This window comes from Coffea eugenioides, chromosome 2 (genome assembly GCF_003713205.1).
Source record: "Coffea eugenioides isolate CCC68of chromosome 2, Ceug_1.0, whole genome shotgun sequence".
Taxonomy (NCBI): domain Eukaryota; kingdom Viridiplantae; phylum Streptophyta; class Magnoliopsida; order Gentianales; family Rubiaceae; genus Coffea; species Coffea eugenioides.
Genome location: NC_040036.1, coordinates 5,691,706 through 5,968,297, shown reverse-complemented (window position 1 = coordinate 5,968,297; position 276,592 = coordinate 5,691,706). Strand labels below are relative to the sequence as shown.

The following is a 276,592-nucleotide window of genomic DNA, read 5'->3' as shown; positions in this document are numbered from 1 at the left end:
ACAACATATAATTAAAGCCTTTGCCGTACGATACTAGTGATTCTTACTCCCCCTCGATCTTCTCACGATCTCGTGTCTGGGTATTGAGAATGAATTATTTGACCTGAATCATGCGGCGGATATAACGGGAATCTGCAGGTTTCCTTAATCTCTTTGTTAATCGCAACAAGAACTTGCATTGCACTTTCCTCTTTTTAGTCTTTACCCTGTTTATTTTTTACTCTTTTTTTTCAAAAAAAAAAATCAAAATATTAGTAGTATTAGTTTTGGAATTCAATGTGAATGACAAAGTCCATAACATTGGGCTTTCTAGACTAAGTCCAGGTGCTTCTCAGTCGTATACTCTACGCGTGAGCACAGGTAGTAGGAGGGAACAGCTTTCACTTTTCCCATTTTTTTGACAAGAACATTTTTTGTTCTAGAGAAAGTTTCAACAAGGGAAAAAAAATATTATATTGTCGGGAGAAAAAGAAAAGCTAGTTCTGGTACTTTTAACAGGAAAATATTAATTAGCTAACCAATTGCTACTAAGTTAGTAGAATAATTAGCTCCTATGCTACTAAGTTAGTGCAAGACGAGAAATCCTCTTCGGTGTCTAAGGATGCTATTGTAAAGTTCAATATGGGTCGTTATTCAAATTTGTATAAATTGTTTTGATATCAATAATATTTCTAACGTTTTTGTTAAAAAAAAATTTTGCTAATACCATATGGTAGTGTTCATGGTGAGCCGGTAATAAGAAGCTGACGACGCAGTCGTTTTTTGGTGGATTTTGTGAGAAGTGTGGTCTACCCTACCATCCATAATTAATACTAATACTAATAATAATAAAGTGATTCTCAAACTTGGTTTACATTACATCGCCACCTTCGTAGTCAGTATAGCGGTGGTTCAACCGTTCCACCCGCCTGTCGTTTTTATACTTGACCTGTTGCAAAGACGGGACGGAAGCCCCTAATCACTCACTGCAAATCAAGAAAAATCCAACTCTGGATATTGGATAATAACGTGTATAAATCAATATGCCAACTGCTATCTGCAGATTGGCAAATACTTTGACCTGTGGAACCGGTTTGCCTGAATTCCATGAAAATAGGAATAATAATATTAAAAACTCTATGACTTTGAAAATTACAGACTGCTTTCAACTAGTAATTTTTTCCTGATTTTCAGAAACATTTGTGAATTGTTAAAATCCCCAGCTATAAAAAAATAATAATAATTTACTATCCATTATATATGAAAGTATAATATAAGTGTGAGTAAGTCTCATAGTTACATTGCCCCGTTATATATGCTGCTGGAATCCTAAAAACTAATATAGGATGGGCTTGAAACTTATAAAAGATCTTGAACATGTTTTACAGTTTTACTACTATAATTTAATACAAATAGTTGTGTTGACTGATGAATATGATTCTCTCCAATTTGCTTTACGGACCATCTCAGTATCTGAATTAACAATAATCCGTTTTCAAACTGCAAGTTTAGTTGCTGTGTGCCAAGTTAATTACTGCCGGCAAGGAGCAATAAACAGTGTTTGTGCATTTTTCAAAATAAAAATAAAAATTGCAGTTTCAATGCCACGTTGATGCTGGAAACGCTTCGAGGAAAGAGAATGATGTTCGTCGGCGATTCCCTAAACAGGGGGCAGTACGTTTCCATGGTCTGCCTTCTCCACAGACTCATCCCTGAAGACGCCAATTCCATGACAACTAATGGTTCACTTACTATATTCACAGCAAAGGTGAGTTGGAATTAATTACTAGTAGTATGATTTAGCTTTGTCAATATATATATATATATATGTACCTGTGCTAATATTTTAGCAGCCTTAATTATTTGATGTTGACCAGGAATACAATGCAACCATCGAATTCTACTGGGCACCATTTCTCCTCGAGTCCAACTCGGACGATGCTATCGTACACAGAATATCTGATAGGCTAGTCCGTAAAGGTTCAATTATTAAGCATGGAAAGAATTGGAAAGGAGTTGATATAATGGTTTTCAACACTTACCTGTGGTGGATGACCGGCCGAACATTCAAGATACTGTATGTTAAACACTCCCCTCAATACGATTGTTGCTCATTTGATCGTTCTTGTTTTATCTAATTAGATATACATTTTTGTGAGACCTGATCTGAAAAATCTACAAAATCCGAACAACAGGCAAGGGTCTTTTAATGATGAAGTGAAAGATATTGCGGAAGTGTCTACGGACGATGCTTATCGTATGGGAATGAAAACTATGTTAAGATGGATAAAGAGGAATATGGATCCCAAGAAAACTAGAGTCTTCTTCGCTAGCATGTCACCCTCTCATGCAAAGTAAGTACTACTACCATTACTGTCATGTCATGTGCACGTAAAAATTAATTAGCATCCATGTTAGAAATGGTTATTTAATCTTTCGTGATCCACGGAATAAAACTTCGACATTTATATTATTGCATAATACAGAGGTAGTTACTCGATGTAAATTGATTTGATGACGCCCGTTTCAGAAGCATAGAGTGGGGCGGCAGTCCAGATGGGAACTGCTATAATGAGACCAAGCTGATAGAAGATCCAAATTATTGGGGTTCAGATACCCGGAAAAGCATAATGCAAGTGATCGGAGAAGAATTCAGAAAAACCAGGGTGCCTATAACGTTTCTCAACATCACGCAGCTATCAGGTTACCGAAAGGATGCACATACATCCATTTACAAGAAACAATGGAGTCCCCTCACCCCGCAGCAGCTAGCCAACCCTGTCAGCTATGCCGATTGCACGCATTGGTGTTTGCCCGGCCTCCATGATACCTGGAACGAGCTTTTGTTTGCCAAGCTCTTTTATCCTTGACTTCATCTTAAAAGTTCAAAAACCATCATCTCTTTGTACAGCACAAACCAATATAAGCTGCTGCTTCAAAACGTGATGATCAGATCAAAGATTTGCACGCAGCCTTGGCTTCTTTCTTTCGTTTGAGGAAAGTGAACGAAAGAGGTTGCTCACTGACCTCTCCAGCGGACGGAGAAGGTTTTTTTTTTTTTTTTTTTTTGGTTTTGGGCTTTTTAACATAGATTGTGGGTCAGAATTTTAGTTGGATATTTCCAAGGACGAATATTGGGCCTTGGTAGTTTTGTACATCTTAAGGTTACGCTTGCCCAATGAAAATTGCATACTTTCATATTGGGGCAATCAGAAGGCTGGTAGTTTGTTTGTGGAGTCCATGTTCTCGCAAGCGATACAGTTAGAAGATAAATACACAGTTTGGATTGGATCAGACAACTCATAGACATCGACGACTCGGAATGCTTTGAATGATGACTATGGGCCCCCATTACCAAAATCATCAGAATTAGTTAGTCCACGACTTATCCCCTTGCCTCTTATGCTGTGAACTGTGAATCGGGAGGGGAATGAAAAGTTGGCCCAGAAGTAAGTCGGTGAATCAAGAATATAGAAGCAGTACTGCAAAATTCAATCCCCACTGGAATAGTATAATGTGACTCCGAACGATTGATTTTTTTTTAAAAAAAAAAATTTCCAAAAGATGGTGGATTTGGGAAGTTCTGATGAATCATCTCTGCAACGCAAGTGGTGATTCAACAGGAGAGTAATGGCTGATTGGCTTTGTCAACACTACAAGCGACTTTTTGTGGAGTGAACAAATTCGATATCATTTGAACTCTTAACCAGTGGTGGTTGAGGTTAAAACTGAAAAGGATTCATTTGCAGTAATGGTCCTGAGCTTTCTTTCATGGGTCCTGGCCCAGTCTAGTCTTAATTCTTGGCATGCGTTGCTTGAATCGCTTATTCTTTCAGCTTCCTCAATCTTATATTCAACTCCATTAATATTATACAGAGAAAAAAAAAAAAACTTATACATGCATATATACTCGATTGCAAGTTACTATCTTCTGTTTTGGCTGTGTTGGGGCAGCAAAGGGCAAAAGGTGATTTCTTCTTTTTTATTTTTTGGAGCAACGATAGGTCATTGTTTTTAATAGGCAGCATAAAAAAGAAGGTGGGTTATATTATGATGTCCTTTTGTCTTTGCCTGGATTTCTTTTCCATGGTAGGATGGAATTATATAAAAGTTTTGTCCTACAAACCAAACCAACTCAGAGAGATCCATGGCCATTGTCAAGTGATGTGAAGTATGTATCGTGTAACACCAAAGAATTGAAATGGGTGGGGGCAGAATGAGGTTAGAGGTTCTAGCAAGAGGCGCGAGTCTGAGAAGGAAAAGGGATCTTTATGTTATGGAGAAAGAAAGGGATTTTTATGTCCTTTTTGTAGCATTAATTTTACAATTGATAGGAGGTTTAACACGAGAGAGATAAACCGGAAGTCCAACGCATCTCTCATCTCGCTCACGTGTTTGAATCCATGATACGCTTTGGATTCGATTTAGCACATCAATTCTTGAGATATAAAGAAGACTAGGGCTGTCAATTTTTCATTGTATGCAACGATGGAGGACTACTGACTTTTTCATTTTAGCCGCGAATAGGGGATCAAAAGAAAACCAAAAAAGAAGAAGACAATAAGATGAAAAACTTTATCTGGTCCAAGTCATCTTCAAAAACACAGTCATGTTAGGGAGAAATTTTAGATAAATCCTAGTACCCTCTGTTAATTTCCGCTATGGATTGCGCTTTCATGCAACTTGGTGGTAAGCATCTCGTATGTTGAAAGGAAGAATTGTTTACCTTATCACTCATTCTTAGTAATAATGTCAACTTAATCTGCACCACTTGTAAAAAAAAAAAAAAAAAAATTCCGCCAACTCTATTCTAGTTGTTAAATGTTGAAATTCATTCAAAGCCAAAAGCATTGTAGTTCAATTTGTCATATTTGATCATTTGTGATTCACAATGTAATTTTTCCTATTTCGTAACTCTGTTAGATCTAATTACTTTTCAAGTCAGATATATCTGTGATATGTTCTATATATTTTTTGTCATTGATGCGGGACAATTTTCAACTACTTTATTAATAATGTTGACTTTTGTTTTTATAACGAAAAAAAAAAAAAAAGAAAAAGAAAGGGAAAGCATTATTGTACTAGTTAGTTGTAGTTTTGGATTAGCTCACTAGCGCCAAGTTTCACCACCTAATAATGCCTTAAAAAGGCAATGGCGAAGCTGAAGCTTTTGATATTCATTTTAGACAAATATTTGCTTATAAATTTTCAGATATATATAATCACTGGCACTATCCCTACATATCCGATATTCAGGTGAGCAGAGAAACGCTTGTTGAATTTCTTTGGCTAACAGTGGTATATATTGACAATAATGCAGCAATTTTACTAGTGGGAGTAGGAGTTAATTTGACTCTAATGATCAGTCTATCACTTCTCATTCAATACCCACAACTGAAAATGTCTAATGGGTAGACTTCTGCTTCTTTTGTATTTTTAGTTTTATTTTTTCGGCGGCGGTTGTTCATCTCCCACCGTCCTTGGCTTCGGCAGTTGTTTGAAATAGTCATTCTGGGACTCAAATGGCACAAGTTCTCGAAAATTAAAATTTACCACCATCAAGATAAATCCTACATCTCAAATTTTTTTTGGGTCCAACTTGTAACAGGATGAAGAAAATGAAAAATGGTGATAGTAATCGACAGCCAATAGTTTAATTGATAAAACAAGGAAGTCCAGTCGCGTCCCGGGGGGGGGGGGAAGATTATTCATTATTATTATTGGGGAGTACGCAGATATGTCGTCTCGTGATTCTTTGGAAGTTAAATCACAAAAAGACAGAGGAAAAGAATGGGCAAGTAGTATAGCAAAATATATTAGGCAAGTAGTAGGAAGAGATCGATCAATTAAAGCATTGCTGCCCACTTGCAAACCAACTTGCTTCCATTTCCCATCTCCTTCCTTCCTTCCTTCCTTCCAGAAGGCAGAAACAACAACACTAGTAAATTTTTTTATATATAAAAAAAAAAGAAAAAGAAATTGAGAGGCATCGAAAAGTAAAATACTTATAACAAGTTGCTTTTGTTTGGAGAGCAAGTTGGTCATCAACGTCAACTTGGGGGTGCAGGCTGTGTTGATTCTTCCACACAACACCCGCAACTAGCTGTACCTTTTTTCTTTTCTTTCTTTTTAATATAATAAATGTTCCATTCCAACTCTCCTCGGCCTTTCATGTGCCCCTCCCCTCGCACGGAAAAATCCTTTTCTCCTTAATTTAGGAGGCCTTCGGTTTTCATTTTTGAACCAGCAGCTGCACTTAGCCACCACACACACACATATATATACATATACATATATATATTACTACAACATGCATTAATCTGTCCAGATTGCACCGCTAACAATTATCTAATCATCGTGTTTCACGGATAAAGAGCGCCGTGCCGAGAGTAGTTTTATCCGGTCCGGATGAGATTTTATGCTTAAACAAATCATGATTAGTCCAAGGGACCATTGCATTGCAAGCTGGATTACTTTTTCTGGGTCTCGCAACTAGTTGCCTGCCCGGTATGTGTACATTGGTAGTTTTCGGAACTTCTAAGCACAATTTCGCAAGATTCCGACCAGTGAATTAAGTTCATGAAAAAAAAAAAAGAATTAAGTTCATGAATGATCCATGCAATGCGTTCAACAAATAAGAGGAGAGCTGCTTATGTTTGGATGGATCGCCAATTGGGTAGTAGTGGCAACATACTAGAATTTAGAAAAAACTATATAAAAAAATGTCCTCTCGTGAATCCAACTCACAAATGTCACTACCGTTTGATAACTCAACTCAATGGATTCAGATCTTAACATATTCAAATCGTTTGATAACCAAAAATTGAACATCTAAATTAATTAAATGACATTGAATTTTCTCGACAATACTTGCTCTAAAAATTAAATGATAAATTATTCACTTATCACTGAATGTAATATGCACTCAAATGTATTAGATTTAATACTTAACAATTCAATAACTTACTGAATCCAGACTTCTTCTGACTTCAATTTTATCAAACGCACTCTTAATATATATATGTAACTCATAATTGAATTACTTGGCCTTGAAACGTATATCCTATCCTCTATACGTACATCTGGGCAAAAAAAAATGTAATCTGGTGTAGTGGGATGAGTATAAATATTTATGGCCTGACTTTGATTCCCACATTGTACGTTGTTAGCTTTAACCATAAACCAAAAAAAAAAAAAAAAAAAGATATAGTACCATGTAAGTGAATCTTAATGATATACTAGTATTAGATTAATCCAGAGCGGAGGCGGGGCGTCAGTGGCAGTGGCCAAAATATTAGAATATTTCCGTTTAATTTGAAATCTAGAAAGGAATACTCTTGCCAAGGTGTAGGAGAACACCTAATACAGTCCATGTACAATGCATACTAAACATTAATCAACGATATTCATCAGCACTGACTGCTGAGTGAGGCTAAGGCGATGGTAGAAATCATTTCTAAAGTGGAATTGTTACATATGAATGAATGGAAGGAACCACCTAAAGAAGAGAATGGAAGCAAGAAGGAAGGCACTGTGGATGATGATCAAAACAGATAATTAAGAGAATGACTGTGATAGTGACATAAACATCTAACACATATCGATCGATGGTTACATGATCGATGGAAGAAACAAATAAGAGTTTTACGCTCCGTACTACATATGAATATGATCATCAAGAGTCCGTGTTTATATCAAAACTATCACCTTCAAACTAATCATCTTGCGAACCAACCTCAAAGGATTCATCAGAATCCGACTATCAATCTACCACTTTTCTGTTCTGGGCTTCCATGATCTACAACACCATACATAAAACAAAAAAAAAAAAAAGAGAAAAACTCTGTCCATCATCAATCAAAAATACGAAAGAAAGAAAGAAAGAAAAATATCTCAAATACACAAACAATATAGTAATTTAATTTAGTGGTCACGATGATTTACTGTTGCTATTTTTGGCCAAGTTTTCCGCCATCTGAGCCAGCGATTGCAAGTTGCACCGCACAATGGTATCGACAAAAACACAAGTTTCCTCCTTGGTGTTGCCCTGCGGTATATCGACAACGTAGGATTCAACCACCACTGTCCCACTATGGTCCGGCGTGGCGTGGAGAGTGGTGACGGACCTATAATTGTGGAGCCTGTGTTCGCCACCCACAACTCTAAAGCTCATCACGTGCCTTTCGTCGTCCAGAATCTCCAGCCGCTCCGTGCTGGTTTCCGCGGGGAGACCCGACACCACGTGCACCTCTCGGAGAGTTCCCACGTTGCCGTCTCCGACGATGACGTGGCAGCTCTTGAGGAAGTGCTTGTAGGCTTGAGGGTTGTCGAAGCGTCGCACCACGGACCACACGGTGTCGACAGGAGCCATGATGGACTGCACAGCCGCGGAGCAGCACTGGTTGGGACCCACCGCGTGGGTGTGGCAGTGCAAGACATTCTCGGGGACAGAGATGGGCACTGGAATCACCCACGTGAGCTGGCCGTGTTTCTGAAAGTTGATGGCTGCCGCGGCCGGGCTGGCTGCGGAATTGGTGGTTGTAGGAGGAGTGATTCTGTGGATTTGAAGGGATGAAGGCATAGGCATTTTTTTTTCCTATTCTTTTTTTTTTTTTTTTGCCCCCCTCCGATGGCTCCTCGACTTCTATCTGTGTATCTGTAAATGAAGGAAGTGAGAAAGAATAAATGAATGAAAAAAAAAAAAACAAAGCAAGAAACCAAAGAAACCAAAATCTAGCTGCTCTCTTTGGATGGTGGATGATGATATATATGAAGAACTGACGCTAATGGATACATATATATACGGTGGACAGAGAAAGGAAGTTAAAACTAATATAAAATGTTTGTCTAGTTGCAATACTTTGATCTTTCCTCGGAGAACTTTTACGCCTGGGGGTGGGATGGAAGAGAAGAGTGGGGATGAGAGAGAGAGGAGGGTGTGGGGGGGCGGGGCTGTGGGGGTGGGTGTGTTGTGGGGGTTGCATTTGATTTGATTACCAAACAGCTTACGCCGGACCCGTGCAAGTGGATGAGCAAGTTGCAACTTTGTCTGTTTGGAGTTTGGACAGAGTCTTGAAATGTAAAGGCCCATGCTCTTTCCTTGTAATTACGAGATATGCCAGGTTAGTTCGTCATCCTAGGTATGTTCGATGTTGAATGACGAAAATGCCCTCAGTAAACTAGCAAAGACATTTTACGAACCCTAGGCGCGTGCTAGTTCAAGAAAATGAATGATTATCGTAAGTTGCATATCACGACAGATATATATATATATATATACATATACATATAGGTGTGTGTATGTATTTATCTGAAAAATCAATAGTTACTATTCCCTCCGTCCAATTAAAAGTGTCATATTTTTATTTTTTGGTTGTTCAAAAATATTTTTCATATTTGATATTTCTAATTATTTTATACTCTGAAGTTTCCCTTATGCTCTTCATTAATGATGCATGAAGACAAATGTGATGGACTTGCTTTCTATTTTTACTTTGAACAACACATAATTAAGAATAAACGTGTAACAAAAGAAAAAACTTCTTAGTGGAGTGTACTATACATAAAAGGCACATACCCCAAATATGACTAAATATATGGGACGGATGGAGTACTTTAAAGGAAGTTATTATTAGAAAATGTAAAGTAGTTAGTGCGAAGAAGTTGTGAATCGATCTCAATAAGATAACTAATTGCAGATTGTAAGGGGTTCTTTTCTGGAATATATATGGGACCAATTTCCCCTTATAATAAGGGTAAATCAGAAATTTCAAAGGGATTATTTACGAATCTTTTTTATTTACGTTATCAGCATATTTTTCAATCATCTTTCTATCTTAAGTACGGCACATAAAAAATATGTTTTTCAAAAAATTGTTTCAAACGATTTATTATCTAAGTACACTTTATGTGTTTACACCGCACAATAAATTAATAATGTTATTTTCTCTTTATATATAATTGTATAGATATGTGACGGGAGGTAGAATAAAAAGGCTGCCGACGCCCCTAGCGAGTTCACGTAGTTTGTGGGTGTCGTCATTTGGCCGTTTTATGGGCGAGGGAGGCTTGGAATTGGAAGTACAGCCAGCTACGACTTCGCTAAGAGGGCATGCAGGCAAACAAAATACAAGAACACACTACTATCGGTAGCTTGAGATAACGGCGAAGGTCGTCAAGTGACTCTAATGGAATCGTAAAACTGGCACTGATCAATGAATGTCGCACTAGTTGGGAGTATGGATGGATTATGGATATCTCACAGTATTGCTGGTTGGGGGTTGGGAATATAATGCATGATTCTTTTGCTGCTCATGGCTCTTTCACAGTAGCTGTGATGGATAAAATGTTTTCTTTTACCCGTCCTTTCCAACTTGGTAAAAGTTTTTCAGAAATTTTTTGGAAGATGCTATGGATTTTCCGAAAATTCTACTTGATATTCCTTTGAGTCTTTGTTATGAGAGACATCACGGTGTTAATTTTCTCGTCATTTTCTGAACCGCAAATCAAACCCTTAATTTCTCCTCATACCATGTCAATACACGATGAGGATAGATCTATAATTTTTACAATGTGCATTATTAACTAGATAATAAGACACTAACTTTTGTCTTTAAGCTATTTTAGTGTTAACGCTAAAGTGCTTCAAATACTTGAGAAATTTTTAACCCTCATAGTAGTATTAATTCGTTCTTTTCCCACACTCATTTTTAAAATTCAAAATAATTCTTTGAGAGTATCCACTTGTTGTAGTGTGTGCATTAAGCACCACTAGTCCTAATCATCATTTTTAATTTGGCAAATCATGTTTACGAGGTTGGCCTTTTAATTATCTATTGAAATTTGGCTCGACATAATTAATTAATAGCTTTGTATGGTAAACTAAACACCTTTCGTTTACCACATGTACATTTGTACCTTTCTTTTCTTTTTCTTTTTTTTTTAATTTAGAGGGAAAGAAAAGAGGTTCAGAAGTCGGGAAAGGTTACCTCCTCCGAAATTCCGAATACCAAGACGGCATACTTGAATTCGAACTTGCCGTGAGTGAGGTGAAAGAAGCTTATCAGTCAAGTCAACCACGATTGACCACATTTGCAGCTCTTTACTCTTTCAGTCTTTCTTACTGTTCCTTTTCGTTGGGTTTGGTATATATAGAGTTTTCTTTATGACATTTTCTTACTAAAGTAAAAATTTACGCAAATAAATCTAATCCCTACAATAACTCTAAAAGTCGGCAATTTTTGAAGTTCTGTGAGGGACTTATCTATCCAAACCCCCACAGGGACTTATATATAGAGTTTTCGATCGTTTGGGTTAATAGAACTCGAATGTTCCTTAAGCTACTGCAAATTGAAGGGAAAATAGGGGAGAAAAAAAAGTGTTATTTAAGACATATGGAACAAGTCGTATCGATCTACAAGTGCCTACTCTCGAAGTTCAAAAGTCAAGAAGAAAAAAAAAGAGTCAAGAAGTAGAAATCTTGTTTTTCTTTGTACTTTATGGGGTGGTAGAAGTTTTACGTAGTACTGGTTTGTTTGAATAGAATATTATTTGAAATAATTACTGTAATATTTTTGATGATATGATATATGTGAAATAAAAAAGTTATTAAAAATATAAAAAAATAAATTAAAAAATGTGTTTATGATGTAAGTGAAATATTATTTGATAAATAAAAAAAAGCGGAGATACTTGGAAGCGTAGTCACATCCCCTGAGAGAGGCTGAGACTAAGCATGAGAAAAGGGCCCTAAGGACTTGGGTACATGTGAATATACAATTAATGCCGGGCCATTAATAACCCAAACGAGATGATTGCAAACTGTGTGGTAGTCATTATCTTTTCTCATGTAAACAATAAAAGCAATGCAAGTGCGGCCGCAAGCTATTAAATCTCCATGCAACTTGCATCACTGTACTATTTATCGGACGAGAAAAATAAATAGGAGTGGCCGCCTAGCTACTAGCCAGTGTATTTCAAATTTCACATTTTCATAATTTTAGACGATGGCACAGGAAAAGATAAAAATTAAAAAATTAAAAAATTAAAAAAAGGGTACTAGATGATTCTGTTTCTTTTTTCCCACTTCCAATATATGCCTATGGTAGTAATCAATAGTTGTACACATTTTTCCGGTAATTCATCAATCTCTTGTTCGTCCATGAATCTCATTTGTCAAAACTAGAATCCAACTGTTCAAGCTCAATTTCGCCTTCTTGAATAATAATATATTCTTTTAAAAAAAGAAAGAAAGATTGATACTACAAGAAGAAAGCTGTGACCACGGTACGATACAACTCAAATAAGGCATGCATATATTGGAACATCTTTGAGTACTTATTTGGCTGTATATTCTTGCATGTTGTGGAGTTGGGATTGGCACGTGATATATATATATCACATTTGTGATATCCCATGATTTTTTTTTCTCTGTCACATTCTTTGATATCCCAAGAGGGTTTGTTTGGATTGAGATAATTTCAGATAAAATAATTTATTTCATAAATTCTAATCACCTTTTTATCTCATATACATCACATTATAAAAAATGTTACAGTAATTATTTCAAATAAATCATCCAAATAAACTCCCATCCTTGTAGAATTTCTATTTAGAGATAGATTAGGTAACAGTTTTTTGTATATCGGAAGGGGGGGGGGGGACGTAACGCAAGGATGGACAAATCATGAAAGCACATTTTCATTGCTTTGTTGATCAACAGTTGATGAACAATTAATATATATGCATGCTGTTTGCCCATTGGCCATTCAACAACTTCATGGGTTGATTTGTTTGGCTTTGCCGGCTGTGAAGTACTGCAGCGGAATTGACTCGCGATGTCCTTTCTAGCTAAAGATTTATCCAATGAGCGACTACATTCACAAATGTGTGGTGAAAGCAGGCTTGTTGGTTTTGTCCAAACCCACAAAAGCAGGTTTGTTGGTTTGTCCTAATGTCCCTGTTTACAGCGATAAAGAAAGCCATTTTCTCATTAACCAAGACTGGGGTGACTGGAGAAATGATATCGTCTGGCAATTGTTTTTCGGAAAGAGTATGAGAGGGGGGGACGGGAAATCATAGTACCTTTCTTTTGAGTTCATAACCACCTTTTCATCACTTTAACAGTGCAGTACAGTTTGAAGATGTAACAGGGAACAAGATGGCTAGTTCAGTAACTTCAGCCACCATACCCACCAAGTGGACATATAATTTACTACTACTTTCTTAGTTTCTTCCGTTCAATCTATCTCTCTCTCGCTGACACTGCAGTCAGCTAGTCCCAGTTGCATTTTTACTATTTAACTTGCTTTGTCGTACAACTTTAGAGATGATTCCGGTGTGCAAGAATTCTTCTTCCTTGTCCTTTTCCTTTTTTCTGTTTCCAACCACTTTGATCAACTTGATCCTCCTTGTTTTTTTTTTAAAAAAAATTTTCGTTTCTTTTTAGAAAGCAGTACGCAGCCCACTCTTTCCCCGGTACCACTGGCCGGCGTGCTGCTCAATATCACCTCTGGTTTATTCTTAAAACTAAACCCTAAAATTGAGATCCCGCTCTGCAACTTGACAATATCATAATATCTCACCCGCCGCTGGGGCAGATTTCTTTTTCTCGTGTTATTCATAATAAAAGAGTAATATGAGTATTGCCCGCAATCAAAGCGATGATAGAGAGATTTGAAAGGCACGTAATGAAATAAATCATGATCATGCATGACGTTTATTATTCGAAAAGATTTTTGTTATGTTTTACCTTGATGCTCTTACCCCCTTCACCTCAACCAATTTGCAAAAGTAGTGATTATCTATTATCTTCGTGCCTTTGTTAAGGTCCTAACACAAATATGCCTACAACGTTATTAGACAACTTAAAGATGCTAGTTTGTATTTTAATGGATGGGTCTGTTTTAGCATTCGTTAAGATATATTTCAAGTATCATATTTTTTAAAAGTCTCGTTTGGATCGCTATTTTAAAGGGTTTTGTTAGAAAAATGTAATGTAGTGAGTTGATGTTTGTGATATAAAAAAATGTTTTCATGGAAAATGTAAAAATTTTCCTATAAAAAACCACAGTAAATGAATATAAGAGATAGTAAATAAGATTAAATAAGGAATGTATACAAATGCTAACCGAGGGTATAATTGTAGTATATTTATATACATGGTATGTTAGGTAAATTTTTGACCATCCCACGTCGAAAGATCGTGGGGTCTTTACTCTGGATTTAAGGTCCTCAGCCCCACCTCCTATCACCAATTGGCTGGATGGTGTTGGTTTGTGGGTTCCCCTTAAACTGCCTTCTGGGCCGTTCTCTCGTTAACTGCTTGTGCATGTGTATTTATTAGTTTGTGTGTGTGTGTCATTTGCCGTTAGGGAAAAAATGTTAGGTAAATTTTTGCTCTGTTAGGGCACCCATTAGAAAACTCTTATTTTAAATTTCTTTATACCTGATTAGAAAGTTAGCTTAACTTCTCAACAACGAGAAGTGAAGCTAAAATTTTGAGAAGTGAAGCTAAAATTCCCTTCATCTAGGACTGTTCAACTAGTTTTAGTTCAACTTTATGCAAGAATAGCATACGCTTTAGTGGGGTAAATTTAGCTATATTTCATGAATGTTCCATATATATATATATATATATAGCTACCACATCTTCGTGCTAGAGAAGTCGCATTTGAATAGCACACAAAGATGGAATTTTTGAAGAATAATGTCATTTTGCACCCTTAATGATTGTGTCAATTCTTGCTTCTATTCTAACATCTATTTTGAAGATTTTGTACTCCAAAGTTTTGAAGAGATTAATTTAATTTGATTTACGCAGACAAACATTTAACAATATGTCCATATTGCTTGCTTCTTGATGACTGATATTTAGCGTTCATCCTTATAAGAAAAGGAGCAATGGCATAGTACGCAATATGCACTATGAAAGGCCAAATTACTCACATACCTAAACCTTTGATAGGCGCGATTCATGTGATTTGGGACTCGTTCGCAATCTTAGGATCGACGCATACTAATTATTGAAAATTGAGAGGCAAAGCAACCATAGTCGATAACTGTAAACAATGTCAAAATAGAATTCTAAAGTTCAAAACAAGAATTAATGAAAATACTAGAGGTGCAATGTCATTTATTTATATTTTGAAGTGAAGGCGTAATTTTGTGGTTGTAAGAGATGAAAATTTTGCCCTTTAAGTCAACCTGATCCATCCATTGTTTTAGTACCAACTTGCAGTTTACCTTGAGAGCATTTAAATGGGCATATTCCCAATTTATTGCTACTTGTAGAAAAAAAAGTCCAACTGATCCTTGAGCGCATGGATCGATGACATTTTCCTGTAACTGGAGATAACCTTAGAACTCGAGTCTGCCTAATTCCGGAGTACATTGTATGTAGCACTAGAAACATCCATTCATGCATAATTCACATGAAATTTTAAAAAAAAAAGAAAGTGAGAAATAAACGCAACCATTGCTTCTTTAATGATTAGTTAGAAATAATTCAGCATTGATCTAAACAAGTATGGTATAAAATATCAGCAAGGTTGACTAATCTTACCAACATGCATGTTAAATATGGAAGAATGCCAAATACTTAGTCAGTGAATTGGATCCGGTTGAGCCAAATATCAAATGTTAAAGAAACAAGAAATGCAAAAAACCGCTTAATATGATTAGAGCAGAGATAGAGATGAGCAAAAGCTTTCATGCTTGCTTTTTAAGTTGGGATGTTTTATTCTATGTGCCCACTTGATAGGGGTGTTTGGTTCAAGAAAGATTCTATGCAGATATATATATATATATATATATGCAAAGTTTATCTATCCCACACCGTGATCTAGGGAAGATTAGGTAGCTGAGGTTGATCTATTTGTTGTTAAGACTTGGTCAGTTTTTTTTTTTTTTTTTTGGGTCTTTTGAAACTTAGCATGTAGAGGGGGGGTGAAAGGGCACAACGAATTTAGTTTGGCATTTTAGAAGTTATGATCAAAACAAATTGACTCCACATTAGTCTATCCAATATTTATATTCCCCTAATCTCCGGCACTTTTTTTAAAAAAAAGAATTTATTTTTTTTCTCGTAACACTACTGCCTTCTCAGTTCTCATGTTGATCTTTAATAGTAACACGAAGAAATTGTAAATCCTTTTGGCACGTAGTCTCGATCCTGTTGCCTATGAATAATAAGTTCTTTAATCTTCATGTCAAATGTAATCCATCTATCACTTGCGTATGGTAAAAACGGGAGCCAGATTTACGAATGTCTTACTTATGCTTTATGAAATTTTTTGTGCTTTTTTTCTCAAATAGCGGAAAAAGTTCTTCAATAAAACTTCAAATAGCAGAAAGTCATAGCAACCAAAATTAATAATTCGCAAAATCTTGATAATAGCTACCTCCTGCCCCGTTCATTCATATCAGTCAGTCCCTACTGGAGTTTGCTTTCTATCTTTTCTTAAAGTTTTACGTACGAAAGTACCTTAGCAACAAAAATGAGCACGAGAAATTGCAGCCAAGCATTCCTAAATTTTGTGAAAGAATAGCTGTTGTAATAGAGATATGCCGGTAGATGAATATTTCGAGCTTAAAGTGAAATTTATGACATATATAATCCAGAACACTTGCAACCAAGTTCTTTTTAAAGTTTAAAACGCATTTAAAACTTGACCGAACTGAAAAATGAACATTTGTTACCCTAAAGCAACTAGCTTGAAACTAGTAGAATACTCGGAGCTTAAGAAGTAAAAACTAGCTGATGAGTCTGTTACATCCGTACATTTCACTAGAGTAAGTGGTACAATTCCAAAATACCAAAAAAGGATAGTTAATTTTTCAAGTCCGCGCTGTTGGATTAGAAATTAAACTAGACTTGATTAGAAATTTTTCAAATGCTGTTTAAAAATGAAAAAAGAGCGATTAATATAAGTAAGACTCAAGACCTAATAGTTTAATCTTTTGGGTCAGAATTTGGTTCCTGACTTACATATTGGGCTCTTTCGTGAATTCTCTTAAAATGTTTCTGCTTATCAAATTAGTATCAGAGTTTCAGGTTGTGAGATTGGGCTACTCATGGGCAAGTGGATTCTTCTCGAAATTAGACCAGTGAAAATTCGTTTCTTGGTGATGGAGCGAAATACCAAAGAGTTTGGTTGGTGTTAAACCAGGTACGCCATGAATTTGGCAGGAGGTCCGGTTAGTGTTAGACCAGGGAGCCAAAGGTTGACAGGGATCCAGAATGTAGTTTGAATGTTGAAGAAAAGTGGGTCCATATTTGGCAGAAGAGGTGACATTAGGTGATAAGGTGGATTTGCGTTGAGTATGTAAATGGGCTCGAAAAAGAGTTTGTAAATTTGGGTTTAATGTGAGGATTACGCGTGAAGGGTGAGATTTGTTAGATTTATGAGTAAAAAGTTAAGTCCTATACTGGTCCGAAAGATAGAGAAAGAGCGGTTAATATGTAAATAAGGGCTCAAGTCCTAATAATTTAAGTTTTTGGATCAAAGTTTGATTCTTGACTTATATATTAGATTCTTTGATGAATTTTTTCGAGATGTTTCTCCCTATCCTATCAGTGCCACCATGTCAGTCTAGGTATAGCTCGCCTTTGCAAAGGGAATGCAATTTCCCAAAGTCTTTCTGCGAAATTACGCAGTTGATTTATTTCCTTCTTTTTTGCCATTTCCACAGCAGGCAATTAATATCAGGTCTATTCTAGACAAGTCAGGTTCGACAATGATAGAGGAAAGATTAGTAAGCTACCTAGATGTAGGTTTCTTTATTATCATGGTGATCTTGGACTGTTGAGCAAATAATTATCTACAGTTCCAAACACTATTGCCTAATTTTACTACATGGGTATGCTTTTCTAGAATTAGCAGTTTTTCAGTGTGGTCCAAAAAAAAAAAAAAATGAAGGACAAAAGGATCAGTGAAAGATAACAGCACATGAGAATGAAAATTCAACAATTTGGGCCCATTCATCAATAGTATACCTTCTTTTTTTTTTTTTTGGCTAGTATTTTGAGACTACGAAGTACAGGACTATGATACGTGCTTGTCAAAAAAAAAAAAAAAAAAAGAGGTGTTTATCCAAATAAGGCCCCTTCAATATATTCACTCTCTCTCTCTCTCTCTCTCTCTCTTTTGTTTTTTCCTTAACTGCTGGGAGAAATATGTATGTTTTCATGTTCACATAGAACAATATAGTGCATAACCGGTATTCCTTTGATTTAACATGGACAGCAGCACTGATAGGCTACCTACGTTTTAATAAATTCTGAGGCTTTTTTGGTGCTTTTATGTGACGACTGGTTACATTTTGCAAATGATTTCTAAGTTTCACTAATTTCATTTCCTGTCATGGTATTCCTTATTTAAATGTTTTATTGAGCAAATGCTTTTATGTGTACTATTTTACTTTGCAGATAATTTACCAAAGTAGTTTTTTATTTATTTAAAAAGAACGGATATATACTTATTTGTCCGTCGTGTTTTAGGGGTTTTTTTTTTTTTAATTCCATGCACGTAGTCCTCGCAAGCGTACATGTACGAAAGAAACAAAAACGGTAAACCTACTTAAGGAGATGCACGTCGTATTTTGGTCATGGTTCGTATACCGTAGAAAATTTCGTACCAAATTCTTATCATGAATTTGACGCGCATGTATGGAAACTCGACAAACGAAAATCAGCCAGGCTAGGATGAAGCCTGAATCTCTGCAGCGTTTTTTTTTTTTTTTTTTTTTTTGTGGGAAATGTCCCTCCCTCATATCTACAGACTTTTGCAATGAACTTGTACGCCGTATGATTTCTAAATTTCAAAAAATGTCTAGTTACCTATCCTAATTTTATACACACCAAACTAGTTGTTCTACCAGAGAAGTGATGTTTAATCATTTCTTATAATTCCTTTTTGAACTTGACTTGGATGACTATGACACCTTGGATTAGAGGTAGAGGTGTCAAAATGGGTGATTTAGGCAGATTTGGATGGGTTAAAATGAGTAATGGGTATAAGTGAATCAATTGATCATTTATACCCATTTAATTATATGGGTATAAATGGGTAATTCAAAAAATGAATTGGCTAACCCAATTACCCATTTATTTTAACATTTTGTAAACTCATTTAAATTCATTTTTGCAAACTAAGTTATCAATTTATACCATCATTTGCACTCATCATTAGTTTTAAATATTTACTTATAATGCTCAATAAGCCTAATTAATAATTTTTTTTCATCTGTACTCTATGTCCCAAATTACATACTATTTAATAATTGAACAATAAGGATATAAAAATTTGAACTAAGTACTATAAAAGTTAACATAAAAACTTAATCCAAAAATTTTTAACTCTTAGCATTTTTTTCATGTATAAATTTAAAATTTTATTTTGAAAAGATAGAAAAATAGGCTAAAAGTTGTTATAAATTAGTAATGCTGAAAAATGAGCAAGTTAACAAACTAAGAGAAAATAAAATGATAAGATAAAACCAACAAATAATAATAATAATAATAATAATGAAACAAAAGTAGTTAACATCATGACAAAATGAAGAATTTGAAGAAAAAAAATGGGTGGAGGAAGAAAGGAGACTTGGGGAAAGACAATTCTAAGTGGGTTAATTGGGTTTGATGAATTATCCAATAATAAATTGACATTATTGGATAACCCATTTATACTCATATACAAAAATTTAAGATACCCATGTCCATCTATTCATGGACGGGTATGGATAAATTTAGTTAAGTGAATTTGTTTGCTAACTATAACTTGGATAATGTGCCAAGCATCAACTTTATTTATTTATTTATTTATTTTAATTTACTTCTTTTGCTGTGTGTAAAGGAGATGACGGTTGACAATTTTCCACTCTATGATATTTACCTTTGTTTTACATATTTTAATCTGATATACTTTGGTTAGTCAGGTCAAGTGTTAATACATTATAGAAGCTAGGAGCCATATATAAACTCCAGGGTGGTTGTTGTTATTATTATGTTATGCTAATGCTAGCTTCAACATGCATGCACATATTCTGCATGGATTAGTGAACCCAGTTCCCGTAGATTATGGAGAACACCATAGAGCCTAGGTGTTGCACAAATCAAGGCACACAATTTAACTGTCATCTTCTTCGCCAATGCAGAACAGACTTAAAATACTTGTTCATGGATACTTATAATTATCTTAATTTTTTTTTTTTTGCCTGCTTTGGGACCTCTCAAGTGATGCATGTTCGCTACGTTGAAAACCTAATCTACGCTAGGTTCATTGTTTGATGAGATTGGATAATTCTCAGTTTTGTGATTTCATCAAAGAAGCATATTGTAGTTAGCTGCATATTCATACTCTCATATGCTATGGCCTATAACATAATCCATGAACATAATTTTCTGACATACCCAGCTAAGTCTTAATTAAGTTGCAGCAAAAGTAAACTGAACCAAAAATTACTACATCACTTAGTAAAGCTAGCTCATCCTATTCCAGCACGTTCATGCTCCCATTTGCCTCAACAAGTGGAATCATGCAAGAATGAGAAAGAAGATGATACTACAGGAGTTGGTGAGAAGATCATTAACTTGACCCAGAACTACTGGTGTGTTTATTTAATATGTCTTTAAACGTAAATGATATAAAACATCATGTAAGTTATCAAGTCAGAGAGAGAGAGAGTGTGTGTGTGTGTGCGCGCGCGTGTGTGTTTATCCAAATAAGGCGATAAAATGATTTCTGAAATGGTAACTTTTGTATGGCATTGCTCAATTTTGAACACACGCTACAGCAACATCAGCAAACCTTTCAACGACTTCGTTTCCTTTTTTTTCTTAATGCCTCCAAATGGGCATACTGTGAAAGCGTGATTTTGACATAAAAAAAAAATGAAAGCGTGATGCCAAAACTGGAGCTGACAATAAATCATACCTTTGAACATGAAGTGATTTTCTGTCAAGTAGTATTAGCTCACCATCTGCAGGACTTGCAAGCCTTAAATAGACCATCAGTGAAGATGTGAGTTTTCAGGCCTGATTATTACATGTGCCGACTGTAAAATCCATTTCCTGAAGTAATTACAATTTACGATACCATCCCTGGACAGAGGATATAAAACTTAATACCAGACTATTCGGATACCCAGGATCTTTATTCCTCGTTTCATCTCAGAAACCAGAGTTTGATTCTCATGCACCCAATTGTCCCTTCACGCTTCGTCCTTCCCCTTCTAAAGAAAAGAAAAGATGCCAGAAAACAGAAGACAGAAAAAGGTCAGGTTCTTACATTTGCATAAAATTATTTTACAGCTGTTAGTAATATGATGTTACATGATTCTTTACCTCTGATCACACTTGATGCCTTCTCAATCTTCATTATCCTGTGAAATAATGTAGCTCGGTCTTCCTCCACTATCTCCCTCAGTAGTTCGTCTTCAATTTTTTGTGCTTGCCAGCGAGAAGGATCCTCAACAAGTTCTTCACTAAATATCATACTTGAAACCCACTCCTTCCATGTAGTTCTACTGTATTTCTCTTCTTCCAGTGTGCCAGCAGCCAGGAGCTGATACACATACACAACTTTGTCCTGACCTGGTCGAAACGCCCGAGCAATTGCTTGCTTGCTCTTTGAAGGATTCCACTCAGAATCCAATAATATTACTCGTGACGCTGCAGTTAAGCTAATCCCTTCAGCACAGGCTGTAATAGATGCCAACATAACCTTTGAAGGTCCACCAGCCTCCTCAAATTTATCCATCACCCTCCCTCTCTCAAAGAGCTCGATGTCACCTTGAAGCACTAGCACCTCTTTGCCCTTTCGCCAGTGAAAAATGGTGGCAAATAGCTCAAGAAACAGATTGATCGGAGCAATGTTATGGCAAAAGATCAAGACCTTTTCCCTTCTAAACACACACTTGGGTATAAGACTCATAACAAATCTGACCTTTGAACCAAATTTGACATCCAATTTAGTTCTTTCAAGATCCTCCAATTCTTCCGCACTGAAATATTGATTAGAACAAGCAGTTGTTCTTATCAACCAAGGATGGATTGCCCCAAGAGTGATTAAGAGCTCTAGTTCCAGTGGGAAACCTTTGTAGACAGGCCTTTGATTTTGAAGCTTGTCCAAAATTCCTTGTTGAAGAGAGGTTGACTTCATCATCAATGTGTAACATTGTAAACCAGGGAGATTGTCAGAGCTCCCACCTTCATACACATCTATAAATCCACCAGTCAGATTCTTCAAAATATTTAAACCTTCCAACCTTTCATCAGGTATATTTGAGTCGATGAGCTTCGAAATTTTGTCAGTGAACATTTTTCTTGCTCTATTTTCCTGCGAGAAGCGGTTTTTTTGACCTTTTTTGTTCCTCTTATACTTCGGATCCAGCTCTTTCAACACCTCTTTCACAAAGTTTGGTCTTGCCAAGCAAAGAGTGTTGAAATACTCCCCAAAATTATTCTGAAACAAGGTACCGGAAAGTAATACTCTGAGTTTCGTATTAACTTTCATCAAAGCTTTCCTTAGCCTTGATTTCGTACTCCTTGGGTTATGCCCTTCATCAAGTACTAGAATCCCCGGACATTGCCGCAGAACTTGGGCCATATATTTCCGGTGAGCATAATTTGAACCTTCTCTCGTCAATGTCAGGAATGAGGTATAACCCATGAGAAGGACACTGGGATGGGAAAGCCACTTCTGCATCTTTTCCAGACAATCCAAGACATGCATAAAATCTTGGTTTCGAGGAAGACCTGCATTTGAGCGCAATCTTTGCCTTAAAACTTCACCTTTATATGTTTGGCCACCATGAATCTGGTAAACGGGAATAGGAATGTTCCACTTAATTACTTCCTTGTACCATGTATAAAGTGTTGTCTTAGGAGCGAGCACCAGAGGTCGAGAACCTGGAAATAGTTTCAAGTAGCTAACAAGGAAAGTTATAATCAACAAAGTCTTGCCAGCTCCAGGTGTATGAGAAATAACACAACCACCTCTTCTTTTGCTCTTTTCTTCCATAAGAGCTGGTACTAAAGATCCAGCAATGTTTCCCCAGAGAAATTCAAAAGCTCGCTTTTGGTGGGCACGCAATTTACTTCTAAGATCAGGAATTAAGGCCCACACGCTGTCCTCCACTTCTCCTTCTGATGAAGGTGCCTTGGAGGAAGCTGGGACTTGAAAATTATCGAGGCCTTCAGCTCCATTGGGCTTATGCTCTAAATTTTCTTCAGCCCTTTGCTCCTTATGTACAAACCCACTTGCAGATGACCACTGCCAAGGTAGCAACAGAGAACCAATCAAGATAATCAAGTTTTGCATGAAAACAGGTGACCATGAACATAAAAGAGTTCATGGGCAGCATGATGGTTTCTTTTAGTCCCTAGAGACAAATGGCATATCATGCAAATACCCAGTTGGCCCTTCTTTAAGAAGGCAAAAAATATAAAATTCAGTTGGCCCTTATTTAAGCATGCAAGGCTATTTTCACTGGATTACCATTTAAAAGACTCAGAACACATTCATTCTTTCTTGTACAAGTTGTACAGCACCACTAACATCTTAAGCTACACCATTTTAGTTGTTTAAGTTCATATCCAAAGATTGGTTCATGCTTTTGACATATTTGATAACTCTTTCATCAAATGTTAATTGACTTACAAATGGGGGTGAGACATCCTTTATTTCTGTGCTCACAAATCCGCACAGCCGGCAAATAACTCCAATTTCTTCATTGAGTCGATAATCATGGTGACATCCTGTTCCACCTTTCTCAGTTGACAGTTTCCTTTCAGTTGGAAATGCATGAGATTCCTGTATATCTTTAAATCATCATGGTGTTTCTCTTATATTTTAGTGGAAGAAATATCATCATGGACACAGACGAAGTTAAAAATATGGAGAGTTCATGGTTGACCATTTTATTGAGGATTTGCATGTTCGTGTTTAGAAGTCATACCTCACCATCATCAAGAAAATAACAAGATGCCAGGGCAAGTTCCATTTCCTTCCACAACATATCAATTTCAGAGATTTCCTCTTCATGATTCTTTTCAGCTTTGTCATTAGTTTCCTTTTGGTTCTGAAATTTTGTTGACTTGAACTCTTCCCATTGATCAATAATTGGTGGCTGTTCCATATTGATGGTTGCGTCAATGTTCTCCATGCATCTTGTCAACAATTCTCTGCATGCAGCAGCACTAAATGATTTCTTTCCAGAAGGCTTCATATTGTATATACTCTCCCATTCAGAACGGATGCAAAATGCACTTCTCTTGTATGTTTTTCTGGGTAAATGTTGTACCATGAATCCATGCTCCTTCCTGTTGAAGTTTAACTCAGAAGCCTTCTTTTTGCGTCCTTTGGCGGTGGAACCATTTTCATAAAGATACCTGGAAATAAGGTCAGCAATATTTCCAGAATGACCTTCAGGATTTTCATCATATGAAGCGTCCAGTTCACGCAGAATTGATTTGCCCTCTGAAGATATTGACAAGGGAACCAAAGCAAGTTGTGATTGGTCAGATTGTTTCTTCTCCCGAGTTGGTGGGCTTTCAGAATTTTTAGAGACAGTTGATTTGTCTGCACTTCCACATACACGAATATTCTTGTCTGATCTTCTTTTGCAAGAGAAATCCCTGTTTTCATTTTCATCATGCTTCTGATATTTGTGGTCAGCCTGAATTGATAGTGCAAGTGGCATTTCCTCGCACTCCTCATCCTCATAATCCCATTTGCACATCTTTCGTCCCCCTATTCTTGGAGTTTCAACATCAAACTCGGGCACATCACAACCCAAATAACGGTCAGGCTGCACAAAGCGGCGCTTTGACCGACGCAAGTCCATGGGCTCATAAAGGCACAGTGGTGCATCAGTATGCATCTCGTCTCCGGTTCTTTTCCCAATGCCTGGAACAAATTGGACAATGATGGGGGACAATATTCCATTGTCTAATTTGAAATTCACACAATAGGAATTACTGCCAGAATCGGTGCTGCAATCAACATCGAGGACCTCATAAACCATTCGACCTTCTACTGACCTTACGTCAAAAATGGCTTGCTTTACAATGGATGCGACAACCAGCCATGTAAGGTCGGAGCAGAATTTTCCCGTGAAAAGTTTGTACTTCAGAAGAGAAGAGCAATCCTCTGACGTTCTCCATCGGTAGTGCTGATTCTCAGAAGGTACTGAGTCAAGTTTCTGAAGAATCATAATCTGATCAATTTGCACCCTTGTTGTTTCTTTACTAAGTTTTTTCTGCAACGTAAGAGCGGCATCTTCCCTGATATAGAAACTGACATAGAAATGGCAAGCACATATAGCACCATGAGGCTTCCTTTCAATAGATCTTATTCTGGCATCAGCCCAGACCTATACCACAATAAGAGTATGCAAATAAGCTGGCAATTCTGGACACAGCTATTGAGAAAGCAACAAACAGAAGCAATAGAAGGAATATGTGAGTTAGAGCGATTTAGTTAAAACATCAAAATCAGCAGAAAGGATACATAACTCAAATACTTTCACAATAAATCTTTTTACAATAGACACAGGAATAATGTCGTGCTCTTAAAAATAGATTGTTGATCAACTTAATTATTTTGTCTAAATTTCATTCTTCGTGAAAGCTGGTATACAAATAATACTTTGGCCTCCTCTGCTATAGCACCGAATAATGTCAGGAATAAGTTGGGATCTCGCTGAAGTAGAGCAAGGCAGGACAATATGCCTGACACTTGAGCTGGCCTTCATTTTCTCATTGCCAATTAGGTCCGCAGTTTTCTTATCCGGTTTCAGGAACTATTTCAGTCGAATGTAAAGAAAATGTTATGTTTTTGTCAAAGAGACAAATTGGGGAAAACATGGATGAGGTATTTCAATGTGAACTGTGTAAATTGAAGGAACGAGAACTGAACTAAATCCTACAGCTTGGTGCATAAAATTCTTGGTCACAAACCAAACAATATCCAAGCTTGAGAAAATTTGGACATAGAAAAACTTACAAGCGAGTCTTCACTCGAGTCTTCTGTATCGGATGAAGCAGTCAGAACGCATACATCAAGGCCGGGTCTCAAGATGCATGAACAATCATTAATTGTGGCCTTCCTTGACCTCATTCGGAGATTTGACGTTGGAATCATCTCCTCGATCACCTCCCCATTATCTACTACATGCATGGTAATGGCTCCATCCTTAATTCTTAAGCGCTCCACAGCATGCCAAGAGCCCCACCAATATGCCTCGAAGGCTGTCAAATGACATAACATAGACATGTCAAGTGAACTTCCAATTAAGTAGAGGTTATAGTCAAATAAACGGGAAAACAGAAAGCATGAAGTTCATAGATGGGAATTGGTTAGTGCTTACGATATGTATCAAGTGGATGACTGCTTTCATCCAATCTCTTCCTCTTCATGATCGCTCAACAAATCTGTGGTCAAATTAGAAGGACAGGTCAGTACATGAGTTTAAAGCTGCAATTTATTGCAAATAATCACTTTCTATGTCCAGACACAGGCGTCTTGGCTACAGATATCTACGTTTGACATGGGCGAATGTACATACTAATTAGGGTACTGCAATTTCAGCTAATATTTGTTTCCACGATATAGAGCTCGCTTGTGCGTGCCTCGGTCTAATCTACCTTTCCAGCCCAGATGCCTGGAGTGTCGTCCTCCACAAACATAACACACTAATTAATCGGTCTTAGCTGCTGGCCTTTGGGCGTTTTTTTGGGTGGGTGGGGGGGCAACTCCAGGAATAGTGCACGACAAGAATATCAAATCTTTCTATCCGTTTAAAGCATTTTATCCATCAGAGAGCGAGGGTAGGCCCAGCCATTAAAACTGAAACGACCCTTTGCTCAAGCAATAAGCTACTCTTATGGAAGCTATTTGCATTAGTTGATTTCGCTTCCTCTTTGACAGTGTCAATTGCGTAGAGAGAATGGACAATCAAACCAGCATTGACATACTAATGGGACTAACAACTTACGGCAAAGAAGGGTGAGCCCGAGTTTTTCTTTTACATTCGTGAGACCTCAAGGACCAAGACCTTCTTTAAATAAGTCAAGTTCCACTGGAATACACTAGTTGAACAATTGGGGATCTAATATTCAGAAATGTCATTTGAAACTCCTCTTGGACGGTGTTATCATAACTTAAAATGGTTAATCCAATCTTTGAAATTTGAAACCCATAGATAGATTTTGTTAATTGTTATCCAAACGACATTTTAAGTTTGAAAAAGGATAATTCTTCTTTTTATTTTTCTCTCTCTCTTATTGTGGTCCAAACAGCACTCGAAAAGGAATGAAGTCGAAAGACAAACTTTCCTTAATTCCAAATCAGCAATATGGCTTTTGAGTAAATGATCCAAACATATCTTTTTTGGCTCTATTTTTTCCCCCTTTTCCCCACATTTTTCCCTGAGATCGATGCATTTACAGCAGCAGCAATAAGTCATGACTTTCAATCACACTCGGAAATGTAGGATGATTCAACAGCCAAAATAATCGGCCTTGATTGCCTCATATTTTCCATTTCCTTCTCCTTTTGCATGGCAACCCACCTTCAATAACTTATGTCATAAGCTTTTCTCTATTTTTCTTTTTCTTTTTTTTTTTTCCCTGGACGAGTCTTTTATAGCAAGTTAAAAGCAAGGATGGAAACTCAAGGTCATTAAAAACTTCAGTTCAATGACGTTTCAATCATTCCACAAATAATAATAAGACGGCATGCACGCACTTTAATTGATTGAATGTGTACACGGAAATTTACAGATTCACAGACATACCCCTTCGCTTTCCAAAATGAATATCAGAAGAAGCAGCAGATCGCTACCAAAATGAGCAACTGTCCCCGGTCAGCCGTAACTGATCAAAGCTCTTGTCTACTCATTTATCCATCATTTTGATCCCCCTGAATTACCACAGAATTAAATCAGTAAGCACAAGTAGGAAGAGGAGGATTAAATCAGTAAGAAGAAGAAGAACATCAAGTCAACTGCACAGACTTCAGTGGAGCTCAATCATTTCCGCGAGGTTGAAGCTAGTGAATGAAATGAAATTTGAGGAGCTTGCTTCGCTGGGCCAGACGCTAGAGGTCTACAGCAGAAGCCTAGCTGAGTTCGGTGGCGATCAATGCACTTCACTGTTTGATTTGATGCTATAGAAGTAATTGAGCGATGGATCCATAACAATTATGATACTATAATAAATAATAAAGTGTGAGAGAGACAGAGGAAAGAGAGAGAGAGAGATAGCGGGTCAGTCGGTGCAGGACGAAAGCAAAAATCCACCAAATAGACTGCGAATCTTGAAGTTTGTGCACTGTGTCTGCCTCTTTTTGCATGAAAACCGGTTGAAGCGGTGGATAGATACGTCAGTCCCTCTGGTCAGGCCGACTGGGATTAATGTTTAATGGGGAGGGGTCGCTGAGAATCCACGCGGTAAACGACAGTCGGGTGCAACGGTGAATGATTGCACCCAGCAAGGGTAAGTTTGGGCATTCGAAAATTCAACGGTTGAGATTTCATTCATTGGTAGATCCTACGGTGTGGATGCCGGGTTTGATAGACCAATATTGGTTTCTGCATGTTCAAGCAGCTGTCGGAAAAGGCGCGCCACTCGAGGCCGATGCTCAACAAAAAGTAAGAAAAGGTGGTGGCCCACGTCCTTTTAATATTTCGTCAAGTTGTTGACAATTAATAATTTTATCATCGGCGTACCACTACATTACAACCACCATATATGTATATGCTACTAGTGCTAGTGGACAATTTACTGCTGGTAAATATGGGTGTTACTGTTAAATTTGTGGCTGCCATTAATCTCATTAATCATGATCACCACTCTGTAATTGCGGTTTGGATCATTACTTGGGAGGTCCAAATTACTTGATCATTTGGATTTTGCACGTAAAGATTATTTGAATATGTTGAATCATATTTTTTAGGCGTTTCATGTAAGATGAGGCTTTTATTTTTTCTTCATTGATAGGAAAAAAAATACAACTACTGATTTAGTCTGGATAAAATTTTCTCCAGTTAAATAAAATATATAATTGTAGCGCGTATATTTGTATTTATTATCCATTTACATTTTAACTGTGACACTTAACGTGACAAACCAATAACTATACAATACAAAATTGATAAGAAGTTCATACCCCAAAAAAGAATACAAAGTGAAAACAAGTATTTCAAATTAATTGGGTAAAGGTTGGATTGGATAGTAAATATGAGAGATTGTAAATGAAAAATTTTAAATTCAGGACCTCTCACTTATCAAAAATAAATAAATAAAAACGTATTCCAAACATTTCAGCTTAGTATATTGCCAAATTTTGTTTTACTGACGCGACATGAGAGATGGATTTTGATGGCACGGTTGCAATGATTTCATATAAATGTCATGCTTGTCATGAATATTTTGTAATTATACGAAGATTCATTTGGATGGAAGATATGTTAAAACTGATATTTATTTGTATAATATTTATTGATTTTAGAACTGTATGTATTTATATTATGTTTGATTTGATATATTTCTGCTAATAGTGCATATTTATTAAATAAAAATGATCTTTTTCATTAAAATATATATATAGAAGATTCACCTATGTAAAATCAACGGATAATTTCAGAAACCCCCCTTGAGGTTTTTGACAATTTTACTCGGCCCCTCTCAAGTTTAAAAAATTACACTTACCCCATTTGATATAGTAAAATACATGTAATACCATACACTTAGTAGACAATTTTAAATTTAAAATAATAAATTTAGAAAATCCAAAAAATTTTATTTTTCTGTCTCTTGTCTATTTTCTCCTCTCACTTTTCTATTTAATATAACATTTTTTCATCATTTTCAATTTTGTGGATATTAGCAAATTGAAATTACAAAATCAAAAGAGGGAGTAGATTATATGTCAAACTAGAAGAAAATAAGGAGACACGTAGTGATAGAGAAATAAATAATGAAATTGATTATTGAAATAGGAAGAAAAACTAAAGATGTGAAATTTGTCATATTTTGTTTGTTGATGAGAAAAACATATATAAAATGTCAATAATTATATAAGAATATCTTTCATTGAATTAGAAATTATTATTATTATTTTATTGTGAAAATAGAATCTACTTTCTAGATATTAATATTTCTAAGGCCATTAGGAGGGTTGTAATGGTAGTTCTAAATCAAATTAACTTGTATTGAAAAGATATTTGAGCATTGATATTTAATTTTTGAGTATAAAATTGGTTGTCAATGGAGGTTTTGTGTGTGTGTGTGTTTTTTATATTGGTAAGTATTGATATTGTATATGCAACTTGGGATCTTTTATGGTTATTTGGTTTTAGAACTTATGCTTGGATAGTTGTTAGGTATTAGACTTGTTGATTTGTGCAATGTGTGGAAGAAAATGATTCAATATACTATAATTTTTTTTCTTAGTTTTGTACAAAAAGGTAATTTAGGATTTTTGTGAGAAAATCCTTTTTGTTGGACCTATATTGTTACTAAACAGTAAAAGTAGGCGAGATATGTGAAATTTTTAAAACGCGAGGGACGCTCTATGTAATTGTTAAAAACCTCAGTGAAGGTTTGTAAAATTATCCCTAAAATCAAACGGATTTTGTTACATTGAAGTACAAGATTGGTATTCCAGATTAGTTTGGACTGACCTATATATTGTTATTCTGACACGACGTAAGAAGTGCATTTTCATGGCATCGTTGTAATGATTTGCATAAATATCTTGCTTGTAACGAATAATCTCTAATTATAAGAAGATTCATATGGGTGGAAGACACGTTAGAATTTTTCTTTCTTTGTATTGATTTTCAGATTTTTTGTATGTGCTAATTTCAAATTTATATGTATCTATATCATATTTGATTTGATTTTTTTGACTATTAGTCCAGATTATTGAATCAAATGATCTTTTCTATTAAAAAATGAAAAATGAAAAAAAAGAAAGAAAGAAAGATTCACCTGCCATAAAATCAAACGGATTCTGTTAGGTTGAAGTACAAGATTGCATCATAAGGGAGGCCCAAACTCGAGAAAAATCTCCAAATTGGGTTTGTGCCACCAGACGCGGCATAAAATGGACTGACATAATGGTAGCACCACATCTATAGCGATACAGATCCACTCAAGTACTTACAGTTAGCTATACGTTATTTGAAGTGAGATAGCTCAGAATTTAAGGGGATAGCTACAAATTTGTTTTCCTTTTTTGAAGCCCAGCACATATTTTACGTCAAATGGACACTAGGCTATTGAATTCCCCGGAGGAAGATTTTTAACTTTTCAAGAGCGCCGTCAACAGCTAGAAAGAAATTTGAAAATGTCCCTTGTTTGGATTGCGATTTTCCGTCAGAAAATTACGTGATTTTCCGTGATCACATTTCCCTATTACTTTTTTCCCTCACATACATCAAATCGCTACAGTAATTTTTCCATGAAAAATACAATCCAAACACAAGTTCGACTTCAAAGACTTCCAGCACAGGAATCTGCCGGATACATACAAGTAATTAACATTTACGTTGGCTTGGTAAAGATTTAATCCAAGGCTTAGATAAAGAGGTAAGAATGAGGAGACTTTTTTTTTTTTTTTTTTTGTCGACGGGCTAGACATCTTTGCTGCCATATGACAAGCGAGTGGTTCAATGTAAAGAAATGCAAGCCGTCCGGTTTTGCTTCTGTTCTTGTTATATCGTTGTTTGCTCCTACTTGAGATTGACTCGAGGTGTTCGGAAACTATTTGCCAAATACTCCTGATTGAATATTTGCAAAAGTCTGGAAATGCACATTCAATATCATCTTATAAAGATAACAAAAGCATTCCCTAAGTTTTGTTTTGTGTTAGAACTCCAAAATCATCACAAAATTAGTAACAAATATAACTGAGCGCAGAGAAGCGGGCGGGAGTTTCTTCATCAATAGGCTCTCCCTCTCCATAAGTCAATTTGGCAGGCACAGAACTAATGCCCAAGTAGTATAGACCAAGGAGTCATGAACAAGAATTACAGAAATAACATACCAAGGTCATACGCACTAACTCCAGGACTCTTCAAGGTGGAAAAAAAAAAAAGAACTGTCAATTTGAGATGTAAGGCGTGAATATTCCTAACCAGTCTGTCTGGGAAAGCAGAGGCATGCAACGCGAAGGCTTTTAACCAGTAGAAGAACTTCAACATGCAATACAACCAGAGTCAAGAAATCAAAGACCTTTCTACCGGTTAATTAACATATCACACACTGCACAAAAAATTCCTTTGCAGGTTGCGTGGTAGCATTACCATCAACAACCTACAGCTTACGGGCAAAACCAAACAAGAGCTGTCATGCAATGCATGAACCACCACAAACCATGTACAATTGGCTTACATGCCATGCATGGGAGGAATCTGCAGACGAACAATCATTCAATACTTTGACTAGTTTATATTCCAACAGAGATGCATCCCTAGTAGCCATGTATGGTACAAGAACTCTAATCCAGAATAAAGAAGCAGCAAATCTTTAATAAAAACAAATTCCTCCCTTTTAAGTTTTATCCAGCCAAATTTTGCATGATAGAAGTAATAACGGGGAAAGGAAAGAACATGATGGTTCCAAAATTCAGAACCCAACTTTAAAACATGAGAACCATCAAGAGAGCAACATTTCGTGACTTTCTAATATACAAAAAAAAATTGCAGATATTTCTTTATTGACATCCATATTGACATCCATACTTCGTTCAAACCAAAAGAACGTATGTAGAAAAGCAGATAGCTAGCTCCCCTCATATTTACAAAAGAATTTTGTAACCAAAACCTATGTCATGGCTAAATTCTCCCACCAAAAAACATACAGAGAATCAGCTGATATTTCTTGTTAGCTAAAAGCAGAGATGTTAGTAGCAAATACTAGATGAATTATAGTAATTCAAGTTTCACATATACTCTCTCACAGCCTAGTGTGCTCCTACACTTGAAAGATCCTCAGAACAAATTGAAGATTGCTTTGTTGGTACAGCAAACTGAATCAAATCCCCAAGTCAGCATCCAGATCAAAGAATCCTAAATCATCCAAAGCAAACTGGGAATTCTCCTCTCTGCCAGGCTCCAGGAAATCAAAACCATAATCAACTCCCTGAGATGTCTGCTCCATGTTCTGGCAACTTCCTAGAACTTTTGCATCTGGGCTCTGCATTTGATACAGGAACTCTGAGGGCTGCATATTGCCATTCAAAAATTGCCCGCCATTAATACCAACCAACTCATATTGAGATCCTGAACCATGTGTGGGTCCAGAGTTCAAGCTGCTCAACATTTCATCAATGTCAAACATTTCATCCCACACCAAAGTATCCAACGGCTCATCGCTAGAGTTGAATGTCTCATTCTTAACAGGCGCCTCTGCTTGGATACTCATATCTAAAGCTTCCATGTGCCCATCTTTCGGCTCTTCCTTAACTGTACACAGTGGAGTACCAGCATCTACCCAAGTCAAAGGCCTGGTATCCTGGATTCTTGATTCACCCTCACCATCTTCTTCCTTCACGTTTGAGTTAGGTTCAGCATCCCTATCTGCAGGTGGACAGACCTCAGAAAGGCCGGAAGTTGTGGTGGAGTCCGATGCTGATGTGGCTGGAAAAGAAGAGGATTCAATGGAAGCCTCCTGTTGTGGTCCGTAATTGGGAAGATTCAGACGGGCACATGGGCCATACATTGATCTTGCAGCTTCATCATAAGCAAGTGCAGCCTCAACTGCAGTCCCAAATGTACCCAACCAAAGCCTGCTACCCCTGTTTGGCTCGCGAATTTCAGCTACCCATTTGCCCCATGTCCTTTGCCTAACACCTCTATAGTTGCAGCGAGCATTTTCAGGACCTCCTTTACCTTTCATACATCCTTTCTTTGATCCCTTTGCAGGAACTTTACGAATTACTTTGCCTTCCTCATCCAAAGAGTCAAGCTTGTCATTGTACTCTTTCCACTTTGCCAGTGTGTCTGCTACATTATTGGTTCCATCCCTCCTCCTAGACTTCCTCTTTCTAGAGTAATCCATTGGGACAGAAGCCACGTTGGACACTTGATCAAGAAGAGCCATCGCTGTACTCCTACAAACAACAACCAGAACCTGTTAAGCACTTTAGTGCAACGATGTAGATAATTGTACCAAACTCGGGAAGAACTAATGCTCTACAAATTATAAATGCACATATAAAATTATAACAAATCGTAACCCCAGGAATCTTCCATAGATAAGTTGACTTTGTTCCCTTGGTACCCAAGATAGAAGATAAGGGATAGAAGCAGAGGATTATCAATATCCAACTACAAAGAAGTAATTTGAGGGGTATTATCCTAAATTAATCAAGAATAAGAATAATTTTATCATTTTTTTTAAAGGGTGGAACGTAATCAGCTGTTTACATTGACAAGTTGCGTTAAGTAGCGGACTTAATACTTGGTTCCCAAGAAACCTAAACTTCGGTTGCCCAAAAAAACCCAAATCAAGAATTATTCATGCCGGAGCCCGTAATTTTCCGAGAAAAAAGTCTCTGAAATCAAGAACGAAAATTGAAACAAATCCCCGGAAAAAAAAATCTCTGAAATTGAAAATTTTTTGTGGAAACAAATTGAAGACAAATACCGGGAAGCAAGCCCCAAAATTGACATATTGTTCTTCCAATAGAAACCCTAAAACAGATACGCATGCGATTACTCTCAAAACGAAATTCGCAATCTCATGAGTAAATCCAGACCAAATTAGACCCACATAACGCGATCAAGTCAAGCAAAAAAAAAACCCAATAAACAGAAAGAAGAAAAGCGCATAATAATAGGATTAATGCAACCTACCTCAGTACCAAACTGAGAAGACGAGGCCAAGGTATCAACCACTGCTGCAAAAGACAAATCTCAATTGAAGACCAGAACTTAGCGTCTCCTTCAGGAACCCCTTCAATCCTTTTTTTTTTCCCCCTCTTGTCGCGTTGGCTCTTTCCTTTCCTTTGATTTTCTTCCTTGAAGTTGTGTGCTAGAAAGTAGTAGCAGGACCAGTAGAGATTTTTCCGAGATACAGTCAGTTTGGGAAAGGCGTTTTTCGGTAAAACAGAAACAAAGGCCAAATCCTAATTCTTGACAGCTGCCGAGCTATTTATAGCCTTCTCTAGATATTTCTTTCCTATAATTTCTTGAGGCCGTAATAATCACTACTTAATTTGGTATGGATATTGTTGACGTGTCAGTTTATTAGTCGCGTCGTGGCTTTGCGCATACCATGCGTTTTGGCACGTGTCAGAGGAAGCTTCCCGAACCACAAGCTCTGTCTCCTTTAAGCACGTACTGTTTTCGGCCGCTATAAATACTGTTTTAGGCTTGACTAAAGCCAGAAACTTCAGTTTTGCCCCTTCAAATATGTCATGGATTACTCTATAGTATTTCTGTTTTGGTTTTATTGGGTAATTACCTCAGAATTGGATTTTGATTGATATTTTGGTACGGCGATAATTCCAGATTAGTCTGGTGCGTCCTGGATTACATCACTGCCAGGCTGCTAACACCTGAGTACCAACATTCGTAAGCCCATAGCACCAGCAAGTTGCAGCAGATTTATGGTGGGCCTGCTTCCCAGAAGCAACTCTGGGCCATAACTTCACGGTATAATATCAGGAACCTTCCCCAAGGTTCTTTATTATATTACTTAACACCCTTAAAGTTTTCAAAATTTAACTTGCATCTCTTGAATTGAATTTTTTTTTTATTGAAATATTATATAAGTTCTTTTGCGAGATATAAATGTTTTAGTTCCATTACTACTCTTAAGTTGTCCTATTTATGAAGTTCACAGTAACAATAAATGTTTAAATAAAACTATAAAGTAAGGATTAATATTTCCTACACTGATAATGTACATGCTGTCAGCGTTGGATGAATGACAATTATACAAAATTTAAATTTAAAATTCAACTTTTGCACACATGTCATGAGTCAAACGGTGATAGTGTATACACTGTCAGTGTATATAAGATTTACTCAAAAAGTAATTGTGAAAATATGAAGGGGGGAGGGGGGTTATAAATGCTATGAAGAATAAGTTGCGATGAAACATGAGCTATTGCCTAGACGCCATTTTGATGCAAAAAAAAAAAAGGATAAAACCTGCATAGGCGATTTTTAAATATTTTGTCATGAAATCATTTTTAAATTAATCTTTTCAATACCGATTAATTAAAGAGAATGAAACGCAAGATTGAATACAATCGGAAGCAGTTGAGAAGGAGGCCTTAGATTAACTCATTATTCACAATTGCTAATATATTCAGTTCTTCACTTCTCAATTCCACACACTTTAGTACTTTCATACAATTGAATAAGTTTGTCTCTAAATGCACTAAAAGAAGGTTGTGGCTTTGTAACCTTCTGCAACTCATTCCATTCATTAGATTAGTTCTTTTTTCACTTTTCAATCTTGCGTTTCATTTTCTTTAATGAAAGGAAACTGTACAATTACTTCTCTTTTTTTTTTTGTATTAGTTCCGTTCAAGTCAAGTGTGCCTTGAGAGCAAGTTCTGTTAATGTGTGATCATTATACTATACTAGTTTATTTGTGCCTCATGTGATACATGAGGGTGCCCAATTTTTTGTAAAGTTGTTAGTTGTGTGTGTGGAGTTAAGAGTGGGTGTGTGCGAATTTGATGATGAAAGAGTGGTAGTTCAGGATAAGTATGCACACTATTTTGTAGCAGTCTGTACGTTACAAAAAATTGGTCATTATAGGATAGAAAGCTCATACAAAGAGCTGTAGACAAAAGCACTATTTACATTAACGAAAATAGGTGGTTGCATGGTAGAAAACTAATGTCAACAGCTATTGCAAAACTATAGATGACAAACAAATCTATTTAACTAAATTTACCCATACTCGACTATGAATAGATGGATATGGGTATCTTAAATTTTTGCATATGAGTATAAAATGAGTTACCCAATAATACCCATTTAATTTTATTGGATAACTCATCAAATCCAATTAAATCATTTAGAATTGTATTCTCCCAATCCTCCTCTCTTTCTCCACCCATTTTTTTTTTTTCAGATTCTTCATTTTGTCAGGATGTTAACTACTTTTGTTTCATTATTATTATTATTATTTGTTGATTTTATTTTATCATTTTATTTTCTCTTAGTTTGTTAACTTGCTCATTTTTTAGCATTACCAATTTATGACAAGTTTTAGCCTATTTTCCTACCTTTCCAAAATGAAATTTTAAATTTACACATGAAAAAAATGCTAGGGGTTCAAAATTTTTGGATTAAATTTTTATGTTAACTTTTATAGTATTTAGTTCAAATTTTTATATTCTTATTGTTCAATTATTAAATAGTATGTAATTTTGCGACATAGAGTACGGATGAAAAAAAAATTGATAATCAGGCTTATTGAACATTATAAGTAAATATTTAAAACTAATAATGAGTATAAAGGGTGGTATAAATTGATAACTTAGTTTGCAAAAATAAATTTAAATGAGATTACAAAAAAATTAAAATAAATGGGTAAGCCTCCAATTGCTTCCACGTAATAAGGCAACAAAAGTAATGTAAACTCAATCTATACAATACTAACATGTTAAGTTGAAATTTCAAATTTAGCCACCTGTCTAAAGCACATTTGCACCGTTTTTAACAGAGACATGCAAGACATGCAACTTCAGAAGCTCCCAATTTGCTTCCACGTAAGCTAATACCACCACCGTTAAGCAAGTCAATCTGTCAAACACCAAAACATAAAAGTGAATTCCATAATTAACCACCTACTGATGGTGCCCATACGGGACCATCACTATTGCACTCATATCAGCCAACTCCCCTTTTTATACTTCTTATGATATTTGACAATTTCACCATCGTGAATGCCTTTTAGGTATATCTTTAGAATTTAAAAAGGGTATGCGCAATTTTTGACACTAGTGTGAATACCCGTGCTACGCACGGTGCCTACATTATTAAAAAAAAATTACAATCTATGGAAGAATTTAAAAATAGTAAAATATTATAATCACGGACACATGAAAGTATATTTTAAAAAAATGAAACTTTGTAACAATAGTTCAATATATGATAAAAACATCTCCATTATTTATAAACGATCATTTCGATGAAGGTTGGATCCTGAAAAAAAAATAGAAATCTATATCATAAATTGAGCGACATAAGGGTCCAATTAAATATAATTGAATATTTAATTTGATAAGTAAATGAAATACTTACAGACATTTTGCCTTTGATTTGATAATCTTCTACGAAGGTGTAAACATTCTTCACACCAGTCAACTCTGAGTACGAACGCCAGTATTGGGGATTTAATTAATTTTTGTTGTTTTGTGGAGTTCGCACTATAAATGAGAATGCACGATTTTTGCATGAATTAATGTGTTGGTCGAACAATGCACCTCCACTTTTCTGACAATTAAAAGCATACATAGTTCAAAATTATCTTGTTTTAGACAGTTTGTAAATAATATTGTGTAAAAAAATATACATATAAATAATGTATACCTTTGTTTTTAAATCTCTAAGATAAAAAGCATCACAACGAAACATGAATCGTGCATGCCTGTCTTGAAGAGCGAAGTATAGTACCGAAACTTGTAAACAATGGAAACAACAATCATATTATAATATTGAAAATATTAGTAATAATTGAAATTACAATGAAAATGTCAATATTCAAAGAATAAATAGTACCGAAACTTCTATTTTGATAATAAGATTACTGTCCATAAGATTACACCTAAAAAGTATATTAATTTTTAGGTGTCATTGTCTCATATGTTCTCGTAAGCAATGTTTTGCAAGATTCTTAGGTGCCATTGTCTCATATGTTTTTGCAAGAATTATTTTTTGAATCTATTCCCTTTTTTTTTTTTTTTGCTCTTTCTCTTGATCGTCAACATTTTTGTCTTGCACGATTCCAACTTTCCACAGCATAATCCAGATTTAAGCAGCCCAAGGACATGTAATGCAGTAAGACACAAAATCTGCCAAAAAAAAAGCCAAAACACAAAAAATGAACCTACCCGCTAGTAGTAATCTCTTAATGTCAACCTTCAGAACATCTTATTTCAAAGAAACGAAGAAACTCCAAAGATCACAACTCATAATTAATAGTACTACTATTTTTCGTGATCAGAATTAATAGTACTACAGCAATATGCTACCATATTAACGGTTTGGGGAAAAACCTACATAAGTCACATCATGAGCACAACTCATGACATGATCAGTTTTTCAGCCATAATGTGGGATGTAGTATACTTTTGGGAATTACTCATTATCATTGTCAAATTTAAAGAGCTATAGTGAAGCACTTTAAGCATGATCTTCCACCAAAAACTTCTGCAATAAATGCAAACTGCATTTCTTGTTCATTATAATGTTTCAGTTAATTCACATTACCTTACTTTTATATTTTTTTCAAAAGAAAAAAAATAATGTTACATTAGTCCCTCGTCAGTTTCCCAAGCTATTTGTCTCTAAGTCTGGATAGTCACTCGAGGTGACTGGAGAAATTATCTTAATCTCCATTTTTGTTCCAAACTTTTAGCGCTTTGTGCGTAGAAATAATAGCATTAATGGGAAGACATTTAGGTAGACATTTAATGAAAAAATAACGTTTTCCCTAATCAAAGCTATGACCATGTTCCGGGACTAATCTGATTAATTACTAATACAATGAGAACTATATGTCTAAATGCCTAAACTCACATAAAAGCCATAGTACCATACTCTGTTGATTGAGCCAGCAAGGATTAGTATGGAAACAACAATAATATTACAATATTGAAAATATTATTAATAATTGAAAATACAATGAAAATATCAATATTAAAAGAATAAATAGTACCGAAACTTCTAATTTGATTGGCGCGGCGTTTGAGTCGGTGTAGTCGAGATTTTATCCATCGTAGTTGATGTGAGATTTCTCTTTCGTCGACGCAAAGTTGTTGGAACTGTTCCAATTCTTGTGCGAGACCGTTGTGGCGTCCTTTTTGTTTTGTTAGCAGATGTTTCCTCCTTTGCAATCTTGCGAGTTTGAAATTTAGGCATTGTTGACATGCCTGTAAACGGCCATGTTCTATTATGAAGTTAATTTGAGAGGTTCGAGAAGGAAGTTGATTGGAAGGGTTTTAAGAGTAATTCTCAAAAGTAGTACCAAGTATATTGTTGCTCCGTGGTAGTTGGAAAAGATCATGTGCTATCTTCAATTCCGTTGAATTAGGGGCTATCTTTATTCTCGTCAATGCTCTTCAACTCACTGGAAAATGGGAATCAGTAGTAGTACCACAACCATCTGACGCACGGGTAAGTGGAAACAGTTTTAATGTAAGTGGAAGTTAAATTTTTGTTTGAGGGGACGTGGGAGTGTTAGTTGAAGTTAACTCCTTATTTGAGGGAAACGTGGGGATGTAATGTGCCCATGATATTTTTTACGAAATAAGATAAATGTGAAATGCTAGGAAAATAGAGTTGAGAGTGGGAAGGATTGTGGAGGCTTGTTCCTAAAAATCCCTTCTCAAATTTATATAGATATAGATTACACTAGGCGGACCCCCATTTTAGAAGGTATCTTTTTACTGCGTTGTTGACGATAGAAATTAGCAAAAAAAAAAGACAAAGAAAAAAAAAACATTTTAATAACAATAACTTTTTTGCACAGAGATCTTTTTCACCCCACGTATAGTGGTACTTACAATGGTATTCTTTTTTTTTTTTTTTTTGTCAAACACTTAAAATGGTATTCGAATCTCACATTTTGTGGACATCTTCAGCATTACTGCATTCTGTAGTAAGACACAGGCCGTACATAAACATTGCATGAGATAATACGCTCCTTGCAATTATTCATGTGCCACTCCCATGAAAATGATGAATGCATACAGTGGGATGTATTACGAAGTCCTTAAACTTTGAGTTAGGAACATATTTTATCTCCAAACTTTTAGACACATCACATTTAGTACATGAATTAATTATTTTGGGCCATATTTAATCTAAAAAGGGTAAAATATTCAATTTGAATGGAAAAGACTGACGTGACCATTGATTATGATTGAAAAATTATTTTTACTTAACGGCTACGTGCCAAACACGTGACTTTCTCCATCCAAATTAAGCAATTTACCGTTCTTGGAGTAAATGTGGTAAAAAGTAATTAATTCATATAATAAATGCGGTGCATCTAAAAGTTTGGAGATGAAATATGTCCCTAACTCAAAATTTAGGGACGAAAAGTGAATTTTTTGCCTTTTATTACACTCAGTCATAGCACCCTATTCTATAGTTACAGTAGGAGCGGAATAATCATGATGCATATCGTGATCATCATATACATGATAGATTGGTTGCAGGTTTCATTTGATAATTTTAAAAACTTTAAATTTCATGGAATATGTATTGTAAATCATTAAAATAAATGGATAATTTGATTGTAGGTTTATGCTATTATACTCTGTAGAGTGTAATTTACAATGAAAAATAACATAATGAAGGGAGAATAATAAAGTGATGATGTGATACATAAATTACACTCCATTATGAATGCCCCAAGTAAAAACTTACGACGGCACTTAAGTTTGAAGTTCCTTCTGTTTCTTCTTCTCCTTGTTCTTTTTCTTCTTTTTTTTTTTTTTTTTGTAACTTTCATTCTGAAAACCCCCTGGACCCATCAATTTGAACAGCAAACCGTGTTAAGCGATTGCCAGGACAAAGTTGGCAGGCAATGTGTAGGCTATAGGTCGGTGACAATTATGCCTTTTCCGGACTTTTGACTCAGATCAAGTGACAGTTATGCCTAATATGGGTCCGTCATGGCTACATCTCCGACGCAGATGACCTTTAGCGCAGAGTTTTTTTTTTTTTTTTTTTGAGACCGCAGAGTGTGGTTAACGCGTAGAACTTTAATTCTTACATTCAGCATTCTGTGATACTTCATTGAAGAATTGCAAATTTACACGTAGAATTTCACTCGCCACTTCATCCTCCACTTCCAGTGAGATGCCCCATTGCGTACTGCCATGGATAATGTGAGACCCCGCTCTAACTTCTGCATGAGCGCCGCGTGTTGCGCCCTGTCCTACGTTGATTAAATCTTTAAGCCATAAATTAACTCATTAACTGCTGGATACGTCCGAAGATATCATCACTTGCGTCAAAAGTCAAAATAGCCACCGACCAAATTGAGTAAGTCAAAATAGGAGCAAAGGAGAGATCTTCAAGTATGTCATCATGAGTGACACTGGACTTCTTTTTTCTAGGCATACTAGTGGGCCAGTAGGGATGTTTAGTTCGAGTTTCGTTTTGCTCGAACTCGATGCTAGACAAGTTTATACGGGTTTAAACTTAACTTGAACGAGCAAAAAATTATGTAACTTAATTTGACTCGATAATATGTATTTTCTAAACTTGAATTTGATTTGATAAAACTCGAGACTAGTCTCTAGCTTTGACAAGTTTTTGGGCTCAAAATAAATCTCAAAAAAAGGCTCAAGATTTTATGATAAATTATCTAAAATCTTCATTTCCTTTTTAGTTTTTACAATATTACATTTTTGTCATTTATGAATTTTATTAAATAGACAACACTTCTGATAAATTACCTAAAACATAAACCCTTATTAGTCATTTAATAATAAAAATAAAAATATAATATAAATAATCTACCAATAATCAAATTATTCGACGAGCACTTGAGTAGCACAAATGGAGGCTCGAATTCGATTTAGTATATGCATCGAGTTACTCGAGTTCGAACCGAGCATTTGACTAACTATAATTTGTGCTCACAACTTCAATTTGAACTTACAAATTACATTATCGGAATCATTAACCGATGCACCCTGCACTTGTCATTGTCACTGCAGAAGATATAGAATTCGGTTAATTGCTGCAGAATATCTAACCACGTTTTCATTGGATATTCACCAAAACAATCCTTAAAATCCCATTGGAATAATGCAAAATGGTACAGAGACATCATATTGGCTATATCTAGAGTTTTCCCTTCATAAAATAAATGGTAATTCCATTTCACAAATTTTATAACGGAAAAATACAATGTTTGAGGTAAAGATGTATAGTGAAAAATCGAACTACTTTGACATGCTTTACATCAGTAAAAGAACAATTGCAAGAAGGAATTTGATTTGGAATAAATAATCTTTCTTAATTTTTGTTCATCCCTTTCTTTTTCAATCAAGCTGTGCTTATTCATGCCAGAGTCCCCTCTTTTTGCTATTTTATATTTTTACTGGCTGTTACTGCTTTATCTTAATTATCTAATAACAATACGAGTTTTTTTTTTGGTAAATAAAAATGCATTAAAATAAAGTCAAGTAATAACAATACGAGATGGTTCAAGGGAACTAAACTTATTCAGAAGTCAAAAATTGCCTACAATAGATTGGAAAAAACAATAGAGCTACAGCCAACAAACAAGTTGGGCTTGACTTTAATTGGGATGGTGCTCTATTTTGCAACCATGGGCACCAACTTTTCTCTGCCAAAAAGAAAAGCAAGAAAACAAGGAGCTACCCCAATATGGGGAAGCAAACATGCTGCCAACATACTTAAAATTCTTAAACTATAAAAAATGATGACCCCTGTTATCCAGGTCTTTGGGAAAACGTCTTCTTAATCAATCATCTAATAGTCTTAACAAATTGGCAGATCTGCTGGGGCTTCTTCCAATTTTTCCAATAGTCCAGCTCCATCTTCCACAATGAATGACATGGCCAAACCCCATGTGATGTGAACGTCCAAGTGACAATGCAGAAGCCAAACACCTAGTGATTAATTAGATGATAAGAAAAGAAGATAAATGTTAGATACAGTTGATGTATATTGCAAAAGGATGAAACTGTTGCTTCTTTCATCTGTTATGCTGTACCTGGATTATCGGCAACAAATCTGATAACTGACCATCCTTGGACGGGTACACTTGCTGTGTTTCTTAGAGGAGGGTCGACGAGGTTGAATTTGGCCGTATCAGTTTTCGGGTTGAAATTGCCAAAGCCCTCTGCGATTATGTAAAAGTCATATCCGTGAAGATGAATCGGGTGGTTTTCGGCGGTGAAAATGCTTGTTCCCTGTAATACTATCTGCACTCTAGCTCCGTATTTCAACTTGTACACCTTAGTTGCTCGCACAGGTTGCCAGAGTGACCGGCTCACATTACCAGTGTAATCAAATTGTACAGGCGGAGCAGCTGGAAAGTCTGTCGTGAAAACTCCAGGAATTCCTTGCTGGTGTGATTGCAGTAAGGAAAAGCTGGACGGGAGAACAAAAGACACATTGTTCATGCTGGCCGTAAAACGAGTACCATTCGGTCCCTGACAATTTTGGGAGCTGGCACCAGGGGGACAGTTTAGGAGTCCTAATCCAACGGCGAAGAAGAGACTTTCGTCAATATCAGTGGGCACCGGAACCTTTCTTGGGCTTCTGAAGCTTTTGCTGAAGGCAGTGGCAGTGGCCGTGTCGTTGAATGCGGGTAGAGATGGTAGAATTGGTTTGATTGAGACACCCTTGGCAGGGCATGGAGCAGTCTTGTACTCGAGGATGGCTGTGGTGGTAGTATTGTCAAATGGTGCGCCTTGAGCACTGGCGTATGCCCGTGCTGCTATGTAGTACCGGGCTGGTGGCTGGTCGGTGGTGATCAGGACATCAGTAGTCTGGCCTGGTCCCAACATGAGAACCGAGGTGGTAAAGGGTTTAACATAGGAGGCATCTGCCCCGACAACTGTGAGCTTGTGGTTGGCTATGGTTAAGAAAAGTTGTTGGTTGAGTGCAGAGTTGACGACTCGGATGAGGTTGGTCTCACCTGAGTCCACTGGAACTATAGTGGTACCTGCACCTCAACGAAATACGCAGAAAAATATCATTATCTTGGTGAAATCAACAAGACACAAACGATTATTGTAGACAGGTCGTATGGTGGCGAGCAGACAATGCTCGAACACAAACAAATATGAGTAGGGTAGGGCTATAAAAAACGAACCATTGCTGGAGCACTTTAAAAGATCACCAGGTTGCCCGTTAATAGTAAATGCGTCGGACACATTTGGAGTTGCTCCAGTTCTGGTGGCTTCCCTCACAACGTCCATTGGATTAGCATCCCACCATTCACCTGATCATCATCGTGAAATCATTGTCAGAACACTATCCGATATATATTTAAAAAAAAAAAAGAAAGAATAAACAAGGAAACATGGCAACAAAATAGGGTACAAAGAGGGAGAACGAGAACCATCCCCTCATGTACTATTTCAATACATGCAGTGATGGTAAACGATTTGTTTCTGTCCACTGAATTCGAAATGTAATCTGAGTCATTACCAAGAAGAAGAAGTGATTCGCGCTTTGGCTTTGGGAATGGGTATGAATCTCCTTCTTTGGGGCGAATTATTAGACCACCGTAGACGGTGGCTCTGAGCCAGGAGCTATGGGCATGCCACCAAAGGGTCCCTTCTTGTCCTTGAATGGTGAATCGGTACGTGTAACTCCCTCCGGGTCTAATTGGGCATTGGGTCACGAACTCCGGTCCATCTGACCAGGCTGTCCTCATCTGCCGGATGCCATGCCTGTCCACAATTGAATTACCACTCCATAATGAACCCATTCCATACAAATATTATGGCATATGCATGCACATTTTTATCTGGCACCAAAACTCATTTGCATGCAGAGTTTCTTTCCGATACTTTGTGCTCATATTCATACAAAATATATATATACAAAAAAGGGTCAGTACTAATGCAAAGCATGCATACCAGTGGATTGTAACGTTGTATTGAGCTTTGTTGATAACTTTGATTTCCAAAGAATCTCCGTTATTCACTTCTAAGGTTGGTCCGGGGTATTGACCATTAACAGTAATAGTGCTGTGAGTATTGCACAGCCTCTTCACTGGTGTTGCTTGGATCTGTTTCAGAAAAAAAATGAATTTAGTACGTGCATGAAAATTATTGCAAGGGATGAAAAGAAAGAGGGCCGAAATTGAGGCTTCTGATCACGCACAACAAATTGGTGAGAGTGAACTACAGCATTTCCCAGAGATACTGCATTTGCAAAGAGAAGCAAGAGGCCGAAGAGCAAGAAAATGCTGGACTTCTTCTCCATGCTATTGAACGCTTCCGATATCTTTACGTACGTGCTTAATTCTGCTAGGGTAGCTCTTTTGGTTCTTCCACAATGGAAAGAGTGGTAATGTTTGCTTGTGAAAGAGGTGGAGAGACGATTGATTTTATAGGGGCAGAACAAGAGAGAAAGGGTTGTTTTAAGTTTGGCAGATTAGGTTGTTTAAGGTCAAATTCCAGAGCAAAACTTAGTTCAACCCTGTAGAGTTGTTGCACCCACTGACCTATCAAACGGAAGGATTTCATTAATTCTTTCTTCACAAGTCTTCTCATTCTCACCAGGTCCAATTTCTCAAAATCTTAGCAACAAAAAAAAAAAAAAAAAAAAAAAAAACCGAGAAGGTTTAGAACAGTATCCGCGTCTACTTCTAGAAAAAGGAGTTTTTGTTCATATCTCCGCGTATTGTGTTTGCTTACATATACGAGGCATTTTTTTAACTTATTTAACTTTTTGACAGCAAGGAGGGTTCCTATTTCTAAGTGTCATATTCAGAATTCGATTTCTAACTTGACGGCAGAAAAAACTCTGTTACTGTCTCCTAATCATTGCGTCAACTCAGTGATTACTTTCTTAGGCATCTTAAAGACGCGTGTATTTGCATATGACCCAGTGGCCGTTAGCTGCTGCTGCTTACTTCTAACATATATTTCGAGTTAGGCAGGAAGAAAATCAAATATTTATGCACCTCTCGGATAATCTTTATTTTAGTCTTTTTTTTTCATGATGCAAGGTGTTCAATGTTATAACGTTGATAAAATGGTTGGGAGTGATGAGAAACCAACCATCCTGAGTGAGTTAAATTCAAAGAAATTAAAAAGTGACAAAATGGACCGTCTAATGTTCTAATAATATGGCTTAGCGTATCAACTGAATAATTAATAATGTAACCTGGCTGGCGTTTGTATTTTCTTCCAATATATGTTTGCAATTACAAAAGTGTAAGGTTTGTGTAAGATGTAATCATTTGAATACATCATCTCCTGTCCGGTTATCTGACTCCTTTTTTTTAAAAAAAAATATTTTGGTTAAAAAAAATTGGTAGGTTTCATTACGACTACTATCACGAGTCAGGATACATTATTGTCTGAGATCATAGGTCACCACCACGAGACTATAAGTCGCTAAAAAGGGTTCTTATGGATTTCTCTGTAACACATGATCCCTCAATTTGAACACACGAACTGTTGTGAAAAAAAATGTAATATGTTCTTATCAAATGAGTCAACTTATGTTGGCAACGTAACTGGATAGGAGATGAAGTGTTCAAATGATTACAAAACCTTGTTTGGAATGCAGCCTTTTAAAAAAAATTTATATTTTTCGTAAATGTATTTTTACTTCACATATATCAAATTATTATAATACATTTTTTTACAAAAAAAAAATTAAAAAAACAACAATACAAACGGGACTGATTGCAAACATACCCTCATTTAAGCAATATATATATTTTTTAAGCTAAACATGTTATTCGGGCTTAAAAAGTTTCCATCTGATTCTTTTTGAAGACATGTTTAACCAGATGAATTAGACACTTGTGTGGCATGTGATAAATTTTTTTTTTTTTTTTGTCAGCAACGATACTATTGTATAACCTATTCTATCATAACCTTAGGCTCCCCTCCCCTTATCTTGTGTGGCATGTGATAAAGGGGGATCAAATTTTCTCCTAATTTAGGGCGAACCCGGACAAAGACACAGCAGATATTGACCAAGTCACATCATCAAGCGGATGGAAAAAGTCGCATTCATTAGGTCCCAATTACCATTAATAAAACTGATCTGCCGGGGATCTGATGGACTCTAACAAAATTCCGTTAGAGAAACCCCCAATGAGAAGTTAGTATCCTATTCATTCATTGTGTCCAATTTAGGTAGGCCGGCCATGACGGCTCAACAATACACTTCCTGATGGCCTTTTCCTGAAAGTTAATTAATTCGACTTGTTTACTCAACATATAAAGATTAGGAGTAACATTTTAAATTATACTGCCTTGATTTCCAAGACTATCATCAACCTACGCTATGTTTCATCATGAATACACATATTTGGCTATCATCACATCTAATGAATGAAATTTCCACTGGCCTTCTTCCCGGAAACGTGAGCCATCATCATCATTAGAAGCTTTGACGAAACGATTTGTCTTTGGCATCGTTGATTTATGATTATTTTTAAGTTTTTTTTTTTTTTTTGTTAATTTTAAGGGCACGAGACTATTGATTAATAATGGAGCAATGAAAAGGAGGGACGGATGTTTAAGAGAAATAACAACCGTTAGTCTCTTTGAATTCAAGCAATTTTTTCCGGAGCAGTACTTGAACCGAAGCATTATTTAATTAGCCTAGTGGACGCAAATATTAGCCGATTAGATGGACTTTGCTTGAATCAAATCAACTTTGACTTTAAAGAAGGTGCATCATAGTGGAAAACGAAAAATTGATTGAAGAGCTAATCTATAGTTGCCCCGTCAAACCTGTCATCTTCCTCCTCCATTTTATGCCAAGTTATGCCTTATTGTCTCAATTTCTCAAGTAGTTAGTTATAGGTGGGTGTGAAGTTTAGGTACTTAAGTTAGCCTCGTATCAATTCATTACTGTGTTGTTGTAACGAGAAAAGCGTGATTATCACAACCATTTGTGCAAGTATTTCTTCTACATCTCAGTCCAAAATTTTAAGGACGGTCTGTCTGGGGTACCCATTAAGATGCATTCCACGTGTCAGATTTTTAGAAATATAAGAATAATTAGAAAAAACGTATAAATGCAAGGGAATTAATTAGGAAAAGTGTATAAATGCAAGAGAAAGTAACAGCGGTTATAGTGTATAAATGCGTTTTGTTGTCACCACATAATGAATTACCAAAGGTAGAGTAATAACAAACAATAAATGAGCTGCTAGTACATGTTGCTGAAGCAGTGGTAATGAAAGTTGAAGAACGGATTCCCAATGGCTAAGTCCATGATTACCGAGTCAATTCTTAGCAGATGGGGCCGCTCACATCCATCTTCACCCATTAAATCCATCACCATCTCCATCTTGATAGCTTGTACTCTACTTGGTGGTCCCTTATCAAAGCATTTGAGCAGTTTACATGCGGATTATTAGCTACCAATGGGTTTCCCAATCACACATCTTCCCCGAGTACTGCTCCGGTGTTGGATTGCTGCTAATTATAGTTTGGCCTCATGAACTGCCCGACCGAGTCAGGGGCATTTTTTTGTTTGTAAAATTATAGGCTATGAGGTCCATAATATTACATAAACCCTAAAAGCAAAGGAGGCTTGACGAGAGCCTCTCTAATTGCTGGAAACTTCAAGGAGGCTAAGAGGCTAAGACCCAGAACCTTGTAAACAACTAAGAGGCTAAGACCTTTCCGTATGGGGGTTGAATATATTAGACCCAGAACCATCACTGGTCCATTGGGCTATTAAAATACCGGGACCACTTTCACGTATATATCTCACGTTGAGAATTACTAGAACAACTTGCGTAATTTTGGGCCTAAGAGACTCCATAGATCCATTCAACTTTTTTTTTTTAATTATTATTTAAAGCACGCCCGAAACAAATAGTAGTATCTAAAACCTTCCTCATGCATTTAACCCATCTATTTGATTGACATAGGGCAAGTAGGCATGGTCTACTAACTTGTCCTCCTCCTTTAATTGTTTTTCCCTCAATGAAGAAAAAAAAAAATACAGGAACTGGGCGTTTGTTCCAATAGTGAATGAATCGACCGATTTTTTTTTTGTCGGGGATATTTATAGATCCTCACCTTAATTAACTTTCTAATGGTACAAAACTGCTGATGTTCCAGAAAATTTTCATCAAAAGTCGAGTTATGTACAAGAATAAAAGTCGGTGCATCAATGTCCCAAAATTGAGACGGTAACTCCTCCTGGTTCCTCTCCCAAATTTCTTTCAGCCCTTTAGTTTACTCCCATCCTATTTGGATTATTAAAGCCTTGTTTGGATTGCCGGTTTCAGTCGAAAAATTACGTTGTTTTTCGTGATCACATTTCCCTATTACCTTTTTCTCTCACATACATCAAATCGTTACAGTAATTTTCCCATGAAAAATCACAGAAAATGCAATCCAAACACACCTTAATTTCACTTTCTGTTCTGTTCTTCCCAGCATCGTCAGGGGGTTTGATGGATTCTGGACTTTTTTAAGAGCTGCAGAAAAAGCAAACCGTGCAAGTTCCAAAAAAGAAGAAGTCTATCTCGTGATTATCAAAAAAAAGAAAAAAGTCCTTATCTCGTGAGTACAAATGATAAACCGCACACGTGGCAATCACGTGGCGACCCATCATATCCATCCTCTCTCTCACTAGACTTGCCGTGGAATCTCCGAAACGGCGACCGACAACCACCTCCCTCCCCCTCAACACCTGATTCTCCTCCACCTTCCGCCGTTTTCTCATCTTACCTGTCCCTAAAATCACCACCTTCACTACCCTCCCTACATTTTGTAGTGTTTAGTGTTTTCGTGCATTAATTTAGGATCCGTAAATCGATATTATTTGCAAAAAATGATGGGCTATGAGAGCCACCAGGGCTTGGAACAGGCCCATCTCTACGCATCCAAAGAAGAAATGGAGTCCTTGGTCCTCAACGACGACGCCGCCGCCGCCGTTCCACCCCATCCGCTCTCCTCATCTCCTCCCTTGGCCCAAATCCCCACCAACCATGACTCTGACACTGATCCACTACGCTCTTCTCCATCCCCCCTCCTGCACCCTCAGAGCCAAACTCAAAACCCTGACCCTCACTCCTTCATTCTCGAACCTCCGTCTTACGCCGACGCCGTCTTCCGATCCTTCGACGCCTCCTCCGAGATCAACGGCCATGACCTCTCCACCTCCTCCCCCTCCCCCTCCTCTTCCTCATACTCCTCCTCAGATTTTCTTAAAATATCCGTCTCCGATCCTCAGAAGGAGCAGGACCTCGCCACTTCACTTGTCCCCGGCGGTACCTCTTATTTTACTTACTTAATTATCACGCGCACCAACATACCGGAGTTCAACGGTACTGAATTTAGCGTCCGGAGGAGGTTCCGAGATGTGGTTACGCTCTCGGACCGGTTGTCAGAGGCTTACCGAGGGTTTATTATTCCGATTAGGCCGGATAAGAGCGTGGTGGAGAGTCAGGTGATGCAGACGCAGGATTTTGTGGAGCAGAGGAGAGCGGCATTGGAAAAGTATTTGAGGAGGTTGGCCAAGCATCCGGCCATTCGGAGGAGTGAAGAGTTGAGGTTGTTTCTGGAGTCACAAGGAAAGCTGCCGCTGATGAAACCTACGGATGTTGCGTCGAGGATGTTGGATGGGGCGGTGAAGCTGCCCAAGCAGTTGTTTGGCGGGGAGGTTGTTGCGGGAGTGGTGGATGTGAATGAGGTGGCCCAGCCTGCAAAAGGTGGGAAGGATTTGCTGAGGCTTTTTAAGGAATTGAAGCAAAGCGTTACTAATGATTGGGGTGCAACGAAGCCAGCTTTGGTAGAGGAGGACAAGGAATTTATGGAGAGGAAAGATAAGTTGCAGGAATTGGAACAGCAGCTCAGCAATGTCTCTCAGCAGGTTCGATTTCTTGCCTACTATTTTGTGGCATTCCTTGATTTAATCGAATTTATAGTTTGCAATTATTGTGCTTGTGTCTCTTTATATGTCGTATTGCTTTCTTGAGTGGTGCGTCCTTTACTAACAAGTTGTGAACGTGTATCCTAATATCTAGAAAATGATCCTGGGAAATTTTGACTTGATACTGGCTCACATATTACTGCGATTCTTCATTACCTTTTAGCACTTACAATTACATGTAGTTTGCACTGAAATATACCATTTCCAATCATTATTAGCTTTCAGGGTATTAAGATCAGTAATATTGCTAAAACTCAGTTGAAACTGAGGTTTGCTTAGAGAATGTGGGGATGGGTTCGATGCACTTGACTTGCCTAGACTCATTTCTTTATTGAACGATACCATATTCTTGTTTCTAGTTTAGAGCACATAAGTATTCAATTTTCCTTGTTGCAATTTCTATTGGAAAATTCTGACAGGTAATGGAGTTGCTTGATTTTAGAAAATTGTTAATTTTTTTTGGTTATTTTAGGCTGAAGAGCTTGTGAAAGCTCAGCAAGACATTGGAGAAACAGTTGGGCAATTGGGCCTGGCTCTAGTCAAGTTAACTAAGTTTGAGACCGAGGAAGCTGTTTACGATTCCCAAAGAGTGCGAGCAGCTGACATGAAGAATGTTGCAACTGCTGCTGTCAAAGCTAGCAGACTATATCGGGAATTGAATTCACAGACTGTCAAGCATTTGGTAAATCACTGGTTTATATTTCTTGACTTTCATGACCTAGAATTCATATTTTCACATGGCTCATGCACTTACCAGGATAAGCTGCATGAATACCTCGGAGTGATGTTAGCTGTCAACAATGCATTTTCAGACCGATCAAATGCTCTATTGACTGTTCAGACCCTTGTATCTGAGTTGTCATCATTAAATTCAAGAATTGAAAAGCTTGAAGTTGCTTCATCTAAGATATTTGGTGGAGACAGGGCTAGAATCCGGAAAATAGAAGAGTTAAGGGAAACTGTAAGGGCTACGGAGGATGCCAAAACTTGTGCTATTGCAGAATATAAACGAATAAAGGTAGGATCATTTCGTTTTAATGAACAACTGCTTGAAGAACATGTAAATCTGTCTTTAGCATATACTTTTGTTTATTCACTTGTTTGTCCTGATAGGTCTTTTTCTGCTGTCCAACTTCTTAAGTAGCTCACATAACTTGGTGTCTTTTGATACGACTAGACACTTCAAATATCCAACTAGCCTGGCAAACTTGTAAAATAAATTGTCTACAATTCTTTGCTTAAACAACATGTTAATGGTTCTTAATATCTGAGAAGACTTTGAAATGGTGAAGGGGGAGGATTTGGTGAACTTTATGAAACTCGGATGCAAAATATAGAAGCTTATTTCTTACAGTTAAACGTGCTGGTTAATAGTATGGAATCAAGTGTGGTATATGGTGTGATCTATGCAGGAAAACAATAGAAATGAGCTTGACAGATTAGACAGGGAGAGGCGTGAAGACTTCTTGAGCATGTTGAAAGGATTTATTGTTAATCAGGTAAGTATTGTTTTTCTCTGCTTGTGTCAATTCTTCCCTGTCGTTTGTTTTGGTGGAGAGAGGAAGATTGTCTATATGACCTTGGAAGATTAGTTTGGTCTCAATAGCTGAACTTGGCCTGTATCAGTGTTTCAATCTTTTCTTCTTAAATTCAAATTGATAAAAAATACATCTGATAAGTTTTGGCCTAATTTTTGGCAAGTGGATATCTGTGCTAATTTTGTTCCTTCAGTTTCTTACTTTCTCATCTAGTGGCACCGTTTTCCTCCTCCAGTTTCATCTATATCTGGAGATACCAAATAAAACTACTTGTGGATTTACGTACCTCTATTGTGATGTTTCAAGGATCTTTACTTGTCTGGCTGCCATTTTCTGATTACCGTTCCTAATTTCTGGGCAAGTAACACGTTTAATTTTAGCAGGCAGGATATGCTGAGAAAATGGCCAGTGTATGGGAGACGGTTGCAGAAGAAACAAGCGGATATGTGAAACGCACTAGCTGAAGAGCTGGCTGTAAATATTTCCTTTTCTAACTTCCTTTGTACTTCAGTCATGTACACTAGTTAATGGAGTCACTTATTCATCGCATGGTGGAAGCTATATACTTATATCAGCTTTTCATTGTTACATGTAAAATCGGTGGAAGTGTGCTTAAGAGATTCAGTTTTGCTGTCTTGTACACCAAACTGGTTGTCACAAGAAGTGACGAAACAAATTTTGTTTTTGGCTGGTGCTACTTTGTGTTTGAGAGGAAGGTTGTATGCACTCTGTAGTGGTTCTCCTAAGATATTTGTTTTCTACTTCTTTGGTGCGTGTTTGAATTTTTAGTGCTTCATAGGTGCGATGGTACGGTTACGGTTACCGCGTACGGGCACACAGAAAAGCCCAACAGGACCAATTCAGAAAAAAGAAAAGCCAAGAAAAAGGTTGGGAATTGAAAGACCGAAAAGGGCAAGGCTGGCTGACGCCGGCACGCATCAGTTCCCATGCATAATGGTCGTAGCCCTGTTTAGGATGGAAATAATTTCAAAACTTCTCCTGAGACTTTTGACTATGTCACTGGTCTCTCTAGATTTTTAAAATTATATTAATTTTTTTTTAAATTTATTATCTCGTAACGTCTAAATTTAATTAACAATTAAAAAGTAATATTAGAAAAAAAAGATAATACGATTTTATTATTGTCTCTTATTAATTAAATTATTTAATTAATTTAATATCAGTCCAAACATTAAAAAAAATTACAATTTACTATTTATCATTAGAGATTAACATATGGTAGAAAAATATTATATTATTCTATATATTTCATTTAATATAATATCTAAATATCTTTTTTCAGTTATAAATTCATTGTCAAATAAGATCAATAATAAATAATTAAAAAAATATGTAACCAAAATATTATAAAGTGCGAATTTTAATATCATAAAAAACTCAGCAACTAACTTTAATATGTTGGCAACAATTAATATTGATGATGTTAAAATTTGTTCTCTATAATATTTTGATTGCAAACTTTTTGATTATTTGTTGTTGATCATGTTTGATAATAGGTATATAACTGAAAAAATTAATTTGGATCTTATATTAAGTGAAAAATATAAAATGATATATTATTTTTTTGATAGTATATGTGATTTAATCCCATATGATAAACAGCAAATTTTAGTATTTTACTTTAATGTGTGGGTTAGTATCAAATTAATTAAATAATTTAGTAAATGAGGGATAGTGATGTAATCATATTATCTTTTCTCTTATAATATTACTTTTTAATTATTTATTAAGTCTAAATGTTATAATATAATTAATCTCGATGGAGGTTAGTGTAATTTTTATAATCTGGAGGAAGACTGGTGTAATTTTTGAAGTACTGAGGTTTTTGAAATTATCCCTTTTAGGAAAGCAAAAGAATGAGATATTTTCATAATCTTCAATTCCAAAATTTAGGGATAATTTTAGGAACCTACCCTGAGGTTTCTGAGACTTTCATTGATCTCTCTTATTAGAAATATGAGCCCTATTACTTACACAAGATATGATAAAAGGTACTACTCTACCTTAAGACATTACGCTTTATAACAAATGGATATTTGACCAAAAATAAGGTCAGGGCATTAAATAAATGAGGTTAACTAATTAAACTAGAATAACTATTGCTTCATCTCAAATTAGCAACCAAAATTGCGATAAAAAAAATGGCACCAATTGCTATTGTAACATAGCACCATTTTTGTGGTTGACATCAATTGACAATAACAAGGCTAGATAACTTTATACAATTTGGTAAAACAATAATATTTGTTGAATAATATAGAGATTTGATAGTTAGATATTGAAGGTGAACAATTTCACCAATTTATGATCAATTTTTTACCCCAAATTTAGATGTTTATATTAATAATTTGATAGCTCTATAGAGCTTATTGTGTCCTTTATATACTGTTGTAAAAGATAGAAAATATGGCCACTGCAGTTTGTACTAATCATTGCAAAGACTTTTGTTACTTCGAATTGTTGCTGCTATTCATCTTTTTTCGAATTTCAGTTGTTCCCTATCACTTTTACGTGCTAGTACAGCTAGTGGATAATCCAAAAATGGCATATATGGAACAAAATTACCAACTTACACTTCAAAATATTTTTTTAGTAGTACCCTTTTTTATTTGGACTGATTTTGTTTCTGAAACCTTAAGTTCATAGGAAATTAATGAAATTTTTGAAACCTAAGGAAAGCTCAGTGTAAGTGTTGGAAACCTTAGGGGAGGTTTCCAAAATTATCCCAAAAATTTGGGGAATTGGAATTAAGAAGCATTCCAAAGCGTACACACGCTGAATCCGCATCAAAGAAAGTAGCCCATTTCCCTATTTACAGAAATAGCCATTAGACAAACTACCCAATCCCACACCAAATTATAAATCCAAGAATGAAAGAATAGTGAACCCAAAAAAAAAAAAAAAAACTTAACCAAAATCCTGGATGATATTTAATCATTTGCTGAGGAGGGGGCTGCACCAGCATCATCCCCGGGACTAGCAGCGGCAGTCTCCGGTCTGATCTCTTCCAGCTGCTGCAGAACTTGCTGAACTTCAGGTCGAGCTGATGGCGAGGGATCAACACAGTGCAAAGCCAGTTTCAATGTATTCAGTAGCTCATCACCAATTGTGGAAGCATCGTTCATCAGTTCCAAATCAAAAACTTCATTGGTCCACTCCTCTTTCACAATTGAAGCGACCCACTGAGGCAAATCAACACCATTCATCGCCTCTCCTGGAGATTTTCCAGTCAGAAGTTCCAACATGATTACGCCAAGGCTGTAAACATCCGTCTTTGCGTTTGCTTTCTTGAGCTTCGAAAGTTCAGGAGCTCGATAGCCTAGCGCTCCTGCAGTTGCAATCACATTTGCATTTGCAGCCGGTGTCATCAGACGTGAAAGTCCATAATCTGAAATTTTTGCATTTGCGTTTTCATCAAGCAAAACATTGCTTGATGTAAGATTCCCATGAATAATGTTCGCCTGGGTGTGAAGATAGAGCAATCCCCTCGTCATGCCTTTTGCTATTCTCATTCTTGCTAGCCAATCAATAGGCGTATCGGGTCCTCGAGCTGCAAGAGAAGAAGAAAGTTCAAATTACTTGTGCACAGCGAAATGGTCAAATCCTATGCAAGAATAGGGGCTAATTTGAACTCACCATGAAGGAAGGTTGCCAGACTTCCTTTAGGCATGTAATCGAATACGAGAAGCTTTTCACCTTTCGGACCAAAATAATAAGCCCTCATCGCTAAAAGGTTTGGATGCCTGATCTTCCCCAGTATATTAACCTCAGTTTCAAATTCCCTTTGTCCTTTAGTAATCTTCTCTCTCAATCTCTTCACTGCAGCAACAGTGCCATCCTCCAGTGTTGCCTTATATACTGTTCCATAAGTGCTCTTACCCATGATCTCTGCTGTGGCACACAACAGATCGTCTGCTGTAAAAACCATGGGTCCATCAAAGTGGACAAGCTTTCCTCCTGCTTCTCCAGCTGCTTCAACTTCACCTGCAGTTGGAGGAGCGCCTTTTTCTCCGGCCCTGGTACCAGCAGCAGCCGCCCTTCCTGCAACCTGACCATCCTTGGATTTCGTAGCAGCTTTCCTCCTGATCAGCAAGCATATCAAAATGCAGCAAAGGACAAGCAGAACGATGAGGAGAGCCCCAGCTGCGATGAGAATAATGTCTTTGGTGCTCAGTCTATGATGTTTCTTTGCTGGAGATTCTGGTGGAATTGATGGGCCCGGAGAGGGTGGTATTCGACATTGGGTTAATGCACTGTATCCGCATAGCTCAAGATTGCCCACGAAGGCGCTTGCATTGAACTTTTGAGCAAGCTTAGTTGGAACAGGACCGGACAGATTGTTGTAAGACACATTAAAGGAACTAAGATTAGGTAAATCACCTATAGATGCTGGAATCTCTCCGCTAAACTTGTTTTGAGATAAATCAACTTGTGTCAGGAAAGAAATGTTCCCAACTGTTGCTGGAATAGGACCAGCAAATTGGTTATTTCTCAAGTCGAGAACAGATAGTTTCTGTAGTTTGTTTACAGCTGCAGGAATTTGGTGGTCAAGATGGTTGCTTTCCAAGTTCAAAACTACAAGGTTTGATAAATTGGAAAGAGCGGCAGGTAAGCTGCCATTGAGTGCATTATATGAGAAATCAAGTGTTCTAAGCCTAGATAGTCTTCCAATTTCATTGGGTATCAATCCAGCCATGTTGTTATGACTGAGTGAAATCTCTTGGAGCTCACTTAAGTTGCCAAGAGAAGCTGGAATTGTCCCAGAAAATGAATTGTGACCAAGTGTTAGGGACTGAAGTTGATGGAGGGCCTTCACATTTCCACCCCAAGAGTCGGGAATGGAACCAGAGAGATTGTTGTGCTCTAGAGCAAGAAAAATCAGCGATTGCGATTGAGTAAGGCTGGCGGGAATTGAACCAGACAAAGAGTTGTAGCTAAAATTAAGCCTAAAGAGCCTGGTTGAATTGGCAAGAGTATCTGGAATAGTTCCAGAGAGGGAGTTGTTACTGAAATCTAGTGATTGAAGAAGGGGACTCAAACCAAGTGTAGGTGGGATTGAACCAGAAAACCGATTATTGAATAATTGAACACCTCTGAGGTTAGGCAGAAGGCCCAACGAGGAAGGAATTGCACCACCAATTGCATTATCGTGGAGGCTAAGCTTTCTGAGAGCTTGAAGCTGCCCAATTTTTTCAGTTACTCGACCACCTAGACCTTTCCAGGGAAGCTGGATTACAATTACCAGTCCCCGAGCACATTTAATCCCGACCCAACCACCGGAACAAGCTCCAATACCACTGTCGTTCCAGCTTCTCAGGAACCCTTTAGGATCAACCAATTCATGTTTGAATGCTTGCAATGCTTCGTAGTCTGCTTGGGTGATAATTATACCATCCCATGCCTGACTAGAAGCTGGTTGAAAGGAACAGATCAGTAGCAGTAGAAACAACAGCAAAAAATGAGCATAGAAATGAATCTTCCATCTTTCTTTCTTTCTATCAGAAATATCGTGCAACTCGGTTCCTTGGATTAAGAAACGAGAGAATGGTTGAGGGTTGTCTACGAAACTGTCCATGACCAAACTAAAAGAATAATGAGGACATGAAAGAATGTAAAGGGTAAAGAATGAAGAGGGATAAACTTGAAGATTCCTCAGAAAGATTTCTAGAAAGTAATTAGTTGGTGAATGATTCTCTCCCTTTCCCGTCCCTTGTAAAGTTTTCTTTAAGCAGGTCCAGAGAAAGAGAGAACGCTTGCTAGTACAACTGAAGCAAGAAAAGGAACAGTTTTAGGACGAAGGCTTTGTAGTGGGAACTTGAGGAGTAGTACTGTAGTAGTACCCTACCAAGAGAGAGATGGAGGATGATGTAGGCTCCTGCGATGAGGCACGTGAAGAAGTGAAGAAGCTGAGAGAGAGAGAGAGAGAGAAGAGCCAAAGGGAAAGAATCTACAGTTTGTGGGAGGCATGAAAACTGTCAGGTGCCAATAGAATAGATTGCTGCAGACTGCAGAGGCGCTTCTTTCATGGCGCTGAAGAAAGCCTAACGGCTATTTTTGGTGGCTGGTGCCCTCTAGGGATGGGAAACAGAGGCCGTGTTTTTATTTCACCGGCCGCTCCTCTATTCCAACGGCTATCTTTTTCATGTGGGCCCAGATATGGCTGCTTTTTAAACTAGCTTTGTTTAGGATTAGGATGGTCACACCATTAACACTTGTCCTTGGCGAGTAATTGACCAAACACCCCATCACGGTTGGCCAAAATCTGAGTGTTATCCATGCACATAATAGTCTTTACATGAGTATCTTTACCCACGTGGCTTTTTGGAGAAGTCTCTATTTCTATTTATTGTCATACGAGGTTTCCAACATGGATTTGTCCTCTTCTAGGCTTGACGATGGTCAGTAATAAACAAGTGGCAAGCACGTGGGCAGACTCTAATCCAAATTTTGTAACGCCACCTCACAAATTCTTTGAATTGATGATGTGGCAAAATTTTAGACAAGTTCGTCCAAGTTTTGTTCATGAACTAAAATTGTAAATGTAAATGTGGGGCCCCATTTCCAGTTCCATAAGATTATTACCAATAAACAAATAGTTCAATGACTTGTCATGATATATAACTAACAACTTACAATTTATAATAAACTCTCTATACATGTCACTTCCTCTTTTACACTTTGGTACATCGAAATGCTTAGAATGGAAAGGTTTTTCCATCCAAAATGTTTTTTCAATTAGAATGTTATTGAAAAAATTTTCATTCCAATATTTCGTACGAATGTCAGGATGAAATGTTCATGTACAATCAATCAATATTTAGACGTCAAAATGAAATAAAATATGTATAAAATTTACTTAATTACCTTGAAATCTATTATTATATATTTTTACATGTTTTGTTTATTCGTGCTACTTTGTACAAGGAACTTGACTCTTGTTTTAATATGCATGATGAATAACTTACGTACTTATTGAAATAATTCGATTATAATATTTTATCATTTTTGAAATATGAATATTTAATATAAATTTTTTAATTTTAAATTATAGTGTAATTACATACTTACAACAAATTAAATCACATGAAGAACTTTTCTTAGAAATTTGTGAAGAATGGGGTTTCCAAGAAAAAGGTGGAATGAACATTTATGAATTACGTGCAGGTTATTACAAAATTAGCAATCAACTTTCCATATCCCATTTTGCACATAAACACCAAATTCATGCAAAAAGGGCCAAAGAGCTCTGCAATCTTTATCAACTTTGGCTCGTCCAGGAACATATCGTTTTAACGCTAGCATAATTAGCAATTTTATGTAAAAATAGAGTACTACTATGCAATGCATGCAGTATTTTTATTCACCAATCATCTAAAATCTCATGTACCGTAGATATTATAATTCACATACCATAACCTTCATTTCTACGTTCCTAACTGATTTCAAAATCATCCACTTGGATAGGAGGATAAATTTGTAATCTTAAGAAAAAAATTTCAATTTAAAAACTAAAACTAGCAAAAAATCAATTCACCTATCCAAAACTTATTTTCACTTTCTATTTCAATGGCCCTCAAGCAAAAAATCATAATAAGTCTCCGTTTGAATTAGTTATTTTTGGGGGTGTTTTTGAAAAATTTTATTGTAACACTGTATATAAAAAACTTTTACTATAAATAGTTTTTTAAATATTTGATATATTGTATGAATAAAATTTTTTTGAGTTATTTTTATTTGTGTATTACTGTAATATTGTATTTGAAAAACTTGTTTTTGAAAAAATGGCCAATCCAAACGGATAATTTTTCGTACAGATTAACAAATTTCTTTTCCTTTTTTTTGTCGATTCGATGTGAATAGAAACTCCATCGAAACTGGTCAACGAAGACCGTCACATATTGTGACAAATTATGTGGGAGGCAAGGTTCGAATCCTTGACCTCCCGCACCACCAAGCCTAAGTGGCCCTTTTTTTTGTTTCTTGTTTAATTAGTTATTAACGTGCCATCACGTCAAGTATTCTTATCATTTAAGATTACTCACTCTTTTTGCATTCTTTTAAAAGAAGTTTAATTCAACAATAGGACTACACGCTATGGCGAACAAGATTGCAACTAGAAATACAAAGGATCCGATGATGGCAACGGTGCTAGAAGATGATCTTGCCCTGCTCACCATGTTTGAATGTAGTAACGCAGTAGCAAGAAAGAAGATAGTATATTACCGACAAAATTAGCTAGTTTGCAGTGTATTAGAAAATCTGCTTAAGAAAAAAAAAACCAGTTTTTTGGCTTAATAGTTTCTCCCTATGGCTAGCATAGTTGCAGTGAAAGTTTCTCGCAATGTTGAGCTTTGGTCCAGTTTGTATATACACAAAGGTCGTTCAGGGAAAGTTCGTAATGAAACGATTATCGTTTTGACTACCGAATAAAAAAAAAATCTTTTTGTTTGAAGAAACCATTTGCACGAATGGTGTAGCCCAATAGAAGAAATGATCCTTGGATCATCCAGAGATCATTAGGGCTTTACTGCACACGGCACATTACAACCATTGCCCATCCATTTCCATAAACAATAAACCATTCAACTTCCTCTGTTAATCCATCCGATCCATTATGAATCTCATGTTTTCACTTTATTAGTGTTTCAAAATAAGAATCACCATTTCAAATTTAACACATGCTTTCCAATCTTATCATTTAAGAAAACAACTTTTTAAAATCTCACAACACGTTTAACATCGAAACATTTTGATTTAAAGTATACATAAATAAATTTACCAATATCACCTTATCGAAATATAATGATTATACTACTGTCTCCACAAAAAATTGAATTCCCAAAAACCACTCTAATATTAGGACGGAGGGCGTATCTTTCAATTGAAAAAAAAAAAAACACACCAACAAGAAGTTGAAAGAAGATAAGCTAAAAAAACTGCAATCAGATCTATATACTCAGCATGGCTGCAAAAGCATGCAGCATCAGTGTCCTCATCTCTAGGCAAGTCGATTGCAGCTTTAATAATATACCAATGCATTACAGAAGAAGATTATAGAACAACATTAACACTAATGCAACTTCTATTTGATAAAGAATTGCATTTAACATCCGAATCAAAAAGATAAATTAGTAGCAATGGGAACCTCTTTATTCTCACTTTCTAAGAAGAGGAACCAGAACGCAAGCAGCTTACAGAACAAAAATATCTAGTAAATTAGTCAGGCATACTATCTCAAAATCCCCACTCACCTGCTTAATTGTTTGCAAGTAGATGGCCAAGGGAAATGCAAGGTTATGTTGCCTTGCATTTTCACTAATTCAGAGGCCCATTAATCTCAAAGATCCACACAACTCCTTATGTGAAAACCACCTGAACATATAGCGTCCAACTAGATCAGCATTCTGGAGTCACTTGGACAACTTTAGAACCATGCGCAGGCTGTTGAGGTACCTTCCATGGATATCCGTCTCTTATACCTTGACATATCAAGTCTTGTCACATACATTTTACCATGGAAGCACTCTTGGATAAGAATTTAGACCTTATAATTTAAATGAACCATACAAGCAAAAAAATAGCCTTGAGTCTGTAGCACACTTGACCTTCTTGCAAGGCAACTGCCACGCAAAATATATTGGACCACTAACAGAAGGAGATGGAAGAGAACAAAGAATTTCTTTTCCTTGTGCGCGTGTGAAGTGGAGATGATACAATAAAAGTGGCACTGAGGGGAACACAGTTCTCCAATCTGCATAAATGCCGCTAAAAGACATAACCAACAAAACCGAGATTCAGTCAGCATCCAGAACCAAAAGTATCATAGTATCAGAATTTGTCCCATGAAGGCTCCACCAAAAAAAAAAGAGCACACACGCACACACACATCTAGTGAAGCATCCATTCTTCTTCTCTATTGCCCCCTTCCCCTATATTTACCAACTCTGAAGCAGAAGTTACACAAGTCACAGCTTAATGAACATGTTTTACAGTCAAACAATCCAAACCTTCCTCATGATGAAGTGGCACATTAACAAAAATCCTTTCAATGATGCATCAGAAGTTTACCACCAGCATTAATCATTGGACCAAATGATAGTCTAGTGGACTCGTGACCAATATATCACCTAGAACTGCAAATGCCAAAAGCCTAGAAGAACATACTTTATTCTTTTTTTCGTTTTTTGGGGTTTAGAAGCACATAATTTTACATGAGCTATTTGCAAGTTCTACTATTGATGCGTATATGGCTGAGCACCTGTAATTTCATATGTAGGGCATACGTCACCTGTAATTTCAAACAGGAAGACGACAGAAGATCAGCCTATGCCGCTAAGCAAATTAGCCAAACAAGGAAATAGGGATGTTGCTATTCTATATGGTGGAAAAGACAACAAACTCGGTACTACACGCAAACTTATTTATTCAATTCCTTGTACTACTCTCACATTTTTCGACTCCTAATGCAATCAAACGGAAAGGAACAGAGGTTTTCGACTCCTGCTTTGTTTCAGACAAATTGAATGTTCGATTGAACAAATAAATGATTGTAAAAGGCAAAAGAATAGAACTACAAAACCAGGAAACAAATCGAGTGTAAATGTGATTACAGGTTACAGATCCAACCTAAGGTACAAGAAACTAAAAAAAAGTGTCTGCAAAACCCGAGGCAATGTCTCATATTTTAACCAACAAATATTACAATTAAAAAACCAAAAATCTAAAATTATCAAATATAGAATCAGGAATCTCCAACCTTGCTGAAATCAGGCACCAAAATCGGGAGAGATGGGATCAGATCCGACTACTACACACGGGCGGCAACGGCTGGAGCGGCAGAGGAGGCAGCTCCGCCAAGGAAGGAGAGGAAACCGGCATTGACAGGCTCTTGATCGTCCAAGAACAAATCCTCGGGAATTCTAAAAGCTCCATGAGCGCAAACAATGGCCAATCCAACTAAGGAAGCGGAGATGAGAAGCGATCCAACGGACGTGAGGACCGCCACAACTATGGTGGAGACGACTAAGATCAGTAGAGTCTCGCGATCGGAAAAAGTGCGGCCGAAGACAACGAGAGGCTGATCGGAAGGCCTGAAGAGGTAAAGGAAGCACCAGGAAGCGAGTAAGGCGAGGAGGACGAGGAGAGAGAAAGGGTGAGAGAGGAGAGAGAGCGCGAGAACGAAAGCGAGGAGGGAAATGTAATTGACGCGGAAATAGTTGAAGTTCTTGCGGATGCGGGAGGCGGCATCAGAGAGGTTATCGGGGCGGGAAAAGGCGGTGCGGTCTACAAGTTCGGACCAGGGGCGACGCTGGGAGAAGCCCTGGCGGAGGGAGGAGGAGAGGCGGTTGATGAAGGAACGGAAGGCAGGGGTGGCGATGGGAGGCTGGGATTGGGGACCGCCAGTGGGGGCGGAGCTGGTGGATTGGGGACTAGAGATGGGGAGCGTCGGTTGAGATGCCATTCCTTCTTGTTTTCTAATGGTTGGTTGCGAAGCAATGGAAGGGAAAGGGGAAATGGGGAAGTGGGATAGGGGAAAGGGAAGCCGGGAGGGGCAAATAGGCTTCGTTTCTGTGCTTTGCTTTTCGCGACTTGTAATAACAGGAGGAGGGGAGTCCTTGGCCACCGCGTAAATTAATTACTTAATTAATAATAATGGCAATGGTATTGGTGCATTCCCATTTCCCACCCTTTTCCTAATGGCGCGTGAGATGACAGCCGCCGTCTCTCTTTGTTTTTGCGGAGTACCTTCTCGTTACTTTGTAGTTGTTTCCCCACGTCTAGTTTTGTACCAAATCGAGTAAACGAATGGAATGAATGAAGTTGCCCTAAGCTCTCAACACAAATTCAAGGCGGGTCTGGATGGCTTCATACTATAAAGATTTACTAGACATCAAGAAAGAAAGAGAGAGAAACAAGAAAACAAGAAAGAAAGTGAGGAAACTCGGGGAAGACCAGACGTGTGCATTTGAAAAATACTACTCCCTCCGTCCCACTTTGATAGTCCTGTTTTCCTTTTTCGTCTGTCCCAAATTATAGTCCACTTTCCAATTGAAAAATACTAGTATAAATACCCGTGCTACGCACAGTAGATTACATTTTTGAAAAAAATTACAATCTATAGAGGAATTTAAAAATAGTAAAATGTTATAATCACGGGCACATGAAAGTATATTTAAAAAAATGAAACTTTGTAACAATAATTCAATATATGATAAAAACATCTTCATTATTTATAAACTATCACTTTGATGAAGGTTGGATCCTGAAAAAAAATAGAAATCTATATCATAAATTGAGCGACATAAGGGTCCAATTAAATATAATTGAATATTTAATTTGATAAATAAATGAAATACTTACAAACATTTTGCCTTCGATTTGATAATCTTCTACGAAGGCGTGAACATTTTTCACACCAATCAACTCTGAGTACGAACGCCAGTATTGGGGGTTTAATTAATTTTGTTGATTTTTGTGGAGTTCGTACTATAAATGAGAATGCACGATTTTTACATAAATTAATGTGTTGGTCGAACAATGCACCTCCATTTTCCTGACAATTAAAAGCATACATAATTCAAAATTATCTTTTGTTTTAGACAGTTTGTAAATAATATTGTATAAAAATATATACATATAAATAATGTATACATTTGTTTTTAAATTTCTAAGATAAAAAGCATCACAATGAAACATGAATCGTGCATGCCTATCTTGAAGAGTGAGGTATAGGTTACCACTGAAATCTCTAACTTCTATGTTAACATTGTATCTGTTAAGAAGAAATTGTGATGTATGATGTAAAAAATTATATTAAAATTCAAAATATATGAAAATAATTACCTGACAATAGTGTCGACTACGTCATTACAATGGATACACACCATTTTTGCAAAATGAGATTGACATAGTTGTCCACAATTTTTGCATAACTCATGGAACATATTGATACTTTGAATGTAAGCAAGTATCCGAAAATATTTAATCTAAAATAATCCAAAGAATGTATAGATTACAATTATTAATTCAAAATTACATGTAGATACTTGTTCATTACTTAATTAATTGAGAGGAATTGTACCGTAGGTATAACTGCATATTCGGATATCCATATTCTCTTAGCATTTAATATCAATAATGCTTGGGACATTGTAAAACTGCATGACCGCAACCACGTCACTAATTTTTGAGCACATTTATCATTCTCAAACCTGCAAATTTTTCAAATATATATTCGCAAGAGTATGAAATATTATTAATAATTTAATATTTTGGTATTTGTAAAACTTACCAACTGTGTAGGTATTGAGCAAAATCCAAGTAGTAATTGACATAGAATTTGCTTGTTCGAATAGTATAAAGTGACGGTCCTGCACAGTAGTGGCATGACGACCATCTGACATGCGTGGGCTAATAAGGATACCAACAGCAAGTGGAAAGAGATCTTACTCAATCGATCTTATCTTGGAATTGGATTTGAAGAGGTTTAATTGTAGTGGGAAGATGTGTGAGGAAAGTTAGTTGGAATTAACTTCTTGTTTGAGGGAAACGTGGGAGTGTTTAGTTGGAGTTAACTTCTTGTTTGAGGAAAACGTGGGGGTGTAATGTGGCCATGATGTTTTTACTAAATAAATTAAATGTAAAATGCTATAAAAATAGAGTTGAGAGTGGGAAGGATTGTGAAGGCTTGTTGCTAAAAATCCCTTCTCAAATTTATATAGATATAGATAGTTGTATTTTAATTTTTCTAAAATGCACTTATTCAATGTAAGTAGTTGTTACTATAAACCTACCCTATTTAATGAGAATTGATTCTTTTTTTACCATCAATTCAAGTTCCCATAAAGTTGTACTCTATTTAATGTGAGGGTATTTTAGAAAAATAGCAATCTAAATTTACTTTTCCAACAAAGTTAACTACTTTTTCTTAAACTGTGTGAAAAAAGAAACATGACTATCAAAGTGGGACGGAGGGAGCAGTACTATTATGGGACATCAGCTACACTATCGCAAGGTTTGATTCAACCCTCAAGTTCTCACTTTTCACCAATTGGCAATGAGTGGAAAAAAAAAGTGTAACAAGAATATCGTAACACCTTTTTAATATAATATATGTGAGATAAAAACTAATTAATAAATATATTAATGATGCAAGTAAATAAATCATCCGTGCAAACAATTTACTAGCTGCTGGCGGTGTTTCCATATTCTATGTGGGCTCTTGGTAGATCCCATTAGATGCATGGCATTCGTACTCTCATGGACCATGTAACTCAGGACGTTGAAATTGTGTATGTCCACCAATCTAGAGAACTTGGTTGCTACTCGCTAGGCAAACGATTAAGGTCCTTTAGCGTAGGTATGTAATCGAGCTGAGTCGAACTCGAGTATTGCTCGACCTATAAATAACTTGGCTCGATCAAGTCGAAAAATCTCAAACTCGAGCTTGACTCGATGAAATCTTTAAAAGCTCGAGACTCGACCTTTAGTCAAGCCTTATCGAGTCGAGTAATCAAGTTTTTTGACTCGATACCTTACTTGTAAATTCAGTATAAATTATACCCATAACGGTCATTTTATAATTATAATACATATATATTATTTAAATTATATAGCTCGACGAGCTATTCGTCGAGTCACGAGTTGCAAAATTCTGACTCTGGACTCGAATGTGTGCTCGAGTAGCTCGAGACTCAGCTCGAACTCGGTCAAACCGAGTTCAAGCCAAGTCATTGACCGAGCTACTCGCGAGTAGCTTGACTCGCTTACATCCCTACTTTGGCGTTAGTGGCCGTGAATGTTTTACCCGTGCTGTCTTCTACTTGTTGCAGGCACAGAATTAGTTGCAGTTTTTAGGATTGCAAATTAATATGGGGCTTCCAATTAGGCCGAATTGAATCAAATTACTCACGAGTAACTCGATCAACATCAAATTCGAGTCGAGTTTGAGCTGATCGAATCGAATTCGAGTTTAAAGACATTCAATTTATTAGCTGGTGAATCGGTTTCATTATATATATATATATATATATATATGTATATCATTTTAATAATAAAATTATATATATATTTAATATTTTATTATTTAATAATAAAAATTATTATTTTATTTATTTTAAAAATAAAATAACTATTTTTTATTTTTTTAAACTCAAACTCGAGCTTTACATTTTGTCCTCGTTGAATACGAGCTTCATAAAACTAAATTTAGACTCGACTTAATTAGGTCAAAATTTGTTTCGACCCCTACTTCCAACATCCTCTGCCTGCTCCTCCTATTTTCTTCCCACATACAAAATAATTCCTATTATCTTCTTGCCCATATCATTTTTACAAGCCTCGCTTACAATTATTTTTATTTTTCTTTTTTGTTGATGAAACTCCAAGCAGATTCTACGCCGTAAACTGTTCGATTGCATCTGCAAATGTACCTCACGTAAAATCCCATGTGGGCGAAGTTTAAGGAATGAAGGTTGACACTGGATTTTTTTTTTTTTTTTTCAAGTTCCAGGTCATGGCAGATGCCATAGTTACTAGACAGTGATTTGCCTATAAACCGCAAGTTCACGATCGGGATTGGCATCTTTTTCCACCGTCACTGAGAGAGATAAATGCTGATATTCATCAACAGCTATTAAGCTCAGATCCAAAAGATGACGTGATACATGCAAGAGTGCTGGCAATTCTCAACAATCAATCACACATCCACAAATCACTCCAGGCCATTACCAGAACACCCAAATTTTCAGGTCTCCTTATTCTCTCTTCGTACAAAGCATGATTCTCACTGAAGTACAGTCCAATATATGTGCTAATGTATGCTAATATACAAAAACAAATTAAGCTCGATACAGCTTCCGAATCCGAATTCATTATGAGTTCTTTCTGGTTCTACTGCCATCTCACTTGATAAACAGTAACAAGATACCTTCACTAGCTAGGCCTATGCTCTCAAATTACAAGACGAGAGCAAAACTTAAAAGAATTGATGAACTTAGGAAAACAAACAATCACCACAGCAGTCCCCATAAAGTGCTTGGCCAAAGTGTTTCTGACAGTAAGTTACTTGATACCATGAAAAGATGGGAGAACAGCTATAAGCGGATCACCATAACCAACAGCTTCTGCATGTGTCGTGTACAGATGAAAGTATAAGCCAATTGATTATTATCTCGTTCAAATGAATTACAGGCTTGTGCATCAATAATTTTCCTTTGTGATGCACATCATACTAATTCAGCTTTGGAACCTTTAAAGAAGAATATAACAGCATCGCTTAGCAACATGAATATCATGTATGTGTTATCAGTCCTTAAATTAACACTTGGTCACCTAACAAAGATGATCCTCGTAGTAGTATTCAGTCTTTGGGAGAATAATAGTTGCTAGTTAAAATATCCAAAGTTAAACAACATGTTCATCCAAGCAAATGGTATACTTTGTCTAATAATGATGAAACTGGAGCAGATGCAAGGGATTCAAGGAAGAAGAACTACTTGCAATATAAAAACGTTCAAGAAATAATCCACAGAGTTCACATTATGGAAGCACACAACACCAGATACCAATAATGGCTAACAAACTTTAAGAACAAGAAAATTTTTTCTCAAACAAAAAAATTACTGATTATAAGCAATCAAATAGATCTCTTATAATTGGACCGCAGGATAAGATGCACCAACAATCATGTCAATATCTACTTTGAAACTAGTTACTGGCTTTCTATTTCTATGTGGTTAAGTGAAACCAAATTTGAGTGTCCAAAATGACTAACTACGTTATGTCCTAATATAAACCACGGTCAACACCTTTTGGAGGCAGCATCGTATGATTCATGAACATGAATGAACAATGTTGTTTATTCTCCTAAAGCAGACCACGAAATCACCCATAAATTAAGATTATTTGGTAAAAACCTTCTTTCCTATCAGATTATTTTGGAGTATGAAAAGTGAAAACTATAATTCTAACTACCAAATTAAACCCCCAAAACCTGCCAGGCCCCATATGACACAAGACTTAAAGTGAAACAGAATATGCACGTAAAGGGGCAATGATATCTTACCGCCATCATTGTAAAGAATCTTCAGAACTTCTCCAGCCACGTCTGACTGCTCGGTCATTTTCCCACGGACGAGATGAAAGGAAAGGGGGAAAAAACAAAAGTATAAATTAATGATCATAAGCCATCATGGTGAAAGCAAAGCACCATTCAAAACATATATATGTATTGCTGTGCGGAGGTGCATACACAAACAGAAGGCTTACTTTAACAGGAAGTTCAGTGCCAAACTGATCCAGATAGCCTATGGTTTGTCCTTCTTTGATCAAATCTCCCTGCACATGAGAAGGAAATCATTGAATATGCACTAAAAAGCAAATCACAAATTGTTGAGTTGATTTCGGCAAAATTACAAAAACATGGTCATACCAAAAAACATATATAAGGAGAATAGTTTTACCAATTCTGAAACTATGCCGCATAAAAAATAGAAAAGTAGATGAGCAATCCACAGATGAGCCACTTGCCGAACAACCATAAATTGCCAATATAGATATGATGTTGTACTTCAAACCATTCCCTTCCCAAACTTGGAATTTCAGGAGCAATTTTTAAGTGCAGAAAAATAAAGAGTTTCTGGAGGACTTTACAATTGGATAAATTCTGCCATACAAAATTACTAAGGTTTTTGCAAACACAAATATTTTACCTAGAGCTTCTAAGTCCTTTCCGGACCCAAAGAATAGAGTGAACTTACCAGATATGTCATCACTGTCACAGCTAAGTAGCAGCAAATGCAGAAAAAACAAAAAAACAAACAAACAAATGCAGGAACAACAGGAGATGTTGTCTTTACATCATGCAGCTTCCTATTGCCTACAAAACCACTCCATTCCACCATAGCACCTTGAAGATAATGGAATAAAGACACATTTCCTGTTCGTACCTCTTTCAGGATAGGAGGTTGCCTCTTTCCTTTCAAAGTCCTGCCTCTTCGGAATGAACCGACCTAATAAAGAAATAAAAGAGAACAGATAAGTATTCATGACCAGATAACAGGTAAATATTTGTAATTAATGGTTCAATGGTCGGTTATGTGATACATACTGTTGGAGATGCTGCTAGAACATAGCCACTAGCCCCTGAAGCCTCTAGTGCCGCTAACTTGGCTGACTTCTCTGCAGGGACATTTGTAAATGGGCTCATTTTTTCTGTAGAAGGTTTAGGTGGAGCAGGAGGAGGAACTGATTGATTCATCGGTTCACTTGGAATAGGTGGTGCTACGGTAGGTGACTCAACAGGTGCTGGAGCTATGGGAGGTTGAATATTTCGCTTCAAATGCATCTCGAAGTCCCCAACCTACGGACAAAAATGAACATCTCACTAGCCACCATAGTTTTCCAACATGCAGCTACCCATTGAAACCCAGCACCCAACAACTCTATATGATTATTTTCAATGTATGAAATGCATGACTTGCGCAACATATTCAATTTCAACACATAGACGTGCCCACATTGCATGAAGACTTGCAATCACAATCTTATGCATTGACATTTAATATTTATTCGAGACACAAGTTTATGGTCATGAAACATCAATTCCCACTGACTCATTGGTACTAAATCCCTTATAACAGAAAATAAAGAAACCAGGAATACAGTAGACAATTCCATCGCCATTTCCTGGTTAAGGAAAATAATTGAAAATAAATGCCTTCACCAAGTAAACCTGCTTTCTAGACACAGAAAATAAATGCCTTCGCCAAGTAACCCTGCTTTCTTCTAAGGCTGATGATCAGAAAATGATCATTTCTCCCAATATAAATCTAACGAAAATTCTCAAAAACACAAATACAATTACCTTAACTCTCAGCTCTGCAATTTCAGTGTCATCACAGACTTCTGTGAGAAGTGCCTGATATAGAAACGAAAAGATTCTCATCATGTGTTGTCAAATAAAGGAAATGTTGGAACATGTTTATACATCACTGTACGAACATGAGAGGCAAGTTCAAACAAGAAGAGTTGAAAAGAGAAGCTTTTGCAAGTATAGATAGAATCCAAGTTGATTTTCTTTACAAAATATCAAGTATGATTAACTTCAGAGCTTTCACATAAGTGGATCTTCGGTTGATGCACTTATACAAGAATATGGGCATCCACGAGCTTATAAAGACTACGGCTTAGAGAGAGAGATATATATAAAGAAGAAGGCTAAGGCTACAAACACATGAAAGTAAAACCTGACAGGTGTGATATGGCAGTAAATGCAATTATCATCTGTAAGTTAAACAAACGTGGATAAAATTCTTTGGTAATTGAAAAAAGAATATGCTATCACTTGGGCCAAAGAAAAAAAAAGATCAAATAATAACTCTTAATTGCAATAATCCCTCAGTCTATCACTTTCTTGCAACACTGAATGCATAGTGTTCACTCACGAATTTTCTTCACCTTATTAGGAATCAATGAATGAGAAATATGGAGAAGTCAAGCATAAACTTCGGGCAAACAATTCTGGAGTCTTCATCCAATCATTTGCAAATGATCAAAGAATAACTCATGCAAAAATCGGGAAGCATGACAATAGTTTTGATGCTTTATGCACTATCTCTAGTGTACTTTACTTGTATTCAAAGTTAAAGCTTACTATAGTGCACCAACCACCAAGGAAAGCATTGTCTCCATGCTGTTGATTACTTTTATTTTAACTCATTCTTTTAACAAAGCAAAGACTCTACTCACTCAAGAGCTCAAATGCAGAAAGCAATATTCTCTATGAGGACAGCATACCTTGAAACCATTGGGAAATGTTGCTCTCCGGATTGAATTCTTGGGACCTGACTCTTTTTGGGAACTATCTGACATAACAGCTCCATTAGACTTGCCTAAATCTGGGATTAAAGGTTTAAAAAAATGCTAAACAGAAGCATTTAACAAATCCTTGAAGAATGAAAAAGAAAGAAAGTCAAACCCCCAGATCTTTCAGCTGTCATTTCTCATATTCCAAGGCAGATAATCAGCACTAAAAAGGAAAATATCAATGTCTATAAACTCCCAAAAAAAAACCAAAGAAGTTAAACTACACTAATCCATTGGTGTCCTTTTTCCCACTTTTAAATGACTATCAAAAGAAGTGGAGATTAAAATTTCACACCAAATACCATGAAACGAACTTGGAACACCATTTCGTACCAGAACTTGGGAACTTGAGAGAAATTTGTTACAAAGAAAATTATGGCACAACTAAATCACAAGTAGGCAACTCACCATCAGATTTTGCTGTCACAGGGACTTCAGAAGTCTTCACACATGATACTATCACTCCTCCCATCTTACTTGTGGAAGAGATAAGCTTCCCGTTGTATGCCAATCCTTGGATATGGCACTTGGCAAGGCCAGAGAAGCCAACAGTAGTCATGGGAACTGCACCAGGTTTATCGATTATGGACTTAAGCGGAGATGTGATGCCTATGGAGTATAAAAAATTTACTATAAATATGAGAAATAAATTCAAGCAAGGATATATATAAGAACAAAAGAATCGTAGCACAAGATAAAGGCAAAGGAAGAAAGAAGAAAGAGAAGATTCCAAGTCCAATCATCTTAGTTAAGAATCCAATGAGCTCTTTTTATAATTTGGGGCACAAGCATATAAAATCCAGACCGGGGATGTAAAACGAGCTGTGGATAGACATCAAAATGGGAGATAGCTGAATCAAGTCCAAATAAAGCCTAGTACACGCTACCATTCTTCATAGTATTAGTTCTGGTCGACACAAATTGACAGTCTATAGTTGAAGACACATGCTGTCTCCACAACGTTATGAACTTGAGCAGTAGGATAAACCATGCATAATCTACACAAGCTCTTTGCTTCGCTTCATGGATAAAGGAAGCTCAAAATTCAATCTCAAATACGAATCGCACTTATATACCAGACTACTAACGTACATGTGATACACATAATGTTAAGCTAAATAAATCGAGGTTCATCGGATCTACAGCCAAAACAACGCAATACAAAATGTGATTAAATGATTTATAACCAGTAATCGAAACAAATTATAATCAGATAAGCAAGCTAAATCTAGGCTTTAATCCAGCATAGAATATCGTGCAGGAATCTATAATCATTACATTAGCAGAAATGCAGCATTTCATCGTTAGACACGTGAATAGTAAAAATCGAAAGAAAGAGGAGGTTATATTACAGTGGAAGGAGCGGAGAACAGCGGCGGACTCCATCAGGAGAAGAAGCGGAGATATCTGAGAAGATGGATAGCTTACCAGCAACAAGGCTTCGAGGGATACAAAATGGAGAGGAATTTATAATTAGAGAATTTTTTTTTTTTTTGTTGATGGGAAAAAGCGGAGAGAAGGGGGGGGGGTTGTGCTTGAGAAGGATTTACTGCGTGGAGCAGGAGGGGTCTTAGAGGAGCGGTTTGTCACTTTTGGGTGTGGGCTGATTAATTAGCTTTGAAATGTCCGCCCCCTCGCATCAGTTTCTTCACCCACTGCTACTGAGCAAGCAGCTTTTGTGTATATTTTCCGCTTTCCATTTCCTAATGTGCGCTTCTCGTTGGCCTACCCGGATCTTCGTCTTATCCTGCGCCTCCTTTCTTAATTATCCGACATTTTCTTCTTCTTTTTTTTTTCTCCTTTCTTAATCAACCTAGAAAACGAATTACCGTTAAAAAAAAGGGTTAAATTACTCTATCGTCCCCCATGATTTCTCCTAATTACAAACATTCTCTTTTGGATTGTGAATCTCTTTTCATGTTGTTCTCTCATAGGGATTCCTAATGGGAGTTTTTGATAATTTTTTCATTTTTTTATTAGATCTAAATTTTTTCAGATTTTGATTATCAGATTTGAAATTTTTTTGATCGATTCGACAAATCTCACTATAATATCTGGAGTTGAAGCAGTTAGTTAGCAGATCTGCCAGCATGCACAGATACCTGTGGAGTTACAATTATTTTATCTCATTTTTTTAATTTGGAGATTTATAATGTAATTTTTATTATTCTTCAGATCTGGAGTATCCTTTCTTCATATATGTTCTTTGATATCTGTGTATGTTTGTTGATGTAATTTTTGTCATTAATACAAATTTTAATGAAATTATGATATATTATCAACAAAAAAAAAACTTATGAAGTGGCTAGAAATTAGGATTTCAGCAACAAGCAAATATGCTTGCAACTTCAAAAATTTCCTTAATTGGAATTCTAATAAAGAACGGAATTCAGTAAAATAGTGGTTATATGATTACTTGAATTTATTGCAAAATAACAAAGGTTGTAATACGCCTTGTACCAATAACTTGGACCATGAGATACATAAGAAAATATTCCTCGACTGTTTATTTTAATTTTTGCATCTATCGCATACCTTATAAGGCATGAATAAGAAGGAAAAAAAAAAAAGAGTTCATGCTATAGTACAATACTATCACATAATTTGCCATTTCATTACATGTTGATTCTTGTCATTTTTCCTTCTCCATTGCGAGTTCAAACTATTGTTGTATATTCCATAAATAACAAAAGTTAACAGGCCGATCAAACGAGCAAGCTGTTGAAGCATACGCACGGCTACATTTCTGGAACAATCGTAGAATCAGTAAGCTGGTTGGCTACACACGCACAGCAATCACCCCGTTTCGTCTAGTCAAGCAAGCATAAGATTAAGGACTTCTCTAAACTCTGCCCTCCGTGTCTCCGAGTAAAGTGTTCTATGTTTATTAGGCCAATAAGTTAACCAAATCCATCCTCTGATCTCCCATTCCATCAATTTCCCCATGGCACCTCTGTCCACTTTCCAGCACACTTTATCTCCATACTCGTCACCAGCAAAAATAACCCCTCCATCCTTGTTAAATGGCCGATAAGCAGTGGCATAGCGGTTCTTGAACCAAGCCTTGGGCTGAAGTAACGCAAACTTGGAAGGCTTTGAAGAGAAAACCTCTTTACCATCAGCACTATCATGGAGAAACCAGTTGAGGATTGCACTATTGCCGTAGACGGACTGCTCGAATTTCCATGGTCGCAAGCTCATTGTCATCGTTTCTCCTGCCGAAAAATTGATACCAACAAAAGGATTTGTTGGTTCCAATGAAGCTTCGATGGCCCTTTCTAGGCCAATTTCTCTTGTGGGATTCTCAGAGGATTTGCTTACCGATATGCTTATGATGTTTGTCTGCACGGTTGGAGTAATATGCAGCGATATCCGTGAAGGAAAGTGCTTTTCAGCTGTTCCAGCTCCCCTTTCGTTCATCAGTGCTTCGTTAACCACCCTGATAACATCACACCTGGTCATGAGAAAATATTGTTTTGAGTCCAGTGAGTCACGATAATGGACATGAATTGATGACTTCACCCGGAAAATCAACGTACCTTATATTGTCTGTGTTCACCAACACTTCAATCCACTTCTCCCTAACTATAACGCTGTAATTCAGTTGAATCACGGCCTCAAGTTGATGATAGTTGAGAGAGAAAAGTAAGCGATCATCCGGTGAAGGATTGCTAGTGGTTTCGACATCCATGGCTATTATAGGACAGTACAACTGAACTTTCCACAAACCAAACGCTGAATTTGAGCAAGAATACAGGGGGGAGGGAGCTTTTAGGCTATGACTCGATGCTTGGAGTTCAACAATCCAATTTGTAATCGCAAGGTTTATGGAACGCATCCATTGCTCTTCTACGTTTGATCCTAAGACTCTCATGAGCATTCTTGATACTTCTCTTGATCGCGGGCATGAGAACTGATTTTTCAGAGTACTAAGACACTCAGAGCGGATATCGGAAGGGGCTTCATAGATGCAAATGAGGAAAGTCAGGGAGAGAAACGAGAAGTTGAAGATGTCTTTCAAGTTGAGACTCGAATCTATTGAAGGGAGCTTCAGCAACGAGGGGCATCTATTTGGAGAGTAGCCAAGGATATCTTCAATGAAGTTAAGCAAGAGATTTGAGACGGTTTCCTTGTCTTGTAATGTAGACTTCAGTTTGAAAGGTTTAGAGGTCCAAAGGTTGACGGGAACATTATAATCTGCAAGAATTGAGAGGGAGACAGATGACTGGAGAGATTTGGTTATCGATAGTTTTAGATGAGCCCGGGAAGACCTTGAAGAACATACGCATATGGACATGGAATTCGATTTCCATTGAGTGATTGGTGGAAGGTTTTGAATCCAGGTCCATACATCCAGGAAGGAAAAAGAAGCCATTTGAAATTTCGAGCAAGGCAGGCTTGGAACAAGGCTTGTAAAGCTTCCAAGTAGTTTGTTTCTACGAATCAAACTCCACAGGCAGGAGAGATTATAAAGAAACTGATGCGGATTAAACTTTACAGAAGCAAAAGATTTTTGACGAACTGGAAGGTCAAAAGTTATTACAAGATATACTAGCATAAAGTAGCCAACAAAAATAAAAGCATCAAGGCAAGCAGTTGGCTGCCTCAAGTTTCCTGACGGAATTAGAAGCGTCTATAAACTTTCGTCCACTGAAGTTTCTTAATCACTCTCTGCCGAACCAAAGTTAAAGAGAGGGCTAACCAAAAGCTTTATGTATTTTGATTCCTGTAGAAAGTCTTTGTAAATTGGTGATTCTTGCATTACGAAGCCTTTTGTAATTGTCAAGCTATGTTGAGAATATGGGTCCAATGTGCCTAATTCAATATCATAATGATGGAAGTCTTATCCACCGTTATTCCTTGTTTCCCTGTTTTTGTAAGAGTTCATGAAGAGAAGATAGAGATGTACACGATGGCTTTTACCAAGCCAAAGATTCTTCCCTTTGCCCAGATTTCTAAAAGAGCAAGTAGAGAGAATCTTGTTCCCGTCTTTTCAAGTATTGCTAACCTTTGACAAACGAACACTCGTAACTATTCCTTAGCCCATAGTATGGAACTGTGGATATTTTTATTTTAAGTTTTTTCTTTTTCATAAGTAAGTAAGTCAAAACTTCGTACTTTTAGTTTTCCTGATTTATCAGGAAGCAAACATCTAAAAGTAATGAAATAGCAGCGTCCGGAATCTGAATCAACTTTGCACTCATCCAGCTCGATCTTACCTGATTAAATGACACGGTTACGCAAATCACTGCGTGGGGCAAAACATGAGATTAGTTTCGGCCGATGGATTCCATCGTAAGTGTTTTCCTAGTTCCCTAATGCTTTTCGATAAAGCCATTTTACTTGCATGCAAATGTATCGCAAAAATTCAAGCACGTCCAGAGCCTACCTACACTTACTACTGATATTGTAAATCCTAATGCTCGACAAGGGTTCTATTTAAGCTAGGCCTGCCAATCAGACAATATATAAGCCGAGCTTTCATAAGTTCAGATTTAACTCATTTAATTTGTAACACTTGCGGGCTTCGGATCATGAGTTTCGAAGTTAATAGATGTAAAGATCATACTCAACTCACAAAATATTCAAATTTTGAACCATGTTCGGTTTTAGTCCAAACTCACTTATATAACTATTAAGTTGTAAAACTAATTTAACATTCACAATATTACAATATTAAAACTAAACATGAACAAGTAATAACCCTTAAAAAGTACATAAATCAAGAATTTTTCAACAATATTTATGTCTAATTCGTTCAAAGTATATGAAAAATAGTAATAAAACATGCGATAGTAAGCCAATACATCTTCAATGGTTGGAATTTCTTCATAACTGTGTGACTTGAATTCAAACATACTTGATGATTTGGGTTTCTAGGCCAAAAAAAAAAAAATCAACCAATATTATACCAACACAAAATTTTACTCAACCAATAAAAAAAAATTAACTTCAGTTATGCATTATCTATATTGGCTCTCAAAAAAATTAATAGAAGAGTCTTCATATGTGCATGTGTGTATATATATGTATATACAAATCACAAATATATATATATATATATATATATGTAAATAAAGGGCCGGACTTATATCAAGTTTGAGTCTAATGAGACCCAAACTCGACTCATATTTAATTCAAGCCTCATTTCTAAGCCCAAACCCACACAAGTCTATTGAAAGATCCGATTCATCGGGCTTTTTTTTGTGCCGCTAATTCTGCCCCATTGACAGTCCTAATTTAAGAATAATTAGGTAAGAAGACGCAAGAATTTTCGGTGTTCAGCTTTATAAAGAGTGATTCTTTTAATCAACCACCACAGATTGCAACTCCTGGAAAACCTTCAACAGCAAAATAGAATTCGTAGTAATCAACCCCCACAGAGTTATTCTATTTAAGCGAAGTAAAAAGAGTTTTTTCCTGGAAAACCTTCATCAGCAAAATAAAATTCGTAGTATGCAACCACCATGAGTAAGCTAAGCTAGTTCTGGATTTGGACAGGCTACAAGAAAGCAATTCCAATTATAAATTATACCTTTACGAGAAAACAAGAGAAGATAATTAAAAGTGGAATGAGTCAAGCGCAAATATAAGTCAAGATGTTTAAAGTGATTATAGTTGTAGAGTAGTTCTAATGTCACAAAACCACAAAGAGAGTCAAAAGCTCGTTATAAGACACAACCAGCGAAGACACATTCCATGCAGCAAACATGGGGAGCCTTGCTGACTGCCGGTTCCCGTAGATATACCTATTGACAGCGAGACACGGAATACAACGAGCATTCACAAAACAAGAGCAGAGATGAAGCATCTTTTCCCCAAAGCTTTTAGTTTCATTACTTGCCAGCCATAACCCTCCTCGAACAGCTCTATCTGTAGTAATGAGTACAGAAAAAAAATGAGAAACTAACCCAGAATAGATTCAACACCCATTAGCATTTATGATCCCAAAACTTTAACTTACCGTGTCTAAAATCTCCTCTTTGTCCTTCAACCCACCTATGGCGTATATCTTTCCTCCAATCACCACAGCCCCAAAATATCCCCTTGCATGTTTCATGGGTTCTCTCATCATCCATGAACAAACACGAGGGTCAAAAACCTCAACAGTGGACACCATTTTCTCTCCATTATAACCACCAAAAGCATACCTATAAGACACCAGTACAAGTTTCAAAACTAAAACACCAAGCTATCAAGATAATCAGATTCTACCAATTATCAAAACATCCACCACCATTATCGTTGTTCTTGATATGTGAAAGTAGTTGTTTTATACTTGACAAGTTTAACACGTTTCCTCGATTTATAATTATTGCTACACCTTTACAGGCATTATTGCTATGAAGACAGATTCCCAGCGGTTCTAGGTATCCACATTTTAAGCTACAAAATACAGGCTGTAATTACAAGTTATATATCCTAACTAAACGTTGCTGCAACGCAAGATGCATGATATAAATAGTGCTTTATTATTGAGAAAGAACACACCAAAGCTACTGCTGTTGTAATTATGTCCGGGCACTTACCTATGTGTGTGCGTGTGTGGATTTTTTTTTTTTTTGGGAGTGTGAGAAAGCTCTCTAAATTAGCAAGCCTACAAGAATGAGTCTCCTAGAAATGATTGGATATGGACATTGCAAGCAACATCACTAGTTTTCTAGAAGTCACTTGATATTAAGCTCAAATTTTACAATCTGTTATAGTTGCCAAGCTAGTACACAGCTGAAAGTGTGTTTAAGTGCTTTATTTTTCGTCTAACACAGTGCTACTTGAATATTTCAGTGCATATAATTCGGTGAAGTACAACAAAAATGAACTACATTGGAACATGCTATAAGGTGAAAATTTTAGAATGCTTTATACTTGGCCTACACCTAAGAGAATTTCTTTATTATTATTATTAAATAGTCAGCATTTGCAGCCTTAGACAATTGAAAAGCTTATTAAATATTTGTTCAAAATTGTACCCATTAACCTTAAGATGATCATGAGAAATAATCCATAGCTAAAAAAACTTGAAACTTACAGTTTCTCATCCAATGCGACTGCAGAGTGGCATCCCCTCTTTGTGCTCATGCTGCTCAGTAAAGTCCATTTAGGTTCTCTAGGATCAAATCTTTCAAGAGATCTGAAACGTGGAAAACTTTGTCAGGAAAAGAAAAGGAAAAAAACTTAAAATTAAAACAAAAAGAACTGTTTGCTCTACAAACTTTGACAGACAGGAGTCATTTATAAGAATCCAACAAAATGACTTGTATAAGAAGCTCAGTCTACTCCTCAGTTCCAAAAAATGGAACAAGATTCTGTTTGTCAATCTTTTTAGCCAAGATTGCAGATTATACAGATATTTCAGACTGCACTGGTGCTCTATAAACTTTAGTCCTTAGACCCCCACCAACTATAAAGTTAAAAAGGGACAATCCATGTTTCAGGAATACAAACCTCTCGAAGAGTGCCTACATAAATCAATAAAATTACTGCCACCAACAATGGCTTCATTAAAAATTTTGAAGGAAAAATAATCAGCTTGAAATTACAAAAGGGCCAGGATAAACTACAGAGGAAGGTTGACCCACATTTACCTAATGATAGGCCATCATAAATATAGGACATAAATTAGTAAGGTACAGGGATAGGAAGCATGCTAACCACATCAAAACTTACTTTAATAATATCATAGCCTCAAAAGACAAAAAAAAAGATTACAAGTTTATGTGCATCAATTGTCCCTCACACACAATAACAAAGCTTCTAATCCTCTACAAAAATGAGTAATAGTAGCACAATGGCGTGACCAGAATACATACATACACCAAAGATAAATTAATAGCAGGTGGAATTTCAACAAATCTCAGTAAAACTTGAACATTAAGACATGATGAACGGAGTCAATGATCATGAAAATTTGCCATCAAAATGTTTAGTACACAATCAAAAGAAAACATGATGCATAAATTAACACTGTAATGATCTCTTACTTCAGGTACTGTGCTCCATCATATCCCCCAACAACATAGACTGCACCATTTATATCTGCAACTGCTGGAGCAAATCGCTGGAAGGATCAAATGAGAAACAGTAGAATGAAGAAATGAAGTCAGTCATGTGATGCAGCAAGATGAACTATTATTGTTCTCTAACATCAACATGAACTAACCAAGAAAGAGTAATATGGTAGACATCTGAGGTAAACAAATTTCTCATTTTAGACCAAACTGACGACTTGGAAAGGCTTTAAAAATCTGCCTAAACTTGATAAAGTAAAAATTTGATGTACTTGTTCCTTAATCTGAGTTCCTTCCAACAGTATTATAATAGACATCTGGGGGTAAACAAATTTTGCATTTTTGACCTTACTTCGATTTAGAAGGGCTTTAACAATCTGCCTAATTGGATAAGTACAAATTCAATGTACATGCTATGAAATCTGAGTTCCTTTGATTATATTTTTTTAAAAACTAAAAGATCATCCAGAAAATCGCATCTCTGATACATGAGCATTGACGATTCTCAATAAATTCTCTGTATCTTAACCTTCATCTGATAAGAGCTAAAGTGCATAAAGTACTTCTTTGGATGACATTTGACTACCATTTCAGTTGATTAGGCAAAAACTTTTGAAAGACTACATCATCACACATATTCTATGTCTCATGATAAAAACTTTCTTCAAATTGAACTTTTCTGGGTAAAATGTAATGAAATACCTTTTGTTGCATTGGCTGTGTGAAGATCCACTTTCCTATGTTCGCGTCAAACATTTCAACCTCTGAGTAACACTCAACTCCATTTCCTCCACCGATTGCAAACAACTTTTCCAATACAGAAACCCCAGCCAAACTCCCTTTTCTCTGATTTAGAGAAGGACGTTTAGCCCATTGATTGTGTTTCAGATTGTATGATTCAACTAGAAACAAGTAGATTACTTAAGCTTGTCAGAAGAAGTCATAGACAATAAATAAGGCAGAAAGACAAAGTTTAAACCGCATACCTGTATCATACCAATGATTTCCATGTACCCCACCAACTAGATAAAGTTCACCATTCAACTGTGCTGCTGAGGCATAAGAGCGCATAAAGGTCATTGGACTAAGAGATTTTACAATATCGTGTGTAGGTGAATAGAGGCTCAAATCTGATATCCAAGAAGAACCATTGTATCCTCCTACTATAAGTAGAGAGTTGTCAAATCCCTGAAAAGGTTTGGATGCTTCAGTGTCTACTCCCTCCAAATGCCCCCTTGAATAGGAAGTTGAACTAGAAGCCAACATTTTACATTGGCTTCTTAATTGTTGAATCTCTATCCTTGACTGAACCTTGAAGGAAAATAGAAACAGGAATTAATCCACAGAATCAACACATATTCCAAGAACTGGGGGGGGGGGGGGGTTTAATAGAGATACTGTCAAGTGAATAATCCTTTAACTCTATTGAACAAATAAAAGGAACAGGATAAGATGGGAAACAAAACATAAAATACACTAAATCAATTTCAGGTCTAAAAAAAAAGCGAAGACAATTTACCAGTTCCTGCTCCAGAGAGTTAATTTTGAGGTTTTGTTTCAAATGAGACCCCTTCAACTCTTCAATTTCTCGCATTAGCTTCAAAGAGAAAGGTCGAAGTATCATAATAAGTTTCTAAAAGGGAAATACTAATAAACAAAAAAAAAAAAGGAAACCAAAAAAAAAAGGAAACAGTCAATAAGTTACCTGAGCTACAGCAGAGGGAACATCACAGGACTTAAGCTCTGTACATGCTACTGAAGCCTCACCTTCCCCTGGATATTCCCCACCAGTCAGAAACAACTGGTCAGGATCTTGGCCATGAATTTCGACTGGATCCACGGAATAATTGTGCATGCCTTTTGCATCATTGGCAATAGAAGTTTTTAATGCAGTGCCATCTCGAATTAAAACACGGGGAACACATGACTCCCACTCTGCATCTGGCTCATCAGGCTTATGAAGGTGCAATCCTGAAGCAATTGACTTCATATGCCCGATTTCCTCCCTTAAACCAACAGTAGCTAACGAAATGTTTGAAGTGCTAAGAGTGATTGAATCGGTTACTTTTGACAGCAGATTAGAGTCCATGGAGCTTGGTTTCAAGTCGAAAGGCTCTTCGTCTCCTTCTGAACCCCAATCATTAGAACAAGTTTCCAAATGCTGGTATTCTCTGTGAAGAGAAGATGAGACGCATGAAAGCTCCCATTCCATATTGGAATTATCTGATGGAGGCAAAGTTTTTGAAGATTGTGCTGGAAAGCTTTCCTTTTTGTGTAGCCCACTTGAAGCTGCAGAAGGTTTAAACAAAGATATCCATGGTTTCTGTTCAAGGGTAGTACTTTTACTACTCAGAACAGATGCATATGATCGCTCACTTTCTAGTTTTGGGTCTACAACAGTTGATTCCCATGAGTTGCATTCTGTACACACCTCATGCGAATTATAGGCTGTTTCTTCTGAAATTGGAGCTCTAACTCCATTATCTACCTCCCTAGCATCAGAACTTGGTAAACCATTGAAAAGTGTGCTCCATTTAGCTGTATTCTGCGATCGAAGAGCATTCCTAGGAGGGCGAGGTGCTGAAGATAAAAATAAGTCCGTCAGTTTGCTCGTTTGAGTCCGGTCGAGCTCAAACCAGAAATGCATTGATTCATAATAGTTATCAGCAATTATTGGAGCAAATTCTTCTTCAAGCAATGGCCGACACTGCTTTCGAACGCGCACTTGCACCTTGAAAGAGAAAAGACATGCAAGAATTAAGTACTTGTTCTTCCTCTACAAGAGAAATAGCCTAAATTGCCATAGCAGAAGCTGGAAAAATGACAAAGAGAGCAGGAATCTTCATCTCTTTACCTGTGCAGGGTAAGGTGTGTGGTCTGTGCCTTCATCAGTCCACCCATACGGGTTGATATTCAATTGGCCTGTGCTTGCAGCTTCAAAGATGCCATGAAGCTTCCTATCGCTATAGTTGAATAGGAATAGTGTTAAGCCAGGAGTAACGTTCTTCACATAGGAAAAATGTGCTGACGGCAATCCTGTTCACATCGTTAGAAGGTAATTAATCATCAGAACCAAAACATCTACACAATATGGTCAATTCGAGAAAATAAGTATGCCATAAGACAGGACCAACTGACCAAACAATTGCTTCAACTGGCATTCCTTAATTGTATAATGTTTGCATCCGAATATAACTGCACCTAGGTCAGCTTTCCTTAGATTTCGAGCAGAAACACTGCAATTAACTGTCCATTTATCTTCAGGCTTTTCCTTTAATGGAAGCGTCTTTGTCTTTCTTCCTGCTCCCATGCTGATATAAAAGTCCATTGAAGTCAGAAACAAGTAGAAATTAAAGCCGCATAGTGAGAAAAGTATCTGAATAACTAGAATATTATCCCCCAAGAACCTATCTCACATGTAAAAACAATTCAAACGAGAAGCACATTTTCAGAAACAGAGGCAAGTTGATAGATAAAATAAACTTACCACTAGGATCTCCTTTTCATTTTAAATGTCGCAAGTTTTAAGCATTCTACATAGCATGTGCTAAACTTGACCCAGAGAGCAAGTAAAGGTACCCGACATGTATGGTTCTCAATATTGTGCTTGATCTAGTATTGCACATAAACGAAGTTCGAAAACAAAACCTTCGTTTTTCCCTTGTGCTTGACCAATAATGCTCAAAAAGGAGTAGTTTTTTTTTTCTAACAATTACCAAAATTCTCAACCATGCTTCACGAGCCATAACTCATCAAACATTGCATTAGATGTTAGAGTAATAATAAATCCTCAGCCAGATTAGTTTATGTTAAGAGGCTCAGCGATCATAGCAAAGAATAGAAAATGCCAACAAGACACAAACATCTTCTGGCTAAATAAGATGGGAAACGGTAGAACAGAAGGGCAAAAGCAGACAACTATAGTCAAAGCAAGACCATAATTATAGTCCTTGCCAGCACATGACAGTAAATGAAGTTCCAAAAATATCAAACTTCAGCCAACGGGTTAAAAAAGAAAAAAGGAAAAAAAAATCCTTAGCAGAGATTTCACCAAGAAATGATATACTAAGCAATTGCAACATTAAATGACATAGACATAACTACCAGAGTTTCTTACTGCATGCCAGATATATTAATCAATTTCTTCAAGGTTAGCAAACAGTGCTCTTTCCAAAAAGACTAACAAAATTTTATGCTCACCTATAAATTTCAGAAGTTGAAAGGGAAAATGGAAAATTTGCAAAGTTGTAACTCTAAAATAAATAAATAAATAAATCCCTCCTATGATCACATATCAACCTGTTGATCATCAAACCCTCCTTTAACAAAATTTCATGAGAAAACACATAAATTTTTTTCACAGAAACACACTGTGTTTTCCACTTACGAAAGGAAACTAAGCATGCAGCCACGGTTCTCACAGAACATCAGCCCAAAAAATCGAACAGGAAAAAGAAAACGCCCCGGCTTTAAGGAGCATGTGAATATTATCTCAGAAAAAAAAAAAAGAACCAACTTGTAATAAATAAAGAGAGAGAAAGTACATTGCTTGTTCCGTACTACAATTTCAGAGCAGCAGCAGTTCCATAACTGAGAAATACAAGAGTTGAGAAGAAATGAGTGAGGAAGAAGAAATGAAAGAGAGACACAGTGGGATATTTATATATATATATATATAGAGCGAGAGAGAGAGAGAGAGAGGACCGAAATGAGGAGAAAAGTGTCGGAGAAAAGAGAGAAAATAAAAGATTCAATAGAATCCACAAAGTTGTAGGAGGTTTTTCTTGTATTTTGATCCTGGAATTGAACTAAATGAGTGCACGGGGGGTTAGCTAGTGCAATGTGTGATTGCGCAGTGCCCCGGGATATGAATCGTGATCAAGAGAAAATGCATGAACCGTATCGTCGTTCCAATTCACCACTGATCCACCAACTTGTCTTGTGCTGTGCTGTGCTGTGCTGTGCTGTGACCAAGGGGTCTCCTTCCTGTGGTTTAGTTTAGTATTACGAGCTGGAAGCGTGTTTCTATGACACGCCTTTAGTTGGTTTTTAATTTTAGCGAAACAAAGCGCCGCACTAAATTGGACATTGTACTAAAATCGTCTATCTGCAACCGTCTTGAAATTTCGTTTTTTGTTTAGGGGAATTATACTTACAAGTAAACGAAATTGGAATTTGATGGGTTAGGGAGGGCTAGTGGGAAGGCAAACCAAAAAGAGGAATTTGCAACAACAGAATAAAAAATATATTTCCATGTTTGTTTGTCCAACTTGTACCTTTTTCCCTGCCCAGTAAAAATCTATATTAAGTACAATTTATTCTCACAAGTTTTTTAGGAACTTCTTGACTATGTAAAAATGTTCTTAAATTTGGGAAGGGGACTTGAATTCTGGGGTGAACCGTTTGACCAGCTCTTGAATTTTCGTTGTCCATTGATCGCGAGATCAAATTTACATTCCCATCGTGCATTTGAGAAAGTTCCATTGAAATGTTCTGGTTTTTACCAAATTGTCTACTGTCTGGAAAGCGTAACCCTTTTTTTTTTTTTTTTGTCGACACAGAGGTGTCCGGATCAATTCTTACGGGGTCCGACTAATCCCCTGCAGTCCGAGCTTGGCGCCCCAACCAGTCCCAAGCACGATAAGTGCATAGAGGAATCCAACAGAGCAGATACTCGATCTTGGGACCAAGTGGTTACCAGTGGGAGGTGCTACCGTTGGACCATTCACGCGGAGGCTCTGGAAAGCGTAACTTGGAAATGTACTTTTCCCTTTGTAGCAGTACTACTAACATGTATCGAATGTGCTAAAGCTAAAAATAGTGAGTGTATGTTATGCAATTAAGTAGACGGCCACCGGCTGTCGCTGCAGCCTACAAAATTAGCGTAAATGATACAGACTAGTTTGACCGTCGCATTTTTGAATGCGCTTTTAATTACCTTGTAAGTTGTAAATGCTAACTATTTTTTACGTATTTTATTTATAGTTTATGGATAAAAAAGGAAAAAATTTGTTGGTTGGTTCAAATTAGTTGTTTAGCATCTCATAAATGCTTTCAACATCTTTTTTTCTCGATTGTTGATAAAAAAAAAAAGCTTATTATGTGTTACTCCTTCCGTTCCACTTTGATATTTCTGGTTTTTTTTTCACACAGTTTAAAAAAAAGTAGTTAACTTTGTTGGAACAATCCATTTAGGCAGCTATTTTCCTAAAATACCCTCACATTAATTAGAGTACAACTCCATGGGAACTTGAATTGATGGTAAAAAAAGAATCAACTCTCATTAAATGAGGTAGGTTTATAGTAACAATAACTTACATTTAATAAAGGTATTTTAGAAAAATTAAAATACAACTATATTTTTCAATTGAAAAGTGAACTACAATTTGGGACAGATAAAAAAAAAAACAGGACTATCAAAGTGGAACGGAGGAAGTATTTTAGACTAGATAAGTATTCAGAGAACCACCTTATTGGCATCTTATTGAAGGATTAAGCTCTTCTATTATCGAGGGAACAATTTGAGGAGTGGAATAGATGAGAGATTAAAAGTTAATAGATGAAATATTTTAGAAATTCTTTAAGTAGTTTATCCAAAATGTATAAGCAAAGAAACTTAATATACTATGTAAACAACTGAGAGACGCTGCAGTATTTAGACAATTACAAGACCTTGTGGTAATTTGCAAAGTTACACGGCAGTGTTGGCGCAGCAGTATTGCCAATTTGCCATCCTGTTGAAGAATACTGAGCCCACATGATGCCGAACAAGTGAGCCTTTAAGCAGGCGCTGTCCAGAAAAAGCAACTGAAAAGTGAAAGCTTCCTAGCCACTAGCCACTAGCCGGTAACCAAGCCGGGCCAGCGTTTGCTTTGTCATCTGACGAGGATTTCAGAGACAGAATCCCCATTAAATTGACCTGCAGAGCAAAAGCCAAATTTCTCGCAGCAGGCACTGCTCTCAAGAGTCTTTAAGAGTTGAGACAAATTAGTCGATTATTAGTTCCTGCCAGAGCCAGACAACACAGGAAGTAATAGTAATCCAACATGACGTGTCGCAAACTCACTAGGATATGAATAGTGATTTGGACTGGGCCGCTTTCCTTGGGACGGGTCCAATCTACTACTTAAAGATGAAAAGCACAATTTAAGCATCCAACCTCTTGATAAGATCCTAACTGCCCGTAATAATAGTTAAATATTTAATAATTTAATAACTTAATAAATTCAGATTTCAATTTTATCAAATACATCTACAATACGATCATTTACTTTAATTATTATCATCAAATGTCAAGAAATTGTAATCAGTTATTGTGTTCTTTCTAATTGGTTCTTCCAATTTACTTCAACCGTTATTATGAAATATACAAGAAGAAAACGTAAAATTGGGTGAGAGAATGAAAATCAACTCCAACTATGGACGAGGAAATACAGAAATTGGACGAGGAAATGAAGATGTAAATGAAGATGTAAGAGAGCAACGTGCCAGATCGCTGGCCTACCATTGAAGCTATCCATATCTTAATACTCTATCTGCCACGTAAGGAAAATCGCAAAATCAGCAATTCTTTCCATAAAATTACGTGGCATGTGCTATTCCTCTAGTACAAAAGGTACAAAAAGAAAGAGATAGAGAGAGAGACAGGGAGGGAGTCCGTCCACTTGTACAATTTTTAAACGACAAATACGTTCAACGCTTTAAGCCTCAACGTGAATCCCTCCACCAACCCTCAACCCCATCCCCAACCCATCCAAAAAAGTGGACTTCAACAATCCTCCGATGCGCGGACCATGTGGTGTTTGCAAGACTAAGAGCATCAAAAGGAGGGAGCACTGCTACTGAAATCCTGGGCCACTGAGCAGTGTAAAAATGAAGCCCCACATTCACCGTTCCACTGACTTCAGCTCAAGACCACTTCTCCACTTTAATACTCAGAGGAGTCGTCCTGTACCCCGTCGTTGCGTCTTCCCTGATGAAATTTCATTCAACAGCCGCCAGCTTCGCACTTTCAGGCTGGAGCATGGCCACGTCGGAGTCTCCGTCCGTTGTCGTCAAATTCCGGTGGACCATGGCGAATATTCTGGGCCTAGAAGGCGTGATGTTCTTGTCGCGCCTCTCCTGGCTGTTGGCGCCTGCGTTCTACGGTCGGCAGTCGCCAGAGCGGATGAGAAGCCTCCGGAGGTAGCTCCCACTGCGACTGTTACGCCAGAAGCGCAGCTGGAGGCGCCCGTGGAGGAGGTGATTAATTCGAGGATTTACGATGCGACTGTGATGGGAGAGCCGTTGGCGGTTGGGAAAGATAAGACGAAGGTATGGGAAAAGGTGATGAATGCTAGGATAGTTTATTTAGGTGAAGCTGAGCAGGTGCCTGTTCGCGACGATAGGGAATTGGAGCTGGAGATTGTGAAGAATTTGAAGAAAAGATGTGACGAGGCAGAGCGGCGGATTTCTCTGGCTTTGGATGCATTTCCTTCTAACCTACAAGCTCTGCTCAATGAATATTTGGATAAAAAGTACTATTTCCATCTTTCAATCAGTCTGTCTTACTGACTTTTGTTAGTCTACTAGGTATGAAACTCTGCACCGTGCGGAAGTGCTGTAAATCATTTGTGTTTGAGATCCGTACATTTGCTTTGAAGGTTTGTTATGACGGGAGAGAGTGGATCAATTACACCTGTTTTAGCTACTAGCCTGCGTCGTTCATCCTTTGAGAATATAAAATGCCTAACTCGTGCGCTCTTTGTGAAGTATGCTTGGTTTGTTAACTCTCCTGTACGCGTTATGTGAGTATAGCATGTTTTGAATAATTTGATGAATTACAGATTAGTAAGTGATCTGTTATGATTTTCGACATTGAGATTCCTACAAGTTAACTTGTACCCAGAGGAGGACAAAGAGTGAGAAAGGATACAGGTTGCTATCATAGATTAGCCTCTAGTGATCCATGAAGGTGTACTTGGAGACGAATTATGTTGCACTTCTCTTATGAAAATTATCCCTATGACAGGATTGATGGAGAAACCCTCAAATCTTTTCTTAGACACTGGCCTCCTGAGCGCTGGCAGGAATATGAACCTCTGATCAGTTACTGCCGAGATAATGGAATTCAGCTGGTTGCGTGTGGCATTCCACTTGAGGTATTCCACAGTTTTATCGGGCATAAGAAATACTTCTCGTGTTATGTCTGCTACAAACATTTCAGGGCTATGTACAGCTAGTAAGGCTTAGTTGACCTAAATATTTGCTGATGCTCACAAGCAAACTTGTTCCTAGAAGTCAAATTCTCATATAAGACTTGAGGAAAACAAATCAAACTTGCTAGTATTTGGTGGTGAGTTGGTTTTAATTGTTGATCTTTAGATAAGATTCAGATTTCAGGTCAATATTGTTTTTTAGTATCAAAATGTACTGTTACTGGCATTCAGAAATATTAATTTGTTTCCAAAACAGTGATATATTTTGTCAGATAGTATACTAAATCTTTTTGGCTGTTGAGTATCAATGTCACATATTCCAATATCATAGAATTCACATTTCAGCTACACAGAGATCTCAGAAAGTGAAGTAATCTCTGGTTGTTTTTCTTCATCTACTGGCCAAAATAGACTGCTAAATGGGATAATTTTCTATTATAGAGAATTGGTGAAATTCTTGTCTCTCTTATGAAATTCGTTTTCCAGATCTTAAGAACAGTTCAAGCTGAAGGAATTCATGGACTTTCTAAAGCTGATCGGAAAAAGTTTGCGCCACCAGCCGGTTCAGGCTTTATCTCGGGGTTTTCTTCATTCTCACGCAGATCACCAATGGATACAAATTATGCATATCAATCTACTCCTTTTGGGCCAAGTTCATATTTATCGCTACAGGCAAAAGTGGTTGAGGATTATACCATGTCTCAAATTATCTCGCAAGCTGTGACAGATGGTGGAGCAACGGATATGCTAGTTGTAGTGACAGGTGCAAGCCACGTTACATACGGATCAAGAGGGACTGGACTACCTGCTAGGATTTCAAGGAAGATGCCAAAGAAAAATCAAGTGGTCATTCTGCTTGACCCTGAAAGACAGCAGATACGGAGAGAGGGAGAAGTTCCTATTGCTGATTTCTTGTGGTATTCTGCTGCGAGACCTTGCAGTCGGAATTGCTTTGATCGTGCAGAAATAGCCCGAGTGATGAATGCTGCTGGTAGAAAGCGGGATGCATTACCCCAGGTTAGTTCCATCTGTCTGTCCTCCCACGAATGGGAAGAGTCTTTTTCTCATAACATGCTTTATCATGCGAATCATTCTCCATATACAGGGGCACTTAATTTGGAACCCACGGGACTCCCTCCCTCCCCAATTGAACAGACAAGAACTTATCTTCTGAACTTGAAAGTCTTAGAAGTTTTTAAATTTTTACCAAAGCAACCTTTCTTGTGGTTTATGTCTAGCTTTGGAAACAATTTGGGCTCTATCTCTACAAATTTTTTCCTTTTTCCTAATTCAGAAGTCGCTCTAGTCTGTTTGTGGCATTTTGTTTATAAAGAAAATAAGTCCAAGTTTATGGTAGTGTATCATTTTGATTTTTGATGGATTGTTGGCTTTGTCCTATATTTAGTTCAACGTGTTTTGGTAATTGTTTTTGGAAGCAAGGAAGTTGTTAAGATGCACAGCCTTGGGTTTAAGTTTGAAATACCTTTTTACCTGTTTTGGATATATGTAGATGTGTATCCTGCAACAGACTTCACCTTACCGAGTATTTGTACTGTTGCATCATCTCATCAATTGAATCTCATGGAAATTTTATAGGACCTTCAGAAAGGACTTGATCTTGGTCTGGTATCTCCAGAAGTGCTACAGAACTTTTTTGATCTAGAGAAATATCCTGTTATTTCAGACTTGAGTCATCGTTTCCAGGTACTCTACAGTCTACTCACACATAATAATAAATGACTCGTTGCAAGCAGTTGCTTCCAGTTGTTGATATGGTTAAGTTGGTGGTGGTAACAACTTATCTTGTGCAGGGCTTTAGAGAGAGATTATTAGCAGACCCCAAATTTCTGCATAGATTAGCTATAGAAGAAGCTATATCGATAACAACCACACTCCTGGCGCAGTATGAAAGGCGTAAAGAAAATTTTTTTTATGAGCTTGATTACGTCATCACGGACACACTGAGGGGATCGGTTGTCGACTTTTTCACAGTGTGGCTTCCTGCCCCGACACTCTCATTCCTTTCAGTTTCTGATGGTTTTAGTGGACCTGATCGCATGGAAGCATTAAAAGGTCTTCTTGGTTCTATCCCAGATAATGCTTTTCAGAGAAGTCCAGCTGGGAAGGACTGGAATTTGATTCATAGAGTTGCTTCAGTACTTATTGGTGGTCTGAAACTAGCAGGAGTTGGATTCATATCTAGCATAGGAGCTGTAGCTTCATCGAACGTTGTATATGCAATGCGGAAAGTACTAAATCCTGCCCTTGCTGTCAAACATCCAATTAAACGCTCACCAATACTGAAAACAGCAGTTGTATATGCATGCTTTCTTGGAACATCAGCGAATCTCCGATATCAGGTAGGTTGGATATGTGTTTTTCAAGTTTGACATTAGCTAGAGTTATTAATCTTTTCAAGTGCTGATAATTATCTTGATTATCCAGTAAATACATATAAACTCGTCTAAAAAGCTATCATGAGCATTGGAATCAGGTAACCAGAGAGCATGGCTTCTTTGGTATTGTTACGTCATATGCTGTACCTTGACGGAAACTCCGTAACTGTTGACATTGATTTTTACATGATAATGATAAATACAGTTTTCTTTTGTGTGTATGTGTGTTCTGCATGTTTATATGAGGAGACATTGATTTTTACAAGATAACGATAAATGCAGTTTTATTTGTGTGTTCTGCATCTGCGGGAGAGAGAGAGAGAGAGAGAGAGATTATACATGGGCATCTTAGGGTTATAAACTTCCTGCAACTAAGAAAACTTTTATCCAACATATCCATTTGCCACATTCTTTTTCATGTCACTTGGTGTAACCCTATGATATAGAGCAAATGGTTGACATGAGAGCCAATTCTCTTTATAGGTGAAGGCCGGTGAACCCTCAAGAATAGAAGTGTGTGTAGTGAGGCCAATTTAATATGCTAAACCAAATAGACACAGGAAAAAACGTTATCTGACACATGCATTTCTAAGCCTGAACTGCACCTTTAACGTGTCACATGGACTGATACTCATGCAACAATCTCGAAGTAGTCTTTGATTGTATAAGATGCTTGTGAAACAACTGCAGAGTTTGAGCTTGTCATATGTGCTTATCTCCTGTGTTACAATGTTAAAATTACTGAATCAAAGACTCCAAAGTTATTGATTTGGCAAATCCTCTTTTTCTTCTTCTAAATTGTGTGTTTCAGTCGGAAGTTGGGTGGGGTGGTGGTCTTAATGTATGGTATTTGTTGAAACTGACTGGTGATTCATTGTAGGTTATTGCAGGGCTAGTGGAGCATCGGATTTCAGACAAATTTAGTGATCAAGCATTTCTTGTAAATATGCTATCCTTTGTTGTTCGAACGATCAACTCCTACTGGGGAACCCAGGTTAGAGATATTCTATTTTTTGGGAACTCTAGCTTTTTTAATTTATACTTCACAACATAAATCTCAAGCTAATAAGGATAGACAAATTTATTCATAAACGTCAACATTCAGAAAAATAGGGGTTTTATCTTTTGCTTTTCTACCTAGATAAAGGGGTCGGCACGATTGCATACTTGGAACGATGAAAAGAAAGAAATAAAGTCTGTTACTCTGGCTATCATGAATAGGCTTTTAGTTTTTGCAGTTTGCACAGCCTTGATCATCTTGAATTCTAACTCTTTGTATGCCATGGAGTAATTGCTTTGTGCCTTTTGTTGACTATACTACCTTTATGGTGCTTAATGGAAAGTTGGTTTCATTGCTGGGTCTGTTGCACACAAAGAGGTGGTCTCTATTTGACAATTTGGTTGTTATAAATAGGATTTCAGTTATGTTGTTTTAGATATATGATATGCATAGCAGTAATCATTTTGAGTTGTAGCCCTTACTGTGTTGGGAACGATACTGATATTTACTGATATTTCTTTAACATGCTTCAGCAATGGGTTGATCTAGCTAGATTCACGGGACTTCAGGCTCAGAAGAATGAAAAGGTTTCATCTGAGACATCAGATTCTCCTGAACCTGCTGCATTGGAATGTAATGCTCCAGAAGATGCCAACATTGATGAAATCAACGAGCAATAGATGGAAACCCACAACAGCCCACTGCATGGGCTTCTTATACAACCTTAAAGAAATGAGTTTCAATATTTCCATCGTTTTGCTTCCAGACCAAGAGTATCTGGCGCATCTATTAGAGTTTTGCACTTCATAAAATTCAATATAGGGCGAGTGGGAAGAACTTCTTTTCATGGATTGTGCTGTTTATTGGTGCTCCATTGTTGAAGATACCCGCAAAAAAAAGAAAAAGCCAGAGAAAAGTGGGAGGATTGAAACTATAATTTTACTTATAATATATAGGGCAACCTTTATATCACAATTTTTTACTGTTCACAACATCCTGTGTATAAAATGCAACTGGATGAGTGATACAATTTGGTGAATGATATACATTTGTTTAAGTCCATTTCAGTAAGCTTAGTGAACATAGTTTCAATCACTCAGTCGCGCAATCATTGGACCCAGTGACTAGGGGATAGATTTTATTTTATTTTTTTCCGACAATAATAACAATTATATAACTTATTCTATTCTAATTTACAGGGAAGAGATGCCTAAGGAGGCTTGTGTATTAGGAACTAGTAAGTATGCGGACTTGACTTGACTAAGAGGATAGTATGGCATCACATTTGAATTTTTTTAACTGCAAGTAGAGTTTAAACTTCCACGTACAATTCAAGAAGGGATTTAAGGAAAAGCTTTTAGGATAGCTCTTAGGAAAAGCTCTTTCTGCTATCAGGTAGAGAATTCAAATTCAAAAAAATCACTCGGTCGCCTGGATTGATGATCAATACATTGGATGGATTTCGATCCGTCTATTCATTCATCCGGTCTAGCAGCTTATGTTTGACACCATCGAAGGCAACTTCAAAGTTCTTCAGCTGTACCAAAAATATCATATGAAGTTTTGATGCCGTGTCTTGGCTATGAAAAGCATATGGTGAAAATGGAAGAATTTCTCTACCTGTTGTCTAGCAAACCTATTATGCACGTACAGCCCGTTGAATAGATCAAAACTATCATTTGCTACGCTTTCCTTCTGCAAGTGGAATGACACGTCTTTTAAAGGACTACTGTGGTTAGAAATTGAGACGTCTCTAATGCTGGAGATCAGTGCTCTCATAGTGATTGACTTACCACTTCAAAAAGCTTTTCAAATCCTTTCGTGTCAATAGGCGTGGGTTCAATCTGCATTTCTGCCAAGACCCTGTTGAAAAATAAGCTATGTCAGCTTGTTATGTCTCTGGTATCTCTAGCCTAATTAAGTCATCTATGGTTGAACTGCGTTGAACTTTGTACCTGCCAATGGTATGAGTGAGGAATTGACTTTTGGCAGCCAATTTATCGTGCTCTTCGCATGTCATTTCCAGCATTTTGCATCCCTGTGCAATTATCAGCTTCATAGATATGTGAAAAACAGTCTAAACGAAGATATAGCTTAACATGTCCAGATGAAAAATAAGGTCATATATATATATATATATATTTTTTAACTGGTGTCAAGAAGTATAGGCAGCCGATGAAGATCTAATAGACTCACCTCACTTGCAAAGATATGGAGGAAACCAGAGCACACAGCTTCATTCCTGATGCGGACTTTCTCATACATCAGAGTCAGGCCGTGCCACCCATCTCTTCCACTTTCTGGCCCAAACATGGGATGGGTGCAAATCAAATCCGATTCTGGAGGCAGAGCCTTTTTCAAGGGACCAAAAAGAGCACATAGTAAATGAAACGGTGTCCTGTTTTAACACATCAATCTTGTTTTGGCTAATCAAAATTCTTTTAAGAGCATACTTGAAGTAGAACATCTCTGGGATATTCTTTCACCGAGAGTACATCAGCAAAAAGAGTCGGCTGTTTCAAGCATTGAAACGGCATGGACTTGACGACATCTGAAAGAGAGAGGATTGAGGTGCACAGCAGTACAACTTCATTGTCTGATTGGAGAAATTCGTCCATGTCCCTGCACCACTAGTTACTATGCGTACACATATGGGTATTTGTTCATGCGAAATATGATACAGTACAACAACAGATTTTCCTCGGTTTTGAAATGCAGAAAAAGCTTATTTTAATGGGGTTATATACCTACCTGATGAAGGGGATGCCCAGACGAGCGCAATGCTCAGAGTAGTCGGATCTTGAAGTTGCCCTTATGGAATGCCCTTGTTTTATCATGGTTTGCGTTAGGAACTGTGCAAATGGTCCAAAACCAATGATACCGATCTTCAGACCTCTTACGGGAGCAGAGGATGTAAGGGAAGACATGGGGGCTGCCACCCTGTGATCCCGAAGAAGGTGAAGTTTTCTAGAGAATCTATTGTAAACGTATTTGACTGGGTCCATCTTAATTTAACTGTTAGCGGAAACCTAACACTCCAAGTAGGCGGCATGGACATCTAGGCACATTGGACACGTTTCTGCCTTTCTGGTGGATATGCATGGTCCCATGTGGAGGCGCTGTCTTTTATCTTGTTTTTTTGTTCATGTCCTGATGACTCACTGTAGGGTTGGATTGGGCGTTCATAGCCAATGTCGTTAAATTCAGATTGAACAGCGATTCGACTAAACTACTAAGTTAGGGTCAATTGATCGAATCGATCGGATCATTTTCAAAAATTCATTAACGTCTGCATGATGTTATAATTATATAAATTTTAGAAATATTAAAATTAAGTTGTTAGTTATATTCAGCAAATCATATAGAATGTTCCAAAAATATTAGACTTTTAATCAAATATACACCAAATAATTATATATAAAAATATAAATTCATGGCTAAAATATATATATTCTCCAAAACTACATGAAATACTAAATTAAAACAAATTAATGTAAGTTGGAATCACTGATGCAAAATTGATAAGATGATAGGGATGAAAACATCTTTGATTTAGAGATCATTCAGAAAAATGAGTGATTTTGGTATTTACATTAAGTGGATGTTGTTTTTTTATTCCTATTAATAAATGAAAGTGTTACAATTTAGATAACTCAAATTATATTTGGAAAAAATAAGAAAGAAAAATTTGAGAACCGAGTCAACCATTTAAACCGGATCACTGATTTAGTCAATTTTTTACGATTTTTACTGATTTTTGACCAAAATGGATTTTGTGCTACAAATTAACTCGAGAAAAAGGTCGGTTCACGGTCGGATCAATGGAACTGATCGATCCGTTCCGGATCTAAACAACACTTTGAGGTTGTTAGAATGACTTTTCTGGGCGGCATCCAGCTTTGAGGTTGACCCTGACAGCATTTATCCATTTTCCGTTTGGCCCTAATTAATTGCCAAATCATAGAGGTTATAGATATTACCACCGGCAACAAGATACCAATTTCGGCTGGCGGTTGTTGATGAACATTAATGATAGGCATGAAATTCAAATAACGGGTCTAATGGTCGCTAGCAAACAGATCATGATGAACCCTTCTGAGTTCTGACAGTGTGTTGTTGCTGGCAAGCAATGCTCCATTTCTGATTCCTGATCGAGCTATTATCTTTACTTTGTTTTCTTTATGATGCCAGAGCTGTTGCTGGATTCACATTGTAAACTTTGCTAAAGCAAATGTTACCCTCACTTAGTTATTCATGGGTAATTCCTTTAACATATTTGCGTCACTGTTTTAGTGCAGATTAACTTGGGCTCCAGAAAATGCGTCAAAGCCACTAACGAATAGTAAGACTTGTTGATTTACTCCACGAAGAAGTTGAACAGTTCTGCTGTGTGCATTTGTCTCGTTCATTGTACGTTCTTCTAGTGATGATGTCAATGCTACTCTGGAGCGGTGCATTTTCACGGTATCAAACATCTATTGGAACTATACTAACTCTAAGGATTATGATTACAGCTTGTTCATAAACTAAACAGTGCGAGGGGCCTCCATGTATAAAGTAATGGACTTCATCTACTCTAGCTTTTGCAGTCTTCTAATTTATTGGATGCTTCCGCTGATTATGTTGCTCTATAGAATCAGGAATCATCATGTAGCATGGAAGGGCTCTTGATCAATGACTACTGGTTTTGAAATCCTCTTCATCACTTTCCCTTTTAGCCTCTGCTGTTGCACCACTAATATGGATGCTGTCCGTTCAAAATCAGGCTCAGCAAGCATGTCCCCTATCACACCAAGTTCTGGACAACCTATCCAAGCACCAAGGCCTTCCAAGAGAGGAGATTCTTGGTGATTTCTTCCTACAAGAATCAAATCAAAACTACCTCCTAATCTTGTTGCAGATGCAGCTAGTCCTACACTATCTCTGACGATCTCTTCTTGGTACGCAAAACGCTCATTCCCTATGTTGACATGTCGGATTTCATCTATCAGATTATTATCGATCTTCCTCTCCCTCATATTATCACTTCCTAGGAGGAGGAAACGGAAAACTGTAAGGCTGACATGGGGATGCATCACCATGCGAGCAGCATAAGATAGTGACTCTGCATCATCTGCACCACCAATGAAGATTACTGCAACATGATATGAAGATTGACCGTTCAAAATGGTTCTGGAGCCACGCAGAGTTGTCCGATCCACTAAAACAGCAACGGAGCAAGGTGACTTTTCTATGACCTGGGCATTCATGTTTTGTATGGCACGGTTTACTGATCCAATCGAGCCATCAATCTCCCATTGCTTATGAAATGGTAGAATGATGATGTTGGTATTTTGATCAAGTGCCACGCGGCAAACATCTTCGTGCATTGTGTCAAATTGTGAGATAGAACTGAATGACTGAAAGGTGACACAAGCCTCATTGCAGAGCTCATATTGCCGCAAGGCATTGATAATGCGGCCTGATCTGGAGGAACTAGGCTGCAGCAATCTGTGGGACTGATGAGCAATGAGCATGGGGTTTGCCCGACCTACCAGCTCAATGAGCAGGACGGCTATGACTGTAACTGGGCTTTCTTCCGTTGCATTGGAAGCTTCAAGCAGATTCACCATTGCGGGGACATTCTCTTGGTTATGGATGCAGACTAATATTCTCAACTCTGTGCCGCGCTTGCAATGCTGAATGGTTCTCCGTCTCACCGGAGTAAGTCGCGAAGATGGGTCATAGAGAAGTTTGATTAGTAGTGTTGTGATTGCCGTGACTAGAATCACTGACACAACACATAAAGCAAATGCTTCAGGTTTCAAAACCTGTCATTTCAAATAAAAATGATAATAATGAAAAAAAAAAGAAGAAAAGAGCTGTATCACGGATTGTGATCGCATGTTTGAGAAGTAAGTTACTAGCCAGGAAAACATAGTAGGATCAGAAAGTTGGCACCTCTACGTCCAGAAACAGATTGTACAAGACGAGTTCAGAAAGGCCTCTGACATTCATCATCAAACCGAGCACAAAAGATTCTTGAATTTTCAAGTCCATGTAACAAGCGGGCAACATTACTGCTCCGACCTTGACTACGCAAGACAAAAAAACTATCAATGCCACTGTCCAAGCACCTTGAAAGTGGATGCAGAAGATGTCTGTTTTGAGGCCACTAGCAGTTAGAAATGCTGGATACAGGATCTTTCCAACAGGAATATCAAGTTTTGCAGTTAATGCGGCGCCCAGAGGTGGACCTTCAGGCACCACCAAACCAATAACCATGGGTCCAAACATAAAGTGCTGGCCAATCATCTCGCTTATAAACCCGACTACAAGAAGAACAGTAAAAATAGCAGTAATATGCGACTCCCCTATGGATCTTCCTTCAGGTACTAGACTCAAACTTTTCAATATTAGTGGTCGAATGATATATACTGAAACAAGTACAAAAATGACAAAGACTAAGATAGCTAACACTGAAATCATTGGATAGTCCCCTGAAGTTTGTAAAACTGCAAATGCGGATGCCATGAAGCAAATACCAATCAGATCACAGAACATTGCTGATGAGACTGCAAGGCGACCCAAGTCGGTTTGAATCATCTTGAGCTCAGTCAGGACGCTGGCAACATTTTGGAAGGATAACAGACACTGGGCTGCCGCTATTACAGGCAACGGTTTGGCAACGCTAGGATCCAAAGAAGCATAGCGCTTCAAGGCAAAGGCTAAAAGTAGAGAAAAAACCAGGGTTGTGAACACTGCAGAGAGACCTAGAATCGCGGGCTTCCACCCTGGGCGGATCATCATCTTAGGGTCCATCTTCACTGCTACTGAAAAAAGGAAGAACATTAGGCCAAATGTTGAAAAGGTTTCGAATATGATCTGGCCTCTTGGAGGAAAGAATACCGCTCCTACAGATGCTACATGTCCTAAAAGTGATGGGCCAAAGATTATACCGCCCTGGTTGACAAAAAACGTTCAAGATGAGAAACCAGAGAAATGGTACTAGCTAAAAATGCTTGCCAAACTTACAATCAGACATTGAAAAGATTCGTATACATAACGCATGTCATGGTGTCGCATGCTTACAAAAATTTGTGAAACAATAGTGGATTGACCAAGAGGCTTGATGATGACATCAATAAGCATAGATGTTAAAGAGACGAGGGAAAGTTGCATTAGCAAAAGAGGTGTAGAATAATTCAGCGGGTTCTCATTGGTCCACAAACCATTGGAAGAGATCTTGTGAGGGTCATGGCACACAAGTGTCCTGTTTCCTACCGAGTCAAGTACTATATTAGCCGATGCTTTCATTGTCTGGGAGGCCATTTTTCTTTTCTTTTCTTTTCTTTTAAGCAATAGGAGTTTAAATCATCTTCAGTGTGTAGCAGCAAGTAATTGGAGCTGCAGGGGAGAAACAGAAGAACGGAAAGAAGGAAACACTTTCTTGGCCTTAGTTAGAGAAACACACAGAATACCCAACATACGCAAACTGAGCGAGTAAAGAGTGGTACGGTTCACCTCCAATTTTGGCAAATTTGACCACGTCTGTTGTGCCTGGACATGGTTTACCACTGCTTATGAAAGATATTATTATTACCACACACGTATCTGTCAGGGATGCCAACTACCATGCACCGTTTTTTTTTTCTGGGTAGAGCTTTTTTTTTAGAATATACTTGGTGCTCCTAGATATTTCTTTTCTTTTAGTTGATGTCTTGTTCAGGAAAAGAAATGATCTTTTTTTTTTAGTAGAACTTCTTGTTTTATCATCTAATAATTTGATAGCATATTTTATGCGTCAATTTTTGATAAATCGAGATTACGCTTCATTATTAAAGAAAAAATTGAGTTCACCTGCAAAGTTGTACTAAAAATCATACATAAAAATCCCTAAAATCAAAGAGATGCGTCATGATTTAATTTAGTTTGTGCCTGTCATGTAAGTATAAGTGGCTTAAGATTTCTCAAAAAATTACAGCGTCCGAGTTGTATTCATGCCACATAATTAGCTTGAATGAATGGGTCATAGGGTGAGCATTTTAGCAGGAGGCGGTCCCTTTTTTCATTCAAATTCAGATAAGCTCGTGTCCTGCAAATATGAATTTCAATGTTCTTTTGACCATTGACAGTTTAAGTTTTTTAAGGCCGGCTCTTTCCATCAGATCATAAACGATCTTTCATTATGAACAGAGGAATGACATTGGCCATTTTTGTATCCATTTTAAAGGCTATGTGAAGCTCGTTAAGATGAACAATGGCTCTGATTTTACTTGATAATTAACCAAGGCTTGATCTTGAGTTGATTCTTTTTGCCCTTTTAACTTTTCATTCTTCTTCTTGTGATATAAATTAAGGAAAGGAACAAGCTCCACTGCGGGCAAAGAAACAAGCGCTATATATTAGTTTTTGCATTCTATTTTTCTTTGTAAACATTGGTTCCATCCGTGATATCAACCTTTGATTTTGTTCATTTGTTGTTGCACCACCAAGACTGAAACAGGCTTTTGGAAATCTGCAGCAGCAAGCATGTCCCCTAGAGGACCGAGCTCTGGCAATTCAGTCCACCTTATTAGTCCTGACAACAAGGGTGAGTCCTCTCTATGACGCCGGCCTACCATGATCAAATCAAAAACTTCCGCCACCTGATGAACTAGCAAAGCAGTGTCAGATTCATCATTCACCATCTCCTCCTTAAATGCAACATTATCCTGGCGTGAAAAACGGAGCTTAAACTCCCTCAAGCTTTCTGCGTCAAGAACCTTCTCCCACTCGTCCTCTACTACATCTTCTCGTGATATAAGCCTAACGACAGACAGGTGAACTCCTGGAGATTTTGCCATGCGAAGGCCATAGGCCAGTGCCTCGCGATCATCATTGCCTCCCAAGAAAAGCACAGCGACACGGTGCAGTACTGATGGAACACATGATGGATTGCTCATTTTCTTGCGATCAATGAGAATGCCGACAGAACAAGGTGCCATGTCCAGCACAGAGCAGTTTATCGTCCTTGTGACCTTGCTGTCATGTATGAGCCTTCCCTGATGGTTCCATTTCCTGTGAAATGGGAGAATCAAGATGGATGTCACTTTGTCAAATGCAAGGGAACAAATGTCCTCTTGCATGAATTGAGGTAGTGACACAGACGTGAAGCATTGCACGCTGATGAATCCTGGGTGAAGATCCCCTTGGAAACGAAATATGTCAATTACTTTAGTCGAACGAAAGCCCACTGAAGAAGACTTTTGGCCCAGTTCATGGTTAATTAGAACTGGTGCAGCTTTGCCTACAAGCTTCTCCAGATGTAGTGCACAGACGCCAATTGGACTTCCCCTGGTAGGATTAGACATATGTAGGAGCTTTATTGCAGCCAGTGCATCATCTTGCCGATGGGTGCAAAGAAGTATGCGAAATTCTGAATTGGAAGCCAAGTGCTGAATGTCTCTCTTCTGATATCCAGTATATTTTCTTGAGTCGTCATACAACAATCTGATTGTGAGAGATGTTACTATATCCACAAGCAGAACTGAACTAGTTACTGAGGCAAAAGTCTCCCGGTCTATTGTCTGTAATTAAGAAAGAAACAGGTTATTTTTCTTGTACAATCGACTAATAAAGTCAACCAATCACAGAAAGAGTGTGTTTGAAACTGCATCAGCCAACACAAACATTATCTTGTTCTTACCTCTTGAACTGTATCATTGCATGGAAAAACCACTAAGTGAAAAAGATTTCAACTTCCAACCAAAAGCTTTAGAGGAAGAGAAAGAAAAGATTCTTAATTAACAAGAGGGGTGATAATTGATGCCAAAGGAGTGGATCATACACAGACTAAAACTTGCTGAACCTCTACTGTGAACTCCTGACAAGGTCAATTCTTAATAGCATTCATACAATGCCTTTACTTAGACCACTAGTTTCAGTAGCTGAATTTAAGACTTCTGAAGAATGAAACCCCTACCAGGATCACGTTTTTAACACATTAATAACATAGTATCCATGAAACTTAAGCTTCCCGTATGATAAAGCATTGGGGTTTGGTGGAAACCTTGTCACTGCTTGACTTTCCAAAAACTGCTTAATACACTGATCATGTCAAAACATCGTCAAGCATAACATAACTTTAGGAATTCAATGTGTTAATTTTGACAGAGAAGGTTATCATCTTATGGACCAAAATATATATTTATTCAACTTGGTGTAATAACATTGGCATATGCTTACCAACTTGTTACCATTCACAGTAATTTCACAGATGCATAAAATTAAATTACGTTCCCACAACTTGTTCGGTAACATGAGAAAATGGGATATACAGTGCTGCACAAATAAAAGAAACACAAAACTTTTACCTGATTCATGAAATAGTTCTGACATAAAGCCAGTTCAACGATCCCTTGTGAACTCATGATGGCAGAAAGAACTGTAGCATCTCTCATTGGCAATTTGCACATCAATGCCGGCAATATGACTGATATGAATTTTACAACAGAAAAAACAAAGATAATGATCCATACAATCCGCAGAAATCCAGCATCATATACCTTGAGTATATCAAACTTTAGTCCACAGGTACTGATTATTAATGGGGCAAATAGCCCTGATATTAGTGTCTCCAGCTTCTCCGCCAGTGTTGAACCTAAAGGTGGCCCAGATGGAACTGTCAAGCCAACTATGAAAGGACCAAAATGATACTGGAGTCCAATAGAATCACTGACAACAGCAGACAACAGGACACTTAGTGATACCAGAACAATGTAAAACCCCCTAACTGCCTGTCCTTCAGGTGTTTGCTTAATTATCCACATAAATAGTGGTCGCAAGACCAGAATAGCAGCTAAGATGATAATAATACTTATTATTGTAGTTTTTGCACTCATGAATTTATCCATATCTGCATATGCAAATCTCATCCATGCTGTGAAAGGAGAAGTTATCAAATCACTAATCAACGTGCAAGCCAAAGCAAGGCGGCCAATCTCGCTGTTAATAATTTTTAGGTCAATGAGGAGAGAAGCAACAACAGCAAAGGGAGTCAAAGTTTGTATTCCAACAATAGCTTTAGCCGCTGGCACATGATATTGGTGCAGAATCTTATAAAGTGCTGAATTGAAGCCAGTGACCACAATCATTGTGATTGCAACCGATACTAGTCCTATTGTCCATGCCTTTTTCCCACTTCTTGTGATCGTGCTAATGTCCATGTGTACTCCAGCAAGAAACATGAAAAAGACATAGCCAACTTTCGACAAGATGTCAAGGAACATTTCATCTTCTGCAGGGAAGACAATTTCTGAAAACTTTGAGATCTTTCCCATGCAACTTGGTCCAAGAATCACACCAGCCTGGATGACAGGAAATTATCTGCAAAATTAAATGCAGACACTAGTACATTCTTTCATGCTAATTCTTCATGTTACAAATATTGGTATTGTTCGAAATAAGTACATGGATTAATATCTAAACCAACAGTAACTAAAATTATGTGCAACGGAACTGCATAAATGCTAAACGTCCCATTGATCAAAACATTTTTTCCGATGCTTCTAGCAAGTCATCCCGTTGAGATGGGGTTAGTTTTCTCTTGCATTCCTTGTGATAAAGCTAGAACCAGGACTTATGCTTGTCAAAGTGCAACATATTTACCAGTTCCAGCAACAGAACACTACCAGATTAGACATGACTGCTGATAGGAAAAGCAACATACTGACATGCATACTACCTTTATGTGTATAAAATTGTCAGAGAATTGAAGAAGCTCCTCAAATGACAGGTCAACCAGATAGTTAAATGGGGGCTATGTGATCCAACAAACGGGTGAAAAATTGCTGCCTCATGATTCATAACCAATAGACGAAACATAGAGGTAGGGAAATACCTTCAAGGTTCTTTAAAAAAGAAGGAGGAGAAGAAATATTTTCAAGTTACGGGGCTAGGAACACTATAATCAAATGAGGCTGTGTGGGAGGGGGGCAAAAATTATATAAACCAAAGCAGATGTACTGGTCTTGCTTAGTCATATATTTAGGAAATTTCTTGAGAGTCCCATCACTCACTCAATAGCAATCAGTAAGGGGTTAGCACTAATGCTCTAATACAGGACATTACGTATATTGGTGTTAGAAAATGAAGCATTCAAATACTTCTTGTTTCGACTCTTTTAAATTTTAAGCAATAAATCATAGTCTCGCTAAAAGAATTGACAGATAAAAAGAACACATCACCAGCTCAATGTCCCCGTTCTCTGATCAATTCTGTCACAATTGTTGCTAATATGGGTAGTCAAGGGTGAAATTAACAATTGAAGAAACAGGTCAGGGTGGCAGAGAACAAATGATTTGAAGAATACACCTTGATTAAAAAGATCAGTTTAAAAAGCACGAGAAAGCAGAGAGACAAAATACCAGGATTTCGGAGACTAGTCTTTGAAATTTGAAGGGCCTGAACAGAAAATGGAGAAACTGAGTGATCAGGAAAATAGCAGATAATTGAAATTCAAGACGAGGCAAAGCATGATGTAGAAAATCATGGGCTCCCTCTGGAGTCCATATTCCTGGATAATGAATCGGTTCATTGAGAACGCACTCATGTTGTTGGCCATCAGTTTCCCTAGGCAGTTCCCCATGCGGGATCGACTGTCCGACCTGCATCAGTGAAGAAGGGGCTTATTCTCTTCCACCTTTTATTACAACACCACCATCATAATATGTACGTGTTAAGTTTTATAAAGAAATTGGGATGAATATTTGCTGGAACAAAAACGCACATAAAGAAAGGCCAAAGACCTTTACTTTGAACAAACATGATGAAATCAAGGAAATGAATATTTAACAGAAACCCAGCAGGCTGGAAGTAGCTAGTTAGCGACGATCATTTCGGAGGGATTTATGAAAGCTATTTATTACAAGTGTCATTATTGGAGAGAAAACCACAATAGGATTCTCTGGCACGATAACAAGGAGGAGTTTTTTGCCAAAATAACACTCTTACTAAAAAATATTTCCAATGTGATTCACTTTCCTTTCCTTTGTTCCTATAGCTACCAGTTCCCCCTTCCCTCCTTTCCTTTGTTCCTATAACTACCGGTTCCTCTTCCAATTCCTGAGCCTCCTGGAACTCCCTCCACTCCGAGTTGCCTTTTTTACTGCTGTCATTGGATCCTTCCTTTACAGGCCAAATATAGTACGACGCAATGAATTTAAGATTTGAACTTATGACCAAAAAAAAAAAAATGCGAATTAACCAAGATGTAATCGGTATGAAATAAGAAACTAATAATGTGTGGATTTCATGTCTCCCCTTAATCTTCCATCTTTTGTTTGTGAACCTTTCGTCAAAATGCATTTCGAATGTGAATAACATTAGACATGATGGTATAAAATTTAAAAAAATTCAAATTTAATGTATCTAAAACCACATATTTTATAATTACTTAATGTCCTGCCGTTTTCTATTTTTTAAATCTTATCGCTTTCCATCAAAAAAAAAAGAAAAAAGAAAAAATCCTACCACTTCTTTGCTAGTAAAAAATTAAACAAAAATAACCCATATTTTATTATCGCCTACTTGTTCTCTGTTGGTTCCGAAAACTGAGCATTCTTCAATAAATGATAAATTTAATCCTCTTTATAGAATTCTTCGGTTACCAAGGAAGAAACAACTGGTTGGACTGCTGAGTTTGTAGAAAAATTGTCCATTTGGAGCAATTTCAATGGTCAATTAATTAAAGATGGAGAAATTGATAAACAAGAAACAGTTTAAGCCCATCATTTTTTTTTTAAAATTTTAGCTTAAACTATAAGCAAACCTGCAAAGATTTAAGAGTAAAGGCAAAGTAATTTGTGGATACCACAAAGTTTTTTTTTTGATAACTGGATACCACAAAGTCAAAATAGAAATTACACCACTAAACAAACACATATTATCAATTTATCACAAACAAAATTAATTATTCCCAAATAACACTTCCAACCCCTCCCAGCCCTTGCACCATTCTAAAATTTAATTCTTGTCCTCTTCTTCCTCCTCAAATGCAGAAACCGGAAAGCTTCTGGAAATCCCAGTTGGGGTAGCAAAAGTAATTTTCTGCGAACTGGGGTCCTGAATAGAAATCTCAGAAATTGTTACCCAGATGAAAAGCTCCTTACTCTTGACGCCTGTCAACCGTTTCATACGACGGTCCTCAATAAAAGCCGTGATGTTCGTGTCGTAACTTACGTTGCGGCTTATCGCACTGAATCTGTGCTGCTTCTGTTTCTTCTGCTTCAGCCAAACAAACCCGGTTGATTCATTGTAGCCAACCTCAACGACGTCGTCTAAGGGGAGTAGTCCCCTCGGAAGATTGATTTTCTCTAGAAGTTCCTTTGATTTTACCTTGCAGAGAGATGGGTCGGTGTATATCTGGGCGTTTTCCTTGTGTGTTTCAACTAGTTGTTGGGATGACATTTTCCGGCTTAGTGAGAAATTGCACGGAAATGCGAAGGAATAACGGAAAGAACAGGGAGATGAATTTTTGGGGAAGCGGAGGTCGATTGACTTTCAAATTTTATTATGACTGAGTTTATTTGGTTTGCAAAATTTATTCTCACAAATCCCAACCACCTTTTTATCTTCCCAATCACCTTTTTATCTCACATACATCACATCACAAAAAGTGCTACAGTAAATATCTCAAATAAATCATCCAAACAAACTCTTATCCAAATATTATTGTTCTCATCTAATTATCCTGATTGCCATGTAAAATAACAAGAAAGGAAAATTCTAATCCAGTTTATAGTTTCTAACATTAACTAAAATTTTAATTTTTTTTAGGGTTAAAAACAAAAAAGCCCCCTGTGATAAACCTAATACACAGAAAAGCCCCCCATGGTTTCAAAATATACAACACGACCCCTCATGCTTTGAACTAAATTGTAAAGGTGACGGAATCCGTTAAACTTAACGGAAATGACATATTGGAACCTAAAAAAAAATTTTTATACCTAATTTTTATCAAATATACCTATTCTACCCCTTAACTCTCAATTCTCTTTACTTACAAAATAAAATAAATGATTTTTTGAGCTGTTTTTTTGTTGAATTATATCAGGGTATTTTGGTCATTTTGACCATTTCCGTTAAGTTTAACGGATTCCGTCACCTTTACAATTTAGTTCAAAGCATGAGGGGTCGTGTTGTATATTTTGAAACCATGGGGGGCTTTTCTGTGTATTAGGTTTATCACAGGGGGCTTTTTTGTTTTTTACCCTTTTTTTTATTATAGAGGCACAAAAAAATTACATAACTTTTATAATTTCCTTATAATAATCTAAAATAAATTTTACCATTATTGACCTTACTATTATTGGTCTCCGAATTTTTTAAAATGTATCAAACCTATTGCATATATATTTTTTCAAAAAATAATTTTAAAAATACAAAAATTGCACCAAAAATTGCAACGAAAATTGTAATTAATTACAAAAATTTCAAGGTTATCATATTTGTTTATGTTATCCTTCCTACTCTTTGAAAGGACGAAAATAATCTTCATCTACCTTAAGATTATCGACTTGCGAAACATAATTTTTAGATGTTGTTAATATAAAGATTGGCTTCTTAGATTATGTTTGACAAGGGAAAGATAACGAAAGAAAAAAATGTGGGAAGCTTTATAGAGAAAATTGAAGAAAATATTAGATGAGAAAGAGAAATAGAGGACATCTTTATCTCTATTCTGACACATATGCAGCCTAAGTGGCAAAAAAAGGATCACAAAAGTAATAAGTTTTAAAATTAAGTGGCAAAAAAGGATCACAAAGGTAATAAGTTTTAAAATTAAGTTACTTTGAGTATATATTCGAGAAGAAGAGTTATTTTGGCAATAAACTCTAACAATGAGAGGTAAAACTTAAAGCTTAAAAGTGAGGTTGCAAACCAAGCCCGAAATAAGCTGAAAATTTGATTTTCAACTTAAACCCCCGATTTTCTTTAAAGTGAGAGCTTATATCATGCCTCCAGTGCAAGCCCAGCTCCGCGTGTAAATTCTGCATCGACTTCTTTTTAGGCCAGACATGAGAAAGTCATGAAATACTAGGTTACGTGATGCTACCACCACACTCCTATTCGCGTCGACACACAGTTATTTCTATTCTATCTTGGAAGGAACTAAATCGCCATCGGACCAGCAGTCCAAACCGATGCAGGTTCGTTGATAAAATTGCAAGAAAGCTTAGAGAAGAATGCAAATCGTGAAATTTGATTCATTGACCTATATCCAAGAAAAGCTTTAAGCCTCTCTTCGCATTGACCAACTCAACTGGGGTGAGCTGGTTATATACATTTAAGCCGATTGAGCGCATTTCATCTATGGGTTACATTTGAATTTGGCAACAATAAATTCATTTATGACTTTATAGCCAATTTTAATAATGTCCATATTGCTCTACCAGTCTTGCATGCATGCCTTTATATTTTAATCCTTTATGCTCTCCATTATATTTTTGCCCTTCTTTATCCTCTTGGATTTTTGGAGGAGCTTCATTCGGAGTTGAAAGGGTTATATTGTCAAGCTTCTAATTCTCTTTAGGTGCAATTCAACAAATAAACAACGATTGATGAAATTCTGACTTTTTTCAGACTGTTCTTTCGTTTGAGGAAAAGGCGAAGCTAAAAGCTCATCCTATTATCTGCTTTTTTAAAATTGATCACTGAAAGTGCGATTACAATGTGATTGAGTAGAGTTCAACGGATGACATATATAATCAGCATCCAAATTCATTGCTAGAGGATTCAGAACTCTACTCCCCGACCAAAACCAGAGAAGGAAAAACAAATTTTCTAGTTCTAGACAGTAGTTGAGTCATGTAAATCTGATGATCAACTAAATGGACCCGAGGAAACTGCTAAAAAAGGCCTCGGCCATGTTGCTGCTCAATGAGAAGCGGCAACCTATCAGCGAGAACGATGTGCAGCTACTTCTCAAGTTCTCATCTTTTCCTCACAATTTGCTGTTGCACCACCAGTACTGAAACTGGTCTATTAATATCTGATGCTGCAAGCATGTCTCCAATAGGCCCCAGTTCTGGCAATTCAATCCATTCATTAAGGCCTAATAACTGAGGTGATTCCTCCCTGTGGCGACGTCCAACCATGATAAGATCAAAGGCTTCCTCCATCGCATGTACCTGCAGAGCCGTTTCAGCACCATCTTTCACCTTTTCCTCCCTGTACACTATGTTATCCTGGTGAGTGCCTTGCAGCCTTGTGTCCTTTAGGAGTTCTGCATCTAAAACAGCATCCCACTGGATCTCGCTCATAGGATCCCAAGGAATAAATCTGATGACAGTCAAATGGATCCCTGGTGATCTTGCCATACGCTTGCCATATGCCAGTGCCTCGCGATCATCAGCACCACCAATAAAGATTACAGCAACACTGTAAATTAATGAAAGAGGTGAAGGGCGCTTTATCTTGTGACGATCAACAAGAATCCCCACCGAGCAAGGAGCCATGTCATACACACTACAGTTTATTATCCTCAAACTACTGTTGTCTAAGATCAGTTTGCCCTGTTGATTCCATTTTCTATGAAATGGAAGTATAATAAGCGATGCCAACTTGTCAAAGGCAAGAGAACAAACATCGTGGTGCATGAACCTGGGCAATGACATTGCAGTAAACAGTTGCACGCTAACCAACCCCGAGTATTGCTGTTGGAAGGAACGGAAGAACTCAATAATCTTTTGCGAACGAGAGCCACCTGAAGAAGCTTTTTGTCCTAATTGATGATCTATTAGTAGCGGACTGGCCCTGCCTACAAGCTCCACCAAATTGAGTGCATACACAGCAAGAGGACTTTCTTTGTTAGGGAAGGAAGATTCCAGTATCCTTCTCACGGCGAGGACATCATCCAGCCGATGGGTACATGTAAGCACTCGCAGCTCAGCATTGTAAGCGATGTGCTCGATATCTCTCTTATGATAACCTGTATAGATCCTCGAGTAATCATATAATGACATCGCAGAGAGTTGTGTGCCTGCTGCTATTAAAAGGACTGATGCAGTCACCGTGGTAAGTGTTTCTCCATCAAATATCTGCATTTCAGCATGAAACAGAATATCAAATGTCCTGTTCAATGCAGTACTACATCTTCAAGTGAAAGATGAATGCAGCATTTACAAATTCGTCGAACAGGAATTGTTGTGCTCGTTTATTTCACAAAATAAACAGGATGATATACATAAACCTCCCTCCCAAAGGGCACGAAGTAGAAGAAAAATGGAGAGAATTCTAGGTACCGAAAAAGAGGTGGTCAATTTCAACTCAGCACCTTTTCAACCAATGTTTCATGTAAAGCAACTTTTTTTTTTTTAAAGATACTAAGTAGCCTAGATAAAGTTATAGCAGAAACATGACATCGTGCTTAACCTAATGCAGACCGACTCAAATGCCACCGCCAGTGCATATCAAAATGTAATAATGCTGCATTCATATATCCTAACTGTGGTCTGAAGCTAGCTCATGATTGAGCACCTGAAAGGAGTGACTAAACAAAAGAAACGAGCAAGTTCACTTTATTTTGCCTAGCCAGTTTTAAACTCAGTTGAGGATGAAGCTCCTGTTCAAATGTTAGTTAAAGAATCCAAATTACACAGAAATCAGGATTAAAAGTTCAGCGTCCTGGTCCAAACACAACTGAGCTATTACAGAGCCCATGGGTGATAATAAATCAACTGGAGCTCCTAAATCAAGGTAAAAAGTACCTGGGCAATAGCGAAGGTAAAATAGAAAGCCATCTGGACAACTCCTTGCGTACACATGACGAAGGAAAGAGCTAAAGCATCTTTAATCGGCACTTTGCACACCAATGCCGGAAAGAGAATGGCTGCGAACTTCATTGTGAGACAAACAGCAATGAGAGCCCACACCCTCCATACCCATTCCAGGTCAAACAAAACAGTCAAATTCACTTTCATGCTACAGTAGGTCACCAACAGCGGAGTAAGCATTCCACATGCGAGAGTTTCCAACTTGTCAACAAGCGTTGATCCTAAAGGCGGGCCATCCGGCAATGCCAAGCCTAGCAAAAAAGGACCATAAAGGAAGTTGACCCCAGCATTGTCGGTGAGTATTACGGCCAGCAGGACTGCACCGGATATGATAATGATGTAAACTCTGTGTACTGGCTTTCCTTCTGGTGTCTGCTTGATGATCCAATGTGCAAATGGCTCTGCTGAGGCCACGATAAGAAAACACCATGCAACTAATAAGATGACAGAAGATGCTGTTATCCCGTCCCTCCAGCCTGAGCCCATCTTTATATTGGAAGCTATGGTCGCCAAAAAATTGCTAATCAAGTCGCTGATTAATGTGGACGCCAAAGTGAGGCGGCCAAGCTCTGAGTTCATGATTTTCAGGTCGATGAGAAGGGAAGCAATCACAGGAAAGGGGAAGAGTATGTTGGTGGATATTATGCTTCGAACAGCTGGTATGTGATAGCGGTGGACATTGAGGGAAGCATTTGTCTTGCACATTAAAACTATGGCAGAGCCTCCAGCAAATGGAATTAAGGGTGCCAGAATTCCTACGCTCCAGGCGGTCAGACTAGCACTTCCTGTCCATACCAGTCTGGGGTCCATTTTCACTCCACTCAGGAATATAAAGAAACTATAACCGATTTTTGACAATATATCAATGTATATATCTCCCTCTCGAGGGAACAATGTCTCTGTAAAATTCGGTATGTTTCCAAGGACAGTTGGTCCCAGTATGATACCAGCCTGATTCACACAAGAAACACGGATTGAGAAGTTAAGAAGATGATTCAGACAAAGTACTCATAGAAAGAGCTGCTAACTTTATCTTCTCTGTTCAGTTATCACAACTAATCTACTTCCCTTGGCAATCAGGTTCACCGCCGTTCTTCTACCCCAAGTGCTCCATCATTCTCCCTCCCTCCCTCTCCCAAGTTAAAAGATGTTAAAGAGCGAAAAGGAATTGGTTCTCTTTTTTTCTTCTCTTTGTTTTTTTTTTTAATTTTGTTTTAATCTACAGAACAATTGTACCTCAGCATAAACAAGTAGAAATAATGTAAATGTTAAAACAGTTGAAGAGACAATCACAGAAACAAGCTGGCCCCCTTTTCCTTTTTTTTTTTTTTTTGGGTTAATATATGCATCTCTATATTTTACTTCTGAACGCAGAACACAAAAAGAAGAGATGGTATGCTGAATTGTTGATAACAACAATAAAAAAAAAAAAAAGTGCAAAATTTTCTTTGAAAGTACCAAGATTTCAGAGCAAATGCGGGGTAAATGCATTCGCATGAGCAAAACATGGAGAGACTGAGTAAGGACGAAGATGATAGCCAATTGCAATTGAAGACGCGGCAATGCACTAGAAAGAATGTTTCCTTGGTTCCAGACGCCCCCATTTGTATGAATATTTATGGCGCTTGGGTCGACGAAGCAGGTGTCGTTAACCGCCATGATCACGACTTCTATCTGGGTTTTCAGGGACGCTTCTGACGTTCACATCCGAAAATACTACCAATACCGGGCCATCTTTTTGACTCCCTACCCTTAAGTACTACTACTATGAGAGTTGGGTTTGTGAATTGTGATGAAAAATATTGCTGGAGTTTTACGAGAATTTCGAAATTATTATCGACAGATGTCCGCTGGCAGGGTGGCTCGCTATCCAGAATTAGCTGGTCAATCTGAATTCAATTCTGGCAAAATGGATGGATCAGGTGACGTACAATTACCCAAAAATGCTCGTAGCCTTTTGTTTTCTTCGCTCAAAGCTATTTTCTTTTGTCATTGCTGACTAAAAATGAGATTATGCTGACATCTTTTATGACAGAAAGGATTTAACAAATGGTTGCAGCCAGCCAGTCAGCGACCCTTTCTGGGCTTTGATTATAGTCATGTGATTGTTTCAATAACTACAACCCCTACAATTTTGCAGGTTTTTTTTGGGTTTCAATATATATATATATATATATATATATATATAGGTAGAGAGAGAGAGTAGAAAGTTGATATTAATTTTCCCTCAGGATTGTTGGAGACAAAGGTAGGTCTATAAGAATTCTTCAGAAATGTAATTTTGGGGTATTATTACCCTGCTTATTTATCGGATATAATTAGTGCCTCAGTTGAAATGGAACCCATACAGCTGGTAACTCGAGTTACAGACCGGACCAATTTTTTGGATTGGCTAGGCAAGGAGAAATTCCTTATTCAACAGACTAGCTATGGCACGATGGACACGACTCGCGAGAGTAGACTCCATGTGCGAGAAGCCATGGCTTTAACCTGTGGCCGTGGGCTATGTGCTGCGACAACTTCTGAATTCCGGCACCACCCTTTCAGGGATACCTCCACAATGGAAAATGTAGTTCAATGTACTTCATTCACCCATATCACAACCAAGTAAGTTTTGGCATTTTCGAAGGACTCGTGGGAGACAAAGGAACATAGGATTGGTGGTGTCATTCTGCAGTAGACAGTAGACTGCTAATTGACGACGACGACTCCTCAAGGGTCTGCTAAATTTACAGCATAGGATTATTCTTGGCAGCTTTTCATTTACAATACTACACTATTTATTAGGAAACTGCACTGGGTCAGCTGGACTAGAATCTGCTTCTTGGGTGTGGAAAAGCATATGGGGAGGGAAGGAACTGATAGACAAAGGGATGAGACATAGAGTGGGGGATGGCAAAACCATACAGGTCTGGAAAGATAAGTGGATCCCAGGCTATGAGGAGGGGACGGTCAAATCAGCAAGGAAGGAGGGTTGCAGTATAGAGAGGGTGGAGGAACCAATCACAGAAGGGGAATGGAACCTGAGGCAGCCAAACAGATGGTTTGATTAGGAAGATGTCAGACAAATTCTAGCCATTCCACTAAGCTTGACAGGAGGAAAGGATATAATGTACTGGCAACATACAAAATCTGGACAATTTACTGTCAAATCAGCTTATGCAGCAGAAAGAGAAGGACCTGGAAAGCATGGAAAAATGGAAAGAAGGGAAGGAATTAGTTACCCCCAACGGGGGTCAAAAATGTGGAAGAGCCTATGGTCATTGCTGCTGAAGCACAAGCTCAAACATTTTGTATGAAGATGTCTACTAAATAGTCTACCAGTCAATGAACAAATACAGAAAAGATCTGGGAAAAGGAATGAAATCTGTGACTGCTGTGGGGAGGAAGTGGAAACAATAGAACATATGCTTTTCTTTTGTAAAAATGCAGAACTCACTTGGAGGATAGCTCCAATCCAATGGGATGGTTTAAATGACATGAGGAGCAACTTCGTGAGGAGGTGGGAAGGAATATTAGAAGCAAACAAGAGAGATAGGGGCCAGGAACATATTGCTCTGACTGTAAATATTATGTGGCAGATATGAAAAGTTAGGGACAGAAGGGTATTCTCTGATGAGGTAGTAGATGCAGGTCATAGTGTACAAAAAGCATATATGGAGTGGGTAGAATTCATGGAAGTCCAAAGTAGTAGAGGAGGGGAGTACATGGAACAAACAAATCACACACAGCCTTCAGTAAATTGGAAACCACCAAGCAAAGGAGTGGTCCTGATCAACATGGACACTGCATTTTCAAAAGAAATGCAGAAGTGTGGACTGGGAGGGATAGCTAAAAACTAGAAGGGAAGGATACAAAAGGCATGGGCAAAATCTGCTGAAAAGTCTAGTGAACCACTGGTGGAAGAAGCTGCAGCCATTAGAATGGGAATGAAGATGGCGCAGGAAGCTAAGTGGAAAGCAGCGGAATTCCAATCAGACTACAAAGCCATAATAGACATGATTAGAGAAGGGAACGTCAAGGAATCAAGAGTTGCAGTCTTACTAGAGGATATACAAAAAAATGAAAGACTTGTTTGATCAATGTACTTTTTCTTTTGTTAATAAAATAGGTAATAGTTGTGCACACAATCTAGCAAAGTTTGCTGTTAAACTTGTTAGAGATGTAGTTTGGGAAGAAAATTTTCCCATGTGGCTCAAAGAGAGCGCACAAAAGGACCTGTTGGATAGTAACCCGTTTATAGCTGATCTTATAATATCAAGTTAGCAATGAAATATAAAGTGACTTTTGACCAAAACAAAATACTAAGCTGACTGATTCGGCTTCGAACCTTGCAATTTCCCGCTACCAAGAATTGAAAATGACAAGGCATTGCGCAGCTACTTATAAATTTGCTAGTTCTGTATATTAGTAATTATTTCCACCCCAGCTTAAAATGCTCTACTCTTATCATGGTCCACGACATGCTCTGGCTTATTAGTAAATGGATATGGAACGAACGATTAATCGGACAAAGAAAAGCACTATGCTCGACTGAGTAGAGTACTAGTAGGAGTAACAATTATCTGCGGAAGGTTCTTGCTGACCCCAATTGCTGGCTTGCTTTCCAACTTTATGAATAACCTTAATGACCTCTTCAGTCGTGACGTTGCCCGTTACCGTCACCTTACTTAGCTGTTTGTCGATGTCATAAGTTTCAATATCTGCCACTCCCCAAACAAAGAAAGGCAAAGAAAATATTGATATTTATTTAAAAAATAATAATAATAAGCTGTATGATTGCGACATATATTGTGAATTGAGGAACTCAAGAAAGGATGAGAAATGAAGGGGCAGGAGTTTTGTGAAGCAGAAATAGTAGAGTGAGTACCTTCAATCTTCTTGATGGCCCTCAATATTTTCTTAATGCATTCGTCACAGTGCAGACCTACCTTCAACTCCACCACCTACCAACAACATCACAAATTATCAATTGGAGGAAAATGATCCAACCGGTGAAAGTAATTACAGCTTTAAGATACTTACATTGGCCATAGATTACTGATTGCGGATGAACTCTGATAACTGGTTCGATCAAACAGTGGAATCAGATCGAGCTGTAGTGATAAAAATGGAATCGCCACTTCAATCTTTGGTAGTTGGAGGAGGAGGAGGAGAAGTTCTTGTAAGGAATAATGTTTGGTTGATGAAAATGAACTGCTTGAGCAGTTTTTTCATAAAACAAATGGTTAAGTGGGAGCACATGATGATTCTTTTCATCTTTACTTGATGGAATTTAAAGCTTTTTCAAAAAGCTTCTTTAAGGCTGTCTTTTGACTCTTAAGCGGACAACGCAAAACCACCTCCATGCTTTGGGGCGGCCAAAGTTGACGCTTTTGTTTGGTTGTAATGGAAGAATGGATTTACGCCTGTTCCTTTTTTTTTTCGTGTGTAATCAGAAGAACTCCACTAGGATTTGTGAGAATCAAGGTTCCATAATCTTCAAGAAAATGACGCGTTTTGATTTCGCATTCTCCACTTCTTGAACACCCGCTCCAACCAGCCCAGTTGGGATCCTCTACGCCATTATTCGGTGTCAAATCCAGTATCAATCCCACTTATCACGTGATGGTAGGAAAAATTCAAATAAACAGCACATGACAAATTAAATAAATAGAATATTTGGCATAAATATAGAGGTGACACTGAAAAAATGGCACCGAGAATCCCGTGTGCAGCCAGCCGCACGTCACCAAACCCCCCCCCCCCCAAAAAAAAAAAAAAAGGGCGACTGGATTTTGGGCTCCGGCTAATGTGAACAAGGAAAACGGGTTACCAGGGAGTGGAGGACCGTTCCGGTGACAAACCAGGGGATCTGCTGGGTGGGCCATACTTTCTCGGGCACCAGAACTTTCGATATCACGTCTTATTGGCCCAATTCCTATCATTGAGGCCCAGGATAAATGGATGGAGATATATCTGGACTAATTTGTCACACCATTGTTTGTCCCAAAGCCCAATTCAGCTAGTAAATGCATTTGACAAGATACCTAGCTATATAAGGTTCTTAGTTTCACTCTTCTGCTCCTCTTTTTACTTTATCCCTTGCAATGTTTAAAGTCTTCTTAAAACATATGGGTTAAATCTTATATACAATAACAACGAGCATGTTTGGATATGAGATTAGTTGCAAAAAATTATTTGAAATTATACTATAACATATTTTGTGATATAATATATGTGAAATAAAAAAATAATTAAAAAATATACGCGGTTGAAAAAGAAAATCCTTTTAAATATTATACCCCCCATCAAGCCTCTTAAACAGGCAGTAATGGGACGGTGGACTTGAACCAATATATAAGCATTGCTGGAATTAATTACCCAAATATTTAGCTGATTTCCAACTTTCAAAGATGTTCTCGTTCGTGTAGAGCAAGTGACTCCGGCCTTTCCTCCAATTTATTAGGCCACACACGCAAATCGTTAACCACGACTCAAGGTTTTCAAAATCGGGATCCTATCTAGGATCGTTTTTTGGTTTGCAAGATCGAATCGTAGGATTGGATCGTAAAATCGGTAGATCCTACAAAAAATGTAATAAATTGCCATATTAATAATTTTTAAGTTTGCAATTCATAAATATAGTAACAAATAATGTAATTCATGTGCAATCAATATAATTATATTGTTAATTAAGGTTAATTCATTTCTAAAGGCTCTAAACCATATTAATTTATTATAATAAAGACACAAAACACTAGCTCCATGTGATAACCTATAACAGATATCATTTATTCACTTTAGTGAATTATATGAGTCAAATTTAAAGATTCATCAAATTTTCTAGGTTTGGAATTAGGCTTAATTATTTACATGGATTTAAAGCACTCTGAATATAGTTTACAACGCAACAAACGACACTCAATTTTGAGTTTTCTACACAAAAATATAGTCAAAATACTAAAATTGTTATTTAATTTATTGAAAATAATAGAATCGTATTAGGATCGTTGATTAATAAATAGATAACTTATGGAAGCGGAAGTGATTAAAGAAAAATGGCTGAATATCTTATAAGAAAATTCTATGCTCATTTCATGATACCATCCCCTGAACTTATATTTCTTACTCAAGATGATAGGTTACACATAAAATTTTGAAATTATTATAATCTATGGGTCACTAATATTTATTTCACCAACTAACTTTGAATTTTTGCTTGCGATTATGAACTTATAATTAATGTTTTCGCATGTGAATGTAGATAATATACTACCAATTCACTTTAGTAAATAGTATAGACAAATGTTTGGATATAAAAAAAATTTCAAATATTATTTTACTTGTATCATAAACACGTTTTATATCACTTTTTTATATTTTTAGCTATTTTTTTATTTTACATACACCATATCAAAAAAATTACTACAATAATAATTTTAAATAATAATAATCTATCCAAATACAAGAGTATTCATTGTGATTTACTTGATCTAAAAAGTTTATGGGGAACTTGGCGAAAATGGGCGACATATTTCTCTCCCAACATTGGGAATTATGGTCTATGGCCGATCAATAAATCCCAGGTTTCAACAGTTCTACTTGTATGATATGGAAAGAGTAACAAGAAGCTACGTTTGTCAATATGGAATAAAAGTGCCAATTGTATAATATGGAAATAAATAAAAAGAAACCATTTGGATAACTTATTATTTGCACAAATTTATTTGATTGCATTATAAATACATTTTCAACCACCTTTTTTATTTTATGTACATTACATCAAAAAGTGCTACAATATTTTTTTTCAAAAAATTATCCCAATTAATCTCCTATCCAAAGACACTCTATTCGATATGAAAAGATAGTGCCAAAATTTAGAATGCCAGCCAAAAAAAAATTTTAATTTAGTTGTTTGTTACTAGTGTGCAAAATATATCTCCTTGTTTTATATGACATATAGATGAGTTTATCAAGCATTATTTGTATCCTTGTCTTAAAATAAAAACCTAAAATTCTCCAAAAAAAAAAAAAGGAAAAAGGAAAAAGCTTTTAATTATTTTTTTTCTTCCTAACCATCCAATTTTTCTTCCCTCAGCTCTGCCTGCCCAAACAGGATTAAAGGGCAAAAAAAAGGAACAAATATCCAGTCACGGCCCACGGGTTCCTTTGTTTCTTTATTTCCAGCTGGGCAAAATAGTCATCCAAAGACCAGAGTGAAGGAAACGAACGTTGAGGCGTTGACCCCAGAGCTTCGCGGCCCAGCTGGATGAGATCCTCATCGATTTGAGCTCTCGGACGCCAACCTATTAAAAGATGCCACCTGCTATTCCTTTGCCAATAATTCTTTCCCGACTCCATCCTCAACACAAAACTTCTCATAAACACCAATCAAACGAAAAAGATTCCGCAGCAGTCACCATAAAGCAAATCTAAGGCCCCCCCTGTCTACCTCCCCTTGTTAAATCTCATCTCCAAGCCGATTCTGAAAATCTTGAAGAAAAATTAAAAGAAAAAAAAAAAAAGAGAAAATGGGAAACGCTCTGAGGTTATTCTGTGGATATTGTTGCAAGCCTACATCAGAATCGGATTCCCCGGGTGGCCTTTCAGCTCTAGCTCATGATCTTTATAACTTCGAAATTACCTCCCAGGTAAGGGTCATGTCACAGGGTTCTTGCTTGAATTCAAGAGTTTTATACCCCTTTTTTGGTTGTCTTTGGTTGCTATGTCACAGGGTTCTTGCTTGAATTCAAGAGTTTTATACCCCCTTTTTTTTTGTCTTTGGTTGCTAATCAAAACGTTGACTAGCTTAGAGCACAATAAAACTTGATTTGGTGATAGAGGGTGGGCATTAGTTCTGTTCTTGCATGATCGGAATTGTTTTACTTCTTGTTCTTTTGTTCATATCAAGGTTCCTGAAGGACTGAGTGAGCATGTTGTGTCATCGAAAAAGGCTCAAGCTAATTGGTAATTGACTGAACACTTGACCAAATGTCTTTGTAACAATGCTATGCATCTCACTGATTTTAACCTTAACATTCCTACGTTGTTGTGAATTTCGATAAATATCAAGGTACAAAAAGCTTTCCGCTGCATGGCGAGAATCGAAACCTCCACCTAAAACACCGGAAGAAGCCTCGAGGCTTATAATCCAGACCTTAAAAAGGCACCAGAAGGCTGATGTTGAGGTAATCTTTGCGGGATTTCTTCAATTGTATGCACAAAGCTCAAATAAATGAGTGCTGGCTGTCTGATTTAATTCATTTGTGCATATTAAACTGCAGGGTTTATTGGTTTTTTATCGTCTTCCTCTGCCACATACTCTGGTTGAGCTGACTGATGGCACTCCTCCTCCACACCCGCAAGGACTCCAGTTCGAATTGCAAACACTTCCAGTTAAAAAAAAATAAATTATCTTCTCAGACATATTTGGTCATTTCTAATGCAAGGTCAAGTGTCAATGAGTTCACACTATACTGTAAACTGTCTATAGGTAGACGCAAAGGCAGTAGCAGATGGAGATACAATAACTGTCTACGTTAGTACCACGGATCCTAGGGAGTCGTCATCTGTTCCCAGGGATGTACAAGTTGCTGCTGTTCAAAGATCAAAAGCGCGTGCAGTCAAAAATTATGCAAAAGCAGATGCATTGCACAAGCAAATCGTGGATGCAGGATACCGGTTAGTCATACCTCGCAAGTTCTCCCACATCTTCCATCTAGATGTTATTTTACTTGACTGTTCAACTGATTAATGTGAGGTTCTACTTAAGGGTACTGATGATTCAAAATAAGGAAATTCTAGCTCGAAAATATAGGATCAGATTAAGGTACGTGAAACTGCTGATGATAGGTCTTTTCATACTACAATGCATTTCTTGAGAATGACGCTAGATGAGAAACAGGGGAATAGATGCGCCAGAGAGCGCTATGCCATACGGGAAAGAAGCCAAGGAAGAGTTGACTAGACTAGTTCAGGGAAAGTGCTTGAGGGTTCTTGTATTTGATCAGGATCGTTATGGGCGCAGTGTAGGAGATATATACTGCAACGGCATATTTGTACAGGTAACAAATTTGAGAAAGATCAATCTTGGCTGCCCTAGTTACATTCCTTCTTAAGTCCGTGCATAATGAGTTTTTTCTCCGTTGTGATCTTTAGGAATCAATGCTTAAGAAAGGTCTAGCCTGGCATTACACTGCCTATGACAGACGCCCAGAGCTAGACAAGGTAACTTTGCGTTTATGATTTGGCCCTCGTCTACTACCTGTAGTGTTATGTCGATGTCATCAAAAAATAAAATGTTTTGCTTGCCTCATTTCAGTGGGAGAAAGATGCTCGAGCCAAGCGACTTGGACTGTGGGCTTCGTCAAACCCTGAGAAGCCATGGGAATGGAGGAAAGACAGACGTGAAGAAAGATTATAGTTGTTTCAAAGGCAAAGAAACTGTTCTACATGCCTGCTTATATAACCCCGTGACGTTTAGAGTACCTACAGTGCATAACATATAGAGGTGTAAAGCAACTGGCAACGAGATACAGCACACGCTTGCCATTTGGAATTCGCAAATGTTATAATGATATATCTAATTGATGCTTGATGGCAAAGGAAGTTTCTAAACAGAAACCAGCATTCTTGGTGGCCACATTTAAGGAGTGCAAAATTTTTTTCCCAAGGAAAATATTTTTAGTGAAAATCATCTTCATAGGAAAAAAAATTATTTCCCTTCTTTATCAGGTGTTTGGTGCACTTTCGAAAAATAGTCCTTGAAGCCAAAAACCCACAAAGAATGTTCCCCTTGAAGATTCGTCAGTTTCCTTCTGCCAACGACCAGAACTCCCATTCACACCTATATCAATTCATCACCCCAATCCAAATACTTCAAATTCCAAAAAATTAGATCATACTCAGGAAACCCATAGTATCGCAAACCCATTACCATTACAGATCATACTAATTACCTAATCGCTATGTCAATGGAAATTGCATCAAGAATGAAATCCTTATGATTGATAGAGTTCTATCAGATGAAGCACTTCACTGATGCTTACAAATAGTACTAAGAAAGATAAGGAAGATGGAGAGGCGCCTTTGTGGTGGTGGTGGGGGAGGTGGCTGTAGGTCTAGGTTAGGCACGATAGATAATTTTCTGTCATGATCTGAAAATTTTCGGTTTAGTAAAGGATTATGAGAATGATGAGATCTCAAATTTTTTTTCCTATTAAAGGGATCGTGAGGTTGATGAGCTCTGAGAGTTTATTGGAAAATAACTTTAGTACAACAGATGCGGACCCAATCTTTTTGGCTGCCAAACACCAGAATTTCCTGAAAACATTTTCTGGAAAATATTTTCAGTCCAAACAAATAGGCCCTAAGTGCCAACATTTTCCCCTTCCCCCTTATCTCCAATCTCCTTGTCCCCCACTCTCACGGCTGTGGAGCCCCATTATTCGCATCTGGCAAAACTTTCAGCTATAAATTTTAATTGCAAATGTACTTGTATTGCAATTGCCCCTCCAATAATTTATAGAGAAGCAGTAAAGATAATTTCCAGGAGACTTGCAGTAACAGCATTCATCTTTCTGCAGAGAAGCTGATACCAAATATCAAATGTAAAGATCAGCGTAATGAGCTTTTAGATGCAGCAAGAATTGATGATCAAAGCACAAAACTGGAACACTAGGCAATAAAAGGTTCAAATTTGCACCACCTTTCTAAACAAACTCAACAAAGAATAAAAGAAGGATGATCTCTCATTCCAATAGGCAGAAAGTACATGACTGACACATCAAAGTTGCAAAGAAACCAACAGAAACTAGAAAAGTATCTAGGTGCAAAATCTGCAGCTCAACTTCGGCTCAAAACCCAACAAATACATACACTGGAGCACCAAAAAAAAAATACACTGCAAAGAACAAGAAGTTCTTCGAGTAGACAAGAGGATTTAATCTTTTCTGCTACACTGAGTTTTAATCTCTTTGCAGCAGTCCATAACTAATCTGCTATGCTAGACAACATGCAGAGAGACCAGTAACTATAATAACAAGAATTTGCACCTTAATCCAGGGCTCTGCAAGCAAGGGAATTTATAGCAACAAATTAAAGTAAGATGAGTAACGTACTTGTTAAGGAGGCCAGCCAAAATGGGAGAGCATAGAACAAATTATTGTACCTAACCAAATTCGAGGTATGAGCAGGTTGAATGTAAAAGATTCCCACCAAATGACTTAAGTAAAGGCATGTATGATATACCATTCTAGTGTTTAAAATCTAATTGAAGTTAAGACGCTCTAAAACACATGCTATTACAAAATAGAAATAAGCTTCACAAATAACAGGCCAAAAGTGATATAGTGCACTAGAAGAAAATAAAGTTCGTAGAAAAAACATTGGGATAAAACAAGAAGAATGTAGGATGATTCAACTCACATTCTTCTTTTCTTTCAACCAATAGAGACTTCTTCCATCTTATTTGGCTTCATCTTTTGTATCCTCAGAATCCGAGTCACTTGCATTATACCCTTTCAAAAAAGAAACAAATTTATAAGTTGACAAGGTTACTACCTAAACAACAAACCAAGCAACCAAAATGGATTTGGACACAAATAGACACAGAACAAAAACCTGGATGCTTATCGCTAAGTTTCCATACTGAAGACCGAGCCCTCGAAGCTCTATTCATCCAAGTCTTTCCCTAAACCCAAAATATTTCAAAATCAGACGACTACAAATTCGGGTAAGAAAAAATAGACATCACTAGCGAAGAGTAGAACCCCACGTCCAACGTTCAAAAATATACATCCAACGCCTGCCCTTCTAAAACAATTTTAAAAATGAAAGAGGAGAAAGGAATGAGCAAGAAATTCGAACTGCATTTCATCTCGTATACTAAAGCGGGATTGGAGAAAAATGCTGACTGGAATTAAATTCCAGAATTTTAAACCTCTCTATTTCAATTATACTTTGTTTGACCTCCCCTCTTTGGCATGATAAAAAGAACAGGAAAGAAAAAGGTCGAGTCTTCTGCCAGAACTTTTCAATTCCCTATTCCTGATTTTTTTCATTTTTTTTTAAATTGCTCACAGTTGTAATCAACTTAAAGTTAAAACTGGAGTTCTAAACATATGCACACTTGCACCTGGCCAAATCCAAAAGCAGAGGAAGTATGAGAAAAGGGGGTGTGGAGTAAAAGTGGAAGGACCTTTTGGGCGTCTCTGGCGATACCATAACCACTATAATACATCTGGCTGACAAGGACCTGCATGGCGGTATCACCAGCCTTGGCTTCTTTGAGGGTGTCCTGAAACCACCGCTTGACACAATCAGCCACGGCCTCCGCCAGAGGAATCCGGCGGCCCTGCTCGGACGCCGACGTGGAGTTGTCGTTGGAAGTCGATTTCTTCCGCTCCATCCCCTTATTTTCAAGTCTAAGCTGCGGCAATTGCTGGTCCTTTGATGCAAGTCGCCGGGACCCACTAAGGTTGGCGGCGGGGGGCTGGGCAGAGGACACAGTGGTGGGTCGGGGGGATTTGGGGATTTGGCGGCGGTGAAGTCTGTTGGTGGAGATAACCCTGGACAATTCTTGGAGTGCAGCTGGAGATGGAAGTGACTTTCCCATAATAAAGAGAACAACACATAGAAGAACAATGAAACTCAATCAGAGAAAGATCGAAGAAAGATTACAAAAATGTCTTTTTTTTTTTCTTTTTGTTTTTGTGAGAGGGCGAAGTGTGACTGGATTATTTGGACAGGCTAACCTTAGTAGAACCGGCTCATCCTTTGCTTTCTAATGATGTGGCGGTACTGGACAGAACCGGAGCAGAGGATTCCAAGGTCTTAAACAAAGGTGTTTGAAAGTATTAGTTGAGGACTTTGAATATATATAAATAAAAAAAAAAGAAAAATTAAGGCATAAAGCACAAAACAAAAAAGTACCCATCAGTATTAGTATTATCTTTTTTTTTTTTTGGTTACTACTTCTCTAACCCAGATATCGAAATTCACCTATCCGCTCTGTTTTGATACCTACAGTTTCACATATCTAAAAGATTTTCCCCGTTTACAAGACCAAAAATTATTCACCGTTTTGATATTTTTCAGAAGTACCTAAACGCAAGTCGAATGTCAAGAAAACAATTACCAACGAACCATGCAAAATAAAGAATTAGAATTGCTGGGCTTTCTGTCGCCAAACAACATGGACCTTGACTCTTAACCTTCAACCCGCACCAAAGCCCAGGAGAAGTTATGCACTCAATGCCCACAAAATTCACCTCCTACTTTTATTCCCACACTCACCAGGTGCCCATCCACCACCACCATCATCCCCCCCCTCCCCAAAAAAAATTCCCCCCAAGCCACTGCAGCCCCAAAAAAAAATTTCATTATTGTTTCCTAGTTACTGTATACCTATCCAAGTCCGCGGAAAAAAAAAGTTAAAAAAAAATTATTGACATCCAAACGTTCTGATTATAGGTTATATCGACGAGACGAATGCCCTATTTAATAATTCAATTTAACACTTAAAATTAATATATTCAGATCTTAACATATTGAGACCGTTTGATAACCAAAAATTAAATATTTGAACTAATTAAAGTGACATTGATTCTTTTATGCAAAACTTGCTTACAAAAATAAGTGATAAACTATTCACTTATCATTGAATGTGTAATACTTAACAATTCAATAATTTAATGGATTCATATTTCAAGTTTCAAATTTCAGAGTTCAATTTTATCAAATGCATCCTTAATGTAATAGTCATACATGTTTTCACCCAATTTCCATATATTTTAGGTTATATCGACAAGACTAAGGTCCTATTTGAGAAACCCAATTCAGCGCTTAAATTTAATGGATTCAAATCTTAACATATTCAAACCATTTAATAACCAAAAATTGAACTAATTAAGTAGCACTGAATTTCTTAGGCAAAACTTGATCTCAAAATTGAGTGATAAATTATTCACTTATTACTAAATGTGATATGTATTTAAATGTATTAGATTTAATACTTAACAATTCAATAAGTTAACAGATTCAAATTTCGGTTTTGTCAAACGCATCCTAAATGTAATAGTCATACATGTTTTCACCTAATTTCCATATATTATTATTAAACTCCACAGCGTATGACATATACATTCTTAAGCTTCTCCTTTGACATTAGATTGGTATTAGGAAAAAGATTTTATAATAGAATTACGGCAAATGGGTCGGTAAATTGTACTAATAGAATTCATCACGCAATTACACAGCAGTTATATCGGAAATTGTTGTATCCGTTGTTCGAAAAAAACAAAACGAGATGAGCTGTTGCTTTCCTAATCACTCTGCATTTTTTGGCTTTAGCCTGAGCTGAATAAACCAAGTGAACGACGGTCAAAACTGCTTGGAACTCTGCAGTGTCGGCTGGAACTTCGAAAATGAAAGGGCTGCTAGCTACAGGGTTTTTTTTTTCGATGCATTAAGATTAGGCTCGTCTCTATGATTATTTGTTAGTAATGCTTCTCCACCAGTGTTGAACATATTGTTTTTAACAACTATTGTTGTGAACCTAATAATCGAAAACTGGCTTCAAACAAAGATGATATTACACATTACATAATTGAAAAGAATGAATATTTGTCAGCTTGAATATTGCAACCTAATCTAATCACCAGCCTTTGGACTGGTGGCTACCACCGAAACATTAAAATTTGGTGGGATGGGCATTAAAAGGTGGCATTGCTTAAACCTTGTCTCCTAGTAAAGCGTCAAACTTTTACTCCCACCAATTGTCACGTTAAAAGGTGAGTTTGTTTAAAAAATTTAGACGGGTGCGTAGTGCACTCATTTTCCCTCCGGATTACTCCTGAACCTCCTTAGGTTTGCTACCTTCCCTTAATATAGAATAGATTAGGTTATACAACAATCATCGTCTCTGAAAAAAAAAATGAATACGGCAACCTAATCTAGTAAATTGCCTGTCATGTGAACCTAAACCATATTGTAAGTGCTACTAAACATGGTTTGCTCATAAGTAGTAATTGATAAAAGGCAAAACCAAAAATAATAATAATAAATCTGACAGATCCGAGCCTTCGCTCTGGATTTTGGATCATCAAAACATAAAGATTTCCCTGTTTTTATGTTCGTTATATGACAAGAGAAATAGGATAATGGGAGTGTTTGGATAGCACAAATATCTCAAATAATATTTCGCTTGCATCATAAACATATTTTTTAACTCACTTTTTATATTCTCAATTATCTTTTTATCTCATATACATTACATCACAAAAAATATTACAGTAATTATTCCAAATAATATTTCAAATAATACTCAATCAGTTACCACCTTCCTCCAGCAGGACAAAAGCAAGAAAAGCAAAGACACTCCAAAATGTCAGAATCCTCATCTTGTTGTCGGGGTTGCGTAGCACCTACTAATTAATAATTCAGCTGAATTTAGACTTTGGCCCGCTGTAGTTAAATTAAAGGGATAATTTCAGAAACCTCCCCTGAGGTTTCTGATATTTACACTCACCTCCCCTGTGGTTTGAACAATTACACTAACCTCCCCTGAGGTTACTAATCCTTTACAAATTCAGTCCAAATGATTAAAATATTGTTTTAGAGAGTGAAATTAGAATTTTGTACCTGATTTGCCCTTTGTGCTACATGTCCAATGAATGACAAAGTATTACAAATTAATTAATAATTAATAAATTTTAAGGAGCGTAGTTTATAGGCAAATACGTATTACTTATTTAAAGTACCAGCTCTTTACGGGTATTTTACTTTCAAACATTTACTTTATTACAAATATTTATTCTCAAATACAGATTTGTATTTACTCTCAAATATTTAATTTTTGTTAAATAAAAAACCTACCAGTTTTTCTTCCGTAGAAATATTAATATAACACTTTTTCAATTTTAGTTATAAATATTTATATATTTAGCATAAATAAAATGTAGGGGTGTGCATCGAATTCGAATTCGGTAATTCGGAAGTTTGAATTCGGAATTTTTCGAAATTTTGGTACCTGATAATTCGACCGAATTCGATTTCGAATTCACTAATTCCGAATTCGAATTCGTACCGAATTCAATTCGGAATTCGGTAAATTCCGATTTCACCGATTTCACCGAATTCGGAAAAATTTATATATTATTATATAATATAAAATTTATAATATTATATAAATTTTATAAATTTTATAAATTTTATATTATATTATATTATATTATATAAATTTTATATTATATTATATAGTATAAATTTTATATTACATGTATAAAAAATATATTTATATATTAAAAACGAATTTGAAATCGAAATCGGAATTCGAATTCCGATTTGAAAAACTCCATTACCGAATTCGAACCAAATTCGAAATATATGAATTCGGAAAATCCGAATTCGATTCCGATTTCCGATTTACCGATTTCGAAAATTCCGAATTCAATTCGAATTCGGTCGGTAAATCGGAATTTTTCGATTTTGCACACCCCTAATTAAATGATTCAGGATAAAATACTCATAAAGAACTAATACTTTACTCATGTAATGGATGAAAATCATAAAAAAATTAATACTTTATGGGCCATTTCTTTTTTTAAAAAAATATTTAATTTATAGTAAATAGATAACCTACTGATTTTCTTTTTGCGAGAATATTACTGTAACACTTTTTAATTTTTAATCACAAACGTTAATATATTTATCATAAATTAAATATTTGAAAATAAAATATCTGTACTGATTTAAGTTAAGGAGTGTAGTTTATTGATTTAAGTAAGGAGTGTAGTTTATAGGCAAATACACATAACCTATTTAAAGTACCCGCCCTTTACAGATATTTTATTTTCAAATATTTAATTTACGATAAATATATTAACGTTTGTGATTAAAAATTAAAAAGTGTTACAGTAATATTCTCGCAAAAAGAAAATCAGTAGGTTATCGATTTAATATAAATTAAATATTTTTTAAAAAAATAAATGACCCATAAAGTATTAATTTTTTTATGGTTTTCATCCATTACATGAGTAAAGTATTAGCTCTTTATGAGTATTTTATCCTGAATCATTTAATTTATGCTAAATACATAAATATTTATAACTAAAATTGAAAAAGTGTTATATTAATATTTCTACGGAAGAAAAACTGGTAGGTTTTTTATTTAACAATAATTAAATATTTGAGAGTAAATACAAATCTATATTTGAGAATAAATATTTGTAATAAAGTAAATATTTGAAAGTAAAATACCCGTAAAGAGCTGGTACTTTAAATAAGTAATACGTATTTGCCTATAAACTACGCTCCTTAAAATTTATTAATTATTAATTAATTTGTAATACTTTGTCATTCATTGGACATGTAGCACAAAGGGCAAATCAGGTACAAAATTCTAATTTCACTCTCTAAAATAATATTTTAATCATTTGGACTGAATTTGTAAAGGATTAGTAACCTCAGGGGAGGTTAGTGTAATTGTTCAAACCACAGGGGAGGTGAGTGTAAATATCAGAAACCTCAGGGGAGGTTTCTGAAATTATCCCTAAATTAAATTACTATAACCTGTCCGCCCTCTTTTTTTCTTTACGCTGGGTTCCCTTCCTTCAAGTTATTTGTTAAAGCATCAGACTTCAAACCGCAAGCGGGGAGATAAATAGTATTAGATTGTTATTTATTTGGATTAATCTTTTATACGCCAATGATGCATACATATACACCATTAGACGCGTAACATAAAATTTTAATTTTAATTTTTACATATATATCATACATCTAATCATAATTACATATATACTATTAATGTATATAAAATTTATTTTATTTATTTTACATTTTTTCCATGCTTATCTTTCCAGCTGTTACTGCATATCTGACGTTTGTCCTATTCAATGAGAGCCTTATAATTTGTTTTTCAGTAAGTTCACCTGTATTACATCATCCCATAATTTAGTTGATTCTAATTTTAAGAAGATTTTGTGAACCCAGCATGGCTTCAGACGTCGACCAAAGTTAACCTGATAAACTATGATTTATATCGCTGTTCATGAGATATTGGAGAAAGATATTGACTTATTTCATGTAACTAGTTATTGAATCGACGACAGATTTGCAGAAATTGAAATGTAGAATAGAAAGGCCAATAGAGTTAGAAATGTAATAGTCTGCTACCGTCTTGTTTTTTGTCCACACCCAAGTCGTTTGGATGAATGAATGGACATCGGCGATCATAACAACGTTAGTATCAAAGTCAAACATCCTGCCTCTCTCTCTCTCTCTCTCTCTCTCGATTATTGGATTTATGACACTTGTGAAATGAAAGAAATTTCCAGGGTTATTAGGGTCTACCTAATTGTTGATTTTAGGAGTTCGAATCACGTGTTTAGCATAACAGTTGAGTGTAACTTTTTTTCTTTGTGGTTTAGTCTTAATATGAATACAGTCGCAACTTTTGAAATCTAAATCACAATCAATCTTTATTTATTGTCACGCCCCACTTAGGACTTAATGAATGGAGTTTCCTTAGGCCACTCGCCGACTTCAGAGAAAAGTAGGCAAATTTTTATAGAAAAAAAACGAGGGCAATGGTAAAGTTGTGGGATAACATCAGGGTCAATTTTCCACGCAGAAAAGCGAAGATAAAAGGGTTCCCACTTCCTAGCAGGAGTAGTATGCTGAATACAGACTCTCTGTCTTATATATATTCTCTGTTGCATGTTGGTCTTCTTATATATCAGAAAGCCCGCTCGTGATTCGAGTTCCTTTCGCGCTTAAATTGCCTATCTAATTCTGCACCTTGTCCAATTAATTAAAGGAATAGTGGTATTACAAAGGAAGTACCGTTGGTTGATTCGAAAAGTGTGTTTAGTGGACAAAAGGTCCCAACGGTTATCAGGAAAATCATTCGGGGCGGTTTTATGCAAAATGTACATGGCGTAACTCTGTCTGCATATGACGTAACTCACTTTCAATAAATTGTAACTATAGAACAAAATTTTGTAAAACCCCACATATAATGTGAAAAACGAGATACAAGATAAAATCTGGACCTTATATATATATATATATATATATATATTTTTTGATCAAATCTTAGCCGTGTACTATCAGACCGTTGGTGCCCCTCTTCCGTGTTTAGCCCCTTATTCTGACGTCAAATCTCACTCCAAATTCAATTGACAAATTGCTGGTTCAACGTGTACATTTAGAATTTTGTGTGCTTATTGAAATTATTTTTGGTAACAATTACTACTATTAGCTTATATACTACTAATACAGAATATTTTTGGCGAAAATCGTAGGAGAGATTGGTGAATCAACCATACAAGTCGATGTTCTTGTAATAGATAAGAATCACATACACTTTTGGGATGGGATGGAATGGAACATGTGTGCGTGGAGGGGATAACGGGGAAGCTTGGAATAATACTATAATAGTACTCCTATGTGTTATATCTATTCTTTATGCTCCCATAATCTTGACATCAATGACCAATTCTCCTGCAGCTCTGGTGACACTAAATGATTCTAGGGGTCACTACTCACTAGTATATGTCGCTACATCCAGTTTATGTACCAAAAAAAAAAAGAGGAATCTAACGTCCAGAATAGGATCATGGATTAATTTCAATTTGTGTCGTTTTAGTTGCATTTTTGGCACGTGACAAATTTAATCCCAAGTTGGGCAGTTTTTTTTATTCTTCTTTCTTGAAAGGCCAGTTGGGCAGTTATTCCCGTTTGTTCCTCTTGAAGCATTTATGTAATTTGAGCACTGCTGAAGGACAAAAACGTTATTGTATTTGTATCACATCAAGTTGTAGAATGATGCGGATTCTAATGGGAATATTAGGATTTCTTTTGAACTCTCTATGTGGGAGCTTTCTCTCTCTAAAACAGAGAGCTTTTTCTCCTCTGTGTGGGAGCTTGGAAATTTCAAAACAAAAAGCCCGCCCAAATTGAATTTACACTCTGTTCATGAAACCAAGCATACTGAATCCAAAACAACACTAAATCTTCACCTGAAACCCGTATCTCAGAGCTAAAGTGACAACTCAGAAGTAGAAGCAGGGGAGCTGAGAGGAATCAACGAAGACAATATGGTTAATGGAGAGCATCTATGAACTCCCAAAGTAAGACATACTGACACTGGAGTCATCAAAGCTGGCCTGACGAGAGCTAAGGCAGCTTTCTCTTTACTCAGGTTAGGCCTGCGAAGCCCTAAAATTCCAGGTTTCACAGTCCTTAACTACTCTACTAGATTTTCATTCATCTGCATATACATAAGCATTCGTAGGTTGTCTTTGTTTTGCCTATCTGGTAATGCACTTACCTAGTGAAGACAGTAGTCTGGCGTTCTTTCTCGCTGGTTTTGTCAGGTTCTATCATTTGCTCACATTATTTGGTAGAGGAATACCTCTTAGATTCACTAGGCTCCATGGCTGATGAACTGGAGGAAGTTTTAAAGAAATTTGCTTTATCTAATCTAGAGAAGGAGGGAGCATGGTTGGAGTTGGATGATATCAGTCCAGGGATTACTGAGTGCAAAAATAGTATCATTGGAAAGATTAGAGGAGAAAAGGTTGCAAATTTTACTGGAGTAAAGAATTTCGTGACTGCAGCTTGGGGTTACCCAAAAGATCTTGCAATGGCAGAACTAGGGCCTAACTTGTTTCAGTTCTTCATTCCAGATGAGGAGAGTAGGCTGAGAATCCTTTGCGGTGGACCATGGTTGATAGATAGCCAGATACTGATACTAAATAGATGGGAGGCTGGAATTGAGGAAAATACTGAGGCCTTCAAGTTTGCTCCACTATGGATACAAGTATGGAATTTGCCTATTCACTGGATATCTAAAGAAGTTGGGAGGAAGATTGGGGAAGTCTTCAAGGAGGTGAAGGAGGTTCTAGTCTCCCACACAGGTGGTAAGGAAGGGAAGCATCTAAAGATGCTAGTGAGTGCAGACATGACCCAACCACTTCTAAGAGGTACAGCAGTGAAGATGAATGGAGTGCTAAAATGGATTAACTTTAGGTACGAAAGAGTGCCTGACTTTTGCTACAAGTGTGGAATTGTTGGTCACAGTGAAAAGAAATGTAAGAACGAGGTGTACATTCAGAAGGGGCAAAACGAGAATCAGTATGGTCCCTGGCTGCGTGCACAGAGTGGGAAAGGATCCCCACAAAAGGAGAGTAAATCCAGTTCATACAACCCGGATAGACAGGTCTGGAATTTCCAAAATGGGGAATGGATTAAGAAGAGCAGTGGGAAAAATGCAGAACAAGAAGCTAATCTTACCAGGTCTGAGAGTACCAAATTCATAGCTTTGCCCAAGAGTACAGTCACTGTGGTGGACTATAATGAAAGGCCTGGGGAGAGGATAGAGGAATCAGGCAAGGAAGATGAGGAGCTCCTGGAGGCTCAAGAGGCTGATGGGGACAAAAGTGTGGAGGAAGGGGTTACAAATGAGGCTAAGATGGAAGCAGACTCAACAGAGTGTGAGATGGGGATCACATTCCTAGCTGAAACGAATCCATCCAAATCAGGAGGACTAGGGATTACGAATCCAGAAAAGAGAATGGTGGAAAGGAAGACTAAGCCTATAGACATGATGGTGGATGAGGAGGATCCAGTCCAGGCTAAGGGAAGTGGAATAAAGGGGGAGAGAAAAATAAGGCTATGGTATAAGAAGAACGACAGAGATAGGCTACCTCTAAAAGAGATTCAGAATCTAGAGGTCAGAAAAGGTGTTAACACTAAGAGGAAACTGCAAATTGTTGATGAGGTAATGCTGGATATGGAACCTTCTGAGCTAAATGCTAAAAGGAACAAAATAAGAGATGAATTGGCTTTCAATGGTCAGATGCTAAGGGGGGAAGAGACCAGCCCATCTTGGTCTCTCAACCATAAATGAGGATCATGGTGTGGAACTGTCAAGGTGCAGGGAGCCCCTTGACAGTTCCCCATTTGAAGGAGGAAAATAGACTCCTCTCCCCTAGTATCATATTTCTAAGTGAAACAAAAAACAGAAACAGGTATATGGAAAAAGTAAAAAAAATTCTGAATTTTGAAAACAGCTTTGTAGTAGAGGCTATGAATAGAAGTGGTGGGATGGCTCTTTTTTGGAATAATGATGTCAAGGTTTCAGAAGTACGAGGCACAGCCTTTACCATTGAGGCTAAGGTGGAGGATGAAGAGAAAAAGGAAGCCTGGTGGTTTATTGGAATTTATGCAAGCTGTGATAGTCAAACAAGGAAAGGGCAGTGGGAAGTCTTGAATAGAAAGAAAGCAGGATGGGGTGAAAAATGGATTATCATGGGCGACTTCAACGACATCACCTCAAATGATGAAAAATGGGGTGGAAGGAGGAGAGAGAATAGAAGCTTCCAAGACTTTAGAAAGTTTATAAATGAGAATCAATTAATGGATGTTGGGTTTGTAGGGAAGCCGTGGACTTGGAGCAATAACTGGTATGGGAATGGCGAAGTAAAAGAGAGGCTAGACAGAGGCTTATGCTCCACTGCATGGTCACAGTGTTATGAGGATGCTAAGTGTTCACACATTGAATCGCATGCCTCTGATCACAGCATGTTGGTATTAGAAACTGATAAGGGAAGGAAAATATGGAAAAAGAGATTTCAGTTCGATAAAAGATGGCTCCAACATGATGAGATTGAGAAAGTGGTGAAGGAGGCTTGGAATGCCCAGTGCGATGGAACTAGGTGGTTCAAGGTGAAACAGAAAATAAAGAATTGTAGAGTTGAACTACTTAAGTGGAGCAGCAGTAAGAAAGGGAACTCATTAGAAAGGATAAATTGGTGCAAAAACCAGATTGAGGAAATTAAGGCATCAGAGGCTGAAAACAAAAGGCAAAGGGTGCAGGACATGAAAGAACAGCTGAAGTTGGCTTATGAGAATGAAGAGGCGTATTGGAATCAGAAGGCTAGAGTACGATGGCTAAAAGAGGGTGACAAAAACACTCAATTCTTCCATGCAACAGTTAAGGGGAGGAGGAAAAGAAATAGACTTCAGAAATTGAAAAAATCAAATGGAGAATGGACTATAAATGATAAAGAGTTGGATAAGGAAATAGCTAACTATTATGGAGATTTGTTCAAGAGTTCAGGGTCGGGGGAGCTGGAGGACATCTTAGAGGGGATTCCTGCCTCCATTACTGAGCAAGTGAATAGAGACCTGACCAAAAAAGTAGAGGAAGAGGAAATCAAGGCTGCTTTCTTCTCTATGGATCCTAATACGGCTCCTGGAAGTGATGGCATGTCTCCACTCTTTTTTCAAAAATTCTGGAGCATTATTAAGCAGGACCTGGTAAGTGCAATTCAAGGTTTCTTTCACAATAGTGTCATTCTCAAAGCCATAAATCACACAGTCATTTCTTTGATCCTTAAAGTGGACTGTCCTACTGAGATCAAACAGTTTAGACCTATAAGCCTGTGCCAAGTGGTCTATAAAGCCCTTGCTAAAATTCTTGTCAATAGACTAAAGCCATTCTTGTCTAGATGTATCAGCAAAAACCAATCTGCATTTGTTCCAGGTAGGCAAATTATAGATAATGTCATCATATCTCATGAATTGATGCATTCTTGAAAAACAAAAGACATGGTAGAGTTGGTATGATGGCTGTGAAACTGGATATGTCAAAGGCCTATGACAGGGTGGAGTGGGACTTCCTGAAAGCTATAATGGAAAGAATGGGGTTCTGCCACAAGTGGATACAATGGGTTACTGCTTGCATAAGTTCAGTGACTTACTCATTCAATATAAATGGTGAACAGAAGGAGTTCATAACTCCATCCAGAGGCATAAGGCAAGACGATCCACTCTCACCATACCTGTTTCTAATGTGCTCAGAAGGATTATCTAATCTGCTACAGAAAGCTAAGGTAGGAAAGGAGCTAACAGGAATCAAAATTAGTAGAGGGGCACCAGCAATCACTCATCTGTTTTTTGCTGATGACTCTCTAGTATTTTGCAAAGCTAATAGGCCAGAAGCTGGGAAGCTCATGAAGATCCTCAAAGTCTATGAAAAGGCAACAGGTCAGCAAATTAACACGGACAAATCCTCAGTTTTCTTCAGTAAAAATACAACTCAATTAGTGAGGGAGGAAGTCTGTCATACAATGGGGTCAATACAGCAGATAGGACAAGGTCAATACCTGGGCTTACCTATGATCATAACAAAATCTAAGGAGCAGGTGTTTGGGTTCATTAAAAATTCTATTGATAAAAAGCTGCAGGGATGGAAAAACAAGCTACTAAGCCAGGCAGGGAAAGAAGTGATGTTAAAAGCAGTAGCCATGGCCATGCCAATTTACACCATGTCGTGTTTCAAATTGTCTACCAAGCTGTGCAGAGACATTAGTGCTAAAATGGCAGATTACTGGTGGGGGGAGTCTGAAGGGAGGAAAAGGATGCATTGGATTGGCTGGAAGAAGCTGTCAGATAGGAGAAGTAGTGGAGGAATGGGCTTCAAGGACTTGCAAATTTTCAACAGAGCTCTGCTGGCCAAACAAGTTTGGAAGTTATTAACACAACCAAACTTGTTAGTCAGCAGAGTTCTAAAGGAAAAATACTACCCCAGACAATCACTCTTCTCCAGTAAGGTCCCTCAGAATGCCTCCTGGATATGGCAAAGTTTAGCTGCTGTAAGAGAAGAAGTCCAAAATGGAGTCAAGAGGAAAATAGGGAATGGCAAAGGAACACGAATTTGGGAGGATGACTGGATTCCAGAGAGCCCAGATGGGAAACCAACAACAGGAAGGCCTCTGGGGTGTCAACTTCAGCATGTATCAGACCTCATCACCCATAACAGATGGAATGCCATCCTGATATTCAGAATCTTTAATCAGCAAGATGCAGAGAGAATTCTGAAAATACCTATAAGCCTAACAGGGAAAGTAGATAGCCATTACTGGATGCATTCTCAGAATGGCCAATACACAGCTCAATCTGGGTATAAGATGTGGAAGAAGGAAAAGGAACTGGAGAGTGCAAGAAGGAGGGAAGATGCTGGTCCAAGCTATGAAGGAAATATCAGAAGAGTCTGGAAAACTCTATGGCAGCAGAAGGTGAGTCAGAAAATGAAAGTGTTTATATGGAAGTGTTTGCATGGGGGACTTCCCGTGAGAGGCGAAATATATAGAAGAACAAGACAAGGTGTCCCTATATGCACAGGGTGTGGGGAAAAGGAAGAAACAATCGAACATCTTCTGTTCCAATGCAACAGAGCAAAGGAAATATGGAAATTTTCACCAGTTCAGTGGGATGGAGTACAGCTAACATCAGACTGCTTCATCAAATGGTGGTCTGCAATCATAGAAGCCCAACATGAAAGAAGAGGGGAAGATCAGGTGAATCTAACTATAAACATTTTCTGGCAAATCTAGAAAGCCAGGAATGAGAGGGAATTTAATCAAAAGGAAAGGGAACCTCATAAGATAATACAGAAAGCCATGAAAGAATGGATGGAGTTTGATGAGGCTAACAAAGGGAAGGTGAATAGGAAGAACACTCAGCGAACAGAAGTTCAAAAATGTACTGAGCAATTGCAGGGTCAAAGAGAGATCCAAGCCAGCCTGATGATCAAGGTCCACACTCATCAAGATGCAAGACAAAAAATGGTGGGGATTGGAGTCTCAGCTACTGACTCTTTAGGACGTCTTCAAGCATGTTGGGCAATGAGAGAAAGAATGTCTGCAGAACCAATACAAGACCAAGCTGGTGCGGTAAGACTTGCACTTCTGAATGCGATCAGCCAAGGATGGAGGAACATTAGAGTGGAGCTGGAAAATAGGGTGCTGGTAGAGTGCATAAAAAACACTCGGACCAGCTACCATCTGATGGCTACTCTAATAGAAGACATCCAGTGCATAAGTAATCTGTTTCAAAATTGTTCCTTCTCTTTTGTTAGTTCAGGGTTTGTGGGATGTATCAAGTTGAGCATGCATGCTCTAAACATCTGTGTAGATGAAGAATGGGTGAATCCCAATCTTAGGTGTTAGGCACCAATGTTTTTGTAGGACCTTTGTCCTCTTGCTTGGACCTTTGTCCAAATATTGTAAATTTTCGGTTATTTCTATAAAGCTAACGTTTCGACAAAAAAAAATAATGGGAATATTAGTCCCCACCCCATCGAAAAAAAAAAAGAAGAAAAAATGCAGCGGATGATGATGGGTACGGTCTACCGTCTTCTTTTTTGAGACTAGGAATAAACTACGTGTAAAAATTCATTTTCGCGAGGGATAATTTCATAAACCTTCCCGAGGTTTATAACAATTTTATCAAGCTTTTTGGCTTTGAAAAATTACACCTACCATCTCCAATTTGACACTTTTGATAACCAAATCTTAAATTTGAAAGAAAATTTAAATGAACACGCTAAAATGCCCTCAATTTACAAAGTTTATATTACTTTCTTGAACAGTTGTCAAATAAAGTATATTACAAAAAAAAGCATCTACTTTTATCTATATTTATTATTTAATAAGCAATTATTATAATTGTTTTATCATTGTGATAGGTTACTGAACACGGTGCTTTACTTGTGATACATATTCCTTCTAAGTTGGACAAGAAAGTAATGTCATAATTTTTTTAGAATTTGTGGATTTTTTTATTTGTTTGAACTATCATAGTTTAGTAGTAGTTTTAAACTATTTCTTTTTAAGTTTTTATTCCTTTTGATACAAAGAAAGAAAAAGGTATCAACGAAAACATTGGATCGTATTCAATGTTGTCAAAAAAAAAGTTCATTGCTTTTTTGCTAGATGCAATCCAAGTTGGTAGCTTATTTGTTTTATCATTTAGGAACATGTTATTTTTACTTTCATTTTTGTTAATCGCACTTTCACTATTATTTTAATCATATAACTTTCATTTATTAGACCATATCATAAAACAAAAGGTGGGATTCCAAATACTAACCCAAAAAAAAAAAGAGTACAGATAACATTTCCTTATCCTTTTTATTTCGTCATGTTTACGTTCTTTGTCTTGTCCATGCTGGTGGATAATGTGGATAATGTGAAAAGAATATGCTTGCTACCTAGGTTCCGGAAGCGAACACGAATTTCTATTCTTTTTTTCCAACAAATGAACACGAATTTCTATTCAACCATGCTTTATTGTTGCAAGTCACGCGCGAGTCTTTGGCTAATTAAACAACAAACTGTGTAAGCTCATTCTTTTAGTGATGAGACCTTCTCCAAGAAATTCTTTTAGTGATGAGATTTGAGCAACCTCTAGTGTCATTTGAATTTGTACAAACATGTGTTTAACAATTCAAGTTGAGGAGAATTAAAATCATAAAATGACCAAGGAAACTTTCAACTCGATAAGTTTGATTTGTGACTGAACGAATCCACCGTGCTTGGATGTAATTAAAAAAAATTATACAGTAAAAATGTACAACAACTAGTTTCAACTAATTTGGGGAAAAAACATTACACTACTATTTCCTAAGATATTCCTTTTTTTTTTTTGGGGCCTGGGGTTGAAATAATTTTCTGCCAAAATGAGGCAAAAAATGCATGTAACCACTGGGCCAATGGCTCAGTGGTCACCAGAGAGGGGCTTAAATCCCTCCTTGGGTTGTAGGTGAGGGTTCAAAACTCACTTGCAGCGAAAAAAATTTAAGAGTTGTGTCAGAGCACTCCCTTAGTCTAGTTGGGTTTGTATATCCATTAACCCCTGACAACAAAAAAAAGGCAAAAAATGCATGCAACAAGAAATTGACATTTTTGTCCTGATTGATCCGGCTATAAGTGTCAGCTAATGACAGGACAGCACGAGTGAAGGACGATAATGAAACGTGCATGAACGGCAGGATGTTACACAATCATGACTCTATGCAAAAGTTTGACCGTCAGATTGGTTAGCTAGAAGGTCTCAAAAGACATCCTCCAGCTGGCAGTATCACGTGCTCTGATTCTCTCCTTCGCACGTTCCCAAATTCCTAAATTTTCCTTTCGAACAGAAGTGGGCAAAATTATCCGTTAATCCAAGTATCCGATCCGATTCGATTCAAAAATTAGAATACCCGATTTATATCATTTGATCAGGTCAAAAAAAAGTTAGGTATCCGCTAAAATGCGGGACGACTTATGATCACATAATAAAAAATCGACGGATATATTCGATCTGCCCTGCATATATATTTTTATTTTTTTGCTTTTATACAAATACTATAAAAAATTAATTTATAGCTAAATAAGTAATTTCATTTAACAAATTGCATTACAAATATGGGAGACTATAGTTTATTTATCATATTCATTTGTAGAGGTCATAATCTTATGTTTTATAGAAAATAGTTTAATTAATGTGAAACATATATTTTAAAAAATGTGCTATTTATTTCAAATATTTATTGATTTTGAATTCTGTTAAATTTTTTTCTTTTATCTTGTATTCTCTTCGCATGTGTTGTTTCTTGGTGTGAGACTTTTTTTGAGAAAAAATCTTTATTAAATTTTAGATGAATGTATAAAATATAAAATTAAATTAATATAAATTATATTTTTAAAAAAATTAAATGATAAATGGGACAGAGCGAGTATTTGTTGATCTGATCCTATCTCGGCGGATACTTTATAACCGGATATCTGTTGATATGCAGAATAGGTAAGAGTCAAAAAATAACCGAACCATAAGATACGGATTGAGTTAGTCAAATTGTGGATGAGGATGGGTATCCGATCCGTGTCCAACCCTACTTTTAAGTTGAGTTCGGAAAATCGCCTTATGAAAGTCCTAGAGGCGACGTGGTTGGCAATCAAATACCAAGGCAACAGCAAGGACTAGTAACTTCTAGAAATTGACCGGAGAAGTTTAATTAAATTTCAAATTTCAAAATAACAAAGGAATCTTTTCGTAATTTAATTCCCCCCCCGGCCCCAAAATTTTCTGAAAAAAAAAAGCGCAAAGGCAACTAATTGTTGTTTGCTTGCCATCCAACGGTCATTTCTTGCTTTACTGATCAATTGTCAACTTGTATAAGTAGAATCTAACGCATTGATCAATTGATCAGTACTCATGAATAATAAACTTTTTGTTTTCTTCCCCTGCAAACACTCCTCCTCCTGTTCCTCCAATGCCTATCTTATCTATCTAGCAGATACCTATAGCCAATGAATCATCTATATGTCTCGAATAACTTGTTGGCACTTGAATCGGTCCATTTGGTTGGTATAATTCAATAATATTTGCGTTGAACTTATGCCAAGATGATGCGTTTCTTCGCTCTTATCTACAAATCGAGTGACATTCGACAAACAAACTAATTGAACGAAAAGCGCTGCCAAATCCACTTAGTAATTTAATTATGTACCATAAGATAAGACGTTTGACATTTCTTCTTATTCCAGATTTTCATATGAATTTCTTCTCGATGTGACAGACAAAGCAAAGCTTTCGTCGGCTGATGTTTACTTATTCTGTCAAATTAACGGTTCAATCCTTGCAATTATTCAGGATAGGATCCTAACAACATAGCCTCGTCAGTTTTGTGGTATTTTTCTTACCCTTAATTTCTTCGATAGCGACATGTATTTGTTTATGAGTGATGGAGTTTATCAATTATGCAGAACATATGCCAGTATTGGACGCAACATATCACATTGGACCAGGTTTCCTACGTAAACATTCCTAATTTTGATTGATTGCATCTAAGAGATTCTAAGAAGATGAACCAAAATTAGGAAAAATAAGCACTAGTTCAAAATAGTGATTTATCAAAGGGAATTCCATAAGATCATACTAGATAAATGTTGAGAATGACTACACAGTGGTTAATGAAGCGTGTATTGTGATCTTACCTAATGTAAAATTGTTAGCCATTTTCGAATTGCTATTTTTTGAAGTTTTTTGTGTAAAAATGTACAATAGCAATTCAATGTATGTCAGATGATTGAAAAATAGAAATGAATGATAAAAAGGTGATTAAAATATAAATTCATAAAAAATCTTAAAATTTTTTGTTGACAAATAGATGCAAGATTAATTAGCCATCACTAACCGCATTAAGCAGTTGGTTAGCGAATTAGTGGAATCATCACGAACAAACTTATGCTCGGTGATTTCTCCTTGTATGTTGAAAGACTAGTTTAAGTTAGAGTGCGTATGATAGAACTGAAATTTGAAATTTGAAATAATTAAATAATTAAATTACTGAATTCTAAATCCATTAAATTATTAAATAATTAAGTATTAAATTTAATACACTTGAGTGCATATCACATTTAATAATAAGTGAATAACTTATAACAAATGCCACTTAATTCATTTAAATATTTAATTTTTAATTATCAAATAATTATCAACTATATTAGAGTTTGGATAGGAGATTGTTGAAATATTATTTGGAATAATTACTGTAACACTTTTTGTGATATGATATATGTGAGATAAGAAAATAATTGGAGAGATAAAAATATGTGTTAGAAATTGTATTGATGATGTAAGCAAATAATTTCTGGTTATTATTTCGCTATCCAAATATATTCAAATTTAAGTGTTGAATTGGATTGTCAAACAATTTTCAATATATTGTTAAAACAAACTAGTGCAAACTAATAGTAGTATAAAGTAACACAGATTCAGCCAAGAATTAAAAAAAAAAAACAGATGCTACTATAATAAGTAGGTGGCATGAGATTATCAAGCAAACAAATCCAACAACATTTATTGCAAAGGCAAACAAACCATATAGGAGTGACGTCATCGGAGACCAAATACCAGGAACCCTTCCCAGTCATGATGGACTCAAACATAATATACGCCCTTGAACAGGACATAACAGAACAGAACAAAAGCAAACACGCACTTTAAAGGGACTAAAAACGACGCGCTGAAAAGTGAAAAGCGATCCCGACCGTCGATGCTACATCTTCGCAGACGTAAGGCACAACTTTACCGGTTACCGCCACCACTTCAGCCCATATGGGACTGACTCAAACCACAATAAGCGTGGTTGCACCTCGTACTACTCCTTTTTTTATTTAATTATTACGATAATACTACTAATAAATTAGTAGTGCAGCAGCAGGAGATCACAACCCAATCCAAATTTAATCAAATAGCCAGGACGAGACCGGGCACGGATTTCCCGACTTGGCTAGCGAGACTGCTCTCCCAAACGGATGGGCAATGGAGAGAGGTAATCTGGGCAAAATTCGAGGAGGAGGGATTATCTGCGGCCCCGAATCGGGTCACCGTCAGGGAAGTGTTGAAGTACTCGCGGACTTGGGTAATTATCCCATCAGTGACGGTCCAGGCGTGAACCCAGGTGATGTTGCGGGCCTGATCGCACCCTTCTACGAGGACGGTGGATCCAAAGGCGGCGACTGATTGTGGGACGAAATTGAAGGAGGAGTCTTTGTCAGTATTGCCGGTGAGGAGGCGCATCAGAAACTGGTGGGAAGGCGGACCATGGAACCACCACTCCAGGTCGGGAGCTACGAGCCGCTGGACCTTGTCCACGTCACGTGCACTCAAGGCTTCATACAGGGCGAGCACCAGCCCTTTGTTTTGAGTTTCCTCCAGAGTTTGAGTGTTTGCCAGTTCCGAACGAAGGAGGAGAGGTTTTTTTGTATTCGATGTATAAGAGGCTGAGGAAAGACGGTGATGAGGACTGCAATGGAGGGGATTGGGGGACAATATATAGGGAGAGGGAAGGGCGTTTTCGTTATTCAGTGTAAAGTCGGAGGGTGATTGTTTTGAATACTAGGATTCTGTTTTTGGTGTGACGTGGCTGTTTTTGGTTGGGTAATGATTGTGGGGCTCGTTTTTCATTATCTGGTTGGGCCCACGTTGTAAGGTTTGGAGCAGTTGTCAAGCCAACTTTATTGAAAGCCCCCAATACCCGCCCCCGGCCCCACGACATTCAGGACCCAGCCAGAAGGAGGGGAAATAATCAAATAAAAAAAGAGATAGATACAGCGAGCGCCTCGGCCCAGCTATAGCTAGTGTTAATTTAATTCATGCCAAATTTCAGTTACTTGTGGAAAACATTTTTTTGTTAATTTTTTTTTTATAAATAAGAGTTCTTCTTCCATTTTACCATTCAATTCAACCCAACCCTTCTCCGCCGTATAATACTTTTTAGACTTTTTTTTATATTTCTTATATATATTTTAGGTGTCCTATTGACCACAAAAATGTTGTATAAATGTGCGTATAAATGAAAATATGCTACTACTACTACACCTGTGTTTAATCATGTGTGTTGTTTTGATGTGACAACGCTAGAAGCAACAATAGATGCATTATGGTTAGTTTTTGTAAAAAAAAAAAAAATTTCGGCACATTTTTAAATTATTTTTTTACTCATGTACATCACTTTAATATCATATATTTTTTTACAAAAATTCTAAAATTTACAAGTTTTAGTTTTCCCTCGATATGATTAGTGACGATTGAATGAGGAAGATGAGAGAGGAAAGCTGACAATTATAATGTAAATTTTTATTTTTATTATATAAAGCTCACCAATTTTTCAAAAAAAAAAAAAAAAACTCATTTACTTATATTTATTGATGAAGAAGTGTGATGCAGCCTGCAGCCCTTATTTCAACTGAATCTATTTGATTACTTGTTCTTCGCTGACGAACACGAAGAGTCGAGTTTTAGAAGTGGTCTAATCTAACTTTTAGAATTTTGATCCGAGTCAGGACAGATGCCGTGTTATGTCCGGTTTGATGCTATACGGCGGGTACTCTGGCTAGGAGGAATATTCGTGACATGTATGATGTCAGAGCGTATTTGTGCATTGCCGCGTGAGTCTAAACAAAGGGAGCTTGTTTGTAAATCATGGCATCCGCACTTTGCGTGTTATCGATCCAATATTTATATTACTCCCTAATAAGAAAACTTATTAAATGTAAGCAATTGATGAGATTTTCTTTTTCTTTTTTTTTTTCAAGGGAATGAATTCTTGTAGCGAGGTTCGGGTGAGTACTGTCCGGCTTTTGCATTCGGGTCAAAGTGATTTGTTGCCGTCCATTGAAGTTTAAGAGAAGGGATGAAGGAAACAAACAAAAGAATCACGAAAGGAATATGTAAAGTCATTTTCGCTGTTAAGGAAGGAAGGAAGGAGATGCAAAATCTTCACTTCAGCATTGACATTTCTTGTAATTCTGTCCATGCCCCCTTTATTAATTTCCCAACATGTTAATCTTAATCCCCCTAACATAGCTGCGAGAAACAGGAACATGAACGAGATTTAAAAGGCTCATCCCGACCAGACATCCATTTCATGACACCACGCAAAAGCAAAGTTGTAATGTAGACCCAGTTAGCAGCAACTAGTCCAATACGTTACAAGCTGGCTGGGAGAGCTGTACTGTACCGGGACGTTGATGTACGTGAAATTAAAAAAAATAATTAAAAATATAAAAAAGTGAATTGAGAAATGTGTTTATGACGTAAACGAGATATTAAGTGAAATAATTCAGCAATGCACACACAAAATGTTAGCAAAGTTTGACGGCCCCAAAGGCAAAGAGAAAGTCTGATGTTATTTCAACCATGGATCGGCAATGCTAGAAAATTAATTTACTTTCCTAAGTATTTGCATCTTGACAACGAGACGCATGTTTACTTCCTAATAAGCTCACTTCCTCAAAGAGAATCGTTATTAAAGATAATGCAACCTCTCAATTCAACACCGTCCGAGAGTAAAAGGAGTGACGAGTGCGACGCCCACCCCACAACAATTTTGCCAGTATGGTGAACAATATGCAATATTAGTGGCAAATTATATGTATATATATGCGTGTGTATATGGTCCCGCTCCAGCGTGCATGCACGAGCGACAGAAAAATAATTGAAAAAATAAAAGAGGTGCAGGTGTATCATTCACAATGCCACACTGGCAAGCGCTGTGCATCGCTTTCGGAGAAGAAAAATCAAAATACGAGTCAGAGTCGAAGTCAAATCGCCCTGGCCAAGAGACTAGAGGACAAACTGGAGTTGTGCGAATGAACCCACATTTGACTCTTTCTTTTTCTTTTCTAAGAGGTGGTCGTCCATAGAAACGAAAAAAAAAAGACCATTAATCTGGCCCCCTTTTTTCCTCACTCTCGTAAGCCGTGAGATATAGTAGTATTTGTTTGTGAGATATCCCCAGATTTTAGACTACTGAAAGCTGCAATGATGCAAGCATTCAGGGCGGGCTGCGTTCTACGCCTGCTAAATCCAAAACTTGGATAAGCCTTCCTCAGAGGTAGCTAGCAAAACTGAATAGCACCGGACCAGTATCGTTTTAATCTTCTTCTTATTATTGCACAACTCGCAAGAATAAATCAACCGAATACGATGGCCGTTTCCGCTGTCCCTGACCTTGCGTGTGCTAGTAGTAAGCCGTAAGCGAAGAAGAACTTGAAGTATTAAGCGAGAGGTGTGTCCCCGGCCCTCATTAATTACGCAGTTTTGATGCTGCCATATATATTTTTTTTAAATGTATATAATGTGTAAAAGGATCAACTGTAATTTTAAATTTTTTGTTTCTTTGATGGCTCGATAATTTATCGATGATTATAAATGAAGCGTTTTACTAATTAAATTATGCTTGATTGTGATCTGACTCCTTTCGAGGGTGGCTTCTTCAAACATTATATTCTCCGACCATAAACAACTTTACTTATTAAATGATGGAGTAATATTCAACTTCTTGATTCAGTCGTCCCAAAAAAACTTCTTGATTCAGTGACTGCCGCTGCCATATTTGGATGAATATATGGCTTTTAGGAGTTAATTGACTAGTTTGGCTATCCAAATGAGGGGCTTTCCCGGCGACACGTGTCTATCAGCTACCTCGTAACGAGTCGTGAGTAGTGACTACCATTTGCGTACATACACATATATGGGAGGCTCCCGCATCTTTCTTTCTACCGTCCCACCATCTCCGGTCTCCCTCCCGTTTGTCGTATCCTTTCCTTTGCTAGAAAAATTTACAAAGTCGGTTGTAAAGACGTCAGGTGCATTTGGGTTTCATCCCCATCCTTTCATTCATGATGCTGCTACTATATATTCTTTGCTCCGATAACAAATATTCCGGGCGCAAAACGGAGTTTCATCGATGTTATGTCGGAAACTCGGAGGTGGAAGTCCTGTTTCTTTTTTTTCCTCTTTTTCTTTTTTACTTTGAGTTTTTGTTCGGGTATAAGAGAAATTGCAACAGAGATACGTGATCAAAGTTAGAAGTACCTGTGTTCTCTTTCATTTTGCTTAAATGTAATAAGAAAAAAAAACCATAAACATTGATTGATTCATAGAAGAGTCAATACCAAACGTCAGAGCAGATGATGAAGTTAGAGAGGGAAAGCGAATGAACAGACAGAGAGTCATTCTATAACTTGCAAAACAAGGAAAATTGTTGAGCCGAAATCCATTTCTGATTGTTTGGCTGGTGAAAACCAATTTGCCCATCATGGCGGTGTGTAAGAGGGCTCATCTCTTTTCACGCCGCTACTACATTTTTCAATTCACATCTTCACTGTCCCCGAATTAATGCAAGAAACAAGAAGCATACACACGAACACTAATGTACAGGAATGAAGGTTCTCATGCATAACGTTTCACACGCATCACGAATTTTGTATCTTGATCATGCCTTGACTCTGAGGGCTGATCAACCTTCAAAGTAGTAATTTAATCACCTTCAATTACCCAACAATGGAGAGCAAGAAGAGTGGTGTCTTCGACAGCATTGTGACAAAGCACAGTGGAGTTACTTCTTGTTGCTATGCCTTCTTGGACAATTATTGGGGTTTAAAAATTGGAGTAAATGACATTGAAGCATGCAATAATTCTCTAGTAAAAAACATTGGACGTGCATTTTTTGTTGGTTTCTTCTAGGGCTTTTTGCTTTGCCTGTAGTGTTAGTGATGCATGCACTTACGGATGGCCCTAATGCCATTCGATGGAATTGATGATGATGCTCAATCGGTGTCCATCATAAGGAATGCCAAATTCATTACCGCAACCTTAAACAAATGCTTAGAAAGTTCCCTCAGGAGCCATCGTGTAGCTTAGCTAAAATCGACCCTTCATTCCCCTAAGCGGCCAATAAATCTCTAAGAAGACACCCTTGTCTAACTGTGCAAATCTATTCTCGAAGACTATTATCCTTATAACATTAGGTTGTTGAAAAGGTTTTGATCTAATTGAAATCCTACGAATTAGAGGTCCTAGATTCAAATTTTCCTTTCTCCTCCACATTTCTTAAATTCCACACTTTCCCTACTAAAAAAGGGAAAAAAAAAAACATACCATTACCTTGGGTTATATTTGCCTTCCGCTTGGATATCACCTATTCATTGGTAATTACCAAAATTCAAGGCCGAAAGAAAATATTAAAGCAATAATTAGACTACTTGGACGGTGCTCGCTTTTGGAATACGCACATTCAGAAAACGTCACTCATGTTGATCATGCCAGTTTGGGTTGCTATTTTTAAGAGTTTTTGTAGAAAAATGTACTATATCGATTTGATGTATGTGAGGTAAAAAGGTGATTGGAAATGTATTCACAAAAAATATATCAATTTTTCTTAAAAAAAAAAAAAAAAATCACAATCCAAAGTAGGGATGTTGGCGCAATTGCAAGTATGGCTAGTTGTTTAGTTGCTTATTTACCTACTATTCTGTCGTCCTCGTTACCAAAAAGGCGCACCTCCGTTTACAATTTGACGTTTGTGCCATTTAGTATAGGTTAATGTTTACTACAATTCTTACCTCTTCAAGAAAACAAATTAAACATTGACGTGTCAGTTACCAAGAAGGAGTATGATCGAAGTGGCAAAGATACCCAGACAAATAGTGGGAAGCTTTTCTCATAAACATAGTGACGCACATTGAGGAAGACCTCTAAGCGTCCTGATCCGGTAATTCCACTGCAACCCATTCTCCGCGAAATCAGCAGCGGAATACTGCTGTTAGAAACCAACTTTTTACCTTCTTCCATGACTAACAGAGCATTAGCATAGGATCAGTTCCCTTCGGAGCATTCGCATAGGATCAGTTTCTTAGCATGCTTGTCAGTAGTCAGAAAGAACTCCAAAGATGAATAACTTATTTAGACAGGTTGCTGTAATTTAGACATGATTTCTGGGATTTTTTTCACATTTCAGGAACTCATAATGTCCGTACTGCAACTTTCATCAGATCAGACAAGTCCAGCAACATACATACATGCCTGGTCTAAGAAAGAACAGCAGATGTTTTGGAATGAAAATTTTTCGTTAGGCAAACTAGATAACTTTCTTTAACACTTGTCAACATAATTCAAAATCAGCAGACAAAAGAAAATTGAGAAACTTAATTCTTTGATCAAACTTCATAGGATCAGCTATCGAAGCAACCAAGAACATACAAGCAAAACATTGCATCAAAGACTGGAGAACTCGAGAGAAAGAAACAAAACCTCCAAGATATTCACGACCATACAAGTGATTCTGATATTCAATCCTCAATTTCCAAGTTTCATCTTTTCATTCCAATATATATATATAAATATTATCACCACCTTCACAGACCATTGGTGATTCAACACCAATATTGGATCAGACATTCGGCTGATGAGACAACGATTTGCCTATATTGATTCAATGCAACCGCAATAAACAGAAAACAGAGTATTAAATATGTTGCGAACACTGAGAGGCACATTCTCCTCGTTGCTTCTTAGATGTTTTGTCGACACCAATTTGACTTACTCAGTCGACGAAAGAGCAGAATAATCACAAGGAAAATCCTCGAGGATCCAAATATAAGCTGCAAATACCATGTCAAAAGCCGTTACAATTTTTTATGCCGACACAGGAAAAGGATTGGAGGCTATGTCTATCCTGGCCAATTCTACGAGAAGGTAGGCACAGAAAGTTGCACGTCAGTAAAGAGGAAAGAGGAAGTAATGGCTTAGTATTGCCTTTTCTTCTTTATGAATTGTAAATGGCAAAATATGAATGGGAATTCTGTAGCTACCAGTTAATTTGCAATGTAAAAGATATTCCATCTCACATAGAAGAGAGAGTTCAAGTTTTATCCCTAACATCCGCAAAGAGGAAAAATAATATGCAGAAATAAGAGAAGACAAGCTCAAGCTCAAAGCCAAGCTAACCTTAGAGAAACCATCAAAAGGACCAAACAAATTAAAAATTAAAAAGAAGAAGAAAAATGATGGGACGATTTCAACATATAAAATAATGCGGGCTGGACAAATTCTTTAGCTAAAATCTTGAGAAGTTATTTATCCCTTTCTCAACTGGATTCTACAATTCAAATAAATATCAAAATTCCCAACTTCAGCTGGTCGTAATCCCCCAAAAGACTTTACAAATGGTGAAACCACAAAAGAACAAATCTTTAGCATGAAATGCATATAAAGTTATAGACATGAGGATAGTGCAAATTTACTATTCAAATCATAAGTACAATTCAAAATCTTGTGCTAATTGTCTTCTCTGGTCATAGATGAAGGCGACGGTGGGGTCGTAATCCCATCCTTACGTCCTGTATGATATTCTTCTTCCAGAGGAGGAAGGTGCCTACCAGGGCTAAAATATTCCTTTGAAAATCTAGTGGGACTAGGTGAGTTAGCTCTGAAACCCACTGGAGGGGAGGAGCTCATTCCAGGAGAACTTGGGCTGGACCTAACCTGAAACTCCCCATCTTCCCGAGGCAAAGGTGAAATTGGCAATTGGCCACCGTCATCAACTTGTTTCTTATAAAATTTATCCTCCACAATGTCATAGGAATTCCCTGTCCTTGCTTCCTGAGCAAGAGAGCACCAGCAGCAGAAAAGCCATACCGCACAATCAGCAATAGCTGGTCTGGAACAACACAAGTTATATGGTGGCAAATTAAACCTCTTCCGCATCTGAATCCTCCAAAAGCCACCGTATAGTAACCCAAAAACACAAAGGAAAATACCAGTAACCCCCAAGGCCTCCCTGACAGCCTCATTGTTGATGTTAATTGCAGCCAAATTGAAAATCCAAAAAGGAGCCATACAAAACAGAAGAAATGTCGCAATGTGCACATACATGTTGCCGAATCCAAGTCTTTCCATGTTCCAACCAAACACGCAAAAAGAACAGAACAGAGAAAGATAAGCTAAAGATATATCATCCCAAAAATCAAAAATACCCCCACTCCACTGTGGTCTCGTCTCAAGAATTCTCCCATCATCATCCCTATATGCAAATGAGAATCGCTTCTCAAGTGATTTTCTCCTCAACTGGCTCGCTCTGCTACTCTCAGCAGTGGTAGCCTGAAGTTGTGCCTCCTCATCCAAATCAGATTCATAGTCTCTTCCAAGAGGGCTAAGCATGGAGTACAGAGCGGCAGCAGCAGGTGCACCAATTGCAACAGATATAGTTATTCCAACTCCTATAGCAGGTCGCTCTGATCTCCTGTATCCCAAGTTAAGGCCACATAATGCATACTGAGCGAAACAGTTCAACTGGAGTAAACTAACCACTACCATCATGTGTGCCCATTCATGAGGCTTGTAAGTACCATTCTTGCAATAAATCTTCCTAAGCTTTGAAATGTCTTCTGGTCTCCATCGTACCAGAAGCACAAGATGATAGCAACGTTGTGGATGTTGATATAGACACATTAATGTAAACAATGCATTGAGAATTTGGTTATTCACTTCAAACCAAGCATCTCTTTGGGACTTCTTTGGCAAAGCATGGTTTAGCATTCCAGTCATGACCAAGAAAAGAATTGCACCAGATACAGCAACACATGTAATCCAGATGAAAAGAGCGAGATTCATAGGATTCCGGAACCATTCTTTGGAAATTTTCCATAAAGCATTCCAATCAATTTTCCGGGAAAATAACTTACTAACTTGCTCACGAATGTGAAGACTGCTGGAAGGTACAGCACGAGAAATTTCATCCCTTTCGTGGGCAATCTGATAAAATTTTGCTGAAGGGGATGACAAGTTACCAATTTTAAAGAACCTCAGTCTATTGTGAAGCGCAGAGAAGTTATTCTGAAAATTATTTTGAGAGTCTTCATCACTTATCAACCCCCTCTGTGATGTTGAAATGTGCAGAGCAACACGACTCCCGACTTTACCATTGTTGCTTTCCTCAATTCCACCATTCTTTTCACCATTATTGGTAGACACCATATTTTCTTCTATGAAGTTTTCAGGCCCCTAAAAAGTCACAATCCCCATCTGTGGCTCACGGTCAATTTGTTCCTCCCTAGTCAACAAACTTAGCTTCAGACAGCCGTAAATTTAAAGCATTAATGCACATCAGGCCGGGCACTATGCTCCATTGCAGTAAACACATTTGAAAAACACAACCTAGATAAAACCTGAAAATACTGGTAAATCACACCCTAAGTAAAACCCAAAATCCAAAAGCACATAGGATCACCCGAAGATTAGTTCCATTTTCTTGTCAGGAAATCGGGGATAAAAGAAAAGGATACGCAAGAAAGCATTAGTTCCAGTTTGCTACTCAGAATAAGGGGATAAGAAACAGGCCTACAATAACAAATTTATAAATAGAAGCCCAACTACCAAAGAACAAACGAGAAGTCACAGCTATAAGTTCTGGGAATCAGATCAACAAGCAAAAAATTCTGGCTTGCAAAAGGTTGTGGACTACAGTCAATATTTCAACCACAAGTTAAAACCCATAAACCAAAACATCAGCTGATGCTCCAGGGTAAGGAATGATAACAGCGGAAAGATCTACAAGCTCATACTGGAATATGTAAGATAAAAGCAGAAAGAAACAAATAATTGAGCCCAGCAAGAAAAAGTACTAAAATTGGAAAAAAGAAAAAAGAAAAGAACAAGGTAATCCAGAAGTAGAGATAGTAAAAACAAACCATTTGTTTAGGAACAGATGGGAAGCGAGTGGATGAGATAAACCATCTTCACAGGAAGAAGATTGAGGGTGGTTGATTGCTTCATCGGAGAACCATGGCAGCCAGGAGTAAGAGCCGTTCAAAATTTTAAAAGAGAGGACAGAATAATAAAAGTTAAAGCAACTTTGATTCTTTTAATTTCTTTTTTTTAAAAAAAAAAAAAAATTTGGAACGCCTTCTAACATTTTGTTGGTTTCTCCAAAACTTCAATTGGGTGCAAGCGTGCAACTGGGACTAGTCAACAGGCTTTTAAGTGTAAATACATCACTTTGACCCACGCTTTCCAAACCCACCTATTAATTTTGAATGAGTTTAAATATATATTTAATTAAACTAATTTAATTGATGAATAGTGAATCAATTGATTCGACTCACTCATTTATATTTATTTAAAAATAATTATATATTTAAACTCAAATTTTAATCAGTGTTAAATAAATAAAATTAATTTTTTTACTAATTTAATAATAATTAAAATACCATTATTTCTTCTCAAATAACATGAAAAAAAAGTAGAACTTTAATTGATTCATAAATGAATAATTGAATATATCCATACTCATTTATTAAATAAGTATAAATGGATATCCATTTATAATAACTTATTTAAACGGGTATAAATGGATCCATTACCCAATGAAAATCTGCTCAAACCCATTCAAGTCAACAATTCTAACGCCTCTAGTGTAAGATAATTAGTCACTTTTTTTTTGTCGCAGCGATAAATTCCTAAAATCTAATTTAGCCTAATCCAAGGCGAGGGGGGAGGGGGACTCAATGTAAGTAAAAATTCCATCGAAAAAAGCCAATAAGGCCGCCACATATAATGACAATATAATGACAAATTGATGAAACCTTCCGCACCACCAAAGACTTGAGATAATTAGTCACGATGGCGGCTAATGTTGGGTTGACATCAACACGACGACGTCGTTGCCCTACTTTTATCAACGGGAACGGGTTGTAAAGAGCGCGGACTCAGTGCGGAGGATGTAGCGTGGCTACCAGGCAAAGAATTCCCTTCTTAATTTCTGGTAGAAAGAACAGACAAGGAAGGAAAGAATTTTTAGAGATTTATTATTATTATTATAGCTATAGGCACCAAATCAGCAGCAAATAATAATTGCTCTTGTTGTCTTGATGATCCATCTGGAATCAATATGAATATATATGATCATATTACGCATGCAGTAGAGACTTGCAATGGTAGTAGATAAACCACTAACTCCAGGGAAAGATAGCGAGACGGGAAAAGAAATTTCACAGGCGTAACAGGCCTATCTAATCATCGGCAGAGTGACAAGTGTTGGCGGGTTTATGGCATGGACCTCACACAAGCCAACAATACTTCGTCAAGCGGCCCATAATTCCCGTCTTACCCACGACTGACTACCATATAACCACGTCTGCTAATTAAACAACCAATCAATACCCTGCATTCTCAACTTGCATGCTAAGGTAAGAAATGATCCCCATCCCATTCACAAGCCCCGCCACTAAAAAAATTTTTAAATGGGGAAAAAAAGAAAACCGGCAAGTGATGGAGAACTCCGATGGGACTTGAAAATATACGAAAATCTATAGTACAATTTACCACAAGAGATGCTCCTCTTGTTTTCCTTCTGCATTAAACATCTTGGTCTTTGCCACCTTTTGGTATGGCGTTGTAATTCAGGCACGGAACCAAAGAGTGCTTAAAGCGACTGATGGAATACCAGACTCATCGCCAATACCAAAATCAAAGAACGATGGGCACGAATCCGTGCCACACAAGCAGAAGTTTGGCGAACTTTCTGCAGCCGACACATGATTCCGAGCAGTAGCGTCATGAATTAAAATATCTAAGGGCTTTTATAATCTGATTACTACTATCAAATACCTGAAATCAGTACAATTGTACCAAATACCAAAAAGAAAAACATACAAAGAGCACACAGCGTCGGCACTTTATTAGGCCATTTTAAGATAGAAATACATTAGCGTAGTACATTTTAAGATGACAATGTAGGAAATGTGACACTATATTCAATATAAGAAACATACTAAATCAATTGTACACGCAGTAAAGGAACCCAAGATTATAAGAGCAGAACACGAGCATACAGGAGACACACACGACCACACCGTACAAACCAATCAAAACATAATGGGTCAAAGGTGTCAGTTAAAAAAAATAATCAAGTAAGATCATCTTCCTCCAGCTCTTTGGCCTTCAATGCTTCCTTCACTCTCAAGAGAAGAGTAGTTTTCCATGCATCCTGAAACAAATATTATAAAGACAATGCTTAGTCACCACATACAATGTTAGGATTATTGGTACAAATTCAGTAGTGATCACGTTGATTTAGCAACTGTCACAGCAAAAACATATCTAGCTTGCGCCGGCAGGGCAACATCAGACAAAGAGTGTGGAGCAGGCTGTCCTTTAAAGCCTTTTCACCACTTCAGAAAACACATCTAAATCCTTCAATAGAACATATATAACTTTTCAATTCTGATAACATTTTAGCAATTGCATCCAACCCTTTTTAAGTAACATCATACCAATACGAATCACATACTTAAACTTCTGTAATTATACTAAGAAGATCTCATTTGCACGTAATATGTTTATCTTTTCGCTTCATCTGATGGTACCCAGTTCATGTCAATATAAAATACACGAACCAGAAAAAAGTTTTATCAGAACAAAGGCAGAATTTTAAGATTTCAATTCTAAAAATAGGAGAACTCAGCATCAAACAACAAGTCTCAATTTACCAGCTGAGTCATGCTATCATATTCCTTCACAGCATCAGTAAACTTTGCCACATCTTCATCATCAATTGCAGCAGCCAAATCCTGTCATTACAACAGCAAACACATGAAGCCTTTATATCGTGTTTTTTTGCTGAAGAGTGGAAACAGGAAAGTGACAATCTGAGACTATATAAATTATTAAAGAGAAAATGGGCATATCTTTGGCAACTGTTGAAAGCAAAATAAGCATGAATCTGGTGAGACAAGAATGGAGTGGCTAAAGAAGTTCAGACAACTAATAAAACTATATGAAGGACTAGACAGCAGAAGCTCCCCATTTCTAGCCAGAAAAAAGACTCTTAAATGCTAAACCAGAGGATATTCAGAAGATATTACATACCGCTAAAAGTCTGTACTCCCGTGTTCCCGAGAACGTTGGATCAAGTTCCTGTACATACCAATGTCAGACAGAGAGAACAAAAGCGAAACTCTCCAGAGCCTAACCAAAAGTACCCATATCAGTAGTACCTGATACCGCTCCAGTGCATTATTGATTGCCACAACATCACCTTTACACAGCTGGCATATGCCAGCATTAAGAAGATGCCCCTTGACTCCGTACTTCAACAAGTTATTGTTAAGTGATTGTCGGGCTATGTCTTCATAAATCTCAATTGCCTTTGGATATCTGCAGGGCATTATGATTATCAGTAAACTGTGAAAATTCCAAAAAACTTAATACCCAAAAAAAAGAGATGAAGCTATGGGAATCATTTTGTGACCCTAAAATTGAGAAGTTAATGAGGTTAAATGGCCTTCTGCTATCAGAGCATTTTAAGGCAAAAACCAAAAGTCTTATGACCAATTCCTTGCTCTTTCTTGCATCTTACCGTAGTTTCCAAACTTGTATCAGCTAAAACATCATTTACATGCTACCTGGGAGTAACTACCATATGCAAGCTGGCACTCAGGCTTCTTAACCTTAAAACTTTAGTACCATCTTCCCATTTCTGCATTGACTGTTCATGACCATTTTGCATAAAACTACGTATGATAAGACAAATGGCTTGTATTTTAGTTTTCTTCACACACGCTATGCTTAAACTCTAAATAATGAGGAAAAACATAACATCTGTATTGAAGACAGGCTTACTGTTCCAATTGAGAAGCAAATTGGGCAATTTTCTGCCTGCACTGATTTGCAGTGGTGTTGACATCTTCACTTTGGAAAAGATCAGCTGCTCTCTCATAGTAGACAATAGCCTGCTCCAAATTCTGTTCTTGCTCATGTAGTTCAGCAATTTCCTAGATTCAAATAAAGGAATCAATAGCTGACACTCAAAAGTAAGGAAACATAGATTAAGGGATAAAGCAGATATCACAGCCATCATGGCATGATAGACAGTAAATATATAGCATCGTAGGTTACGAGTTCTGATAAGTTGACCAATAGTCTGTACGTATTGATGTTACAGTATCAGGAAATACTTTAGATGAGACATGAAAACTTTACATATGAATCACAAAAGTATCAAATCTACCTAAAAGACATTCTGTTCTTTCAGAAAAAAGAAAGGAGCTTCAAGAATAAGATGGAAGATAACTACACGGGCAAAAGATATTTTATTTAGGTGAAGTGACAGAGATTGCACCTTGTAGTATCTTGCGGACATATTGAGCCTTCCAATTTCCAAGAACAAATTCACGGACTGCTCCAAGCAAGATATAGACTCTGTGAAGAATCAAATTATCAGCCATCAACAGTTCCTAAAATAAAAGCTCTATAATCTAAGTGAAAAGATGATGGCTTAAATCCCAAAATGGGATTGGATGAAGATCAGAGGAAGAAAGGAACAAGAATATCAAAACAGATAAAAGCTAGGCTGGAAATTAGGATTAAAAAGAAATTTCATTGCATTTCTTCCAGTGCGGTTCAATTTGCAAAGAAGCACCTCAATAAACTACTGGAATTTTAGTAGCGCTTATTGGCAAAAAAAGATGGGGTAAAATTGGCTGCTGAAGAAGCCAACTGATAACATGAGAAACAAAGCAAGCAAAGGAAATAAAGTTTAAGACAATATTTAATCTACATTTTTGGCGTTGAAATATGGACAAGTTCCTAAAAACATCATGTAATCAATAACTAAAAACTAAGACTAATCTCCAATTTAAGCTGAAACAACCAGCCACCAGACAAATGATTGTATTGAGTGATAACCGACAGCCATAGTCTGAGCTCAAACAGTGTGTCAAAACTGGCAAGAGACCAAACCTTTAATGTTTGTCTTCTTATAGCAATGAGCAGCATCAGCATAAGCATTTGCAGCTTCATGTTTGCTATCCAACTGTGATATCAAAATTACGAAATTTAGTACAGCAAAAGAGAACAGCTACGGAATTGATACAGAAAAATAGGAGGTAGATAGATCCAAGCAATCAACAACTTTCAAATACTTACCTTCAGATGACAGCTTGCCAATTTGACATACACAGCTCCAGCTTGATCCCCTGAAAGACCCCAAAAGTCTAAATTAATGGCAAACAGCAGCAGAATTCAGCTTAACAAACTTACAGAGACTGAGTAAATAAATGTCAGTCAGGAACTACAAATAATCAATTATCAGCCACTTCAAGAAACTGAAAGGCTCGATTCCCATTTACCAAATATGAATACAAAGAGAAGAATGCGTATTTCTTAACAAGCGAAAAGACGAACGCTGAAATTTATTTATTTTTAAATCAACTTAATTACCAATACCACAAGGCAACAGCTTCTTTTTTCTTCAATAAATCTAGATTCTTGAACTAATAAATTAGAAATAACAGTTGCGCTTATGCAGTGTTTCTGATATTATTTCTAAAAATTAGAAATCATTAACTAATGTTACAACGTTATATCTAAAACTTCCCAAAACAGATATTTGTGCGTTCTAGGATGCCCTTGAATTTGCACTTCCCTATTCTTTAGATAATTAAACATCCCCAACAAGCACCAATTAGCTATAATCATAAGCCTACCTTTTGAACTGCGAAGTACAAAAGTCAAAACCTTTCCTGGTCAACGTGTCCGATCGATAACTGGATCATTTTAATCCGTCAAATCAATTAACCAATCGCATTTACCTCTAATTCACAATTAAACCCTAAACCAGCTCAATATCAACGCAGGAAAAGGAGAACAAAATTGTAAAAATGAATCCCATTATAACTGGCGATAAAAAAGAAGATCGATCAGGAAACCATAAAAGCTTAGAAAAAGTACAGGATTTCGCGAGTTTGTAGGCGTTGGCAGCCTTATCAAATAAATCGGCAGCGTCTTCATGTTTGGAGCCGAAGAGTCCCCATCCGCCGAGCTTCTTCTCGGCTTTCTTCTCAAATTCTTCGGCTCGAGCAATCTGGTCCCCCATTCTTCGATATTTCTTCGTAGAGCAGAGGAACTTTTGATTTAATGGAGAAAATGGCTACTCAAATAGGAAAAGGTAAAGAAACGCGACAGGGCACCGTACGCTTTTTGCTAATGCGGTAATGCCACGTACCATTTTACCTATTCTTCTTCGCCCAGCTAAAAAGGAAACGGTTTGGTTTGGGCCTCGGCACTCCTTAGTCCATTCCTCTGATCAAACCTCGTTGACATCCCTCCCCAGGCCCGTACAACAATTCTTGGATTCGATTCCGATGGCCTTTGGAAAAAGAATGGAGTGGGCCAATGGAACTTGCAAATTGACGACCCTCCGTCCCGTCATGCTGAGTTTTTCCAGTTCTTTTTTTTTTTTTTTAAAGTTTTCATTGGTTTTTTGTTTTCATTTTTATTTCATTGATGGAATCTATTCGATTAAAAAGGGTATTTAGTAATGGGTATGAGGGACATGAATTGGTATTACAGTAAATGATACTCTTTTCTATCGTTTAGTATACTGTTATGGAAATTGCTCAATAAGAAAGACATTGTTATATTTCGCTCTCTATCTTTTTCAATCATAACTTATTAGATTCCAACCAATTAATTAATCAATAGCATATATACATCCCATAGCCAAAACCAAAACAAGTAAGAAAAAATAAACAAAAACTATATGATTTTGCTTCCAAGTTCGATTTGAACCAAAAAAGCCTTGTAATCACACATGCATCTCAAAATTTCGGCTGTAGATGTTGACTATTAGGGTTACTTTCAGATAGACATCATCTTGTTTTGCTGCCCATGAACTCTATTATTTATGGACCACGCGTAATTATTAGTAAATGGACAATAAACACGTCATTCCAATTCGGCACTCTAATGAATAAGACAATTTAACACGGTCCTACATCGTCCAGGGCGGCTGGTTTCTTCTATATCAAAAATGGACAGGCAATAAATCTAGTAGCTCAACATTCAGGACTAGGACTGACGACTCTGCTGCAATGCAACCATGTTAAAAACCACAAAAGTCAGATCCAAAAATGTCCCTAAATGGTTTCTGGGCATCCTATCTACGTCCTTATCTGATTTCATAATTGATTCGGCCCATTAAATCGTCATCAACTTTTCTACTGCCTTCTCGCATTGTATGTAGGTGGAGTAATCCCAGGTCCGCCTGATGCAAGTATTTGTCGATTTAACATTCTGTTCTGCCCCATGATTCATGAAACCCCGAATGATTTTTAACCCCTCGTCTCCCCCAGTTTTTTGTGCAGAGCGAACGGCCCACCGCGTGGAGTTTGTTGGGGGCGGTTGTCGCTTTCTTTTTCAGCTGCGGCTGCTGCTGAAATTTCACCTCTCTCTACAGGTATGTATATTAATAAGCCCGTAGTACTCTGAGGCTGAGGGCATGACATGACAGACTTTTGTTCCGGAGGACGAAGGAACAATGAAACAACAACAACAGCAGCAGAGAGATGCCGGAGCAAGTGTTCCTCTTTTACCGGAGGTGGTGGTTCAGTCAGACGGGGTGGGAATATCAGAGGGGGCATCAATGTATAGTGCCATTTTTAATGCGTCAACCAGCATGGTTGGTGCAGGGATCATGTCTATTCCGGCAACTTTTAAGGTTCTGGGAATAATCCCCAGTTTCGTAGTAATCTTGATTGTTGCTTTCTTTGTTGAGGTCACGGTGGAATTCTTGTTGAAGTACACCCGTCATACGGGAGAGTTGGATTCTTACGGTGCTCTGATGGCCGAGTCATTTGGCAAGCCTGGAGCTGTTGCTCTTCAAGTTTGTGTCTTGGTCACTAACCTGGGTGCCATGATTATTTATTTGATTATTATTGGTACGTTTCTGATAGTTTGATTATTATTTACATAGGACTACCTATCTAGCGACTTTGATTACTTTTGTTTGGTCTGCAATATGCATTTCTTTTGTATGTCAACTCTATGTCTCAGAAGAAGGAAGATATGATTTTATCAGTTCAATTACGACATGTACTAGTACTTTCTTTTGTTTGGAATTGCCAGCGTTCGGGGGCTTGAATTTGATAGTAAAATTGATATAGTTGCCTACTTCAGTCACAGATGGTTACAATTTGCCGTGTACATGCTTGCACCAGTTTGTTGTCCTTTACTAGCTTTATTACTTTGTTAGTTAGCTCAGTTAGTCTCCCATGGTTGAGCCAGAAACTGAGGGATCAGCTGGATGTCCACCTACAAGTTCAAAAACGACAAATGCCAACAAAGAGCAATACGTTCGTAATTAGTTGAAGTGTACTCTTGAATTCTATGTAATTATGTAGGTGAATTGAAACTGACATTGTCCAATTAAGTATAGGATATTGGGTCAATATGACATGATTGTGACATCACCTGCACAGAGATGCTTTTCATCATCGTGGTTCAGGACTCATTCAAATTCATGTATGCAGGAGACGTGCTCTCAGGAAATTGTTCTGGAGGGTCAATTCACACGGGTGTACTTCAGGAATGGTTTGGCACCCATTGGTGGAATTCGCGTGCATATGCGCTTTTGTTTGTCGTGCTCTTTATTATGCTTCCATTGGTTATTTTACGGAGAATTGGTGAGTAGAAAATGTTAAAGTATGTGTTTTCAACCAACGCGTGGTGATCCTAGTGATTACTATCCTGATTGAATTTCAAGAATTAAGTACATGTGCAACAAAAACTTGATTTGAGGGACATCTTATATCATTCTTCGTTTTCTTTGGCATAGGGATTTGATCACCCTTAGATATCAGAAATCTGACTTTTAAAGGGATTTGTGATGTTATTTGATGATTTTCGGGGCTAAATAAGAAACAGAAAATTGTTGGAGCTTGGTAAACATTATAACACTGTGATAACTAAGTCTTTTATAGCTTGCCTCTGCAGACTCTTTGCGACATGCTTCAGCAGCATCTATTCTACTGGCGGTGCTCTTTGTTGTGCTCTGTTCAGGAATGGCCATACAAGCAATGTGGGAAGGTAAAACACAAAAAGCAAGACTTGTACCAGACTTTGCGCATGGGATGTCGTTCTTTGATCTTTTCACCACAATTCCGGTCATTGCTACAGCCTTTGGATGCCATGTTAACGGTAAGAGATCATATAGGATGTCTTGAATAGTTAGCAAAGTATTCCTTCTTTATTTAGCATGTTTTTCTGGGACTTTGATGCTCTACTCAGTAGCGAGTTTATTCTTTTGTGGGACATACTGTTCTATTTTTTCTGCGTCATTATACTTAATTTTCCATGTGACAGTGCCAGCAAAAGATAAGTGGAAAAGCATTAATAATGATTAGGAATTGAACTACTAAATTCCCACAATGCTTGCTCTATATCATATTGTCTGCATCCTTAAAGCCGTTCACTCAAGTCTTGCTTAGAGCTTTTTTTTTTTTTTTTTTTTTTTTAATTGTGGATAGCTTAAGTTGCTACCGTGCTGTTTCTTTTACTTCATTTAGTGATCGTGGGTTAGCAATATTGACAGACCTACTTTTTTATCCTGGCGTAGCAACTTTTTTAATAAGCCAAACATGCCTTCTTGGAGTCACATTTGATATTCGGTTCTCGACTCTCATGAGATATGGAAATATATTGAACTTTTAAACTAGAATTTCAGCATTTCAAATTGCTTAGTAAATATTGTCTTTTTATCAAAAATTTCTCTGGTAGGATGACTAATTCTAGCAACATCACCAGTTACAGCTGCTCTCTCTATCCCTACCATCAGTTATTACAGTTAGTTTTGTCACTGGGTAAACTTTTTGTCCAGTCTAATATGGTCGTTTTTAAGATTTCTCGCTTAACCTGAAACCGAGAAGTGCCTCTTTGAGTTGCTTGCAGATGTTGCTCGTTCCTTTCTTTTGTTAGTTGTTTTCTCCTTTCCTGGAAAGCAACAATGTTTATTTGAAACTTGTTCATTCTGACATTATTTTCACCGTGGAATCTATCAATTGCTGAACTTGTTTGTTGGTCACCCCTGGTTTTATAAGTGAAAGCAAATGTGTTAAGCTAAATTATTTGTATTCTGAAAGCTTTGAGATCCTGCAATCCACCCGTGTCCCTATACTTTTAGTTTGAGCACATTTACTTTCTAGTCTTTCATTGGAAAGCTGCCAATGTAATCCTTCTTAGGTATTTTCGCTGATTGACTAATGCCAATTACGACCGGTATAGTGGGAAATCTGTTTATATCTGGTGCAGTAGCACTTCTTCTGTTAAATGTACTATTATTCTCTGGGCTCCTCAATTCTGCAGTTCATCCCATAAGAGCAGAGCTAGGAAGACCTTCTCAAATGAGCTTGGCAGTTCGGATTTCTCTGGTACTCTGTATCGCCATTTACTTTGCAGTTGGCTTCTTCGGTTACGTACTATTTGGCGACTCAATTATGGCCGACATGCTCGTCAACTTTGATGCTGTTTCAGATTCCGTCATTGGTAAATTACTCAATGACACTATTCGGTTGAGTTATGCAATTCACCTCATGCTGGTTTTTCCTGTGATGAACTTTTCCTTAAGAGCTAATGTGGACGAACTTCTCTTTTCAAAGAGACCTTTGTTGGCGACAGATTCTATCAGATTTTTATCTCTGACCTGCGTTCTGCTTGCATTTACTTATGTGGCTGCTGTGGCCATCCCAAATATATGGTACTTCTTCCAGTTTATGGGAACAACCACAGTCGTGTGCCTCATGTTCATTTTCCCAAGCTCGCTTATTCTTAGGTATGAAATTCTGTTGTCTCTTTCTGTTTAATCTAAATGTAATGAATGTGCTTCTTACCTTGTGGAGTATTCGTTTTTTGCAAATTTCCTGCAGAGATGTTCATTGCATATCCACATGCCGTGATAGGATTCTGGCCATACTGGTGATCGTCCTTGCGGTAGGGACTAGTTTGATTGCCATTTCCTCTAATATATACAAGTACATTGGATAGAAATGACAAGTGACGTAGCAGAATTGATCCTGTACGGGTATGGAGGAAAGTGATGAGAATGCGGAGGTAATCATACATCCTGAGACAATATAACTCCTTTATACTGCCTTTGAATCTCTCCGCTTTGGCTTTTCCAGAGGCAGGGGAAATGGGTAAAGGGCCTCCTAGAGGTCGCCGCCGCGGTTAATTCACAGGTTAACCGTGAGATTTTTCAGGCATTGACTTGAGAATCTCCGTCACTCGCAAGATGTTTCTTTTATTGACTTCTTGTTACTCACTGTGAACTGAGCAACAAGTGTGTCCATAAAGTGTTATTAAAAAAATATATATATATATATATATAATCTCCGTCACTCGCAAGATGTTTCTTTTATTGACTTCTTGTTACTCACTGTGAACTGAGCAACAAGTGTGTCCATAAAGTGTTATTAAAATATATATATATATATATATATATATATATATATATATATATATAGGAATCGTGTGTCAGCATTCCTGGAAAATGTTATGATAGATGGTGAAGGAGAATTTTAATAAAGAAATGAAGCACCTGGAAAGCCCTGCTAGCTGCATTTGCTCTTAGGTTGGATTTCCTGCACTTGTAGTTTTGGTGCCTTAAGCTCCCACCAGCTTCCCCGTTTTTTTGAAACCTAATTAATAGGCGGTGGTCCTGTTGGATCCCAAGAGATTGAATCATGATCAACATAGATAAAACTACGCTCTCCTTGCCCTGACTGGAATAATTTTTTTTTTTTAAAAAAAACCTGTATCCCTTCAAAAAAAGAAAAAAGAAAAAAAAAAAGGCTGTTAGTAGACTATGCCTTAATTCTTTACTACAAGCAAAAAAGTGCTTTTGGCATGATCAATCCATTCAAGGAAACGCACGACTTAAATGTGTATGGAAAACCTCGTAACACTTTGTCTCAGTTGAAAGAGATCAGAAAAATAAAATAGTCAAAGCAGGCAACCTCTCCATGGACGAGTTCAATGCATTCAAAGTCTCAAATCAAGGGTTTTCCATTCTTGAAAGAAGGTTGGAAATGATTTGCACACGACGCGATGGAGATCCCTGGCACCGATTGATTGTGATATTGCATTAATTGCCTACACAACAAGCCAGCATACTTTGCAGTAACTCCTCTTCTTGATCCATCGCCTAGCCAACAACCCGCGGTTTGGCTTGGCTGGGGCTGATTATCAACAACCCACGGTGTAGTATTTTAGTATATTTTTATTGGCCGTGCATATGATATGCTTTAATTTTTTTTTTTTTTTTTTTTGTCAACGCAGGGGTGTCCGGGTCAAGACCCGAAGGCGGCTCAACTAATCCCCTGCTTTAATCATTAGTAGCAATTGCTGGTTGCTTCATCCGTAGGGACCCCCGTCCATCAAAGATTGTCGTCGGCTGAAAATTCTACAAGCCTACGTAACCCTAAAAGGGATCCGCATCGTAGATCCAACAGCACATTTTGATGAATGACAGGCAGTCAATAACGATAATTATCATGTACAGGACTCAGACAACCTCATATCACCCACAATTCCGACCGCATACATTGTCATATTCTTAATTCAACTCTATTTCCACGTCCATGTACACTTTTCCTGCCAGCCAGAACCACAAGTACTCACATCCCACCATCCCAGCCGCCCATGCTACACAATTTTTACCACTAAATTCCCTCTTTACCCTTGATTTCCTTGCCTCTAGGGGGAAATGGTGATAGCTGAGGATGCTCACCTCGGCCATCCCGAGTGGCCGAGGTGAACTCACCTCGGCCATCCCGAGTGGCCGAGGTGAACTCACCTCGTCCCTCATCAGAGCTCATCCGTGTCCCGGGCATCATCCCTGAGCTCGACCTCGGCCGTTTCCCTAGCCTACTGTGTAGCCGACCTCGGCACCCCCACCTCAGCTGCACGCTGATGATGTCAAACCATCTGACATCACCCAGGACCAGTGCTTTATCTGAAAAGCACTGGAGGCACTTAATGGCACCTGCACAATACTCCCCGTCATCATGCCCAGGCAGTTACAGTGTCAGAGTCAGACCTCCTGACACGGGACAGAGCCGTAATGACCAGAGGGTGGGTCCCACCAGCATAAGCCCTCCGCTTTGTCCTCTACTCTCCCTCTATAAATACCCCAGACACACTCCCAACAAGTAAGCATACACTGTTCATTTGCTCATACTCTAGCATATTTCTCGTTCTCATACTAACTTGATCGTCGGAGTGATCCCAGGGGAGAAGCCCCGCCATTCACTTCAGACAAGGAGGTCGACTTCGGACACACGAATTCACCTCACCTCATCTCAGAGAGGACTGATTCAGGTCGGCTCAGCTACCAACCAAAAATCACCTCTTCAATTGGCGCCGTCTGTGGGAACGAGAATACTGCTAAAATGAGATCCACGCGCTCCAGAAGCGGAAGAGTTCCCTCAACTGGGGCTGGGCAGACATCCGGAGCCCAGCAAGACCGTATCTCTGAGGAACATGGGTCCCAAAGGACCCAGCCCAACAATGAGGAGGCCATCGCCAAGATGGCCGAGTTTGTCACGGACAACCCCAACATCTTTGAGGAACTAGGAAGGTACCTCAAGAGGCAGGGAAAAGAAAAAGCCGAGTCTTCCAAGAGGAGACCGACGAAGTCCCCTGAAGTGCCCTCAGGCGAGGACTCCGAAGATAGGCGTCTATCTCGGAGCACCTCCAGGCGAGCCTCATCCAAGGCAACCTCCAAGATTGCCTCCATCTCCCGAGCGTTTTCTCGGGGACTACTGGGAAAACGAGCCGAGGACCCACCTCGGCGTCCCGGAGGCCTAGCTTCTGAGTACATGAGGGCTCCGCCCTTTACTGATGACATCAATGGGGAGATGGTTCCCCCGAACTTCAAGCTCCCAAACTTGCACACCTACGATGGCCGAGGTGACCCCGAGGATCACCTCCGCGCCTTCATCTCCGCTTTCCGACTCTACTGCGTCCCCGACGCTGTGATCTGCCGAGCTTTCCCCATCTTCCTACATGGGACTGCCCGGAAGTGGTTCTGGAGTCTGGAACCAGGGAGCATTTCCTCCCTGGACGAGCTGATAGACCGGTTCATCCACCGCTTTGTATCATTTCGACCAATCACCAAGACTTCAGCTTACCTCTTGAACCTGCAACAGGGTCAGGGCGAGTCCCTTCGCTCGTATACTCAAAGGTTCAACGAGGAGAATGTGCAGATACCTGACCAGAACGAGCAGGTAACTATCGCGGCCTTTACCAACGGATTGGTGGCGGGAATCTTCAACACTGAAATCCATCGGGAGTACCCCCGTACACTTCGGGAACTCTGGGATAGAGTGGACCAGGGAATCCGAAGTGAGGATGTGAACCGCATGAAGCGAGAAGCCCAAGCATCTCGCACGGGGCCAGATCCCCGGAGGAGAGACACCGGCCGAGGTGAACCCGGCCCAAGTGGCACTTCAATCCAACTCCGGGACCGCCGGAGTATTTTCGATCGAATAGTGAAAGGAAGATCGTCCACCTCGAACGTTGAGATGACACCGCTCAATTCCAGCCTGGAGACTTGGTTCTGAGGAAAAATTCAGTCAGCCGAGCTGAGCCGCAGGGGAAATTATGCCCGAAATGGGAAGGCCCTTACCGAGTTGTGGAATCTGACCCTAAAGGGTATTGTAAGCTGAGTTACCGAGATGGCTCATTAGTGCCGAGGTCTTGGCACGGGTAGTGAGGATGGTCATTTTGGCCCGGACAGTCCTAGGCCTTACTCAGTGGCACCTCCCGCAGGGCCACCTCGGCCTTACTCAGGGCACCTCCCGAAGGGCCACCTCGACCTTCCTCAGCTGCACCTCCCGAAGGGCCACCTCGGCCTTACTCAGCGGCACTTCCCGAAGGGCCACCTCGGGCTTACTCAGCGGCACCTCCCGAAGGGCCACCTCGGCCTTACTCAGTGGCACCTCCCGAAGGGCCACCTCGGCTTACTCAGCGGCACCTCCCGAAGGGCCACCTCGACCTTCCTCAGCGGCACCTCCCGAAGGGCCACCTCGGCCTTACTCAGTGGCACCTCCCGCAAGGGCCTTACCTCCCGCAGGGCCACCTTAATCAGTGGCATCTCCCGCAGGGCCACTTAGGCCTTAATCAGCGGCACCTCCCGCAGGGCCTTACCTCGCAGGGCCACTTAGGCCTTAATCAGTGGCATCTCCCGCAGGGCCACCTCGGCCTTAATCAGCGGCACCTCCCGCAGGGCCACTTAGGCCTTAATCAGCGGCATCTCCCGCAGGGCCACTTAGGCCTTAATCAGCGGCACCTCCCGCAGGGCCACCTCGGCCTTACTCAGTGGCACCTCCCGAAGGGCCACCTCGGCCCATTATAAATCAAGGTGGTATCTGCCCGTTTTACCACCTCGGCCTTACTCAGTGGCACCTCCCGCAGGGCCACTTAGGCCTTAATCAGCGGCACCTCCCGCAGGGCCACCTCGGCCTTACTCAGTGGCACCTCCCGAAGGGCCACCTCGGCCCATTATAAATCAAGGTGGTATCTGCCCGTTTTACCACCTCGGCCTTACTCAGTGGCACCTCCCGAAGAGCCACCTCGGCCCATTATAAATCAAGGTGGTATCTGCCCGTTTTACTACCTCGGCTAACGACCTGAAAACAATATGGTTATTACGCAGTTAAAAAATAAGGGGGACAAGCAAGGGAAGAAGTCAAAACAAGAAATTGAAATACTGAGAACAGAAGGAATAGATTTCATTCAACAGAAAAGAGCGTTACAAAAAAAATACAAGGCCGAGGTCCGAATGCTGCTAAGCACTTTCCACCTCGACCACCCCCTCGAAGCATATGAGCCTAGACCCCCGTCTCGGCTCCATTCCCGGTCTTGGCTCCCTCCTGGGCAGCCTCCTCTTCGGCCTCTTTTCCGCCGGGGTGTTCATCTCCAGGCTCTTTTCCGATGTCCCCTCCGACTTCGTCCCCCCCGGCTTCGTCTCCCTCAGCTTCCTTTACTTCCACGTCCTCGAACACGTCGTCGAGTTCGGACAGCCACTTGTTGAACTCGACCTGGACTTCGGCCAAGTTCCTTCCTGCCTGAATGCCTTCGGCCATCCGATCACATAACTCCTTGGAGTCTTCATTGTAGCTGGCATGATTTTTCAAAGACTCCAAGGCTTCGGAGGAGAGGTGAGTTGCGGCCTCGTCAATGGCCGATGTGAAGCCAAACATGAAGTTAGGCGTAAGCAGTTGGCCGAGGTCCTTGATGAAGGCATCGGACCTCCGAAACGCGTCCACAGCCGAGGCTCCAGCACCCTCGAGAGCTTGTGCGTGGGACTTCTTCACTTCGTCCCCCCTCTTCTGCTCTTCCTCGAGGGCTGATCTAAGACTATTCATCGTAGCCTCGGCCTCCTCACCCTTAGCTTCAGCCTCTTGAAGTTGCCTCTGAAGCTCCGACTTCTCGGATTCGGACACCGCCAGTTGTTTCTCCAACTTGGAGATCTGAGTCTGCAGCTTGCCGGTGTCCTGCTCCTCGACTAGAGCACAGTATCTGTGAGCCATCTCGGCCGCAAAAGCTGAGTTGGAAGCCGTGGTCACCATCAGACTTTGAACCAGCTCGGCCGGGCTCAGTTTCTTCATGAACTCCAAATCCCTTGGCAGAGTGGAGTGCATTACTAGCTCTTGAGCGACCCGAGGATTTTGGCACCTGTCGTTGACCGAAATCTTCCAGTTCGGACACCAATGATTGCCGGAGTGCGTCTTCTCCTCCCCGGGAAACACTGGGGGGCTATGGAAACGATTCCATAGCGAGGTCCCCGAGACTGGATTGACCGGGGCCTTCAACTGCTTGCCTCGGCCCTGAGGAGGTGGGAGTGCCGTGACGACTCCGAGAGGCACTCCCCCCGGCACGGACGAGGTGGACCCAGTAGCCGCGGTGGCCGAGCTGCTCTGGCCGACCTTGGTGGGAGTGCGTGTAGCCGCCGGGGGCTTGGCAGCCTGTCCTTGTGTTTTCTATCTCGGCAACAGACGTAAATTTGGCAAGTCCCAGGCAGAGGAAGAAAATGATGGGCCATGCGGTGAGAAAGACCCCCTATTTATAGGAGTCTAAGGGGAACCCGAAGAGGCAGCCAGAATACGGAAAGGCGGCAACTCTTCGAATTCAAGATACTGAGTACCTGCCCTTCTGTCTCTCTCTCTTCATTAATGCCCCGTCCTTTCGGCTGACACCCACTGCACGAAACGTCCCACTACTTCACGATGCGACGGTTACCAGTGACCACGTCCTATCAACTGACTCGCCCACGTGTCAAGTCCCCGCATCTTCCGGAGCAGTTTCGGAACCTCGACTCTTCATGACTTCAGCACTAGGAAGCCTCGGCACCTCCCTTGCTCGGAGCATCCGAGGCTTGGGGGGCTTATTGAGGATGCTCACCTCGGCCATCCCGAGTGGCCGAGGTGAACTCACCTCGTCCCTCATCAGAGCTCATCCGTGTCCCGGGCATCATCCCTGAGCTCGACCTCGGCCGTTTCCCTAGCCTACTGTGTAGCCGACCTCGGCACCCCCACCTCAGCTGCACGCTGATGATGTCAAACCATCTGACATCACCCAGGACCAGTGCTTTATCTGAAAAGCACTGGAGGCACTTAATGGCACCTGCACAATACTCCCCGTCATCATGCCCAGGCAGTTACAGTGTCAGAGTCAGACCTCCTGACACGGGACAGAGCCGTAATGACCAGAGGGTGGGTCCCACCAGCATAAGCCCTCCGCTTTGTCCTCTACTCTCCCTCTATAAATACCCCAGACACACTCCCAACAAGTAAGCATACAATGTTCATTCGCTCATACTCTAGCATATTTCTCGTTCTCATACTAACTTGATCGTCGGAGTGATCCCAGGGGAGAAGCCCCGCCATTCACTTCGGACAAGGAGGTTGACTTCGGACCCAGGAGTTCACCTCACCTCATCTCAGAGAGGACTGATTCAGGTCGGTTTAGCTACCAACCAAAAATCGCCTCTTCAATAGCCAACAACAATTTCCTTTTCCCCTTTCGGTGCAATATAAGACAATTCGAATTTCATCTCATGTCCAAAGAAAAGAATTTCTGTAATATAATATCGTTTCACCCACCTGCCGAAATTTTGACTCTGCTGCTTTAGAAAGGTCACGTTGGTCAATGCACGAACTGGTCCATAAATTTTGAAACATTCATGATTCATGAAGTAGAAGGCAAGAAAGAGCAACAGCTGACAAACATCAGGCGCAAATATAAAGCATATCCAAAGCCCGAGTCCCAACCAACTTCCAGCGAGGCATGATGGCTCCGGCAGTAAAGGATGACGCCGGAGCACGCGTTCCTCTGTTGCCGGACCTCGACTCGCCACCGGAGAAAGGACCATCGATTCCCGGAGCTGTGTTCAATGTCTCCACGAGTATTATTGGTGCAGGGATTATGTCCATCCCTGCGACCCTTAAAGTCTTAGGCGTTGTACCAGCTTTTGTGATGATAGTGGTGATCGGGGTGATAGTAGATATATCGGTCGAGTTCTTGTTAAGGTTTACGTACAACGGCGAGTCTAGGACGTATGCCGGATTAATGTATGAATCTTTTGGTCGGGTTGGTTCCGTGGCGGTTCAAATTTGTGTCATGCTCACCAATCTTGGTTGCTTGATCATTTATCTAATAATCATCGGTAAGCAACATCTTGGTTTTAAGTTTACCATTTACTGCAAGTCTACCTGCTAAAATAAGCTCAGCATGTTTTCTTGTGTCCAAGTTCTGATTACCTACTAGTAATCGGACGGGGTTGATGACGTCGTATTAAGTGATGGTTATAAACCTCGTAAAAGTGACTCTGGCGCTATCTGTGCATGATTTTGTCGGGATCGCTTACATAATTGCAATTAAGTGGTTGTTTACCGCTTATACAATGTTTATTAGGAGATGTCCTCTCTGGGAAAGGGGCAGAGCACTTGGGTGTTTTACAAGAATGGTTTGGCGTCCACTGGTGGAATGCGCGTGCGGTTGCAATCCTCTTCATAGTTTTGTTTGTCATGCTACCGCTAGTCTTGTATCGCAGAGTAGGTGAGTGACAACCACCAAGTCTTCTTCTGAGCCGTTCCTTTACTTCTTAACATGTTCATGCAAAGTCTAACACTATATCGACAATGATCTTTTACACGGTATAAGATATGATTACATATTGCTTATGAATTAGTGTCTGTCTCACTTGGCTTTTCATTGCAGAATCTTTATGGCTTAGTTCAGCCGTATCCGTATTTCTAGCAGTTGTATTCGTTGGAATATGCTCAGTGATGGCAATATATGCACTTGCGCGTGGAGAAACTAGGAGTATAAGGGTAGTACCAGAGCTTGATAATGGAGCGTCCTTCTTCAACCTTTTCACAGCTTTTCCTGTTATCATTACAGCCTTTACATTTCACTTCAATGGTAAGAACAAGCATGCTTCAAGTGCTTGACTTTTTTGTGGCATTTCACAAAAAGTTTAACAATGTGCTTGTCCACTCTGTCTCATATTCGAACAAATTTTGTTGGTGAATGGCTTGGTAGTTCATCCTATTGGAGTTGAGCTTGGTAAACCTGCTGCTATGATCTCGGCCGTCAGAATCTCATTAGTACTCTGTGGTGCTCTCTACTTCACCATTGGCATTTTCGGGTACCTCCTTTTTGGGGATTCGGTCATGGATGACATACTGGTGAATTTTGATCAGGGTTCTGGTTCAACAATTAGCTCATTACTCAATGACATAGTTAGACTAAGCTATGCACTCCATTTGATGCTGGTGTTTCCACTTGTCAACTTCTCTTTGAGGGCCAACATCGATGAACTTCTGTTCCCTAAGAGGGCTGTTTTGGCAACAGATAACAAGAGATTTGTCATTCTTACTCTAGTCTTGTTAGGCTTCTCCTACGTTGCAGCAATAGCCATTCCCAGTATATGGTACTTCTTTCAGTTCATGGGATCAACTTCTGCTGTCTGCCTTGCCTTCATCTTCCCAGGCGTAATTGCTTTAAGGTATTGCCGAACCCACCTTATGCTGATAGTAAGGGGAAAAAGCAAAAGATTAACTGAAATTGCCCTTGTTTTCTTGGTTTCTGATTTCGCTGTTAAATTGAACCATTTGTTTTTTTTTCTCCCTTTGGCAGAGATATCCACGGCATTTCAACAAGAAGGGACAGAATAATAGCAGCAGCAATGGTCATTCTAGCTGTTGTGACAAGCACCATAGCTATTTCTACGAATATATACAAGTTAGTTGGAAACAAGTCATAGGTCTTTCTCTTTTTCAGCTTTGTTGTGGTTGAGTTGTATGTTTTCCTGTATAATAGCAAATGTGGATTGTATTGTTTCTATCAGGTGGACTTTTGTTCAAGAGCTTTCAACCTGAGCGTTGAGAACATGACTCACTAACACTTCGCTAACTTCTTGAATCAATTATTACTAACACAGCACACTTTTTAACTTGAGATTAGCACTAGTGCAATATTAGTATCCTTCAGTTGATCGATGGACATAAGAATAAGGGATGCTTCCACTCTCCAGATCTTCTCGACTCTATTTGCTACTGTAAGTTCGTCCAGAAGCTAGGACACCGTTACGGAACAAACCATCCAAGCCTTTACAAGAGGTTCTACTAAGATTCTAAAGGCACAATCACCTTTAAAGCTGGCTTGAATGAATAATGATAAATCTACAACTACCAGCTTAAACCAACAGTTCAAAGATAGCAGCGTAATATTCGACACAGCATAGCATTTTGCCAAGTACCTTTTCGTCTTCTGATAGGAAGCCACCAATGTTCCGTCTCAGCCAAAAGATCGACACTACTTAGATCAAGATAACGAATTAAAACCAAGTACTAGCCTCTCTCTTCTCCTTCAATCTGCTTATCTAATTCAAGTAGTGGTATATTTCTGTCTCAGCTTCTTCAATATACCTTGGGTAAATTACATGTGTAATCTGAGGTGGTTTCATCTATTGTCACATTATCCCCTAACGTTTTAAAATGTTCACTTCATCCCTTATAGTTTTATATAAAGTTGAAATTTGACCAAAAATATCTATGTAACGTCGTTAATTGAAATATCAACAATACCCTTACTTAAATGCTAAATTAATGGATGGTTTAACCATCTTGTATAAAGTGTAAGGAGACAGTAAAGTAGATATTTATATAAATCATAAGCGAGTTGCATGAATATCAAAATTTTATCACATGCGCTTTTAAACCTCAAATGCCTTAACCGATTATGCATTCCGTCTATTTTTAACTTTACATAAAACCACAAGTGGGTTATGTGGTTATTTTAAAATTTTAAGGGGGTCATCTAGCATTCTATAAAATCACAGGAGGTAATAAGTAATTTGCCCATATACTTATATCCTAATAGCTAACTTTGCAGTGGGAGGGGGGGCGGGGGGGGGTGGGGACTTATTTATGGCTATTATCAGTATTATGCTACCTCGTTGATCTCACAAAATTGCGTAGAACGATGAATAGGCATTTTGAAATGATAGTAAGCAGTAAGATTCAAGGCAGGTAAGTTAATATCCTACAAAGGGAGGAGGCTCTGCAATCTGCATACGCTTACTCATGATTTTTAGCAAGTGTGGGAGATAAAACTAGAGAGATTGAGCATCCGACACAGAATCAAGATAATCAATGGTACCATCGCACGGCTACATTGTCAAAACAGTACGGAAGAGGGTGAAGTTGAGGAAACCGAAGAAGCAGCCCCTTTGTCACTGAGAAGGCGTGATACATCTTCATACCCCATCATTCTTGAAATGTAAAGAGGAGTAGCACCTTTCTTGCTCTTGGCATTAACATTGGCTCCTCGATTAATCAGCACCTCCACGGTCTCGAAGCATCCACCTTCAACAGCCAAATGCAACGGGGTGTGGCCTTCAGCATCCTGGCATTCCAACTCAGCCCCAAATTCAACCAGTGTCATAACTGCATCTTTGTGCCCTTTGATAGCAGCCATATGTATTGCCGTCAAACCATACTGATCACAGAAGTTCATGGATGCACCCGTCTCTAGCAGTGACTCAAGCAGCTTCAATTCTCCACGTCTCGCAGCATGAAGCACTGCTTCGCCTCGCTCAAGCACTCTCGCTACCTCAAACTGCATTTTCAGCAAATTCATCGTATTATGAGTTGGGACTTCGGACTTTATATCGTGCTACAATTTTAGTAACAAAGGAAGCAAGAGGAAAAAAAAAGAAAAAAGCATCAATGGCTATGCCCTTGCAAAATGAAGTGGTAGTCTGTAGACAATTCATCGCTTACGTGTCCTTTATCTCGTGCAACATCAATAGCTGAACGGCCCAGATCTTTTTCTGCTATATTTGGGTTGGCTTGCATCTCAATTAACATGTCCACCATCTGACGATGTCCAGTCGCCGCGGCCCTAAACAAAGCCGTGCGACCATCTCTGCATCTCGCGTCCACGCTCGCCCCTGCACCTAATAACAGCTTAGCGCAGCCCAAGTGTCCCCTGCTTGCCGCCAAATGCAGCGGCGTCCTTCCCTCCTTATCTCTACCATCCAGCGAACCAAGGTCCTTCATTCTCACAATCCTCTCAACCTGGTCCGTCCGATCAAAGGCCGCAGCCACGTGTAACTCCGTCCACCCCTTCGACGCCAACCTCGCGTCATCCAAGCCCGCACGGGCGCCAACCTTCAGCCCAGCTTCCACGAGCAGACTAACCATTTCATCCGAGTTTTCCCTGGCCTGAGTGGCGGCTCGATACAAGGACTCAGCATCCCGAGTTGAGAGATCAGCAACCACAGACCTTTGGCGCTTGATAATGCTCCTGACGGCCTCGATATCTCCGATGCCGGAGGCATGGTGGAGAAGCAACGGGCCCACAAAAGCAACCTTGAGCTTGAGGTCGCGAGTGGGGCGGTGGGGGACGGAGTTGAACCAGGAGGTAAGGAAGTCGGGGTGAATTGAATCGGGAGTGAGGTCGGGTGCAAGGGCGGTCTTGATGAGGAAACGGTCGGAAGGACAACGGGGGAAGGTGGGAGGGAGGAGGGATTGGGGCTTGAGGATGATTTGTAAGGGAGCGGTGGATAAGGGAGGGAGGAGTCCAGCGGGTGGGTTGACGAGGAACTTGTGGGGAGCGGAGGTCTGGACCTTGAAGGCCACGGGGGCGGCGGGAATGACTGAGGTGAGAGTGAGATTGACTCGGCATTTGCAGCCCAGAGCAAAATCTATGCGAATTTCTTGGTCGGATACCTCAACTAATTTCTCCATCCTGAGCCCCTCCGGTCCTCCCTCAACTAATGAACAAATGCTTGAATTGTTTGTATCACCAGTAGGGGTACAATTACAATTCCTTTGTTCATAATCTGAATCCTTGATGGTGTCTGAGGGTGATGTCTTGGATTTAAATCCAATGGAGAAAAAAAAGAGAAGACTGAATTTACAGGGGAGATATTTTTTTTTTTTTTTTTTTTTTTTGCCTGCCACGGTATCCGGGGCTTTACTCTGACTAATCCGTTGGTCGACCCGGGTCGCACACCTGACTGTGGTGGGTGAGTCTCCCAACAAGGATAGCTGCATACGCCAGGTTTCGAACCCGAGACCTGCTTAAGCGGAACCAAGCTGCTTACCACTTGGCCCAACCCCAGTTGGTACAGGGGAGATAACTGATAAGAGTGAAGTGGACACTTGCTTGTACATTAAACAATTAAAAAGAGGGGACACGTGTGAGGCAGGAAGGCAGGTGGTATGAAACCTTGCTTGTTTTCAAGAGTAACCCTATCCCTCGGAGGAGCATTCCTTCCTCGCATCGGCGTACGTTGGCGCTCAAATTCGGCAAATCCAGAACTCTCAAGACGGACGGAAAAAAAATGTTGTGGTGTAGAAATTGAAGAAGATCTTATAGTGTAACTAACACGTGTAAAGGTGATTCGATATACTCAATACTAATAAAATCTCCACAAATCACATGGATGCAATGCAAATTGCAATGCTGTATGTTTGCAGCGAGTCTCTATTTTGATGCCGTTGGCGCGAAATTCCGTTTATGATATGAGAGTGGATTTCTTTTTGCATGGCGTTGCATTCCACATGACATGATCTCTCTCTCTCTCTCAGTCTCCACACACACACACACACACACACACACACACACAAAGCATACGCACGCAGATTAGAGAAACCTTCTCACCAAGCAATCTTCCATCAACTATATATACGAAAGCTCAGTTTTAAAACTCTTCTCAAGTTCTGTGAATTTATATTTAACAAAAAAATTAAAAAGTTTTAAGCAGTGGAGCAAAAATGTTTTACTCTAGGCAGCTCCTTGCTCGCAAAGCTCCGCTCGGCCAAATATGGTACAGTATTTCAACTTCGTCTTTCTCTTCATTCCACTGCTTAATTTCAATCATGAAATTATGCTTTGCATAATTCGCAAATTTCCACATAATTTACGCAGTCCTGCGTTCCTTATTTACACTCTGTTTTGGCGTTTATTTGGACTTCCATTTATATCAGTGAATTCATGTCCATGGATTATATTAATCTCGTTTTCTCCCTTTTTTCTGCTTTGATTTGAAGGATGGCGGCTACGACTAAAGAGAAGATTACCCGTAAAAGACTGGACAAGCTCGACATCATCAAAATCTGGTTACTCTCTTATTTCTCCCACTTCCTACTTAGTGTTCTTCCACTCGATTGATTTTAATCTCATTACTAGTAGCTGATTATGTGCATTTTATTTAAAAATTTTTTTTTTTATTAAATGCAGCGAAGAGATTTTGAATCCATCGGTTCCAATGGCTCTCAGACTCTCCAGTATTCTCATGGGTAGATGAACTTACCTGAATATTAGACTGGCTTCACTTTCTCGAGCTCTGTTTTCAAATTTCAGCCTTAACAACAGAGCCTCGTTCTGTGTTGATCGATTTTCTCAGGTGGAGTCGTCATCGTCTACGAACGCAAAGTGAAACTCCTCTACGGTAAAATCTCTGTAGTTGATTATATTTTTCATAAACTCTTTTCTTTCCTCCTCTTTACGAGAACAGTGATTCATGTTTTCTCTGTTGTTTTTGGTTTGAGTTGCAGATGATGTAAATCGTCTCCTGGTAAAGTAGCAATCCTCCACTGCTTGTTACGAATTTAAACTATGATATTATAGCTCTATCGTATTCACTGCCGTTGTGTTATTTATGTTTGTCTAAATAGGTGTTTTTCCGGTAATCTGGATATTTTTCTCAGGTGGAATTAAACCAAGCTTGGAAAGTTCAATTAGTATCAGATCCAACCGTATTGCCTAAGGGCAAAGCTCAAGCCAAGTTAGCACCATTTCTGTCTGTCATTGTCTCCCATACATCAGTAATTAAAGCATTTGCTCAGAGGAGTTCATTTCTCCAGCGTCTATAAGAATTAATGTCTCGTTTTACAGGAAACCTTTTACTTCTGATCGGTTAACTAATTCTAGTGCGTTGTGATTCTACATGAACGAGAGCTCTCGAACAAAATTTGATTTGCAAAATACAACAAGGCTGCATTTGGATCAAGGGATTTGTTGAATGATGTGAAATCCTCTCAAATCCCTGTAGTTGTTTATATTACTTAGGAGGTACTTGAATTTGTAAATGACCAATTATCGTAGTGTGTATAATATTTGATAATTGGTGAGTTACAAATGCAACTGCCTTTAATCAATTCAGACAACTAGATTGATGTGGATGGATTTCAAATCTTTCATCGAACTCCTCAATCCAAACGAAGCTTAACAGAAAAGCACAGTTTAATGTTAATTTGTTAAAGAACGTTTGGATGGGACACTTTAGCAGATGCATAGCTGAAATTGGCAGGCTACACTTCCCTGTTTATCTGCTCCTCCTCCTTTCTTTTGGTCTGATCTTTAGTGATTTGGTTTATATGTGCAGATATGAATCCATTACTCTACCAGCCATTAGGGAGGAGGATATTGAAGAAATGGAAACTCTTCAACAGTCTAATGCGCCCACAACAATGGGGTTTACACAAACTGCCTATTTTTCAATGGTAGAGCACAGATTAAAGCATATCTGCTTTACAGACCTCATTGAGTTTTTTTGGGAATTTGTTTATGCTTCTTTATCTGGAATTTAAGTTAATTGTTTCAATTTAGGGGAAAAAAATATTAGCAGAATTCTCTAGTGAAGTTATCAACACGAATTATTATGTGGAGATTGGATGGACATGCCTTCACCAACATTTTATGCAATCCTTGGAATAGAAATGGGTGAAGTTGAGAAATACAGTAGCTATCATTTACGTACACCTAGTTAGGCATTAGCAAAATGCTAGCCTGTTTAGCAGCTTTATGATTTCCAACTCTAGTCCATTATAAAGCTTGGCGGTCAAGATACTGGAATTATATAATAACTGTAGTTTTTGTTTCTTTTCAGAAACTGTTAATCCAGCTGCATGATTCTTTTTCCTTTTTACTGCTTGTCTGAAGTCATTTATGAATTCCTGAGGCAGTGTTAGTAGTTTGCTAGTTAGACTGTCCTGGAAGATTGTATTAATATCCTTCCATTTGCTCTTTGTGTTTGAATTTTTTTGTTGTTCTTCCTCTTTTAGTTTGTACCCCTAAAAGACCAGCAATTGTAATTTTGTGGACCAAGAAAAGCTTCATTGTTCTCCTTCCTTTTAAGAAATCCACATCCCATCATTCAGTTTTCTGTTTGGAGGGGCTAATGTCCAGCCTGATTAACCATCGCTTATCTTGTTCGGATATGTGAAGTGAGGTGTCTTTAATGACAAAACATAACCAGGAAGTGCAAGTAACTTTTATTATGTGGTGCGTTAGTGTAATTCATCTAGCTCAGATGTGGAGCTGAACTCTTAAAACTTTGTCTGCAGAGGCTGGATAACATGGATGATTCCTACATCAATCCAAATCCGGAGGAGGATCTTCCGCAGGATGACCATCAAGGTATCTTTGATCCATTACAATTTGTCGTTGGCATATAGTAACCATTTTTCTGTTGAACTGACGTCCAATTTCCAATTAATGGTGGGTCGGTTTGGCCTTTTCTTTCTCAGCTAATCCAGCTGATATCACTTTATTTGATAGCCATGATCCATCTCTGGCGGACACAATCATGTATAACCGCTTTGAAAGGTAAACTTTAGTTCCAAGTTGAGCTGTTTCATTTGGTTCTCAATTAAAAATGCCCTCTTCCATAGTTGAGTTTATATATTGCAGTTTTCAGCCTGATCAATGGCTGCTTGATAACTTCACCACTGAATTATTGCTTTTCTTCATTTCCTTGCACGGAAGTACAGGTTTGATATTGACGGAGATGAGGACACACAATTGAACTTTGCAGCTTCAGAACATGCTACTATTCCTAGTACTCTTGTACCTTCTCCACCTCCTCAAGACAAACCCTATCCATGTAAGCAACAGCAAATGCTTCTGTTTGCTTTCTAATGCTAGCATCTGCATACAGAATAACTTCATCATTTCATCTTTGTGTTTTTCTTTCTCCATCTTAATTTGTAATGCATTTGCAACTGCACGTATCCTTAAGGATATAAAATTGAGGTTCTCGTACCACCATGGAAAGTGGGCAGAATGTTGTTGTTGTTGTTGTTGTTTTTTTCCCCTATATTAGAGTTAATCATTTTGATATAGGTAACAGGAAAATGTGCTACATAAACAGGCTTCATTTTGATTTTGCAATCATTATGTAACCTAAACAGCTATTACCTATGGTTGCACATAATAATCTTCAATTCCATTTGACAATGCTACTGGAGAACTTGCAGTCTCCTAACTCCATTTCTTGAAATAGCTATCAAGGGCAAGAGTAAAAATTAGCGGTATGGCTGTAGCGCATTTCAAAGAGATATTCTGAAATTAAAAAGAGCAAGGAAAGGAAAACTGAAAGTATTTTTAGAAAATAACAATATTTGCTAAGGATTTCAATAGATTGGTTTGTAGCATAGTTGTTCCTGAAATTAAAACATTTTCTAACTGTCTATTCTAAACATTAAAGAATTATAGAACCCAATTGTCTTGATCCTTAACATTTTCTTCGGATAGAGAACTATATATGCCGAGAGGAAGTGAAGTTCTAAGAATGAAAATAGAAAACAATTCCAATGCTAAATTGTATATTGATGAAAAGAATCAGACAAGATGTTCAGTATACTGATCACTAGCTTCTTGCAGCTGATGAAGTACAGGATCACAATCCTGAGGCCCAAGTAAATCAGCAGGTTGCTAAAGACAAGAAAGTTCTTCAGGTGTTTGGCATTTTGAGTGGTGTAATTTGCTTCATGAATATAATAGATGATGAAGCTGAACATGAATTTTATCAATCTGAGACATGAATATATTTATACATCAGCAGGATCAGTTAAGGCAAGGTCCAACTCGAAAGAGAGCAAGGCAGCCTGCTGCCATGGCAATGGACTGTGAGCAAACCATTATCCCTGGTCACGTATATCAATCTTGGCTTCAGAACACCTCCGACATTACCTCAAGAAGAAGAAAGAATAGTGTAAAGAAACACAATGCTTCCTTTCAATAGGAAATAACTGGAATTTTAAAATTAGTGGGTTCCTGATTTCTCTATTTTTGAAGTTTACTAGAAATAAAATTAGCATTTTATGTTTCTAGCAGCGATCAGGTGCCATGTCCAAAAGGAAGATAGCAAATATCACGGAACTTCCTCTTACCGTTCTACATGATGGATTATTCACTTATGGGAACAGAGAAGTGCATTTTCCTGCTCCTCTTCTTGAACTATGGAAAAAATGTACCCAGCCAGCTCATGATTCAGCTTCTGGTGAGTTTTTTTCACATGATTATGTAAGATCTCCCTCCAAAAGCTTGAACCTAACATTCTCTTGCAAACAGGTGGGACTTGGACACATCAACCCCCTGATCCATCATCGTCATCTCAACCAGAACGAATACATAAACGGGATCCACTTGGTTATGTAAGCCACTGCTTTTATATATTAAACTTCTAGGAAAAGAATTAGGTGATTGCATCTAACAAAGTGTTTGAATGTGAAGCCCATTGAAGATTTTCATAGTGGTGTTGGCTCTCAAACTGAGGAAATTTCCATCGAGAAGCAGAGGACAAATCATGACATAAGCATGCAACCTGAAATTCTTATGGAGGAGATAGGAACAAATACTGCAAATACCAAAGTGCCATTTTCTGGGGCTTACATAGGGGGCCTCAGTCAGAGCAACCTGATGGCAACACCGGGAGATTCCAGTATATTTGCATCCAAGTTCTTATTTCTCGTGCCTATGGGATGATTTGTTTTCACTCCTGACAAATGCGATGTTGTTTCACTGGAATATGCAGGTGATGAAGTAAGATCGATCCCGAGCTCTGGGTCTGGTCATGGTTTCCTGTCAAATGATTCAGAAGTCAATTTGGCAAGGTCAGTAGTATTAAGGCAGACTGTAAATTAAAATTGCAAGATAAAAGCACAAAATGTTTGGGATGCAGTGCGGCTTAAAAGGGGACTGATATAGCTAAACTAATGTTCAGGTCCAACATGAAAAGACCACACTCTTCACCTAGGCACAGAGTTTATGGCCTTGAACCGGTGGCAGAGGAGAACTCGCCGCATCCAAACTTCAAGTTGTCTAGACTATCTGAAAATGGTCTTATACCAGATAATGGTGATCGATTATCAAGAGTTCCTTCCTAATTGGCTAATTTTGGTGGTTTAAGCCGTTGTTTTTTGCATGCGTGTTGTATGATGTTGCTGTCTATCTTTGCAGAACTTATGGTGGAAACTGGACCAACGCAAACCCAGAAACATCCAATTGCTAGTCAAACTAATGATCAGATCACTCGTTCGATTCAAATGCAAGACTTTGCAATCATATTTTTGAATAATCTTCTTCTCTTTACTCGTGACTTTGAGTATATAGTTTGTGTAATTCATTCTCTTTTGGAACACGGCGTCTACAGGCAGCTGAAGGCTCATTTTGAAACACCAGGATCTTCTGAAGCAGAATCTTTGAACCAGCTGGCTAGAGGAATGGATAAGAAAAGGGCAGCAGCTCTTTTCTTACGGACTTGTGGTATGTTTCATTGATCGCATGTTACTTGTCATCCTTTTGAAACGTATTCAATTTGTAACGCATCTTGTCTACTCGAAAATAAGACGAGGGAATTCTGCTGGCAGTTCTAGCTACCCAAGACGTCATCAGAGTTCAGCAGAAGAAGCCATATGGGGATATACTCATCTCAAGAGGCCCAAAGATGTGAGGAAGTAAAAGAAAGCCATTTGCTGGTTTATTATACTTTTGCTATTAGCAAGTTCTAATTATTTGACGTGTGTTCGGTCAAGAGCTGCACACTCTTTTTCTTTTTCGGTTCAAGTTATGTCTTTTATGATTGGAGAGGAATAGTAATTATTGATGATGTACCTTTTTACGAGGTGCGTACGTTTAGCCGTCTTTCACTTCCAATGCCAATTTCTCTCACTTTGTAATGATTTTAGCCACGGGTAGCTTTAGCTGTTTCAAAATCCTCTTATGCTGATATTGTCTACATGACCTCATGACACCGGAGTGTTTTTTTTTTTTTGGATGGACGCCGGAGTTTTTGAAAATTATTTACAATCCAGATGATTTGAGAATCAAATAACCAAAAAGGCCCAACATGCACAAGGGCAGGATATCAGAGTGACCAAGGTTGGGGTTTGAAATCTGGACCTTGACAGGTTGGTTAATATTTTCGCGAACGGTATATGATTGTTATTCTATTAGTTGTGTGGATTATTGTTGAATTATTTGTATTACATTTAATTTGTTTATTTTTTCAAAAAAAAAAAGTAATTTGTTTATACTCATCCCATCATTGTGTGTCAATTTTAGTATGTAATCTTATCAAGGACAAAAGAACTTGTGATATGTTGGATCTTCATGGAGGAGATACAAGGATTAAACATAAATAGATTTGATTACACCCTTTTCTAACAAAAAAAATTATTTTTTTATGACTTGTGCCGACAAATAAATCCTTATTCATTTTTTTTTTATATTTCCACCCTTCCCTACCTCCTTTTTATTCTCAATTGTTAGGCACAGGATTCAAATTCTGAAGTGAAAAAAATCAAATCCCTGTTCACTTGCTCCTTTAAAAAGTTAAATTACAAGAACAATAAATCCCATGGATCAATTTGGAAAACGAAACCCATAGTGCAACATACGGTACTCGTGTACTAAAGGGGAATGCTGAAGCCCAACTAGACCATTTTGAGACCTGGAGGCTACAGTAAGGGGAAATGGGGAAGCCCAACTAAACCATTTGAGGAGCTAGAGAGAGTCAAACGTGTGTACCATCGTACACTTCTGGATCTGGATTTTGCGGAGCATCGGGTGACTCATTTCTATGCAGCAACATGAAAGACGCTCGCTCCAGCCATTCCCACACAATGGTTTCAGTTGAAATATTGGTCCATCGGGTGACTCATTTCTATGCAGCAACATGAAAGACGCTCGCTCCAGCCATCCCCACGCAATGGTTTCAGTTGAAATATTGGTCCATCACTACTGTGGGCCTGTGGCCAACTTCAATTTGTCACGTCACTAGCAATAATTCGATCTTGCGTGCAAAATTAAAGCTGTAACCTAAAAATACTTAATAAGATGCAAACGAATCGAATCGAGTCTAAATTTGATCTAATCGAATCGAATTTCAACTTATTTTTATGAAGTTCAAACTCAAATTTGAACTCGACAAGTTCAAAATGTAAAGTTTGAACTCGAGCTTAAAAAATTTATTATTTTATTTTTAAAAATTAAATAAAATAATAATTTGTCTTAATAAATAATAAAATATTTTATATATATATATATAATCGAAACAACTCGCGAGCTAACGAACTAAATATTTTTAAACTCGAGTTTAACTTAATCAGTTCAAACTCAACACGCGATGTTAACCGAACTCGAGTCGAGTTCGGATTCAAACTACTTGAGAGCGGTTCGATTCGTTTGCAGCCCTAATCTTTACAACCTAGAAGGATGTGAGAAAATTTTACATTCTTTGTCAAATACCTCAAACGCAGCATAAAAGAAATGCCCAGAGACATTGCAAGAACAGTTTCTTAATCTATAATTTAGAATTACCTGCAAGATATTCAACCACTACACTGCAAGTGCGAGGAGAACAAGAGGAAATTTCACCCTGAAAATCTTGATGTCAGATTGAGACGTATTAATCCAGCACCTCCTCTGACATTAGAACGGTTCTAATTTTTTATAAGAAGCTGAGAGAGTGTAACTCTATCATCAGCTAAACAAGAAACATCCAGTCCACTTCCCTCCGCTATATTAAACATGATATCCGACAAGTAAACTGATCAAAACTTGGGGCTGATGAAAAAAAAGAGAGAGAGAGAGAGAGAGAAGTCCTGCTTCAAATCTTGAAATCAATCCTCATAACTCAGATTTTTGAATCTATCCAACAAGCTCAGCTTGAATTTCTTGACCTCTGCATCTTCAGCAGAATCAGGGATGGACCTGATGACAGAGATGGCTCCAGCTTTTTGTAAAGAGCCACGAGCTTCATCTGCAGTAGAGCAGTCCAATTGCTGTTATAATAACCCCACATGGTACAAAGACGTCTGAAATGCTTTTCCATGGTAACTAAAAGACATCTGAAATGCTTTTCCACAATAGATATATGCAAAGTTAGACATGAAAGAACTTATTCAGAAGTTGGAAGTTAAAAATTGAGGACTACACACGAAAGCTTTCCTTAAGCCTGTACCAGATATACCATAAAGATGAACTTCTCATATCTAAATGTCATTCATATCTAATCTCATAGTAACAGACAAATACCATTATTGTCATTACATGCTAATGTCTATGTGAACACCTGAAAGCAATAAATTGAGAAACAAATCACAGAAAATGCTGGCAGGAACTCAGTGAATGGCTCATCTTTATGCTAATGCATAGTTCTAGTATAGAAGGCCATATGGATGCCAAGAGGAATTTATTCCGGTCTGCAGTCACGGACCTCATAATTGACTGTCATCAGCAAACACTCTCCTCAAACTTTTTAGATGGAACTTATCCTCCAACAACTTCACTTACAGCCAAGAGTCCTCTGCATCTCTTAAGACTATGGATACCAAATTAGGTGGGTGCTCTTGGTGTTACTTTCAATATAAAATCTTACTCTACAACTTTTACATCTTACACGCCCATTTCTTTTTCCAACGTCTTTAACAACCTACAAAAATGTGTCATGAAAAGCTATTCGTGATAAGGTCTTACCGAGAAATAGTACTCTTGAATGTCAATCATCAGGAACTGTAACTAAGGTTCCATACATGACCCGCAGTCTAAAAACTCAGCCAATTTGCAAAATGAAATATTTAATACACCACTTGGAGGAATGGACCTCACAGCTTTATACAAGATAAATTAAACCAAACCATTCATCACTACTATATTTAACTAACAAGCCAATTAGACATACTCTAGCTACAATACATTCTTACGGTTTCTCCAACTAACATTCATGAATCCATTAGTTTCTTAAATCAATACAGAGTGTTCAGAATTCAAGGTCCAGAACAGAGTTTTCAAAAGGCATTCGGGAATTTCCAAAAACACAAGCCAAAACACTTCCAATAACCAGAGTTCTCAAAAGGCATTCGAGAATTTCCAAAAACACAACCTCAAACACTTCCCATACTGGAAACATAACAAATTACAGGTATCTTACTCGGCTAACCTGATTTTGATATGGCATCAAGTGCCCTCAATGCTTCCTTTCGTGTACGGTCATCTTTAGCAGTTCCCAACATGTTCAGAAGCTCTTGAGCCCCACCAATCTCAACTATCTTCATCCTTCTTTCATCTGGAAATCCAAAGATCAAAACATTTAATTAACCACCCTAATAGTTATTCCCGTTGCAAATGATCAATTTCTTTTGATAGTGCAACTTAGGCCAAGAAGGAAAGAACAAGACATCTATTGTTTACAACATAGGCCACCCAAACAAAATGAGGTTACATTGAATTTAGAGATTTGAGGTAAATAACTACTAGTCAAGATAATTTATCAAGCAACATAAAACCTTTATATATGGCAGCAGTCCGTCACTGGAAAATCTTGACCTAAAATTTTGACAACAAGGATCCAAGGAATCAAATAGAAGATGCCTAAGTGGAGTATAGGTTGATGAAGAAGTTTGACCACCATCAAGAGCATTAACAGGCACTAAACAGGCAACAGAAGCATGGCAGTAAATCAGCAACTCATTGCTAAACAATTTGCAGTTGCTCCAAACGTTACCATCTATTGCAAAATGAGCTAATCTGGAAGCTCCCATTCTCTTAAATAGGGGATCCTTGACTTGTAAAAGTGACACAGACTGCAGCATCAGATTATCACCTAGAACAATTTAATATTCAAACGTCATAACCTTGGAAGCCAATTAAAGTATGATATCATGGATGTTCACTTTTAGAACTTGGATCATTCAATCTACACATACCCATGTATGGGAGGAACTGATAAGCCACAACGGTTGCAGTGCCAGCAAAGATAAGTTTCAAAAACCATCCTATTTTCCGTTCTGCTTCCTCTTCAATTGATCTTTCATCTGATTCCACAGGGTGGATTAATAAAGGGTAGCCAAAGCAATCAGAGGCCGATACAGCCAAGCTCTACAAGCCAAACCTTATCCCCTTCTTTTCTTATGTATGCATAAATCGATATAGCAAATGACTGTTGCTGCCAAATAAGATGATTAATGTTGACTGGGGATTTGGTAATACATGCTTTCGAAAATTGTATGTCGGCAGTAGACACATTAAAACGCAATATTCGGGCAAACAAAGACAGGAGCCACTGTTTGCATTTTTCTTTCAATGCAATCTGAAAAGGAACTATCTTCAAAAACATGATGCTTTAGAGGCTTGTACGGCAGAGTTCTACTTCTACACGAGAATTAGAGGCTGTCATTTTATATAATCGTGAAATGCTACTTAAAAAAAAATCTTCAATCAAATCATGTGCAAATTGTAAGGTAAGAGAATAATTAAAAGCTGCTTTTTTATGTCAGGGTTTTCAATACAACAACTGCATCATCAGGCAATCAGCCACGGGAAATGAAAAAAACCAAAAATACCCAGAAAGCAAGACGAAAGAAAGTTTACCTCTTCCGTGAAATGAAGACAAATTGCGAGATTGAGCACTTAACGGGTTTCTTCTACATAGGTACTGCATTAAAATTCACCCGAAAGATCAAAGAAAAATATTCAATCACATGAAATATGTACTCACACGATTATGAAAAAAAAAAAGTAGAGTAATTGAGTAGTAAATTATAGAGAAGGGGAAGGAGGCTTACAGTGCTGAGCCTCGCTGCTAAAATACGCATCCTGATGCCCAACAATCTCTCGAGTTTTACTGTGTAATGTTCCTGAAATTTCGTGGTTCTTGGAGGAAAACAACAAATTGACTATTTACAACTTTGTTTCTTTCTAAATCAAAGATTTTCTTGTAACTAGTGATTGAGAAAGAACTCAGCCGGGCTATCCAGTGTTGGTGTCAGGCTGGAAGGCTAGCCTCACTTTGACCCTCTGCACTAATAAGTAGTCGAAAATTTAATCGAGTCCTAACTCCTATCACGATATAAGTCCTAAACAGGAAAATTTATTCGATTTTATTACTACCCGCTTAGAATTTTCTGTTACCATCAAGGACTGTGGAAATATTTACACAAGCCAAACTCTATTTTTTTTTTTTAGATAATTAAAAAGTTTTCAACTCAAGATTTCTCATTTACGTTCCCTTCCATTTTATCATTCTCATCCCACAAAGACCTAACTTAATATTCGATTGTCATGAAAAATTTGAACGAAGAATTACATCGGTCCTCATTCCTCATTCTTGGGGAGACAATTGTGTTTTTGCATTTGGATTTAAGTGGAATTTCGTAGCTTGAAAATTTCGATAAATGATAAATCCATGCCTTTTCTTCCTTAGATCCCCTGCACACTCTCAATGCTGATAATCTTCTTCCTTAAATCCACACCTCGTACAGTTTCAGTCCTAATATTAGAAGTTATTAATGCAGCAACGGTGCAAATTTGCGAACTCTCACCAAAATTGTTTCTTGCTTCTTTAGGAATTGATGAATAGACTCATCATTGTAATCGCTAATATTCTCATCTCCAAAGCTCGATTGATAGACTTACAACTGACACCCGTTAGCTTGGTATAGAATTCAGAAACTTAATACATTGCATTTGCTTAATGGAAGGCCTTGAATGAGAAGGAGATGGTACTACTAGATTTCATCTGAATCAAAGATGAACAACGATCCAATGGAACTGACACGGGACTCGGTTACATCTAAATAGAAAAGAATTTCACATATCCGTAAAACTAAGAACTGAAAACCACTCGGAAATAAGCAAGCACATGAGGGCATGTCGGAACGGCACTTCCCTTCCGCTTCTCTGTACTGACTTAACTATCGCTTCGCTGAAAGGCAATCCAAATTCAGCCACCAAAGTGAAGCTTTCCAGGTCCGCCTAGAAGGCCATCCTATTTCCTGCACGAGACGTACAAAGTTCTATCACCATTAACAATATAAACTATAGGCACACATTTTCTTCCCTTCTTTTTCTTTTCTGACGCAGATGGCAGGACAGCTAAAACAGTGCAGTTGCAGATGAAAATATCCAATAACCAACCAGGAAATTAGTTTCAACAGTATGGAATGTGAAAGTAATTTTAGAATTGCAATTGGGATTGCATGATGTTTTTTTAAAAAATATATCAGTCAACTTGTTTCCAAGAATTCGGGAAAGCAATTTATTGGATGCAGAAGTAGAGTTGATGACTGAGAAAATTATGAGGAAAACACGAGAAAATTTTTGAAAGGATCAAATGTTTTCTTCTTATAGTTAATTCATAACTAGTGATGCAAAACATAATCGACTGGAGTTGCCTACCTGCTGCTCTTCTTGCTTGGGACTATGAGTCCTCTTTTCTCAAGGCTCTTAAACCGATCTCGTGCAAGAGTGCAACAGGCCTATTTGCCACAAAGAGATGAGTAAAACCACATAGAATGGTCAAGTCCTAAGGAATAAAATCCAAAACTTATTTGACAGAAAACTTAACCAAAGAAACCATTCACTAGAATAATCAAGTCAAATGCAAAACCTTGAGCTTTCGAAGAGAACCAGTGATTTCTTCAGATAATAGCACTTGAACTGGAGCTGGCTCAAATCTGAGAAAGAATAATGCTAGTGAGTCTTCATCTAAGCTACAAGTTAAAGTAGCAAAAAGTTCAAATCAATTTCATGTCAGAATGATGCATTGGCATTTCCAAGGACACTAAGCAGCGTCCAGGACCAGTGCACTTATCTGAACTTTCCAGTTCAGCATTCAAACCACAAAATGTCTAAAGGAAAAAATACAAGTGACGTTCACAAGGTCATATAGCGTATATGAAAATCATCATACTTATGCTTTCCCAAGCGTGGTGGACGAGATTTTAGTCTTTCTTGTTTAGCAACTGCACGACGGAGATGTCTTTTCTGTTTTTCTGCATCCTCTTTCTCTATTTCTTCTATAATGTCTGGCAAACTGCAGAATAAATGAGCCTCATTAGCGCAACAGTATCCTGAATGGTAAATAGTCGTAGCAAAAGACCCTGCAGAGGGGGGGGGGGCGAACAAATTATCATTTTTTAAAGAAAATTTTCAGAAATTAACAAGTTAAGCTACCTATCAATTTCAGATGAGAGTTTCTCCACTTTTTTGGCTTCTGCTTCTGCTCTCAGCTGCTCTTTGCGCCTAGCCCTCCTGTTTAGCTCAACTCTTGTCACCCGTTTAGCTTTAAGAGCCCTGCAGATTTTCAAATCTTTAATGAGATTGATGTTGAGTGAAGCTAAAGTCTTCTGAGCTGAGTCAACAAGATGAGGTTTCTTAACAAGAAAACACATGCCAGACAAGATTTATACTTCAGTGTGTGTTTGATTTGAAATAAATACAACACCATATTCTAACAATAGTATCAACCCATCACAAAAGCTAATTAAATATCTACTCAACCAAGATTATTGTTAGGGTAATGTAGAAAACATGTACAAAATGGTATAGTGACCCATTCTGATCAGCCAACTAGATATGAGGCATGGGATGCAGATCTGTTTTACCACAATGACCAAAGCTTCATTATGACATCAATGTGTTTACATGACCATTCAGACTACTGACTGTTGTTTAACAAGTATGCTCAAAATATGATTCAGAAACTACCATCTGAAACTTTTCTTTCAAAGAATTCATCCAATAGGCTGTATGTCTGGTTGCATGCTCAACTTTAGCAACCCTTGAATGGTGTGACAACAGAAATATCGCATTCATTTATAAGCCATCCTACCAAATCCACAGACTTAGGAGTAGAAGCTCTGTCATGTTATGTTTGAGTTGTTCAGGTATCATTCCAGTCTCTTGGTCATCACATCTAATGATTCACTTCAATGTTTATGACTCTAAACAAGGCCCAAAATACACCAAACAGTATCCAACCAAACTTTAGAGCCCTTTCTTAACCAAGCACATGCAACCAAATTCAAAACAAGACACCAACAACATGGCCAAGAAAACAAGGATTACTACATCAGGAACCTGCAAACCTTCCCAAATCAGTACTGCATTTAATTACTATGCTTGCACTGTATGGTAAACTAGATAAGAATAACGAGCATCGGGAAGAAACTGATAACAAAACCATAGAAAATTAACAACAAAGGACTTGAGACCACCCAAAATTCTGATGATAGACAAATAAAAAGAAACTAACAATGGTAAAACGGTTTGGACCCCCAAAAAAAAGGGTTGGACATTTATGCTAAAGAAAATATAAAGCAACCATAGGGACTTTACAGTTAAAACAGAAGAAAAGAACCAGACCTCTTATCAGGATCCATATCTCCATCCTCGATTACGCTCTCACTTTGATTCTCTTCATCAGATCCAGTGTCAGCCTCAAGAAAAAGCATCTGGACAGTGGAATTTAAGTGACATAATCTTCTCAGGAATATGGGAGATTAGACAAAAAGACAAACCAAAAAAGGGTAATCAACCACAAGCAAACTAGCTGACAATTGACAAAATTTATACTCACATCTTCTTCATTAAGAACTTCTCCAGTAACAGTTAGAGGGACAGGTGCAGGCCCCAATTCATTTCGGTAGACTTTCTGCATTTCATCTGCAACGGCACAAGCTAATGAATCCTGGATCCAAAAGACAGTTGTAAGTAGCAGGTTTGCAGCAGTAGATCAACATACAAACAACATATAGAGATTGAAATTTAGAACCACCTGGTGACTTTCAAAGGAGGGATTGAATGAGCATCCAGGAGCCTCAACTTCAACAGCAGGTATAATGGAAGGCTTGGGCTTCTGTCATGGCGGTATATGATAAGCCACAATACCATAAGATATTTTAATAGAACTGTTATAAATGGCACGCATGGAGTGAAACTCATTTCTATAGAACAGAAAACGACTTATAACCTTAATTTTATACAGCACAACAGAGACAAATATATGCCCGTGTCCTTGAGAGATAAAAAAGGAAGAATATTACTTCTAGTAACACTTTTTTAGAATATTTCAACCAGCAAGAGATTTGTACCTTTTTAATTCTGCCATTGCTTTCACCTGCAAAATTGCATGAACTTATGTAAATAATATATTCTACTCTCAATCAAAAGGAAAAGGACCATAGGAACTAAGAGAGTTTGTCAATAAGGAGCAGGACCTTTATCATCCCATATATCCACCATGCCAGATTCTGAGACACCACTATCCTGGCAAAATGTAGATGACAGTAAGCTAACAAAGTATCATCCATACTCTTTTATTTGATCGCCACAACAGACAAGGCTCACCTTTTCACAATCTTGAGCAGCAGCTTTTGCTGTTTGGATCTCTTTATTCTTCTTCTTGGACTTTTTCTGTTTTGAAGATGGTATCGTTTGGACAAAGGGATTCCTTTGCAGTAAACTATCAGAATGGAGTACTTTCTCCCTGTGTTTTTCAATCTTTCGCTTGACGGAAAGATCTGAATCCATATAATACATGTTATGACTCATTACACAGACTTGCTCAACCAGAATACGGTTAATGAATAGAGGGAAGCACAAAACCATCTTTTAGCTAATTTATCAACGATTATTCTGGATCCAGCGGGCCCTAAAACTAAAAGAAGCAGTTTGACAACTTTAATCAATGTATGAAAAGACAATCTTTACCCTACCCAAGTCATCCCAAAGCTGCTCCAAATGATCATTCACTTTGCAAGTAATGTACATTATCATTTCAAATTCAGATTAATCCTACAGCTTTTCTTCAGTACACACATGATTTTCACGTATGAACTAATTACTAAAACAACATTCTGCAGCTCAGAATCATAAAGGGAGGAAAAAGACTTAACAAATACTTGAAGAAATTTACACCCGGGAAAACTCACGATAGCTTAACTCACTTAACGTCCCAAGCCTTTTTAATCGACGTAAATAATACAACCATTACAACTTATTAATCAACAAACAACTAAACCAATAGGCTTTAACAAAAAGTTAAGAATGCATTAAATTTGTCCTCCTGCTTCGAATAATTGAAAAAACGGGGAGAAAGAAAAGAACCCCTCTATATGAAGCTTGAAATAAATGATGTCAGAAGAAGGGGATCGGGTTTTGGTACCTCTGGACTTATCGACATAGAAGAGGGAGTCGCTGGGGACGTCGGCGAGTGAGCCGCCGGAGAGAGCGTCTTTGGTTGACTTCTCGAAGAAGTCTTCGATATCTTGGGTGCTTATGTTGGCCCTCCATGCCTTCTTCCCTTTCCTTGAGCTCTTTGCTTTCTTCCCCATCTTCTTTTCTCTTCTTCGCCTTCTGCAGATTCTCACTCTTTAGTGAATGAAAACAAGGTGCGGTGCAAAGCAGTGCGGAACGACAAAATTCGCCAAGCTTTTGCTTAGGTATTAGCGGGTCAATATTGGGCTTTAAATCTGTTCTTGGAAAAGTCGACTTAGATAAACCCAGAGACATATCTTTTAGAAAATTTGGGCCGAACATTAATCCATTGACTTATCACGTTTTCATGTGTAGCAATTTCTTATTTCTTTGTTCCTTGAACCCAAAAATGTATGCTAAGTTTGAATTAGCTATTTTTTTTTTAGTATTTTTGAAATATTTTACTGTAATAGTATATAGGAAAAAACTTTTATTGTAGATTTTTTTGTGATTTTTTGAGAAGTTTAATATATTTTAGTGTACCTTCAAAATTAAAAAAAATTTTAGAGTACTGAAAATTAATATTACCATCCATAACTACTACTATCTCGTCCTTCTTCCTTTTTCCTCCCTCTCTCTCTTCCTCCTTCTCCCTCTCCTTCACTCTTTCTCCTCCCTCCCATCTTCACCTTCCCTTTTCATTCTTCCCTCCTTTTCCCCGCCACCTCTCGCTCCTCCTCTCCCTCCCGATCGACCAAAGGCGGCAATCTAGTCACAACTAGATCGGGGAAGAGAGGGAAAGGGAAGGACCGGGGGTGGCGAGAAAAGGGAAGGGAGGAGGAAGAAGGAAATGGAGAGAGGAGGAGGAAGAAGGGAGGAGAAAGGGGATGGTGGTAGTGTTGAGTGGAAATAGTTGTGGTGGTGGTGATAGTTGGAAAATTTTGTAAAATTTATTTTTTAAATATTTTAAAAATATACTTTTGAGTTGTTTTTTTATATATTATATGGATGAGATGTTTTTAGAGTTATTTTTGTTTATATATTATTGTAATATTATATTTAAAAAACTAGTTTTGAAAAATAAACCAATCCAAACGGAAACGTAATTTCATACTCCCCAACTCCCTGTAAAAAAAAAAAAAAAAACCCTTTCACACTTTCCACCCCTAACTATCATATATGGATTCAAATCTTAAATCTAACAGTGTAAGGCCTCTAAAGACCATCTCTTGGCCATTAAGCTAGCCCCAGTGATTCCCTTCAAGGCTTTAGAGTGCCCTTCAATAAAATGGAATAATTTCTTGGGCATACGCTTTTACTTATTTTGACTACTTAATAAAAATTTAGTTCCTACCGTTTCAGCGGTGGCATTTTTTGTGTTCATGGTTTCGCATTCATTTTACTTTTCTCCCTCGTGTTTTAATGGTTATATAATTGGTCCTTAATTTTTATGATAATTTGTTGGATTGTAAATTATTTGTATAATTTTATTTGTTTACGTTATCAACACATTTTTAATCATCTTTTTATTTCACATATATCACATAAAAAAAGTATTATAGTATTTTTTAAAAAATTTATTTCAAATAATCTACTGTCCAAACACACTATTGTTTCAAAACAACAGACAATACACAACTTATTCCAACTCAATAAGTGGACCAGAAATATGTCAAGCGAATAAATAACATGAGGGACTAAATCTGGCGAAGAATTAAAAAAAAAATATTTTCTTTAAAGTTTTTTGTACTTTTTTTTAATAGTATAAATTGAAGGGCTCAAAAAATAAGTTTATTGGGCTAAGAACAAAAAATTAAGCAACCAAGCGTATCGAAATTGATAACAAGGGAAACAAATGCTTAGATTAACAAAAGAGACAGCGCTCGGAGGAGCGAACTTGAGCGAGAGTGACGCAAATCAACTTCTGATGCACATGTGATGACGTCGGCAGAAATGATGTTGGATCATACTTTCATCAGTCTGAGGTACACAAATTGCTGCCTAAACGTTAAAACAATTCAATTGGTTCTTCAAACTTTTAGGTCTTGTTGGTATATTTGAACCTTATCTATTAGCTCGTTGTGCCACTAGGCATTTGGCATGGTGGTCACCACCAAAGACTTAAGTTTTGGTGGTATGGGAGATCAACTCTTGCTTCCCACCAATTTGTCATTGCATGTGGCGGTTTTAATTGATTTTTTTCGATATAGTTTCTATTCACATCGAGTCCCTTTTCTCCCTTCCCATAGATTAGGTTATAGAAATTCTATCGTAAGGACCAAAAAAAAAAAAAATTTAGTTCGTTTTAAAACAAGAGATTCAAGGTCACGAGTTATGGGTGGATATCAAACTAAAACACATTTCCTAACCCACTTTTTCATATTATCAACTATCTTTTTATCTTATATACGTCACATCACAAAAAATATTACAGTAATTATTTCAAATAATACTTTATCCAAACAATAATTATTTTCTTTATTTATAAACCCAAAATGATATTATTTTCTAAGTTAAAGAATACGCTTGGAGCGAGATATAACGAGGTCATTGATCTCTAGGATTTTATTTTTTTTTTACCCCTTTTCCGCCTTCCACTCTCAGGCACAGGATTCGAAACCTGAATCTGCCAACTGCAATCATACGATTGGATCTAGTTTAATATTTTCCTTCTGCTGTTTAACCAGTCTAAACCTTCACATATATTACCCTTGGTTTTATAGGTTAAAAAAAACAAACTCCTGCTCAAATGCGCGTTTCTGCTAGGTGCCATCAGATTTACAAGAAGGACAACTGCACGTCACTCCATTTTTAAACGAGAAAGAAAAGTTTAGAGAAAAAAAAACAGTTTTTTTTATTTGAAAAAACGCGTCATATGTGGACCAAAACTATACACGTTTTATAAACTTAAGACTACTTAATTAATTTTTTATATTCAAGAACCGATTCATCATTTTACTTCCCTTTTACCTTTTTCTCTCTCTGTTGGGTTCAAGCAGGGATAGATTTGTTGCATTTTGCCTATCAAATATAGCATTTGTTTATCATATGGTACGATATGCAAAACAAAATTCGTTTGTCCCCCAACTTTGTGGTTTGAATAAATTTGTTTTGATTTGTCATGTTTGCATGTGAACGTACTTTCCCGACGTTCAGCCTCACGTGAGCTATGCCCCTCCCTTCCAATGCAAGAATTGTATGCTTTCCTTCAACAATATTTCTTTCATCAATTTTTTTTTTTTGGGTAAGTGCAAGCTTAAAGAATTAAGATTAATCCTAGAATATATGCTACAGGCTAATCCCAGGCTCGGAGGACAGAGCATACTGAGGCAATTGATTTAATTAAGCACTTATAGTCTATAGTAATAAGGGCCCTGGAGTTTAGTAAGGGCCTTAAGCCAGAAGAATGAACACAAGAATGCAGTATTAGTGAGGGTGATGGATCCACAAATATACTAATGTTGCTCGTGATTTTTGGCGTCCTGGACAAATATAAATTCCCTGAAAACAGCGCTGAGTTTTGGCATGTTCATCAGGATGTCACGAGATACAAATACAATTCCTAATTCTGAAATGCATTGATCTGTACATTCGTTTGTATTGTTTCCAGAATATGATCTGCTGCATTTGATTGCTTACCGGGGTGATCATGGATCAAGCTATATATGGTTAAACTTTGTAATTTTATCAGACAACTTGCTAATCATCAAAGATACCGTTTTTATAGTGCATGCACAATGAATATAGTGCATGCAAATTGCAGAGTTATTCATCAGGATTATGAACAATGAATATATTTCCATGCCAAATCTTTTCATTGCCATGGGACCTAAGACGCAAACTTTATAATCTATGGAGTAGTCTAGTGCTCAAAACATATCTGTCGTCTTTCTGCCAGTTATTACTACTTGAAGGTCATACTGGAGTTGTTTAATTACGTGAATATTGATTACTTATCTTTCATTCTCAAGCTCTTAAAAGACGTATAATATTCTCTTTAATCATGCCACCAAGGCCACTGACTCCTGAAATTTTTTAACCAAATTAATTTTGTGGATGACAAAAAATTTGAGAATACTGCAGCACTGAATTTTCTGTTCATCCACAGGAATTTTTGTTGTTTTATGATTTCTTTCAACTGCAGCCATGAAGGGTTTTGATTGGATAATGACACAGAAACATGACAAACAGAAACCAATCAAACTGGCAGGAGCGGATGAAGAGTGACCAGTCGGCAAAATAGGGCCTGCATGCTGTCAAGGTAAGACTTGAGACGAGCTTTCGCCTTTCACTTTTTGTGAATATACCTTGTATCATTGATGCTCCATTTCTATGAACCTCCTGTATTAATATTGCCTTGTAAAACGATGAGCATCAACTCACACTCATTGTAAAACGATGAAAGGTGAATATGTGCACGACTTGTACATCATGAATTTATCATTGTACATTTTTCCCAACGAAGCCTAACATTACCCTATTAATCGCCCTGTACCTTACCTAAAGAAAGACGTACCATATCACTGTGATCCACACTTTTTTTTTTTTTTTTTGTCTATTAAAATTCAAGCTTTTGGCTCGTACAGTGGCCCTTTTAACTGTTCCGGATGATCGCCAAAGGATCATCAGAACCACCTCTTGCGATTGTTGGTGCGGCCTTTTCAGGCGATCGAGAAAGCTATGTAAATCGATCTCATTCCTCGGTGCATTTCATTCGGCTCAATGCTCTCCTTCTAATATTCATTCATTCGCGGCCTGCTGCTGCCATATGTAGAGACCATCACAGTGCAATGCAGTGGCCAGACCTTAATATATTCCGATAAACTGTTTCACTAGTAAATTAGAATGATGATACTTATTCATCACAAAATTTGGAAGTTCTAGAATCAAAATTCAATAACTGTGTATATTAATCGCTGTTTGTTTATCCAACGTACTATTTGTGGGTTTAATTAATATAATCTCGTTGAGCTGTTGTTTATGGTCGGGATAGGGATCCTACTAACATTATGAGTTACGGCGAAAGAAGAAGAAGAAGAAGAAAAAAGCATTGTGATGGGCCGGGTTATGTATAAGATAATACTGAAAATAGCAGTGCAAGATCGCAATTATGGCATTGGTTTCAGCGTGCAGGCGTGGACGGATGCAGAGATGGACAAATGGTTGGTATTTACTAATCAATTCACAGAGAAAACCTCATTAGCGCAGGGAGAGGAACACAATATGGAAAGGGGGTAAGAGCCAAGCAAGAATCAATCAGCGTGGGTGTATGGAGAGGATTGTTTTGTTGTAATGATTAATGGGCGCACATGTGAATAGGTGGGTACGAGATTTGTCATTGTGGAATGGAGACAATGCAGGAAGCAAGAAGCAAATACCAACTTCCATATTATGAACTGCTCTCTACATATATACTGATAACATCTCGTGATTTCGTGGCTGGAAAGGGATATTATAAGCATTTCTCTGCATGAATTCTGCAATGCTCATTTGAATCCAAAGATGGTAGTTCACGAACATGGCAGATGGGGGATCATTATTGCAGGGAAAATATTAGGTGAACCTAAGCGAATTCCAGAGCTACTCAATTAAACGGCTCAGATTAATCAATTGAGGTTGACGGGGCTTTTATAGCAATTTGACTGATCGATCGATCAGCATAGATGAATTAGTACATGTGGCAGCCAGCCAGAAGCTAGAAGCTAGGAAAAGCAAGTATGTGGCATTAATTAGGCTTTCTTTCATCTTCTTTTTTTATATATATAAAAAAAAAGTTTTCACAAACTTATGAGATATATATATATATATATATATATATGTTAGGCGAATATACAAATTGAAAAGGACTAGGAGAAGAAACAAGGGAGAGTCAGTATCAACTATCTTGTCTTCTAAAAGGATTGCCATTGCAAGTCATCCTAACCCTTTTTCCTGTGCACAGATAAATTTAGGAGGCGGAATTTTCAAAATTGTGGAAATTAATGAGAGCATTAGAACATATGATTGAGGATGAGGGTGGAATAACACGTGTGGAAAGAGAGAGTGAGAGAGAGAAGGGGAGAGGACAAAGGTGACGGCTGTTTTGAGATAGAGAGAAAGAGGAGCTCCAAATTTCCCGTGAGGAGTGTTTGGAGGCATCCAAAAATCACGAATAAAACCATCCAATATTGACGCTTCCCCTTCACAGCTTTCGATAACGTACATACGTTCATTTGATCCGTCACCCACCTGCACATCACCCACACAAACAGTGCCTGCCATATATATATATATATATGTATATATATATTCACTTCATCTCATTATTACATTATATAATTGTTCTAAATTAATTATACCAGTATCCATTATTTATTGTGTTCGCAATCCATCAGCTTACGTTCTTCAAGATGAATTTACTAATGTACCCATCACAGCATATGCTAGCTTTTCTGAATCATCATCGTTTCGCCCTCAGGAATTTTTCATCCTACGTAAATGAAGAAGTGGTTAAAGCAATTAGGCTAGCTAGAGGGAATGTGGAATTGTAGCACTTGTAGATGATCCACACCTCTTTGGCCAGACATCCTTAAATGGAGATTCAAGTTTTCTGAAAACCATTGCTTTAATTTGTGGGCTAGAAAGAAACCTTCTCATATTACTAAGGCGTGCATATGCGTATCAATTGTTTGTCAATTTCTGGCTAGTGCAAGCAATAAAGATTCGTGCCATATGCTCAGGACTGCTAATAATTTGTCAATTTCCTTGTTGGCCAGGGGCAAAATTGTACTTTTATGTTGAACAAATAGTACCAATTAGTACTTCTGGTACGCTGTTGCATAATTTATTTTTTTTTTCCGCTTGATATTTTAGGCAGCCAAACTGTGGCAGTCATGTCATGTGGGAAGAAAACAAGAGATGTTATTGATATTCGAGAACGCGTTGTCTTTTTAAAGAGTCATCTTCAGAACTGGAGGACTTATGGTAGCGTAGAAGAAGAACCAAACAGCCAGAGAAGGATAGAAGGGGAGAAATCAGCTGTAAGGTAGAAATTAAGGTGAGAATGGTTCCTAGAGGGCACAAGAGAGCCAATCTGCATGAGAAGCTGCAACTTCTTCGTTCTCTCACCAATTCTCATGCAGTAATTTCCCTTCATATCTCCTCCTTTCCCTTTTTCTTTTTTGGTATGATTTTTTTTAATTTCCACGCTTCGAGCGTATATATTATAATCCTTCTATTCCTTTTTGTTGAATTACTCATCTCATATGTCTCCAGTTGCTCTATCTAATCCTTCTGTTCACTTGTTTCACTCTCTGTGAAGCGACGGCAATCTCACAATTCTATTAGTAGTTGACCTCGAAATAGCACTATCGCTATAAGCCTATATATCTAGGATAGACCGGCGGGAATAACTCGCAAATTCCAATCGCCTTTTTTTTATGCTCTTTGTATGGTTACACACACATATGTACTGACCAAGGTGACACAAATAAGTTGAATTCAGATTGTAAATATTTAATCAATTCAAACTGTTTGTTCCTAAAGAGAATTTGCAATAAGTATCAAAGTTCACCGTGAAACTTGAACATCATATGGTTTGTGGTTGTGGATGATCTTAATACCATGCTGATGATTGGCAGATGAATAAAACCTCGATAGTAGTGGATGCTTCCAATTATATCGAAGAGCTAAAACAGAAGGTAGAAAGGTTAAAGGAAGACATTTCAAGCCCACGAAGCTCAAGCGACGAGTCATCTTCATGGCCTGTACTATTTACATATATACTGTAGCTTATTAATTTCTCCTCCTTGTTTGATATGTTTTGTTGTTCCCTGGACTTCCCCGGTTACACGTGTTTTTTGGTCGGAGGGTAGCTAGCTAGTACTCCATCAAAGTGATTATGGACGATGATAATTTTTCTTCCCTTTCTATGTTGTGCAGAAAGTCTCGGTAAAAACCCTAGAAAAAGGTATCTTGGTAAATGTGTATTCAGGAAAAAGTTGCCCTGGCCTGCTCGTCTCCATATTGGAAGCTTTTGAAAATCTGGGCCTTAACGTGCTTGAAGCTAGGGTTTCTTGTGCCGACAGCTTTCACTTACAAGCAGTTGGAGGAGAGGTAAGAAATTTCTGTTGAAAATTTTCTTGCATTCATCATGCCCCTTTTCACTAAATTAATCTGCATTCTCTAACGACTCTTGGAAAAGTGCTGGTACACAGTAAAAAAGTGTTCAACGTGTAGGGTTTCCTCAAATTAATATGGTACTGATGATGTTCTCTCTCAGAATGAAGACAACGAGGAAATTATCGATGCTCAGGTGGTGAAAAGAGCAGTTGCAGATGCTATCAGAAACTGGGAAGAAAGTGACACTAACGAGCAATGAGAAATATGATGAAGAGAATGAAGTTCAAGAAAATAAATGTGACGTGTTCTCTCATGTTCCATATTCGGTTCTGTAGATCTTCCTGATAGTGATATATTTAGATGGTACTGTTAGCGGAAGAATCAGGTATTCCCTTACAACGGAGTTATAGATGATGATCGAAGATCACTAATTTTGATCGAGTTGCAGGACACAAAGAAGGTTGTGCCCTGCAGGAATCTGGAAATTCAATCCGTGCTTTCCAACTACTTTAACTAGAGTATTATTAGCACTTCTGCCAACAGCTGCCTTCCTGGCTTTGTTTTAGGTTTGATTGGATATAAGATAGGTTGTGCCCTGCAGGAATCTGGAAATTCAATCCGTGCTTTCCAATTACTTTAACTAGAGTATTATTAGCACTATCCCGAATGAAGCCACAATAAAAAATGTCATGAACCTCGATAACTTTTCTGCCAACAGCAGCCTTTCTTGGCTTTGTTTTAGGTTTGATTGGATATAAGATGTTCTATGCTGAACCTTATCTGTTTTTTGGTGACATATACTATATATAAAAGGCTTTTTCCAAATTTTTTTTTTGATGTTTGGACCATAAGTTATATTTTCCCAAACTCTATCTTCTGTACGTTTTTATTACTGACAACAATATATATATATACAAGTATTTTTGATGCAGTGGGCGACATTGTATGGCACGACATAAAATTTTGTTAATGCATAGTTATCACAACCCGATGATAATTAAGGTCTTGTTTTGCAATTTTCTTTAAAAAAAAATTGCGTTCTCTCTGATCACATCTCTTAATTATTTTTGTAGCTCATATACGTCTAATTGTTACTGTATATTTTTCTATAAAAACTCTAGAAAATTGCAATCCAAACGATAGCTACTTAGGGTATAGGTATTAAATCAGCTGAATTGGCTAAGCATAATGACAAAATATTCAAGGTGACAAGCGATGCAGTGTTGGGAGTGGAACTAAAAGTGAGAATTTATGAATAAATAATATACTAACATGGATATAAACAACGTAACGTTAATCTTGAACTGTTTAAGAAAATTTTGCATCTTCTTTGAAAGAATTCACAATCATTGGAAAAAGCCAAAAAAAAAAAAAAAGTAACGTTTTAGGGCTTTTTTTATTTATAATTTTGGATGAACAAAGCTTCATTCACTAAGCCATGATAAGAATTGTCTAGAAAATGTTTTCAATCAATGATGCATTGTAAGACATGATAGTAGTACTTTTCAGGAAATAAGACCCGGTGCATTTGGCTATGAAATTATTTAGAATAACACTACTATAATACGTTTTTTTTTTTAATATGATACATGTGAGATGAAATAGCGTTTAAAAATATAAGTAATTCTTCGAAGGATGTGTGTATAAATATTTTGATAAAAAATTCATATCCAAATAGGCTAGCTCTAGTATTGACTTATCATCATCATCATCAGATAATGATGACAAGACGTCCCAGTTGGATGCCTGCAAAAATGGGCCTAGTTCGGTTTGGATTTAAAAGCCGAACTTAACGCTACTTTATCTAAAGAGTACAAACTGACCTTGAAAATTTACATACAACTGTGCTTTTTGCACACTTGATGTGTGTGTAATAAAAAAAAATATAAATATAAATATTTATGGTATTTTATATGAATTTTTTATTGCTAATAAACTTTGATCTGTTTCAGTTTTTTTTAACATAATAATTGTTAAATTGGTAATTATAATGTTCAGAACTAGTTATGTTGAAAAGTAAATAATTAAAGCAAAACATGTTTTCCTATAAAAGAAACAAATGAAAATTCATAAAGTGACTTGTTTGGATTGCTTCATATTTCCCCAATTTTATTTGCTTACATCATCTTTACAATTTCCAATACACCTTTTTATCTTCCCAATATCTTTTTATCTCACATACATCACATCACAAAAAGTGCTACAGTAAAAATATCCCAAATAATCCCAAATAACTTACAATCCAAACAGACTTGCCAAACCCCTCGACCCCTCCCCTCTCCATTCATATATATGAATGTATAGATATTGCACCTCTTGTATGCTTGAATTGTGGTTATGATAATGAAAACTGAAATTAAACGAGGTCCTAAATACTATATAGCTCTTCACCCAAAAAAAGGATAGTATATAGCCAAAAAGAAAACAAAAATAACAAAAGGGCTTTTTTAGATCAGTATAGGGGTACAAGAACTGTTTATTTCTCATTTCTTATGAAACTTTTTGTCATTTTCTTATGCCAACTTATCTTTCAGTTTGGGAAAATTCATCTATCAATTCAAAAGTCATGACCTGAAGATTAAAACGATTCGGAGTGGAACCTTCTTAATTTATAGATGAGTATTTGCACATTTTTATTTTAATTATCCAGTCGCTCTGTTGGTATGTATATCTATAAACCATTCCTGATGACTTCTGAAAATTAAAAACACCAGATGGATGCGAAATTTTTTTTTTTTTAATAAAAAAAGGGCCATGCACAAGACTCAATCATTCCTGTTTCCTTCTCACTCAGATCCCGTTTCTTCTAGTTTTGGAATCTATACATGATGTCCTTGTGATCTGTACACTTAAATGTGGGTTCTTGAGAGCAAAAGCATCAAATTTAGATGAGAAAACTATGTCCTCCATGCTTTGAACGATGAATCTCAAGGTAGCCTCCTTCAAACTCTGACTAGAGCAAGTGTCCGAGATCTCTAGCACATCGAGTGCATTGGACGAGTTCAGAGTTCTAAGCATATGTTGTTCGCAAAACTTCTGCAAGAATGGAACTTCATACTTGTCTGCAGCCACTGACAGCGAGTAGACATGCTGTTCTATCTTTTCTCTTGGCAAGTTTCCGCTGTACAGAAACTCCAGAAATGCCTCTAGCTCCTCATAGTTCAATTCGGGGAGTTTCACAATGTCCTGCGACGGAGCCATGCATCCATCAAAATCCAGCATGTTTCTGAAGATTGTTGATCTTGTAGCCTGCCCCACGCAAACAGCATAGTTGATCAAATATCTCATTGCCAGATTGTAGAAACTACACTCTCTGCTTCTTTGATCAGTAAAATATTCTTAAAGGAAATGAAAGAGATTGAGAATCACCAGTAATGCTCTGTGTGCTGGTATACAAGGACCACCACCGCCAGGCTTAACCTGAATATCAGTGTGAATTTGGTCTTTAAAGGCAGAAACAAATCCAGCAAGATAGGATAGTCTATCTCTCAATTCATCTTCTGTTTCCTTCATTTCCTTCACCCATCTCAGAGCATTTGCAAATCCCTGGTGAAAGAAGCCAACAGAAAAGCGAACATGAGTATATTGTCTGTTACGGATATTACTTGAATTTGCTGAATACGATAAGAGCTTGCCTTCGATGGATTTGGGAGAGGGACTTTGTTGGCAGCTGACTTATTGACGCCCGCATTGTGGTCCAGCTTGTTCATCAAGGCCATTACGCTTCTGGCTCCTTCAAAGCAAGATCCACATATTGTGTACTTGAGAGGTCTTACGAGAATCGGACTCGACATGAAGTTACAGACAGGGCAATCCATGTTCTGATCTCAGATTTTAAATACAGAAACAATTTCTTGACTCAAGGAATGAAGACGAAGTAGATGAAGTTTGCTTCTTGGTTACACTGTGACCTGTATAGCTAGAATCACATAATTAATGCTCCATCCCGGTAGAAATGTCGTCGCTGAAATTTCAGAAATGTGGATGAAGCTATCTCCATGTGTTGAATTTGGAGGAAATTAGGGAGCCAAGTAAGCAGAAAATATTTTGCCAGGACAGATCATCCACGCGGAGCTATGTTGTTTCATCGAAGTCATCGGCGAGAAACTCAAGGATAACCATGTCTTCCTCGTATCTAAAGATGCACTTACAACACAAGCAAAGACATTGCAGCATCAGGACTGAAGTTTGCGATGGTGTGATCTAACGTGTGACTTAACGTGACTGGATTCCGTTTTGCTTCAAATAAGACATATTGAGGATCAAATTTGTTTTTTTCGAAACTCTAGGAATTAAAATAATACAACCGTCAAATATTGAGGATCCAAATTTATCTTTTCCAAAACTTTATAGACCTTTAAGTGTAAATGAATAATACCTTTTTTCCAAACAAATGTAAATGAATATACAACCGTCAACCTTTTTCCAAACAAATGTACGACCTTTAAGTGTTTTTCTAAAATTTTTTGTTTGTTAGAAATGAGGTTCCATGTTATAAGACTATAGTTGTCGATATTAGACAAAATGGAGCATTGTCTTGCTATGAAAATCTTAATTTCTTCATAGGAAAGAGATAAAAGAAATTCATTTAATTAGATTGGTTACAAAAGTAAAATGAATAATAATAGAGAAAATTGATGAATAGTACATGAGAACATGTTCACTATGGAGAAATGAAAGAATATTGGAAAAATACGAATTTCTTAATATGCAAAGTAATTGAACTGATATACAAAGCAATTGTGACAATATATCCATTCTGAATGAGTTTTCATTCGACAAAAACTAGAGTGATCATCTTGGCTGCAAAAATGACAATGAGGATTCATATATCAGTCGGGGAAGATCCAGCTCTTTGTACATGAAACATGTATTCTTTTACTCCTTCAAATTGCAGTCCTTCTGTTTCTAATCTCCATGAAGGATGCCCTCGTTATCTGTACAGTTAAATGAGGATTTTTAAGTGCAAATGCGTCAAACCTATCTGAAAAGACTACATCCTCCATATTCTTTACAATGAAGTTGAGGGCAGTCTCCTTCAAACTAGGATTGGAGCAAGTGTCAGCTATTTCTAAAACATCAAGAACATTTGATGAGCTTAAAGATCCGAGCATTCGATGCTCACAAAACTTCTGCAGAAATGGGATCTCATATTTATCTGCAGCCATTGACAGTGAGTAAACATGTTTGTCCGCCTTTTCTTTAGGCAAGTCTCCTCCGTAGAGGAACTCCAATAGCGATTCAAGCTCCTCATGATTCAATTCTGGAAATGTTATGGTGTCGCTTGGAGGAGCTTTGCATCCATCTGAATCTAGCATGTTTTTGAATATATCAGACCTTGCTGCCTGCATAATGTGATGAAGAGATGAAGTTATAATTGCCACCACAACGCTTTATTGCTACGATGCTCTGATTAGTTTGCTTTAATGGTAAAAGGAAAGGAAAAAATAAATTTTTTTTTTTTTAAAAAAGCGTCACCAGAAGAGCTCTATGTGCTGGCAAAGAGGGTCCATCATTTCCAGGCTTGATGAGAATATCAGGGTGCATCTGATGCCTAAATGCAGTAACAAATCCACTCAGAAAGTTTAGTTTTTCATTTAGTTCCTCTTCGGCCTCCTTCATTTCCTTCACCCATTTCAACGCATTTGCGAGTCCCTGGAGAGGCAAAACTACACTCTTTGAGCATTTGGACATCAAAATTTCTTGTTGACAAACCTACCATTCTCTGAACTCATGAGAATAATCACCAACAGATCGATGAAAATTATCAACTGTTCTAGGCTTGCAAAACTAAGTAGATTGTTTGATTCATCCAATTGAATACGAAATATCCATCTCTAAGAGCCCCCAAGTCTCTACTTCTTCAAATTTCTGAATGATGAAAGGCTGTCTATATCTACCTGAGACAAGTACTCAAATGTCATTTCGATACATAAATTTCTTTCCCCTATAGCACATATTTGACATGCACGATCGTTACGACAATTTTGGCACATGCAGAGGAACGATTTACAGAGTTGTGACTTGACGAATTGTTATTACATATACTTTTGCTTTTCATCATCAAGGAAGGATGGAGAAAGTAAACTGTTTCAGAAGAACATTCTGCTTTGCTTCGTACTCTAGTAAAAGCCCGAATCGTGGAAGCTAGTTTCTAGTCACCCTACAAATATTCCTTAGGATCATTAATAATGCCACAGCCACTGCAGCAGGACTCTGTTTTCCGTAGTTTTGCGCCTACCCTGGCGTGAACTTTGGCCCATCAAAGGGGCATAGTTGATGTAGGGTCCGAACTTAGCACACTAGCAATTTAAGCCTTGCCCTCCATCCGCCGCCCACCCCGAAGAAAAGAACAATAGCCAAGAAAACACCTCAATCTAAAGAAAAGAAGGTAAAACGAACTATATAAATATATAGGGTACCTGGTCTAGTCTGCTAGAATTGGACCATCAGGTCCTGCGTGATCATAAATCACGAGAGCCCAGTGATCAATTATCATGGAAGAGTCTTCTAGTAGACTACGTTTTATGAATGTCAATGTTGATTCTTCGCAAGAACTACATCCCCAGTTCTCCATTAATTTGGCTTTCCTTGACATTATTGCTGGACCGACAATTGGTTATCCTCATTCCCGGACTTTTCACTACAAAAATGATCAACTGGGCACATACAAACGAGCTTAAGCTTTATGCTAGTAGTTTTTCATTCATATGGATGACGTTTGCAAGGTATACAATCGTATGCCCCGTTCTATCCTGCAACTGACTTGAGCCCTTATTCAACCAGGTGGTTGATCAAACATGTCATATTCCAGAAGAAGAAGAATAAACAGGCTGAGAATTAAAGAACGTACCTTTGCAGAATTATACGAAGAAACAGGGTTGTTGGGTTGTTTATCTAATAATCCCTTGTCATTATCAAGTTTGTTGGTTAAGGTGATTATGCTTTTAGCTCCCTCATAGCAGGCTCCACATATTGTATTTCTTGGAGGCCTTAAAATGAATGGCATCGCGCTGCAGATTGAACAATCCATCTTCTGTCTCTTGGCCGTTGCATACAAATTACTAACAATTTATAGATGGGATACCAGTATACCACCAAGGCAGAGAGGAAGATATGAAGAATTTAAAGGAGGGCCTTTCTTGTTTGCAACTCAACTTTACCTTCACTTTGGTGGCCTGTTTATTTAAGTTCTTAGACTTTACTCCCAGCTAAAGAGATATAGAGCGGAAGCAGCCTTAATTACTTTCCTTGTAGGCACTTGATGATGGTCTTGATAATAAATATACTATCAATGATTAATTTAGTAAGAAATAAGGAACAACATGAGTGGATACTTGGTTCTGCGTAGGGTACACAACAATATTCTCCAAAAGAGCTTGTGTTGAGGATTTTTTTTTTCTTCTAATAATTACACAAGGAGTAAAGGCATTGGGACTTTAATTAGAAAAAAAATTGAAAATTCTCTTTAACGCATTTCTCTATTATCATTTTATCTCACGCACGTCGCATGATAAAAACGTGTAGCGTGAAAATTTTTTCTGAATTTGAATTTTCTCTATTACAAGTAGTAGCTCTGGCCATGTATTCAGGTAACATGTCAATATCATCAAATTCATGCATTGCCTTCGATTTGCAGGAAACAATCCAATAGGGTAAGTGAAAAAGGTCGAGGTTAGAAAGCAAAATATTGTTAAGTGATGGCCTCTATTTGTTTGTGGCAGTATAACTTTTAATAAAAAAGAAAAATCATTGAGTATTAATATTAAACGACTGGGTCGTTACTCGTTAGGGGCCGAATAAAGTTAGGAAGTGGAAAGGGACTTTCCAACCTTACGACAGCAAAAATGTGGTAAGGCATGCACGTCTTCTTACTCCTAACTCCCAGTATCAGAGACTACCCAATGGCTATCTCAATTCAATATTAGGAACTTGGGACCAACCACGAAGACATTGGTCTTTCTTTTGTCCAACCTGTCCGAACACTTATGCAGTGATCATTGATCAGGACACCGAAACCTTCATATAATTATTATTTTCCACATTTGTTAGTGTGACTAATTCTTTTTGGTTTAGAAGTTTAGTTAATTTACCCATAAGGAAAAGAGAAAGAGAAAAAAAAAAAAGTTGATTCACATTTATCGTAATTGCTTACAGGCAGTGATTATGGAGAAGTTTCTATTATTTCGTTGTCTCTGATTTAAGAAAAAAGTGATTCTGGGTTCTAATCCCTCTATCCCTTTCCCGTTTTTTAAAATCCATCCATCCCTTGCTAAATTTTTTTATAAAAAAAAAAACAAAAAAAAAAGAAACCATGCTTTTGTGATTGCTTGATTGCTTTTGGGCTTGGAAAATTTTCTTTCATTTCTTTCAAGTCTTAATTTATCTCATCCCTTAAAAGTCTTCATTGGTGGCCTGCACGATTTCTTTAAAAATGTTATTGGCTAAAATTTGAAGCATATGAACGTCGTTTTACTTAGCAAGTAGGATAAGTAATTGCTGGCCTGCTGACTGCAAATGTTTTAACTTCATCCACAATCCTGGAATTTCGGTAAAGGACACTTTCTACCATCTGTTAACTTATACACTATATACTGAAAGTCTTAGGTGGCGTTTGGTTCGCACATCGGAGTCGGATTCGGATTCGGAATTGGATATTCTGGGTTTGGAATGAGGTCATTTATTCCAATATATCTGTTTGGTTCAACTACCTGGAATGTGTATCATTACTATAGTTGATGTTTGGTTCGTCGGCTCTTTCGAAATGGAATATAATAAATATATTATAAACCACATCGTAAATGATAGTCATTGGCTCTTTGTAAATGGGATATAAGAAATTTTCACTAATTAAATATATTAGTATAAAAGTATTAGTAAATTTAGTATAACTAATTAATAATTTCTATTAGTAAACATGTATAATTATTAGTAAAATTGATATTGATAATATCAATTTTATTACATAAATTAATATACATTATATAATACATATAATTAATAATAATAATATTATAAGTTTGTAACTAATTAAATTAAATATTATATATAAAATTAAATATAAATATACAAATGTTATAATAAAAATATATAATTATAATTATATAATATATACAAATATTAATTATACTGACATTTTATATAAATATAATATATATTACATATTAAATATAGTTATTATTATATTTAAAATAATAATTTTAATTTTAATTATATAACTTATTAATATTATATACATGTATATATTATAATTATATGCACATATAATATACATTTATAAATATACATATATATTATAAATATATTATTATATAATATTAATAAATTTATAATATATATTATATAAATATAATTATATTTAACTAAATAATTATATAATATAATAATATCATTATTATAAGTTTGTAACAAATTAAATTAAATATTATATATAATTAATTATAATTATACAAATGGTATAATATAAATATAAATATAATTATATAATATATAAATATTAATTGTACTAATATTTTATATAAATATAATGCATTTTAATATTAAATATAGTTATTATTATATATTATTATATTTAATATAATAAATATAATTATAATTATATAATTTATTAATATTATATACATGTATATATTATAATTATATGCACTTATATAATATACATTTATAAATATACATATATATATTATAAATATATTATTATATAATATTAATAAAATTATAATATATAATATATATATAATTATATTTAACTAAATAATTATAATATATATTTATATAATATACTAATATTATAATAAAATATATAATTAGAATATATTATATATATGTATATATTATAATATAAATATAAGTATATAAATATATAATATATATAAATATTAATTATACTAAATATTATGTAATTATAAGATTTTGGAATCACACTTGGGTTTTGGACAAAACCCACCACCTTACTAAGGAATGGTGGAATGCTAAATTTTTAGCTATCATTCCAAAATTTCAATTCCGATAGTAGTGAACCAAACATTAATCATGGGGTTTATTCCAATTCCCCATTCCGAAACCCTTTTACCAAACGCCACCTTAATCACACTGGTATCCCCGGGTTGGTATTCATTGCAAAGATTTATCTTCAGATTTTCGATATGAAATGATGACTTAACTTCCCTAGTGAGTTTTTTCAAGTTATGTTATGCTGTTTTTGTCCGCTATATTTCAATGTCAATGACCTCCTATCCAATCCAATTCATAAGCGTAACTATGAGGCGAACTCCTAATTTTTAAACGTATTTTACAACGATACCATGAAACCTTTTCCAAGGTCTTTTCTCATTTTGCAGGATCAAGTACACTAATTTCTTTTCTTTTTTTTTTTGGTCAGGTTTATGATGATCATATATATATATATATATTTGCCAACTACTTATTCAGTTTTAGGTTTGGTTCATGTTATATAAATTAACCTCCCCCCCCCCCAACACCTTCCCCCAGTAAAATGATGCTTTTATTTTTTTAACATTATGCAATAAGGGTAATCAAAAGAAGTATGACTTTGCAATTCAAATGGTAAAACAGGCAAATGTTGCCCATAATCGGTAAAAATCAACAAGTAATAAAGTTTGGTTATGAACCTAGACCACAAAAAGTAAAATTGAAGGAAGAAAAATTAGAAGAAGAAACGTAAAAATTGTAAAATTAGTTACTATATTAGTGTAGTAAAAGAGCCCTTGGTGGAAGCTGCACTTGTTTTATTATGAATTCTAACCATATAAAAATATTTGCTTGATTTTTATTGTTGAAGCTTCACTGCACACGCTAAAAATTCAGTGCATCAAAGTTCAAGTGTTAATTTTTTCGGCCCATAGTAGTTAAATACGCGCGAGAGTGGTTACTGGACTAGCACCTGAGCATCAATCCAATGCTAAAACATTTTGTCCCGGACCCATGCTTCCATTACGAAAACGAGGACACATTATCTTAATGGGCTGGGACAAGGCCCACTAGCCCACACCCAGTGAGTTGCCGCTGACGCCCCGCTGTTATATTTGGCAGTAACAATCAAAACTCCACCCACAAGAAGCTTGTGGACTGGGCAACATCTTTTAACAGACAAATCGCACATGCGCAGACAAAATTCACCTGATAGATGCAAACATCTTTAATGGTAGAACATTGAAAATCTTTAGTTTTAACAACAGGAGCCCTGTCGACAACGTCTCAGACAAATATTTACAAAGCAGAGTCCTAATAATTTGAGTAACTAGTCCAATGGATATATCCCCATTTTTTTTTTTCTTGCTTTTGGTCCAGATAGTTTGTGGGAGCTGCTTCTATTTGGGCACGGATGAATTTTCAGCTTGCTTCTCGTAGTAATGGTACATCGCTGCACCCGACAGCACTGCCAGGGTTAAGGCTTGAGCATGCATCCTATCAAATAATCGTGCAAATAAGTCCAATCAGTCAAATAATGGTGAGTTCCCAAGATCGGACAGCCTCCATATGGCGAGGTAATGCTCAAATAAGCCATTAAAGAGTTAAATTATCTAGAAGAAGAAGAAGAGAATTATTAGTACCTAGCATGAATGAGCCTAACGCTGGGCTTGAATGGAGTCGATCTAGCACGTGAATAAGCCAGTGAAGCACCCATTGCCGATGCCCACAGCGTTCCTGCAGAAAATACACAACTTAGAAGCGGGTTTAATTTGTTTCCAGTTTCTTGATCACCATTCAGAACCATTAAGGATAATACAATCGACGGAAAGGGGTTGAGTTTTGATACAGAAAACTGACCAATGCTGGTGAGTTTGTGTTCAGCAACCCAAGATCGGACAGCCTCCATATTGCTAGGTAGTTGTCAAAATAAAATGGTTTCTGGTGCCCTCCTGCTCTATCTGAGCGAGAGACTATCAAGTTCACCTACTCTATAGATGGAAGAAAAGATATGGAAAGGGTTGAATATTTATAGACCAGAATTAGTAGTATTACAGGCGGTGGATATTGGGAGAGGTGCCCTTTTAGTTTGGTGGGGGGGGTGGTGAATCCGGTGATGATAGTCAGGGCAGCCCTTGGTTTTGATCTCTCTTTTCTTGGACCGCGAGGACAAATGTTCTTGAGTTGTTAGCGCCTAGCGGTGGAGTTCGATGAAACCACTGGCTACACTTGCCCTGGTTTTTTATGCTCTGTCATTATTTCCGGAGTACAATCATTTAATTTGTTCCCTGGCTATTTGAGCCCTCAGTTTTTAAATCTCATCCAACGGCCCCCAACCGACTTTTTCGGAACTTCTCAGATGACCCAACTGTAGCTTTGCATCGAATGTCTGGTTACTTGTCTGCTTGAAACTATTAGTTGCGGTGAAGTTTGGACAAGTTTTTCATCTCCTTTTCTTCTGCACTTCCTTACAATTTTGCATTTTAATATACTGTATAACATTTTACATTTGGGTGGTTTTCCTTCTCCTTTCCCCTTTTTTGGATCAAAATTCAAGACGCACAAACGAGCTGAGTCGAGTCAAACTTTGACCTAATAGAATCCAATTCTTACTAAATTTCACTAATCTCGAACTCAGCAAGCTCTCAATACAAAGGTCGAGCTTGAGCTCGAGTTTAAAAAAAATAATAATTATTTTATTTTTTAAAAATGATTAAAAAGTGAATAAAATAGTAACTTTTCTTTTAAAAAATAAAATACTATGGATATATATGTAATTTCACTATTATAAATAAATAAATATATATATAATCGAGTTGACTCACAAGTTAACGAATTGAATATTTTTGAATTCCAACTTAATTTGATTAGTTTGAACTTGATTTGAGCTGCTTGCAAACGATTAGATTCATATGCAATTCTATATATATTATTACAATCCTGTTAAATGACGGGATAATTTGGTACATCAGTTAGTATAACCAAATTCTTTTTTTGGCAGAGAAAAAGGAACAAGCCAGATGAACCTGTAAAACCCCGAACGCATACATGGGGTGTTGCTTGAACCTTGTTATTTAACTTTATCCAACTTCCAAATTTTTCGAACAATTATTTTACTGTTTATTTTGCGTTAGGATTCATAGTTTTTCTCTATTGAAAATATAAAAGTGCGCATATTTTATCATAACTCGGTAAACATGCCCCGAGATCACGTGACAATTTAACGTGTAAAACACTGGTTCAACCGTTTAACAAATGAAAACCTGCCGACATTAGTGCGCAAACCGCTGGTTTTAGTTAAGGAAAAAATTTAGGTTCTATTTTGGTTGCAGTTTCAAGTGTTTTTAGGAGTTGTTAAGAAAAAAAACATCACATAGCGTGGTACGCAGGCATAATTAAGTGAAAGAAATAATATGTAATGTACGTGAGAGAAGTAAGGTTTTGTTTTTATTGTCATTCTCCTCCAAAAAAAAGTTTTGCATTTGTTGTGAGCGTATTTTTTAATTATTTTTTCCTTACATACATCAAATTGTTATAGTATATTTTTTATAGAAACTTCAGAAAATAGAAATCCATTAAAAATTTTAAAAAAAGAATTAAACAATGTTCTAAGAAAATATTCACATAAAGTTTTTTTTTTTTTTAAGTAGCTACCAAAACAAGCTTTTAGCTCTTTGAGTAGGTCTATTTAGTACTAAATCTTCCCTAAGCAAAATGAATTAGTAACTTAAGTGGTAGACCGTCACAAATTTTTTTGTAGCCAACAAGAAAACAATAATGATAATCCTCATTTCTGCTCATGTCATTCATCTTATCAGACGTTAGTATGTTTTCCATGATTAAAAATAAAAATTATTTTTTTCTAGATAAGCTCAGCGATAAGTTTACCTTTGCTTGAATAATAATTTTCTCTCTCTTTTGGTCCTAGACAGACTCCCAATCTCACGAAAGAAAAAGGCAAAAAGAAAAAGCTTAATAGTCAGAATTAGAAAGTTCAAAATTACCTAACTCATTTGCTGCCAGTTTGACTTGGGTTTAGACCAATTTTTCCAATTGCATGAAGGAGGTCAAATTAAAACCACTTTTTCCAATGGCTCAGTGGCCACTAGGGAGGGACTTCCTCCCTCCTTGGACTGTTGGTGAGGGTTCAAATCTCGCCAGCAGCGAAAAAAATCTAAGGGTTGTATCATAGCACTCTCTTGATTTAGTTGGGTCTGTATACCCACTAGCCTCTACAAACAGTCTCGTTAGGCTCTCCCTCCTCCTAGATTAGAATAGAGTAAATTATATAAATGTATCGTTGTTGAAAAAAAAAAGAATGAAGGAGGTCAAATTAACGTGAGTTTGTCATGGTCTTGGATAGTTAGGTACTTATCAATTGTATCACTGCTCAAGTTCTACCAGCAACAGCAAGGGAACAAGATTGCGGTTTTTGAAAAGCCCATTGGGCATGCTGCGGCCTACTAAATTGCCATTCCATCCAAGATAGCGATTTCACCATGAGGCCCGGTTCACTGGATAGTTGATTCCCTTCGGCCAGCAGAAAAGGAAAAAGGGAACACCAGTGTCACCCTCGTTCCCAACGACAAATATTGGAACATCAAAATATTCAATTCCTTGAAGTTGACCTTTGACCAAAAAATATATATATATATATATATAATTCCTTGAGGCATGATCATGATGGTTTGCCAAAGATTAATAGTAGTTCTAATTAGCTAAAACCTATGATGGTTTTTGAGATTGAGGATCAAACCTTTACAAATGTGAGGATTCTGTAAGAATTTCACTGGACAAAATAATAATTGACTGATTAATTATCCGTTCTTTGAAATCTCGTTCAATTTTTATATGTCAAACGGGTTTTTTACACTCTTGTCCTTTAAAATCTAGTTCTAATTATGTTTTTTTTAAAACGTATGTATCTTCATTTTTTTTGGTTCCCCAACAAACTGCAATACCTCCTTAACCAATTAATTAACTTTCCAAAAAGTCAACTTACATCTTCAAACTGGATTATAGGTTAAATTTTAAACAAAGCACCTTGTAAATTAAAAAGACAATTAAGGGTGGGCACTGTGCCGTGAGTGCTCCCTAGTCCCTCTCTTGCAAACCAATAGATTATGTAGAGTTTAGTTAAAAAAGCTAAGGAAACTTTGTCCTTTTAACAATTACTGCAGATTTATGAAAAGAAAAACCTATAACACAAAGGGAATAGTGATGGGTTTTTCTGAATTGTATTTTAGAAATTTTTGTTGAAAAATATATTGTAACGATTTGATACATATAAAATAAAAAAATATTCAAAAATATATTGATGAAAAACATTAATTTTTTTTTTTTACGAAAAATTGCAACCCAAATGTCGAAGAAAGCAGAAGAAAACGCTTCGAGGGCTACTGCTCCTACAGGCTACAGCTTTCTCTCTCGTGGGCATTGGACAAACTTCTTGTGAACGTTTTCTTCTTCTAAAATCAGGTTGAAATTTACCAGTTTTTCCCGCCAATTGCCATACTAACTAACCGACTCAGATGCAGTATATTTAGTGAAGCCGCACCATTTTGGGTAGCTAATTGTGGAATGGGAAGAAATGCAGAGGATTAAACGCCACACAACCAAAATCCCTTCTGCTGCTGCTAGCAGGAGCAGTAAATCCGTCAACAACAACGAAATCAGTTGCAGCGCCAATAGTAATGCTACTGTGAGGAAGCCATTATCGGACCTTAGTAATTTCAATCTCATCCCTACTGATACTCTTCGCAAGCTGGTTTCTTCTAATTCGGTTTCCAATTCCGAAACCCATTCTCTCTTGCTCAAATCCCAGACTTCTATTTTCCCTATTTCTCAAAAACCCCTAATTTCGGGTTCCCACAAACACAACGACAATCCCAAGTCCGACACTAGGTCTGGAACCAGCGTCGGCTCATCCAACTTCGGCAATGATCCTAAGACTAAACCTCAAAACCCTACTCCTGTTCGTCATCAGCTTCCCCCTCGTTCTTCCACAAATCCTAGTATGTAAACGCGCATTTATGGATGTTTACTTGTATCTTTCGTTTCTGGTTAATCTTAATTAAATTCCAATATCCTGGGTTTGATATATGGTTACTGGATATTATATATCAGTTATTGAATTTCTGCCTGTAATTACCTAGTTGTAATGCATTATTATGCGCATATTTTCAATTCAAATCCATGGGTTGTGCATGGATAAATCCTCCTTCTGACATTTTTTTCCCCTCGAATGCCTTCTACTGGTTTTTTTTTTTTAAAAAAAAATTCAATTGTGCTTGTGCCTTTTGATTAGGCTTCGGTTGTTCTTTATAGTTTTAATGGGCATTGATTTGATTGTTCTGCTTTCAACAAATAAAAAAAAAAAAATCTAGGTAATTAAGATGAGAATGATTTTGTTTTCAGAACCAGAATTTTGTTACCAATCTTCTGTTATGTAATTTCTAGCAACAGAATTGTTTTAGTTATCAAATCGTGGATCTTAACTTCCAGGTTTTTGGTGCTCATAATTGGTCATTACTATTCATATTACGTACTGGTACTCTTCTAATGTATTTGTTCTCTAGTATATCTACTTTTGACTTCTTAGCTCTTGTATGTCACAGAGTTGGTATCAAGCTACTGCTTAAGATGCTTTTCACCTTGCCTCTTGTTCATTTCTCAATATGTTTTCTGTTTCAAGGCATGTCTTAACCAAAACGAACGTCCTATGCCAATATTCTGTCCTGATATGCGTAGCACTGTTTTGACTTTTCCGCAGGTGATGAGGGCAGTGAACTTGTAATCTATAGTCGAAGGCGGGGAGAAAGGAAGCACGATGTATTACCCAAAACTTCGACCCCCTTTGAGAAAAAGAAGAATGAGGAAAAAGCAGCGTCTGTTCCTTTAAGTTCTACCCCTGCTGAGAAGGCAAAGAATAAAGGGAAGGCAATTGCTATGCCTTTTGATTCCATTGCTGCTGAGAAATCAAAGGATCAAGGGAAATTGGTTACTGTGCCCGTTGATTCTATTCCTGCTGGGAATTCAAGGGATAAAGAGAAGGGAATATCTGCATCTTTTAGACCTTCCAATGTTGAGAAGACAAGGGATAAGGGGAAGGATTTTTATGTGCCTTCTAATTCCACTCCTGTAGAGAAGATGAGGGACAAAGGGAAGGCAATTGCTGTGCCTGTCAATTGCACTCTTGAAGAAATGGAGGACAGAAGAAGGTCTACCGCTGTGCTTATTAACAGCGAACAGTTGACGAAACAAAGGGAGAAAAGACTAGCAGATGCTATGGTTCAGAGTTGTCCTCCCTTGTTAAAATCTGGCAAATTTGGGTATATCTCTCTTCTCTTGCGCTGACACATTACTCATCCATGCGTCCATCCACTCACACTTGACCTAACAGAGACTTTTACTTTTACTAGTTAGAGAAATACTTGTGCAATATGCTGTTGAAAGTGTTAAGTACCTTAGAATTGTGGAGTTTCAGATGACTGAGATCATTGAGAAAGGGTAGGAATATCTGCTGTTATTGAATCCCATAAACCAGTGGTTTATCTTTTGTCAAACTTTTGCAACAATTGTTTATGTTGTTTGAACCAATCTGTTTAAGTGGAAAAGTTTGTCATTTCATGCTTGACTAAAGATCCCTTATGCAGGACCCACAGCTTGGGTTTAATGCTTGTGTTATTGCTTTGATTTTTACTTTCTAAGACTGTAAGGAGATATTAGTGCGTTGGAAATTGAAATTCTTGTAATTTGCAGTATTCAGGCTTCACGTGGATTACTTAGTACAGTTTGTGGCTTTTTTTGGCAACTTTGATTTTTCTAGTTGCAACAAAACGTAAAGTTTTCTAATGTATAGTTCAGGTTTGATTCTGGAGAATGATTACAACCACATCTTCTGCCTGATGCCTGTATTGAATTCAATTGTACATTAGCTTGCAATGCACCTATATTGTTAACTCCATCACTTAAGCCTGGAGTGAATTGGTGATCAGTCTCAAGTTCTCTGCCCACGTCTATTACTTTGGCTGATACCCCTCATATTGGTGGTTGTCTTAATAGGAATGAATTAAATCAAGCGGGAGATGATATGCTATCAAAGTCGTGGACAGGTCTTCAAGGAAAGCACAAAAAGGTTTGTTAGACAATTCTATCATCATTTTGATTGAATTCCCCCAGCCTCATTGGCTCGCTTACAAATAAAAAATTAATCTACTGATTCAACTGTCAATTTCTATTTTTGCTGACCTTGACCTTAGTCATTATCCCGTTCTTCTATTTTCTTCATGCTATGCTGTATGATGTTAATTGACATATCAGACTGGTGCTCCTAATCTTTATCCATTTCATACGGATGGGGGAATTTTGCTGTAGACAGAGTGATATTGATTTTTGCTGATGTCAATTGCATTGACCGTCTGTATTATATTGGCCCATTTTTAAATGCCAAGCGTTAGACCATTTAACTTCATAGTTCTAAATCTATTTCCAGAATACTCTAGCTAGTCTGAATGGACGGGGCTTTTTATTTTGGACACAGAACTGTTAGTCTTCCTCTTTCCCAGCCTTGGGAAATGCTAAGATGAAACTTTTGTACGGAAGGTGAAAGGGAAATGTCGAATATAGTGGAAGTCATTTGTAAATTTGTATACAGAACTCTTTGATGCCACTTTTAGTTTTGTTGCAAGTGTCTGCCTTGCTGTAATGTTGTCTACAAAATGATGTTCATGCAGAGAAAGTGCCCAGGAAAGCAATCTGCTTCTGAAGGTTCCTTATCACCAGAATTTGTTAAGAAGATGAAGGCTTACTTTGAAGAGGTTGATGCATTTGAACTGCCAGTTGAGGAAGTTTCGGACCATGATCTGGAATGAGGAGGGGGGAAAGTGATAGCAGATACATAAGAGCTCTACCCTGGTCCGCTGATGTTGTTTGTATAGTCACACTTACATAGAATCGCACACGCTCTTGAAACTTTGGCCAGTTGCATGCGAATTACATTAGTCTCAGGTGATTTTTCTTAACCTTGGGTGTATATCGGTGTCATAATAGTAGAAAACTCAAAAGAGATGCTCCCGCTGTATAATGAATGTTTCAATCAACGAGTCAGCTAGATTCTGCAGTAAACTATTTTACTGGCATGTTTTTATACTTGGCACGCCGTTAACAGGCACCCTCTACGCCACAAACACCCGCGCACTGCTGAGTAGAAGGTTCTTTTGAGAGTCAGAGACCCTCCCCTGCCCATTGCATTCATTCAGAGGCACCCACGCACTGCCTCAGAAGGCGTAACGAGTTGGCTGAGCATTTTTTTTTTTAAGAAGGCGAATGTCACTAGACAAGCACGGTGTGTTGCTGAGCCGGTTTACGTTTAAATTCCAGAGCTGGCAACTCGTACTAAAGTAGAAATGGACCACTTTTTATTTATTCTGCATTTGTAAGCGGGCACTGGAGCGGCCCAACAGAGAAAGAGAAAGAGAGTGAGACTGGCGTGACAACTCAAACTTGGCGTTTTAAGGGCCCCTGGTCCCAGACCGGCAGGCCTCACGGCCCAGATAGTGACAAAAATTGTTTCTTTTTCTCTTATAAGTTGACTCGCTTGATCGCTCTCTTTCTTAATTTCCCTGCTTGATCTTTTTATAATCATGGCAGGTTAACAGCTAAACTGATACTATGAGCTTCTTGTGCCCTTTTCGTTTTAAGCTACCCCGAAAAAAGGACCTCTGTTGGTGTAGGCCTGGGACTGGGATTGACAAACAAGCACTATCTAATTAATTTCCTTCACTTTTCCTGACAAACAAGCACCATCCAATTTTTCTGAACATGACGACGACAGAAATCTAATAATTGGTAGGTGTGAGATGGTGTAACGAAGAATTAGGGAACCGGAGTTACTGATTAGTTCCACTTTGCCTGTCATTAAGTAATTATGGCACCTTTTTGCTCGACAACCAACTAGTGGGAAAGGCACACCTTGTGAGAGTGCAAATCAGAAAAAGTTTTTCTCGGTGACGAGGTTTTTTTTTTTTTATGACAAAGGTAGAAGTTATTAGAAGTTTGATTTGAAAAAAAAAAAAAAAGTTATTGAAAGTTTTTTTTAGAAGGAGGTTATTGGAAGTTAAAATGAAAGGAGTTACGAGAAGATGTTGAAACTGAATAGAATAAATTCTTACTTATTTGAGAGTAAAATTGAAATAATAAATGATGACAAAAAATTTTAACACAAGTCTCATGCTTCATACATAGAAAATAAAACTCCAAATAATATTTTAGGCCTATTGATTCCACGTAAGATGCATCTTCCCGTTAACTTACAGACAAAAACATCAGTCAAGCGAATCTCCATGTTCTTTTCTTCCGCTACAGAATCCCTTGTCTGGAACTTTCTCTCTCCACCCGTTTTCTTTCTGGAACTTGCCTCAATTTTCTTTTTCTTTTTCTTCAAATTTTCATTACCAAAAATATTCTAACAACTTTGTTCCAAACTGCAATTGAGGGGTTGTCTAAGGGGTATAGAAAGTCATGGAAAAAGAAACCCAGTAAAAGAAAGAGATTATTTCTTGTTCTGCGTTTGTTTTGATTTTTTTTTTTTTTTTTTGCCTATCTTGTTTGAGACTAGAGGGATGGTGATTCTGTATTAGGTCGACTCCTATGCTGCTTATGGAGAACGTGATGCACACCATTAGATGTGCACGATAATAAGAAAGCTGTAAGTTAAAAAAAATGTAAATATTAATTGGTATATTTGTTCTCGTTGGAGAGTATTGTTGAACTGAGGAAGAATCATTTATGGGGATAATTTTTGGAATCTTGAATTGATGAAGAATCATATATGGAGGTTTTGGAATATAATGGAAGTTTAAAGGGGTGGATAACGAAAGAAAATTTTGTGAAAAAAAAAAATTTTTTATTAAAAAAATTAGGCTTAATAAATGTCTGTTCGCTAACTAACAAATGTTAGCAGGGGAAGGTCCGGATTAGGTGTTAAAGTGGAAAGGATTATATATGATAGTAGATTTCGGATTCAAAATCTCTCGTTTATTCCAAAAAAGAAAAAAAAAACTAACAAATGTTAGTGGCGGAGTTTACATCAACTTTAACAAATGAATTTGATCATGTAGCTGGTTAGGTATGACTAGTTAGTCTATCTACTAGACATATCTGGTAGTTGTTGAATGACCTCCATGAAACTTGCAGATAACATGGTACAAGGAAGGCAATTGCTGAGCCTTTTCTATTCCACTACACCTGGAATATGGATAAGGGAAGGAAATGCATGCACCTTTTAGATCATCCAATGTTGAGGAGACAAGGGATAAGGGAAAGACAAATAGACAATTCCTGTGCCTATCAATTGCCCGGAGGAGGAGGACGAAGAAAAGTTACCGGTCTTCTCTCATAGAGAAACCCCTGCCACTGTTTCCAGTGACCCTCCTATCTTAAAGAATCTCTCCGTTTTTCTCTCACCGGCAGCAAATATCTCAAGGTGCGCATCCAGCTATTCATCCACCCACGCTTGACAGAATCAAAAGTTGTTCTTTTGCTCCTGAGTGTCCCATTTTCTTTGCAATGCATATGACTGAAATTGTTAGTTCCTTTCAGATTGGACAGCAGCATTCGGTTTCTTTGTTGGATCCAGAGATGGTGAATATCTTGATAAGTTGATTCATGACAGATGCTTAACGTATCTAGAATCTTTTGTCAAATTTGCGCTGCAATGATCGGTTACAATCGACCAACCATGTTTGTTTTTTCTTTCCATAAACAAACATGTGGTATTCCATATTCGGTAAAAATTGTCACCGATCGCTTGTGAATTTTGCTAGTTTAAGTTGATTCCTCTTGTTTGATTCTCTCATAGAATTAGAATTCAACGAGAATTTGCAGTTGCACCATAGAAAAAAAGAAGAACTCAAGCCTTTTTTTTTGATCGACAGAAATAGGAAGTTGAATATTCACAAGAAACGGGTTTCTCCCAATGAATCATTGAGACGTATGCAACAATCGCTAAACTAATCCGACACATTTTCATGAACATATTTTTTAAACACGTTACATCTAGTCTATGTTTGCGGAAAACGCATGGAGGCTGAAACGAAAAAACTTTTACGGGGCTAACGTTGGAAAAGAATGCTGGGTACATTTGGGCTAGTCATGCTTATCCTGAATCGAATCATTGTCCGCGGAAACTTTGGATATTAACATCGCGTCAAGCGGCGCTGTACTGCGGTCCGTGCCTCGGTCCAGATGTCTATCCTTTATTCTTCAATTTCCCAGTGCCTGTTTCAACCAATTGATGCAGGCTAGCAAGAGAATAACAATTTGCCCACACCCACAGCCATATCCTGTTTTTCATATGCACCCACTGTTCCTTTGTATGTGCGAAGGTGGGTAAGCAACCGGCCTTCGTGGATATGGTTGCTCTTAATCTCGGCCACAAGGCCGATGGGAAGCTTTCCGAGCCAATATCATTGTGGTCTATATAAGACACTCCCATTGGACATATTCCCCACTACGCCTCTACAAATGTAGCTTCTTAACTCGGGAAACCTTTGGTCAATTGCCGATCACCAATGTTGGCTATCCTTTTGAGAGAGAGAGAGAGAGAGAGAGAGTTTAAAGGGAAGCAAAATGGCAATTGGTTAGTTTTATTATGGTCAAAAGGAGGCATGAATTAAAGAGGGACATTTATCATCTTATGCTTGCATAACGTGCATCAAGACTTGAACATTTTAAAGAATCTAAGAAAGTCGATCATGGTCTATATAAGAATCTCCTCTGTCATCCACAAAAAAAACTAACGATCTTTTATAATTTCTTTATGCATGTCATTGTGAAATGTCACTATTATCAGCTAGAGTAGCAATAATTACAATGGCCAGGTTTGGGAATTGGGATACATGCATGCCTATGAGGAAGTTTGGGATTGTTGCTTTTGCCGATGCGATTGCCCTCACTTTTATGCAATGCAAGGTCCGAAAATAACACAACCATTCGACTTTGCTCTAGTGGTTAGAGAGAGCAAGAGAGCTCTAAGCTCTCTCGCGATTTTTTTTTTTTTTTTTGTTTTTTAATCCGGAACATGCCTCGACCCGGGTTCGAGTCGGCACACCAAATCGGAGGAAAGACGATAGCCCCATACAGCTTTCTCGAGCGAGTCAGGATGTGCAGCGCAGCGGGCACGAATCGAACCACGGTCAGTGGGAAAACCAGCAACTCAAGGCCGGCCCTTCAACCGCTGCGCCATATGCCCTGGGGGCACTCTCTCGTGAATTAAGTTAGGCGTGCATAGAAAAGCTCTCTCGTGCGTCAAGTTATGTGTTCAAATCTCATTTGATGCAGTAAGAAGAAGTATATTGCTTTTAGGTAAAAAAAAAAAAAAAAAAGGTTTCGAAACTGATTAATTGGTTAATTACAACTTCTGCAAAATAGTTGATTATTTGACATGGGAAATTTATTGAACGCATTCATCCTTGTGTCCTTTCCTTTTTCTTGATAATTACCAGCTCCGGTACTCGGCAAAGTATTGAACACTATTCTAAACCGGGAAGCGAAGTGCATCAAGAGTTAGTTATAAGGTAAATCAAACATTTCTTTAAATACTTTGAAGCTGTTTGGATGTGTAATACTTTTACTAAAAAACAATCTTTTGATTGATAAAAGTAGCTTTGGCATGTTTGGTGAGTATCATTCTATAAACTTCAGAGTAGGATTTTTGGTTCTAAAAACAATTGTAGCAAAAGTTCAATTTTAGTATGTTTTAGAATAGTTTTGCGTTTTAAAAAATACCACATAAAATTTAATTATTTTATCTTATACAATGAATTAATAAAGAGATAAATATAATTAATAAGCACTTGTGGAAGTATGCATTTGAACAACATTCTTAAGTACTTAATAAGTACTTCCATACTTTTATTATAAGTTCTATTATGTGAGGTACTTTTTAATAAGTCATCCCAACTCCAAATCAACATTATATATATTTGATAAGGCAAAAATTATTCGGATGGCATTCAATGTCCAAGCTTCCTATCCAATTTCTCTGCCTAATTAAATAGGCAACCATTTTGTTTTAAATTCTTGTGGTTCTCCCTTTTTACTTTATTTTGAGGGTGAGTGGACCATCCATTTTCCCTTAACACTCACTTGCGCCATAATTTTTTTTGTAGTTTTATTACTTTATTCTTTGTCTCTAGATTCTAGAAACTATAAATTTCTTTATTCTCCTGTTTGTGAATTAAAAAAGCATTTAATTCCAAAACAAAACAAAAGCAGCCTGCAAATCCTGACACTAATTTTCCTTCACATTTCCTTACAAACCTGAAAATCAACTAACAAAATATGTACTATTTTCAATTTTTTATTTTTTTTTCTCGGTACTAATCATGATAGAAAAGACTTTTGTTTGCTACCATTTTGTTATTAATCTTGAGATATGAATAACTTTTTGAACGTCGCAGCTCTTCATCGATGAATCCCCAGTTTTGTTATCTTTTCTTCTCACAAGTCGTCACCCTCGCTCGCAAATACGTATGGTTCTGCCAATTCCCCACTCAAGCAAGCCCATACGATCGGATCACGCGGGTTCAAGTCGGCTGCAGAAGAAAGGGCAACTGGTTCGACAGGATCAACCTCGATTTCTGGCCAATTCCCAAGTATTTCCTGGTCATTGACTTGTGTCAACTATTTTGAACCAGATTGGAGACATTTGACTTTGTCAAAACTGATGCATCACTCCCAAAAAAAAAAAAAAAGTCTCCCGTACTGTACAATGACAATCCCCAGAAGCCCAAGTTATCGAAACACAAACCGGAGAAGTACAATTCTAGGTTCTCCAAATCCAGATACTGATTTCCTTCTCTCTCTCCTTTGTTTTTTCGGAATCTCTTTCCCCAGTGTCTACCTATTCTTTATCAATTTTCGATTTAATTATTTTTTTAATTTTTACAACATTCTTTTTAAAATTCTCTGGGGAAACTAGAGTACTAAATGAGGGCGAGTTTTTGGTTTTCAAACTCGACCCATTAAGTTATCGAGCTAAACTCGAACTCGTTAATGTAATGAGTCGAAAATTGTGTTTAAGCTTGGTTTATTATAGCTATATCGGTTCAAATTCGAGTTTAAGCTTGACTCGTATTGAAGCCGAACTCGAACAAATTCGTGTTCTAAAAAACTAAAATGTGCTTGTATACTTTGCAATTAAAAAACTATAACCAACTTAATTTCCATATTGAATGAGAAAATTTTCACCAAATATAAGAAGATTACCGATATTTAAACAAAATAAAATTCTAAACAATCGAGACAAGATAAATCTACATAATTACTATGAACAATTAGTAATATTGGTTTTAAATAAATGTACGAACGAGCTTACACTAACTATTCGTGAGTCGACCAAGCTCGGCTGGTTTATAAACGAGTCTCATTTACTGTTTGACCCCAGATCATGTAATTAAACAACGAGTCGAACTTGAACTTATTCGATTCGAGTCAGACTAAACTCACGAACTGCTTCTTCATTTAACAACTTTAGGAGAAACTACCTCTGGTCCTTGACTATTGACCCAATGTTTGGGAAATGGAGTGCCAATGTCATCAGTACTCTTAATATCTTCTCGTTATCTGTAATTGAAAATTGAGTGATCTGTGTAATTGTGGTCTGTGTGTGTTAGGTCAACTTGAGGACCAAATAGTTGTGGAGTCGACACAAACGGTATGTGCCACAATTTATATACTCCTCTGATATGAAAAACAACAAAACTAAGTGGAGGAATCATGATATGATATAGCTTTTCGGCTGGTCTATTTAATTTGTAATCCCCAGGTTTCGTTCTCGGGCCAGACATTATAACCAGACATGAAAATTTTTGGACGGTTATATGAGGATTAAAGTTATGATTTGTCCATATCAATCCCACCACTGATTGGGATCTAAATCGTCTTACCATGTCACTACAGAAAATAAATAAACTCCAGGAAGTTCGTGATACTTATTCACCGTGAAAGGGGCTTTCTTTCACACCCTTTGCATCACGTAGACGCCTGGACGGTGGCAAAGGAAACCCAGGACAAAATACGTAATATACGGTTCAACTAAAAAAGCCAAAAGAGAGAGAGAGAGAGCCATTACCCAATGTCCTGTAATGAAATATGGTTCATTTTGTTGAAAATTTGATACAAACAGCATCTCTGTTCTGTTGTGTGTGTGTGTGTGTGAATATACTTGTCCTTTGTGCAGTGAGACTGTGGTAGCTAAAAGTGTGGGAGACCTCATAGGCCTTAGTTGAGGCCATCACTAATTTTGGAGCATCATCATTTCAGACGTTCGGTGATCCCCTCTCTGGAAAAGATCTTGGACATATTGCTGGTAAGGACTTCTGTATGTAGACCGAATCTGCATAGATGTCTCCCAGACTCAGAGAAGATGTGAACCTCAAGTGAATTCCATTTGTAAGGCCTACAATTCATTCATGTGAGAATATCCATGCATGTAGATTACGGTTTATGATCTCTAACCAGTTAATAAGCCTAAGCCCCAGTATTTGGCCATTATAACTTTTTGAACAGAATATGTGAGGGAGACATGACACTCGGCAAAGGAAGACAAGTTGCTACAATTATAAGCGAAACAGTTTTCGATGGTATGCGGTTTGTAGTATTTTGATAGGGGAATCTATATATAAAAGAGAGTGAGTGACATGGTACTTAATCAACTCTAAGTAGTTCCTCTTGTCTTCTAAGTTCTTAGTCGCATTGATTTGCTTGCGATAATTGAAAAGATAGGTGTGACAAGATACTGAAAGAATCCCTTTTTGTTCAACTTTGTGATTGATAGCCTGCTGAGACCATCCATTGCTCAAGTGGCCAAAGTCCATGTATCGATGAACCAGTAAATCTCTGATGCGATTTTCTGAGTGTATGTACGGTGATGAACTTCACCGGTTGCTCTCAGAACATGGGATGGGGCAAGCAAGCTCCGTGCTCTAGGACCATTCGTGTTATAATCAAATAGCATCAAACATAGAATTATTTATGCATGCAACACCAACAAGCTTCGTTAAGTTAATTTATCAGATATTTAAAGTTTTACACATAAAAAGGGTTTGAATTTTGAAACCAAATTAAAATAAGCCTGTAAAGAATATATGCCCCAAAAAATCGAAGATTGAATGCAATTGGACGAGTCTTCGTTTATGTATGATCACCACTAGTCGAAAACCTCCATGATGTGAAGTCAAGAATGGTCCAACCTCCAAAAGCTTCGAAAGCCTTTTTTTTCCCGTCATTGTGGGGTGAACATAAAATTGAAGATTCCCCATGATGTAAATGAGACCATGCAAAAAGCCTCATGCATGCATGGTTGAAGTTTTGGCGTTGACGTGTTGGAAGATTGGTCCAGCATTCAGGTGATGAACTTTGCAGATAGAACCAGAGTTGGATGGGTCTATCGTTACCTGCAAGGCTGCAACACATATATTTGACAAGCTGCGGGGACGCTTTACGTGGTTTTGATGCCCAGTCGACTTAAGACTGTCAAACGTAAAAACTAAACACTACCTGTGACTGTGATATTAAAAGATAAGTCGTTGATAGATAGAAACCAACAGTGGACAGGGAAAGTTCTTATGGCTTCTGTTCTTGCTCCTCGATCGTCTATAACTCTCCCTTTCTGGGAAAAAGAAAACCAATAACTAAGAAGCTGTTTTTGAGGTGGAGGTTTGGGGTGTCGTCCTCTTAGATGTATCCCACATCGGGGTTGGGAGGGTTTGGATTGGTAGTTATAAGTCTCCTGTGGGACCTCAAAGGATACCGCTTTTGGAGTTCTCTCGGGGTTTAGGTTTGTAAAAATTAATGTAAGCTCTTTGGGCTTCGAAAGAAAGAAAGAAGCTGTTTTTGAAAAAACAATGATCAGGACTGTCTCTTATCTTTTTTGGTATACACTTGCATTCATTCAATCGTGGCCATCTCTGAACTTCTAGTTATTTTGGTGGTTGAGTTGGGTTGGGTTAGTGGGGACCGGGCACTTTAACACACTTCCAGAAGATTTCCGAACAGCAAAAATCTAAATAGTTAATTTCGCTGCAGCTGCACGTTACTGTAACAAGTTTTTAGACTTTAGAAATGGGATAATTTCAGAAATCTTCCTTGAGGTTTCTTAAGGTTTTACTGCCCTTCTTTAAAGTTTTAAAAATTTCATTTACCTTCCTTTTCAGCCATTGGGAACAAATTCTCACATCAGTAATGCAAAATTACTTTACTATCCTTACAACTTAGATTGTTTTTTTTTTTAGGCTGTGGTAGGGAGCTAGTGGGTATACAAAGTTACAAACCCAACTAGATCAAAAGAGTGCTCTAGCACAACCCTTAGATTTTTTTCGCTGCAGGTGAGGTTTAAACCCTCACCTACAGCCCAAGGAGTGACTTAAGTGCCTCCCTGGTGACCACTGAGCCATTGGCCCTGTGGTTCTTACAACTTAGATTGTCTTATACAGATATGCGGGGAGAGAGATAGTTAAATGTTTGCTAACTATATCAACCATAACTTGGAATGTAAAAAAATTTAATTAATTTACCATCTAAAAAATGAGCCAATACTTGTTGTATCTTTTCTTATTCATATACTTGACAAATAAAAGGTATTAGGCATAATGCACCTAACAAATAAAAAAATTCTGACATGAGAAACAATTAAGTTGTTTACAAATTAAAATAACCATAAGTTGTAATGTGAAAACAAAAAATTCTAATTTGGCATCTAAAAAGGCTCCAATACTGGGCACCCTTTTTTCGATTCAAGTGCTTGACAAATAAAGGAATAAAATATGAGTAAGTGTTAGTTCTTCTGATTCTTCTTATGATTGTGGTGATAACAAGAATCTTTAAGGTACGAGGAACAAAAAGTTTTGTTTTGTTAAATTTTGAAAGTTTTTTATTTTTGGTTGCAAAAGATAGAAATTTTTCATTGATCACGCGTAGTAATGGCCCATAACTTAAATCAAATAATTAAACTAACTAGTACAATAGCTGGGGAGCATTTTTTGGAATGTATAAATCTTCTCACACATGATATTATTTTTTATAGTTGTTATTTTTGAATTGAGCTAAATTATTATAAGAAAATCAGTTTTGAGGGAAGTTAGTGATTTTGTTCAAGAGGGTATTTCGGGGAGGTTACTCAAATTATCCCTTCAAAAATTTTATCAGCATTAGCAGCAAGTGCATGTTAGGAATCTAGTGTCATTTCAAGATTCACCTCGGAAGACGATTCCGAGAAGCAACGGCTCAAGTCCAATCATGGTTACCCTAATTAAACATCCAAGTTTGAGACGTAACCCCTGAAAATCTTGCAAATAGTTATGGATTATTGCCTCAAACAATCGTAAGGGGATTAAAACTACTCGCAAGTAGCGTTGCACACCCAAAAACGCAGATGGTGGATATAATAACAGTAATGCACAAATCATAAAATTCAGATGCTCCTTTTATTATGTTATAATGGTACGCATGCATGGGATCAAATTGCGTTGGAGCTTAGTTAGTTCCATATGGATCCAACTTCCAAGTCTTCTGCAGTTAATGCTGCACCATACACTCCAGACTGGGGTACAATACAATAAATAAGGACATTGATTAGTACTCAAGGCCCATAGGTGAACCCAAAAGTCAGTAATTGTCTTTTGGTGTAGGAATACTTTAAGTGTTGTTTATGAACTTCTTGTCAAAAAGAAAAAAAAGACCTGTTGGTGAGGTTGAAAGATCAGAGTGACTGAGTGAGTGCCCTTTAGTGCTTAGTAGAGGCTCCTGTTCCCTGTCCCTGTGTTACACATCGTTTGTTGAGTGTGTGCGTGAGTAGTACTTAAGGTCCATGGGTGCATCTAAAAGTCAGCAATTGCCTTTTGATTGTATCTTGTGGGGTTATTTTAAGTGTTGTTTATGAACTTCTTGTCAAAAAGATTAAACTACTCAACATAGACATTAAGATAATAATATGCAAAATTACAATAATTTTTCACTTGTTAATATTTCTGCCCCCAATCATCAAAATTCAAACCATTGCATCTACACCAAAAACTGTCCTCTGCAGTTACTCTTGTGATCGCAGAAGATCTTTGTCCATCCCATACCGCTAACCCCCACATTCCATACTCCCTCCCACAAGAAGACAAATATACAGCAGGTAAGGATGGTTCAAAAGGCACCTTTTTATGCATTACAATATTAAACATCATTTGAGTAGAAAATTATTTCGAATAACACAATACTGTATAACTTTTGATGATGTAATATGTGTGAATTAAAAAAGTGATTAGAAAGATAAAAAGTGATTGAAATATATGTGTTACTATATAAGCAAATTAATAATATTTGCAAATAATGATTTATTCAAATACACCCAATTCGTCACAATGTATATTTGTGTTCACTTGGAAGGAGTGAATATGCCATTTCAAGAAAATTTTGGTTTAGAACTAAAATTTGTACTGTTATAAAATTATATATATAAGTAATTTTTATATGTATTGTTACTGTATACACTATCACGATTGAATGTATAATATGAGAGTAAATTTTAAATTTTAGATTCAAATTATATATATATATATATCATATATCTAAACGTGACAGTGTATATAAGATTAATTCTACATATAAAATACCCAAAAAAAAAAAAAGAAAGAAACAAAGAAAGTGGGAGCGACGGTGCTTAACACTTGCGTCCAAAAGCAAAAGGCATCGCCGCCTATTTATAGCTGACTTCCCAACGCTCCCAGCTTCCCACTCCACTGCTCTCCGACAAAACCGTCAACACCACCCAACCTCGCCTGCCAAAGTCCATCCACGCAATTCAGCCAAAGCCTTCGTTCTAAGCTTTTATCTTCGATTTCCCGCCCAATTTCCCGAAGTTTTACTTTGAATAAAATGGAAAGTAAAGGTTACACACAAGATGGCACTGTTGATCTCCGGGGACATCCAGTACTCGCCCATAGGACTGGCAAATGGAAAGCTTGTGCTTTTCTCGTTGGTATGCATCTTCCTCGATATTACTAATTCTCTCTTGCCAACGACTTAGCTCAAGCTGTTGTAGAAGTAATTTAACACTTTGTACTATCACATGGAGTAAAACATATCACCAAAAGCTTCTTTATTGCTTAGTTCTTTTTCAAGGAGTTTCCGTGAACTTGTTTGTGTAGGGCTCGAAATTTTTGTTGTTTTTTTTTTCTTATGCATATTGCCATTTTATCTGGGACAGACAAATATTTATGTCTCAGAATCAGTGAACTTCTTGTAGAACACGAGTAACTGTACTTAATAGGACATCCAATATTCTTCAAATTATTTGCTGTCTACAGGATGCTCCAAATTATCCCTTAAAGGCGATTGGTGCCATGATAGTTTTCCTAAGAGGAAGCTAACCTCGTAGAATATCAAAAGGGCAGGGTATTACGAACAAAAAACCATAGGAAAGCATCAAGTGTGAAGCAAGTTTGTTGCTCAGTAGTGTCTTTTCCTTGGTTTAATTGATGATGCAGGGTACGAAGCATTTGAGAGGATGGCTTTCTATGGAATAGCTTCCAATTTAGTGGTTTACTTGACGACCCAACTTCACGAAGACACAGTTCCTTCGGTTAGGAACGTTAACAATTGGTCTGGGGCAGTGTGGATGACACCAATTCTGGGCGCCTATATTGCTGATTCTTACTTGGGTCGCTTTTGGACCTTCACCATCTCATCTTTGATCTATGTCATGGTAATTATTATTATTTTTTTAAATGTTAGTTAAAATATTTTCTTATCTTATCTCATGTCTTTTCCACATTAACGCACTAAGAATCTTCCAGATAAAGATTGTGATTCCAACCTGGGATTTCTTTTCCATGGCTCCACCGGCTACACCTTTTCGTGATTCCGTCTTTATGCACTATCTTTAAGCGGACCACTCTTTTTTTTTGTCAGCAACAATACATTTGTATAACCTATTTTATCCTAATCTAGGGGGAGGGGAGCCTAAGGAGGCTGTTGTAGGGGCTAGTGGGTATACAGACCCAACTAAACTAAGTTGGAGTATCATGACACAACCCTTAGATTTTTTTTCACTGCTGGTGAGGCTTGAACCCTCACCAACAGCCCAAGGAGGGACTAAGTCCCTCCCTGGTGGCCATTGAGCCATTGGCCCAGTGGTTTTAAGCAGACCACTCGTCTGGCTTGTATTTGCGTTCACCACTTGCATGATCACCTGTTTTCGGAGGCCAATAATGTTCATGATTTTCTGTCGTGGGACCTGTTAATTACCCATCAAATGTTATCTGCTTCAGTCTTTTGTCAATCTCCATGCCACATGCTAGTGTTACATATTTGGGGGAAATATTATCAGATCCGTTGAATAAATGTTATAGGATTAACTTTTAGTAGTGCCATTTAGTTGGTATAGTTGGTACTGGTACATGTACCAGAAAAAGAATATTCCATGGTATTAACGCATGGAGGAACATGTAGAAAAATTTTGCTTCTTGTGATCGTTAAATTGCATATGCACTTCTGAATTTGTGACATTGGGATCGAAGTTGTATTTTCGTTACTTAGTCTAGCCCCCTAAGTTGTTTCACCGGTGCAGTACTGGCGCCATTGATCTCCAAGTACTAAATTTTACTGCCAAAATGTTTTTAACAGGGCATGGTACTTTTAACAATGGCGGTTTCCATCAAGCATTTCAAACGAACTTGCATAAATGGAATCTGCAAAAAGGCTTCTACTTCGCAAGTAGCATTCATCTATGCTTCTCTCTACATAATTGCCATTGGGGCTGGTGGAACTAAACCGAATATATCAACCTTCGGCGCTGACCAGTTTGATGATTTCAATCCGAGTGAGAAACAGCTCAAGGCTTCATTCTTTAATTGGTGGATGTTCAGTACCTTCACTGGTGCTCTATGTGCAACACTTGGCCTTGTGTACATTCAAGAGAACTTGGGTTGGGGATTAGGATATTGTATCCCTACTGCTGGACTTATATTATCCTTGATTATATTCTACATTGGCACCCCATATTACAGGCACAAAGTTAAGAAGGCCGAGAGTCCTGCGGGCGACCTATTACGAGTCCTTGTCACTGTAATTAAAAATAGAAAGCTTGAGCTCCCCATCCACCCATCTCAGCTTTATGAGCTTGACCAGCAGTATTACCTTAATACAGGAAAACGCCAAATCCATCATACTTCATTGTTCAGGTGAGAGTGCTTCAACATGATTAATCACGTACATTAAAGTTTCGTTTGTTTTGCTGTTTCGGTGTTGCCTAAATATTACAAGCTGCATATAGTTACCTAGAATATCTGCAATGATTTACAAATTTGTTCGATAAATTGCTAATATGAAAGATGTCATCTGATGGACATTACTTGAGTCTTCAGTGATCACTTCGGTGCAACTAGAATCACCTGAGTTTAAATGTTATCTACATAGAAGACACAAAATAATTAGCTTAAGGGCTGAATTAAAATGGCTGGCTGAGGTTTCTGGACAAGTAATACGAGGCATCATGAAGTATTCATGCTTTCTTAGCGTTCAGGTCCAAAAATCTGTACATTTTTGTTAGAAACAAGGTGAGGGGACCTGCCAATAGTGTGCATTACAACTATCCTCTGGAAAAACTGGTAGATTGTTGCATGTAATGTAGCAATAAATATTTGCCATGTGCAGTCTTATTATAGCTTCATGCATGGTGTCTTTGTCAAGCTGGTCCTGAAAATGGGGACGTCACTAACTGCGCCTGCCCCGTAGCCACCAGTCTGTTATTTAAAGAAAACTCCATAAGCAATAGGCAAAACGTACTGGTAGTGGCTACAACGCTGAGTCGCCTTGCCAATGAGGGCACTAAAACAATAGCACTCACTAATTGATATTGAATCTACAGTACCAACATGAATAGTTTACATCGTACTTCTCATTTGAAGTTAATGCGGGAAAATTTGTGACCATTACTGGATGATTCCCCTGTTATTTGCTTCGTTTCCATCACATCAAGTGCCCAGAAAAAGGATAGAGGAATGCAAGCTGAACCACGAATTTTACATCCTAGTATCTTCTTCATTGCAATTTGCACACCATAAAGTTCAAATCTATTGCCCTTGAGCTGTCATGCAAAATCTTATCTAATCCTTTCTCCTTTTATTTCAATTTGCAGCATCATTTGTTAATTCAAGTTTAAAATGCAACAACATTCCTTGAAAGTGTTGCATAAAGGGCCCCCTAGGTGGCCATTGCTTTGATATTTATCTGCTTAGGGTGACACAGACATAAACTCGAGGATATGTTTTGTTTTTCAGTAGCATAAGCCAATTTTCTCGGGTTTATCCCTTTACACGCTTGTCCCCTGAAAGTAATAGCTCCGGGTTATAATACTCCATTACAAGTTTGAGCTGCTTTTGAGCAGTTTGTAGTTTGTACAAGACGTCCAAAAAACATTGTGGAAGATATGACGCTAGTAACGATAATGATTGAACGGGTCTCACTTGCGAAAAGCAGAGTGTTTTGTTTGGACTAAGCTAGTGGGACACTATTTGAAGAAATGTATGGATCAAATGACGTTCTAGAATCATGCTAATGAACTAAATTCTATATTCAGGTTCTTAGACAAGGCTGCAATTAAGCAAGATGGGGACAGGTCATGGAGGCAACCGTGCACGGTGACTCAAGTGGAGGAATCAAAACTAATCCTGGGAATGGCCATGATATGGCTTGCAACCTTAATCCCCAGCACCATCTGGGCACAAGTCAATACTCTTTTTGTCAAGCAAGGCACCACTTTGGATAGACACTTGGGCAGCACCTTTCAGATTCCTGCTGCATCCCTAGGGAGTTTTGTCACACTCTCGATGCTACTCACCGTACCCATGTATGACCGTTATTTTGTGCCTCTGATGCGTAAGAAAACAGGAAACCCAAGGGGGATCACGTTACTGCAGAGGCTTGGAATTGGAATTTTGATTCAAATCTTTGCAATCGCGGTTGCATGCGCAGTGGAAGTAAGGCGAATGCACGTCATTAGATTGCACCACATTAAGGGGCCTGAGGAAATTGTGCCAATGACTATTCTAGCTTTACTTCCACAATATGTTCTATTGGGGATTGCTGATGTTTTCAATGCCATCGGATTGCTGGAATTTTTCTACGATCAATCGCCAGACGACATGAGAAGCCTTGGGACTACGTATTTCACGAGTGGGATTGGCATTGGGAATTTCTTGAACAGCTTCTTAGTGACAATGGTGGATAAAATTTCGGGAAGCCATGGGGGGAAGAGTTGGATCGGGAAAAACCTGAATGATTCCCATTTGGATTACTATTACAGCTTCCTTCTTGTCATATGTACCATAAACATGGGAATCTTTTTGTGGGCATCAAGAAAGTATGTTTACAAGAGGGAATCTATCGAATTGAAGGTTGGGTGTCTGGAATTGGAGAGCAAAGCCTTGGACCCGTCTCCGCTGGGAGTGCCTGTGTAATTTGGGTGTATTAGATAAATGGTGAGAGAATCAAGATCCGTTTAAACTTGAAATAGCTAAACGTATCTTGCTTTGTATCGGTGTTTTTATTTTTATTTTTCCCCCACTTTCTGCTTACCTATTACTGCTTTTTACCTACTACTACTTTTCGCAATAAGGGAGCTACCTTTACCATGATTGTAAGCTATTAATTTGGTCATTACACCCCCAAAAAAAAAATTAAAATGAAAAGCCATTCTTGCTCGATTGTTCTCTTCATTACACGCTAAGACTTTGGTCATGGTTTCCACCGGAAAAAAAAAAAAATCTAATTTGCTGTGAACGAATTAGCATAAACAAATGCTCAATATAGTATAATAAATTCGATGATTTGATTATATCTCTTTTATTCTCATCATCTTCAATGCACTTCATACATTTCAGCGCAGTTAGGTATGATTCGTATGACTTTGTTGCCCAAAAAAAAAAAGTAGTATTGTGCGAATCTTCAAAAAAGAAAGAACTAAAGATGCAATCGTTCCGAAATGTTTATGGTGCAAAACCGAATTATTATTTTTCCCACAGGTACCATATGGGAATATTGAAACACTCAAGATTAAAGTTTAAACAACTGTTTCCGTGTTGAAAAAGAGACTTAGCCGTCCCAACACTTAATTGCATTATTATATGTGCGCGTAACTATTGCAGTCTGGTTTCTGTTTTCCCATGACAAATAGAAAGAAGGAGAGCCGGAGAATGATATGCTGCCCAAACAAAGCTCCGAAATTTCTACGCTATGGCGGTCTCACTCTCAAGCCAGCCAACCCCGCACAACTTTGCATTTAATTTGAGGAGGACGAAGTCAAAAGGACAAGTAGGAATTTTATATCATGAACTGAACTCGGCAGCGTAATATATGGCCAGGCATTGCCATCACTAGACACTAAAATCCAATTGAGCTGCTTTGTTTTATTTACCTTAACAGCGATCCAATGGAGGGAAGCATATACAATTGGAACGACTAAATCAAATATCAAAACAAGGAGATTTATGTCAAATTTTCTCACTGCATAAATCTGTCTTCTTTGTTCTTTTGCAGCGCACACCATGACGAAATGTGCCACTTTTAGTACTTAAAAAAAAAAGTTTTCTGATACTACTAATTTTAGAACTTCTGTTCTGCCTTGTACTGGTTTCAAGAAGGGATGGTGCTCGAAGTCTTGATTTTCTGCGTTATGGAGCACCTTTTTTTAAAATTTTTTTTTATTTTTGGTATACTTTCAATCAAAGTAGTCAATACAACTAATTGGATAATGACATGAAACTGTCATTCGTGCCCATGATTTCGACATCGTTCACCTGCCTAAATTTTTGGCAAAATTATGCTTTCATTCGGCAAGCTGTACATTTTCGCGGTCAAACTTGCGTTGTGCATAGCCATAGGTGGCGGTGCTCGAAAGGCTTTACACGGAAATAGTCAAAAGCTGTGTTAAAAAGTAGTAGTACTGAAATCAAAATGTCAAGTTTTAACTTGGACTCTTGGAGCTTGCACAGGCCAAATTAAGATGAAATTTTGCTCTTCGTAATTACCTTATTTATGAAGAATTTGACATCCTTTCGTCCTGTTATGTTGTAGACCGAGATGGGAGGGTTAAAAAAAAAAAAAAAAAAAAAAAAAAGCTCCCTTTGATGATGAACATTTTCTTAGCTTCTTTATAAAAAAAAAAAAAAAACAAAAGAAGATGACAAGAAGCTATTAAATTTCTCCGGATAATTGACCATGATAACGACTTGGAAGGCTGACAATTTCAACCAGACCCATTTCAACTAGGATAAATTATAATATTAATCACAATTAATCATTTGATTAATTATTGTAAACAGCGAAGCAATTTCAGTTGACCGAGTAAACTACGTAAAATGCAAAGACAATCTCTACTAACACATCCTGCAAATTTCAGATACCATCTACGGGTCTTCTAAAGTAAAGACCAGCCGTAAAGGTTGACCTTTCACGATACTGGAAAAGATTTAGGTGATATCCTTTTGAAAATCACTCTCCCGTGAAGTATATTTTGGCTTTAATACAATCTCATCTTCTTCTATTCTTAAGTTTTTAAAATTTTAAGTGGGGCAAAAAGCAGTGAGTATATAGCGCACTACAGTGGATGCTTCCAATTTCTATTTGTCACATCACCATGTCCCGATTCAATGACTTGTACGTCTTAAACTTCTTGTATTGCCTTCGAGTACAAGGGGCGGCCATGACTTGCCTTGGTTAAGGTCCAAAATGGCAATGACCATTCTTAAAGTTTTCGTAAAATCTTCATTAGTTGTTGATATAGTAAGTTTTCTCTCTAATATTTTTTTTAGTGTAAATAGGAGGTCTCGACCTCGAGATCTTTTACTTACATTTTCTCGTTCCGTACCATTCAATCAATTGTTCTTCCTTCCCAATAGAGTAGGGTTAATGATATTCATCTTCCCCCAAGTTTTTGACCAACTTATAATTTCACTATCATAACCAATTCACATTTGGTGGGTTGGCTATTAACTGAAGCATAAAGCATAACTATAAGTCAAGAGTTTAAATTTTCGTACCCACACTAAAATTCAAAGAATGCGTGGTAATACACCTCTTTGATCTAAAGGTGGGAATCACTCCCTCTAACCTTTCTTTGTCCAGCTAAGCCTTTCCCTAGATAGATTAGAGTAGAATTAGGAATAAGATTGATAGTGCAAGAGTTGATGATTGACAAATATTCACTGTCATCAAGTAGAATGACAGTCTTAACCTCCCAGGACAAATGCATATTGCTTTTGCACAAGGTTGCTGGGAAGAGGGAACGTCTAGTTTGTGGGATTGTGCCCGCCACCGCCATGGAAGCTTCTAAAATTAATTCCTTATATCATTCATTTTTTTGAAGAAAGCAAAATGCCACGCCTTAGGTGGTCAGGTGTAATTTCAGAAAACTTCAAAAAATCACCTCTTTCTTATCAAATAAATCTACCCTTGGCGACTTATTCTGACATTTTCTTACTCCAGTTATTGTTAGTAGTTTGGCACTAATTTACATCTATAGAAATTTTATTACTATGGATTTTTTTTAACTTAATAAGGCAATTATTTAAAATCTATAGGTTGCTTTTCTATCACTGTATCTCTTCATAAAAGTGAAGTTTAACAGGTTTGTGACTCTTATCAGAAGAGATGCTAACAATTTAAAGGTATTTGATAATGGCAATTGAGACAAATTTTAGCGTGAAAGTTCATATTCAAGATCAAGAAGTTATCAATTTGGACAGGTCAAACTACACCAGACGGACGGACAAGTTTCTTGTTATCACCGTGAACGTCTTCTATGTCTCAAGTCATGATTTACAACCAATGCCATCTATTTCATTGTATTGTGACTGTGAGGTGACTATGTCTAATGCTTATACGATATACAATTGAAAATCTAGACATATCAGCCTTAGACACAAGTATGTAAGAGATTTAATTTCAAATGGTGATTATTATAGTCTATGTGAAATCTGGGAATAATTTAATTAATCCTCTTGCAAAAGCTTTTCCTATAAATTTAGTACAAAGTACTTTTATGTGGATTGGAATTAAAACCCTTATTAAGCACCAACAATGGGATACTCAACTTCTTCTTAGTAAAAATTAAGACTTGAAGTTTAATGGATAAAACAAGTTGTTGATGTGTAAGCACTAGAATTTCTATTTCAAAAGTCCTGTTAAGTTTAGAAAGAGTGAGTATAAACTCTTAATAGAGCATATTGGTTTAAATGTCTTGAGTAGCTGAGACATTATAAAAAACTCCACCTATATGAATTTAGAAGTGGTGCCACTTCGCCGAGAGAGTTGGGTAGTCTCTGGTAAAAATTCTTGAATAAACAGGATTAATACATGGCCATCAACATGCTAAGGCAGTTAAAACCTCTTGGAAAGTAAGATAAATGTAATGTGTGCTTTGTACTATACAGAGAGTTGGAGTTCAATCTTTGGATACTATCAACTTTATAGTCTTGTGCCCCAGGGAATAGTTCAAATCGAAAGACACCTTCTTTACGCATAATACTTGTTGAAAAGAAAATCCAAACTAGTGACAAACTAACTTGTGGGGGATTGTTAGTAGTTTGTCACTAATTTATCGTATTTAGAGATTTTATTACAATAGAGAAATTTAATTTAATAAGACGGTTACTTAAAATCTATAGGTTGATCCTGTCATTGTGGCTCTTCATAAAGGAGAAATTTATCATATTTATGACTCTAATCGAAAGAGATCTGTTACTTTCCATTGTTAACAGACTTTCTCCCTTCATTAGTGTGACAATAGACTTTATAAGATTTCAATCAATACGTAATTGGGGGATACTTTTCACATACTTGTTTAAAAGAGTTTTATTAATTATATCTTGGAGATATCAAATACCTTTAGGAAAGTGAGATCACGTCTCTCAAAGCCATTGCTGAATGAATAGTTACTACATGCAACCTCGCAGCGGCTTTATCTGAATTCTGTGTACCTTAGATCTTTATTAGTTAAGAAGTCTAGTCAAAATTTTAGTTGTTCTTGTCGGAAAAGTCCACTTGTGCTTTTATTCTCACTATCTCTCGAGTCTTCACCAAATCAAAAGATTAATGTTGCTTTATTGGACCCCCTTTTTGACAAAAACTTAAGCATCCTCTATCTTTTATGTGCTTAAAAAACAATTAAGCTGCTTTTTTAACTTTAAGTTTACCAGTTCCCTTCTAGTATTGGTGTCAATTTCTTGCATGGGTTCCTTTCAAGTGGTTCCTTTCAGACGTAGGGGAGAAATGCCATGCAAGCGAGTCTTCGAGTTAGGTAACCTGCCGTGGCCAACACAAGACGAAAAAGTAGTCCACACCAGTACTCATGACCCTTTATATAAACTTCAGCTTTCATCAGTATTTTTGCATAACAAACATCTCCGTTAATTTTCATAATCAAGCTTCCTAGTTATTGTTATTTTCCAGAACCACGAATGGCTTCATTCCCGGTCTCTTCGAGCTTAACTATCTGCGTGCTCTTCCTAGTTATAGGAAGCACTTCAGCTCAACTTTCAACTAATTTCTACTACCACTCTTGTCCGAATCTTTTTAGCACGGTCAAATCCACAGTGCAATCTGCAATATCAAAGGAAGCCCGAATGGGAGCTTCTCTCCTCCGCTTATTTTTCCATGATTGCTTTGTTAACGTAATTCACCTTGACATCTTTGCTTAAAGCTTGACAACCTGCATACTCCTATATATGTACTATATATGGCTACAAACTTACTTCTAAGCTTCACATTTCTTCTAAGCACCTAGCTTAAACTATTTTGGTCTACATTGATTTTGTTGACATGCATGGCTCAGTATTGTTTGCTTTTAGAGTTTAAGTGTAAAGAATAGCATGTTAAATTTGTTCCTATAGCGTCTTGTCGAGCTTTCGGGCAACTTTTAGGGACCCTGCAAATGGCATGCAGAAGTACGACGTTGGGCGACAGGTCCCACACAATGGCCCGACATCTAACAGCTTTAAGAGACAGCAAATTAATCAAGAAACTGATTATTGATCTTAACCCTTTTTTTTAATGTTTTAGCTGAAACATGTTGACGTAGTTGCAGATTATAATATCTGCCAAAATCTACATGTTAATAACCCAGTATATGCTGGAATTTGCATTGCAGGGATGCGATGGTTCAGTCCTGCTTGACGACACTTCCTCCTTCACAGGGGAGAAGAGGGCAGCTCCTAATTTCAATTCTGCCAGGGGATTTGAGGTGGTCGACAATATAAAGTCAGCTGTGGAGAGGGCATGTCCCGGTGTGGTCTCTTGTGCTGACGTTTTGGCCATTGCTGCTCGTGACTCTGTTGAGATCGTAAGTTGCTGTGTCCCCCTATTTTACTACTGCAGATAAGCCCCCCAACTCATTCGACCTACTAAATTTTAGTTGCATCCATCCATTGCATTCTGATGCAAGAATCCATGCCTTGCAAGTAACTTTAACTAAAAATTGGTTGTGTTTAGTGATTAGCGCCAACCAATAGCCCTTTGCTTTTAAGTACTTAATATGACGCGTTTATAGTTTATTGAAAGTGAATCAAGTGTATAATTGCAATAATCTCATGCATGCTGTCCCAAGAGTACTGTATTACTTATCTTTTATTAATCGAATCATCACCTAATTAGTGTTGATAAACTGGTCAACCAATTAGTAAGTTCATGCGATTAAATTAATTATGGTTTGTAATCCGCAGCTTGGTGGCCCCCGCTGGGATGTAAAACTTGGAAGAAGAGATGCTAGGACTGCAAGTCAAGCTGCTGCAAATAATAGCATTCCTCCGCCAACCACCAATCTTAACGCTCTAATTTCCAGATTCAGTGCAGTTGGACTCTCTAGCAAGGACCTCGTTGCTTTATCTGGTTGAACTACTCTCTCTTTTCAGACTAGTTATTCCTCGTAACAAAATTCAATAAATACCTTGCTTAAACATGATTTCTTGCAAGATATTCAAGTTGAATTAAGTTCTTTCATTGAACTGGCACGCAAAATCACAGCTGAAAATCAAATTGCAAGATCGCTAAACTTGGCAATGATTTCAGGATCTCACACGATTGGACTAGCAAGATGCACAAATTTCAGAGCACGCATCTACAATGAGACCAACAATTTGGACAGTTCCTTGGCTCGAACAAGGCAAAGCAACTGCCCAAGTGTTAGCGGATCAGGGGACAACAATTTGGCACCTCTGGACCTCCAGACTCCCACAAATTTTGACAATAACTATTTCAAGAACCTTGTCAACCGAAGAGGGCTGCTTCACTCGGATCAACAGTTATTTAATGGCGGGTCAACTGATTCAGCCGTTAGAGCATATAGCAACAACCCAGGCTCCTTTGCCTCTGATTTTGCAGCAGCCATGATCAAGATGGGTGATATTAAGCCTCTCACTGGATCCAAGGGCGAGATTAGGAAGAATTGCAGGAGAGTTAACTAGACCAGCATTTTCTTGTCTTTGGACTACATTCAAGAAAAAGATTTGTGTGCTTAATATGTCAGCAGTTTTTTTTTTTTTTTTGCGGGTTGTCATCCTTCTTCGTTCCCTACTAGTATTGTCTAAGACACCATTATAGTTAGACGAATGCTTTTAATCATAAAGGTACGAGTGTACTTTCAGATTTTCTTTGAAAATCCTAAAATAACCACATTTTTATGCTTATTAAATTACTCTTTCGTCTTCCCCTCTTTTCCTCTTCTTTTTTTTTTGCACCCCTTTTTTGTCAATTAAGAGATGAGAAAAATGCAATTTTGGTATTCAAACTTGACACATGAGCGGTTTAGTCCCCAAACCTTGGATAAAAACAAATTTGGTATCTAATTTTTCAACTTTTGAGCATATTTAGTACCCTTGACGATTTTTTTCCCAAATTACTACGGGAAAGAGTCACGTGATAGTTACATATCTAGCAACTATTGTATTAAAAAAAATCTAAAAAAAGTTAAATATCTTTCTGACACAAAGTAATAGGCTTAAGGACTAAATTTTACATTTTTTGACATTTTTTTATACACTAACTGCGGGATATGTGACTGTTATGTGACTCTTTCCGGTAGTAATTTAAGAAAAATTTATCAAGGGTACTAAATGTGCTTAAAAGTTGAAAGATTGGGTACTAAATTTACTTTTATCCAAAGTTTGGAAACTAAAGTTGCTCGTATATCAAAATTTGGATACCAAAACTGCATTTTTCTCTTAAGAGATTAACCTAAATAGCTCAAAAAAGATTTCACTCTAGCAAACAGAAAACAAAACCAAAGATCAAAAGAGAACGGGGTTAAAGAAAGACGAGGAATTAAACCTAATGGGCCTTTAGACGAACATTGATTTACATTTAGCAGGCAGACACTTGTTCATCGCCACGTAGTGCCCAACTGCACCTGGATCGGCATAATGGTTAACAGCAATTGATAGCCCTACCCCAGAGTTCGTGTCGTGTGCTTTCCAATTCATTGGACCAACATTTCGAACACAATCGTCATTTATGGCATCAGGCCCAAAGCTAAAGCCTCTCTAATCTTCTAGGACGAATAATGCACGTTTTGTCTGCAATAATTCACCATATAGATTTCTTCCTCTTCACCAGACACCCCCCCTCCCCTTTCCAAAAACACAAAAACACACCTTCGCCTTTTATATTTTAAGCTTTATGTTTTTGGGCTGAACTTCTAAGTTCAATGCACATATACACGGAGCTTGAAGCCCATTTGGTAACATAGGAGATTACCTATTTGACGTGGCCCTAAGAGAAAATCCCTCCCCCATTATTTATTTAATTTTTCCTTCATTTTGTATTTACTTATTCGAAATCTAAATGATGTGATGATCCGACTAACTTGCACCAATGTTACAAGCTACCCCATGGGTCTCTTTTAGAGATTAATCTTGTCAAGCTTGAAGTTAATCCTTGTTGTAGTCAAGTTTCTTGCCTCAGGACGTTTTTCATTACAATGAGCTTATTATGGGCGGACATAACATTTTTCATTTGAGAAAGTATTCATTGCTGAATAAGTGAAAGAGACTGCATTACAATTTTTCCCTTTTTTTTAAAAAAAAAAAAAAACATGTAAGGGGCAAAATATTATGCTTAAGAAAAATCGGAAATCTAGCCTTCAATCAAATGTTCCAAACCATTTAAGAGGGTTAAATGTTGTTCAATATTTGAATGTCATTCATCGTCCAGTTGGTTAGAAATTTTGAAAGTGCGAATACAGTTCATTTAAAACCTTCGATGATCTTTTTAAAGTCTTCAAATATTTTAAAGAATATTAGAAAGATGCAATGTTAGTCCAGGAATCTATAAATGATCAGAAACTCTCTTCTATGTTAACAAAGTAAGAAATATTTTTTGCAAATAGGAATCCCAACGGGAACAGTTACTTATAGACACTAGTGAAGGCAAGATGCAGCTTCGAATGAGGTCAAGGGCAACCCTTTTCCTAACTTTAAAGTTTCTTCTCATAGCTAGGGAAGTAACGAGGAGATCGAGTTATCCTTGTTCAATCATTTTCTTTTTTCTATTTATCATTTGAAAAAGAGAATTTATTACATAAAACTGATGGAATAGGCTTCATCGTTGCCTTGTTGGGAAAGAAGGTCCAAATTAATGACGACAAAGATCAAGAAGTGAAAATCTCAGGTAACGTTCGGATTGTAGTATTGTATTCAAATAGCTGGAATTCTTTTTTTATCTCATCTACATTACTTTTTTTCTTCATAAAAACTCCAAAAAATAGTAATCCAAAACAGATCGCAACGCAGCCTTACTTTTGTCCAATATGAAGATCGGAACAAGGTGAATAACATAGCGACAAGGGAATGCATATATATAAGAATCCCACTATGTGATCTAAAGCTAGTCTGAATAAGAAAGCATATTGTCGTTATTACTGATTACTAAACCAGCAAGTAAGTAGCTCGAAATCTCATACTGTTAGCAACAAATTCGTGCCAATTATGAAACAAACATTGGCAACTACAAACATTGGATCTCTGAATTCACGTGCTCATGTTCACATGAATTTTGGCCAATAATCCATATGATACTACCATAACTTTATTATTTTAACGCAAGGGCAGTACTTCGAATTAGGAGTGTCACGTTGGAGATGCACTATTATTGGCAAAAAGATTATTTAGTGTATGGACAAGTTAAGATGCCACCATCAGAAGCAACCGCGACTTCCAACCAAATTCCCATCACATCTATATTCTCTATATATATTACTGCTTCTAGACACAGACTTTTGAATCTGACTTGAAAGGAAAGAGACTCCTGAATTCACCATTCATTAATTTTTCTGACCGTAGAAGGAAAAGATCTCCTAGATTCTGTCCTGTCCGATTCAAACAGGTTCGTATCGTATAATTTTTACAGCTTTTGATGTAAATTCGCGTAGTTGTTGGATATAAATTTGAATTTGTCAGTTCGTACGCCTAATTTGATGGCTTATTATACCAAAATTATCTAGATTTGTGCCAAATCCCAAATGTAATAAAAATTACGTAAATCGATTTGAGTCGGATAGAATTAAACTTGTGATGATGGCCTTCATCGAATTCTAGTTTGTTCACTGAGTATTTCATTTCCTTGGGTGAAATCTACACGCCAAGATAACCCAAAGCCAATACAGCATACGCATATATATGTATAGCTGGCAAGGATTGCTGACCGTGTAACAATACACGATCCCATATATATAATTGGAAGCAAGACTCGTAGCTTCCAAAGATTGCAATTTCAATCATACACCACGAGTACAAATCAAAGGTTTACAAATCATTTGCTCTATTCAAATAAGATGGCTATTTTATTTAGTTCAAGGCAATTTAGCTGCACAACAATGAACCTCGTACTCCAATGACATACTTTACTTAGTATTCCAGAAATAATAATGCCTAAATTTAGCTTTTCTTTTGGGGAAAAAAAAAAAAAGCATTCATGATTTCGATCGAACATTAGCGTATTAGCTGTTCATCCGGTAACTTCACAACGTCATTAATTAGTAGCATTATTAGTATTTGTTTTTTGAGAATACATACAAAATCCGGTTTCATTGTTGATCTAATCACATCACGCAAATTTATCATGAAAGTTTGCCGACTGGGCTTTGTTTAATAACGTGTTAGATTCTTTCTTTGCAGCCAGCTTATCCCCGCACTTAATACGGAGTTTCAACATCGTGGGATATAATCAGTAAATTATGCAAAGAGATTAAACTATCAAACTGTAAATCAGTCCCAAGGGAATAAAAAGGAAAAGAAACAGTGGAATTCAGGTAAAGGACATTGGCGCTGGAATTCTTTGTGATTATTCTAAACGCAAGTACGTCACCGGCATTTACAGTATACCTGCTCATCTAAGCCTGAGGTGACCGCCCAAGATTAAATTTCTAGCATTTCAATATCAACTCTTATGCTTGGATTGAGGAATTTGATGAAGGATTTGAAATCCATTCAAATAACTCTAATTGTTTGAATTACTTAATAGGCATTTGACTTTGTAATACATAACAACTATTAAAATATATTTTAAATATTAGAATAGTTGATAATTTACAAATCTAAATACCTCTTAAATAATATTATAAACAACTAGAGGGGAATTTGAGAGGATTTCAAATCTTTTATCAAATATTCTGCTCAGAATGACAAAAAGGAAGAGACGACCCCAGTCATTCCTTAAACTGACCGTCAAAAGAGACTCTGAAATTAATGTAATGTAAACTCAATTTCAGCTAAATTTCAATTAGATCGGAAAAAGAAATCGAGCTGGAGAAGTCGAGGCAATATTATCACCTAACAAATTAGAGCCAAACTTAGTAGTCTCATTCACCGACATGCAGAAAAACCGAATAGAGACACTGTTAAGGTTTTTAAGCTCCTAATTAGCAGGCTGATCAATCATAATTTAGAAATATACATGAGGGGAAATCATTACAGCCCTTCCCTTACTCTTCCCAGTCTAGAGATAATCATATTCACGAAACAAATGGTCTCCATTTGGATTTCATGAAGACCCTAATCTATGTGTGTATCAAAACGAATTCACCTTGCTATTTAACGTCAGAGGAAAAGGAAATATAAGATCATAATAAATGAGAAATAGATTTACCACTTTTGTTCAAGAACATAAAATACTAATAATTTATCATATACTTGTGTCCCCCCCTTGTTCGTGGCTTTGATCAATAACGGGTTTTTAAACTAAGAAAATCAATTTAGCCAAAAAAAGAAATATTCTCGTTGGAGATGGTGCTAAAATCGGCGGCAGTACTAGAGGGTGGGGAGTACATGGAAGAAGAGGGAGATGTATGAGGAAGTGAAGGGGGCGGAGGGGGCAGATGCGGCGGAGGAGGAGGGGGAGTAGGTGGCAGTGCAGCAATAGAAACTGCCCCAGAAGAAAGCAAGGCCAAATTAGAATTAGAGGGCACATGAATATTAATGTTGGAGGTTTCCCTAAATCTGTATTGCAAAATTTCAGCCCTTACTGCGTTGAGTTCTGCTTGCAAAGATTGAACTTGTTGTTGTAAAGTGGAAATTGCTCCCATGCATCCGTACACTGGATCTCTTAGCCTTACATTTGCCTCGTAAACTAGACTATTGGCTGCATCTGCTCTTTGACTTTCTGGAACTTCCTGCGGTTGTTGACAACAAAAACAGCATGCAACGCAAGTAATTAATATACCATTTGATCAGAAAGTTAAAGATTATTGACTCGCGAGTTAAGGAGGAAGAGGGTTTGGATTTAATCACCATGAGCATCTTGGAAACATTACTTGCCCCAAAAACTCTGTGGACTGAAGCAAATTTTTGGGGCTCGTGAGGAGAAAAATATGGAGAAAAAGGGCACTCTTGAGCACAGCGTCGTCTCAAAAGTTTACAAGCCGCACAAGGTGTAATAGTGTTAAGGGTTCCTCCTCCATCTCCTCCCAACATATGTCTCCTTCCCAACTGACTGCTGAACACATCGGATTCTCTCTTGATCTTCTTCCCAATCTCCTCAAGCCTCTCCCTGCTAAAATTAAATTCACAAAACAATAAATTGATTATGATTTATTCAGGCTCACGAGTACCCTCCAACATCGGGTACTCGGGTCTTTTTCTTGAACATGTTATGTTGTACACCGTAAACGCTAGTGATGATCAGAGGTATCATGGATTACCTTTCTCTAGACATTCAGGCATGCTATAATTGTACGGAGCTGGCAGCGGATGTGTTTGTGCCCACACGGGGGAGGAAAAGGCAAAGGAGGGTCTGAAAATTAAGAATAAAGTTAAAAGGAAAAAAAAAAAGGAAGAAGACAATAAAAATCGGAAGAGGGCTTTGAAATTAGAAGAGAGTGCTTAAAAGGCAAGACATACAGGAAAAAGATGGTCCAGAGTTTTATTATAGAAACTGACAAAATTCGATGAATAGGGACTGAAATGAGGTTGAGTCCCCTTTATTTATTAAGCTAATCATCTTGCGGCTGAACGAGAATTCGAATCACTTGTACAAATTACACTACTAGCAAGTCTGCAGGAAGATTTTATAAAAAAAAAATAATTAAAAAAAAACCTGCGAGGTATACTATATAGTCGAAACTATAGAGCATGGACTTCTTTCGAGTTTACTCTTTGAATTTGCATATATGCTCAGGAATTCCTCACGTGGAGAGTGTTGACTTCTTCAAGCTATGTAGCATCCACTAGGGATTAGCCTTGCTTCAATTCTTTTCTTTGTTTTTCTATTTTTTTTTGTTTTGGTAAGTGAGAGGTTTTTGAACCAAAAATCTCCTTCTAACAAATTCTCCTATTTTATTCAATTTTGCATTTTTTTTTTGGTAAGTAGAAAGTATAATTTAGGATCTCCTACTTATCATTCAATCCAATTCTCCCCCCACTTTAATTTTGATTGATTGCTGTTAAAACTAGAATATTGGTGCATGTGAAATTGCTTCCATCTTCGGATAACCCTATAAATACTAGTAAATGAATGGTCGCATTGGAGATTTTTTTTCTTTTAATTAATGTTTGATCGTTATTAATGCACCTAAAATTATTCCATTCTTGGTAAAGTGATAGAGAAGACGAGCTTGTGTTGTGAACTTGCGATAGATACTTCCCCAAGTCACTAGTCTGGGGATTGTTGGTTTTTTTGTCATTGTCAGTAACTTGCTTTCATTAAATTGACCATTTCTAATTTCATTTTCATCTCTCTTGCTTCAAAAAAAATTAATAATATACTTTAGGCAGCATCATCTTGAAGATTCATTGGGTTCTGCCGTTTCCTCCTTTTAACTATGTACATGGAATCGACAATGTGCAAAAAGGGGTGGGACGAAAAAACCTGATTCAATTGAGCGACGAAGACCTGATTCAATTGAGAAGTGGTTAAAGTCCATGCCATCGATCGATTTAACTTATGGCGTCATTTTCATTGGTACCGCTATTTAACAACTGGAAGCAAAGTCGAAGTAGAAGCAATTATAACACCTCTCTTCTCAACCATTAAACGGAAAAAATAAAGCTTCTTGATTTCTGAACGTGATGGAAGATTGGAGACGGTAAGTTGTTGGATTAGCGGCAACCAATTTGAATTGTAGACGATGAGTTTGTACTTAGTATAGAGATTAGAGAGTGTTGAATGATCCATGACAGCACGAGAACGATGCAAACATCTGGGAAGCTGCTAAATTGAAGTTCTAAATGATGAAATGCATAATTTGGTACAAATTCTTCATTTAGTGCTTTTGCTATACGATTTTTTGCATGCAGAGTCGAGAAGGCTCATAATCTTAAGTGGTCGCTTGAGACCTCAGTGACTACCACCAAAAAGAAAAATCTTTAATTGCTGAAACATTCCGTCAACATATACAAGGATTGTTTGTTTCTTTTTTGAAAAGACAAATCTTTTGATTTTTTTTTTCCCTTCTTTTTTTGGTTGAGGATTGTTTTGTCACTGGAGTGAAGCATACTTCCAATTACATAATCATCAACTGGTGGGATTTTAGTAGATCCTCTCCGTTTATATACATAGTAAAGCAACATATAGTAAGATATCAGAAATAATTGACATTGTTAGGATGATAGGATCTAATTAATGTGTTTGGAAGTCTAAATGTGGCATGGTTTAGCTCAAGCGTATCATCTATCTCGAGGTTCATTCTCAGTGATTTTGTTCCATGTTTTTAAGGATTGCATTGATAAACTTTGATAACTAATTGCAAAGCAATTAACATACTAGCAAGATTATGCGAATTCAGCATATAGAAGTATAGAAAAATTTGGTCAAATCGCAAAGCATATCCTTATTATTATTATGATTATTATTTCTGCAGTTAATTTGGGTAGATCAAACTATCCTGTTTAATTGGGATAACTAGCTCGGAACACAAAATGACCATTTAATTAGGATCAATGGATTATTGAGAAAGCACCTCTGCAGCCTAGCTTAGGTCCATTTGAAATAATGAAGATTGAGACTTTAAGAGGAAGTAATTAAAAAGTCCTAATCTCGATTTTTATGAACATGTGATCAGTTACATTTCCTACCAACATATATGCATATACTACTGTTAACAATATGTTGCGGTATCATCCATCAGATCATACACTGAATGAGAAAAATTATTTTGAAAGAGCCAATTTTATCATTTCAAAAACTCGGATACATAACAAGAAAAATTTTCAAGTTTTGTGGGGTAACAGCTGAAATTTATATGGAAAATTTTTTGAAAATCTTCAACGTTTAGAGGGAGAAAAAGTTAACTTTCTTGGAATTTAGATGAGGTTGCCCTCTCCGGTCTCCAGCTCCGTCCATGCATCATACCATTTGCCATTGAATCCTTCGTATTTGAATGGTTTGAGACGCCCAAAAAAAAAAAACTGTGAAAGTCATAGGATGAGCTATTACAAAACAACTTGTGTCCGCTATGTCCATGCATGGATTGGAGGTTATATAACCCTTATCACTTGACCATTTATTGATGATCCCACGAAATACTAGCACAATAAAAAAGAAAAGCAGACGCATGAATTTTGATGCCTCGTCTCTCTCTCGTGAGCTCGGAGTGATTAATAGACCAAATGAAGTATTTGCTGTGATTAATTACTATTTGTTTTTTACAGCAGATCAGGCAGAAACCAGACACAAGCACAGAAGATACGCAGAGCATTCCAGTAAATCTTTGATTTAATAAACAAAGGCCGCAAACATCAAAAGGGCCTTGATTTTGAGAATCACTTCATCACTAGCCTGGCTGCAATCCAAGCCATATGGTCCATTTTGATAAAGCCAATGAAAGCGATAAACCCCAGACCCAGTGATGTAGGAAACAGTAAAACTCTATTCAGAAACTGGGTAGGCGAAGGACAGATGAAGAGAGAAGAAGACATGATTGGCTGTGGAGTCATGAGATGTTATTTCAAAGTGGGTGATGATGGGGAGGGGTTTGAAGGGGGGAATAACAAAAATTTGGGGGGGGGGGGGGGGGGGTTTGATTATTATTATTTCTTAAATGCATAAAATTTTGCTTAAAGTGTAAGGCAGTGACGCCATGGATTCTTGTTTGACCCTTATCTTAAGGCAAACAGGTCGCCCTTATCTTCACTCTGCCCCAGGCTACAAACCCCTCATTATCATTATCATTAAGTCAAGTTGCCTGATTACTGATTATTATCAGCTTAGTCCTCATGATATCGGCTCTCTACCTATGAGGAGAGGTTGCCCATTCCAATTCCCTCCCCACGGTTACAAGATGGCCTTCCTTCATTGTGAATTTGCGGTATGGCATAGGCCGTTTGTGGCGCCCATTGCCTCTTTTCTAACTAGTGGGGGAGAATTACACAAAAAGGCTGACTGCCGAATACACAAGACAATAAGTTTTGACCCCTCAAAAAAAAATTAATACACAAGATAAATGGAAAATAATCCAATCCAAGCCCATTTATTCACACAAGTTTATGTTTTTATAGTTTACTTGGGGGTGGGTATGACCAAAAATAATAATAATAAAGGATAGTGAGTCATGATAAATGAATTCTATTTGGAGAACAGAAAAATTATCTATTTAATACTCATTAATTAAGTAATATTTAAAAAACATAAGCAGCTATAGAGTTTGGTAACTATGGCGTCTGATTTTTATGGTTTTCCATTATTTTAAGGTGATATTGGCGGAGGTCGATATGGACTTTGAGACTAGAGCATTTTTGTGCAGTATACGGGCCTTTACAAGGGCCAACTAAACCATATGAAACAATGTTGGATCCAAATTCATTCAGCCTCAGTCCACAGGTCAAAAATCAGGATCAGACTGCACAGGCTCCTACCAAGGCCCATTAAATCGGGACTTGGTCTTGCGGTCAAAAGTAGACCTGGCAATTATATTCAAAACCCAACAACCCATCCAACCCACACACTAATTTGAGAGGTTGGATTGGGTAATTTGGGTGTTGGGTCAATTTTGAGTTGGGTAATAAAAATTCAGATATATTTTGGACGATTTGGATATTTATGTTGGACACCTATTATTCAACTTAAATTTAGAAAACAAATAAAGAAATTACGTGTCAATTTGAGGTGTTCCATTTGATGCCCACCCCTCAGGTAGCTTTTATGTGTTGGATGACATTTGCCGGTTGAATTACGTGTGATGCAGTACTTGTCCATTTGTTATATCATTGGAGTTGAATGCTGCCCAAGTGCCATAAAGCAAATTAGTTTCAGCTTTGAATTCTAGCATTTTCGGGATGTTCAGTAATTGTTTATCTTTCTTCAGTGAGTTGTTGAAGGATTAGAATGTGCTGTATTGGTAACTGGTGGATGGTTAAGCTGTTATTGGACACGTTTTAATGTTGCGTTAATTTTTCCAAGAATTTTCAAATGAATTGGATAGTGATATTTGAACTAATTGGTTGAGAATTGTATCTCTCTCATCAAAATTTCAGTTTAATTAATGCGTGATTGGATCTTTTATGATGACCCAATATGACCCAAACCACAATTAACCCAGTCTAAAATTGGGCGAGTTGGATATAACACATTTAAGTGAAACCCAATATCAACCCCCCAACACCCGCCCAATTGCCAAGTGTAGTCAAAAGCTTAGAAAGTTGCACTCATTTTTTGTACAAGCATTATTTGTGATATTGTGTTTAAATAAGAAAGGTGATAATGTGTTTAAATAAGCATTATTTGCACAAAAAAAAATATTTACTTGTATCTCAGATACATTTTTAAATACACCGCTTTATTTTAGATACATCACATAAAAAAAATGTTATAATAATTATTTCGAGTAATATTTCAAATAAACTCCTATCCAGACACACAGTACTTATTTGTTGTCTCTGGTTTGGTTTGGTTCTACGCCTAGGGATTAGATTGTATTGCCATTTTATGATCTAATGGAATATAGATGACACGTATGTGTTTGGAAAATTTGTCTTGTTATTCGCATTAAACAGCATCTGTGAACATCAGAAAGGCAAGAAATTAATATGTTCCACGATTAAGGTAATGTTTATTGTTTTTTCTTGGAAATATTTTTTTTTTTTTTTAAAAGAGTGATGTTCATGAACAAACTTGCAAAAGCCAGGGGAATAGTCCATCCTCCGTTTAATCAGTGAAGGAATTTGGGAGGAGCTGGGAAGATCATGGCCTCCGCCCGTAAAGACTTGCCTGGACCTTCAGATGGTAATTCAACATCTTAGCCAAATACCTTGGGTTAAATTTGAGGTATACTTGAAGAAACGCGAAGGGAACAAACTAGTCATACTTCATCTTTTTTTCACATTTTATGATACTTAATCCAGTCTAAGGCAAAAAAAAAAAAACGGTAAGGAGAATCGAGAGCTAGAAACTTGGTGACGTAAATTTGGCTAGTAAGTAGCAGTAGTACATCACAAGCATGCATGCAAATAGTTTCTCCTTTTTGATTAAGCCCAAAGTTACCCATTAACTGACGACTATTAGCATCGTGTTCAACAATTCAAATTATCTCAACTCGAAACCAAACTACCAAGAAAGAAAAAAAAGAAGAGGAAAGCAGCCCTAGTGGTTTTTTAGACTATATATTCACTGAGAGAAAAACTGAAATTGTGATGATTGTCAACTCGAATTGACTGAAGCAGAAATGCCAGCTAGACACGTTAAAAATTCAAAAGCATAAGTTAAAACAGATAAAAAGGGGGACATTAATCATATAAAAGTGATTCCAAAGTTAATTAGTAGTATCAGCAAATTAAAAGCCACATCAACGGACCAGTACTTGCATGCATGTAATTTTGTATGGAATATTGAAGGAAACATTCATAAAATTTTAACACAAAGAAACAATCCATGCACCCTCCTCACTGTATAGGGCATTCATAAGGAAAATTAATGCCCAAATATGGCTGCCAACGAGAGACTAACGCTTCAACAACATGCTGTACCGACAACATTCTAAGTAATTTCTGTGCAAAAGGATAACGAGACGATTTAATAACAAGGGCTAGTCTAGTACTACTACTATTTTTCATTTAATCACTGTCGTTTAATTTGATATGGTGCTGAAATCAGCGGCAGCAGATAGTGGGCAGTACTGGTTGGACGAAGCAGAGGATGAAAGGAGAAGTGAACCTGAGGTGGTGGGAGGGGGCGGTGGCACTAGCAGTACTGTTGGAGAAGGGGGAGGAGGGAAAGCAGCGGTGGTGGCAACGGAAGGAAGCAAGGCTACATCATGGGAAGGTGGGGGCTCTGCGTTAAAGATATCGGCTTCATGATGGGGATTCTTGTATTTGAGCAGTTCATCCCATGCTGAATTGAGTTGTTGTTGCAATGATTCGACTTGCCGTTGTAAAGCAGAAATTTCTGCGGTGCATCCGTACACAGGATCTCTTAGCCTCGCATCTGCCTCGTATACAAGACTAATTGCTACCTCTGCTCTTAGACTCTCCGGGACCTCCTGCAACATTTTATCTAGTTATTTTTAGATGTTTAAGTATATTCATTAAGAGGACAGAAAAAAAAAAGGGGGGGGCAAGTAAGAAACAACGTAATGAAGGAAAAATCATCATACAGAAACACCCGGATCAAGTTTATATGTTGTGTAAAAATGAATAGGGTTTTATTGATCAATTTACCGCATACCGCGAGCATCTTGGACACATTGCTTGCACCAAAGACTCTGTGAACGGAAGCAAATCTGAGAGGTTCGTTAGGGGGAAAATATGGAGAAAAGGGACATTTTTTTGCTGAACAGTGTCGTCTCATTTGCTTACAGGCGGCGCAAGGTCTAATAACTCTCCCGCCTTCACCTCCTCCTCCTCCTCCTATTTGATTCAATCCCTTAAGCCCATAATCCGGCTCTATCTTTACCTTCTCAACCTTTTCCCTGCAAAAACTTTCAATAGATATATAAAAATTACTAGTGCACCGAAACTGAGGAATTACTCGTTACTTGATTTTAATTTTATCCCTTTCAGCCCACCTTAATTATACGTACTAATTTAAACGGCGATGATCATTAATTAGTGCTGAGGCTCGCACACAATCACGTCCCAAATACATATTAGAATAGCCAAACCAAGACTTTATTAGCTCTCTCTCTCTTTTTTTGGGTCTAAAATTGATCATTAAAATGATAGTAGCAAATATTATCAGTGACTGGTGAGAGGGGAGGAGACTAATACCTTTGCGCAGACATTGAGGCATCAACTTGGGCTGCAGGCAAAGCTGGTAAGCAAATGGTCTTTGTTGTTGCCTCACACGAACACGATCGAGTGGGAGAGAGAAAGAGCAAGAAGAAAAGGAGGAGGCGGAGTTAAAAAGAACGCTTGAGAGGCAAGATATGCTGGAAAAAAAAGGGGAAAAAAACAAAAAAAAAATGAGAGAGAGAGAGAGAGAAAGAGAGGATAAAAGGATTTGTAAGAAAGTGACAAAATCATAGTTGTAATAGAGAGTGGAGTGGAGTGGAGTGGAATGGAACGGGGGGAGTCTGAAAACTGAACAGTTAGTGGGTTGAGTCCCTTTTGGTTTTATGAGGGTCATCAATGAAGGATGATCTTTTTGTGTTGATCAATGTATTGCACGAGGAGACGGATTCACAAACTATTTCACAAACCATCCTCCCACTACTCTCTGTGTGTGTGTGTGCAGAAACGAAAGGCATCTTCCAGGAAGGACGGACGGACGAACGAACGAGCCTCAACAAATCCCATCACCCCCAAAAAAAGAAAAAAAAAAAACTATTTAGTAACACAACTAATTCCCCAATTGTGCCAACAAATATTGATCACTCAAAAATTGAGCGTTCAATCCAAGACCTACGTTTATTTTGAACGTAGTGATCGATGATCAACGAGGTTCCATGATCCTTTTTTCTTTTTCTTTTTTTGGTAAAATGAGAAATTATCATAATTAACACTGTGGGTTCATGCAATGTTTATAGTTATGAACTTTTTTACATATCTAAATACTGTTTAGCTTCAAGTGCTACATCCTTTTGCTCTACGCTGTTGCGCCACATGCTTGCAACAATGGGGACGGAATTTTTTCAGTTCTGATGAATTAGGCGTATTGTATTGTGCCAGTTCTTTTGAATAATATATTTGAAAATTCTCGTTGATCTTGTAGTTTTAAGGTGGTGGGGAGTTTCTATTTCTTTCTCTCTCTCTCTTTTTTTTTTTTTTGAGTTCCTGCTAGCTTAATTAAAGAGGAAGGAGTTTGGCGGGAGTGCAAAAATAACTTCGACTTTATCAATTGACAGTGCAAAAATAAAATCAGGGTACCTGCCAGGAGTGCGGAATTTGTAAAATAAATGAAGCTGCAGGATGAAACTCTTTTTTTTTTCTTTTACCTTCTCAATCAGCATTGATGTTTAATAGAGTATGCACCTAAAACGATAATCCTATAAGTTAGTACTAAGTGATAAAAGAGACGAGTTTATATTTTCAAAAATTTCACACTTGAAATACATCTTTATCTTAATAGGAGTGTCCAATTGGCACCTATTAGACAGACTCTAAATACATTATGTAAGATAAACTCGAGGATGTTGATATATCAATGAATGATGAATTTACAAAGTTAAACAAGACATTGAAAGCTAGAAAGTTTTATAACTTACCCTAGAAAAACATCTTTTTATTTTCCAAGAAAATATTTGTTGTAACTAAGTTCTCTTCAATATTTTTTTATTTTTTGCCTTCTTCTGCTCTTTTCTCCTTGGTAAAATTCGAGTTGATTGCGCCATAGATGCATGGGCCTCAGTGTATCGGCCTGCCGATTCGTATTCTGTCACACTATCTTAGGCTATGGTAAAACTAAGAAAATTAAACTGGGCCTCGTAATATAGAACCTTCTGGACGCCCAAACCAACAAGCTCTACCAGAAAAAGCCCACATTCGACAGAGATAGCCACTACACAGGCCTTGGCTTTTGGAAAACGTAAACTCTAAAACATACTCCTATTTATTATTACACAGCCTCAGTAAATGATGATAGAGATAATAGAGGCGTCATTCAAATCTACGCGTCAGAATCCCCACCAAACGCTAATTAATTTGTTTCTCTGGTCCTAAGTAAGAGTGTAGTAGTGCCCACACATATACTGTATGATCTAAACTATGCTGGTGACATATAATGAGTGTTTGGGATGAAAAAAAAGAAGAAGAAGAAAACAAACCAATGCAGTGTCAAGGAAGAACTCAAATAAATTATGTCCAATGGAGGAGAAAGTGATGTTGATCAACAACCCTGAAAAGAAATGCTATAAATGCTATAAATATCAAGGTCGACTGATAATATATCAGTGCCAAAGGTAGTTTGTACCTCATAATCGGAATTTGGATAGACATGACGATAGAAGAAATTTTAAATATATCTGTAACTTTCAAAATCATAATAATATCTTCAGAGTCGTCGTGAGAATTTCCATTGGCACCAAGTATGTTTTTAATCAAATTCATCTCTAAAGTTTCGCCAATCATCATTGTCTGTAGCAATCCTTGATGCCCCCAGAAATTTTGTAGCAAATTTTTTCACTTAAATCTAAATTTGATTGGCAACTCAGTGCTACTTTTATATTTATACCAAGTGTTATGTTTTTTTTAAAAAAATTTTAATAACTCAAATTGATTTAATTTATCTCAAGTTTCCTTTACCCTCACATGATAAATGAAATTAACATTGAATTTGGCACCAAATATTGACAGCGAAGAGATTCGAACTGCTTTGCACACGGGATTTGTTAAATATCAATAACCTTTGAGGCCAAAGTATAAACCCTCACCTCACGGTTGCATTCAGTTTGAACCCACAAAACATCTTTGGTGAGAACAATACGACTGGTTTTCTTCTTTGTGCAAGAGATTCAGAGCGCAATATATTATACGCCTTTAAGAGGCGTAACAGTTTGCTGGGGACAGCGCATGTGGCAGCTAGTTTCGTGGCATATGCCTTCCTTCTTCCGTCAAAAACAGTGCGGAATTATCTTTGGTCTTTGTCGACCACAATAATTAATTTCCGTTTCCATCGGTTACGTTTTCCACGGTTTTACAGGGCTTCACTTTTCCCCTTTGTTTGTTTGTTACCGATTTTTGCCAGCTCTCGCGTCCGTTAAAGTTGAGCGGCATTAAAATAATTTCAAGGTGCGGATAGAGCAAATTACAAAAAAAAAAGGGAAAAAATTTTCCAAAAAAGATAAAAATGAAATGCCCAATGCTTCTATTGCCAATTAATTAGGTCTTTAAGAATTCTCAAAGACCTAATTCCCCAACGATGTCAATGAGATGCCCTTGACTAATGAAGCAACAAAGGTGAAAGGTAATATTTATTTCCGGTGACAAGTTCTAGATACATCTGCTTTCATATAATTCGCAAAAATATAAATAAAAAAAAAAGAGGAAGGGGAAAAAAAAAAAAGGCGAACGCTAAACTTATCCCGTTTGGAAGAGTGAATAGATTTCACTCACGTAATCATGGACCAAATACATCATCCCCAAAAATTTTTTTTAAAAAAAAAAAAAAAGACCAACGCTAATCTACTCCGAATTGGTATAGTGAATATATTTCACTCATTTAATCATGAACCAAATATGTCACAATACATTCTTAACACCCTAGATTTTGACAAAGATGCACCTAAATAAATCGGCACTCCCTCTATATGGTGTTGAAAATGGACAGACTTCCAATTTCCATGTGTTTCATCTAAGCCCTAGTACCATGGCCAACAATGGACAGGAACGCCTTCTTCATCACATTCTTCATTGGTTGGTGACCGCTTCCAGACTGGCCGGCGCATTTGATTCCGGCACCAAAGCACAAAGTTGAAGTCGGTGAAGTGGGCATGTGGTCATGATCATCATCCTCATCTAGCCCAAAGTGGATGGCGGAAGTATTTTTTGGGGTGGATGGCAGCGAACATGACGAGGAGTGCGACGATGATGAGTATGATAAGGAAGATGGTGGTGAAAACGAGGCTGATTTTTTCGAAGAAGCTCGGGGGAAAATGGAGTTGAAGAAATTGGGCTTGGAGTGCTTCTGCATGGTTTTCCTCCTAGGGGTGCTAAGCTGGTAAGAGGGAGGTGGTGTGAGAGGAGGGAGAGAATTATCAGAAAATGTGTGTTTTGGGGTGCCTGGCTGAGATTCCCACGTGAAGGGGATCGAACCTGAGTTTCCTCCGTAGTACAGGACCCTGAAAGAGGCTTCTTCACCTTTAGAGCTTTCTTTGGACAACAGCCTTGAGAAAAATTTGTCATCCTGCTTAATTTGAAGGAATCTGGGAGGTGGGAGATCTTGGCCTCTGTTGTGCATAATTTCTTTTCTTGAGCTGTCTCCTTGTTGGTTCTTACTTCTGAGCTGCTGCGTCTCACTAGTTCAAGATCCAAGGCAAAGATGGAGTCGATGAGAAGTAAAGATGACTTATCTAGTAGACTTGTTGTGGCATTTGGACCCTCTCTCTCTCTCTCTCTATATTATTACTACTACTCTACTTTAAAAGATGTTTGACATTAAAAACTTTGCTACGAGTATTTAAAACAGTGAGGGCAGACCATGCACATTGATCATTGGGCTCTGAATCAAGAAACCCCGATTTTAAATCTGCAGAGAATTATTTTGTTATCAAAGGGATACTAGTTCTAGAAAGGTTTTGTAGTAATATTTAGTTTGAGTCAGATCATCCATGTGCGCCCATAAATAGAAGTGAGTAATCGGGGGGATTAATTACTACGTTAATTAATTTTTTTTTTCTTTTTTGGTTTGAATTTGGACCACCGTCTGTATTGATCTTTGATGATAAAAGCACTTAGAAAACGATATGTATAGTTAGAAGTGCGAAGATGAATTTAAGGCAATAAATGAGAAGCCTTAAAGTGGTCCATGTCTGTTTGCGGGAAGTTGTTGCAGTGGCTGGTGAGAGGAGATAAAACAAGTTGTTGACATTCACACTGAAGAAGAGCTCTATATATATTGCTGAAAATGGCGTGCGCATAGCATATTATTATTTATGCCACGAGCGATAATATACGGTAATGAAGGCATGATCAGTACGATTTTGAGCTGCTGCTCAGACAAATCTAGAATCGGTTGGCCAGTGGCTGCAATAAGTTTCTGGAGCAATTATTGCTGCTAAAGAATTTGTTCTGATGCAGTAGTTTAACTAGCACTGGAAATATGGAATGGGTTAAAAGAAGTTTTGTTCATCATGAATCATGATACAATTAGTAGAATAGAAATTGACTTGTGATGGGACGACCAAAAACGTGCATTTAAGTCTTGAATACCAGGCGTGAAATGATTGTTAATTGATGATGGTTCTGTACTTAAAATCCTTGTTGAAATGATAGAAGCTCCTTCCGATCGGAGTTGGAAATATAAAGAAGTCTTGACCATCGGAATCTGCTCTCTGAGCTCAATCTTTACGGCTTGCAAATTGCAATACCATCCTAAAACCATGCAAATCTACAAACTGAAGAAGAAGAAGAAGAAGTTTCATGCCATCGATCACATAACAAGACTTTTCCCCCCGTGTTATGAGGTCTAATTAATTCATGGTCCTGTTACTAAAACCATGCAGAACTCCATATGCTGGAGTTCCATCTGTAGCAGGCAAACCAAAGGTGTTTGGGCACAAAGATATTTATGTTTGGTACGCATTTAAGCAATTAGTAATTAACATAATGGATCCCAGTCATATTATTATTATGAAATGCCTCTGTCTATCAACAATCATCTCAAATAAAAACTAATGCATATTGTTGGATATCATGATATCAGGTTACATATAGCATTTACTTCTCTAGCTGAACCATCAATTTTCGACCCCCCCAAAAAAAAAAAAAAAAATCAAGCACAGATAGCCTGTTGTCTACCGCTTAAGAATTAATTAACACCATAATTTGTAGAATCATATTTAATCCAAACCAAAACTGATCGTACATTAACAATGAAAAACAAATCACAGCAGTAATAATCAGCTTTAATAATTGCGTTCTTACCTTCTATAAACGCGTCATAAATCATGCCGTGCATCCGACTTTATAAACCCTTGCATACTCTAAAAGGAAGGTGTATCTTACACAGCAGCATCCGAAATAAGTTTAATCTCTCAAAAGAAATTTTAAAGCAATTTATACGATGACGAAAGCAAAATTTCATCCATCATCCATGCAATTTTCCACGTTCTCGGCTCCCAAAACCACCACCTAAGCGGCTAAACCTATCCCCGGGCGGTGAGGTACGCCGAAATTTATGATTGGCGTTAATCATTTGTTGTCAGGTGACATATGCTTACAAATTCCTACGACTGAAAGAAGAAACAGTGGTGGGGATAAAAAAAAACAGATCGAGTGAGCGGGTCTCCTTGCGGGTTCAAAGGTGCAGACCATTTTAATCCACATGCTAATTCCTCACGCCACGTGACAGTCGGTTTCCACATGGTTTTTTATTTTCGTGCTGCTCTTGTTTACTTTTAAAACCATGTAATCAGTGCAAGTCAAAGCCCAAAATAAGACTTATTTCAACAATTAGGATGCTTGAACTGATACATAGTTAGGGGTGTTCATAAAGAACCGAAAAAGCGAATCGGTCAAATCCAAAAAAACTGGGTAATCAACCCATAGTTTTAAAAAATGGTTAGATTATTTGATGGTACTTGACAAATTAGGTTAGTGTATGCTTTTTAAATTTAAAAAACTGTGGTTACGCGAAACTATCCCATATGTGTAAGGTTAGTTAAGATAACTAGCATCCAAACCATTATACATTTTATTTTTCACAACTTATAAACTTGTATATTTAACCTTATTTTTTATTTATTTTTTCCATTTCCCACGTTCGTCGCTACTGATTTCATTTATTCAACTACTCTATTTGTTGTCTTTCTTCTAAATTTTTTTCCTTTCTCATAAATTCTATCCATTTTACCACTCTACTTATTTTGTCTTCAATTTATAGAGCTTACATGTTTGGTTGTGAAATAACCTGTCATCCTTAATAAAAAATGAATTAATAGTTTTCAAGAAATAGAAAAAAACAAAAACAAATGTTGAAAATATTTATGCTTTAATTATCTATTGCGTTTTGATTTTTGATTTTGTTAATCGTTTTTAGAGTTGGAGAATTAACCACTCTTATTAATTTAGATAACTATTGTATTGTTTTATTTATTAATCTAATTCTGTTTTTTATTTTTCGCTATAAGTACAAAAGGATTAGATTACTCTATATTATACCCGAACTTATCCTACAAGTTAACCGGTTAGCAGTTAACCGATTGAATAGGGTTAAGGTGTGGAATGCAATTTTACTGAACTGCTACTTGTGGCTAGGATCAGCCAAATTGCAAATGGATTGATTATCCAATCCATGAACACCCAGGCACGGATTTAAGGGGGGGCTGGTGGGGGCTTAAGCCCCCCCCCCAAGCCGCCGGAAAACCCCCTATATATAGGGGATTCCAAATGCTTGCTTCTAAAATGCAGTAGGTAACTAGGTAGGTAGGTAGGTACTACCTTTCTCTTCCTATGTGTCTCTTAGGATACTGGTATTATTGTCTGAAATTTTCAATAGTTATTTATGTTTTCACCTACTGGTGATGTAATAACTTGGATTTTCCTAAAATGTTTTGAGCAGGTCTGAACTCTGTAGTTATTCATCATATATTCTGGACTTTGTTAGAGCCTGTGAGACTCGGAAACATAGAGCCTGGGAAACATAGCCTTTTTTTTTATTTCAGATGTTTGGTTGTTGGCAAAGTATTTTTTGTGCATCGCTGTCATGAACTATATGGTGGAGTGGGCTTTCTTTTGTTGATCAAGAAGCTTGCCAACAATAGTTGTTGGTGCTGTTTTAAATGTATGTTCTGGAACAAAGAATGCTGTAAATGTATTTCCTGGAATTTAGAAAAGTTCTTGATTTAACGCTTATGACATCCCTTGCACTTCAAGAAGAATTAAATTTGCAATTACTATCAAAGTTTTCCTGCTATTTCGCTTTTTGACCGCCTTAGTTTTTTATTTTATTTCGAATTCTGATCATGAAATCAATAAGCAGGGTGAGTGATAGATTATTGATAGTTTAGAGTATTTTTTTGGAGCATTTTGAGATTTCCAAGAACTTATCAAATTCATATGAAAGGGGCAATTTTTAAACTATTTTAGTATGCGATGGGCAATTCTTAAACTATTTTTGTGAGCGGTTTATGCCTCCGAATACTATACATATCTTGATAGGCCTTCTGTTTTCGTTGTTTCTTTTGTAGATTTGTAGATTTGGGTAAGTTACATACCCAAAAATTCAGAACAAATTTTTGGGTATGTATAATTATATGTTTTTATTATTTTTATAATTATTGATTCTAAATTTTACTTATTAAATATATTTATTTCGTCACAAAAAAAATTTTTTAATACACTTCAGCCCCCCAAAAATAAATTTCTGGCTCCGTCCCTGTGAACACCCCTTACTGATAGTACTAATTCTTGAGCGCATTTTTCCTTTAAATCTTTTTTTTCTTTTGACTTTATCATAATGGTTTTATTTTTTTTTTTCTAGGATACTAGAATTATTTAATAAGCTCAATTGTTTTTTTTTTTAATCACTGAGGTTAGCCCAGTGATCAAGGGAGGACTTCTAAAACATTCTCCACTATTAGTTTCCGCGTTTCAATCCTTTGTATGAGAATTGGAGGTAGGTTCAAGTTTCCTTTGCTTGACAATTGAGGGTACGAAAAATGTAGGAAGGGGTGGGAGGATTTTTTTTTTTTTTTTTTTTTTATCTTTATAAGCTCATAGTTTGGTCAATCACTTGTTTATTTCTTTCCCTCGTAATTCCGTTCATTGCTTCTCGTGCCGCCAATCTTAATAAATGCAAAACTACATCTTTTACCCAAACCAGTATGAATTAAAACGTAGTGATACCTTTGATTGTGAATGATAAGAGTATAAGACACGGCAATTCTTTCTCGAGAACGTTCACATTCCAGTAATGAGAACAAGAGATTTTGCAAATTGATGCATCATTCATCCATCTATAGCAGTAATTATGAAGGGGTGTACAAATAGTCGTTGTAGCATTCATGACACCAGATTTTCTGCGGTGGAAGATTTGCGCCACACTTGAATACTTTTTGACTGATAACTGATTAATCACAAGACTGCGCCTCTGTCATATAACCAAAATATGAGCTACTCAAAACAAGATTTCAAGGAATGAAATTTCGACCTTACCTTTTATACAGCGAAATGCACTGCTCTTGACTATTGTCATCAGATTAATGCTGGATTGCTCGATGACATTATTGATTACTCCATATGATTCTTGTGAGGATTTTTCTAATGGAACACTTGTTAATACGTTTAAATTACACTTAATTTATCGTATAAATATATTTATTTCCTCTCTATATTTAGGCACCTTTTTTTTAAAAAAAAAAATAACGTTTGAAATGTTTCTTGACGGGTGTCCATTAAACATCTGTTAGCCAAATCAATCTTCTAATCATACACTCTAGTAATCAATACAAGGTTACTTACTACTTCCAACTTCAAGGGCTTCCCGTGGGCCGCATTTGTAGTTACAGCCGGGCCGTAGGCTTGGATTCATCCATCTAAGAGGAATGATATTTTAGAGGGACAATAGCAATGGACTTCTATTCATCAACTGATGTCATTGCGAGGTCGAAAAGCCAGACATTAGTAGCCATGCTGAAAAGTGCCAACTGTGGATGCATGGTGCACTACAGCCTTTGTCTGTTTAACGACTAGGGTTGGCTCCGTGGCAGGAGAGACCTCTTAGAACCTTATTCGCGGTCAGGTTTAGGATTTGAATTGTGTGCTTACTTGACAGTTGAGGATATTAGTTTAGGATTTGAATCTTGTGCTTAATAATTGGAGATGTAAAGGCCTTTATTTGTTTCGTGCCGAGCCAAATCGAGTTTAAGATAAATGCAGGCTGCTAACAATCCAATTATGAATCCCCAATTCAAGTCACCCGTTTCTGAGCTACAGATCAACATCCAAGATCATTGGGCCACCTCAGAACTTACAGATTTAAGAGAATGACTACTCGCACGCACTGACCCAGTTCACTTTCGGACTTTGGACCACTTATTTAAAGAGGGCATCCGAAGCATCTCCTCCACGGCCCGAAAATTCTTTCTTTTCACTGCTTTTTAGCTGGAACTCGTAAAACGTATAATTCGTGAAATAAATTATTAAAAAAAACCACTTTTGGTAAAATATCTCATCCTGAAAAGTAGGCTAAGAAAAATCATCAAATTACAAGCTCACACTAGAGAATTGAAGAAGAGAGGGAAGATCCGAGAAGAGAAATGAAAATTTGCTACACAGGGCAGAGGAAATCGATGGTTCGGGTCCCCCTGGATTGATAATGAATAATTTCATTTCACACGCTATTGTGGTGCATGGGGGATAGGGTTATAATTATGTTCAATTTTAGGAAAATGACATTGCGGGAGGGGAGGGTCTGGCTTCTCAATTCTCATGAAAGAGGGCAATTGGATGAATCATATGAATGAATCCTATATTATGGTAGTTCATGTGTCAGCATCCTTCAACAAAACTATGATGAACCCATATTCCTCCATCATCTGCTTTGAGACAGAAAATTGAGACCTCCTTTCAGCATTATCGTTTTTTCCTATTTCATCTACCATCAGTACCGTTCAGCATAATTCATCCCATTAACTCTCTTAAAATCTTGATGATTTTCGTGTATTTAAAACGTGAAATGCAGCTCCAGATGGGATCCTCTGTCCATTATATCTATCCACTTTCATGTCCAATGCAAAACTATATAGTTCCATTTACTAATATTGCTGACGTGACACATAACATTGAATACATATTTAGGAGATGTTTGGTAAATGAGTTTCAAATTCAATTTTAGTATGGACGGCCTAATTTTTGAATCAACATGACTACACTTAACTGCAACTCTGACAAACTCAAGGATCTCATCCTTAAATGCTTACCTAATCTCATCTGAATCATGCGGCGTGGAATTCCAAATTAGAAGACTATGGGTACAATTGGGCATAAATAAAAATCATTTATGGATATAATTGAATTTGAAACCCATTTACCAAACACCTCTAAATTAGTAATGGAATTACGTAGTTTTGCATTGAACGGGAAATGGACAGATATAATATAATGGATAGAGTAAACAAAACTCTTCAACTAATTGAGCAAATGAATTGCTTGTAGAAAGTGAAATGGTAAATATTAGGACTTATCTCGCAGTAGTTACAACATGACATCCACTTGTTTTACGTATAATGGATAGAGTAAACAAAACTCTTCAACTAATTGAGCAAATGAATTGCTCGTAGAAAGTGAAATGGTAAATATTAGGACTTATCTCGGAGTAGTTACAACATGACATCCACTTGTTTTACGTACATGATGACGAATCTTTTTCTTTTTCTTTGAATATATAATGATGTCAAGAGGTAATAATAGCGATATATGGACTTGTGTTAAAGTCGATCGGCAATGCATTTTGGCCTCACTCCAATCCGGTCTGGAAACAAATTGGATAGCTCATCAGCTTTAAACAATAGTACTAATTAATATCACGACTAGTATTGAAATCTAATCTTCTGTCTTCCAACATTTTTTTTTAAAATATTTGGCGAAAAATGCAAAGCTCAAAAAGATTCGATAAAGGTGTCGAGTTGGAAATGCTTAAGCAACATCAGTTATGAAAGCAACTACTAAAAACTTTTCGCGTCAATCTTGACAAATCCAACGCTTCACACAATCAGTCACCAAAAGATTCTACGTGGGAATAGGTGAAAAGAGAGGTCACCACTCGCCAGGGAAAAGCTTTATGCTGGAAACTTTTCGTGGTACCATACATATAATGATAAGGATCACTTTTGTATCATACTACTTGTATAAACTTCCTATTACACCACTATTGTAGTAGTATTATCACGGGGTTGCAAATGCATTTTTATTTCAAAACCTCACCAAACGTGTATAGGATGATGGGTTTACGACCTTAGCTTGCATAGAATTATTACAATACTTTGCAGTCGAAGTGGCAATTATGGGGAGATCTTTTACTGGTTTTTTTTTTTTAATCAGACGGCAACAATTAGCCTATTACTTCTATTCTAATCTGCATCAGCGGGGAGAGAGGTCCAATGAAATTTAGAGAAATTGATGAGAATTGAACAATTATCGGATTAGAAAAATCACATATAGTGACACATTAATAAAAAATAAAGTTTAAACTCCACCCCACCCCAGCCCACCGAGGCTTTTCTACTGATTTGCTAAATGGGGTTTTGGTCGTAAGAAGAAAGTAATGATTGAAGATAAGGTGAAAGATGCGACATCCTGAGTTGTAGGCAGGCAACGGTAAGGCAAGTTGGTGACTCAAAGGCGAAGTGGGGAGGGGGAAGGGGAAGGCGTCCTATCCTATGCTTGGGGTAACACTACTTTTAATTTGGTTCCTGCAATCACGCAAAAGGTTTTCGCCGTGAATGACCTTTCCATTCATTTGTGTGCCTGATTAATAATATGGCTTTTGGCAAAGTAAAGGGTTCCATTCTTCCATGACCTGCTTTTGTGGGCTGCTTTTCTTTTTCTTTAGTCAAATCTTCCTTGTGCGATTGTGTGAACCATCCCCTAATCCTGTCCTCCGGCTTTTATAGCGTGATCGTCCTCACCATGCCAAGTTACCAACCTTCTTCAGGTTGGATGAAAAGCAAGAGCTGAGGAGCACCCAACCCAACCAAAAAATTTTTTTTAAAAAAAGGAGAGAGAGTAGCACGAGTGAGGAGGAGTACAAGCTCAAGAAAATGACTGGGAACCAACTGCTCTGAATTGACATTAAAACCTGGCTATTTACAGACCGAAAGTCTGAAGAGTCAAGGGGCGAAAAAAAAAAGGGATGGACAGTTAAAACGAACTCGCCCCAGTCCCCATTTAGGAGGGTTATATTTCTTGTCTGGAGATTTAAATAAGCTTTAAGAAATACTCAATAGTTGATATGATTGCAGATTTATAGGGTATAGATCAATGCTACATGCATTATCGATGAATCAAAAAAGATTCAAAGATTGTTTATCTATGCATCTCAATCTCAGAAGATATGTTCTTGACTGAACTCTTTCCAGGAAAAAATCCATGTTTTGCGCCATAAAGGAGGGGAAATAAAAGATGATACTGGTACTAAACAAAGATATTCTGTTGTGTCTGTTTCTTGTTTTCTCACTTTTCCCTTCCTCGTCTATACTACTTTAATTTTACTATACTACTTTAATACTCTCCATTCAACTTTAGAATTTCCTTTTTTTTTTTCCTTCTTTTGTAACTAGTTACTGTACTAAATTACTACTAGTAAATTATTGGACCACTCACATTAACTTCTAATTTTTCTACCTTTTCTTTCCGTGTCTATCAACTGTGCATGCCATCCCGTCATTGCACTCACACACACACACACACAGCTTGACAGTACGCTCACACACTCATCAAGGGAGTTGTGGTGCAGTGGTGAGCCAGAAAAACTGCCATCTTTACCTGGTCCCCGTTTACACTCCCAAAACATCATTATTACCCGTCACCTTCCCCGTCACTAACACCAACAGTGTCACCAATTCATCCTTCTTTCTACTTATAAATTGCCGGCAGTCAATTCGTGGGATTCTCCAATTCTACTGCCTCAACAGACTTCTTGACAAAAAAACAGACTTCTTGACTGCTGACTGCTGACCTCTGAAATATACATACATACAGGGGGGGCACTTGGCAGGTGATGTTATGGCGGAAGCCACAGAATCTGCAATGACAGAGACCAAGAAGGTGATCAATCCCAGAGTTGAAATCGATACTTCACCGCCCTTTGAGTCGGTTAAGGAGGCTGTAGACCGTTTTGGAGGGGGTGGTCCTTGGATGCCCCATCACTTGCTTGGTTTGGCTGCTCACCATGTAAGTAAAATTTTCTACTTCCGCTCTATTTGGTTTCGCAAGTTACCACTCGAAGATGGTGCTACCGTTGGGACTCATTTTTGCTGCAATGAATATCATTGGTGATTCTGAATCTCGTACAGTCGATTGTTGCAATGGGTAGCACCGTCAAAAATCTTAATGTTTCCTTCTTTCATAACTAGGAGGGGGACCGGAAGTTACATTTTGTTTACTCGGTGAGGTATTGAAGGAATTAATTTTCTGTAACTCTCTGTTACAGTTTACATGATCTTCTTCAATATTGAACGATGTTTGCATCAAATGAGCACGAAACACTACTGTTAACTTCTGATTTAGCTGATGAATTTCACCTAGTCATAGGCCAATTTACTTAACTTTGCTACTCGTCCCTAGGTTTCAGTTGGATGCCTTCACCTTACAATTCTCTGTTTGGGCTTATATTTTATTTCCTGTTGCAGCAATATGCCTGTCTTCCTTCCACAACTAGTAGCAGTAGCTAATTCTTTGCACTAAGATCCCACTTCTGTTATTCACGCTCTTTTTTTCTTTCTTTTTGGAAACAACTCCGTATTTAAACACTCCTCCTGCTCCCAGGGAGCATCAGACTCTATTCTACACTCGTTTCTAGAAAGTCACACACTAAACAGTCTTCAACTAAAGAAACTGTGGTGGGCTTAAGATAAACACGATAATATGCCCCATGATCATTATGGAACTTGCAAAAAGCAAATAAATTCAAGACTCTGGATTACATTTTGTCGATTTAATTGTGACATAAACACAGACTTTCCACCCTGACTTGCCAGAATTACTTGATAACTAAGTCACATTTCCACAATTGAAAGTGTTTCTGACATCTTTACTTTTTTATGTATGACAAATGATTGTTTTTTGTTTGTATTTTATCTTGTTTTTGAACATTTAGCAGCATGGCACTGAGGTCTTTGACATTGATAAAGTGGAGGAGCAAGCTGCACTATTGGAGAGGGACCTCATCATGAAAGAGCAGGAAACGCTTAATGTATTGAAGGAAGTGGAAGCTACAAAAAGATTTGTTGAAGGCCTAAAGTTGAACTTAATTCAAGAAATGACTGCTTTCATGGAAAGTCCAGAAAGCCAGGATTCAGCTGGGAGATTAAACTTGTGTCCTGTTGTCTCCCCTGGTTTAATCTCAATGGAATTGAACCAAGCTAAGATGAACCTCTGTAAAACAACCACAAATCTTGCGGTGATTCGAGCTTCTGTTGAGACTCTGAATAATAAAATGAAGGGAGAAAATGTTTTGCTTGAAAAGAACAGCGATAGGAAAATCCCAAATTCTTCTAAATTACTATCAGCTCAGGAGGATTGTGATAGATGCAGACTAATGCCAGATGAAGACCGAAATTTGCCAACTCCCAAGAACCCCGAAACCTCAATAGACATCTTGAGGGATGTCAAAGAAGTAAATTTTGAGGCTGAGCAATTCAAGAAAATGACAGAGGCTTCCAGATATGAGGTTATGAAGGCAATGTCCGAAATTGAACGAACAAAGACCAGCATCAAGATGGCTGAAATGAGGTTAACAGCTGCCAGAAAAATGGAAGAAGCAGCTAAGGCTGTGGAGGCTATTGCTCTTGCCGAAAGGAGTGCTCTATTAGATGGCAACAATTCACCAGATATATTCTTGCATAAGCCTGGTGGAATAACTCTGTCCATTGAGGAGTACAACTCCCTTACTCACAAGGCCCAACAAGCTGAAGAGCTGTGTAAGACCAAGTTTGTAGATATGAATACCTTGCGCCAGACTGATTGCGCAAATCAATCAGAAGTAACCATCTTGAAGAAGCTAGAAACAACAAAACAAGAAACTAGACGCTGTAAAAAATCCCTTGAAGAGGCTTTGGGCAGTGAAGACGGTTGTGATAGGAAAAGGTTGGGATTTGACGACGACGGTGGTAAGGGTGCTACCGAAGTGGATCAAATGGGATACTCGGGGCATAATTCTGCAAAATTCAGGTTTAGAAACTCCCGTCCAGCTTCTGCCCAGAGAGGGTCTGAGGCAGTGAATGAAAATGAACCAAATGTTGTTAAAGACAAAGTTTATAGGTCTACCATTTCCATTGGCGATATACTAAGCAGGAAGTTGATTCTGCAAGATGATATTGTAGTGGGAAATCATGTTGACAGCCACGCTGAAAGGCAAGAGGTGTCTTTGAGCCAAATGCTTCGTGAACAAAGCGGACTTCTGTTGCACCCTACAAAATCTATGAAGGATGGGACTCTGGACAAGCAATTCTATACTCAGAGGAAGAAATTTGGATTTATTCATGTAAGTATTCCCAGGCACAGCAAGAAAAAAGCACAGGTCTAATGATTATATCTTGGTTTATAGAGGAATTGCTTTATTCCCCATGCTAATAACTTGCCCCCTTTCTCAGTTCCCAGATAATTTGTTGCGTGTTAGGCTTGCTTAATTTGTGTGGATTTTGAGAGGTTGTCTCCTATAAGTTATTTGCTAAGGTGTTGAGTGTATCTTCTGTATAGAAGTTTTAATGCAATGGTTTATATAGGCCAATTTCGGATGTATACTGCTGATTATCTGTGAATTCATGGTACTTTTCAATTCTATCAGTGTTAAGCTAGTAAACT

The 276,592-nt window shown here is 37.6% G+C and overlaps 39 protein-coding genes, 1 long non-coding RNA gene and 1 pseudogene across 56 annotated transcripts in view; 14 read left to right on the top strand and 27 right to left on the bottom strand.

Annotated features, from left to right (window-relative positions):
- Positions 1-3,497, top strand: part of LOC113762881 (protein trichome birefringence-like 33) — a 4,131-nt gene extending 634 nt beyond the window's left edge. Inside the window, exons 3-6 of the mRNA XM_027306507.1 lie at positions 1,576-1,747; positions 1,857-2,056; positions 2,175-2,333; positions 2,510-3,497. Of these exons, the coding sequence (XP_027162308.1) occupies positions 1,576-1,747; positions 1,857-2,056; positions 2,175-2,333; positions 2,510-2,849 (871 nt within the window). The 3' untranslated portion in view covers positions 2,850-3,497. The remainder of the gene's footprint in view (positions 1-1,575; positions 1,748-1,856; positions 2,057-2,174; positions 2,334-2,509) is intronic.
- Positions 3,498-7,353: 3,856 nt separating this feature from the next.
- Positions 7,354-8,923, bottom strand: LOC113754591 (abscisic acid receptor PYL4-like). The gene is made up of 3 exons (XM_027299003.1): positions 8,840-8,923; positions 7,924-8,635; positions 7,354-7,777 (listed from the first exon to the last, which is right to left on the bottom strand). Exons 2-3 carry the CDS (start codon positions 8,564-8,566, stop codon positions 7,728-7,730), a joined length of 693 nt encoding a protein of 230 aa, XP_027154804.1. The 5' UTR covers positions 8,567-8,635; positions 8,840-8,923; the 3' UTR covers positions 7,354-7,727.
- Positions 8,924-20,896: 11,973 nt separating this feature from the next.
- Positions 20,897-28,247, bottom strand: LOC113761083 (SNF2 domain-containing protein CLASSY 1-like). 3 transcript variants are annotated; one of them, XM_027303908.1, is made up of 8 exons: positions 27,997-28,247; positions 27,778-27,902; positions 26,350-26,413; positions 25,986-26,230; positions 23,938-25,353; positions 23,640-23,792; positions 21,323-23,252; positions 20,897-21,210 (listed from the first exon to the last, which is right to left on the bottom strand). In XM_027303908.1, exons 3-8 carry the CDS (start codon positions 26,396-26,398, stop codon positions 21,170-21,172), a joined length of 3,834 nt encoding a protein of 1,277 aa, XP_027159709.1. In that variant the 5' UTR covers positions 26,399-26,413; positions 27,778-27,902; positions 27,997-28,247; the 3' UTR covers positions 20,897-21,169. The 3 variants fall into 3 exon arrangements, with proteins under 3 accessions (XP_027159709.1, XP_027159710.1, XP_027159711.1); XM_027303909.1 differs by having other exon boundaries at positions 27,778-28,247; XM_027303910.1 differs by lacking the exons at positions 27,778-27,902; positions 27,997-28,247 and adding an exon at positions 26,548-26,631.
- A 4,420-nt stretch (positions 28,248-32,667) lies between these two features.
- LOC113761084 (dehydration-responsive element-binding protein 2C-like) lies at positions 32,668-35,102 on the bottom strand. Its single transcript, XM_027303911.1, has 2 exons — positions 34,846-35,102; positions 32,668-34,100 (listed from the first exon to the last, which is right to left on the bottom strand). Exon 2 carries the CDS (start codon positions 34,088-34,090, stop codon positions 33,023-33,025), a length of 1,068 nt encoding a protein of 355 aa, XP_027159712.1. The 5' UTR covers positions 34,091-34,100; positions 34,846-35,102; the 3' UTR covers positions 32,668-33,022.
- Positions 35,103-43,413: 8,311 nt separating this feature from the next.
- On the bottom strand, positions 43,414-46,227 carry LOC113761184 (laccase-5-like). The gene is made up of 6 exons (XM_027304053.1): positions 46,063-46,227; positions 45,816-45,967; positions 45,382-45,626; positions 45,044-45,172; positions 43,937-44,893; positions 43,414-43,832 (listed from the first exon to the last, which is right to left on the bottom strand). The coding sequence occupies exons 1-6, from the start codon at positions 46,162-46,164 to the stop codon at positions 43,702-43,704; spliced, it is 1,716 nt and encodes a 571-aa protein (XP_027159854.1). The 5' UTR covers positions 46,165-46,227; the 3' UTR covers positions 43,414-43,701.
- Positions 46,228-50,432: 4,205 nt separating this feature from the next.
- LOC113761185 (sorting nexin 2B-like) lies at positions 50,433-54,123 on the top strand. The gene is made up of 5 exons (XM_027304054.1): positions 50,433-51,762; positions 52,295-52,504; positions 52,580-52,840; positions 53,235-53,321; positions 53,744-54,123. The coding sequence occupies exons 1-5, from the start codon at positions 50,722-50,724 to the stop codon at positions 53,822-53,824; spliced, it is 1,680 nt and encodes a 559-aa protein (XP_027159855.1). The 5' UTR covers positions 50,433-50,721; the 3' UTR covers positions 53,825-54,123.
- Positions 54,124-56,137: 2,014 nt separating this feature from the next.
- LOC113762942 (probably inactive leucine-rich repeat receptor-like protein kinase IMK2) lies at positions 56,138-59,164 on the bottom strand. Its single transcript, XM_027306592.1, has 2 exons — positions 57,018-59,164; positions 56,138-56,931 (listed from the first exon to the last, which is right to left on the bottom strand). The coding sequence occupies exons 1-2, from the start codon at positions 58,954-58,956 to the stop codon at positions 56,312-56,314; spliced, it is 2,559 nt and encodes an 852-aa protein (XP_027162393.1). The 5' UTR covers positions 58,957-59,164; the 3' UTR covers positions 56,138-56,311.
- A 3,140-nt stretch (positions 59,165-62,304) lies between these two features.
- LOC113762154 (PRA1 family protein B1) lies at positions 62,305-64,975 on the bottom strand. Of its 2 annotated transcripts, none has more exons than XM_027305461.1 (2): positions 64,138-64,975; positions 62,305-62,860 (listed from the first exon to the last, which is right to left on the bottom strand). In XM_027305461.1, exon 1 carries the CDS (start codon positions 64,840-64,842, stop codon positions 64,189-64,191), a length of 654 nt encoding a protein of 217 aa, XP_027161262.1. In that variant the 5' UTR covers positions 64,843-64,975; the 3' UTR covers positions 62,305-62,860; positions 64,138-64,188. The 2 variants fall into 2 exon arrangements, with proteins under 2 accessions (XP_027161262.1, XP_027161264.1); XM_027305463.1 differs by lacking the exon at positions 62,305-62,860 and adding an exon at positions 63,397-63,669.
- Positions 64,976-69,064: 4,089 nt separating this feature from the next.
- On the bottom strand, positions 69,065-74,910 carry LOC113762383 (biotin carboxyl carrier protein of acetyl-CoA carboxylase). 3 transcript variants are annotated; one of them, XM_027305824.1, is made up of 9 exons: positions 74,600-74,910; positions 73,656-73,811; positions 73,179-73,279; positions 72,247-72,300; positions 71,491-71,742; positions 71,330-71,392; positions 70,650-70,718; positions 70,447-70,492; positions 69,065-69,505 (listed from the first exon to the last, which is right to left on the bottom strand). In XM_027305824.1, the coding sequence occupies exons 1-9, from the start codon at positions 74,631-74,633 to the stop codon at positions 69,444-69,446; spliced, it is 837 nt and encodes a 278-aa protein (XP_027161625.1). In that variant the 5' UTR covers positions 74,634-74,910; the 3' UTR covers positions 69,065-69,443. The 3 variants fall into 3 exon arrangements, with proteins under 3 accessions (XP_027161625.1, XP_027161622.1, XP_027161624.1); XM_027305821.1 differs by having other exon boundaries at positions 73,656-73,856; positions 74,600-74,909; XM_027305823.1 differs by having other exon boundaries at positions 73,179-73,246; positions 73,656-73,856; positions 74,600-74,907.
- Positions 74,911-75,727: 817 nt separating this feature from the next.
- On the bottom strand, positions 75,728-77,622 carry LOC113763260. The gene is made up of 2 exons (XM_027307019.1): positions 76,787-77,622; positions 75,728-76,701 (listed from the first exon to the last, which is right to left on the bottom strand). The coding sequence occupies exons 1-2, from the start codon at positions 77,620-77,622 to the stop codon at positions 76,062-76,064; spliced, it is 1,476 nt and encodes a 491-aa protein (XP_027162820.1). The 3' UTR covers positions 75,728-76,061.
- Positions 77,623-79,848: 2,226 nt separating this feature from the next.
- LOC113755252 lies at positions 79,849-85,583 on the bottom strand. The gene is made up of 10 exons (XM_027299296.1): positions 85,394-85,583; positions 85,110-85,291; positions 83,961-84,986; positions 83,775-83,852; positions 83,242-83,566; positions 82,958-83,157; positions 82,229-82,305; positions 81,277-81,378; positions 80,212-80,398; positions 79,849-80,120 (listed from the first exon to the last, which is right to left on the bottom strand). The coding sequence occupies exons 1-10, from the start codon at positions 85,581-85,583 to the stop codon at positions 80,031-80,033; spliced, it is 2,457 nt and encodes an 818-aa protein (XP_027155097.1). The 3' UTR covers positions 79,849-80,030.
- A 4,339-nt stretch (positions 85,584-89,922) lies between these two features.
- On the top strand, positions 89,923-95,931 carry LOC113761948 (protein RETICULATA-RELATED 5, chloroplastic). The gene is made up of 7 exons (XM_027305149.1): positions 89,923-90,771; positions 91,266-91,395; positions 91,939-92,469; positions 93,049-93,156; positions 93,264-93,812; positions 94,729-94,842; positions 95,382-95,931. The coding sequence occupies exons 1-7, from the start codon at positions 90,128-90,130 to the stop codon at positions 95,526-95,528; spliced, it is 2,223 nt and encodes a 740-aa protein (XP_027160950.1). The 5' UTR covers positions 89,923-90,127; the 3' UTR covers positions 95,529-95,931.
- An 87-nt stretch (positions 95,932-96,018) lies between these two features.
- Positions 96,019-97,805, bottom strand: LOC113761949 (arogenate dehydrogenase 1, chloroplastic-like). Of its 3 annotated transcripts, none has more exons than XM_027305150.1 (7): positions 97,600-97,805; positions 97,302-97,470; positions 97,045-97,200; positions 96,804-96,886; positions 96,642-96,711; positions 96,469-96,543; positions 96,019-96,385 (listed from the first exon to the last, which is right to left on the bottom strand). In XM_027305150.1, the coding sequence occupies exons 1-7, from the start codon at positions 97,773-97,775 to the stop codon at positions 96,320-96,322; spliced, it is 795 nt and encodes a 264-aa protein (XP_027160951.1). In that variant the 5' UTR covers positions 97,776-97,805; the 3' UTR covers positions 96,019-96,319. The 3 variants fall into 3 exon arrangements, with proteins under 3 accessions (XP_027160951.1, XP_027160952.1, XP_027160953.1); XM_027305151.1 differs by having other exon boundaries at positions 97,302-97,485; positions 97,600-97,683; XM_027305152.1 differs by having other exon boundaries at positions 96,020-96,385; positions 97,302-97,444; positions 97,600-97,662.
- A 1,689-nt stretch (positions 97,806-99,494) lies between these two features.
- On the bottom strand, positions 99,495-102,159 carry LOC113755245 (cation/H(+) antiporter 15-like). The gene is made up of 3 exons (XM_027299295.1): positions 101,920-102,159; positions 100,789-101,790; positions 99,495-100,658 (listed from the first exon to the last, which is right to left on the bottom strand). The coding sequence occupies exons 1-3, from the start codon at positions 102,157-102,159 to the stop codon at positions 99,495-99,497; spliced, it is 2,406 nt and encodes an 801-aa protein (XP_027155096.1).
- A 1,054-nt stretch (positions 102,160-103,213) lies between these two features.
- Positions 103,214-107,480, bottom strand: LOC113755237 (cation/H(+) antiporter 15-like). Its single transcript, XM_027299288.1, has 3 exons — positions 107,235-107,480; positions 105,183-106,175; positions 103,214-104,396 (listed from the first exon to the last, which is right to left on the bottom strand). Exons 1-3 carry the CDS (start codon positions 107,478-107,480, stop codon positions 103,284-103,286), a joined length of 2,352 nt encoding a protein of 783 aa, XP_027155089.1. The 3' UTR covers positions 103,214-103,283.
- Positions 107,481-108,676: 1,196 nt separating this feature from the next.
- Positions 108,677-109,372, bottom strand: LOC113761772. Its single transcript, XM_027304901.1, has one exon. The coding sequence runs from the start codon at positions 109,273-109,275 to the stop codon at positions 108,832-108,834; it is 444 nt and encodes a 147-aa protein (XP_027160702.1). The 5' UTR covers positions 109,276-109,372; the 3' UTR covers positions 108,677-108,831.
- A 2,164-nt stretch (positions 109,373-111,536) lies between these two features.
- On the bottom strand, positions 111,537-115,338 carry LOC113763645 (annotated as a pseudogene).
- A 2,525-nt stretch (positions 115,339-117,863) lies between these two features.
- On the bottom strand, positions 117,864-118,897 carry LOC113763084 (copper transport protein CCH). The gene is made up of 3 exons (XM_027306785.1): positions 118,668-118,897; positions 118,513-118,588; positions 117,864-118,345 (listed from the first exon to the last, which is right to left on the bottom strand). Exons 1-3 carry the CDS (start codon positions 118,674-118,676, stop codon positions 118,188-118,190), a joined length of 243 nt encoding a protein of 80 aa, XP_027162586.1. The 5' UTR covers positions 118,677-118,897; the 3' UTR covers positions 117,864-118,187.
- A 3,055-nt stretch (positions 118,898-121,952) lies between these two features.
- Positions 121,953-124,266, top strand: LOC113761471 (staphylococcal-like nuclease CAN2). The gene is made up of 9 exons (XM_027304472.1): positions 121,953-122,275; positions 122,536-122,591; positions 122,698-122,812; positions 122,909-123,019; positions 123,118-123,305; positions 123,397-123,453; positions 123,529-123,688; positions 123,783-123,851; positions 123,946-124,266. The coding sequence occupies exons 1-9, from the start codon at positions 122,156-122,158 to the stop codon at positions 124,045-124,047; spliced, it is 978 nt and encodes a 325-aa protein (XP_027160273.1). The 5' UTR covers positions 121,953-122,155; the 3' UTR covers positions 124,048-124,266.
- A 1,087-nt stretch (positions 124,267-125,353) lies between these two features.
- On the bottom strand, positions 125,354-127,362 carry LOC113761950. Of its 2 annotated transcripts, none has more exons than XM_027305153.1 (4): positions 126,823-127,362; positions 126,246-126,315; positions 126,051-126,142; positions 125,354-125,793 (listed from the first exon to the last, which is right to left on the bottom strand). In XM_027305153.1, exons 1-3 carry the CDS (start codon positions 127,237-127,239, stop codon positions 126,090-126,092), a joined length of 540 nt encoding a protein of 179 aa, XP_027160954.1. In that variant the 5' UTR covers positions 127,240-127,362; the 3' UTR covers positions 125,354-125,793; positions 126,051-126,089. The 2 variants fall into 2 exon arrangements, with proteins under 2 accessions (XP_027160954.1, XP_027160955.1); XM_027305154.1 differs by having other exon boundaries at positions 125,354-125,691.
- Positions 127,363-138,259: 10,897 nt separating this feature from the next.
- Positions 138,260-140,644, top strand: LOC113755222. Its single transcript, XM_027299277.1, has 2 exons — positions 138,260-139,711; positions 140,030-140,644. The coding sequence occupies exons 1-2, from the start codon at positions 138,260-138,262 to the stop codon at positions 140,642-140,644; spliced, it is 2,067 nt and encodes a 688-aa protein (XP_027155078.1).
- A 4,651-nt stretch (positions 140,645-145,295) lies between these two features.
- Positions 145,296-146,259, bottom strand: LOC113761154 (wound-induced protein 1). The gene has a single exon (XM_027304012.1). It carries the CDS (start codon positions 146,043-146,045, stop codon positions 145,713-145,715), a length of 333 nt encoding a protein of 110 aa, XP_027159813.1. The 5' UTR covers positions 146,046-146,259; the 3' UTR covers positions 145,296-145,712.
- Positions 146,260-152,835: 6,576 nt separating this feature from the next.
- Positions 152,836-155,631, bottom strand: LOC113762406. Its single transcript, XM_027305850.1, has 2 exons — positions 155,501-155,631; positions 152,836-154,863 (listed from the first exon to the last, which is right to left on the bottom strand). Exon 2 carries the CDS (start codon positions 154,785-154,787, stop codon positions 153,090-153,092), a length of 1,698 nt encoding a protein of 565 aa, XP_027161651.1. The 5' UTR covers positions 154,788-154,863; positions 155,501-155,631; the 3' UTR covers positions 152,836-153,089.
- Positions 155,632-157,456: 1,825 nt separating this feature from the next.
- Positions 157,457-161,793, bottom strand: LOC113761343 (alpha-soluble NSF attachment protein). The gene is made up of 9 exons (XM_027304293.1): positions 161,541-161,793; positions 160,737-160,786; positions 160,551-160,623; positions 159,931-160,010; positions 159,432-159,583; positions 158,807-158,966; positions 158,679-158,726; positions 158,300-158,380; positions 157,457-157,797 (listed from the first exon to the last, which is right to left on the bottom strand). Exons 1-9 carry the CDS (start codon positions 161,683-161,685, stop codon positions 157,717-157,719), a joined length of 870 nt encoding a protein of 289 aa, XP_027160094.1. The 5' UTR covers positions 161,686-161,793; the 3' UTR covers positions 157,457-157,716.
- Positions 161,794-162,666: 873 nt separating this feature from the next.
- On the top strand, positions 162,667-166,951 carry LOC113763852 (amino acid transporter AVT6C-like). Of its 3 annotated transcripts, none has more exons than XM_027307819.1 (6): positions 162,667-162,849; positions 162,944-163,528; positions 164,120-164,272; positions 164,583-164,786; positions 165,951-166,416; positions 166,511-166,951. In XM_027307819.1, the coding sequence occupies exons 2-6, from the start codon at positions 163,129-163,131 to the stop codon at positions 166,626-166,628; spliced, it is 1,341 nt and encodes a 446-aa protein (XP_027163620.1). In that variant the 5' UTR covers positions 162,667-162,849; positions 162,944-163,128; the 3' UTR covers positions 166,629-166,951. The 3 variants fall into 3 exon arrangements, with proteins under 3 accessions (XP_027163620.1, XP_027163621.1, XP_027163619.1); XM_027307820.1 differs by having other exon boundaries at positions 162,667-163,528; positions 165,951-166,130; positions 166,244-166,416; positions 166,511-166,602; XM_027307818.1 differs by having other exon boundaries at positions 162,667-163,528.
- Positions 166,952-173,652: 6,701 nt separating this feature from the next.
- On the top strand, positions 173,653-176,103 carry LOC113763571 (amino acid transporter AVT6C-like). The gene is made up of 5 exons (XM_027307408.1): positions 173,653-174,312; positions 174,561-174,704; positions 174,867-175,070; positions 175,191-175,656; positions 175,788-176,103. Exons 1-5 carry the CDS (start codon positions 173,934-173,936, stop codon positions 175,912-175,914), a joined length of 1,320 nt encoding a protein of 439 aa, XP_027163209.1. The 5' UTR covers positions 173,653-173,933; the 3' UTR covers positions 175,915-176,103.
- A 1,036-nt stretch (positions 176,104-177,139) lies between these two features.
- Positions 177,140-179,212, bottom strand: LOC113755211 (ankyrin-3-like). Its single transcript, XM_027299268.1, has 2 exons — positions 177,935-179,212; positions 177,140-177,770 (listed from the first exon to the last, which is right to left on the bottom strand). Exons 1-2 carry the CDS (start codon positions 179,210-179,212, stop codon positions 177,330-177,332), a joined length of 1,719 nt encoding a protein of 572 aa, XP_027155069.1. The 3' UTR covers positions 177,140-177,329.
- A 93-nt stretch (positions 179,213-179,305) lies between these two features.
- Positions 179,306-186,122, top strand: LOC113762226 (sister chromatid cohesion 1 protein 1). 4 transcript variants are annotated; one of them, XM_027305581.1, is made up of 20 exons: positions 179,306-179,557; positions 180,212-180,280; positions 180,402-180,460; positions 180,568-180,612; positions 180,719-180,738; positions 180,872-180,948; positions 181,549-181,666; positions 182,510-182,582; positions 182,693-182,771; positions 182,936-183,048; positions 183,828-183,901; positions 184,006-184,158; positions 184,278-184,446; positions 184,518-184,600; positions 184,680-184,887; positions 184,981-185,059; positions 185,170-185,303; positions 185,406-185,493; positions 185,599-185,711; positions 185,816-186,122. In XM_027305581.1, exons 2-20 carry the CDS (start codon positions 180,213-180,215, stop codon positions 185,896-185,898), a joined length of 1,836 nt encoding a protein of 611 aa, XP_027161382.1. In that variant the 5' UTR covers positions 179,306-179,557; position 180,212; the 3' UTR covers positions 185,899-186,122. The 4 variants fall into 4 exon arrangements, with proteins under 4 accessions (XP_027161382.1, XP_027161381.1, XP_027161380.1 ...); XM_027305580.1 differs by having other exon boundaries at positions 184,009-184,158; positions 185,406-185,711; XM_027305579.1 differs by having other exon boundaries at positions 184,281-184,446; positions 185,406-185,711.
- Positions 186,123-187,776: 1,654 nt separating this feature from the next.
- On the bottom strand, positions 187,777-191,322 carry LOC113761910. Its single transcript, XM_027305091.1, has 6 exons — positions 191,012-191,322; positions 190,818-190,881; positions 190,154-190,261; positions 189,952-190,050; positions 189,388-189,513; positions 187,777-188,208 (listed from the first exon to the last, which is right to left on the bottom strand). Exons 1-6 carry the CDS (start codon positions 191,039-191,041, stop codon positions 188,069-188,071), a joined length of 567 nt encoding a protein of 188 aa, XP_027160892.1. The 5' UTR covers positions 191,042-191,322; the 3' UTR covers positions 187,777-188,068.
- Positions 191,323-191,817: 495 nt separating this feature from the next.
- LOC113761604 (ribosome biogenesis protein NOP53) lies at positions 191,818-196,646 on the bottom strand. The gene is made up of 12 exons (XM_027304673.1): positions 196,393-196,646; positions 195,576-195,748; positions 195,446-195,494; positions 195,320-195,345; positions 195,004-195,084; positions 194,806-194,916; positions 194,592-194,680; positions 193,401-193,520; positions 193,138-193,260; positions 192,835-192,901; positions 192,624-192,703; positions 191,818-192,220 (listed from the first exon to the last, which is right to left on the bottom strand). The coding sequence occupies exons 1-12, from the start codon at positions 196,559-196,561 to the stop codon at positions 192,214-192,216; spliced, it is 1,095 nt and encodes a 364-aa protein (XP_027160474.1). The 5' UTR covers positions 196,562-196,646; the 3' UTR covers positions 191,818-192,213.
- Positions 196,647-203,314: 6,668 nt separating this feature from the next.
- On the top strand, positions 203,315-205,318 carry LOC113761128 (transcription factor SCREAM2-like). Of its 2 annotated transcripts, none has more exons than XM_027303983.1 (4): positions 203,315-203,460; positions 204,044-204,169; positions 204,345-204,518; positions 204,685-205,318. In XM_027303983.1, exons 2-4 carry the CDS (start codon positions 204,044-204,046, stop codon positions 204,781-204,783), a joined length of 399 nt encoding a protein of 132 aa, XP_027159784.1. In that variant the 5' UTR covers positions 203,315-203,460; the 3' UTR covers positions 204,784-205,318. The 2 variants fall into 2 exon arrangements, with proteins under 2 accessions (XP_027159784.1, XP_027159783.1); XM_027303982.1 differs by having other exon boundaries at positions 203,316-203,544.
- Positions 205,319-207,314: 1,996 nt separating this feature from the next.
- Positions 207,315-208,342, bottom strand: LOC113755202 (BTB/POZ domain-containing protein At3g56230-like). Its single transcript, XM_027299257.1, has 3 exons — positions 208,130-208,342; positions 207,894-208,070; positions 207,315-207,773 (listed from the first exon to the last, which is right to left on the bottom strand). Exons 1-3 carry the CDS (start codon positions 208,340-208,342, stop codon positions 207,315-207,317), a joined length of 849 nt encoding a protein of 282 aa, XP_027155058.1.
- Positions 208,343-209,276: 934 nt separating this feature from the next.
- On the bottom strand, positions 209,277-211,612 carry LOC113763960 (BTB/POZ domain-containing protein At3g56230-like). Of its 2 annotated transcripts, none has more exons than XM_027307961.1 (3): positions 211,378-211,612; positions 210,003-210,179; positions 209,277-209,869 (listed from the first exon to the last, which is right to left on the bottom strand). In XM_027307961.1, exons 1-3 carry the CDS (start codon positions 211,555-211,557, stop codon positions 209,411-209,413), a joined length of 816 nt encoding a protein of 271 aa, XP_027163762.1. In that variant the 5' UTR covers positions 211,558-211,612; the 3' UTR covers positions 209,277-209,410. The 2 variants fall into 2 exon arrangements, with proteins under 2 accessions (XP_027163762.1, XP_027163763.1); XM_027307962.1 differs by lacking the exon at positions 211,378-211,612 and adding an exon at positions 210,947-211,000.
- An 8,258-nt stretch (positions 211,613-219,870) lies between these two features.
- On the top strand, positions 219,871-223,574 carry LOC113761826. The gene is made up of 4 exons (XM_027304977.1): positions 219,871-220,468; positions 221,227-221,785; positions 222,519-222,591; positions 223,190-223,574. The coding sequence occupies exons 1-4, from the start codon at positions 220,045-220,047 to the stop codon at positions 223,325-223,327; spliced, it is 1,194 nt and encodes a 397-aa protein (XP_027160778.1). The 5' UTR covers positions 219,871-220,044; the 3' UTR covers positions 223,328-223,574.
- A 2,094-nt stretch (positions 223,575-225,668) lies between these two features.
- On the top strand, positions 225,669-226,327 carry LOC113764010. Its single transcript, XR_003467438.1, has 2 exons — positions 225,669-225,939; positions 226,056-226,327. It is a non-coding gene; the product is annotated as an uncharacterized LOC113764010 (long non-coding RNA).
- Positions 226,328-235,228: 8,901 nt separating this feature from the next.
- LOC113761067 (protein NRT1/ PTR FAMILY 5.1) lies at positions 235,229-240,100 on the top strand. Its single transcript, XM_027303885.1, has 4 exons — positions 235,229-235,482; positions 235,991-236,208; positions 237,129-237,685; positions 239,083-240,100. The coding sequence occupies exons 1-4, from the start codon at positions 235,380-235,382 to the stop codon at positions 239,960-239,962; spliced, it is 1,758 nt and encodes a 585-aa protein (XP_027159686.1). The 5' UTR covers positions 235,229-235,379; the 3' UTR covers positions 239,963-240,100.
- Positions 240,101-244,922: 4,822 nt separating this feature from the next.
- Positions 244,923-247,101, top strand: LOC113763277 (peroxidase P7). The gene is made up of 4 exons (XM_027307040.1): positions 244,923-245,173; positions 245,650-245,841; positions 246,221-246,386; positions 246,567-247,101. Exons 1-4 carry the CDS (start codon positions 244,961-244,963, stop codon positions 246,959-246,961), a joined length of 966 nt encoding a protein of 321 aa, XP_027162841.1. The 5' UTR covers positions 244,923-244,960; the 3' UTR covers positions 246,962-247,101.
- Positions 247,102-251,704: 4,603 nt separating this feature from the next.
- On the bottom strand, positions 251,705-252,751 carry LOC113763335 (LOB domain-containing protein 15). The gene is made up of 3 exons (XM_027307104.1): positions 252,688-252,751; positions 252,278-252,536; positions 251,705-252,159 (listed from the first exon to the last, which is right to left on the bottom strand). The coding sequence occupies exons 1-3, from the start codon at positions 252,699-252,701 to the stop codon at positions 251,743-251,745; spliced, it is 690 nt and encodes a 229-aa protein (XP_027162905.1). The 5' UTR covers positions 252,702-252,751; the 3' UTR covers positions 251,705-251,742.
- Positions 252,752-259,043: 6,292 nt separating this feature from the next.
- Positions 259,044-260,927, bottom strand: LOC113761831 (LOB domain-containing protein 24-like). The gene is made up of 3 exons (XM_027304981.1): positions 260,917-260,927; positions 259,641-259,785; positions 259,044-259,455 (listed from the first exon to the last, which is right to left on the bottom strand). Exons 1-3 carry the CDS (start codon positions 260,925-260,927, stop codon positions 259,045-259,047), a joined length of 567 nt encoding a protein of 188 aa, XP_027160782.1. The 3' UTR covers position 259,044.
- Positions 260,928-263,405: 2,478 nt separating this feature from the next.
- On the bottom strand, positions 263,406-264,456 carry LOC113761829. The gene has a single exon (XM_027304980.1). It carries the CDS (start codon positions 264,306-264,308, stop codon positions 263,703-263,705), a length of 606 nt encoding a protein of 201 aa, XP_027160781.1. The 5' UTR covers positions 264,309-264,456; the 3' UTR covers positions 263,406-263,702.
- Positions 264,457-273,562: 9,106 nt separating this feature from the next.
- On the top strand, positions 273,563-276,574 carry LOC113761132 (WEB family protein At2g38370-like). 2 transcript variants are annotated; one of them, XM_027303988.1, is made up of 2 exons: positions 273,563-273,961; positions 274,890-276,574. In XM_027303988.1, exons 1-2 carry the CDS (start codon positions 273,794-273,796, stop codon positions 276,312-276,314), a joined length of 1,593 nt encoding a protein of 530 aa, XP_027159789.1. In that variant the 5' UTR covers positions 273,563-273,793; the 3' UTR covers positions 276,315-276,574. The 2 variants fall into 2 exon arrangements, with proteins under 2 accessions (XP_027159789.1, XP_027159788.1); XM_027303987.1 differs by having other exon boundaries at positions 274,887-276,574.
- Positions 276,575-276,592: the final 18 nt, after the last annotated feature.

Excerpts from the sequence above, each read along its gene's own strand:
- LOC113761826 (XM_027304977.1), top strand. The coding sequence starts at position 220,045 with ATGCAGAGGATTAAACGCCACACAACCAAAATCCCTTCTGCTGCTGCT. Across the intron at positions 220,469-221,226 it reads TCGTTCTTCCACAAATCCTA|GTGATGAGGGCAGTGAACTT; the intron begins GTATGTAAACGC and ends ACTTTTCCGCAG. Across the intron at positions 222,592-223,189 it reads TTCAAGGAAAGCACAAAAAG|AGAAAGTGCCCAGGAAAGCA; the intron begins GTTTGTTAGACA and ends ATGTTCATGCAG.
- LOC113755252 (XM_027299296.1), bottom strand. The coding sequence starts at position 85,583 with ATGGACTTTTATATCAGCATGGGAGCAGGAAGAAAGACAAAGACGCTT. Across the intron at positions 83,158-83,241 it reads AAATCATTGGTATGATACAG|TTGAATCATACAATCTGAAA; the intron begins GTATGCGGTTTA and ends ACTTGTTTCTAG. Across the intron at positions 81,379-82,228 it reads GATGGAGCACAGTACCTGAA|ATCTCTTGAAAGATTTGATC; the intron begins GTAAGAGATCAT and ends TCCACGTTTCAG.
- LOC113761132 (XM_027303987.1), top strand. The coding sequence starts at position 273,794 with ATGGCGGAAGCCACAGAATCTGCAATGACAGAGACCAAGAAGGTGATC. Across the intron at positions 273,962-274,886 it reads TTGGTTTGGCTGCTCACCAT|CAGCATGGCACTGAGGTCTT; the intron begins GTAAGTAAAATT and ends TTGAACATTTAG.
- LOC113763260 (XM_027307019.1), bottom strand. The coding sequence starts at position 77,622 with ATGGCTTCTTTTTCCTTCCTGGATGTATGGACCTGGATTCAAAACCTT. Across the intron at positions 76,702-76,786 it reads GTGAACACAGACAATATAAG|GTGTGATGTTATCAGGGTGG; the intron begins GTACGTTGATTT and ends TCTCATGACCAG.
- LOC113763960 (XM_027307961.1), bottom strand. The coding sequence starts at position 211,557 with ATGGATTGTTCAATCTGCAGCGCGATGCCATTCATTTTAAGGCCTCCA. Across the intron at positions 210,180-211,377 it reads CTTCGTATAATTCTGCAAAG|GGACTCGCAAATGCGTTGAA; the intron begins GTACGTTCTTTA and ends TTGCCTCTCCAG. Across the intron at positions 209,870-210,002 it reads CAGCACATAGAGCTCTTCTG|GCAGCAAGGTCTGATATATT; the intron begins GTGACGCTTTTT and ends CACATTATGCAG.
- LOC113761604 (XM_027304673.1), bottom strand. The coding sequence starts at position 196,561 with ATGGGGAAGAAAGCAAAGAGCTCAAGGAAAGGGAAGAAGGCATGGAGG. Across the intron at positions 194,681-194,805 it reads AAGTTCTTAATGAAGAAGAT|ATGCTTTTTCTTGAGGCTGA; the intron begins GTGAGTATAAAT and ends TCCACTGTCCAG. Across the intron at positions 193,521-194,591 it reads GATATGGATCCTGATAAGAG|GGCTCTTAAAGCTAAACGGG; the intron begins GTCTGGTTCTTT and ends GAAAATCTGCAG.
- LOC113762154 (XM_027305461.1), bottom strand. The coding sequence starts at position 64,842 with ATGGCATCTCAACCGACGCTCCCCATCTCTAGTCCCCAATCCACCAGC.
- LOC113761185 (XM_027304054.1), top strand. The coding sequence starts at position 50,722 with ATGATGGGCTATGAGAGCCACCAGGGCTTGGAACAGGCCCATCTCTAC. Across the intron at positions 51,763-52,294 it reads TCAGCAATGTCTCTCAGCAG|GCTGAAGAGCTTGTGAAAGC; the intron begins GTTCGATTTCTT and ends TGGTTATTTTAG. Across the intron at positions 52,841-53,234 it reads CAGAATATAAACGAATAAAG|GAAAACAATAGAAATGAGCT; the intron begins GTAGGATCATTT and ends TGATCTATGCAG.
- LOC113755202 (XM_027299257.1), bottom strand. The coding sequence starts at position 208,342 with ATGGATTGCCCTGTCTGTAACTTCATGTCGAGTCCGATTCTCGTAAGA. Across the intron at positions 208,071-208,129 it reads ATCGTATTCAGCAAATTCAA|GGATTTGCAAATGCTCTGAG; the intron begins GTAATATCCGTA and ends TTCTTTCACCAG. Across the intron at positions 207,774-207,893 it reads CAGCACACAGAGCATTACTG|GCTACAAGATCAACAATCTT; the intron begins GTGATTCTCAAT and ends TGCGTGGGGCAG.
- LOC113761829 (XM_027304980.1), bottom strand. The coding sequence starts at position 264,308 with ATGCACAACAGAGGCCAAGATCTCCCACCTCCCAGATTCCTTCAAATT.
- LOC113762226 (XM_027305578.1), top strand. The coding sequence starts at position 180,213 with ATGGCGGCTACGACTAAAGAGAAGATTACCCGTAAAAGACTGGACAAG. Across the intron at positions 180,281-180,401 it reads CTCGACATCATCAAAATCTG|CGAAGAGATTTTGAATCCAT; the intron begins GTTACTCTCTTA and ends TATTAAATGCAG. Across the intron at positions 182,772-182,935 it reads ATGTATAACCGCTTTGAAAG|GTTTGATATTGACGGAGATG; the intron begins GTAAACTTTAGT and ends ACGGAAGTACAG.
- LOC113755222 (XM_027299277.1), top strand. The coding sequence starts at position 138,260 with ATGGCTGTGAAACTGGATATGTCAAAGGCCTATGACAGGGTGGAGTGG. Across the intron at positions 139,712-140,029 it reads AAACTCTATGGCAGCAGAAG|AAAGCCAGGAATGAGAGGGA; the intron begins GTGAGTCAGAAA and ends TGGCAAATCTAG.
- LOC113761083 (XM_027303909.1), bottom strand. The coding sequence starts at position 26,398 with ATGAAGAGGAAGAGATTGGATGAAAGCAGTCATCCACTTGATACATAT. Across the intron at positions 25,354-25,985 it reads ACTCGAGTGAAGACTCGCTT|GTCTGGGCTGATGCCAGAAT; the intron begins GTAAGTTTTTCT and ends ATTGTGGTATAG. Across the intron at positions 21,211-21,322 it reads GGCATCAAGTGTGATCAGAG|AAGGGGAAGGACGAAGCGTG; the intron begins GTAAAGAATCAT and ends TCTTTTCTTTAG.
- LOC113761831 (XM_027304981.1), bottom strand. Across the intron at positions 259,456-259,640 it reads ATGTGTCCAAGATGCTCGCG|GAGGTCCCGGAGAGTCTAAG; the intron begins GTATGCGGTAAA and ends AAAATGTTGCAG.
- LOC113761084 (XM_027303911.1), bottom strand. The coding sequence starts at position 34,090 with ATGGCTCTTCTTGATCAAGTGTCCAACGTGGCTTCTGTCCCAATGGAT.
- LOC113763335 (XM_027307104.1), bottom strand. Across the intron at positions 252,160-252,277 it reads ATGTTTCCAAGATGCTCATG|GAAGTTCCAGAAAGTCAAAG; the intron begins GTGATTAAATCC and ends CAACAACCGCAG.
- LOC113762383 (XM_027305821.1), bottom strand. The coding sequence starts at position 74,633 with ATGGAGTCCGCCGCTGTTCTCCGCTCCTTCCACT. Across the intron at positions 73,857-74,599 it reads TGTTCTCCGCTCCTTCCACT|GCATCACATCTCCGCTTAAG; the intron begins GTAATATAACCT and ends TATACTCCATAG. Across the intron at positions 71,393-71,490 it reads TTCTAGCAGCATCTCCAACA|GTCGGTTCATTCCGAAGAGG; the intron begins GTATGTATCACA and ends TTTCTTTATTAG.
- LOC113761154 (XM_027304012.1), bottom strand. The coding sequence starts at position 146,045 with ATGCGCCTCCTCACCGGCAATACTGACAAAGACTCCTCCTTCAATTTC.
- LOC113761343 (XM_027304293.1), bottom strand. The coding sequence starts at position 161,685 with ATGGGGGACCAGATTGCTCGAGCCGAAGAATTTGAGAAGAAAGCCGAG. Across the intron at positions 160,624-160,736 it reads TGGCAAGCTGTCATCTGAAG|TTGGATAGCAAACATGAAGC; the intron begins GTAAGTATTTGA and ends TTGATATCACAG. Across the intron at positions 158,727-158,806 it reads ATGCACTGGAGCGGTATCAG|GAACTTGATCCAACGTTCTC; the intron begins GTACTACTGATA and ends TGGTATGTACAG.
- LOC113754591 (XM_027299003.1), bottom strand. The coding sequence starts at position 8,566 with ATGCCTATGCCTTCATCCCTTCAAATCCACAGAATCACTCCTCCTACA. Across the intron at positions 7,778-7,923 it reads CTTGGCCAAAAATAGCAACA|ATCATGGAAGCCCAGAACAG; the intron begins GTAAATCATCGT and ends ATGGTGTTGTAG.
- LOC113755237 (XM_027299288.1), bottom strand. The coding sequence starts at position 107,480 with ATGCAGGTCGGACAGTCGATCCCGCATGGGGAACTGCCTAGGGAAACT. Across the intron at positions 106,176-107,234 it reads GACTAGTCTCCGAAATCCTG|GCTGGTGTGATTCTTGGACC; the intron begins GTATTTTGTCTC and ends CCTGTCATCCAG. Across the intron at positions 104,397-105,182 it reads AGAACTATTTCATGAATCAG|ACAATAGACCGGGAGACTTT; the intron begins GTAAAAGTTTTG and ends TCTTAATTACAG.
- LOC113763852 (XM_027307819.1), top strand. The coding sequence starts at position 163,129 with ATGAAACAACAACAACAGCAGCAGAGAGATGCCGGAGCAAGTGTTCCT. Across the intron at positions 163,529-164,119 it reads TATTTATTTGATTATTATTG|GAGACGTGCTCTCAGGAAAT; the intron begins GTACGTTTCTGA and ends TCATGTATGCAG. Across the intron at positions 164,787-165,950 it reads CTTTGGATGCCATGTTAACG|TTCATCCCATAAGAGCAGAG; the intron begins GTAAGAGATCAT and ends TCAATTCTGCAG.
- LOC113761184 (XM_027304053.1), bottom strand. The coding sequence starts at position 46,164 with ATGGAGAAGAAGTCCAGCATTTTCTTGCTCTTCGGCCTCTTGCTTCTC. Across the intron at positions 45,173-45,381 it reads CGAATCACTTCTTCTTCTTG|GTGAATGGTGGGATGCTAAT; the intron begins GTAATGACTCAG and ends GATGATGATCAG. Across the intron at positions 44,894-45,043 it reads TTTAAAGTGCTCCAGCAATG|GTACCACTATAGTTCCAGTG; the intron begins GTTCGTTTTTTA and ends GTTGAGGTGCAG.
- LOC113763277 (XM_027307040.1), top strand. The coding sequence starts at position 244,961 with ATGGCTTCATTCCCGGTCTCTTCGAGCTTAACTATCTGCGTGCTCTTC. Across the intron at positions 245,842-246,220 it reads CTCGTGACTCTGTTGAGATC|CTTGGTGGCCCCCGCTGGGA; the intron begins GTAAGTTGCTGT and ends TGTAATCCGCAG. Across the intron at positions 246,387-246,566 it reads GGACCTCGTTGCTTTATCTG|GATCTCACACGATTGGACTA; the intron begins GTTGAACTACTC and ends CAATGATTTCAG.
- LOC113761950 (XM_027305153.1), bottom strand. The coding sequence starts at position 127,239 with ATGGGAAAGTCACTTCCATCTCCAGCTGCACTCCAAGAATTGTCCAGG. Across the intron at positions 126,316-126,822 it reads TCGCCAGAGACGCCCAAAAG|GGAAAGACTTGGATGAATAG; the intron begins GTCCTTCCACTT and ends TTTTGGGTTTAG. Across the intron at positions 126,143-126,245 it reads ACTTAGCGATAAGCATCCAG|GGTATAATGCAAGTGACTCG; the intron begins GTTTTTGTTCTG and ends CTTTTTTGAAAG.
- LOC113763571 (XM_027307408.1), top strand. The coding sequence starts at position 173,934 with ATGATGGCTCCGGCAGTAAAGGATGACGCCGGAGCACGCGTTCCTCTG. Across the intron at positions 174,705-174,866 it reads AGTCTTGTATCGCAGAGTAG|AATCTTTATGGCTTAGTTCA; the intron begins GTGAGTGACAAC and ends TTTTCATTGCAG. Across the intron at positions 175,071-175,190 it reads CTTTACATTTCACTTCAATG|TTCATCCTATTGGAGTTGAG; the intron begins GTAAGAACAAGC and ends ATGGCTTGGTAG.
- LOC113761910 (XM_027305091.1), bottom strand. The coding sequence starts at position 191,041 with ATGCGTATTTTAGCAGCGAGGCTCAGCACT. Across the intron at positions 190,882-191,011 it reads TAGCAGCGAGGCTCAGCACT|TACCTATGTAGAAGAAACCC; the intron begins GTAAGCCTCCTT and ends ATTTTAATGCAG. Across the intron at positions 190,262-190,817 it reads GTCTTCATTTCACGGAAGAG|ATGAAAGATCAATTGAAGAG; the intron begins GTAAACTTTCTT and ends CTGTGGAATCAG.
- LOC113755211 (XM_027299268.1), bottom strand. The coding sequence starts at position 179,212 with ATGCAGCTATCCTTGTTGGGAGACTCACCCACCACAGTCAGGTGTGCG. Across the intron at positions 177,771-177,934 it reads TTGCACGAGATAAAGGACAC|TTTGAGGTAGCGAGAGTGCT; the intron begins GTAAGCGATGAA and ends CTGAAAATGCAG.
- LOC113761949 (XM_027305150.1), bottom strand. The coding sequence starts at position 97,775 with ATGTCTTCCCTTACATCCTCTGCTCCCGTAAGAGGTCTGAAGATCGGT. Across the intron at positions 97,201-97,301 it reads CCAGAGATGTTCTACTTCAA|GCTCTGCCTCCAGAATCGGA; the intron begins GTATGCTCTTAA and ends CCCTTGAAAAAG. Across the intron at positions 96,544-96,641 it reads TTGAAAAGCTTTTTGAAGTG|AAGGAAAGCGTAGCAAATGA; the intron begins GTAAGTCAATCA and ends TTCCACTTGCAG.
- LOC113761128 (XM_027303982.1), top strand. The coding sequence starts at position 203,467 with ATGGTTCCTAGAGGGCACAAGAGAGCCAATCTGCATGAGAAGCTGCAA. Across the intron at positions 204,170-204,344 it reads ACGAGTCATCTTCATGGCCT|AAAGTCTCGGTAAAAACCCT; the intron begins GTACTATTTACA and ends TATGTTGTGCAG. Across the intron at positions 204,519-204,684 it reads TACAAGCAGTTGGAGGAGAG|AATGAAGACAACGAGGAAAT; the intron begins GTAAGAAATTTC and ends GTTCTCTCTCAG.
- LOC113761948 (XM_027305149.1), top strand. The coding sequence starts at position 90,128 with ATGAAGCCCCACATTCACCGTTCCACTGACTTCAGCTCAAGACCACTT. Across the intron at positions 90,772-91,265 it reads AATGAATATTTGGATAAAAA|GATTGATGGAGAAACCCTCA; the intron begins GTACTATTTCCA and ends TCCCTATGACAG. Across the intron at positions 91,396-91,938 it reads CGTGTGGCATTCCACTTGAG|ATCTTAAGAACAGTTCAAGC; the intron begins GTATTCCACAGT and ends TTCGTTTTCCAG.
- LOC113761471 (XM_027304472.1), top strand. The coding sequence starts at position 122,156 with ATGGGAAACGCTCTGAGGTTATTCTGTGGATATTGTTGCAAGCCTACA. Across the intron at positions 122,592-122,697 it reads AAAAAGGCTCAAGCTAATTG|GTACAAAAAGCTTTCCGCTG; the intron begins GTAATTGACTGA and ends ATAAATATCAAG. Across the intron at positions 123,689-123,782 it reads GCAACGGCATATTTGTACAG|GAATCAATGCTTAAGAAAGG; the intron begins GTAACAAATTTG and ends TGTGATCTTTAG.
- LOC113755245 (XM_027299295.1), bottom strand. The coding sequence starts at position 102,159 with ATGGCCTCCCAGACAATGAAAGCATCGGCTAATATAGTACTTGACTCG. Across the intron at positions 101,791-101,919 it reads CTATTGTTTCACAAATTTTT|GGCGGTATAATCTTTGGCCC; the intron begins GTAAGCATGCGA and ends TTTGTCAACCAG. Across the intron at positions 100,659-100,788 it reads ATCTGTTTCTGGACGTAGAG|GTTTTGAAACCTGAAGCATT; the intron begins GTGCCAACTTTC and ends TTGAAATGACAG.
- LOC113761067 (XM_027303885.1), top strand. The coding sequence starts at position 235,380 with ATGGAAAGTAAAGGTTACACACAAGATGGCACTGTTGATCTCCGGGGA. Across the intron at positions 236,209-237,128 it reads CATCTTTGATCTATGTCATG|GGCATGGTACTTTTAACAAT; the intron begins GTAATTATTATT and ends TGTTTTTAACAG. Across the intron at positions 237,686-239,082 it reads CATCATACTTCATTGTTCAG|GTTCTTAGACAAGGCTGCAA; the intron begins GTGAGAGTGCTT and ends TTCTATATTCAG.
- LOC113762942 (XM_027306592.1), bottom strand. The coding sequence starts at position 58,956 with ATGGACAGTTTCGTAGACAACCCTCAACCATTCTCTCGTTTCTTAATC. Across the intron at positions 56,932-57,017 it reads TCTGGCAACCTTCCTTCATG|CTCGAGGACCCGATACGCCT; the intron begins GTGAGTTCAAAT and ends CTTCTCTTGCAG.
- LOC113762406 (XM_027305850.1), bottom strand. The coding sequence starts at position 154,787 with ATGGTGTCTACCAATAATGGTGAAAAGAATGGTGGAATTGAGGAAAGC.
- LOC113761772 (XM_027304901.1), bottom strand. The coding sequence starts at position 109,275 with ATGTCATCCCAACAACTAGTTGAAACACACAAGGAAAACGCCCAGATA.
- LOC113763084 (XM_027306785.1), bottom strand. Across the intron at positions 118,346-118,512 it reads GGCCATCAAGAAGATTGAAG|ATATTGAAACTTATGACATC; the intron begins GTACTCACTCTA and ends GGGGAGTGGCAG.